Source organism: Stenella coeruleoalba (assembly GCF_951394435.1).
Source record: "Stenella coeruleoalba genome assembly, chromosome: 14".
NCBI classification, from domain to species: domain Eukaryota; kingdom Metazoa; phylum Chordata; class Mammalia; order Artiodactyla; family Delphinidae; genus Stenella; species Stenella coeruleoalba.
Window position 1 is genome coordinate 20,233,252 of NC_137160.1, and position 288,358 is coordinate 20,521,609.

Below are 288,358 nucleotides of genomic sequence, written 5' to 3' on the forward strand. Positions count from 1 at the left end.
ATTACAAAGTCTGATTTAGGGAGGGAACAGGGATGAAATTGTTTTATTTTTCTCCAATCGTTGCCTTCATCCATGCTCAGCTGAATCGCCCTTTTCTATCCCTCTATGACATAATAGGTGTATCCCATAGCTTTCCAGTCACTTTCAGTTATTAACGACTCCAGTCCCGTCTAGGCCAATCTAAAACAATATTAATACATTTTAACTGTCTCCCCGCCTCCTCCTAGCATGGACCAGGCTTGATCCTGAAGGACTTGAAAAGGGGGGAGAGGGCACAGTTGACTGTTACCTGCTCTAGTCCTCCTTGCTCTACTGTGTCTCTAGCTCCTTGGGGGTTGGAGATGGGAGGAGGAAATAGGATTTTTTTGTTTTTGCGGTACGCCGGCCTCTCACTGTTGTGGCCTCTCCCGTTGCGGAGCACAGGCTCCGGACGCGCAGGCTCAGCGGCCATGGCTCACAGGCCCAGCCGCTCCGCGGCACTTGGGATCCTCCCGGACCGGGGCTCGAACCCGTGTCCCCAGCCTCGGCAGGCGGACCCCCAACGACTGCGCCACCAGGGAAGCCCTAGGATGTTTATTTTTTAAACTTAAGTGGGCAGTGGGTTGCAGTGCTGTGTTGGGTGTGGGTGCTCAATGCGCTCTCTGCAGCAGATGTCCGAGTACTGGCTCCCTTGGGGGCAAACATGCGAGTTCTTGGGGGATTTAGGGAGATCTTGCGAGGCTGGGCTCTGGATTGTCCTTTGCTATCCATGCTGTCAGCACACCCACCTCCCAAGGCTGGTGGTCTATTCTACAGACTTTTTGGATGGGGTCTCTTTGCTGGTGAGCAACCCTCTTGGGTGAATTATGATAAGAGTGCTCAAGCCAATTACCATCTGATGTATCCACGTTGCCCATGGGACACTCACTGTCTTCGTCCCGCTAAACCTTGGGAATGCTGATTGCCCTGCAGTAGACTCACCATCTGAAACGCAGGGTGTATCAACCAGCCTGTTGCCTAAGTAGATGTCCAACCACGGAACCAAGGGCAGAATCCCTTTCTTGAAAGTCCTTCTGGCTCCTTCCTGGCTCTGGCACTCCTTACTAGACCACGTAATTCACGACTCTTAGGGTTTTCTTCTTCCAGCTCCCCTAGCCTTTTGTTAGTAAACTAGAGGGGAGTAGCACAAACCCAAGCCATACAATCCCAGTTACGAGCTCTAAGGAACAGAGGGATGGAAAGGAAATCGAAGGATACTGTTGTGCGAGGTGAGTTACGATTTCTTAGCCATGTGGGGATTGTCTTGATCGAAGCTTTTACCGAATCTTGCTGCTGTGACTGTGTCAGAGGCCAGATTTTCCTGTACTTCTCAGTGATTTATGACTGTGGGTAATAAATGTGCTGCCGTAATGCACAAAACGTAATGGACTGTGTTGGCGAACGGCATGGCTTGTGACGGTCCCACTTAAGGTTTTCTAAATTCGATGCAGTGGTGTTCTGGCTCCTTGAGAAGCTCTAATCTCGCTTAAAAAGATAAATTGTAGTATCTTCTTGAATTTGTACGTGTAAAACCATATCAGCTCCTTTTCTCAGGCTCTTTTCAATCATTTGCCAAGAATGTAAAACTCAAAGTGGTTCCCAGCTTCCAGAGCAAAAAAGAAAAAAAAAAGAATTGGTATTTATGTTAGGTTTACCGTTGTTTTCACGAATTCTCATTAAGGGTTTTGCAAATAGGATGATGCATTTACAGTCAACAGTAATGTTTAGTGGTTTGGTCTATTGAACAAATATTATTAAAGAATAGCTGTGAAACATCTTTTTATAAATATAGAGCTTATGATTGGAATTTATACAAAATTTCATTGTTTTTCGAACTTTATTTTAAATCAGCCTTTTACCTTTCTTTTAAGTAATTTTCTCTGAAGTCCAAATTGGAAAAAAAAAAAAAAAAGCACTGGAGTCAGATATGCCAGTGTTTAAATTAGGCTCTGCCATTAACTGCTCTATATTTACCCTCTCTAAGCCTTAGTTTCCTCATCTATAAAATGGGCTGGTAGTTGCTACCTCATATATTAGCCCTGAGAATTACTAGAGCGACGATGTGCGGTGCTTAGAATAGTGCCCTGCACACCGCAAATGCTCAGACCTTCTGTTACAGTCATCAATGGCCCTTGTGGCCTCAGTTCTTCATCCTGCTTTTATCTGTGCCCTCTGCCGTGTGACTCTGCAGTTCCCCTCACCACAGAGCTGGAGTCCAAATCCGCCACCTTCCATCCGAGCTTAGTTATGCAACTGGCTTTGGCAAGTGTTATGTGCGCAGAAGCTTGAAAAAGCCCGTAATGTGTTTTCATTGGCTGTCTTGATTCTCTGCCCACCCTCCGCCCTCGCCCCCACGAGCACTGCTGGAGGATGATACACGAGGAAGCCCTGAGTTACCCCAGTCATCCCAGCAGAGGCCTTCCTGGAATAGCTGAACTGCAGCTGACTGCCAGGCAAGGGTGTTAGTCCAGCTGGGACAAGTCTGAATCACTAACCAGCTCACTTGAGAGCCATATAAATGCTGATTATTTTAAGTCACTGCATTTAGACTCCCTGACCACTTGGCTGCCTCTGACCCCTTGGACCATCTCCTTCTATCAGTTTCCTGGTTCTCGGCTACACACGGTTCCTAGCTCTGTCCCATACTTGGTCTGTGCCTTGCATGTTGGTCCAGGGCATTGTCCCAGGTTGGTGCAGTCCTGTGGCGTCCATCTTTTGCATGTATTTTAATTTCTGTTCCTACCTGCTTTCTCATTTGAATTTTTGCCTGGAAAATTCTTGACTATTATTTCTGGGTTTCTGTTCCTCAGCTGAAAATTTTCAGCTGTTATTTTTGGGTGTCCTTGCTCCTGGCTGAATGTCCTTGGTAGAGCATCTCTGGTGCCTCGAACATTGCCACTGTCTATGGTCCCAGCTGGCCTGAGCTTTACTTAGAAAACATCTAGCTTGGGCTTTGAGATCCAGAATTTATTAATTTGGCATACATGTGTTGAGTGACTAATATATGCCAGGTACTGTTATTGATGTTAAGGATTTAAGAGTGTTGATAACACAATATTACCTTCTATGTGCAGTAAAGTAGAATAGATAATGTGATAATAGAACTGTTTAAGTGAACTTGGGTTGGTGTTGAGGGGTGCGATGAACTGAATGTTTGTGTACCCTCCAAAATTCATATTTTGAAATCCTAACCCCCAATGTGATGATAGTAGGAGGTGGGGCCTTAGGGACGTGATTAGGTTGGGAGGGTGGGCTCTTGTGAACGGGATTAGTGCCCTTATGAAAGGGCCCCAGTGAGTTCTCTCACCCCCTTTCTGTCATGTGTGGATGCAAAGAGAAAACAGAAGTCTGCAACCCCAAAGAGGGTCCTCACTAGAACCCAACCGTGGTGACACTTGGATCTCAGACTTTTAGCTTCCAGAACTGTGAGAAATACATTTCTGTTTTTTAAAATAAGCCATTCAGTCTATGGTACTTTTTTATAGAGCCTAGACTAAGACAGGGGGTAAAGGTTTCATTGCAGAGAGACTAGCACAGCCATGGAAGTAGAACATATTCTGGGAAAAGCAAGATGTTCATTATGGCTGAGGTCTAAGGTATAGGGCATTAAGGTTTTATGCATAGCAAGAACCAGGATTAGAGAAGGAAATGGAAATCAAATTAGATCAGGTAAGGAGTGTGTAGGTTGTAGAGAAAGGGAGTCCTTAAAAGGTTTAAGTAAGGGACTGAGAGGATCACTAGAATGCTGGGAATCTGACACCGGTGTGGAGGTGGGCAGACTGCTGGAAGGGAGATGAAACGCATGGCTAATGTAGGGGCGTGTTAATGAGTCTGGGCAAAGTCAGGGCAATGGGAATAAAGAAGAGGGACTGGATGAGAGACCTACTGTGAAGCCAAAACCAACAGAAATTAGCCTTTTATGACATGGTGGTGGAGAAGAAGAAAGAAAATGTGTAATGACTCCCAAGTTTTCCTATGGACAAGTGGCTAGAAAAATTTGTTGAGACTGGGGTCACAGAAGGAGGAGAATGTTTGGGGATAGAGAAGCTTCCACATGTGTTAAGTGTCATGAAAATAGTAAATGTTACTAGCTTAATAATAATAACAATGAAAACAAAAACAATGAAAAAGGGAATACTTCCAGCTGAGATGTTATTCCAATGAATTACAATTATACACATGCATATATTATTCCTTAGTATATGCCATGATGTGAAATTTACAGAAATGTAATCTAAGACATGAAGGCACCAGAAAAAGGGCAGGATCTAGAAGGTGGATCAAAGAAATATTTGTCAACTGCATCTTTGACTCAGTGTGTCAACATTTCTGTTTTATGCAGTGACCCCCCAGACAGTGATTTGTGTTGTTGCTTGGTGCATAAAGATGTATGGTTGGGTAAGGCTGTAAACATTTTTTCTGAGGAAAGTTACTACATTACAAGTCATAATAAACCTATATTTTGGCAAGCAGAATGAACAAATTTGTCTACATGATTAAGAGAAAACTAGCGAATCATCAAGATATACAGGAGTTGGCAGTGTGTGCATTTTTGGGTTGTTTTTCAGAAACATTTATTTCTCCTCAAAGGGAAAGAAAAATTCTAAATGATCACATTGCCAAAACTAAGAGAAGATTAGGTGCTTTCTCTGTCTACAGTGAAGATGACTTCTCCATCTGTATGCCGCATGTTTCTTGTTCTGCTACAAAACTAAACCATTAATGAGGGGAAAATGTGCGAAAGAAAAATTTCTTCCAAATTATGAGTCACAGTTGGAAAGCATAAGCATTTAAATGTTAATGACAATAATTCCATTAGTATTCTGCCTCAAAATAAATCTAGGTATGAAGATATCAGCTCGTGATTAAAAGAAATTAAGTTAGCATCAGGATTCTGCTTAACACTCACACCCCCTCTGAGATGTCAAGGTCACATGCTAACCTTACTCTGTGCCTTAAAGTGGTTTTCAAAAAAATCTGGTCAAGAATAGGACTGTCTAGCTTGGAGTGAACTGAAGGTTGAAGTTTCTATTCGTAACGATTTTATGAGCTATTTTACTTTTTTAGAAAGTTTCAAACTTACTTAAAGGTTGCCAGGAACTCTGGTATGTCCTCACTAAGATTCTTAACTGTTGCCATTTTACGACATTTGCTTTATCATTCTAGCTCTCTTTCTGTAGATGCATATACACGCTGTTACCATATTTTTCTTTGAGCCGTTGAGAGTATGCTGCCTGTCACCCCTAAATACCTTAGGGTGCATTTCCTACAAAGACAGTCCTGTATGACCACAGTACAGCTATCAAAATCAGAAGTTACATGGATACATTGCTGTCACAGAATCCACCAAACCCATTCAAATTCTTCCAATTGTCATAATGACATCCAGGATCCCATACAGGATTAGACATTTCATTTAGCTCTAATATCTCTTTAGACTTCTTCAGTTGGGAACAATTTCTCAGTCTTTTCTTACCTATAGTGGTTTTTACTTTTTTAAGAGTACAGGTCAATTACATCGTAGGCTTTTCCTCATTTGGGTTTATCTGATGTTTCCTCATGAGGGAGATTATACATTTTAGATATGATGCTGTATTCTGCGCTGTTTCAGGAGACACACAATCTCACATTCTGGTGATGTTAACTTTTATCATTCAGTTAAGATGATGTCTTCCAGGCTTCTCTACTGAAAACTTAACTAATAAGGATTTTGTACTTGCTAGTTAAAAAGTGAATGTATTTAGTTTCGATTCTACTATGAAGTAGAACTCTATCAGTATATATTCATTCAATGTTTTTTTTTTTTTTTTTTTTTTTTTTTTTTTTTGCGGTATGCGGGCCTCTCACTGTTGTGGCCTGTCCCGTTGCGGAGCACAGGCTCCGGACGCACAGGCTCAGTGGCCATGGCTCACGGGCCCAGCCGCTCCGCGGCATGTGGGATCTTCCCGGACCGGGGCACGAACCCGTGTCCCCTGCATCGGCAGGCGGACTCCCAACCACTGCGCCACCAGGGAAGCCCTACTAGAATTAATTTTATGCCAAATGTGGTCTTGGCAACTTTCGAGTTTCTGAGGGGGTATTTAAAGAAGACTAAGACTAAAATTTTTAAGGAGACTAAGGTACAATCCTTGTTTTTACCTACTCTATAGTTGGTGAAGCAGAATAAATGAAAGTAGTATTGAAAGCAATTTATTAAGAACTTACTATATGCCAGACCTTTGTTTAACTAGACACTTTATGCACATTACCTTACATCACACCTGGAACAACTTCAGAAGTTTGGGATTATTGTTCTTGTTTTACAACTTGACAACTTGGGTTAGTCAGAGTTGAGATTGAAACCCAGGTCTGGCTGACCCTGCAGTTCATATTCCTTCTATTACACTAAAACTGGACAGAGAGAAGCCACGGGAAAATTTCTTAGTGGTTGTTAAATGGTATAAATCTGAGTTACAAAACTATCACCAAAAACTTTTCAAGAAATAGGATTTTATAATAATTTCTTTTGCTGTATAATGCAGTTTTTACATTGTATGATGTTTTCTTCTTGACTAAGCATTTAACTCATACTGGCTTCAATCAAACATTGATGAATTAGATAAGATATTACCATTTTACAGATGATGAGCTAAATAACTTGTCACAGTCAAATACAAAGTACATAGCTGGGGAACTGGAATTCATCTCTCTGTGAATGTGTTTGGAATGAGCTAGGCACAAAATCTTTATAAAGGTGAAATTTTAAGCAGTAAGGGTAGCCATTCCCTAGATCCTCTAATGGAAAGTTGATGCTTTCTGTGCTACCAGGACTCAGCCTATAGAATATCACTTTTTTCTTCAAAGGTTGACATGTGGTTTGATTGAACAAAAATGTTTGTGGAAGGGCTCGGGATTCTGAGGAGAAGTACAAGAGGAGTGCCAAAAAGGGCGGAAGGAGGTTAGAAAGATGAGTTTGAAGTCAGTTTTGCCTTCGGCTGTCTCTATTGCCATCTGTCACAGCGCTGCCTGCATAATGGTCCTTTCAGCTTTGAAGGGACTAAGAAATAATGATTCTGAAAAGTAGAACATATGAATCAATTTCATAACTTCATTCTTTACTTATTTTTAATCATCTTCATTTGCATGTCTAAAACTAATTATACATGAAGAAAAAGAATCGGTGAGTTTGAATAATAACTAACTTGTGGGGGGGTGCTGAGTACATTAATTTTACGGTAAGCCATTTGCCTCCGATAATTAGTTTGATGAGACTGATGTTCTTAACAACTCATATAAAATAAATGGGGTTGAAAGATACATTATTCCAAAGTAAAAATAAGATATAATATGCTAGTATAAAACAATGGTAATTGTGTGTTAGATTCTGGAAATGAAGGCTAATTTAAAAAATGTTTTATGTAGAGACTCCAATTCAAAGAGTGAAAATACTTTATATTTAGGGATTGTTAAAAAATAACATAGGTCTTGTTTTAAGAAATTAAAGCCAGAGAGTAGTTTGTTAAACCCAGTTTTCATGTTAAAGCTCTCAGAGTCTATATCTGTGTGTGGTCAATAGAGACCTTATACAGAGAAGGGCATCACTTTTTCCTAAGCAACGAGTAGACTATATCCTTTAGTAATATTTTCATATTCTCCCTCTATTTTAAATGCTGTAGTATTTTACTTGCATAATAAGGAGTTATGGAAACTTTGGTATCAGAACATCATAGAAACTGGCAAACTTTTATCAGTAAGTATAAAAATTAAGCTTGTATTAGGCTAATTAAATAATCACCTCTGTAAAATCGATTTGTATATTTCTTGCTTTAGTTTTGTTAAATTTTTCTTAGTAGTTCTTGAAATTCTTTTATTTGATGCATATGCATTTAGGAATGATGTCTTTCTTGATTAACTGATTCTTTTAAGATTATGAAATATCCCTCTTTATCTCTGTTAATACTCACTGCCTTGAAGTCTACTTTGTGTGATCTTAAGGGAGCCACAGAAAGATTTTATGTTTAGTGTTTACATGGTGTGTTTTCCATTATTTTACTTTCACCTTGTCCATATCTTTACACTTACAATGCATATTTTGAAAACAGCATATAACTGTGTTACTTCTAAAAAAGTTCAATCTCATGTTATCAGCCTTTTAATTGGAGTGTTTAATGCATTTATATTTAATATGATTATTGACATATTTGAATTTATCTTACTTGTTTTCTGTTTGGCCCAGTACTCCTTGTTTATTCTTTTGGGTTATTTGAGTATTTTTTTAGTCTTTCTTCCCAATCACTCAGTTGGCTTTTTTGCTGTACCCATTTGGGTTATGTTTTAGTGATTAGTCTAGGGATTACAATATGTGTCCTTAACTTATCATGGTCTACCTTGACTACTTATTAGACTACTTATATAAGAAATTTATGATAATTTATACCTTCCAGAACTTTGTGATATTGTTCTTATATATTTTACATGTTCATATGTTATAAACCTCACCTTATAATGTCATTATTTTTGCTTTAAAATGTTCTTTGTCGTTAAGAAGGACATATTAAGACCATAATCTTAAATATATTTAAGAAAATATATTTAACCAAAATCATTTTTAGTTCTCCTGAATTATTCCATTCTATATATTAACATTTCCATATGGTATTATTTTACTTTGACCTCAAGAACTTTGTTTAGCATTTCCTATAGAGTACATCTGCTAGTAATGAATTCTCTTTGCTTTCAGTTGATCTGAAAAATACTTTTATTTAACCTTTAATTTTGAAGGATATTTTTGCTGGATATAGGGTTCTAGGTTGACTGTTTTTTTTTTTTTCTTTTAACACATTAAAAATATTGTACCATTAAAAAAAAAAAAAAGAAAAATGAGGGCTTCCCTGGTAGCGCAGTGGTTGAGAGTCTGCCTGACGATGCAGGGGACACGGGTTCGTGCCCCAGTCCGGGAAGATCCCACATGCCGCGGAGCGGCTGGGCCCATGAGCCATGGCCGCTGAGCCTGCGCGTCCGGAGCCTGTGCTCCACAACGGGAGAGGCCACAACTGTGAGAGGCCCACGTACCGCAAAAAAAAAAAAAAAAAAAGAAAGAAAAATATTGTACCATTGCCTCTGACTTCAATTATTTCTGATGAGACGTTCATAATTTATATTATTATTTCTCTCTGTGTGTGCATTGTATCTTTTTTCTCTGACTTCTTTTAGGATTCTTTTTCTTTGATCTTCAATAGTTCAACTATTATATGCCTAGTGTGAGATTTTTTTGTGTGTGTGTTTATCATGTTTGAGTTTACTGAGTTTATTGTATATATAAGTTGGTATTTTAAAGAAAATTTGTAAAAATTTAAATCTACATTTCTTCAAATATTTATTTCCTGTCTCTCCTTTCTCTCTGGGTCTTCACTTATACATATATGTCTGCTCAGTTTTGTTCTACAGACCATTGAAGCTGTGTTCGTTTTTTTTAATCTTTTTTCCCTCCGTGTTTTGTTTTAGTTTTGATAATTTCTTTCGTCCTTTTATCAAGTTCATTGACTCTCTCGTAGCATGCAATCTTCTCTTAATTCCATCCCAAAAGTTTTTGACTTAAAATACTATTTGTTTAGTTTTAGGATTTCATTTAGCTCTTATTTAGTATTTCTTTTTCTATCCTGAAAGATCCAGGGTGTGGTCATGAGGGAGTGCAGCAGAGAGGAGTGAGGATAAAAGTCATTAGAGTAGAGAAGTTCAAGAAACTGTGAGGTTCCAGAAAGCCATCCATATACACCTCTGATGCTTCCCAAGATGATGGAGGAGTTAAGGTGGAAAGCCAGATAGCTAATGAAAGGTCTGTGCATAATTCAGCAATCTGTCAAACTGGGAGGGAGCTGGGATTGACCATAGAGCTTGGAGGTAAGACAAATCTCTAGCAGCATGTATATTAAATAATGAGAGGGGTTTTCGTAAAGCTGATGAGTAATGGCCTTGAATTGGAAATAGGCAACTAGGAGAATGCTGACTCTATCATGTAGGCATGGGAGAAACAATAGACTCCACTTGAGGAGTCAAGGGAGGTGGAAATTGGGGAAAATGTCAGAATTCAGTTAAAGCAAAGGGTGTATTGTGTGTCTTTCAAAGAGACTGAGGGCATAAATGAATTTATTGATTATGGAATAGGAGTTTAAAAGGACACAGTGAAAAGATAGGAAGGGAGGATGGCAGTGAGAGGCTTGAACCATAGGTCAGTATGAGGGATGGAGGGATGAGACTATGGAAGATTGATCACTAGTTGGAGCTTCACTGGGGCACTGGCAAATGTCAGGGAAGAAAGGATGGAATTAACTGGTCTATAGGACCTAATAAAGCTTCATCATAATAAGAGCTGTTTGGTTACCACATTGGCTCTGGCATTCCAGGGCTGGGGAGGCCCTAAGTATCATCTGCAGTTGACTCCAGGTGGTGCTGAGAGAACAGAAGGAGAGGCAGGACATCATGCTTGATTCTCAGTAATAGTGGGAGGAGTTAGCACAAAGCAGAGCTTGTATTCTTGTAAATGAAGAATAGTCTTACCAACAGAGTCTGTCTGAGAATGGCATTTAAAAAGGATGGAGGAGATATTCAGTTTATTGTCTTAAATACTCAAGGAGATCTAGGTACCACAGTAAGAGGGAAGAAGATACAGAAGAAGAACTAGATACATGGAATCACATTTTGGAGTCAGAGCATTCCTCACTCATCTTGCCTTCCCATTCTGAGCCCTCCCACTACTGAATGGCCTACGCTGCCTTCATCCCTCTTTGCTACTGTTAATTTGATAGACTGTTTCATGTTGAAGCTGTGACAGATACTAATCACAGGTCCCAGACTTGGGAGTTAGGTACTTCAGATCGTGCTGTCATTGACTTGTCGGCTCATCCATTAAGCTCAAAGTATTTATTTGAAAACAGAGTTAAAGCTTTCTTTTATAAACATTTTGCTTGATAAAGGCAAAGTATTATGGGACTGCTTCATAGAGTCATTGAAATTTAGAACCAGTAGGACACTTAGAGACCATTCACGTCTTACCTTCAACAATCTTGGTTACTTAGTTTAACTTTAACTTCTATTTATTGTCCCTTTTATTAAACTAGAGCTGACTATTGCTGGAAACTATCTAGAGCTGGCTCCTCCCACACTCAGGTGGAAGGAGGACTGTCCCTTCTACACCTCCACAGGTGTTGTTCTGTTGGCAGGTGTAGGGAAGTTCTGGATGGATGTACACTGGAAGGATAACGTGCAGAACAAGGGTGAGGATTGGGGGAGGGGGGCTGGAGATGGATGGGGGTTGTTCCACTGGAACCTGCTTTCCAGTCTCATCTTATTGGGCTCACCTGTCTCTCCCACCTGCCTCCAGTCTGGCATCTGTGTGAGGACTGGTGGTGGTAGGGAGTTGGGAGTGATTAGGGAGATATATTCATATTTTCTACTAAATGTTTCACTCCTGCCCTGAGTTTTTGTTGCTGTTGTTATTATTATTGTTGTTCTCCTAAGCCATAGACTTTTGGAATTCAAAAACTAATGAGACTTCTTTCTCCCCTATTTTTTTCTGCTTTTAAATTACTTCCCAGAGGCAATGAGCATGGACTAGCTTAGCAGTTTAAATGAAGAGCTAAGGCAAGAAGAAAAAGGAACAATGGTAAAAATCACATTGGCTAACACTGACTATAAAGTCAGAAAACCAGTCAAAAATGTTGTAAAGACATTAAAGGTAAGCTAAAAAATACATACTATATCTTTAAAAACCTAGATGTTCTCTGCCTCATAAATATTTTGGTGTTTTACTGACCTTTAATAGTATCTAAAATACAAACTATGTGAAAAAAAACAAATAAACACACAAACAGTTGGTTGAATGGTGGAAAAAATTGAAAATAACCAGTAAGTAATTGTTTGATGTAATTCACTTTTCCTTTTTTCCTTCAAACTGCTTTTGAGATACACTTGTAGGTAAATTTTATAGCCATTGGTAGAAACTTATAGCTTAGTAGTTCCTATCTATAAATTTCCTAAATCATATTTCTGGAGTAAATTTAATGGACTAAAAGCTTTTTTAATGGTTTCCAGCTGTGTGTGTGTGTATATATATATATATATGTGCGTGTGTGCACAGACTTTTGGTGTCTGTATAATGATCCCTCACTCGTGAAATCCATGAATAAAAATGAGAATGTGAAGACATTTATTAGGATATAATTGGAGCAGGAAACACTATAGTGTGCTACATGTGTATTTAGATTCTGTTATTCACTATGTTTGCAAGATTTAAAACAATGCTTGGTTCTAAAAACCCTGCACAAATGCGTCCCGAGGAGGCATGTTCCATGGTGTGATAGGAGGGCCCTGTGAGACCTGGTATAACTACTATATGTGTTAACTTTCTGCTCCGGTACAAGGATTCTCCTTGGAGTCTAGGTCTTTTAGCATAATTTCAAAGTCATGCACTCAGTTTGGAGTGGGGAGTTGATGCTGGAATGGGCAACTAATGAAAAGTAGGAAATTTGGTAAGGTTGGGCCATGTATCTATGGGCAAGTCAATTCACTTGCTTGGGTCTCAATCTCTTTAGCATAAAATGAGAGAGATAATAATGTCTAAAGTCCTCTCCAGCTAAAAGTCAACAATCTATCTCATTTTTCATATATATCATAGAAAGAATGAGAGAGAAGGATGCTGTTCTGAAACACCATGCATTTCCCTTGTGCTTGGAGGCAGGGCTGCACCTAAATCACTTGGGACAGATGCTTTATCTAAGCTGTTCTAAAAGATCACCAGGGATGATTCTTTTTTTTTTTTTTTTTTTTTTTTTTGCGGTGCGCGGGCCTCTCACTGTTGTGGCCACTCCCGTTGCGGAGCACAGGCTCCGCACGCGCAGGCTCAGCGGCCATGGCTCACGGGCCCAGCCGCTCCGTGGCATGTGGGATCTTCCCGGACCGGGGCACGAACCCCTGTTCCCTGCATCGGCAGGCGGACTCTCAACCACTGCGCCACCAGGGAAGTCCAGGGATGATTCTTGATAATCCCTTCTGCCATCTAACTGTCTCAAGAATTTTAGAGTGTCTATAGTTACACTGTGTCTTGAACGCTGTAATTGCTGACTATTGGCTGATAATGGTAACCATAGTTTACCTGTTGGACCTCAGGCTACAGTCAAACTCCACTTTGTCAGGTTTTGTTATCATCAGACTCAGAAAGTAAAGATAGTTACTTACAACAGGGGGCCTGTATTCATGAACAGGAAGGAAATGACTTTTTCCCCCTCTGTCCATGGTTCTTGGAGAGGTTTTGCTTGTGTCTGTACATTTCAAAAATACCCAGATCGAACAAGGCAATGCAAATGATGTGTTGAGGAATGCTCTGTGACTTACCATTAGGGAGAATATATAAAATCCTGGTTTTCTTGTTCTAAAAATGGTTGTTAATACCTTTGTTATTTAATGAGCTAATGAATGTGAGAGCTTTTGTAATCTGTTAAGTACTCTACAGATAGGAATAATTATTATTTTATTTCCAGTGGTGTTGGTAAATTTGGGCTGGTTTCCTCTGTTCTCTTACCCACCCATGCTTTTGACAAACAAGCTGATTGCGGCTAGAGGTAGAATTTTATACCCTAGGCACAAGAAGATCTAATCAATTAGTTCCATCACTTCAAACATTAACTGAGTATTTAGGACAGTAAAGGGAATGTATATATCGTCCTGTCTTCAGGGATTTTTAAATTTTGGGGGGTTAGGAGAACTATGGCACATTCACGAAGACAATGGCAGGCAAGCAGTGTCCAGAAAGATCCCTGCTTCCTTGAGTCCCCAGCTCGAGTTCAAAATGTTCCTCATGCTCTCATGCCCTGTAATACACTCTTCTATGATCACATTTCTAAAGTGAAATATAATTATTTGTTTATTGTCTCTTTTCCCCATTGGGTTGTAAATTCCTAAAGAGTGAGGTCCATGTTTGTTCATCAGTGCCTAATGCAATGTCTATTGCATATAAGTTGCTCTCTTTGTATATATTTTCTGAATTAATGAATGAATATGCTGAAAGGTAAAGTAAGAGCCTCCAAAATGGAAGTATGTTCCCCTTAAAATCTGTGCAAGATGATCCGTGGGAGGAAAATATTAGCCTATTTATTTGTGTACTTATTTGTTTCTTAGCTAATCATTTTCCATTTTGTGTGTTTTGCAATGTTCATGCTGTATTAGTTCAGTAGTAGAAGTCTATATTTATATTATATGGTATAGCTTCGAAATTTTTGATAGTGCTTCCATTGAGAGGTAGGAATCTATTGCTCCTTCTCTTGAATCTGTGCTGGTTCTGTGACTGCTTTGACCAATAGAATCCGATAAAAGTGACACTATATTAGCTTTGGTGCTCAATCCTTAAGAGACTGGCAGCTTCCACTTCATCTTATAGAGAGCTCTCACTCATGAAGTCCTGAGTCACCTGATTCCAAGGCTTTTGACTTCTCTATAAGCAGCGTTGAGAAATGGAAAGAGGATAGGCTTTGAAGTTAGCCAGATATAGGTTTCAGTTTAGGATCTACTGCCTGTAGGCTGTATGACTTGACGAAGTTATTTAATCCTCTGAACCTCAATTTCCTCCTGTAAAATAGGACAGATCTCTCAAACAATTTCATTGAAGAATTATTGTGAAGCTTAGTAAGTGGTCAATAAATTTTATCTTCTGCTATTATTATTTTTGTTTTTCTGATATCTTATTGACATATTGAGGCTTTAAAGCAATGGGTTTAAATTTAGTAAATAGTAGGATATTACTAGCATAGAAGCATGGGTAGTTACTATATTCTTATCTCATAAATATTTTTGGTTTAGTGCTTGAACATACTTGAAACATAGCCAGGAATATTTTTCAATCAAGACATCCGTTTCAAGTGGGAATGAGGTGACTGAGAGAGTTAATTAGTTTAGAGTGGCTTCTCATTTCAGGCCAACTTAAACCACTTGCCTAGGATGAGTTATACTTTTTGCCAGACAAATGGTAAAATGTGATTTTTAAAAATTATATTTTGAGTGTTTGTCAGGTCAGTTTTCCATCAAATATTATATATCCTATATCACTTAATAAGTGGTCACGCCTCTGGGTGCTCAATACATTTGTGGATGATGAGGATGAATTTATTTCTCTAAGTGTTTACCCCGTCAGATCACAATGATATAATATTGTCTGTTTTTTTCAGAGCTATCTTATGAAGTTAAGATCAATCTGTTGAATACTGAACTGTGATATGAGGAAGGCAATATCTTGTTCCTAAGTCAGTCTATACAAGCTTGTTATTATTTTTATTACTGTGGTGAGAAACACGTAACATAAAATTTACCATCTTACCCATCTTTAAGTGTGCAGTACGGTAGTGTTAATTACATGCACATTGTTGTGCAACAGATTTCTGGAACATTTTCATCTTGCAAATCTGAAACTCTATACCTATTGAACAAATCCTGTTTTCTCTCTATCCCTAGCCCCTGGCAACCATCATTCTACTTTCTGTTTCTAAATAAGCTTATTATTTTTTTTACCCAAGCCTTTTCCTTCTGCTTGCTTCCTTGTGTCTATAGATGATACCTCTATCCACTTAGGTCTTTCAACCCACAATCTCTGCAGTTTATCTCCAGTTCCTACATTGGCTTTATGATGCACGTCAAGTAACTGTGCAGTCACATGTTTTGAACTGCATGTAGAAAATGATGCATCATTTTTTCACTCTGTCTACAGCCCCACTCTCGGTGGTAACCTGGCCCAGAGTTTCACGATATTTTCCCACCTTTCCTTTGAAAACTGTTGATTAGGAGCTCTGGACTACCAGCTACCTTCAGGTCTTCAGTCTGAGGCCATTCTTGCAGCCAAACATTGACAGATAGGTTGGTCTCCTCAGCAGTTAGAAGTAGTTAAGCCTACTGGAAGGTTAAGTATATGGAATCCTGCCTGACTGCATGTTTGTTTGCTTGTTTTTTTGCGGTACGCGGGCCTCTCACTGTTGCGGCCTCTCCCGTTGCGGAGCACAGGCTCCGGACGCGCAGGCTCAGCGGCCATGGCTCACGGGCCCAACCGCTCTGCGGCCCGTGGGATCTTCCCGGAGCGGGGTACGAACCCGTGTCCCCTGCATCGGCAGGCGGACTCTTAACCACTGCGCCACCAGGGAAGCCCAAACTTGGAAAGTTTAATGCACTGGTCTTCCTGCTGTCCCGGCCTGCCTGTGGTCTAAACCTGGCTCTGACACTTTCCAGCAGTGTGATTCTGAGCAAGGCGCTAATACTCCCTGGGTCCCTTAAGATTCTTTCTCTCTCAAGATTCTATGAATATGCAAATATAATTTAAGTCCACTGCTTTATATTTTCTAGGTCTCAAAAAGCACTCATGGGGCTTCCCTGGTGGCGCAGTGGTTGAGAGTCCGCCTGCCGATGCAGGGGACAAGGGTTCGTGCCCCGGTCCGGGAGGATCCCACGTGCCGCGGAGCGGCTGGGCCCGTGAGCCATGGCCGCTGAGCCTGCGCGTCCGGAGCCTGTGCTCCACATTGGGAGAGGCCACAGCAGTGAGAGGCCCGCGTACCACAAAAAAAAAAAAAAAAAAAAAAAAAAAAAAAAGCACTCATGTCTGTGTGTATTTATTTTAAAGAATCTTATCTTTTAAGTTGCAAAGGTAATATATGCTCACCATATGAAGTTCAAAAATTACAGAAGCATAGAAAATAAGAAAATTAAAAACTTCCTCCATTTTTCTAAATCTAATAGCTTGGTGTATTTCCCAGTTATCTCTATGCTTATACAAGTCTCCATGTGTCTGTTTGTGTTTGTGTATGTGTGTGTATGTAATTTTTACTTCAGTTGAATCAGGCTATACATTTTTGCCTGTTGCAACTGTTCTTTTAAAAAAATTAATGGCATTCCAAAGTTACCTTTTTATATTGCTATATACCTATCATGCTATTTTCTTTTTCCCTTTTAGTATCTGCGTGATGCATTGTTGGAGGAGGACATTGAGAGGACGTAACCACAACCACCTGTTGACCCAGGAGGTAGAAGGCTCCTAGCCCCTCCCCCTGCGTGGAATGTATGCTCCGCCCACCGTTCCTACAGCTGGAGCAGTTTTCAGGGACGCGGCCTCGAGAGAGCAGTGTGTTAGGACTCTCTGAACTGAGTTCGTGGCTGAACCCCGTTAAGTCCTCTGTAGAAGCTTAAGATTCTGGCAGGAGGGTACGAAGATCTACTCGCCTTTCGCCCGCCTAAAATAAGCCTCGTAAGTAAATTCCCTTGTTTATCAAACCTGCCCCCCACCAGTCTGGAGTGATCTGCCTCCTTCTTTGGTCTCCCTACCCTCTGTGTACTGGGGACCAGTTTCAGGTTTCACCCAGGAAGCTCCTGTGATTGCAAACCAACATGCATGCATATACTGAATTCGTTTAATCCCTTATAAATGAAAATGTTAGTTACTCATTTTATCTTTGTTTCTTACAATTTTAGAAAGAATATATAAGAACCATGAGAAGCACAGAAGGGTGTAAAATATAAAGCAAAACCTTTCTTCTGGCCCATTCCCAGTTTTTATTTCTCAAATGAAATGCCCTAGAAGTGACCACTTTGAATAGGTTTGAATTTTGCTCTTTTGCTGGTTACCACTGTAGCTTTAAATTGTATATTTATATATCTATTTATTGATTTATCACCTTTATAGACAGTATCTATTGACTGGCTGCTATAAAAAATAAACAGGAGGTCTAAAATTCAGTGGCATGGAGACAATGACAGTTTCTTAGAATAAGTATGTGAGCATGTATCCTGATTTAATATTTACTTGTATTATAAAAATTATAGATATAACCCTTTAGAAATGATAATTTTCCTATATTTAGGAGACTTTTAATGCTGGTGGGGTAGGAGAGTGGGGATAATTTCACTCCTCTATTTTATTATTATTTTTTTTGCGGTACGCGGGCCTCTCACCGCTGCGGCCTCTCCCGTTGCGGAGAACAGGCTCCGGCCGCGCAGGCCCAGCGGCCATGGCTCACGGGCCTAGCCGCTCCGCGGCATAGTGGGATCCTCCCGGACCTGGGCACGAACCCGTGTCCCCTGCATTGGCAGGCGGACTCTCAACCACTGCGCCACCAGGGAAGCCCTCTTCTATTATTTTTTTTTGAAACTGATTACCTGAGGGGAATTTGTGTAGCATCAGTTTTATATGGATGTTTATAGTGAGCCAGCCTTGTCTTGGAATTATTGGCATGCTTTCTGAAGAGAGGGCTCCACCTTTTGACCAGTGGACTGCTGGGAGAACTGACAGCAGCACTGGAGAACACACTAGACATGGAATCCAGTGGGAGGTGGGGAATTCAAGACATATTCAGACAAATTTCAAACTTCTAAAGGTTCAATCTGAGCGAAAGATGCAGCTTGTAGGCTCAGGTGTACTGGGGTCATTGTGAGATCGTTAACCAGGTACCATAGAGACAGCTGAAGCCCATTTGGTTCAAGGGTGGGGCTGTCATCTGACACTGGTGGGGGAAGGGTTTATAATGCAGGCTCGGATTGAAATCAAACTGGGAGTTTCCAGTAGGATTTTCTACAGAAACACTGCTTGTGTTAGGCAATTAAAAGGTTTTCTGCATTTAAAAAAATCATTGTGCTCATGCTGAGGCTGGAATAGATGAAAGGTGGAAGTTGGCTGCTACTCTGGTCTCATTATTAGTAAGGATATTTAAAGACAAGTCAAAGCATAAAGGCAGTGGTAGATGGAAGAGTAATCAGATGGATAATATCACTCCACAGAGTATGAGGAGGGATGGCTAGCCTGTGGGGAGGTATACTTAATTAACATCGCTCTTAAGGTCGTTCTTCCAACTACCTAGCTATCACTGACCAGCGTTACTCATTGCATCTGTGTGCGCATGTGAACTATGCCATTGTGAACTTGTAAATGAAAACACCTGAGAGCAGCTTAGTAGGAAGCTAGAAAATCAGATCTTGTTAATCTTCTGGATAACTCAGTACAGGTCCCCAGACTGTGCAGACCCTGGAAGTGAAATAAGGTACCAGAGACCCAGGCAGGAAGAAGTTACAGAAGGGCTCTGCACCCGTGGTTCCCAGGCATTTGAGGGCTCTCTACAGCTCTAAGGGAAGGGTTACATCGGGTTTAATGGACCATTCCTAATGGCCCCCGGGGTCTGGCTCCCCGGGGCTCAGGACCCAGATATGGTGAAGTCTTGAAGGTGGCTGAACTTTTTTGGGTAGTTCTGTTTGGATGGCATATCGGCCAACAGGACAGAGTGACAACCTGTGTTTAGAATGAGGCACTCAGGTTAGTTCTCGAGGTTGGAAAGAGCATTAGGAGGAAAGCTCTGGAAAGGGGGATGGTGGTAGTTGTCGGGGTAGGAGAGTGTAGATCAGTGGTTCTCCAAGTGTGGTTCCCAGACTAGCAGTGTCAGTTTCACCTGGGAGCTTGTTAGCAAGGCAGATCCTCAGGCCTACTCCGGACCTACCAAGTCAGAAACTCTGGGAGTGGGCCCAGCAACCTGGGTTTTAACACACTGTCCAGGTAATTCTAATCACTCAGGTTTGCGAACCACTGCTATCGATTAACTAGCTGCCTGTTCATTAATTTGAGATTACCCTGGCAGCATTGATGTAAGCAAGAACAAATCTGAATCAAAAATCCTAGATAAATCCGTTCTAAATGTCTTCCAAACTTCTGCTATTGAAGAAAAATTTATATTTTTCTCTATTACATAAAAATTATTAATTGAGAGGTTTCTATGTGCTTGGCAGTGTGCTTAGTATTTTAGCTACATTATTTCCTTGGCTTTTCCCATCCTTGCTATTAATTAAGTACCATTTTTATTTCCATTTTACAGATGAAGGGACAAGGATTTAGAATCTCATTAAAGGTTTTGGAGCTAACAAGTGGCAGAGCTGAAATTTGAATCCGGGGAATTTCACAAGATGAGCTTGGCTTTCTTAACTGCTAAGCTGTACTCTACGCAGTCTTAATTTCCCATCGCCCTCTCCCTGTGTGAAGGACTGCGGACCATGCACGATCGGTAATGTCTATTGATTAGTGTTTTCCTGCTATGGGTATGATGTGAAACTGGTGTTTTGCCTGTTATCGCTAACTCATTGAATCTCTTTCGAGTCAACAACTTCTACGTACTTGTATGCAGTTCTACTCAGAGTTTAACGCTAAGTGCACTTCAGACATACGGTGTTTTAATCTTGCACTTGCTAAATTTATGCCTTTCTATTACACCTGTAAATCTTTTCTTGTCATAATATGAGTGATTTACCATTTTCCTCTCAAGGATTTCCTTGTGTTGTATTGGCACCTCCTATTGTATTTGAGGACAAGGGTGAAAATAATGAGACGAGGTGATTGTAAATCAGCTCCAGTGTTTCAGGATAAGCATCTGATTAGTTTTGTTTTTGCTTTTGATAAGTTTTCTGTAGTTAGAAATGTTGAGGTGATGCTATTTTAAATTCCAAGTGTGAGAATATTCCTATAGCGTAAACTTCCTCTCTTTTGTGTGTATGAGTGATTGGGTGTGGGTCAGAGAGACTTGGAACATTAATTTCAATTCAGAAGTGGTGCTGGAGAGACAAGTTAATTTTCTAAATCAGCCTGGTGAGGGTTGGACCTTGGAAAATGCATGCAAGGAAAAGTGTCTTGTACTTTGCTAGAACAATTCTGAGGTAATAGGTTCAGCAGTATACTAGCCACCATGGTTTAGTAACAAGTCACTTTTTCACATTTAAATGTTTATGAAACCAGAATACACTTTGTGGTTGGTGAATATATGGTAGGATGTTAACATGGAGGTTTTAGCTAAGGCTAGAACAGAAATTATATTTTCAAAGAAGATGGTAGCAGAAAGAATCAACTCTTTTTATTTTTTTAATTTAATTTAATTTAATTTACTTATCTTTTATTTTTATTTTTTTGCGGTACGCGGGCCTCTCACTGTTGTGGCCACTCCCGTTGCGGAGCACAGGCTCCGGACGCGCAGGCTTAGCGGCCATGGCTCTCGGGCCCAGCCGCTCCGCGGCACGTGGGATCTTCCCGGACCGGGGCACGAACGCGCGTCCCCTGCATCGGCAGGCGGACTCTCAACCACTGCGCCACCAGGGAAGCCCCTTATTTTATTTTTAATTGTGGCAAAATATACATAATATGAAGTTTACCATCTTAATCATTTTAAGTGTACAGTTTATGGGTATGAAGTACATTCACATGGCTGTGTAAGTATCACCACCATCCATCTCCAGAACGTTTTCATCTTCCCAAGTTGAAGCTCTGTCCTCATTAAACACTATCTCCTCATTCTTCCCTCCCTCCAGCCCCTGGAAACCACCATTCTATTTCTATTTCTATGACGTTGTCTATTCTAAGTACCTCATGTAAGCAGAACCACACAGTATTTGTCTTTTTGTGACTGGCTTATTTTATTTTGTGTAATGTCCTCAAGATTCATCTGTGTTGTGGCAAGTGTCAAAATTCCTTCTTTGTCCAGGTTAAATAATATTTCGTTGGGTGTATATACCACAGTTTTAAATCCATTCGTTTGTTGATAAACACGCGCTGCTTCCACCTTTTGGCTATTGTGAATAATGCTGCTGTGATCGTGGGTGTATAAATGTGTTTGGGAACTTGCTTTGGATTCTTTCGAGTATAGCAGAAATGGAATTGCTGGATTACATGGTGATTCTATTTTTAATTATTCGGGGAAACATCTTAACTGTTTTCCATAATGAAAACCATTTTGCATTCCCGCTAAGAGTGCGCAAGGGTTCGAGAATTTCTCCACATAGTCGGTGACACCCATCATTTTCTGTTTTTTTTTTTTGGAAATAGTAAACAATTCTAATGGCTGTGAGGTGAAGGAGTTATGACTCTTAAAGACCTCACATAGAGGGTACAATAAAAGGGTAGGGATTGAATATTGGGGATAGCTTTGGTGGAGGATGTCGGTGGAGAGAGCTGCTGATTTCATCCCATAAGGAGAACACATCAGTGTAAAACCTATGGAGTAGTATGAGTTGTGTTTCCTCTGTTTGCTGAGACCACTTGGAGATCTAACACAGGTATCTGCCAGCTGGCCTTGGGTAGTGTTGACATCTGCTCATGACTATTTCAGGCTGGAACTTTCCTGGTCCTTTCTTCCCTTTCCTTTCCCCACTTTAACTCCGGGGGAGTTGAAAACTAGCAAGTTGCAGGGGGAAGTGGAAGGTTAGGCTGGAAAAGAAAGAAAAGAAGTATCTGACGACACCCCATTGCCTGCTTGTTTCCTGTTGGCGACAGACACACAGAAAGGAGGTAAGAGGCTTTAACTTTATATTAAGACCAAGTTTTGATTGTGATGTGGGACTGAATATTCTAATTACCAAGAAGAAACTGCCTTTTTCACATAAGATGTTTGGTGGACTTTTAATGACCCAAAAGAAAACAGAATTCATGGAGCCAACTTCCATAGTGCCATGGAGTACATTTTAAGGGATGGAGAAAGATTAAGTTACTTGATGATTCTATTCCATGGATTGACCTTATCCAGTGAAATGGTTAAATACACATGTAGTGTGGTAGTGTCTTTCCCAACTGAATCTCTGTCCAATTGTAATTAAAATGATGATGAATTGTCCTTGGAGAATGAGAGGGTAGGGGAAGACTTGTTAGGACATTTGGAAGGAGAGAACATTCCAAAGTTACGGAGTTCAGCTGTGGTGTGTTTAGCCTTGGGAAGAAGTGAACTTCTTTAATGGGAGGCATCTAAGTAGAAGAAATGGGACAATCTGTTATGGCTGAAGAAGGGATTGGACAGGGATCCTTCTCATGGCCTCTCCTAGATGGTGGGGTTCTGTGGTTCAAAGATGTTTAGTTTTGAGTTTGACTGACCTCGTGGACACAAGCTGACAACTTCTCTCTCTCTTTTTTCCTTAGTCTTAAAAATGTTACTAGATTGGGGTTTCTCTGGTACTGAGGACTTAAGTGTAAGAAAATGTAAGCTTTACCATTTATTCAAGACTCAGCAAACATCACATTATATATGTTTGCCATGTTAAAATAGCTAGTGCCGAAAAGAGTGTCATGTTTTGAAAAAATTTTTGTTTCTGTTGTAGTACAAGAATGCTCCCAAATGTTTTTTGAATGAAATGTTCAAGTTAGTTACTCATCATTCACTTGACAGCAGTAGTCATGTAGCAGTGGGAGAGAAGTTTATTTTAGGAAAACAGAGCTTTGCTACTTAGTTATTATTTTGGGGAAGTAATTTCTCCAAAATTCCAGTTATCCTTAACCCCTCCAGAGCTGCATTCATCTTGGCTCCATATTCCGCCAGAGTTTTTTTTTTTTTAAACATCTTTATTGGAGTATAATTGCTTTATAATGTTGTGTTAGTTTCGCTGTGCAACAAAGTGAATCAGCTATATGTATACATATATCTCCATATCCCCTCCCTCTTGAGCCTCCCTCCCACCCTCCCTATCCCACCCCTCTAGGTCGTCACAAAGCATCCCGCTGATCTCCCTGTGCTACGGCTGCTTCCCACTAGCTATCTATTTTAGATTTGGTAGTGTATATATGTCGACGCTACCCTCTCACTTCGTCCCAGCTTCCCCTCCCCCCCATGTCCTCAGGTCCTTTCTCTGTGTCTGTGTCTTTATTCCTCCCCGGTCACTAGGTTCATCAGTACCATTTTTTTAGATTCCATATATATGTGTTAGCATACAGTATTTGTTTTTCTCTTTCTGACTTACTTCGCTCTGTATGATAGACTCTAGGTCCATCCACCTCACTACAAATAACTCAGTTTCATTCTTTTTCATAGCTGAGTAATATTCCATTGTATATATGTGCCACATCTTCTTTATCCATTCATCTGTCAGTGGACATTTAGGTTGCTTCCATCTCCTGGCTATTGTAAATAGAGCTGCAGTGAACATTGTGGTACATGTCTCTTTTTGAATTATGGTTTTCTCTGGGTATATGCCCAGTAGTGGGATTGCTGGGTCATATGGTAGTTCTATTTTTAGTTTTTTAAGGAACCTCCATACCGTTCTCCATAGTCTGCCAGGGCTTTAATTGGATTTTGTCAGTAGTTAACGGGAATAAATCAAATTGGCCTAACCAGTAACAAAATTTTTTTTTCTTTTAATAACAAAAAATCCAGAGGTAGGGTGGGCTTCAGATGTTGCACTTCAGAGTCAGTTCTGCTTCTCCGCCCTGCTAGTGACAAGATGGCAGCAGGAGTTTCAGCAAAACATTCCATGATGACAGTTGTTAGAAAAAGAAGAGAGATTTTTGTCTCTTCCTTAAAATTAAGAGAAATTTTCTTTGAAGTGCGTCCTTCCTTCCTCCACCTCAGCTGACTTCCTCAGACATCTCATTGGCTGGAGTTAGTGACACATCCTAAACCAACAGTGGGGAAGGGGCCAGCTGGATTCTGTCACAACTGTTCATCTCTGCCATTGCGGTATGAAATCAGCTGTAAACGATAACATAAATGGGTGTGACTGTGTTCCAACAAAAATTTATTTACAAAAGTAGGAAGCAGGCAGAATCTGACCTGTGGTCTGTAGTTTGCCCTGGTTATAGGCTCCTAAGAGGTTGATCTTCCCGTTGTAGTTCTAGTACAAAAGTGGTTTTGAGAAGGATTGTGTGGGTTTCAGATGAGGCTCAAGGATTTGTATTTTCCCCAAACCAAAAGTCAAAGGCATGGCCTTCCACTCTGTTTACATGATGTGGAAACTACTCGCTATCCAGTCAGTTTGTCATGACAACTGGTACATTCAGTATGTTAAGCAGAGTCACAGTTTATTTCACTGAACTGATCGGTCAAGCAGTCAAAAGAGCACGCTCTTGCCAAGGCATAACCTTGATGTAATTTGGACGGATAATGCTCCGGGACACCAATCTACCTGAAAGTTAGTTTACCTGTAATCTGCATTTCTCACTGAGCCTAGTAGGACAACGTCTAACTAAATCACACTCTGAATGAGGACACAGCTTGCCTTAGAAATAATTTAACCAAATAATTAGCACGTTCTAAAATTGTGGCAAAAATTGGTAACAGGAAGTCACTTGCAACTTGTCTAAAGCACTCATATTCTAGGAGACGCAGGTCAACTGTTTTTGGCTGGGGAGTCACGTGATGAGTACATGGCCTGATGTCTCAAGGAGGGGAACAGTGATCTGTATTTAGGGAAACTGCTTTTTCGAGCTCTCAGTAAATATGAGTCTGTTAAAGACAGATACTCTGTGTTTGCACTTATAGGTGGAATCTAAAAAGCAAAATGAACAAATATAACAAAACAGAAACAGACTCACAGATACAGAGAACAAACTAGTGGTTGCCAGAGGGGAAGGGGTGGGGGGGTAGGCAAAATAGGTGGAGGGGATTAAGAGGTACCAACTTCCAGTTATAATATAAATAAGTCATGGGGATATCATGTACAGCACAGGGGAAACAGTCAATAATATTGTAGTATCTTTGCATGGTTCGTAATATATAAACATATTGAATCAATATGTTGTACACCTGAAACGAATATAAAATTGTAAGTCAACTGTGCTTCAAAAAAAAAAAAGCCCTTTCAGAAGTAAGGGCAGGATCTCTGTTGCAGTTCTTGGAGCAAATCACTGAGGTTGTGTATAATTGTTTTGATTGAACAGTTTGAACTTCTCAGGTATAAACACACAATGACTTTATCTTTCCAATATCAAATTGTGTCGGTCAAGCTTCTCTTTCCTGCTGGGAAGCTGACATCCTTAATGACACTTTGGGCTGATTCCCTAATTTTTCAGTTTCTTTTGGAAATTAAAATGGTCTCGTTCCTGTTCTTAACATTTTTTCTGTTCTTTTTAAAACCTCGATCACCTGTTCATTTCAGGGCCTCTCCATTTTCTCTCATTTCCCTCCAAATCCAGCAAAGACTGGAAACTAGGAGTGTAGTCTGCTCTCTCACCAATCCCTTTGCCCTGGCTTTTCCCTCTGGTGTCTCGGTGTTGAGGTGCTCGGTGGAAAAGGGCCATCTTCTTGCATAATTGCTGGTGGAGAAAGGGCTGCCTTCAACGTGGCGTTTGGGATTGCTGTTCTCTTATGTGGGCAACCTCACATCAGAGGTGGCAAGGTCACTTCTTCTCTCTGTTGTGTGGCTCCATCTGAGCTGTCTGCCCAGCTGTCAAATCCCACTGGTTCTCTCAGGGGGCATCCTTTGGTTCTTGAAAGTCTCCAAGACAGCCTCCCCTTGTAAACCCCCCTGGTGTGAGAGATCTGAGTGAAGCTTAGCTTCTTCCTTCCCAGCTTCCAATCCCCACTGTGGGCCCCCAGCTTGCAGCCTGTTGCTGCTGGCTTCCGCTCGCCCAGCAGGAAGGGCCTGCTTCGTGGACGTCTGACCAGTGCAGTTGTACCGGGCCTGTGCTCAGAAGGGCCCCATACTTGGTGTGTAACATCCACAGGGTACCATCTTGAAATTATTAATAATTTTATCTTTGGATTTGTGTTTTGGACGTGAGATCAGATGGGCTAGTGGAGCATGTGTCAGGCTTAGAGCCTTGGCCCCTGCACAGACCTATATCTTACTGTCTCCTCACCTCTCTTGGAGACCCATTCCCCACTTCTCCATGCACTGGGCCCTGCCTGGCCTCCCCATCCTCGTCCTGCAACTGCTGTTGCCTTCAGAAACATGGGGTGTGTGTGTGTGTGTGTGTGTGTGTGTGTGTGTGTGTGTGTGTGTGGTCTGTGCGGGCACTTGGGCATGGGAGGCTTGGAGTGGTGCAATGCCCTGCTGTGTCTTGGGGAAAAACAAGGAGACATCTGTTCCAGTATATTCCGTAGGCAACCCAGGAGGCCTCTTGCCCACCCCCAATCCAAGTACCAATCTCAACCTGGCAGGAAGGTTGCAATGCCTTGGCATTTGCCCTCTACCACCAGTCGGGGTGGTCGGCCCATGGAGAGGGGAGATTAATTTTCTGTTCCTGGCCAGGGCCTCACATTTCCATTTTGCACTGGACCCCCCCAAATTATTTAGCTAGAGCTGCCAGTAGATGGTCCTCTTGGGGAGTGTTGGCCAAACAGCTTAAGCCACTTCAGTACTGACCACATTACCTACAGCTGGGCGCTCTCCTTGTTAGTAGAGATGGCAGGACTGAAGGCATCCCCTGGGCCTCCCTTTCCTGGCCCTTTTTCTGCTGAACGACTGGCCGTATCTTTCCTGAACTCTCTACTGCTGACTTACCAGCTTCCAGGTAACTACCAGCCCTAACTCAGTGGTGAGGGGTTTAGAAGACCCTTCTCCCTGCCCATAATCTTATAACGGGGGGTTGGGAGGCATTCAAAAGCCCACTCACCTTCTTAGGAGGGAGTTGATTGCCCTCCACAGTGTTGAAGTACCCCCCAAGGCCGTCTCCTGTCTCCAAGTCCTCTTTCGTTTCTCAGTGACAGAGGCTGGGAAGCCCCGTTAGCCTTTTTGGATCCCGAGGGAACCTGGGACTCACCTTAGTCTTGGGCCTTCTCTGAACTCCACATCGGAGAATTTTGAGATTTTGTTCTCAGCAGTGCACGAACTCTGCTTTAATCCGTGTTCTTTTCACTCACCTTCTGGGGGTAGAGAAACGTCTCTCTCAGGGCCTCCCATTTTTTCTGTTAACAAGTGTTCACGTGGGCCCTCAGCCTTCAGTGAGTTCGTGGAGGGTCGGAGTTGCTAGACTCTTTCACTGAAATGATAGTCTCACGCAGCAACTTCATTTCAATGCTGCATACGTTCTTGTACTCAACTTCGCCCTTCTGGAACAGCTGGGAGACTGCCCCTCCCTCTGTAGTATTTGGCTTACATGTTCTACACAGTTTCTCTTAACATTGTGTGTATTGGAAACAGCCGTAATGCTTTATCTAAGACTTTCTAAGACTGTCACTAACACTGAAAACTGAGCCTTGGTTTTCTGGTGGGCAAGATGGAAAAAATAAAAATGAGTCCCATTTACTTTACATGGTGTTTGTGAGAAACCAGTAGGATGATAATTGTAAAACCTCTAAAATGTTTAACTGTCCCACAAGTTTGCGATATCCATAGTCTGAATCTAAGTAAAGACACACCCTACACAGCCATGGCTTTCCCAGGGCAACACGTATTTGATGCTGGGGGCAAACCAAACCCAACCCACAAAAGCCCTTTAGGCTCGAGATTATCAAGTGAAGTTTAATTAAAATGAGCGTTTCTTGGTGGAATGGTAGTCATCTGGATGGGATGCTTTGTAGCTGTGCATGAGGTAGGGATGATTTATCTTGAAGAGATGAGGCTGATTCGTATCTCTGAGGTCCGAGGTAAATGTGTCTGAAGCAAGAGAATCGGGTGCTTTATGTTCTGAGAACCTTGGTGTGATTTAAGTTTGATAGTTTTGAAGTCCACCTGGTGTTTCTGCTGGCAAATAGTTTGCTGCTTTGATCCTCTCTCGAGATGCCTCTCGAAGGAGTTCATTCATACTCTTTTTTTTCTCTAGTTATTCTTCTGTTTTATCTCCTCTACTTAAAAGAAAAAACAAACAAACCTCCCCTGTGTCCAAACGTGTGCTTATATTCTCGGGTGCCCTGTGGATTGGACACTTGCCCAGCCACCAGCTGTTCAGAGTCTGGACAGCAGACAAGGGCAACGTTGGGCTGAACTTCCGGGGACTCAGCTCCTCTGCTGTTGCTTACCAGCTTCAAATTCCACCTGGTTTTGCTAATGGGAAGCTTGACACCATCTGCAAAAATTGAAATAAAGCAATTTTGGTCTGAAGCAAAGGAAAATAGCAAGTGGAAGCCCATTTGGAAAATGTCATGTTTGCTGCTTCAGAAGGAAAAATGGACGGGGATGTGTGTTGATATATGTTCCTGTGTTTGGTGGACTTCCTGAGAAGACACATGGAGAGGTGTAACCTTTGAGTGCACTGCCTTTTCTTCCTCCAGTAGGGGAAACACAGACTGAAGGAAGTCTACAAAATGTGCCTGATCCCCAAGATGGGTTTTGATGATTAACTGACAGTAGGTTGTGTTTATACATATTAAGTCCACCTCCCCCCAGAGTACAGTGGGGGGCCAGTGTGTTTGTTGGTGTCTGTGGCATATAAAAATCATGACCCTGTGCTTTTGTTAGTACCCAAAGGGTTCACTTATGTATGATGTAAGCCTGCACAAATACCCATAATCCCACCCCAGGGTCAAGGGATAATAATAATATAGTAGTATTAACTAAAATTCATCCAGTGCTGACTAAGTGTCCTGGACTGCTCTGAATACTTTAAATAGTAGCTCACTTAATTCCTACAACCACCCTAGAGGGTATTACTATGATCCCAATTTTACAGATGAGACTGCAGCACAGAGAAGATAAGTCATGACTAATAAGTGGTAGAGCTGGGATTTGAAAGTAGGCTGTCTCGCTTCGGTAATAGGTTAGGACTGGCCTCTGTGCTCACGGGGGTCACTCTGTACTTGACCAAGTATATTTTAGGATTAGTCCTCCTTTAGGGCTGCGTGCTGCCGCTCTCCTGCTGCTGCGCTAGATCTCTGCTCATCCGTCCTCTATCCTGTGCCGGCTCAGGGAGGCTTGCCCTCTTTGGATTGCATCCTGGGCTTCCTGGCCTTCAGTTTCCATTCCGGTTTGGCTGTGGGCCCCTCTCTCCCCCGGTGGCTGCACCCTTGCCGGGGGTGGCCCCAGTTCTCCTCAGATCTGGTAACAACCACTGTCTCTACATTTACTCAGGCAGAGGGGAACCAAAACTTTCAGCCTCTGGACTCCTGGTGCCTCACCATCACAGGGAGGTTCTCTGAGCCACGCCCTCTGTTTTGTAAAAAGCCCTTCATTAAAATTTAACACCGAGTCTGTTGTCTCTTTCTGCAGGAGTTCTAACACATACAGGCTTCTTCAGAGAGTTCATCTGTTGTCCCCTGCTTGAGTCTCCAGTACTCAAAAACACTTGATATTTTTAGAATAATTTTGTGAAACATAAATGAAAAAAAGTTAAAATTTAGGGTAGGGCCAGGCAGGCCTATCATCTTGGCTTAGAATAGACAATAATAATAATCCCATACTTGTAAGAAGTCGTCTTCTTTTCCAAGTGCTTTTAGATGCATTTGTTAATAACAACCTCTGCAAGTGCTGGGTTCCGTGCACTCTACGAAGGAGTTCATCTAAATTATTTTATTTAATTCTCGGAACAGTCTTAGGAGGTAGGTTTCCTCATTATTCTCATGTTGCGGGTGAAGAAACTGAAGTTGAGAGAGATGAAGCAGCCTGATCGAGGCTGTGCGGTTAATAAGTCGTGTGTGTGGGATTTACACCCAGGCAGCTGGCCCCGGGGTCCGTACTTGTAAGCAACATACTTATGCCTCCTGCATCTGACTGTGCTCTTGGAGCAACTTGGGAAGTAGGCCAGACTGGTGTAATTTTCTCACCTTTATTGCAGTTGAGTAGACTGGAGCAGAGTGGGCTGAAATGACCTCTCTAAGCTTACAGAGCTACTTAGTCTATACGTATAAATGGCAGGAGTGGTGGTTACTGGGCGATCTTGCTGCAGAAATCAAGCAGCCTTGGAGGCAGCTTTGTTTGTGCAAAGAGCCTTAGGCTTGAGGTTAAGAGACAGGGGTTGAAATCCTGAGACTCCCTAGTTATTTCTCCTCGAGTAATTCTTACTCTGAGGCTTTGTGTCTTCATTCATAAAATGGGAGAAATTAATTCCTCCTTCACAGGGTGTACGAGGATGATCTAAAGTAATCAAATGAAAGTGTTTATCACAGTAGTTGTTTAATGTGTTTTAAAAAATGTCCACCGACATCATCAAAGTGTAGATCCGTGAATTGAGGGATAGAAAGGGAAGCAAAGGATGTTTCTCTCCTGACACCCTAGCTGGTTCCTCAGAAGTGTAATAACTTCCAGGAAAGCCTGCCTTGGGTGAGCAGGGCTTCATCCAGCCCTGAGCATAGACTGAACATCTGCTCTATGTTATTGAAGAGTTCAGGTTTTATATCAATGTGAGGGCTTTATTTTTGCAGTAGGCTTTATAGTAAAAACTAATTATAATTCTAACTGTATAATTCTAACAAAAACCTCGAGGCAAAGCTTTCGTTGGTAGTACATTAGGTACACTCCTGTGAGGACAGTGGTTTTACAAGCAGAATACCTGTATCTGTTACAGTGATGTCTTGATCTGAGTGGTTTTTAGGGTCTGCTCTTCAGTGAATTTGGAATGTGAGGAATCATCCGACAGAAAGTAATTTCTCACCCCTCTGAAATATTGCCCTCTGTACCATTTCTCTGAATGTACTATTTCTGGTTTGAAAATGGTTCTTTGTGTACTTTTTTCCTCTCCACGCTGAGAGCTTATATATATATATATACACACACACACACACATACACATGCACGCACGTATATATATATGTATATATTTTTTTTACAAAGCACTGTATTCTCGACAACTGTGTATGAATGTCTTATGAATGAATTCAGTGAATTTCTTTCTCATCTCTGCCGGGGTGGGGGTGGGGAGCATCTGCCATTCCTTCAAAACACTGAACATCTTCTGTGTGACAAGGACTCAGCTGGGCCTAGGGGTATAGAGATGTGTCTTTGGGCTCTGGTACCTCACAAAGGTGCAAATAATCACAGCATGTTATATCAAGTCCTGTAAGAAGTTGTGTACAAGGTACAGTGAGTTCCTTGGCAGTTACATTGGAAACAAATGTGTTCACAGAACATACTAGTAAGTGATCCACATGGGTTATTTTCCTTGACAAGAGCCAGAGCCAGAGGAAATGAATACAGTAAAGCCTCCCACAGCCAGAACGCTTGGTGAACGGAGTGTTTTGGTTTCTGGGCTTTTCCAGTCCGCTGAGAGTTGTAAAACTGCAACGTCAACCTTGTCATCACTGAAAATACCCTACAGTTCCACTAGATGGCGCTCTGTCTCTAGGAAAGCAGAGCTTTCAAGTCAAACGAGTCAAATTTGAATTCTTGGCATTCTGGCAATCATCACGCTTCCCTCACTTTTTAGGGAAGTTGAATGTTGAATGAAAAATGAGTTGTTAAGGGTTCAGTTGAAAATGAAGGATCACCAGAAGTTCACTCAGAACACATGAACTGAAATTCCCAAAGGAGGTTTGAACACATTTTTTACAATGTTTAACTTATTTTCAGAAAAATAAGAAAATAAAAACCAAGAATACAGGAGCGTCAGTAACTAAGCAAATAGTTTCACTATATGGACTTGCAAAGATCAGATGAGGCAGTGTGGCTTGCAGTTGCCTTTGCCTGATTTTACTCTTTGATTAAATTTTTCACAATTAAAAGGAATACAAGCTTATTGTAAAAATATAGACAATGCATTTTACAAGTATAAAATAAAAGTGAGTCCTTCTTCACCTCCTACCTCCAGGTATAGCCCACCCACTTCTTTTGCTATACATTTAAAATTCTCTTTATAGTGAGAGAATGAACATACTAGTGGAGAATGGCCGGACTGTATATAAAAATAGAGCTCTGACCTATAATCCGCACTAACCAGCCAGGAAGCCAACCTGCTGTCTGCAAGTCACACTAGTAGGAAGTCAGACCATTACCTCTAGCAATCAGGCCAGAAAGTGAAACAATAACTTCTATACAATCAGCCCTAAACAGCCAGGACTTGATTAATTACTGACAGAGCCCTTAATTTCTGTCCCAGATTACAATTTAGGACTAAAGAGAGAAAGCCAAATATGCACCCCTAAACAATCACATGGGATTCCTTCCTTCTTATAAATTTTATTTATTTATTTATTTATTTATTTATTTATTTATTTATTTATTTATTTATTTATTTATGGCTGCGTTGGGCTTCGTTGCTACCCATGGGCTTTCTCTAGTTACGGCGAGTGGGGGCTACTCTTCATTGCGGTGTGCGGGCTTCTCATTGTAGTGGCTTCTCTTGTTTGCAGAGCACGGGCTCTAGGCACATGGGCTTCAGTAGCTGTGACACGTGGGCTCAGTAGTTGTGGTGCATGGGCTTAGTTGTTCTGCGGCATGTGGGATCTTCCCGGACCAGGCCTTGAACCCGTGTCCCTGGCAGGCGGATTATTAACCACTGCGCCAACAGGGAAGCCCCCTTCCTTCTTAGTTGACCTATCTACAGCTTCCCCACGCTAAGTGTCTGCAGTCAGGGTACACCTGTATCTTTCCCTTGTTTCTCCTATAAAGCTTTCCCACTCCTCTGCCTGCCTGAGTTTCTGCCGAACACCTGGGATGGTGCCTGACTCTTTTGCAATGGCAAGTGCTGAAAAAATAGCCTTATCTTGTTCTCATTTGATTGGTCTTCATTTATTTTCACAACAGATACAGATTCATTCGTTTAATGTCACGTATTTGAGGGCCTGCTGTTCGAGAGGCTGGGGATACAGACACAGTTTCTCCCCACATGATGCTTACGTTTTAGTGGAGGGGGGGAAAAAGTAAATGTGTTTATAAAAGACCGTTAGCGAGTGCTATGTGCTCTGAAGAAAAGTAGAACAGGGTCAAAGGATGGAGAGTGATGGGAGGTGCTATCTAAGTGACGTGGAGGGGAAAGTCCTCTCTGGGGAGCTGACACTTCAGTGGAGTCCCGGATAAACAAAGGAAGTGAGCACCTGGCTACACTGCGAGAGTGGCAGGTGCAAAGGCCCTGCAGTGACAGCGTGCTTGTTTTGTTGTGCGAAAACCAAGAAGGGGTGGGGAGGGTCAAGGTTGAGTTCTCAAATGGTTTTGACTGTGACACACAGTAGGATGCACATTTTACTTCCTGACCCGATGGACAACACACACTGTTATGGGTTGAATTGTGTCTCCTCACCCGCAAAAGGTATGTTGAAATCTTAACCCCCAGTAACCTCAGAATATGACTTTATTTGGGAGTAGGGTCATTGCAGACGTGATAAGTTAAGGTGAAGTTTTGCTGGGTGGGCCCTGCATCACAGTGACTGGTGTGCTTATAAGAAGGGAAGAGACACAGAGACATAGGTGCACATGGGGAGAGTGTCATGTTGTGATGGAGCCGTACAGGTTTCAGAAGGAGCGTGGCCCTGATGACACCTTGGTCTTTCACTTCTAGATTCTAGAATAGTGAGGCAATACATGTTTGTTGCTTCAGGTTACCCAATTTGTGGTGTTTTGTCATGGCAGCCCTAGGACACTAATGCAGACACACACAGACACAGCAGTGCAAATGATTAATTCAACTCTCCTTGCCCTTACTCCCTGTAGTTTGCTGACCGTTCTGTTCTCTGCCATGATGTCACATGTTGGTGAGGACCCTGGGATGATTTCCTGGTGGCTCCCCGCACCCTATCACCCTGCATTCTGCGATTGAAAAACACTGAGCAAATGTGAGCGTTGGGATAAGAGGCCAGGGAAAGAGCCAGGGGCCAGATCACAAGGGCCATGGGAAAGGCTCTGCAGCTTTTTCCTTTGGGAGCTGGGAAAACCACTGGTAGGGATGTTTTCTTTTCTTCTTCCTTTTTTGAGGATGTGTGTGTGTGAGACACAATCTGATTGGTCTTTTAAGAGGATCTTGCTGACTGCTCTCTGGAGAAGAAAGCTTGGGAGAGAAGAGTGGAAGCAGGGAGCGCAGTTAGGGACAGGTCGCAGTAACCCAGCCCGGGGGGTACCGGGGGCCAGGACCAGGTTAGTAGACAAGACAGTGGGAATGCATGGTTCCATGTGAAACCTCCAGGGGCAATTAAGAGGTTTGATTTCACTTATTTTACTGTAGGTTCCATTGCCTACCTTCAGAGTCTCCACAAGTGCCCCCTGAGGAGTTAATGTTGCCTTCCTATCTCTCCGAGCGTGTGGAATCCCAGGAACGGAACAGACCAGGCCTTTCTTGACCACCTTGTGCTGTCTGAGGCCTCTCTACACCAAGACTCTGGCGTATAGTCTGGACTGTTTCTTTACCCAAGGATCAGGCACTCTTGTAAGACTACTGTGGCATGAGAGGCTGAACCACTAGCTAAGGCCAGGTTTCCCTGTGAGCCACACAAGGGAGGACTCTGCAGTGCTTGGGTCTTCATTAGAAAAATGGCGCCCACGTGTGCTCTCTTCGGTCCTGGTCTCCCTCCGCGGGTTCATCCCGTCCTCATTTTCAAAGTTCTCATGCAGCCCTTCTAACCAGCAATCCAGCTCTCTTCTTAGGGGTATTCTCCTACATGGGAGTTGATTCTGAGGCTCCATTACTTTGATTTTCCAAGAAATTCTGGTGGCTTCTTCATTGAGTGGCTCTCCTGGGCTCGATCTCAAAGCCTGTGGACCGGGTGGACTCCAGTCTTGCAAGTGAGGGGGAATCGATTTATTCTCTAATTACATAGTTTAGTCTTTCTATCAGTGGAGCTATGAGGCTGTGGTTCTCTTAATCATGAGAAAGAGAAAAACAGACCCTGACCTGTGGGAACTGGCCTTGGTGTTCTCCTGCTTAACATAAGCAATTACGTGGAACATCAACATCAGACAGAGCCACTCTGGGGGTGTGACGGGTCAGTACAGAAATGGGACCATTGAGCACAGACAATATGCATCACTGTGTAAGCCAGAAAGATGACCCAACATCCCCCTGTCCTGGATAATATGAGTGAGTGCCACTTTTTTTTTTTTTCTTTTTTATCTTTTAGAGCTTTAGCCTTCCTCTATTCCTCTTTCCTTCTAGGTAGGATTTATTAAACTACCCAAATATAAGATTACCTCTACCTTTTTTTAAAAACCTTATTCATTTTCTTAATTGAGGTATAGTTGCTGAACAATATTGTATAAGTTACAGGTGTACAATATAGAGATTCACAATTTTTTTTTTTTTGTGGTACACGGGCCTCTCACTGTTGTGGCCTCTCCCGTTGTGGAGCACAGGCTCCGGATGCGCAGGCTCAGCGGCCATGGCTCACGGGCCCAGCTGCTCCGCCGCATGTGGGATCTTCCCGGACCGGGGCGCGAACCCGTGTCCCCTGCATCGGCAGGCGGACGCTCAACCACTGTGCCACCAGGGAAGCCCAAGGTTCACAATTTTTAAATGTTATACTCCACTTATTGGCACTGTAAATTATCAGCTGTATTCCCCATGTTGTACAATATATCCTTGTAGCTTATTTTATATGTAATAGTTTGTGCCTCTTAATGCCCTACTCCTATATTTCCCTTTTCCTCTTCCCTCTCCCCACTGGAAACCACTAGTTCTCTATATCTGTGAATCTGCTTCTTTTTGTTATATTCACTAGTTTGTTGTATTTTTAGATTCCACATGTAAGCAGTATCATACAGTATTTGTCTTTCTCTGTCTTGTTTCACTTAGCATAGTGCTCTCCAAGTTCATCCATGTTGCTGCAAATGGCAAAATTTTGTTCTTTTTTATGGCTGAGTAGTATTCCATTGTATATACACACACACACAACATCTTCTTTATCCATTCATCTGTTGATGGGCACTTAGGTTGTCTCCTTATCTTGGCAATTGTAAATAACACTGCTGTGAACATTGGGATGTATGTATCTTTTCAAATTAGTTTTTTTTTTTTGAATATATACCCAGGAGTGGAATTGCTGAGTCATAAGGTAGTTCTACCTTTAGTTTTTTTATTTTTATTTTTTTTTTGGTGGTACGCAGGCCTCTCACTGTTGTGGCCTCTCCCGTTGTGGAGCACAGGCTCTGGACGCACAGGCTCAGTGGCCATGGCTCACAGGCCCAGCCGCTCCGCGGCATGTGGGATCTTCCTGGACTGGGGCACAAACCCGTGTCCCCTGCATCGGCAGGCGGACTGTCAACCACTGTGCCACCAGGGAAGCCCTACCTTTAGTTTTTTGAGAAACCTCCATACTGTTTTCCACAGGGGCTGCACCAGTTTACATTCCCACCAACAGTTTCCTTTTCTCCACATCCTTGTCAGCATTTGTTGTTTGTGTTCATTTTGATGGTAGCTGATCTGACAGATGTGATTATCTTTACTTTCTGACAGCATCCAGTCTGGAGTTAAGCTAGCTTCTCTGAATCCTCCAGTGAATCCCTAACACGAGCCCAAATTCTACGTTAGGTCATTTCTAACAGCCTCTTATGGAGATGTCCCATGATTCCCTATGGTGTGCTATCTTCTTTGTTTCTACAAGAAATCACCCAGCTTGTTCAACTATAGGTGTGTTCCAGAGGTCTTTCACTGGAGGACGTTGACACTAAGCTACCTTTGAAAAAAGCCAACTCGGCAAAGACAACATATACATTTTCTTACCGTAAATCATCTAACCATTTCTCTTGAAGGGATTTAGTTTGCCTCCAGTGTTTTGCTATTAAAAATATTGTCGTAGTTCTGTTTCTGGTCAAAATCAAGTAATGGGGAGAATTGGATTCACCTTCCCACCTGTAACAACTGAAAAACTGGACAAAGTATACGTAACAATGGCTTTCAAGACATTGGACGTCAGGCAATAGGCAACAAAAGACAGTGATCCCTGGAGGATGGGAAACAAATGAGGTGAACTTAATGATTGCAGCAGCTTATGCCTAAGGAAAGTTACCAGGCCTCAGTGCAGGAATGGGGAAGCCTGGGAGAACTTGTCTCCCAGAGTAATTTTCCTGAGTCTGGGGAAAGCAATGTGGCCAGGGTTTGCAGAGCAGAATAAAGGAGAAGAGAGCTGCACAAAGAGCAATCCTGAGATGAGAGGAGTGTGTCCTTTGAGTTCTCGGTTGAGTACTGATCAGTGCATGCTTGTGAGGAAACCCACTGAGGCAGGGGCAAGAACCACTGCACAGTGTTGGAGGGAACAGTGTCTAGAGTTCATGTTGGTTCCAGAATAGTGCTTCTTCCCAGCTGCCAGAGTGGAAAATGTGATATTTCACAGGGCACTGGATAGAATTCTACAAAGGGTCTTACCTCAGTATTGGGAAAAAATTAGCCCTAGACTAAGTGCAGGTCCGATTCTCACAAATAAAACTTAAAAGCAAGATTCAACAGCATCAAATTCTTCCCAAGTAACGTAACCATGTGTGAGAGCAAATTTCAAGAATATATATAGGACTAGAAAGATATCTGGCATCAAATAAGGTAAAATGTTCTATGTCCGGCACCCAATCAAAAAGTTTTAGGCATACAAAGAAGTAGAAAAATATAACCCCTACTGAAGAGAAAAGTCAGTCTAATGAAACTAACTCAGAAATGATACATGATAGAATCAGTAGTCAAGGGCATTAAAAGTTATTAAAACAGTATTCCAAATGTTCAGGAAACTAACATGTTAAGTAGAGAAATGGAAGATATGAAAAAGACCAGAATAAAATTTCTAGAGATAAAAGCTACACAGTGTTTGAGTTAAAAAATTCACTCACATGTATGAAAAACCTATAGCTACTATCGTATTTAATGGTGAAAGATGGAATGTCCAAACCCCTCTGCCCCACATCAGAAATAAGGCAAAAATGGCCACTCTTATCACTTTTACTTATCATTGTATTGGAGGTTCTAACCAGAGCAGTAATAAAAAGAGAAGAAATGAAAGGGATTCTGTTTGGAAGGAAGGAAGTAAAACTCTTTATTTGCAGATGACAGTGATTATCAAATTGGAAAACCCTTTAGAATCCCCAAAAAAGTTTCTATAACTAAGTGAGTTTAGTCAAATCTGTGGGATGCAGGACCAATATAAAAATTAATTGTACTTCTATATGTTAGCAACTAAGAATGAGAATCATTGTGTTGTACACCTGAAACTAATATAATGTTTTATGTCAATTATATCTCAACAAAAAATAGTGGTAGTAACGTAAAAACTGGGAAATTGATCTTAAAAGAACAGTACTGTTTATAATATCAAAAATATGAAATACTTGGGGATAAATTTGACAAAATTTGTTTAAGACTTGTGCACTGAAAACTACAAAACATTCCTGAGTGAAATTTAAAAAGACCTGAAATAAATGGGGAGATAAACGATATTCATGGGTTGGAAAACTCAACTCAATTTTTAAGGTGCTGATTCTTTCTAAATTGATCACAGATTTAGTGCAGTCCCAATCTAAATATCAACAGATGCTTTAAAAAGTAGACATGGTAACTCTAAAATTCATGTGGAAATCAGAGAACCTAGACTAGCCAAGACAACTTTGGGGGAAAAAAAAGAACAAAGATTGAAGACTTATATTACCTAACTTCAGCAGTGTGGTATCAGTGTCAAGAATAAGGAGTAGAACAGAAGAGTCTAGAAATAGCCCCACACATATATGGTCAATTTTTAGCAACAATGCAAAAGCAATTCAGTGGAGAAAAGACATTTTCAACAAATTGGATATTTATAAGTAAAAATTGAACTCACATCCTATACAGAAGTTAACTCTAAATGCATTACAGATTCAAAGTAAAACCTAAAACTATAAAACCTCTAGAAGAAATTATAGGAGAAAAACCTTTGTAACTTCAAGGATAGGGAAAGATTTCCTAGATATGACACTGAAAGCACAATCCTTAAAAGAAAAAGATAGTGAATTAGATTTCATCAACATTTAGAGCTTCTACTGTTTGAAAGACCTTTAAGAGAACAACAAAAAATTTCGTAAACTGATAGAAAATATATAACAAATCACACGTCTGATAAAGGAATTATATCCTCAATAGATAAGGAACTTTTAAAACTGAAAAAAAAACTATCTAATTAAAGAAATGGATAAAAGATTTGAACAGATGCTTCACCAAGGAAGGTATATGGACGGCAATAAAGGACAAGAAGAGATTCTCAACACTATGTGTCATTAGAGAAATGAAATATAAAACCACATCGAACTACCACCAAACAACTATTAAAATGCTAAAACTTAAAAAGATTGATAATACCATGTATTTTTAAGGCAGGAGGCCCACTGGAAATCTTATACATTGCTGGTAGAAATAAAAAATGGTACAACCACTTTGGAAAAAGAGTTTTGGAATTTTAAAAAGTTAAACACGTATCTACCATATGACCCAGATATTTCATTCCTAGATATTTCCCCAAGAGTAATGAAAGAATGGGTCTCTACAGAGAATTGTAGATGGGTATTCATAGCAGCTTAATTTGTAATATCCTCAACCTGGAAACAACCCAGGTGTCCATCAACAGGTAAGTAGTTAAACAACTCATTGATATAAACAACAATATAGATGAATCTCAAAATAATTAGGCTGAGTGATGTAATATAGACCAAAAAAAGTACATATCATAGGATTCCACTGATATAAAACTCTGATAATTAATCTAAAGTGATAGAAAATAGGTCAGTGGTTGCCTGGTTGGGAGAGCAGGAGGGTTGAGAGGAAGAAATTACTGCTAGGCATAAGGGTACTTTTGGGCATGATGGATGTGTTCATTATCTTGATTGTGGTGATAATTCCAGGAGTGTATACCTATGTTAAAACTTACCAAACTGTACATTTTATACATATGCAATTGATTTTATGTCAGTTATGTTTCAGTAAATCTGTTAAAATAATGTGACAAGAATGATATAATGTCTGTCCGTGAGCTGCTCTAAAATATTTCTTATTGGAGAGAGCAAGTAGGTGGGACTTGAGAAAAATTAAGATTGGCCATTAGTTGATAACAGCTGAGGGATGGGTACATGGGGATTCATTAGCCTATTCTGTCCACTTTAATATTTCAAATTTCCCATAATAAAATATGCAAAATATTGTGATTAATGCTTTGTACATAATACATTTGTGCCTTTTTTTAAACAAGTGTTTTATCTAGAATAGGGACCAAAAGTGGAATGTTGGATGTATGATTTTGCACACATGTTATTTTCACGAGAACGATCAACTTGTGTTTTTAAAAGTTTCTTTTGTATTTCTTTTGAGAAGAAGGGAACATGGTCTGTTGTGATTTTTTGTTTTTGAGTCTTTTAGTTGAAACAGAGATAAAATTCAAGGAAACTTGATGCTGAAAAGCTATGGCATCTCAAGTTAATGACCCTAAATATCTGAAATTAACTAAACCGAGTCCAAAGAGCATTCTGAAACTGTTTATTCTTGTTGTCAGAAGTCTTTATGCAGGCAGCTGTGGAAGAAGAATTTGTGTCTTTTGTTCACTGTTACTTCCATTTCTGTTCTTAAAAATGATACTTATTTGGAAAATTTGGTTATTCAAGTGTTGATAGTGTTTGATTGTGTGTCCAAATAGCATCTAACATTTATTGCATGCTTTGTGTTCTAAGCGCTTGACATGGATATATTTAATCTCTGAAAATTTGTGGCATATACTATTATTACTCTGTTTACAGTTAATAAACTGAGGCCCCTAGAATTTAATTAACTCACCCAAAGTTATGCAGCTAGGAAGTCAGAGCCGGAATGCAACCCAAGGAATCTGGCTCCAGGATCCATTGTCTCTAATCACTGTATTTAACTTCCTCAGTACTTAATTCTCAATGAGTAAAAGCAAGGATACAAAACTTTTGAATCCTCTGTTGTTGCTTTGTTACTGTGTATACACTGATAGTATATTTTCCCCAGTTAAACATTTTTTCCCCCTCAGAGTTTTACACACAACAAACATTGCTAAGGAAAGTTTTCTGTTGTTTGATGACGGTGAAATGAAATGATACTCACTCTAGGTCCAGATTTTTGTCTAGACAGTGGGGTTTATCAGGGTAATGCCTTTGTATGACTTAGGAAAAGATGAATTAGGGAAAGGCACCATCTCGGGTTGGACAATCCCCCGATGAGCCCCATGGCTTTCAGTCTTTGTGGGTTTTTGTCCTGGGGAGGGTGGCAGAGAAGCAACATTTTGCTGGGACACATCCCTTGGGCAGGACAACACATTGGCCAGCAGATTTCTGGCTGGATTTCTGTCTTCAGAAACCTCCCAGCTGGGGGGTTTTAGTGCAATGTACAAATTCCACAACCTTTAGACTCCTCTAAGGAGCTTATGGCAAGCTTTCTAGCTCAACAACCATTTTAATTGTAACTTTTGGTGGCAGAAATGCCAATTGTTTTTGTTTTTTTTAATACATCTTTATTGGAGTATAATTGCTTCACATTACCGTGCTAGTTTCTGGTGTACAACAAAGTGAATCAGCCACATGCATACACATCTCCCCATATCCCCTCCCTCTTGAGCCTCCCTCCCACCCTCCCTATCCGACCCCTCTAGGTCGTTGCTGTGCACCGGGCTGACCTCCCTGTGCTATGCTGCTGCTTCCCACTAGCTAACTGCTTTACATTCGGTAGTGTATATATGTCGATGCTTCTCTCACTTTGCCCCAGCTTCCCCCTCCCCACCCCGGGCCCTTAAGTCCATTTTCTATGTCTGTGTCGTTATTCCTGCCCTGCCACTAGGTTCATCAGTACCTTTTTTTAGATTCCATATATATGTGTTAGCATATGGTATTTTTCTCTTTCTGACTTACTTCACTCTAGACTCTACAATCTTCCCTTCTTTTGTGTTGATAGAGGCTCTGATTTTGACCAGACCCATAGGATGAAGATCTGAGCATCTCTTGTAGTTAGATGTGGCCATGCAACCAGTGGGGTCTCGTAGAACTGTTTTGTGATGGCATTGAAGAAATTTCTTAAAAGACTGTTGGTACATGTCCTTTGCCTTTCTTCCCCTTTTTTCTTGATCCCCCTGCTTGCAACACTGATAGGATACTATGTTCACTATGTTGCACTCCGAGGATACGAGTCATGTTCCAGGGATCAGCAGCAGAAAACAAACATCCTGGTACCTGATGATAAGCCAACATACAAGCCCTGGCTTCCCTGCATTTATGCAAGAGAAACAAGGTGCTTTTTAGTTGAACCCATTTTTTCTGTACTAACTTCTACATACTACTTTATATTTTTGAAAGTAAATTTATACCAGTTATTTGCTTTTATCAGAATTGATCTCGCTCTTCTTTCTCCAGTCTCACAGTGTTTCTGTGACATGACCAAGGTGATCATATCCTAAACTCTCAATTAAGCAATTACAAGGCTGAGGTTTGTTGCTGCACATTCATTCATATTTCTGGCTGCTCTGGTTTTTTTTAAGTCAACTCGGTAGCAATCTGTGACAACTGATTATTCCAGTTGCAGAAGTACAAAGTCAGCTTCTTCATGGTTGATCTGTATTGCCATAGATCCAATAAACACTTCAATCACAAAGATTAAGCTTAATTCTAGAAGTTTATCTATTGCACAGATGGTGTAACTTAAGTGTACTTTTATTTTACACAAGTGCTTGTTCCTTTCCATTCATATATTTCTTCCAATTATCTTTTCAGGTGTCTTTATGGAGTCAGCTTATAAGCACCCATTGTAATTAGTGATACATGGAAACAGTTGATGTATCTGTTTTCCCCTAGCTTTACTGAACTCTAAGGCCTCCAACCTCTATCTTGACTACTAAGGGCAATATTGTGGATTTGGGGGAATAGATACATTCAGCGTGGAAGCAAAAGTGCCGTGGAAGGCAGAAATACTTTGGGCAAAGAGGCCCATTGGGCAAGACCAGTTTCCTTATGGCCAAATCATTCACTCCTTCCCCAAAGCCATCATCATCTCTTAGCTGGTTTAATGCTACAGCCTCCTTACTGATTCCTCTTTTGCTCCTTTCCAGTCCAGTTTATACTGAACAATCAAGTAATCTGTGTGTCCTATGCAATATTTGTTGGTTGTTTCTTCAAGAGTCTGATGAAGAGATTAGCTGAAATCCCAAACTAAAAATGCTAGATACTCTTATGACAGCTCTTGGTGCGGGGACTTCTGTTGCTGACTGTGACGTATGCTAATGTTTCCGTTCTAATTTCTCTCCCACAAATGACTGTGGCTTGTACTGTGCCATTTGTGCACCACAGTGGCACCACCTCTAAGGAGGAGCCACGCGCACCCTAGACATTATTGATACATAACAAATTAAAACTGTGAGAAAAAAATCTTGTTCTACCAGCATCAATTTGCTATAATTTCCCTACAGATAGACATAAAATGTCTTGTGTCACAAAAGTGTCACTTTTCTTAAGGACACAAAATCACCATACGGGCAAGTAGTGGCCTTGTGATCACTTGAATGTTGCATTCTAGGCATGTGGATAGATAGATCTGGTAAAAATATCTCCTCATTTAAAACGAAACTACCAGATTACAAATAAATTCTCAGGGCACTGTGTACAATCGATATTACATCAGCACAACTCAGTTTGTCTCTAACCTCACTGTATTCATTCCAATACTATTTGTTACTATTATTTTTAATAAAAGAGGAATATCCACTTTAAATATCAAAACACATGTACATCAGATGTCAGTTCCACAAGGAAGAAACAGTTGTAGCTTTAAACTAATCAATATCTTGTCCCTGGGGTTGTTCTGTAGCATTTGTCAGCAGTGAAACTTGGGCGGCAGGGGGTAGATAAAGTTGGAATAAGAAATTTCTAAAATCTCTCTATTGGGAAATAATATCACTGATGTAGGTTCTCATCTTTCTTAATCTAGAGCCTCTCTGGGTTTTTCTTTCTGGTCACAGCTTGGGAGGTGCAGGCTGACTTCTTACTGTACACTCAGCTGCAAAACCAGCTCCTTCACTTTCCTTCTCTTCATCACTATAGGCTGAAGACTTTTGGGGGATAAATTCTTCCGTTTACTGTTAACTTCACTTTGGAAATTTGAGGGGAGTTTCATACTTCTTGCTTGTGAGTAGAGAAGGGAGCAACATTTCCTAATTAAAACCTGAAATGCAAACCACTACTTTAAAATAAAATCCATTTTTGATAACATTTTATAATCCATATTGGAGTTGTACTCAGTGGTCTTGGAAGACACTGAACCAACATATGACCATGGGGTTGAAAGGAAAAAAAGTCCGTCGATCTTATGTGATTCTAAAGAAAATTCCCATCGAGTTAGCATAGGGTTAGGATTAGGGTTAGGGAGTTGTAACTACTAGTTTACATTTCTAATTGATTCAAAGTATAAATTTACAATTTACCTTTTATTCATTCATTATTCATTACCTTTTATTCATTATAGCCTGAAACTTTTATACATAAAATGCAGACATTAAGGAGTGCAATGTTTCCTTCACCCTTTCCCACCTTTTTTTCTCTGGGGATTCCTCCATGTTTCAAAGAGCTATTTCACAATTGAGCTTTTAGGGTTGATGTGCTTTTTATGAGGTGGGATCTGTCTGTGTGCCTAATTTCCACTGCCATGTTGCAAAATCCTCAAGACATATTTTATGTAAAACCTCTTTATACATCCTAATGGCACCTAGCAGAGTGCCTTAAACATAACATTCAGATAAGCGTCAAATTATATTAAACTCTTCTCTTTCTCAGAATTTGAAAACTTATCAAGTAGGAGTGTTTTTTTGCCCTTCTCTAGAAAAACGACTTATTCTAATTAAAATTAGTTGCTTTTTCTAATTTCTAATTAGTTGCTTTGTAATTAGAATTAGAAATTTCTAATTAGTTGCTTTCTTTTTTTGCCCTGTTTCACTGTTTCTTCTCTCTCGAGTGTTTGTTTATAGACAGTGAGCTATCTTCATATTTTCCATCATCTCTTCCTTTTCCATATAAATATATATGCTATTCATCCCCCAGTTTCTATTTACAAGTTTGCCGCATTCAAAACTTTAATGTTAATATTGGAAAAGGTCAGTCACTGATGCTGCCATTTTATGAGAAAATCACCTGCCCTGGGGAAGCCCACGGGGCCAGATGACAGCTCCCTCCGGCCATTTCACTTTCTTGAACTAATTTGGGATAATACAGGGTGACTTAGGAAAAGTCACCAAAGGTAAATAAAGTTATTTCTTACTCTCACTTTTAGGAAACAGTTTTGTCATCTTGCTATTACTTTTTTTCCCCCCCATCGTGGGTTTAGTTTCAACATTTAGCTAGGTTGCAATAAATTATCCAAATCTGAGGTTTCCCAAATATTAAGTAGAAAAGGAGTTTTAAAAAATTTGTTTTTTTGGATTATAGTATATATGTTGTGTTAGTTTCTGCTGTACAGCAAAGTGAATCAGTTATACATATACATATATCCACTCTTTCTGAGAAGGATTTTCTGATAGATTCCCAGGCTGTTTTCTGCCGTAGTGCCTCCTCTTCCCCGATTTTCCATTTCAGCAAGGGGCCATTGTTCCTTTTTGAACAGGGCTTCTGTTTGTCAATGTGGCCTCTTACTAGCATCACCTTTAGAGTCAGAAGTTTCTACATTTATGTTGTCCTTCCTTCTTCTTTTCCCCCTTTCCCAAATGTATAAGTATGTTGATTGGTATGCAGACAAGCACACAGACACACCTATCAACCGCTCTCTGATACTTTTACGCTTTTGAGGAAATGCATTTTTATGTTTTTTCTATTGACAATTTTACATGATTCTGTGTGGCAGGCAGTTAACTGGAAACCATATAAAAAGAATGGTGAAAGGAGAAGAAAGCAGAGGTTAGCAAAATTTATTACACGTGAAGGAAATGGATAGACAGAGAGCTACCCCTGGAGTTGGTGATTCTCATCCTCGTATGTACACAATTTATGTATATTTCCCTTTGGAAGTCCCCGCCTCTGATGTATGTGAAACAAATACCTAATTTTCCTTTGAGAACGAATCTGAGGTTTAGGGCTAGTGTTTGAGTAGGACTTAAAATACGGGTCTAATCAGCGTAACGTCTTGAATGGGTGCTTACTTGAAACATTTTCTCGTGGCTCATGAAGCAAGTTAAAGGCAACTCCCCCAAAGCTATTGCTGCCGAGAGGGTTTTCTGTGTTTTTATTGTAGAAGGATTTGTGGCATTCGTATTTTGTTACCTGGGCTTCTCCCCCAATTTAAAGGTATCCATTGTGAATAATTTTATCCCTGTGCCTGAAATGATAAATTAATGTCAGCTAATAGACTGTGTTATTGGCTATATTGCTCACTCCTTTTATTTTGTTGAAGTCAATTTTGTTAAGCTCCACCAAGGCTCATAGAGTCCCTTTGGGGCAGAGCATTCGACTAATCGTAAATTCACGGAGCCACGGTGCATTGGTTTATCATTCAATTATAGGAACAATGGCGAAAATGAGCATTTCCTCAACCATCTGACATTGAACAGAGATTTTTACTGGGCCGAGGAGCAGAATACTATCTCTAAGTCTTGGGTAAGCCCTGTGTTTCCCCTGAGGCTTCTATACGTTCATCCTATGTGCTCTTCTCACGTCAAGTTAAGTCAATGAATATTTATTCATCAACCACTAAACGTCCATCAGAGTTAAACACTTAGGAGGCTGTTCTTATCCTAAGCAACTTGATGTCTATTAAGAAGAATGTAAGCTTCACCGAGATGGGGATTGTTGTCTTTTTCTCTCCAGTGTCCAGATCATGCTGGATGCATACTAGGCTCTCAGTAATAAATATTGTTAAATAAATAAAGAACATTGTGCTTCAGCAAAGTTGTGGAGTGCCTTCAAACCTGAAAGTGTAAAGGTATTTTACCACCATTCAGCAGGATCTGAGATTAGAGCAGCGGTAGGGTTGGAGTGGAGAAAGCTGGGTAGACGTTGCCTCTGTTCATCACTGGCACATGGATTTGTGGGTGTGGGTGCTTGTGTGTCCTGGAGGTTGGGAGTAGATTGAGAGTGAGGTTGAGAGTTTGGATGATGTACAGGATGTGAGCTTTATCCATGAATGTCAAAGTGAGCTTCAGAACGCAGATGCATGGAACCTCAGAACTGAGAGAGCTGCCGTAGGTGGTGAATGTCCTCTACAAACTTTCCAGCGGGAGACAGTCTGCCTTCAGCTGGCACCTTGTGCAGTGGGGAATTTATTACTCATAGGCAGATAATTCCACTTTGGGACTGCTCCGGTTATAGAGGAGCCCTTCTTACATGCAGGTAGAATGTCTGCGTATTAGTCCTAACTGTACTTCCGCAAAAGTGCTTATCACTATTTCTTTCTCTGTTATGGAATGGTAGCATTTGAACACGACTGTCATGTCTCACTCTAGCTCCCTTTTCCTGGACTTCTTGTTAGTAAAATTAACGTTTGCACGTGGTATTTCCTGGATTATACGTTTCACGTAGGCCGTGATTTCCAGTTCCTTTGCTGTCTGCTCGCTTCTCTGTTGTCTCCAGTTTGTATGCATTACTTTTTCCTTTGAATAGAGGGATAATTTCCATACTGTAAGATATACAAATCTTAAGTTTACAGTTTGGGTTCTGACACTTGTATACATACCCCTGTAAACACTACCCCAATCAAGATGTAAAGCATTTTCATCATCCCAGAAAATTCCCTTATGCTCCTTTCTAGAACCCGCCCCCCCCCCGCCCCGCCCCGAGCAACTGCTCTTCTGATTTCTATCAACATAGGCCTCTTTTGAACTTCATATTAGTGGAATCAAACATCATATGCACTCTTTTTCGTTTGGCTTCTTTTATTCAACGTGATGCTTTTGAGAGTCATCTGTGTTGTCGCATGTGTCAATAGTTTGTTCCTTATTCATGCCGAGTAGGATTTCATTGTGTGAACGCACCCCTCTCTGTTTCTCTCTTTTCCTGTTGATGATATTGGGTGGATGCATTACTCTATACCTTTGATTACCATCAAGAATCTGAGCAGTGCCTCCTTTGTTCTGGCATTGTACTTTTATTAATCTAACACCAGATTGCATTAGTTATCAGAGTATCCTTATTGTGCTGTTTACATGATGATGAGTTGAAAAGAGCAGGGTTTTGCAGCAAGACTGCAAAAGATTCAAATCCCAGATCTGCTTCTTGTAATCTGTAGGACAGAGGGGAATTATTTTCTTTCTCTGTACCTTTGTAAAATGAGAATAATAATAATGCCTATGTCTCTTTGATGCCCATGGTTAGGAGCTTTCGGTGCTCAATAAATGTTAGTTCCTATCCACACCTGCCCACATGCTTTTTTTTTTTATAGGAATTGCAGTCTGTGAAACCATATTATAGTTTTGTCACACCATCTCTCTTCTACAATCATGAATTTTCATAAACTCATGTGCCATATTTTCACATTTATCCTATTTATTTTCATGTAAATCCAATCCATCATTTTACTCCATTGAGACTAACTGACTCTTTATTCGATTAAGCAGCAGAGTTGCTATCTGCCTCGGCTCTGTGTCATCTCTGAATTTAATAAGCCGATCAACCATGAACTCTTTCCAGTCACTTAATATTTAGATGGAACAGAAATAAGGACTTAGCGTAAAATTGACAACCACCCTTTAGTTTGAAAATGATCTACCAATCAATGCTCTTTGGGTGCTGTTGTGCAGACAGTTTCAAATCCATTGAACTATATTATTTTTCAGTTATCTTTTCACAAGATATCAAGAGATGTCATTCTGTAAACTATAGGATTCAAAGGCCTTGGAAATTCTACACATATAAAGAATAAATTATAACCACCTTTTTGGAATATGCATTTAATTCATTAAAATTTCCTAAAATTTTTAATAGTTGACCTCATAATTTCAAGTTTTTAAAAGGTTATCCCTGATCTACTGTAGAAAGAATGTTGCATCAAAATGATTCTTCAGGGAAAAAACCAGAAATGTAGTGATATTTAATAGTCTATAGTTTAACCATTTTGCCACTTCTGTGTGCTTTTTATGTCTTTAACTTGCAAAATGAATAGCTTTCTTGAGATTTTTAATGAATAAAATTGCATCAGATTCTTTCCTTGCATTATGACCTCTAGAATGATCTTAAAATAGCTTCAGATCCAATGAAGAGCAAAGATTAAACAGAATCATAATCTTTCTACATGTATTATCCTTTCTTGATTTTTAATAGTATCATTTTGGTTGATAGAGACAACTCCACACATAGTATACATTTACTTAAAATATGTGGGTTTTTTTTAGTAGTTACTTTCTCATTCTTGAATGTGAGAACGGATCACTTAATCAAGCAGGGCCTTGATACATAAAGTACTGTTCAAAATTTCTTTCTACTTTGAAAATTTAACACCATTTAGTTCACATAAAAGAAAAAAAAAAGGTAAGTTGATTTGGAAGATCTTTGAAGGCAGGGGACACGCCAGATACTTTTACCTCATTACCTAGCATTGTGCTTTGCACAGTATAGGCACCCAGTAAAACTGTACTAAATTGTGTTGAAGGGGAATTAGGTTAATTCTGATTGGCTTTTCGCACATATAATATGAATTTCAATTCAATGTATATCTAGAAGTATATGTTAGTAGTTCATAATCATTCTTATTAACCATCACCTGCCTAAGTATTTTACTATTTTGAAAATGTCGAAGGAGGGAAAGTATCTTCTGTAATTTTGTAGTTGACAATATTATGGTATATAAGGTTAAAAGGAGAACAGCTGGGAGGATGACATCTTCAAAAACCTTTGGAATAACACTCATGTAATCATATTCTCTCAAAAGATACCTGAATGATTATTAAAAAAATGTCTGTACAAATTTCCACCAGAAGAATTTTATGTACCAGTTAGAAAAAAAATCATAATGTAAACTCATATGGAGAGCTCTTTGTAATTCTCGGATAAGTGAGAACTTGTGAGAAGCAATGTCCTTGGGCTGAGTCTTTGATGTGAAGTCATTAGATAACTGTTATTTGTTGCCTTGTTTATGGGACCTCATAGTCACTTCATGTTAATTGATTCATTCCTTTATTTAAAGATTACTGTATTCACATAGAAATCCTACACTTGTCTTTGAAAGCTTCCAAAACCACAATTTTCTGGTCTCTGTCTTTATGTGTGTGTGTGTGTGTGTGTGTGTGTGTGTGTGTGTGTGTGTGTATGTGTGTGTAAGGGAAGGTTAACAATATGAGGAAAGAACTAACTATTAAAACATTTTATTCATCACCATCATCATCATCATCCTTACCTTTGTCAATATTGCAGTTGCAATGAACTTCAAGGTTAGAGCTATAGAATAAATGAATTTTTTAGCTCTTGAATTTGAAGTAGACAGTTTTAAGAGAGATGTCTGTTTACATGTGAGTCAGCCTGGCAGATGAATGGAGCACCTAACACCAAATTTAATATCCGGTAGTATAATAAGGATTTGTGATGCTTCCTGGAGGACCCGAGGTCTATAAACCAATGAATAGTTTACAGTGAGACATAAATATAGCATATAAAACATGCAGCCTTTTCATAGTGGAAAATCTTGATGTGTTTGAGGTTTGGCAGTGATGAAAGAAAAATACTGTTCTTACAAATTTTATATAAAAATGGCTTTATGTTTCAAACATTAATATCAGGAAACTTTATAGCCTTATTTGGGCTGGAGGTATTACTGGCCTAGAAAAGGGGGAGCAACTGAGGACCAGAGAGATTCCCTGGAAGGTGAAACCCCATGGATCCCTGATTAAGACCTGGCTCCTTCACTGAAAATTGTCTGCATTTGGAAATGATGGGACCAGGGAGGAATTCACTTCAGAAATGATCAGGAGGATGTTCTGAAATAAAGTGAAAAAAAGCCCTTAAATGAATAATTTATGACTGAATCTCATCCTAAATTCTCATTTTCTTAAGGAACACATGAACAATCTGTAAGAGATGAGCCCCTCTTCTTGAGGTGCCAGTCTCAGCTTATGTTGACACGACAGCAGAGCATTTGCAAGCTCAGTGCATTTTTCAAGTTCAACTTTATTCATTCATTTTCCTACAGATCTGCATAGTAAGTCATGGCCAAATTGCTCAGCAAGAGACACGCTTTACACATGGCCCTCTCTCCCAGGAACCCTGACTTCAGCAGAGCTGCCTTAGTAACAGCCCCTGAACAAGGCCTCAGAATCTCAGTACAAGCTTGTAATCCCCACAGGCTGCAGTCCATTTCCTGTCAGCTCTCTCCAAGTTCACTACTGGAGTCCAGATTAGTTGAAATGCCTGGCCATACCCATCCCTTCATGAGGTTCTAAAGCTACATCTAGTTAATTAAAAGTGGGTGTAGGGAAACAGAGGCCCTGCTATGCTTTTTGCTAGAATCAGGAAATTACTCTCTAGTTGAAAGAATCACCAGCTAGCAGCTGTCAGCTTAAGTTTGGCCTTTTACACTAGCATTTCTGTGTTGCCTTAAAAATGCAAAAAGAAATGATCAGAAAGAGAAAGTAAAAAAAAAAAAAACTCATTTAAAATTGCATCAAAAAGAATAAAATACCTAGGAATAACCTTAACCAACAAAGTGAAAGACCTACACTCAGAAACAGAAAGATATCCTGTGCTCTTGGATTGGAAGAATTAATGTTGTTAACATGGCCATAGTACTCAAAGCAATCTATAGATTTAATGCAATACTTGTGACATTTTAAAGACCCCCCCAATTGACAAAGCAATCTTGAGAATGAAGAACAAAGCTGGAGATATCATGATCCCAGGCTTCAAACTATCTACTACAAAGCTACGGGAATCAAAACAGTGTGGTAATGGCACAAAAACAGACACAGAGATCAGTGGAACAGAATAGAGAGCTCAGAAATAAACCCATGCACCTATGGTCAGTTAACCTACGACAAAGGAGGCAAGAATATACAATGGAGAAAAGACAGTCTCTTCTACAAGTGGTGCTGGGAAAACAGGACAGCTACATGTAAAAGAATGAGATTAGAACATTTCCTCATACCATACACAAAAATAAACTCAAAATGGATTAAAGACCTAGATAGAAGACCTGAAACCATAAAACTCTTAAAAGAGAACATAGGCAGAGCACTCTTTTACATAAATCATAAAGATATTTTTTAAAGATCTGTCTCCTAAAGCAAAAGAAATAAAAGCAAAAATAAACAAATGGGACATCATTAAACTTAAAACTTTGCTTTTTCACGGCAAAGGAAACTATCAACAAAACAGAAAGACAACCTATGGAATGGGTTTGTAAATGAGATGACTGACAAGAGGTTAATATCCAAAATATATAAACAACTCAATATAAAAAAACAAAACAAAACCCAAACAACCCAAATCACAAAATGGGCAGAAGACCTGAATAGACACGTCTCCGGAGAAGACATACAGATGGCTAACAGGCACATGAAAAGGTGCTCAACATGGATAATTATTAGAGAAATGCAAATCAAACCCACCATGAGGTATCACCTTACATCTGTAGGAATGGCTATTACCAAAAAGTCTACAAATAACAAATGTTAGGATGTGGAGAAAAGTGAACCCTCCTACACTGTTGGTGGGAATGTAAATTGGTGCAGCCACTATGGAAAACAGTATGGAGGTTCCTCAAAAACTAAAAATAGAACTAAAATATGATCCAGCAATTCCACTCCTGGGTATATATATATATATATATATATATATGGAAAAAATGAAAATACATGCACCCCAGTGTTCATAGCAACATTACTTACAATAGCCAAGGTAGGAAGCAATCCAAGTGCACATCAACAGACAAATGGATAAAGAAGATGTGGTATGTATGTATATATATATGTATGTATATAATGGAATATTACTCAGCCATACAAAAGAATGAAATTCTGCCATTTACAGCAACGTGGATGGACCTAAAGAATATTATGCTTAGTGAAATGAGTCAGACAAAGACAAATACTGTGTATCACTTATGTGGAAACTAAAAAATAATACAGATGAATGAATATGCAAAAGAGAAACAGAATCACAGATATAGAAAACAAACTAGTGTATCATATAATTCCATTCCAAATAAAAAAGTAAAGATGGTGTGTGTGTGAGAGAGAGAGTGAGAGACAGAATGTATGAGTGGGAAAAAGATACACCCCAAAATGCTAGCATCAGTTACCTGAAAGGCAGGAGATTTCAGAGACAAGAGGGTGAGTATTAACTTTTTCTGTATAAACATCTGCATGGTTTATAGGTGTATTAGTATCCTGGTGCTGCTATAAAGTACTACAGACTGGGTGACTTACACCACAGAAATCTGTTCTCTCACAGTTCTGGAGGCCAGAAGTCCAAAATCAAGGTGTCGTCAGGGCTGGTTCCTTCTGAGAGCTGTGAGGGAAGGACATGCTTTCCTTGTCTTGTAGGTGGCTGACTTCCTATATCTCTTCACATCATCTTCTCTCTATGCATGTCTGTCTCTGTGTCCCAATGGTCCCTTTTTATAAGGACACCAGTCATATTGGATAAGGGGCCCACCCAGCACCAGTATGACCTCATCTAAACTAAGTACACCTGTAGCAACCCTGTTTCCAAATAAGGTCATATTCTGAGGTACTGGGGGTTAGGACTTCAGCATATGAATTTGGGAGAGGGGTGCAATTCAACATATAACAGAAGGTATAACTTTTGTAATTTTTTTAAAAGAAAAAAGTGAGGCAAGTACCAAGAAAAGGACATGGGGCTTGGCGTCAGGGAGGCACAAATATCCCAGACTTGCTTCTGCCATTCTCCAGCTACGCTTGAGCAGGTCACCTCTCATTGCCTGGGTGCATTTTCACCTGTAAAATGAAACTTGGACTTAGCTGATCCCTGAAGCCTATCATACCTTGTAGCAATCTGCATCTCTACACAGCCTGACCAGTTTTCCTGGGCCTAGGGAATCCTCATTCTTTGCTGCTGGCAAACCACATGGGTCCTAAGGCAGTGCATCTTCTCCCCATCATTGTGTCCTGTGTTTAGCACGGCTCAGGTCTTGTACCTTTTTTTCACAATGAGTCAAACCACTTGCCTTTGTCTGGGGAAATGGCCCTGATATTCCCTAGGTGGCTCAGTTGCCACCAGCCTGGGATAATAATTTGCTGTAATTCCATGTATCCATTAGTCCCCCAACTACATATAACACTGCTTTTTTTTTTTTTTTTTTTTTTTTTGCGGTACGCGGGCCTCTCACTGTTGTGGCCTCTCCCATCGCGGAGCAACAGGCTCTGGATGCGCAGGGTCAGCGGCCATGGCTCACGGGCCCAGCCACTCCGCGGCATGTGGGATCTTCCCGGACCGGGGCATGAACCCGTGTCCCCTGCATCGGCAGGCGGACTCTCAACCACTGCGCCACCAGGGAAGCCCAACACTGATTTTTATGTCCTCAGATGTTGGGGCGCTTATTTAGCACCTGGGATTTTCTAGCAAAGGATTTCTTGACCCCAGGCCAGGACCTTATATGGCCCCTCAAATTCCACTGCGTGATCATCCTCCTATGTGTAACTGGCCCAATTTATAATGTAGACGTTCTGGAAAAGCTAGAGCCCCTATCCCAGTGATTTTGGAGGGAAGTGAATACGTTTTCCACAGAATAACTGTTGGACCAGATTCATCTTAGGAGAGGAGCAAAGTCCATCATGGCCTTTCTCTAGCTCATGTGGCTTCGCAGGTCCTTTCTGGAGAAGTGCCTCATGTCAAATTTCACCAAACTCTCTTGCTTGTGGTCTAGTAAAGTGGCTCAGAGGTCATTTAAACTGATGGGCCAACGTCTCCCTTTTAGGCTCTGCTAGTCACTCCTGCTGATGCCTGGTAACAGCCGTATCTGAGAGGTGACAGGGATGTCTTTTCACCCAACAATTCAAGGCCTCGTTGGTCTTTAGATGAAGAGGGTCCTTTCAAACCAGACAACGAAACAAGAGTCTGTGCAGGCTTATCTTATCTGTTCGTTCTAATTGGTGTCGGTCACAACAGTTGGGACATGTAGGCGATCCAAGATCGGATTTATGGCAGGGACAGGGCTACAGATAGTTTTTTGTTTTGTTTTGTTTTGTTTTTGTGGTGCGTGGGCCTCTCACCACTGCAGCCTCTCCTGTCGCGGAGCACAAGCTCCGGACGCGCAGGCTCAGCGGCCATGGCTCACAGGTCCAGCTGTGAGTTCTTTTAGAAATAATAAACTTTTCCTTTAAAAGGCCTTAGTGTTTTGATGCAAACTTTATCCCGATGATACACAAAAGGATGCTTTAGATGGATCACTGGAAGGTCTGAAATCATCAGTCTTAGTAAGAACAGACCCAGGTTTACTTTTGGTTTCTCTCCATTGAATTATGCCCCACATGTTGGCCATAGATATTAACAAACAAACAAACAGTCTGAGAACTGATCCTACTCTAAACATTTTCAGCTTAGGGAGGTTTTCCAATGAAATCCCAATTGCCTCTCAGTGTCACACTCTTTTAGTTTCCTACCTTATGCTTTTTTGGGGAACAATTTCTAGTTCTGTTAAAGATGACTAATACAGAGAAAGAAGTACTTCACCCTAACAAAGTCGTGTGCAGGGAACACAAGAATCTTTCAGTATGATTGATTTATAAGTGACCAAGGCCTGAGGGAAACAGTTACTCTGATTGCAAAGAGGAAAAGGACTTTGTTGACTAGTGTGAATAAAAGATAGAGCACTTCTTTCAGAAAAGGTCAGCTCCAGAGAGCAGACATTCAGTCTGTTTCCTTCATTACTTTATTCCTGTAACTTAGAATAGGGCACATAGTAGGCTCCCAACAGCTGCTTGCTGAAGGATTGGGTGAGTGAATGAATAATCATGTGATAGAATTTTGATATCCAAATTATAGATCAAGTGAAGAAAAACATTTTTGTCTAACCTCCCCAAATTGCCATAACTGCCCTTACCGTCCTGGTTTGGAAGTAAACCTACAATTTTACATTGGAATGCAAATGACAATTACATTTAGTCTGTTGATTATAGGACAGATCCCTTTAAAAGGATGGGTCTCAAGTCGTGATGAAATCTCTTTTTAATTAAACTTTATACTTGAGATAACTGTAGATTCCTGTTGTAAGAAAGAATGCAGAGAGAGACCAAGTAACATTTACCCAATTTCCTCCAATTGTAACTTCTTACAAGCATATAGTACAGTCTATAGGACATTGATACAGTCAGGCCAGAGAACATTCCCTCCACAAGGATCCCTCACGTTGCTTTTTTATAGCCATAGCTACCTCCTACTCTCCCAGCCTCTCTCCCCAGTCCCTGACCTCTGGCTGATCTGTTCTCCATTTCTACAGTTTTGTGATTTTAAGGATGTTATGTAAGTGGAGTCACATAGCTCGTAACCTTGTGGGATGGGCTTATTTTACTCTGCATCATTTCCTGAAGAGTCACTGAGGTGCTGCTGCCAGGAGGAGGTTCAGCTCTGGCGGGGTATACGAGGAGACCACTTGTCTCCATCAGGCAGGGATGGAAGACCAGGACCCTGCTCAGCCCAATCAATACTACCCTGGCAGGGGAATCAGAACCCTGCCTGGTTTTGCTGGATGGGGGACGGACGACTAGCTTTTTGCTTGACCATGTCAAGACCATCCAGTTGGGGGAGTTGGATCATCTCTGCCTGCTTCCTTGAGGGGAGGCTGAGCTGGGGTGGGTCCTTTGAAGGTTAACTTCCTGCTTGGTCCTTCTCAAACCATAGCCTTCCTGTCTGGCTGTATGGGGTGCAATAAAGAAACCCCGGGCACTCACTGCCCCAAGTCTGTAGGACGTCTGCTTTCTTCTTTCTAGCTTTCAGAGCCTTCCTATGCGTGTTGGGTTATGTCCAGGGTTTTTTTGGTTGCAAGAGGGAAGACCTGGGGGGAATGGGGCTCTTCTGTCTTGGTAGAATCATAAGTTTCTGAATCTTCCTTTTCAAGAGAATTCTCTACAGTTTTTTTCAGTGCACTTTATGAATTGTTAACTTTGACAGAGGATATTAATCTTCATACTCTGTCTTAGAGTGTGTAATTTCTCTTGCTGTTCAGTATATCCTGTGCTTGAGACAAGTATCTGCATCAAATTCTTTAAAATAAGACTTTCATCAGGGTAAGTGTTTAAGGATGATTTGATAGGTCAGCTTAGGGGGAGAAAAAGACAAGGATGTAGTTCTTTCTGAAATTGTCTCACAATTTACAAGTGTTACTTTACATATTTATTTTTCAAAACATCACTCTCAGACAGTTTGGCTGATAGAAACTGTCCATCATTTTGGCATTCTGAAGACTTGAGAGAGAATTCCTTATGATTGTAGAGCAATTTTGTCATACTTCTAAGTGGAAGGGGCTAAGAAATTTTATGATTATCTAAAATAATTCATTTAAGCATGTTTTCAATATTCAGACTGTATATTATTGATCATGTTATTTTACTCCTTGTTTTTATTATGTCCTTTTTTTTTTTTTTTTTTTTTTTTTTTGCCGTACGCGGGCCTCTCACTGCTGTGGCCTCTCCCGTTGCGGAGCACAGGCTCCGGACGCACAGGCTCAGCGGCCATGGCTCACAGGCCCAGCCGCTCCGCGGCATGTGGGATCCTCCCGGACCGGGGCACAAACCCGTGTCCCCTGCATCGGCAGGCGGACTCTCAACCACTGTGCTACCAGGGAAGCCCTATTATGTCCTTATTCACTGACTCTCTTCTTTCTCCTTGTAGCTCTTCTTACCACAAAGGCATAAGAACTCTCCTATTTCTTTGTGGAATTGGAGTAATTTCCAGTGTATCTGCCTACTAGAGACAGAGATTAGGGAAGGAGCCAATAAAATTACACTAAGGAAATTAATTAGCTTCAGCCATAAAACTTTTCAGCTGGAGCTGTAGGTCACATGACCTCTCCCAAGACAAATCTTTCTAAAGACAACCTCTACAAGTCCAAATCCCTGGAGGCAACTAAACTGTGTCCTTATTAATTCAAAGTAAAGAATTCTAAGTAAGCATCTCTTCAGGTAAAGGGACTGTAGAAGAAATTAAATTGCCCAGTGGTTTTGATATATATTGGGTAGTCAGTCTGAACCCAATTTAAAGTTTTAGTCTCTGACATTCACATGTTATGAGCAGTTATTTGCACACATGAACATTCATACTTATTATAAATATTAGACCCAGACACTAAAGAATGTATTTCATGCATTAAAAATTCCCTTATATAACCTTGTATTTATTTAGTAGCTACTTGATAGACATTTGCTGGACAGGGGAATGATTTAGGTCATTCAGCTTTCCTCTCATTAACAACTTCTTGGGCACAATCTATGTAAATGGTTCTGCCGCTGCTGCCTTGAGTCATCTTTCTAAATACTTTGTCATCACACTGCCCTGATCATATTCACAGTCCTGGCATTTACAGCTCACAGTGAACTGACCCCATCTGATTGATTCCACCTGCTTTTCCAGTGGGGGTTAGCCCTCAGAATGCTCCCCGAATCAAATTTAAGTATGCTGTTTTCCCCACTGTTTTGCATCCATGCCATAGGCTCTCCTGCCTGTGTTTATGTGAAATCTCTCCTCCACCCACTGCCCAGCATCAGACTCCAGCCTGCAGTGTCCTCCTGCATTCTCTTGCTTTCTTGTTCTCATCTACAGCTAAGATTCCAGCTCATTTCTCATCTCTTCCATGATACTTTCTGTAAATACTTTAATACATGGTGTTATATTCTCGTATAGCCATTAAAACACACCATTGCACCTCAGATTTACCCTGTTGTACATAATATCACATCTTTTCTTCCCCCTAATTTTATTTTTACTTCTTTCCAGCCAACGGTTTTTCCTTACACAGTTGCTTACTCTGATGAGGTCAGATCCTCACATCATAGGTTCTCACGACACCTTCCTACCACAGGTCAGAGTTGTGATTTGCAGAGCCTGGCGTGACAGTGCCTCCTGGATCTTTTATTCTCGTCACGTGACTCACTCCTATTCATTTTTCAGGACTCAGCTTAAGAGTCAATTCATCAGAGAAGACTTTTCCAACTCACTAACTAGGTCACTCTGCTAATGCTCTTTAGTAATTCTCTTTCATAGCACTTGTGCTTTTTATAATTTTACACTAATTTGTTCTGTTCCTTCAGTAAATATCTGTTGATCACCTATTATGTGCCAAGTAGTGTTTCAGGAGCTAGAGATATATTAGTGACAAAACAGATACAACTTCCTGTCATAATGCCCTTACATTCTTATGGGAGGGGATGGACAATAAAAAGCAAAATAATTAAGGGATATTAGAAGATTTACTAGTCAGGATAGATTAAGTTATGCTGTGGTAACAAGAAAGCCCACAAGTGCCCTTAACATACAAAATTTCTTACTCATGAAAAATATGTTATGGGTCTTGATAACTCTCCGGGGAAACTTTCCTCTGTGGTGGTTCTGCAATCTGGGATGCTCTGGTCTTTGGCACCTCAGTCTGAAAATGAAAGCAGCTTCATGATTACCACAGCTGTGGAAGAGATCACTGGAAGGTCTTGCACTGGCAGTTAAATCACTTAGCACAGAAATGCCACATGTCAATTCTGCTGACAATCCTTTGGCCAGATTTAATCATATGACTTGATGGATATAGGGGCAGCCAGGGAAGATTAATTCTTCTGCATGCTTGAAAGGAGAAGAGAATCAGGTATGGTTGAGCATCTAAAGTCTTTACAGCAGAAAGGTAATGCTCTGGGGAAAATAGTGGAACAGGATAAGGGAATGTGTTGTGCTTACATGGTATTGAAATTTAAACAGAATGATCAATTCATGCCTCATTCACAAGTTGATATTTGAGCAGAGGTTTGAAGGAGTTAAAGGAGTGAACATGCCAGTCTGTTGGAGGAAGGGCATTCTAGAGATTGAGAAATGCCAGTGCAAAGGTCCTGAGGCCAAAGCATGCCTGATTCATCTGGCGAACAAGACATGTGTGGCTACTGCTGAGTGAACAGGAGAAAGAGAATGTAAGATAAATTAGAGAACTGGTGGTAGAGGTGGCAATCAGACGCCGTAAGGCCTCAGGAGCCATTTTAAGGACTGGGCACAAACACATACACATTTCGCTACTTTATAGAGGTGTAGTTCACCTACCATAAAATTAATCCTCTTTAAGTGTACAGTTCAGTGGTTTTTAGTATATTCACAGAGTTGCACAATCATTACCACAGTCAGTTTAGAACACTGCTGTCATCTCAAAAAGAAACCCCACCCCATTAGAAACTGCTTCCCATTCCCCACAAGTATCACCAGCTCTGTTTCTATAGATTTCTCTGTTCTGGGTATTTCATATAAATAGTATCATATAATATGCATGCTTTTGTGACTGGCTTCTTTCACTTAGCGTAATGTTTTTAAGGTTTATTCATGTGGTAGTATGGATTAGTGCTTTATTTCTTTTCATGGCCGAATAATATTCCATTGTATAGCTTTACTGTGTTTTATTTATCCATTCATCAGTTAATGGACCTTTGGGTTTTTTCCACATTTTGACGATTATGAAAAATGCTGCAATGAATATTCATGTTCAAGCTTTTATGTGGACTCATGTTTTAATTTCTCTTGCGTATATACCTAGGAGTGAAATTGCTGGGTCGTATGGCAACTCCACGTTTAAACTTTTGAGGAACTGCTAAACTATTTTTCAAAACATATGTACATACAGAGAGGGAAAGTGAGGAAGAGAGAAGTCATTCCCGTCCGCAGTGTAGGAGGTCTCCAATCTGCCACATCCTAACGAACAATTGTTGTTATCTTTTTTCTTTCTAGCCATCCTAGTGGATGTGAGTGGTATCTCACTGTGGTTTTTTTTTTTTTTTTTTTTTTTGGCGGTACGCCGGCCTCTCACTGTTGTGGCCTCTCCCATTGCGGAGCACAGGCTCCGGACACGCAGGCTCAGTGGCCATGGCTCAGGGGCCCAGCCGCTCTGCGGCATGTGGGATCTTCCCGGACCGGGGCACGAACCCGCGTCCCCTGCATCGGCAGGCGGACTCTCAACCACTGCGCCACCAGGGAAGCCCTCACTGTGGTTTTGATTTGCATTCTCCTGGTGGCTGATGATGCTGAACATCTTTTTGTAGGCTTTTCAGCCATTTGTATATTTTCTTTGGAGAAATGTCTATTCAGATCCTTTGTCTATACTTTAATTGGGTTGAGACTTTGGCTTTTACCCCGAGAGAAGTTGTAAGCCACCAGAGTTTTGAGCGGATGAATGGAATAATCTGACCTATGGTTTGAACAGATCACTCTGCTGTGTTGAGAATGGGCTGTAAGGAGGTAAGGATGGAACTAGTGAAGAGCACTTGCAGTAAACCAATTGAAAGATTATTGTGATTTGGACTGGGGTAGTAGCAGTGGAATCTGGTAAAAATGTTTGGATGCTGGATTTATTTTGAAGGTAGAGTTAGCACGGTTTGTTGACAAATTGGATGTAGGGCAAAGAAAAAGAAACGAGCCAAGGATGACTCCGTAACTGTGGCCAGAGCATCTGGAAATATAGAGTTGCCAACACTTGAGATGAAAAAGACTATATATAGAGCAGCTCTGGAGATTAATTTATTTTACTTTATTTTACTTTTCTTATTGCTAGCATTCTCCAGTGCACTTCAAGCTCCTTGAGGTCAGGGACCATGTTAGTCATACTCATCATAGCATCTCCAGCTTGGAGCATGCACCTGACATAAACAAACAAATGAATGAGTGACTGTATAAGGACAAACACCATGCATCTTTGAAAAACTGAATTTAACAGGTTTGGGGGGAGCAGTCTAATACCCACTTTGTTTTTTAGCTTTGGTTTTAAATTATTCCAATCATTATAATATCATGCTCAAGAGCATGGACTTTATAGCCAGACAGTCCTGGGTTTTGCTTGTATATTATCACTGTGACATTGGGCACATTACCTAACTGCCTGGAGCCTCAGTTTTCTTTGTACGTGAAGGGTACTGATACTCACCTCACAAGAGTTCTCTGAGTATCAAATAAGAATGTTTGCAGAGCACCAAGCAACTTGACACATGGAAAGAACTCTCCAGATGATTTCTCCCTCATTTTCTCTCTCTGTATGTGTATATGTGCTCATATGTACAGCCACATACACAGACAAAATGCATATTGAATGCATTATGTAGTTAATATTTTGAGTTAATGTGTTAAAACTATAGATTTCACATAATGGTGAAATATTTATTGCCCCAAACACTATTTATGTTATTCTTACATTAAATGCAGAGGGAAAACTGTGGGCGATTTGGTGCCAGACGTCTGATGTTTGAACACCAGATCTACCATTTGCTACCTGTGAGGCTTGTCCTCTCTGAGATTCCATTTTATCATCTGCAAACTATGATGACAATAATCACACTCACATTATATACCTAACAGGGTTAAAGGGAGGATGAAAATGGAATGTATGTAATAGTGCTACTAATATTGTATGTCTTTGTCTACTTAATGTTATATGTTAAAATATTTAAGTGGTTCTTATTACTCTTCACAACCTATTTTATTTTGGGGAGATGATATCATTAAAGAAGATGTTTTTTCAGTGAATTCTGAGAAAATAGCATAAACACAAACACAGTGTCCAATAATCTGTTAAAATGTCTGTAGCGACAAAATAATAAAAATCCAAGACATGACTTTAAGGGAGGCATTGGTGTGGAACCCACAGCATTTTTCCTGGGTTTTATTCAATGACATGTCAGACTCATTATGTTTGATTCATTGGGTTTCAGTGTCTGAAGCTGAGGACTGCACTTTCTACAACCAATTGTGAAAGAAAAAATGATGCTACAAATGGATAGCTCAGCATCTTCACTGCTCTGAAGTAGTCACTGAGAACACTTTAGTGCTGAGAAATGGAGACCAGGCTGTTCTGGCCTTCAGGCTCATGTGTTTGTATCTGAAGGCATACAGCACATAGTAGGTACTCAATAATAGATATTTGTTGATAAACTTCTCTCATTGCTTCCTAGATATTTGATGTGGGGTTATTGTTTATCACATGGGAAGTGTGAGAATTGGGAAAGTAATAACAAAGGCCTAATACACTGATACTGCAACTTACTTTGAAATATATCAAAAAGTGAAAGATAAATTGATGGAGGGATGGATAGATGAATAGGGATCTGATAAAGCAAATATTGCAAAATGTTAATCATGGAATCTGGGTGGTGGGTATATGTGTGTTAACTGGATACTTCTGTAAGCTTTTCTTGTTTGAATATCTTTGTAATAAGAATATTTATGAAGGTAAAATGAAACTAGAACTAAACTGTAGAGAAACAGATTAGCTAGATCTGCTGCGGTGTTAAGAATTGTGGTGCAGTGAAGCCGTGACAAGAAAATAATGAGAGTGTTTTGATATTGTTGTTATTATTAGTGCACCAGCAAGAAGAAACAAGGCATACTGCTGCAGCTAATAAATTCCTAAATCTTAGCGGCTCAGTACCACGCACACTCTCCTGTTAAATGCAAATTGCCTTGGGGCTCTAATCTAGGTCCCATACTAACAGAGGCTCCATCATTTCCAGTGTCACCAATCATGGCAGAAAGGGAAGAAAGCATGGAGGGTTACAAAGTGACTTTCAAGTACAGGGAGATCTGGTCTTCCATGTGCTCAAGGAGTAGAGAATTTGGTACTGGTTAACATGAGCTAAATCTTTTATAATTAGACTGAGCAGGAAATAGTTCAATTTCTATGACTTCTTTACTCTTCTTACTTCTCAGTGACGTACAAATTGTCATACCTATAAATCCAAAATCCTTATGAAACTCCCAAACACGAGACCTTGAGGAATAAATGATACACACTGACACATTGTAGGGATTCAGGTATGTTCCTTATTTGCACGCCTTGATTAGGTGGTGTCATTCCAGTGTTCTCTGAATTTATCATTAGGTCAAAAAGATTCAGCATTTACTCTGTGTCTGAAATTCTCTACCACTTTAAGAGCTATCATAGACAGGGATCCGGTCCTCAAGTCATAATAATCCAGAAGCTAGTCGGCATACAATAGAGAAAAGTTGTTACGGATGCAGTTGCAGGCTTGATTGTAGTAGACACTATGAATGAAATAGGCTCAGAAAAAGACAAATATCACAGCAATAGGTATAGTAGGAGTAATAGCAGTAATAGTGACAGCAGCTAATGGTTAACACTGGGCTTACTGTGAGTCATGTGACATTCTGAGTCCTTTATGCATATTGCTTCCTTGAATGTCCTTATCAGCCTTGAGAGGTTGGTGCCACAGACACTTCATAGAGAAGCAGTGATTTGACTTCTGTCACTGAAGTAGTTTGGTATTGAACAGGAGAAGGAGATGGAAGCAGGACCTTGGGGAAAGGGAGTTGTGTGCATAAAGTCAACAGACAGCTGAACAGGCAAAAGATGTGGAAGGGCAGGAAGGAGACTGGTCTAAATACAGCTCAAGGTCTGGAAGGAAAAGGAGTTTGATAGTTGGGTATGACCAGACAGTGGGGACTTTGAGAACCATAGAAAGTCTGTTTTCTGTTTTCTTTCTTTTTATGTTTGTCCATGGAGGTGATGGGGTCCAAATTGAAATAGAATATACAATTTAATGGTAATATTGTAAATCCTGTCTGCAACAAGAGAAAAACGATCAAAGGACAGTTGAATAGCAAAGAAACAGTGGTATGAAAGAACTCATTTTTCCCTGACTTTTATTAAAAATGGGGGGGTACAACAGTAGCAAACTCAGTCAAAATGTACCCTTGTGTGGAAGTTTAGGCCAACTACAAAGATTAGAGGGCACAGTCCCCCAAGACTGCTTTCCTTTCTGACACCAAGTGCAAGTTTCAGGGGTTCTCCAAACCCTCCTTCAGTTTAATTATTTGCTAGAAAGACCCACAGAACTCACTGAAAGCTGTTGTACTCGTGGTTACAGTTTAATACTGGGAAAGGATAGAGATTAAGGTCAGCCAAAGGAAGAACATAGGGCAGAGCCTGGGAGAGTTAGACAGATTTGGAGCTTCTGTTGTCTTCTACCCATGGAGTCTGGGTGCATTACTTTCCCAGAACTGCTGTGTGGCAATATGTATGGAGTATTATCAATCAGGGACGCTCACCCAAACCTCAGTATTCAGACTTTTTATTGGTACTCCATTATGTAGGTGTGATTGATTGATTGACAGCCCATGTTTAACATCTTTATTGGAGTATAATTGCTTTACAATGGTGTGTTAGTTTCTGCTTTATAACAAAGTGAATCAGCTATACATATACGTATATGCCCGTATCCCATCCCTCTTGCGTCTACCTCCCACCCTCCTTATACCACCTCTCTAGGTGGTCACAAAGCACCGAGCTGATCTCCCTGTGCTATGCGGCTGAAATTTATCGGAGTACAGTTGTTTTACAATGTAGTGTTTCAGGTATACAGCAAAGTGATTCAGTTATGCATATACATGTATTCATTGTGTTTCAGATTCTTTTCTCATATAGGTTTTCACAGAATATTCAGTAGAGTTCCCTGTGCTGTGCAGTAGGTCCTTGTTGGTTATCTGTCTTATATATAGTAGTGTGTGTATGTTCATCCCAAGCTCCTGATTTATCCCTGCCTCCCCGCCCCTCATGTTTCTCCTTCGATAACCATAAGTTTGTTTTCGGTATCTGTAAGTTTGTTTCTGTTTTTGTAAATCTCAGTCTCTAGGTTGATGGATAGCTTGTGACCCAAAGCTGTCACCCTCAGTTACACTTTTGGTCTTTCTGGCATGGCCAGTCTCCACCCTAAGACTGTATGAGTATGGCCAGTCTCCTCTCCACCTCCTCTGACCCACCTCCCACACCCCCCCATCATGCTGTTGGACTATCTGGCATGACTCAGTGCTCCCAGGCAAACAAAGGCACACCTGTCAGACATAACATTCCAAGGGCAAAGACCAGACCTTCTCTTTAGTTAAGGCCAAATTCTTTACTGTACACCCTGGTTCCAACATGTTGTTGGTTAATGTTTACTGTATTTCAAACAACTGTGCAATGCAAAACAATCCCTCCAAAACCAACTCTCCAATTGATTGGGTGGATGCAACAAGTTACCTTCTTTATGTATATTTTACAGAAAGAAAAAAAGCCATTGAACAGCTTTTTAAAACCTTTCCCACCCAAGTATATTTGTAATTTCTTTGTAACAGCTCAGTAGAAAGCCTTGTGTAGCATTCCCTTTGTTGTTTTACCTTTTAGATTTGTGGCTACAGTGGGAGATGGCTGGGTCTAACTCCACAGTGGCGTTTCTGTGGCTGCCGTGGTCCAGGCAGTGGGAGACGGAGGTTGGCATTGGCAGGGCTTTTGAGGTGAGGCTGTGGCCAGGCTGACGGATTTCAGGCATGACGTGAACAGGGGCAGGGCTGCAACTGACTGGACTACAGCAGGGATCAGGACAGAGTACTTGGAATATGGGTTTGAGTGACGGTTGTAGATTGGGCTTAGGTCTGGAGCAGTTAGAGAACAGCTCAGCACCTGGTGAGTGAGTCATCAGGGGTCAGGGCCAGAGCAGCAATGGAGGCAGAATTTCACACTGAGTTGGAGGGAGGACTGGTGGCTTCAGTGGTGCACAGGGGAGTGTTGCCGCTTACCTGCCATGCTCAGAATCTGTGAGTCTGTTTAGATGACCATTAAAGGTAAGGATTTCGGCGTCAGACTATCTGGATTCAAGTCATGGCTCTGCATGTTGGTAACTATGTGATTTGGGTAATTTATTTAACCTTTCTGTGCCTCAGTTTCCACATCTGTTAAATAAACGTAATACTCATTTTCTGTATCATTAATTTTTGCTTCTACGTTTAGAGTTCCCTTCTTTCTTCTTTGAGTTTAATTTGATTTTTCTTTTGATTTTTCTTGAGATGGAAGCTTAGACTTTGATTTTCCATCTTTATTTTAATATTTGCCTTTAGAGGTATAAATTTCCCTGTAATCAGAACTTTTAGTTATATCCCACAAGTTTTGGTGTGCTAAATCTTCTTAAAAGTTCAGTTCAACATATTTTGAAATTTCCTTTTAGAGACATGAATTATGTAATAGTGTGTTTATTTCTAGTTAGTTTTTGGTAACTTCTCCCTAGTTTAAGTCCACTGTGATCAGAGAACAGAACTTGTGTGATTTCAGTCTTTTGAAACTTGTTGAGACTTGCTTTATGGATGGGCATACTGATCGTTTTGGTAAGTGTTCTGTAGGAACTCTAGGGAAATGTTATTCCTCAGCTGTTGGATACAGTCTTTCATAATTGTCAGTTAGCTCAAGCTGGTTTATAGGTTGTTCAGGTCTTCGATATCCTCACTGATCTTGTTGTCTGTTCTTTTGGTTACCGAGCAAGGTGTGTTAAATTCTCCAACTACAACTGAAGATTTGGCAGTTTCTCCTGAAGTTCTTTTAGAACTTTAGAATTTCTTTAAGAACTTTAGAAGCCTTTTTGCTTTATATATTCTGTGGCTATGTTATTAGCTGTAAGTTTAGGATCGTTCTTTCTTCCTGTTGGAATGCCCTCATCTATAGTAATATTCTTGCCTTTAAGTTTACTGTATTTGATACTAATATCAGCCTTTTGGTTTGTACCTTCATGGTATGTTTTTCTCCATCCTTTCAAACTGTTTTCTTATAGTCAGTGTAAGCCTTTTTGTCCCATTTTTGTTTTTAATCCAGCCTGAAAATCTTTGTCTTTTAATTGAAGTATTTAGCCCATTATTAAGTTAGGTGAAGTCTCTCATTTTACCATTTGTTTTATTTTTAATTCCATCTTTGCCTCTTTATTCTTTCTTTCCTGCCTTTTTGATCTTACCCAAATATTTTTGTTCCACTTTATATTCTCTATTAGCTTTTCAGTTGTGTTTTTATTTTTTGTTTTAATAATTGTTACTTTATGTAGGGGTATGCAAACTCTCCGGAAAGGGTGATATAGTAAACGTTTCTGGCTTTGAGGGCCATACGGTCTCTCTAGAAACCATTCACCCCTGCAGTTTTAATGTGAAAGCTGCCACAGATAGAACATAAACATATAGATATGGCTGTGTGCCAATAAATCCTTATTTAAAAAAACACGTTGCTGGAAGATTTGGCCCACGGGCCATGGTTCGCAGACTCCTGCTTTAAAGATTAATGTATGTTTGACTAACAACAGGTCTACCATATTGGTAGTTTTATCACTTCCTCCTCCAAATGCAAGAACTTTATAACTGTTCAAATAGTTTACTCTTTTCCATTGTTTGTACTATTGTTGTCAGGTATTTTATTTATTTCAAAAACTCTCATAAAAATTCCACAGGACACTATTAATATTGCTGATTTAAAAAGCAATATTCTTTATATTTACCCACATATTTATCTTTTCCGGTGTTCTTAGTGCCTTCCTCTATTATTGTACTTCTACTTGGGTTCATTTTAACTTCAGTTTGAAGAATTTCTTTGTATGTTTATTATAGTGCCAGTCTGATAAGTCTGACTTCTCTTACATTTTTGTCTGTCTGGAAATATCTTTACTTCATCTCCACTTTTGAAGACTATTTTCACTGGTGAAGTTGGCAGGGTTTTTCTTTTTCTTTTCCTAGCATCTTAAAGGTATCATTTCATTGTCTTCTTCTTTCCATGTTTCTGTTGAAAAATCAGTTGCAAAATTATTTTAAGTGAGTGTATTGCACTGTTTTTTCTGACTGCTTTAAAATCTACCTTTCCCCCCACCCCCCAGTTATACTAGAATGTGCTTCAGTGTGGTTTTCTATATGTTTATCCCACTTAGGGTTCCTGACACATCTGAAATCTGTTGACGTTTTTTTACAAGTTTTGGAAAATTTTACCTATCATCTCTGTAATATTATTTAAGCTCAGTTTCTTTCTCTTTTCCTTCTGGAGCTCCAATTATATAGATGTCACCATTTTACTGTGTTCTGCATATCTCTTACTTTCTGTTCTATTTTTTTCATTTTTTCCTACCTGTGCTTCAATTTGAATATTTTTTCATTGACTTGTCTTTGAGTTCACTAATCCTTTCTGCTTTGTCAGATCTGTTGTTAACATGTCTAATGAATTTTTAATTTTATAACTTGTATTTCTCAGTTCTAGAATGTGTATTTGATTCTTTTTTACAGATTCCAATCATCTGTTGAAAGTGTCTGTTTTTCATTCATTTTGTTCATCTTTTCTTTACCATATTTATAATATTTATTTAAAAATCTTTTTCTAATAACTCTGATATGCATATCAATTGTGAGTCTGCTTCTTATTCTATGTTTTTTTTTTTTTCTCTTAACTGTTGGTCACATTCCTTACCTTTTTCCTGTGTCTCATGAATTTTTAAATAATACACAGGACATTGTATATAAAAGAAGAATAAATGCTAAAGTTGATTTTATTTTTCCCCAGGGAGAGTAATGGGTGAATAAGTTCAGTCCAATCAGGTCTGTGTTAAGGCTGTCTGGAAACTTCGGTTATAATCTAGTTTCCTTTTGTACCAAATGTCTGAAGGACAAGACCCATTAAATGTTTGTTGTAGTTCCTCTTTCTAGTAGAACTCTGTCGCTTAAGCACCAGATGTTGGGGGTGATTTTACTCTGCCTTTTTATCCCAGCCCTCCTGCCTCCCATGATATCCCAAGACTCAGCAACTGTCTCACTGGGAAAACTGAGACATGGGCCTTGGGGATTCTCTGGATTCCAATTCAACATGCCAGCCCATGTAATGTCACCAAAAACTGTGCTTGTTTCTTTCTTCCCCAAAGACTCTCTCTCATAGCAAGCCCAATTTATAATAAATATGTAATTTCAGCAAGTGTCTTCAAGATAGAAAATAGACATCAATATCAGTTCATCTAAGAAAAGCTCTATCCTTTGTCATATTAAATTCATTTTGTCCTCTTTGCTTTAACAGGTATCCAGTGTCTTTTAACAAAATGATTTTTACCCAGTTGTTGTAGTGGGTCTGATTCTACCTACTAGAGCCTACTCAGGTACAGAATTTGGGAAAAAAATGTAAAGATAAAACAAGAGACATACAGGGTAATTTTTTCCTTGCTAGATTGCTTTGGGTTACATCACCAGACTCTGAGGGTTAATCTTATCCTTTAGGAATGTTTCAGTCATAAAATTTTGAGAACTACCTCATTTAATCACTCAGCCTCAATTTTTAATATGTATTTTGTGGATAGTAAGGCATGTCTTCGTATGTTATTGTTGTACACAACTAGGAAAACAAATATAACACAAGGTAAAAAATTGTAAAAGAAACCAATTTATAACTTACAAAGCATTATAAAGATATTAAATATCATAATTATGTTTGAATATATAAATCAGATACTACGATTGCTTTACATTTTCTGTTTTTTTTAAACTACTAATACAAATACCGTTCACTGGATGAAGGCCGAGATTAGATATATTTTGACTGAGGCTTGTAGAAGCTTAGGAAAAATATCAGAGTCCCAAATATGTGTCAAATACGTCTCACAGCTTCCCTCAAGCCTATCACAGGTTTTATATATGATCAAAGTAGAATCTATTTTAATGTATCTTGGACAACAACTTTACATTTGTGAGAGTGATAAAACTCTTCTAACTTTTCTAGAACATTGATTGCCTGGGGAGAGCAAATAGACTCTGACCAAGTTTTGATTGCAATACAAATACACAAATATATCTTGCGGACATGTTATGATCCTACCACTGTGTTGGGTCTGTTAGGCACCTAGACACTAAGTAAATCCTGGACCATCATTTTAGCTTCTTTCTATAACTTCAAATAATCTTCTAACATTTCTTTTTCATTTATTCTTTATCAGTGTCTTATAGATGATATGCTTAACTTTATCAAGTTGGGCTCTTCCATTTAGTCAAATTATTTTTTGTTTTTTAGGTCAAATAAAATGGGTTGAATAATTTTAGCAACTTGTCTGTAATGTTCACTTCTAGGGCTTTTTTTTTTTTTAACATCTGTATTGGAGTATAATTGCTTTACAATGGTGTGTTTCTGCTTTATACCAAAGTGAATCAGCTATGCATATACATATGTTCCCATATCTCTTCCCTCTTGCATCTCCCTCCCTCCCACCCTCCCTATCCCACCCCTCTAGGCGGTCACAAAGCACCGAGCTGATCTCCCTGTGCTATGCGGCTGCTTCCCACTAGCTATCTATTTTACACTTGGTAGTGTATATATGTCCAGGCCACTCTCTCACTTTGTCCCAGCTTACCCTCCACCCTCCCCATATCCTCAAATCCATTCTCTAGTAGGTCTGTGTCTTTATTCCTGTCTTGCCCCTAGGTTCTTCATGACCATATTTTTTTCTTTGTTTTTAGATTCCATATATATGTATTAGCATATGGTATTTGTTTTTCTCTTTCTGACTTACTTCACTCTGTATGACAGACTCTAGGTCCATCCACCTCACTACAAATAACTCAATTTTGCTTCTTTTTATGTCTGAGTAATATTCCATTGTATATATGTGCCACATCTTCTTTATCCATTCATCTGTTGATGGACACTTAGATTGCTTCCATGTCCTGACTATTGTAAATAGTACTGCAGTGAACATTGTGGTACATGACACTTTTTGAAGTATAGTTTTCTCGGGGTATATGCCCAATACTGGGATTGCTGGGTCGTATGGTAGTTGTAGTTTTAGTTTTTAAGGAACCTCCATACTGTTCTCCATAGTGGCTGTATCAATTTACATTCCCACCAACAGTGCAAGAGGGTTCCCTTTTCTCCACAGCCTCACCAGCATTTATTGTTTGTAGATTTTTTTATGATGGCCGTTCTGCCTGGTGTGAGATGATATCTCATTGTAGTTTTGATTTGCAACTCTAATGATTAATGGTGTTGAGCATTCTTTCATGTGTTTGTTGGTAATCTGTATATCCTTTGGAGAAATGTCTATTTAGGTCTTCTGCCCATTTTTGGGTTGGGTTGTTTGGTTTTTTGATATTGAGCTGCGTGGGCTGCTTGTATATTTTGCAGATTAATCCTTTGTCAGTTGCTTCATTTGCAAATATTTTCTCCCATTCTGAGGGTTGTCTTTTTGTCTTGTTTATGGTTTCCTTTGCTGTGCAAAAGCTTTGAAGTTTCATTAGATCCCATTTATTTATTTTTGTTTTTATTTCTATTTCTCAAGTAGGTGGGTCATGAAGGATCTTGCTGTGATTTATGTCATGGAGTGTTCTGCCTATGTTTTCCTCTAAGATTTTAATAGTGTCTGTCCTTACATTTAGGTGTTTAATCCATTTTGAGTTTATTTTTGTGTATGGTGTTAGGGAGTGATCTAATTTCATTCTTTTACATGTAGCTGTCCAGTTTAGCCAGCACCACTTATTGAAGAGGCTGTCTTTTCTCCAGTGTCTATTCTTTCCTCCTTTATCAAAGATAAGGTGACTATATGTGCGTGGGTTTATATCTAGGTGCTCTATCCTGTTACATTGATCCATATATCTGTTTTTGTGCCAGTATCATACTGTCTTGATTACTGTAGCTTTGTAGTATAGTTTGAAGTCAGGGAGCCTGATTCCTCCAGCTCCGTTTTTCTTTCTCAAGATTGCTTTGGCTGTTCGGGGTCTTTTGTGTTTCCATACAAATTGTGAGATTTTTTGTTCTAGTTCTGTGAAAAATGCCATTGGTAGTTTGATAGGGATTGCATTGAATCTGTAGATTGCTTTGGGTAGTATGGTCATTTTCACAGTGTTGATTCTTCCAATCCAAGAACATGGTATATATCTCCATTTATTTGTATCATCTTTAATTTCTTTCATCAGTGTCTTATAGTTTTCTGCATACAGGTCTTTTGTCTCCTTAGGTAGGTTTATTCCTAGATATTTTATTCTTTTTGTTGCAGTGGTAAATGGAAGTGTTTTCTTAATTTCACTTTCAGATATTTCATCATTAGTGTATAGGAATGCCAGAGATTTCTGTGCATTAATTTTGTATCCTGCCACTTTACCAAATTCATTGATTAGCTCTAGTAGTTTTCTGGTAGCCTTTTTAGGATTCTCTAAGTGTAGTATCATGTCATCTGCAAACAGTGACAGCTTTTCTTCTACTTTTCCAGTTTGGATTCCTTTTATTTCTTTTTCTTCTCTGATTCCTGTGGCGAAAACTTCCAAAACTATGTTGAATAATAGTGGTGAGAGTGGGCAAACTTGTCTTGTTCCTGATCTTAGTGGAAATGATTTCAGTTTTTCACCATTGAGAATGATGTTGACTGTGGGTTTGTCATATATGGCCTTTATTATATTGAGGAAGGTTCCCTCTATGCCTACTTTCTGAAGGGTTTTTATCATAAATGCGTGTTGAATTTTTTCGAACGCTTTCTCTGCATCTATTGAGATGATCATATGGTTTTTCTCCTTCAATTTCTTAATATGGTATGTCACGTTGATTGATTTGTGTATATTGAAGAATTCTTGCATCCCTGGGATAAATTTCACTTGATCATGGTGTATGATCCTTTTAATGTGTTGTTGGATTCTGTTTGCTAGTATTTTGTTGACGATTTTTGCATCTGTATTCATCAGTGATATTGGCCTGTAGTTTTCTTTCTTTGTGACATCTTTGTCTGGTTTTGGTATCAGGGTGATGGTGGCCTCATAGAATGAATTTGGGAGTGTTCCTCCCTCTGCTATATTTTGGAAGAGTTTGAGAAGGATAGCTGTTAGCTCTTCTCTAAATGTTTGATAGAATTCGCCTGCGAAGCCATCTGGTCCTGGGCTTTTGTTTGTTGGAAGATTTTCAATCACAGTTTCAATTTCAGCGCTTATGATTGGTCTGTTCATATTTTCTATTTCTTCCTGGTTCTGTCTCGGAAGGTTGTGCATTTGTAAGAATTTTCCATTTCTTCCAGGTTGTCCATTTTATTGGTATATAATTGCTTGTAGTAATCTCTCATGATCCTTTGTATTTCTGCAGTGTCAGTTGTTACTTCTCCTTCTTCATTTCTAATTCTATTGATTTGAGTCTTCTCCCTTTTTTTCTTGAGTCTGACCTATGGTTTATCAATTTTGATTATCTTCTCAAAGGACCAGCTATTAGTTTTATTGATCTTTGCTATTGTTTCCTTCATTTCTTTTTCATTTAATTCTGACCTGGTCTTTATGATTTCTTTCCTTTTGCTACCTTTGGGGTTTTTCTGTTCTTCTTTCTCTAATTACTTTAGGGGTATGGTTAGGTTGTTTATTTGAGATGTTTCTTGTTTATTAAGGTAGGCTTGTTTAGCTATAAACTTCCCTCTTAGAACTGCTTTTGCTGCATCCAGTAGGTTTTGGGTTGTCATATTTTCATTGTCATTTGTTTCTAGGTTTTTTTTGATTTCCTCTTTGGTTTCTTCAGTGATCTCTTGGATGTTAAGTAGTGTATTGTTTTGCCTGCATGTTTTGTGTGTTGTACAGATTTTTTTCCTGTAATTGATATCTAGTCTCATAGTGTTGTGGTCGGAAAAGATACTTGATATGATTTCAATTTTCTTAAATTTACCAAGGCTTGATTTGTGACCCAAGACATGATCTATCCTGGAGAATGTTCCATGAGCACTTGAGAAGAAAGTGTATTCTGTTGATTTTGGATGGAATGTCCTATAAACATCAATTAAGTCCATCTTGTTTAATGTATCATTTAAAGCCTGTTTTTCTTTATTTATTTTCATTTTGGATGATCTGTCCATTGGTGAAAGTAGGGTGTTAAAGTCCCCTATATGATTGTGTTACTGTAGAGTTCCTCTTTTCTGGCTGTTAGTATTTGCCTTATGTATTGAGGTGCTCCTATGTTGGGTGCATAAAGATTTACAATTGTTATATCTTCTTCTTGGATTGATCCCTTGATCTTTATGTAGTGTCCTTCTTTGTCTCTTGTTGTAGTCTTTGTTTTAAAGTCTATTTTGTCTGATATGAGAGTTGCTACCTCAGCTTTCTTTTGGTTTCCATTTGCATGGAATATCTTTTTCCATCCCCTCACTTTCAGTCTGTATGTTTCCCTAGGTCTGAAGTGGGTCTCTTGTAGACAGCATATATATGGGTCTTGTTTTTGTATCCATTCAGCCACTCTATGTCTTTTGGTTGGAGCATTTAATCTCTTTACGTTGAAGGTAATTAGTGATATGTATTTTCCTATTAGCATTTTCTTAATTGTTTGGGTTTGTTATTGTAGGTCTTTTCCTTCTCTTGTGTTTTCTGCCTAGAGAAGTTCCTTTAGCATTTGTTGTGAAGGTGGTTTGGTGGTGCTGAATTCTCTTAGCTTTTGCTTGTCTGTAAAGGTTGTAATTTCTTCATCAAATCTGAATGAGAAATTTGCTGGGTAGCGTAATCATGGTTGTAGGTTTTTCTCCTTCACCACTTTAAATATGTCCTGCCACTCCCTTCTGGCTTGCAGTTTCTTCTGAAAGATCAGCTGTTAACCTTATGGGGATTCCCTTGTATTTTATTTGTTGTTTTTCCCTTGCTGCTTTTAATATTTTTTTCTTTGCACTTAATTTTTGATGGTTTGATTAATTATGTGTCTTGGCGTGTTTCTCCGTAGATTTATCCTGTATGGGACTCTCTGTGCTTCCTGGACTTCATTAACTATTTCCTTTCCCATATTAGGGAAGTTTTCAACTATAATCTCTTCAAATATTTTCTCAGTCCCTTTCTTTTTCTCTTCTTCTTCTGGGACACCTATAATTCGAATGTTTGTGCGTTTAATGTTGTCCCAGAGGTCTCTGAGACTGTCCTCAATTCTTTTCATTCTAGTTATTTCCACTATTTTATCTTCTAGGTCACCTATCCATTCTTCTGCCCTCAGTTATTCTGCTATTGATCCCTTCTAGAGAAGTTTTAATTTCATTTATTGTGTTGTTCATCACTGTTTGTTTGCTCTTTAGTTCTTTTAGGTCCTTGTTAAACGTTTCTTGTTTTTTCTCTATTCTATTTCCAAGATTTTGGATGATGTTTACTATCATTATTCTGAATTCTTTTTCAGGTAGACTGCCTATTTCCTCTTCATTTGTTAGGTCTGGTGGGTTTTTGGCTTGCTCCTTCATCTGCCATGTGTTTCTCTGTCTTCTCATTTTGCTTTACTCACTGTTTTTGGGGTCTCCTTTCCGCAGGCTGCAGGTTTGTAGTTCCCATTGTTTTTGGTGTCTGCCCCCAGTGGCTAATGTTGGTTCAGTGTGTTGTGTAGGGTTCTTGGTGTAGGGGACTAGTGCCTGTGTTCTGGTGGATGAGGCTGGATCTTGTCTTTCTGGTGGGCATGTCCACGTCTGGTGGTGTGTTTTGGGGTGTCTGTGGCCTTATTAGGATTTTAGGCAGCCTCTCTGCTCATGGGTGTGGTTGTGTTTCTGTCTTGCTAGTTGTTTGGCATTGGGTGTCCAGCACTGGAGCTTGTTGGTCGCTGATTGGAGCTGGGTCTTGTCGTTGAGATGGAGATCTCTGGGAGATTTTTGCTGTTTGTTATTACGTGGAGCTGGGAGGTCTCTTGTGGACCAGCGTCCTGAAGTTGGCTCTCCCACCTCAGAGGCACATCACTGACTCCTGGCTGCAGCACCAAGAGCCTGCCATGCACACGGCTGTGTGTTGTTCTTCAATCCAGGCTTGCAAATTCATGAAGAGGAGTAGCCCTGCTACTCCAGATATCAGCACTGAGAGGAAGACTATTTTGGAGTTCATGACCGTTTCAGGTGGCTGCATCTCTCATTTCTGAAGACCACATAGTTTGGTTTTCCACAGTTTTGATCCTTTCTTTTCCTTTTAAGTGCTTGTTCTGTGAAGTAACCTCATGAGCGGGTATGGGAGCAGAGGGCGCCGGCAGGTACTGCTTTCACGGGAGCGGAGCTTCAGCGGGAAAGTTCCCCGAGCTCCTGGGCAAACTCTCGCGGACTCCACCTGCCATGGGCCGCGGGGTGGGCAGGAGTGCAGTGTGGGGAGCTGGGGCAGCGCTGACCGCGGTGCTCACCCTCACCCATCCGCCCGACTGGGGCTGTGTCGCCGCCACTTCTAGGGCTTCTTGATGTCATCCCTTTAACCTTTATTCTCCTCGGTCATTTACATTTTCTACTTTTGTGTACTTCTCCACAATGCACTTGTGTGTGTGTGTGTGTGTGTGTGTGTGTGTGTGTGCATGCATGTGTGTGTTTGTGTGTTGACTACAGGTGCTGATAAAATAGATTCTCAATAAGTAGGCTGAATAAATAATAATCCCTTGCATTTTGCATGGAGTATTATAGGGTGCACAGTTCTGTCTCTTATTATCTCATTCAGTCCTCAAAACAGTTCTCTGTAGGAATCCTGTACTTTCAGATAGTGATTAATAAGATAGCTTATTAAAGATTAAAACTGAAAAACCTCAAGAGAGAACTTTTCCTACCCATTGTCCGCGCTAACTAGGTCTAGACCCTGACAGTATTGTCTTTCGTAGATTCTAAAATGCAAAAAACCTGTGGTGTAAAGGCTATTGGACTTTTTATGCTCAGTTCAACAAATGGTAGTAGCTAAGTAGATGTGAACTGGTGAAAATGAAAGTGGTCATTAATCTCAGGTATTATCTTATTGTTTCATGCCTGCCAGTGGAAGTAGGGAAAGCAGCATGTGTAAAATGGCCCATTGTTTTCATCAGTAGTTCCATTCCCCAACCACTCCCAAGAAACTTACGCTCCAAGTTAAACAGTGTTGGGCTATGCAAATGTCAGCATTAAAACAAATGCCCTAGTATCCTCTTTCAACCAGTTGTGGTCCAGAAGCTGTTCCTATTGAGATATTCTCAATCCTTTATTACATTGGTAACTAACATCTGTGTGGTGCCTTTCATTTTAACATGGTATTTTAGTTTATATTTCACAGTTAATATCCCCAGCAGTTTTGTATAACAAGTACTGTTTTTTACATTTCTTATTTGAGAAAACGGAAGCTTATGGAAGCAAAGTGATGTACCAAAGATTACATGTTAGGATGGTGTCTAGAATTCAAGATTGGGTAAATGACCCATAGGGACACAAAAGAATTGTGTATTCTGTGGTCGTTGGATGTGGTCTTTCACAGTTGTCAGTTAGGTCTAGATGTGTTGTAGATTGTTCCAGTCTTTAATAGCCTTAGTGATTTGCTGTCTGCTTATTTATGTTACTGAGCCAAGTGTGTTAAATGCTCCAAATATGACTGAAAATTTGTCTCTTTCTTTTTTTAGTTCTGAGAACGTTTTTGCTTTACATATTTTGGGGTTATACTATTAGATGTAAATTTAGGATTGTTACATCTTCCTGTTGAAATGACTCTTTAATAATACTTCTGTCTTGAAGTCTAGTATGTCTAATACAGTATCTGATTCTGGATCTATGCAATTTGCATTACACCATTGCTCTCCAGAGACCATTGGAATGACACAGATCTTCTCTAAATGTCAGAACATATCAGCTTGTGATAATATGTGGATGAATCATGTACAGAAAATTATAAATTCCAGGTCAAATTTCTCCTGGTTCCTAGCACACCTCTAGCTGGCTTTCAACAGAAGCTAGTTGAGAATACAAACTCAGTTGAGAATACAAACTCATTCTGAAAAGCCACGCCATAATTAGAAATTAATTTGCTCACCCTCAAAATCTCATAATGAATACTGAAGCCAAATATAAATTACTTTGTATTGTCCTTTATTTTGGACTCTTTGTCCCTTGATTCCTTCATTAATGTGGATAATTAAGAGTTGAGTGCAGAAGAATGGTAAAGTAATCTTAATTTTCACCTTATTTAAATAGAGCCATTTATTGTTACCCATCTTTGAGACAGCATCCGTTATATATTTGGAGTTAGACGTCTCTGCCTTGGATGCACTAAGGAGCGTGCTGAGCATTTGCGATGGAATTGGACCACTCTGAGGATGAGGTCGTTTGGGAGAAGTAGTTGCAAGGAGTACTGTCTAGGTGCTGAGTTGGCCATCTATTTCCATTGCAATCAATTCTCATCACAAAGATTTCAGGCTCTTCCCAACCTGCCTAAAGGTCAAGCTACTGCCCAGAAAGCAGACAAGGAAACTTAGCGCAGGAAATCTCCAACTAGTAGGTCAGTGGACATCACAGCTTTACTTAATACAATTTCAAAGTCAGTTGCTTTAGTTAAGCCATCAGGGGTCAGGGAGGATGGCCGAAAAAAATGACAGTGTCTTCTCTTTTCTGGATTTGTATTCAGACTAATGCCTTACAGTCAACTTTAATCAGGAATTTCAATTTCTGTATTCCTTCTCCAGCCCCATAGTTACCAAGTCACACCCCAAAGGCATGAGACCTTGGGGGAAATTAAAAACAGCACCTGTTCACAGAAATGTTGGATAACCCTAGCCTAGATGATGATGGGGAAAAACTGGTTGCATTTTATTTCTTGTCCTAATATAAGAGATACCACCTCTCTGTTGAACTGTTCAGTGAATGCTGAATCCCCCATTCCACTACTTGTGTTTCCACTTCTGAAAAATTCTGAGGCTTTTTACTACCTCTAGCTTTATTGAGGGACTGTCTTTAAGCCTGTAATCTTCATTAAACAGTAGCATCAGACATGGAGCTCTATTGGGAGAATGAAGCCTCCATATAATCGATCCCCTTTCTATAAATTTCAAAGGTTGGTTTCAAAATATACAGTGAATATGGTCATTAATTTAACTTTCCATCTAAGAGCAAAAGTCAAAGGTAATAAAGATCCAAACCATTCAATGCATATAGATTCTAGAAGTGAGAATGAATCTCCCTTATGTGTGCATTCATTTGCATTCTTATTAGTTGATCAAAATCTTATGGGAATTAATATACATAGTTAGGTTGGGGGAACAGAAACAGAGAGCTTGTCCTGTTTCATCACATGCATTCTGTTTTGGTGGAATCAAGGTGAAATCAAGGTGAATGATTTGGGTTGTTAAAGGGCCAGTATCCACAGTGATTTATTAAGAATCTCCCAGGTTGAACTCCAGTGGCCGTGGCTGCATCAAAGACATGAAATTTCAGAGCCTTATTTCCACATCAGTTGTTAGTTTTCTAAAATATCTTGAGTGTGGACATTTCCACACAGCAACCTAATGTTCTGGTTTTTGAAATGGAAGAATGTACAAATTTAAGTGGTTTGGGGACTGTTGTGCACAGGGCTGGTTATTAATACTGGGTTTATATTCTAGTAAAATTTCCTCCCAAATCATTATTGTTTTGCCACATTCTAAGGAAGTTACAGATTCACAGACTGTTCATATTAAGCAAACGTTAATTTCTCTCCTTGTTCTTCTATCAGCCTTTTGCTCCCACTCATTTCCTCACTCGTTTTCAATTTATAGAACCTGTAAAAGTCAAACTCGGCCCTTCAGCATCACCCTCCCCCCATTCAGAGTCAAACCAACTCAAATTTTTCATCCACATACTATGTTTTTATTTATTTACCTCTACCTGAGCAGCTTTTGTACCCCACGTTCTTTCAGCAGTTACAATTATATAAAAATCTTTGACCTACTTATACTTTTATGTTTATCCATTATTTGTCACCTCGTTCATTCATTTATTCATTTGTTCAACGGATACTTGCTGAGCACCTACTATGTGGCAGGCACTGGTCAATGTATTGGCGCATGATGAAAAAACCAATATTTCACAGCGTCTTGTCAGTCATCCCAACTCAGTTTCTCTTGAATCCAACCACACTCAACTCCTCAGTCGCCCCCCCTTGTCTAGTTATTGTTCTACTAGACTACTGCCATGACCTTTAACCTGATCTTTCAGTATCCATTTTGGCCCTCTGCCCATCTGTTTTCCACACTACATGCAAAATGAATTTATCGGATTCAAATCTGATTATGTTGCCTATCTCCCAGCTTAAAAGTGTTCAATGACTTCCTATTGCTCCAAAATAAAGTAAAAAAAAAAAAAAGTCTTCAAGCATGGCTGTAAAGACCTGCATAACTTATCCTTGCCTATCCTTCAGCCTAGCTTGTGCCTCTCTCTCTCCCTCTGTACTTGGCCATTCTTTCTTATATACCATGTTCCCTCTTAGTACAGGGCCTTTGAACCTGCTGTTCCTACCCCTTCAAATGTTCTTTCCATCCCTCCACCTGTTACCTCAGCTCCACTGTCACAACTTCAGGGAAGTCTTCTAAAACCTTCCTGATTGGGCCAGATCCCCATTTCCTGGCTCTCAGAGCACTCAGCCTTTATTCTCTTTGTCCTTCTGACAGCACTCCTATTCTGCATTGTTGCCATGGTCATTTAGGTACTGTCTGCTTCCTCCATGAGATTGTGAGCATCATGAGGGCAGGGGCCAGGTCTGACTGTGCTTTTAGTGTCTAGCACAGAATTTGACGCCCAGTAGGTATTCCACACATACTTATTGATTAATGAATATTTTATCTCACAAGAGTTAGAATCTGAACCTTACGGTGGTTCTTAAGGTTGAGTGGGTGGATTCAAGGAGGGCAGATGGGTGTGGCCATCAGGAGCTACACCAGCCCTCTGAATTTGTATGCATACTTTTTTGTGCTTTTTCAATCTTTTTTGTGATTTTGGGAAAGAGTGCATAGATTTTTATCAGATTCTAAGAGGAGAAAGTGCCTTAAAAAGGTTAATCAGTACTTGAGGGAGACTTGGAGATTTTATTTTTGTTCATTTTCTCACCCTTTAAGATTGAGCTACTCACACAACCTTTATTTCCTGGGTAATGTGGCACGATATTTATGAAGGCCCAGAAGGATTGTGCTTAGTGATAACATAAGCAAATTCAGAAACACTAGGAGTTGCCATGAATTTGAATGAGAATTCAGCTTGAATTTGTTGCCCTGAGTTCTTTGTGTTTTTTGTTTCCCATTAAAGAGCAGAGACCTGGCCACAAGCAGGTGAGGATTAAATTGCAGAGACAGGATGATAGGTACACACTTATTGCTAAGATTCAGTGGTCCAGTGGGAATCCGTGACTGTTGGAAGTTAATGCAGAATGACAGATGGATGCTTCGAGTGGATTTTTTTTTCCTCTCACACAAACAAGCCACTAATTAAAGCATTTTATGTTTATATAGTTGTCACATCCAATAATTTAGAATTATCCTAATTTAAAACAGCATTTAAGAAACTCTAATTAGACTTAATATTATGAATTTTCAAGTACTCATGTTCTCTTTTCCTGATTAAAATGAAGAGGAAAAAATTCCCCCACATCAGCCAGCCAGCACCTGATTCTGGAGGTGATGGTTAACTTAAGGTGAGCATGTGGTTTAGACACTGAAAATGGGGAGAAAAATCTGACATTCCTTACTCATTTTCTCATTCAAGTCAGGGAGCAGATTATTAATTTTCTCAAGTAGTTTTGCTCATGTCATAAAATATGAGAAGAGTGTAGCTTTAAGGAATTTACAAATCTCAGTAGCTCCCGAAGTGTCACTGGTTTAAAAATCTTGTCCATCTCTAAAAAAGTGGGGAAACAGTAAACACCACATAAAAAAATTTAGGATGAATTTGTTTCAATACTCTGTTTTAAAATGAAAGTTGGAATAGATTTGATGTATATGGAGAGCAAGGTCATATATATATATATATATTCATATATATATATATATATATATTTTGTGTGTGTGTGTATGTGTGTGTGTGTGTGATTACAACCCCCAAAAGAAATGCAGGTAGCTAGCAGTCAAATCTCCACCACTTTGACTGCAAAAGTCGTGCCAATTAAAGATGCTTGGAGCTTTCCAAACTCAAAATGATTCTGTCAGTACTTTTTCTTCAATTATTCTGAAGCACTAAATGTGAAAACAAATCTCTTAGATTACCACAGGGCTGGAAAAAGAAGAGCTGGAAGAAAGAGCCAGGGACAAATCACAACAAAGCATAGAAATGTCACCCTTCTGGTACAAGCATGGGGCAGGGTTCCTGAAGAAAGATTTTTCAGATGGAAAGTAAGGGGAACGATTTCCATTTCCTGTCACCCAGCAGTTTTATTCTTCAGCATATACTCAAGAGAAACTCTCAAGCTTGTACAACTGGAGATGTGTAGAGGATGGTTCATAACATCTCTGATAACAGTGAAAGTCCAGAAACAATCCAAATGCCCATCGGAGACTGGATGAATCAATGGAGAGTATTCATACAATGACATTATATGGTAAATTAAGTAAACTACAGAGTGACCCCACGATAATGGGTGGATCTTGGTGATATATGATTAAGTGAAAAAAGTAGGTTCCAACATATTATGGCATGATAACCTTTTTATTAAGTTGGAGAGAACTAAGATGGCACAAGTGAACTGAATAAAAAGAAAAGTAAGGGAATTATGGGTATGGAATTTAGGGTGATGGTTACTTTGGGCAGATGTCGGGGAGGCAGGAATTTGAGATAAGGAGACACCATTGGTGGTGGCTTATCTTCAAGGTCCTGGCTTGTTTTGGGTGATGAGTTTGGAGGTGCTTATTACATTATTAAAAATAACTAAAGAAAGTGGGCCGTGCATGAACCAATGATGAATGTGTGTATTGAACTAAAAGAACCAGTTCAAGGGGAAGGAAACCCCCAAAGGATACTTTGTGAACTTCCTTATTCTGAGGCTGTGAGTAGGTTGGGAAAAGAACTAGGAAGATTCTGTCAAGTTGCTATTGGTTTTCTTTCATGGAAAAAACAAGTTGATTAATTGAAATAAAGAAAGTGAAACCACAAAATTCAGAGACTTGGGATAAAGATAATGAGACAAGTTAAAATATAAGATTTATTTTTCCCAGAAGAATTACAGAGAATGAAAACTGGGGATTTGTGCATCCTATTCTTTAGGGCCAACTCAAACTCTCACTTCTTCTACGCAGACAATATTTTTGAATTATTATAGAGAATAAAGAATTTTAAACATACACAAAATTAGAACAGTATAATAAACTCCCATAAGGTACACATCTCCCAGATTCAACAGTTATTTTATGAGCACACTGTAATTTTACTCACTATTTCATACATTTTCCCTGGTGTTCTGGAGGCAAATTCCAAATACTTTATTATTTTACATGTAAATATTACAGGATGTGTCCCTAAGGACTAATTTGTGTGTCTAGAAACAAATTTCCACAGGAATGGTTTATAATTTTATAATCTATCCCAAGATCATATTATTATCACATTTTAAAGTTTTAGATATTTAACCATATATAATTCATTTTTATGTTAGGTATAAGAAAGGGACCCAGTATAGATTTTTTAAATACAAAGTTATGTCATCTGCAAATTAAGTTTTATCTCTTCCTTTTAAATATTCACATCTCTTATTTCCTTTCCATGTCTTATAGCATTGGCTGGGTCTTTCAGAACAATGCTGAGTAATTCTGGTGATTCTGATCATTATTGTTCTGTCTTTAATGCAAATGCTTCAAAATTTCAGTATATGAAATTTACTGTAGGTTGATACTGTTTATCAGGAAGTTTCCTTCTCTTTTTTACCTTATTAAACTTTTTTAAAAGTAAGAGATAAATATTGAATTTTGTCAAATGCTTTTCTATCATCTATTTAGAAGATAATGTAGGTTTTCTTCTTTATTCTGTATTAGAAATAACATTAATGAATCCCCTAATGTTGAACTATTCTTGCATTCCTGGAATAAAATCTACTTGCTTGGGCTTTATTATTCTTTTAATACAATATTATTGAGGATTGGTCATCCATATTATTAAGTAAGATGGCTCTGTACTATTCTTTGATTTTGGTTTCAGGAAAAGGTTAGCCTTGAGGATTCTTTGGAAAGATTTCTATTTTTTTCATGCTCTAGGAAGATTAAGTAGCATATAACTCATTTTTAAGATCATTTAGGCTTGATGTCATTTTGGAGGTCAAGTCATGCCCCAGATATGTGAGTGAACTTACTGTTCAAACATGCTGCTCTTTTCATACTTGCAGTCTCTCACCCAATATTTACTCTTTCTCCAAGTATTTCCCATCCAATATTTACTATTTCTCTAAGTTGCATCGAGAATGAAGTTTGCATTTAGCAAATCCTCCAGGTATCAGGACCCACCTGCCTTAGAAGGCAGCAGAGAGTTATAAGTAACAAAAAAACTTTTTGTTTTTTTTTCCCTGTAGCATGCTGAAATTTAAACCAAGGCATTTATTTATGTATGGAACAAGAGTGAGCATGTGTTTTAGCGCCATTTACCTTTAGCTTATACAGAATCACATCTGGAACCTGGAGTTGAACAGCACCATGTTTACAGCCCATTACAGTGAGGTGGGAGCCTCCACTTATAGATTAATGCTCTAGCCAGCTTCCCAGCTAAAACACACATTAATTTGTCTCCATTGAGAGTAGATCTTTGTCTCTATCTAGTTTCTTACCTCTTCTGAGAGGTATAAGAGGTCATCAATTTTTTTTCTGTTTGGTTGGAGAATGTTGCTATATGCTTTTTTCCCCCCATTTTGGACTAATCTGTATACTACTTTTATTATTATTCCATGGGTATTTAAAAAAATATATTTATATTAGCCTGCTGTATATATGACCTACCATCAAGGTTCCAGCAACTTTAAGGGGAGAGTCTGGTGACCAAAGAAGCAAAGTCTTATTCCAAAATGACATTTGTTTGGGGAGCTACACCCCTCAATAGGATTGTCCTATTCTTTCTTACCGAGTCTGTTACCTGCTGCCCACTGGACCTTGCTTCCCCCCACAAATGCCCCCACCCCATACTGTGTTTAACACTATATTATCCTGCATTCTTTGGAATTTTTATCACTTGTTGAACTCTCAAATTTATTTGTTTGTGTACCTATTAATTATCTGTCTCTCCACTGAAATATAAGCACCGAGAGACCAGGGACTTTGTCCATCTTATACTGCATTGCATTCCCGGTGCCCAAATTAACTGAGTACTCGATAAATGAATATAGGGCTGGTGGCGAGAATCTGGAGGCCCAGCACCAGCTGTCACCAGAGAGGGTCCCTGAGATCTCTCACCAGTCAAGGCAGGTCATTGACTCCCCAAGACTTGCATGCTGAAGATGGCATGGGTCTTCCCAGGCAGGATTTGGGGGATGTTACATGTCAAAGTTTTTGAGGGTGAGTAAGAGCTTCCTAATTACTTTAAAGAGGAAGAACGACACGTGCAGTCAGCCCATGAGTCCTTGCAAAGCAACCTGCCTGTCATCCTTACCTGTCTGTTCATTCACTGTGCTAAGCTTTTCAGGTGTGAAAGTGCGGCTTCTGAGCACGGGGATAGTTGTTGGTATCATATAATCAGAGGCATGGTTATGACAGGGAACATTCTGTACCTGTCTTTGATTACTTGGGTTAGCTTAACCCCAATTAAGGAAATGGGGCATTCACCTGCTGAATTCACAGTGGGCAGATGGAGCTGACACAGCTGTCTGGGACGCCAGGTGGAGAGAGGGAATTGAGACCCAAGCGAGAGCACCGTCTTCTCACGGAGCCACTGTGCCATCTGCTACTCTATGACTGTGTTTAAAAGGAAGCGCTTTAACTCTTTCAGGGAACAGCTTTCCAGGACAGATGTTGCTATGCAAATCACCTGAAGGGGTGTGAACGTTTTTAAAGGAAGGGGAGTACGTTACTCCCTTCCTCTGACAAGAGCAGGAAAAGAACGTGGAGCAGCGTGTGCACATGGAACGTTGTCAAGACTCACTTGACGCCTGTGAAGAGGCCGGAAAGAGTTGTCTCGTTTTCAGATGGGAAGCTAGGGCAGCTGAGCCAGAGATGTGGTTGGTGTGTGATATAAAATGGAACACAGGGGAGCGAAGAAAAAAATAACCGGCTGGTTTTAGTTAACTCTGGAGAATCATGAACCAATGGCAGTACACTTCTCATTTTGCCCCGTGGATATGTGTGGCTGCTTAGCCATACGGAGTGGAATTTTCCACCTGAACCAATAGATTAACTCATGTTTATTTAGCTAATCCATTTTGCTTTTGGGTGTCACCTGCTCTTCCGTTCAGCAAACTGAGTATTTAGATAAAGCTTTGTGCTGGGTACTATCAAGGATACAAGGACAAATAAGATAAAGTTCCTGCTTGTTTAGGCTGGTGGAGGAGTTAGAGACATGCATAAACAATTCTAGTACACAGTCAGACTTTGGTAAATTCTATGAGAGATTCTTCCTTTTGTGTGCTTTGAGGTTGTCCGAATCTGGGCTAGGGACTGAAGTGTGAATTCTATTCTTTTCTGATTGAATTTACCCCTGCCATCCCAAATTAAATTCTCTAAGCAACTTCAACTTGTCTAACTCCCAAGTTCCCTTTTTAATAGCTAGAATAGGAAATAGGTAAGTTCTGGGGGAAAAGACTATGGCTGGCTTTGTTGCTGGGGAAGAAGGGAGGGCCAGTTGTGAAGAGAGATATGGAGGGATGTTTATAGAGAAAGGCTAGCTAATATAAATTAAGAGAAGGAATCTTAAAGCCATTTAGTCCTCAGGGTGATTCTGGGGAAACAAAGATGGTTGTGCTGTGGAGGGGACTTATGGGGTGAGCCAGAAGATGTGTAGTCCAGGGAGATTGTGAATTCCAGGAGGAGAAGCAGGGCTCTGACCAGTTCTCTGTCTTGGGACAGGGGCTTGGCTCACATGAATCCATCTTTCTGTCTACTGGCTCACAAAGTAGCGTGGAACCGACCAATACAGGCCCTCAAGTCTGATGAGCCCTGTTCTGAGATTTTGGACTCTCATGGCAAGCTGGTGAAGGGAGGGTGGGCATGGTGGGTCCTTGGGGACCACTGCTGTCAGGAAGCCCAGTAACACAATATACCATAAAGATTTCTGTCACCAGCCTTCCTTCCTTGTGAATGACTTTCTGTTCTGTTTGTACAAACCTCACATCCTCCCTTTGTTTCCTGTGTTTGTCTTCTGCTCCCATGTGTGGTATTTCCCATGCTTTGGTCATGGAGATGGTTTTTAAAAATGTGTTCCTGTTGTCAGACCAAAACCTGAGCAGAAAATGAATCTCCCTTTAGGCAGAAATGTGGATGCCACGTTGCCTTCTGTGTAGCGCTTTTAAATCATCCTCTTGTCAGCAACTGAGTTTACTGTTTATCCGATTTTCTTCACTTTCATTTGAGCCATATTTGAAAAGTCAAAATGTTTATAGATACAGGAGAAAGGCAGTAAGAGAAAGGCCTGCACTTACATTTCCCAACTGTTGCCCTACGCTTTGTACTCCATTTTCTGATATGGAAAGCTCCAGAGAACAGTGGCAACATAGACCTGGCCCAACATAGACCTGGCCCTGACCTGTAATTGGTCAGGCTGCAACTTACTAGGGTGTATTAGCATCCCAGGATTGTGTCTCTTAAAACATGGGGTTTGGTCTCTATTAGCCCTTACCTTGCCCAGCAGAATGTGGTTGATTGATTGTTCTGAACTGGATATCTGGCCAAAGGTAAGGAAATATGAATCTTTCTCTTGGAAACTAAAGTTCACCTAGTCTTTTTTGTCTGTCCTTTGGTGGAAGGGCACCTTCTGCACTCCTTGTAGTGTTGGAGGGCTGTAAATCATTGGAACCTCCTGTCCCAGGCTGATCCATTAGACTTACACATCCCCCTGGCCAGAGATTTTGGCTCAGAGTGGATGTATGATCATTTTGACCCAAGCAGAGCTGTCGAGTCTTCCCTGGGAGTGACTGTAGAAAGAGAAGAGATCAGGTGGTTTTTTTTTTTTAGGTGGTTAAAACTGGGACAGGTCAAAGTCTGTCATGGAAATTTTGCCTGGCACGTAGAAGGTTGCTCTGGAATGTAAAGTCAAGATTTAAAAATAGAGCTATGAGTTGGAAAAAGAGAAATAGTTCTGACACCATGACATCACTGTCTGAATTCCTGGATCTCCGACCATGACTAAAGCCTGTTCAACACCTGAATTCCCCAGATACAGGATCCAAGAAATGTCCTTTTTCTTGCATGACATTTGGTCCTGTCCATAAGGACCAAATGTCATGCATGACATTTGGTCCTGTCCATATTTGGTCTATACCATAAGGTCTTTGACATTTGGTTTTGTCCAAAACCACTTGGCATGGACCAAACGTCTTACGGATGTGTTGGACAGGACCAAATGTCTATGAACCATCCTTTTTGTTTAAGCTGATCTGAGCTGTTTCTATTGGTATTATGAACTGATTAGCACAAGAAGCAGCAAATGGCCAAGGAGTACAGAAGGCTTTCTACAGGTTTCCTCAGGTTAACCAGAGTTGGTTCTGCTTAGTTACTACCAATAACATCCTAACCAATACTTTAGGAAAGTAATGTATTTGGAGACAACCACCTAAACTACCACAGCCAGTGCTCTGCTTTGCCAGCTGTCCAAGACTTGAATACAGTCCCACGGAGTTGTTTACAAAGATTGTTTAACTGGCCTCGTGTCCCCTCTGGTTTTCATTTACTTAACTCATTATTTGTGTCAGACTTGGTCTGTTGATCTCAGCACTGTCCCTGCTCTTCTTCCTTTTCTTTTGTATTCCAGGGGCTAAAATCCTGGAAATTAAATTTCTCAAATTCCTAACCAAAAGGGTTCCTGTTAGATTCTGCAAATAAGAGTCACTTTGGTGAGGTCTGGAAGGCACATTGAAGGGACAGCCATTCTTCTCCAGCATCCGCTGTGGAAAGGTGTGTAGGTGTCAGAAGATGGCAGATGTGGGGGTTTGTGGGTAGTTTCTGGGGTCTTTCTGAAAGTCACTTCCTTACTGCAGGTAACCGACATGATTGGCAGCAGCTTTGAGCTGCTTCTAGGCATCTTCCCAAGGACTACCTGTTGGAGCTATAGGCAGCTGAAATCATTGGCAGCAGACACCCTCTGATTCTTGACTTTTCTGATTTCCTGAGAGCCAGCAGCCCTCCTGACCATCACTCCTACAGCCCTCCCAATGTCTATGCAAGCCTCCAATTTCCTGTATTTAATCTCTTCTTCACTGAGATATCTAGGGTGGCTTCTGTTTGTCTAAAAGAACCCTGACTGAATCATTTTCTCTCGTATCGTGGTATGGAGAAGGATCAAGAAAGATCATGCAGTGATGGTCAAAATGATCACCCTTCAACTCTGAAAACTGGGAAACTACTACTGTCTCTCCTCCTGCTAGAGTGAAAGTATTTATCAAATCCAGTCCACTCTAAGAGAGCTCAAGGGGAAATGATCGGTTCCATTGTACACTCAGAAGGCTAAGTCTATTTTTCTTTCTTTTTTATTTTTAACATCTTTATTAGAGTATAATTGCTTTACAGTGGTGTCAGTTTCTGCTTTATAACAAAGTGAACCAGTTATACATAAACATATGTCCTCATATCTCTTCCCTCTTGCATCTCCCGCCCTCTCACCCTCCCTATCCCACCCCTCTAGGTGGTCACAAAGCACTGAGCTGATCTCCCGGTGCTATGCGGCTGCTTCCCACTAGCTATCTATTTTACGTTTGGTAGTGTATATATGTCCATGCCACTCTCTCACTTTGTCCCAGCTTACCCTTCCCCCTCCCCGTATCCTCAAGTCCATTCTCTAGTACCTCTGCATCATTATTCCCGTCTTGCCTCTAGGTCCTTCTGACCAATTTTTTTTTTTTAGATTCCACATATATGTGTTAGCATATGGTATTTGTTTTTCTCTTTCTGAATTACTTCACTCTGTATGACAGACTCTACATCCAACCACCTCATTACAAATAGCTCAGTTTCGTTTCTTTTTATGGCTGAGTAATATTCCGTTGTATATATGTGCCACATCTTCTTTTTTTTTTTTTTTTGGTTTTTTTTTTTAACATCTTTATTGGGGTACAGTTGCTTTACAATGGTGTGTTAGTTTCTGCTTTATAACAAAGTGAATCAGTTACACATATACATATGTTCCCATATCTCTTCCCTCTTGCGTCTCCCTCCCTCCCACCCTCCCCATCCCACCCCTCCAGGCTGTCACAAAGCACCGAGCCAATATCCCTGTGCCATGCGGCTGCTTCCCACCAGCTATCTACCTTACTACGTTTGTTAGTGTGTACATGTCCATGACTCCCTCTCGCCCTGTCACAGCTCACCCTTCCCCCTCCCCATAACCTCAAGTCCGTTCTCTAGGAGGTCTGCGTCTTTATTCCTGCCTTACCCCTACGTTCTTCATGACATTTTTTTTTCTTAAATTCCATATATATGTGTTAGCACATGGTATTTGTCTTTTTCTTTCTGACTTACTTCACTCTGTATGACAGACTCTAGGTCTATCCACCTCATTACAAATAGCTCAATTTCGTTTCTTTTTATGGCTGAGTAATATTCCATTGTATATATGTGCCACATCTTCTTTATCCATTCAGCTGTTGATGGACACTTAGGTTGCTTCCATGTCCTGGCTATTGTAAATAGAGTTGCGATGAACATTTTTGTACATGACTCTTTTTGAATTATAGTTTTCTCAGGGTATATGCCCAGTAGTGGGATTGCTGGGTCATATGGTAGTTCTATTTGTAGTTTTTTAAGGAACCTCGATACTGTTCTCCACAGTGGCTGTATCAATTTACATTCCCACCAACAGTGCAAGATGGTTCCCTTTTCTCCACACCCTCTCCAGCATTCATTGTTTGTAGCTTTTTTGATGATGGCCATTCTGACCAGTGTGAGATGATATATCATTGTAGTTTTGATTTGCATTTCTCTAAGATTAATGATGTTGAGAATTCTTTCATGTGCTTGTTAGCAATCTGTGTATCTTCTTTGGAGAAATGTCTATTTAGGTCTTCTGCCCATTTTTGGATTGGGTTGTTTGTTTCTTTGATATTGAGCTGCATGAGTTGCCTGTATGTTTTGGAGATTAATCCTTTGTCAGTTGCTTCATTTGCAAATGTTTTCTCCCATTCTGAGGGTTGTCTTTTCGTCTTGTTTATGGTTTCCTTTGCTGTGCAAAAGCTTTTAAGTTTCATTAGGCCCCATTTGTTTATTATTGTTTTTATTTCCATTTCTCTAGGAGGTGGGTCAAAAAGGATCTTGCTGTGATCTATATCATAGAGTGTTCTGCCTATGTTTTCCTCTAAGAGTTTGATAGTGTCTGGCCTTACATTTAGGTCTTTAATCCATTTGGGGTTTATTTTTGTGTATGGTGTTACGGAGTGTTCTAATTTCATTCTTTTACATGTAGCTGTCCAGTTTTCCCAGCACCACTTATTGAACAGGCAGTCATTTTGCCACTGTATGTTCTTGCCTCCTTTATAAAAGATAGAGTGACCATATGTGCATGGGTTTATCTCTGTGCTTTCTATCCTGTTCCATTGATCTATATTTCTGTTTTTGTGCCAGTACCATACTATCTTGATTACTGTAGCTTTGTAGTATAGTCTGAAGTCAGGGAGACTGATTCCTCCAGCTCCGTTTTTCTTTCTCAAGATTGCTTTGGCTACTCAGGGTCTTTTGTGTTTCCATACAAATTGTGAAACTTTTTGTTCTAGTTCTGTGAAAAATGCCACTGGTAGGTTGAAGGGATTGCATTGAATCTGTAGATTGCTTTGGGTAGTAGAGTCATTTTCACAATGTTGATTCTTCCAATCAAGGAACATGGTATATCTCTGAATCTGCTTATATCATCTTTAATTTCTTTCATCAGTGTCTTATAATTTTCTGCATACAGGTCTTTTGTCTCCTTAGGTAGGTTTATTCATGGATATTTTATTCTTATTGTTACAATGGTAAATGGGAGTGTTTTCTTAATTTCACTTTCAGATTTTTCATCATTAGTGTATAGGAATGCAAGCGATTTCTGTGCATTAATTTCGTATCCTGCTACTTTACCAAATTCATTGATTAGCTCTAGTAGTTTTCTGGTAGCATCTTTAGGATTCTCTACGTATAGTATCATGTCATCTGCAGACAGTGACAGCTTTACTTCTTCTTTTCCAATTTGGATTCCTTTTATTTCTTTTTCTTCTCCAATGGCTGTGGCTAAAACTTCCAGAACTATGTTGAATAAGAGTGGTGAGATGGGCAACCTTGTCTTATTCCTGATCTTAGTGGAAATGGTTTCAGTTTTTCACCATTGAGAACGATGTTGGCTGTGGTTTTGTCATGTATGGCTTTTATTATGTTGAGGTAAGTTCCCTCTATGCCTACTTTCTGGAGGGTTTTTATCATAAATGGGTGTTGAATTTTGTCAAAAGCTTTCTCTGCGTCTATTGAGATGTTCATATGGTTTTTCTCCTTCAATTTTTTAATGTGGTGTATCACGTTGATTGATTTGCCTGTATTGAAGAATCCTTGCATTCCTGGGATAAACCCCACTTGATTATAATGTATGATCCTTTTAATGTGCTGTTGGAATCTGTTTGCTAGTTTTTGTTGAGGATTTTTGCATCTATGTTCATCAGTGATATTGGCCTGTAGTTTTCTTTCTTTGTGACATCTTTGTCTGGTTTTGGTATCAGGGTGATGGTGGCCTCATAGAATGAGTTTGGGAGTGTTCCTCCCTCTGCTATATTTTGGAAGAGTTTGAGAGGGATAGGTGTTAGCTCTTTTCTAAATGTTTGATAGAATTCGCCTGTGAAGCCATCTCATCCTGGGCTTTTGTTTCTTGGAAGATCTGTAATCACAGTTTCAATTCCAGTGCTTGTGATTGGCCTGTTCATGTTTTCTATTTCTTCCTGGTTCAGTCTTGGCAGGTTGTGCATTTCTAAGAATTTTTCCGTTTCTTCCAGGTTGTCCATTTTATTGGCATAGAGTTGCTTGTAGTAATCCCTCATGATCCTTTGTATTTCTGCAGTGTTAGTTGTAACTTCTTCTTTTTCATTTCTATTTCTATTGATTTGAGTCTCCTCCCTTCTTTTCTTGGTAAGTCTGGCTAATGGTTTATCAATTTTGTTTATCTTGTCAAAGAACCAGCTTTTAGTTTTATTGATCTTTGCTCTCATTTTCTTCATTTCTTTTTCATTTATTTCTGATCTGATCTTTATGATTTCTTTCCTTCTGCTAACTTTGGGGAATTTTTGTTCTTCTTTCTTTAATTGCTTTAGATGTAAGGTTAGGTTGTTTATTTGAGATGTTTCTTGTTTCTTAATGTAGGCTTGTATAGCTATAAACTTCCCTCTTAGAACTGCTTTTGCTGCATCCCATAGGTTTTGGGTCATTGTGTTTTCATTGTCATTTGTTTCTAGGTATTTTTTGATTTCTTCTTTGATTTCTTCAGTGATCTCTTGGTTATTAAGTAGTGTGTTGTTTAGCCTCCATGTATTTGTATGTTGTACAGATTTTTTCCTGTAATTGATATCTAGTCTCATAGCATTGTGGTCAGAGAAGATACTTCATACGATTTCAATTTTCTTAATTTTACCAAGGCTTGATTTGTGACCCAAGATATGATCTCTCCTGGAGAATATTCCATGAGCACTTGAGAAGAATGTGTATTCTGCTGTTTTTGGATGGAATGTCCTATAAACATCAATTAAGTCCATCTTGTTTAATGTATCATTTAAAGCCTGTTTTTCCTTATATATTTTCATTTTGGATGATCTGTTCATTGGTGAAAGTGGGGTGTTAAAGTCCCATACTCTGATTGTGTTACTGTCGATTTCCCCTTTTATGGCTCTTAATATATGCCTTATGTATTGAGGTGCTCCTATGTTGGGTGCATAAATATTTACAATTGTTATATCTTCTTCTTGGATTGATCCCTTCATCATTAGGTAGTGTCCTTCTTTGTGTCTTGTGGTAGTCTTTGTTTTAAAGTCTATTTTGTGTGGTATGAGAATTGCTACTCCAGCTTGCTTTTGATTTGCATTTGCATGGAATATCTTTTTCCATCCCCTTCACTTTCAGTCTGTATGTGTCCCTAGGGCTGAAGTGGGTCTCTTCTAGACAGCATATATACAGGTCTTGTTTTTGTATACATTCAGCCAGTCTGTATCTTTTGGTTGGAGTATTTAATCCATTTACATTTAAGGTGCTGATTGATATGTATGTTCCTATTACCATTTTCTTAATTGCTTTAGGGTTATTATTGTAGGTGTTTTCCTTCTCTTGTGTTTCCTGCCTAGAGAAGTTAGTTCCTTTAGCATTTGTTGTGAAGGTGGTTTGGTGGCACTGAATGCTCTTAGCTTTTGCTTGTCTGTAAAGGTTTTAATTTCTCCATCAAATCTGAATGAGATCCTTGCTGGGTAGATTAATCGTGGTTGTAGGTTTTTCTCTTCCATCCCTTTAAATATGTCCTGCTACTCTCTTCTGGCTTGCAGAGTTTCTGTTGAAAGATCAGCTCTTTACCTTATGGGGATTCCCTTATATGTTACTTGTTGTTTTTCCCTTGCTGCTCTTAATATTTTTTCTTTGTATTTAATTTTTGACAGTTTGATTAATATGTGTCTTGGCATGTTTCTCTTTGAATTTATCCTGTATGGGACTCTCTGTCCTTATTGGACTTGATTAAGTATTTCCTTTCTCATATTAGGGAAGTTTTCAACTATAATCTCTTTAAATATTTTCTCAGTCTCTTTCTTTTTCTCCTCTTCTTCTGGGACCCCTATAATTCGAATGTTGGTGCATTTAATGTTGTCCCAGAGGTCTCTGAGACTGTCCTCAGTTCTTTTCATTCTTTTTTCTTTTTCTGCTCTGCAGTAGTTATTTCCACTATTTTATCTTCCAGGTCACTTATCCATTCTTTTGCCTCAGTTTTTCAGCTATTGATCCCTTCTAGAGAACTTTTAAGTTCATTTATTGTGTTGTTCATCACTGTTTGTTTGCTCTTTAGTTCTTCTAGGTCCTTGTTAAATGTTTCTTGTGTTTTCTCTATTCTATTTCCAAGATTTTGGATCATCTTTGCTGTGATTATTGTGAATTCTTTTCCAGGTACACTGACTATTTCCTCTTCATTTGTTAGGTCTGGTGGGTTTTTGCTTGCTCCTTCATCTGCTGTGTGTTTTTCTGTGTTCTCATTCTGCTTAACTTACTTTGTTTGGGTTCTCCTTTTCACAGCCTGCAGGTTTGTAGTTCCTGTTGTTTTTGGTGTCTGTCTACAGTGGCTAAGGTTGGTTCAGTGGGTTGTGTAGGCTTCCTGGTGGAGGGACTAGTGCCTGTGTTCTGGTGGATGAGGCTGGATCTTGTCTTTCTGGTGGGCAGGTCCACAACTGGTGGTGTGTTTTCGGGTGTCTGTGGCCTTATTATGATTTTAGGCAGCCTCTGTGCTAATGGATGGGGTTGTGTTCCTGTCTTGCTAGTTTGGCATAGAGTGTCCTGCACTGTTGCTTGCTGGTCATTGAGTGGAGCTGGGTCTTGGTGTTGAGATGGAGATCTCTGGGAGATTTTTGCTGTTTGATATCACATGGAGCTGGGAGGTCTCTGGTGGACCAATGTCCTGAACTTGGCTCTCCCACCTCAGAGGCACAACCCTGATGCCTGGCTGGACAACCAAGAGCCTGTCATCCACATGGCTCAGAATAAAAGGGAGAAAAGAAAGAAAGAAGAAGATAAAATAAAATACAGTTATTAAAATAAAAAATAAGTATTAAGAAAAAGAATATTTTTTAAGTAATAAGTGAAAAAAAAAGGGACAGAACCCTAGGACAAATGGTAAAAGCAAAACTATACAGATAAAATTACACAGAGAAGCATACACATACTCACTCGCAAAAAGAAAAAGGGGAAAAAAAATATACATCGTTGCTCCCAAAGTCCACCTCCTCAATTTGGGATGACTTGTTGTCTATTCAGGTATTCCACAGATGCAGCTACATCAAGTTGATTGTGGAGATTTAATCCACTGCTCCTGAGGCTGCTGGGAGGGATTTCCCTTTCTCTTCTTTGTTTGCACATCTCCCGGGGTTCAGCTTTGGGTTTGGCCCCGCTTCTGCGTGTAGGTCGCCTGAGGGTGTCTGTTCTTCGCTCAGACAGGACGGGGTTAAAGGAGCCGCTGATTCGGGGGCTCTGGCTCACTCAGGCCGGGGGGAGGGAGGGGTACAGACACGGGGCGAGTCTGCGGCGGCAGAGGCCAGCGTGACGTTGCAGCAGCCTGAGGCGCGCCGTGCGTTCTCCCGGGGAAGTTGTCCATGGATCATGGGACCCCGGCAGTGGTGGGCTGCACAGGCTCCCCGGAAGGGGGATGTGGAGAGTGACCTGTGCTTGCACACAGGCTTCTTGGTGGCGGCAGCAGCAGCCTTAGCGTCCCATGCCCGTCTCTGGGGTCTGCGCTGATAGCCGCGGCTCACGAGAAGGCTGAGTCTCTTTAGAGGGAGGTAGGATTCTTGAGTGTTGCTTGTCTGGATGGGAAGAACTCATTGTGTATATCTATTGAATTCTAGTTGTAAATGAAGGGGAGAGTGGGCCATTGGTTCAAATCACAAATTAGAGGGACTGTGCTCTGGCTCTGGGAATTTGCTTGGTCCAACTGCTTTGAAAAGTGCAGTTTTTCTTGAGTCTCTTTGGCTTTGTTGAATTTTGCCCTTGAATATCATGAACATGCCATTGCCATCCCTTGGTGACTTTTAGAGTGTGTTAGTCAGGGTAGGTTAGGCTGTGTTGTGAACAAGTCCACCATCTCAGGAGCTTATGGTTTTTCACCACTACTTCTGGTCCACATCTGCCTAGGTAGCTGTCCTGGACAGCGTTCCTTCAAGTAGTGATGTGGGGACCCAGGCTTTGACCATAGTGTGGTGATGCCACTCTCAGTCTTTCCACTATCACCGCAGGAAGGGATGAGAGAGGACCAGGGTTTTTGTTTTCAAGCTTGGATATGGCAAATATCCCTGCAACTTCCAATTAGTTGGCCAGATCCCAGTCATAAGGTCCCAATTTAACCATAAGGAGGGCTTGGAAGTGTGATTTTCCTGTTATTAGTAAGCATTTAGCTAGCGTCAGCCAAATTCTGCCAGAAAGTCATCCCTTCCGTGTTCCATTTTGCACTCTACGTCACAAACATGACCATACTTTAACAGTCCCCCCCAGCCCCCCAAAGAGTTCTTTGACTTGTGTTGTTTTCTTTATCTAGGTCGATTGGCCCTCCTTCTGATTTGGATGAGGTCAAAATGAACACAGTGTTTAATCATACTGCTTATAACAAGCAGTGATTAATTTTCTTTTATCATCTTGATTGCACTGGGAGAGTAGGAAGTCTGACCCTGCTGCTTCCTCGATGACGCGTTGCCTTGTCGCTCCATCTTCAGCAATCCCCTGACTCTCTAGAACAACTAGCATTTGTCGTCCACACCAGAGGTTCTCAAACCTTCATGTGCATTAGAATCACCTAAAGGGCTTACTGTAACACAAGTTGCTGGGCCCCAGCCCACAGTTTCAGATTCCACTTGCTATGGAGTGGGGTCTGAGAATTTGCATTTCTAGTAAGTTCCCAAGCAGTGCTGATAATGCTGGTCTGGGGATCATCCTTTGAGAACCACTGGTATGTACCAAGTATTTTAACATGAAATTTTGTATCATATTAAATTATTTGCTATTTTTTCACATTCAGATCAATACATTTTGAGTACCTACTGTGTGCAAGAGCTATTGCCAGCTGGTGTTCGTGGGTATCAGTTATATTTCAAGGACATAATTTTTATGTATTGCTTTTTTTTGTCATGTTAGTAGGTAATCACTTCACACTTACTGATAGGTGTGAACCAATGCAGTTGACTTCTGTTGTCTCATCTTTACTTGAAACAGTAAGTGATTATCAAAATGAACCTAGACAATATGCAAACATGGTGATGGGGATTGATTATGAAAGGCTGTGGTGTAGTCTTTTGACCTCTCAGGTGATCTTTTGGGAATAGACAGTCCTCCTCTGTTAACATCATCCTGGAGCAGTTTAATAAACATGGCATGTGAGTTGTTCAATTTCATGTCCTTGGACATACTCAGTCAAAGGTATTGCAAAAGCATTATAGGTAATTAGACTTGGCTCTTAATAAAAAGGCATTTTGACTTTACATAGATATTAATGGAGGTGAACTCCATATCCTCCAGACTACGTTTAACTCGATAAAGAGGCTCTGAGATTTAAATTTTGCCCTGATGCTTCTTGCCCAAAGGTGAATTTTACTCAAGTGTATTGATCCTCTTTTATTTTAAAGCTCAGTATGTTTGCCATGGGATATTTTGGCTCCAAAAAGGACCCAGGAGTTGGAAGTCATGTAATGTTCTGTAACAATCTCAGCTACCTAGAAATGATTATTATTCTGCTAACATTTAAGGTTTGGACTCATTTTCCTGAAATACTTCATAACTAATTTTCTATTATAATCTAAACTTTCACCTCAGTATTAAAAAATCAACTCTTATTTGCACTTTGGATAGAAGTTGTATGTAATATAAATTTGATAAAAGTTAAGTTTCTCTGAAAACATTTTGGAAGGTGAGACATGAAACGTTTCATATTTATACAATAAAATCATCCACACCAGAGTAAGTCCCGCTCTTCTCTCTCTCTCTCTCTCTCTCTCTCTTTCTCTTTCCCACCACTTTTTTTTTCATGTTTAACGTGTTCAAACACATTTCTGGCTCAAGTTGCAAAAACATGTCCAAAGTTGTTGGGAATATGTCATGAGAAGAAATTTTCTATTTAATTTTATTCCACTATTTCTAGCTCTTCGGAGGAACAGCCTCTGGCTCTTTCTTCAGCAATACAATTTTTTTCCCCTCAAATTGGGACTGCTTTTTGATCTTCTAGAGTTCTACAAGAGAATAAATATGGATGTAGATAAAAGGGAACATACGAATAGAATATATTTAGACTTTCTAAAACCTTTGAACAATATTTGCATAAAAAACTTATTAAAAGTTGAGTCACTATAGCATTGCCTGTATTATTTTGCCAATAACAGCAATCAGTTTAAAGTATAGAAAGAAAGTAATAAAGGGGCATTTTTCTGGGAGGAAAAGTGAATTCATAGAAATCAATTCTAGGGTAAATTAGAGGTAATGATCTCTAAAGTAAGTGGGTAAGCTTTGAAGGCAATACATTGATCTTCCAGATTCCAAGTTGGTTTGGGTATTTTGAGGCTACATGAATACTGTGAAAATTAACAGATGAGTATGTGTGGATACTTATAAGGGAATATGTTTTGGAGTAAACTCTCACTTCTCATTCTGAGGAAATCCTTTGTTAAATAAAATTAAACCAAGGTCTATATTGTAGAGCCTTGTGGATATCTAAGAATAGACAGAGTATGTAGTGTTTCCCAAGTTTATTTGATCATGAATCTCTTTTGCCTCTGAGCACTTCTAACAATTCATGAGATGCTAGCAATCTGTAGCTGACAGTTTTGGTAATGCTGACCTAAGTTATTGTAACCGGATGACAGTCATTCTTAGGAGCCATTATTGTATGTTAATTAAAACAATTGTCCTGAGCATTAAATGATCAACCAGTGTTGAGAACTATTAAAAAGGATGTTAAAAACAAGGTAGAAAATGTATACATTATTTATAACTCAAAATCATGGTTCTTTTGCACCTACTTTATCAGACAAAAGAGTTCTATCTAATGGCAGTTGCTTCCCTAGATTGAATTCTTTTTTCCCAAGAACTTTGGCTCTACAGTTTTCCTCTTTCTCTTTTTTATCATCAATCTCGTTCTCACTAGAGGTTAATTCTCATTTTTATATACTTGAAACATACAGAAAAAGCCTTCCTTGTCACCAACGTCCTCTAGCTGCCTCACCATTCTGTTCCCTTTCATAGTTAAACTTCTCAAAACACCTGTCTACATAAGCTTAGTTTTCTCATCTCCTATTCACACTCCAGTTTAGTTTCCACCTCTACCACTATCCTGAAACTGCCTTTTGTAAAGTCGCCCATGAATTGCTGATAATGAAAGGAAGCACTATTAATAGTCCTGCATAGGTAACAGGCATTACATGCACTACTGTACTAATGCCCATCTATCACTGACTGAGGGTTACTCCAAGGGATATTAACTCCCTGGAACTCCTGGTCTGCCTTGATCAATTCAAGAATGTACGTGGATGGAGGTTCCTAAAAAACTAAAAGTAGAACTACCATATGATCCAGCAATCCCACTCCTGGGCATATATCCGGAGAAAACCATAATTTAAAAAGATACATGCACCCCAGTGTTCATCACAACACTATTTACAATAGCCATGACATGGAAGCAGCCTAAATGTCCATTGACAGAGGAATGCATAAGAAGAAGTGGTACTTATATAAAATGAAATATTACACAGCCATAAAAAAGAATGAAATAATACTATTTGCAGCAACATGGATGGACACAGAGATTGTCATACTAAGCTAAGTAAGTCAGAAAGAGAAATACAAATACCATATGATGTCACCCATATGTGGAATCTAATTTTAAAAAATGATACAAATGAACTTATTTAAGTAACAGAAACAGACTCACAGATTTTGAAGATAAGGTTACCAAAGGGGAAATGTGGGACGGAGGGGAGGGATAAATTAGGAGCTTGTGATTAACATACACACACTACTATATATAAAATAGATAACCAACGAGGACCTACTGTATAGCACAGGGAACTCTACTCAGTATTCTGTAATAAACTATATGGGTAAAGAATCTGAAAAAGAATTAATATATGTATATGTATAACTGAATCCCTCTGCTGTACACCTGAAGCTAACACAGCATTGTAAATCAACTATACTCCAATAAAGGTAAAGTAAAAAAAGAATGCACATGGAAGCCTGCATCCAGTATACACAGAATGTTGAGTGCAGAAGGCATGTGTTTAGGCATCAACATCTGTGACAGCCCAGCAACAGGATAAGCCTGGATAATCTGGTGTGAATGACTTTGAACTTCTTGTTTTTAGTCAATTCTCATTTGCTCAGAAATTAAGCCATACCTTTATCTGAGCATGATCCAGCCGAAGAGGCTCAATGAGTGCATCTGGGGAAGGATTTGGAAAATCTTAAAATTCTTAAACTTGCTTGGAAGCCCTTGAATAAGGCAATTGACTATTATAGCATGGTAACCTTGATGGGGAGAGTTTACGTGAGGTTCGAGATAGAATCATCACAGCAGTGTCAGCATCTGAGATAGAATCATCACAGCAGTATCAACATTTGACTGGCTGATTATAATGGGAAATTTAATCCACAAATTGGCAGCAGTGCCAAGGGACCAGAAAACTCTACAGCTGTTGTTGGCTCTAGCCCAGCTAGCTCACCAAGACTCAGCCCAGAATCACCAGCGTTCTCCTTTGGTACAAAGTTATTTTGCAAGTGGCTGCTCAGTGTGGTCTCAGACTTGTGGGATTACAGTCATTCCGTATTGACTTCCTAGCTCAATACCCTCTTCCCTGCCTGTTCTCCCAGTTTTCTAGTCTGATCTAACTTTGGTGTTTCAAACCGGTAATTACTGCCTCATTGTGAGAAGAAGTACTTTGCATGTTTAGGCTGGTCCCTACTTCCTGTGTACCAAGAAGAAGAGAGAGAGAGAGACATAGAGAGAGAAAAGCATCCTGGGTGCCCCAAATTCTGCCTAGAGCTGTCTTGTGGACCGTGTCATTTTTCAGAGGCTGCTGTCTAATATATTGTAGTCTCAGGAGCAAGCAGGTAGCCAAGTGTAGTGGAAGGCACCTGGACTTTGTGGTTAGAGAGAAGGAGTTCAAATCCTTCCTCTCCACCTTATCAACTGTCCAGTCCTGGATACATTAACTCTCTGCACCTCAGATTCTTACCTGTAGTGTGGAAACACTAAGACTCACCTAATAGGTGTGTTAATAATAACAATAATAAAAGCATCTAATAAAAGAGATAGCTTTTGCCTGAATAAATCCTCTGCATTCTGATCTCCCTTGGTAGATGATCAAACCAAAAATAGATGAATAACTCCTGTCCTTTGAGACAAAAACTCAACAACAGTTTCTTGGAGCCAGAAGAGATAAGGGTGACCAAATCCAGAACTATCCCCACCACATTTTTCCTCAGAGAGATGGATGCGTACTTCCAGTTACGGCTTAATCCAGTTATACAGCAGGATTATACTAGGCTATATTTTTTTCTTGTTTAACTATAATTCCCTTCAAAGGTTGCTATGATGAATAAAGCAAATAAATAGAATTTCTTTCTCGCTACGGATTTCGTATGTTAGAAAATGTGTGGTCTTGTAGGTATTCAATGTGACCACAAGATAAATAGGGCTTGTTTACCAGGGAAGCCAATGTGGCAGATCACCAATACGGCTGATGATGAAATTTCACATATGGGATACGAAACACACAAACAAAATTTAATTTAGAAATTCAGTAGCCCATCAGAAGAATTGAGGACTAAATTAAGTCAAGATGGTTTCTACCCAGGGAGCATCTTCTATGTGCTCTTGGGCTTCTGAAACATGCTGTGCAAACTTACTTTTAACTTGCCCTCTGTAGGCCTTGGTTTCCTAGGTGTAAAATATGCAAATTAGATAATCTTTAATTAGTTAGTCTTTAATGTCTTTTCTTGAAATTTTAAGTGTATGGAACTTTGAGTAAGGTGAAACAGAGCTCACAATTATTTAGGTACTAATGGGACTAATCACACTATCTCTCAGTAGATCAGCTGCCAGCTGTCGCATGTCATATCTCCTTTTGTTTTTCTCTTATCATTCATTTCCTCAGTAGTGTTGGTTGACTACAGTCGTACTTGGGTAAGGAATTGCTGGGAATGCAAATGAGGTTACCCCAATATATGTACCATAATCTGATTGAGTAAATATACAGTAAAGTGTAATCTGAGATTTTATGTCTGAAATGTCTTTGTTTTATCTCCATCCTGGATCAAAATTTTCTTTCAACAGCAAATTCTAAATTGACAATTAGTTCTGTTAGCACCTTACAGACAGTTCACATTGTTTTCTAGCTTCCATCGTTGCTTTTAAGAATTCAGCTAGTTCTCTAATTCTTGTTCCAGTAGGGTAATCTGCCTTTTATTCTCTGACTGCCTTAATATTTTATTTTTGTCTTTGATTTTTCTGTAGTTTCACTGCATAGGCAGGAGGTTTGTTGGGCTTCTTGAATCACTGGATTGATATAGTTTATCGGTTTGGGGAATTCTCAGGCATTAATTCTTCAAATGTTGCCCCCTTCTTGCCTCTCCTTCTAGGACTCCAATTAAACATTGATATATCTTCTCATATTGACAACGTTTCTACCTTGCATTATGATTTTACTGTTTTTTGTTTATTGTTTTTCTGAAATAACGGAATGGATAGTCTCCTTTGACCTATCTTAAAGTTCACTAGTTTTCTCTTTTCTTGTGTTTAATCTGATGCTAAGCCCATCCAGTGAATTGTTAATTTTGTCTATTGGTTCTTTCTATTTTGTAAATTCAGACCAACTCTTCTGTAGCTCTGAAATGTTAACTTGTATAGCTTCCAATTCCTTGTTGGCATTTTAATGTTTTGCTTTTGTTAGTTATGAGCATAACTAGTACCGTGTTGTTTACAGTTTAAATCTAATGATTCTAATTGTGCACTGGATTCCCGGTGGACAATTTCTTTTGTCTCTTTTTTCTGTTGATTATGGCTTATGTTGTTTTGTCCAGAGGGGACGAGTTCTTTGATTATTTCCTGGACATACATTTGAGAAGTTACAAATATAAATAATGTGATACCAAGAGTGATACCGGCTTTCTCAAGAGAGGAATTTTCATCGCTTCTTACAGGGATCTGAGGGTGCTCATGTCCTATGAACAAGGCTTGGGTTCCTCTGGGTCACCTAGATGATCCCTGGAATTTTCTAAATCCATAACTCCATTTCACAGTGGAGCCTTTGAGGGATTTTGTGTTAGGATTTATACATTGGCGGAGTTAAATTCTGACCTCCTCATTCATCCTTAGGGTCAGTCAACCAGCTTACATTTATCGTCTCAATCTTTTTTTTTTTTTTTTTTTTTTTGCGATATGCGAGTCTCTCACTGTTGTGGCCTCTCCCATCGTGGAGCAACAGGCTCCGGACGTGCAGGCTCAGCGGCCATGGCTCACGGGCCCAGCCTTTCCGCGGCACGTGGGATCCTCCCGGACCGGGGCACAAACCTGAGTTTCCTACATCGGCAGGCGGACTCTCAACCACTGCGCCACCAGGGAAGCCTTCAATCATTTTTAAGGGTGCAGTTCAATAGTGTAAATACATTCACATTGTTGTGCAGCCCGTCTCCAGAACTCTTTTCACCTTGCAAAACTGAAACTCTGTAATGGTTAAACTAGAACTCCCATTTCCCCTTTCCCTGTTAACCACCATTCTGCATTCTGTCCCTATGAATTTGACTACTCTAGGTACCTCATATAAGTGGAATCATGTACTATTTGTCTCTTTGTGACTGTTTTCTTTGACTTAGCAAAATGTCCTCAAGGTTCATCCACGTACAGCGTAAGTCAGAATTTCCTTTCTTTTTACAATTGAATAATATTCCACTGTATGTATATACCACATTTTGTTCATCCACTCGTCTGTTGATGGACATGTGGGTTGTTTCTACCTTTTGGCTTTTGTGAATAGTGTTGCTCTAAACATGGCTGTTGGCTTTATTTCCCTGACATCAAATGCATGGTGTCTTTCCAACACCAATTCTCTAACTGTCTGATTCTCTGACACCAATTGGGAATCCAACAATTTAATTCAGTTCTGACACTAACTACTCAGAATTAGTGCAGATTCCATGAGTTAAGCAGTTCAGTTTCACAAGAACGTTCCCACTTCACATGCCAGCCTAAGCAGGGTGCCCGGGCTACCCACATTTTGCTTGTCCAAAAACAAGCTCAGGGTTTCCCATAACCCCCTCCTCAGGTTCCATACTTTGCTAGAATGACTTATAGAACCCAGAAAATCACTTTACTTACATTTACCAGTATATTATAAAGGATACAACTCAGGAACAGCCAAATAGAAGAGGTGAATAGGGCAAGGTATAAGGGTCCAGGGGGAGTGGAGCAGAGCTTCCATGCCACGATCCCAGTATCTCAGTGTGTTTGGAAACTCCCCGAGCCCCTGTGTTTAAGGGTTTTTATGGATGTTTCATTATGTAGGCATGGTTGGTTAAATCATTGGTCATTGGTGATTGAACTCAATATCCAGCCCCTTCCCCCTCCCTGGAGGTGGGGAGAGGATAGAGCCACCTTCTAATCAGGGCTTGGTCTTTCTGGTCCCCATCTTGAAACTACTTAGGGGCCTTCTGACTTAGGTCATCTCATTAGTATACAAAAGAGACTTCATGGCTTACGAAATTCCCCAGGGTTTTAGAAGCTCTGTGCCAGAAACCAGAAACAAAGAGTAAATATGTATTTCCTATTATATCACAGGTGTCCAACTGTCTCTTCAAGACCCTGCTTCCAATTCTCTTGAATATGCCCAGAAGTAGAATTGCTGGATATATAGTAATTCCATGTTTAATACTTTGAGGAACTACCCACTGTTTTCCATATTTAGCTGCACCAATAATGCACAGGGGCTTTTGTTTCTTTGTTTTCCTATGTCAGTGGGATAGTTGGTCCTAATCACCTGGTCAGTCATTACTGGAAGCCATTATAGATTTGATGTATTTCTGTATGACATACACAAGTTTCTAAGATGAGAACGTTGTTGGTTCAGTTGGCTTCTGAAAGAGCAAGAGTACTTGTGAATTGTTTTCAAATGTCTTCTAAAGATCTAGAATCTTACAATCAGCAGATAATTTAAGGAATAAAGGACTCCAGGCTTTATCTAATTTAAGGTCTTTATTTTGAAGACCAGAAAACAAACTTCATGAAGGAAAAGATGAAGAAAAAAACTTTATGAAGGAATTTAGGTTTTATGTGCTCACTAATTCTCCTTAGTAAAAAGTGCACGGGAAGTTAGCTGATAGTTTTCACTTGCTGGCTCTATGTGTTGGTCTTAGACACTCGACAAACACTGTATAAGCTACAAGCCAAAGGGAACATAACCTGTGAACAAAACATTCTGCTAACATGATTACAAAATATTGAAGTTTGTGGACCAGGCCAAGCCTGAGGTAAAATATTTCCACTTCTAATACAACTCCAAAATAGACTTTATCCTTTAAAAGGTTTTGATCTACTTTGGGATCATTATGTAGACAAAGTCTTAAAAGGAGATGAAAGTGTTTCCCAGAAGTTTCCCTTTGTGATGGATATGTTAGTCAACCTCCTAATGTGTTTAGACACAAACATCTTAAAATCAGGAAGACTTTATTCTTATCTTTCTAGATGTAATGTAAATCCCATTCAATGCATGTCCTGATGTTACAGATGAGGAAATGGAGATCCCGAAAGAGGGCAAAAAATTGGTACCAAAGCAGGGCTAAAAGTATTTAAAGTGGAGTTAGGTTGAACTGGCTTTGAATTATCTACCTTATATAATACTTTCTATTTTAAAAATCTGGAATGTGTTTTGTGTTTACCAAGTCGCTCTGCAACTTTTCAGTGCATTCTCCCTATAACAATAGCAACAACAAAATTTAGAAATCACTTGTAGGGGAGCAAAATTTGCCACCCCAATATGTCTCTTTGGTATGTAGATTCTTTCAAGCTGAAAAGAATCAAGGCCCAAAAGACTCAGGAAGAAACTTTGACCTTTCCCCTAGCTGCCTAAAAGAGTGTAGATAGAGGGACTGTTCCAGGAAGGGAGTTATCATCAGAGATAACTATAGTTATGAACTAGGTGTGTAGACGGGGAGGAACCTAGCAAAGTCTGTTTGTTAAAATTCCTTTCTGTGTCCCATTGTCTCTGCCTGGCCCAGCAAACCTTTGTTTATCAACCATCTGCTTTTCCATCCCCTTCTAAATTGCCTTCCTCTTCTTTGAAGTCCCAGGCTACTATCCTCAACATCCCCTTCTGTCGTTAGCAGAAGATGGTATTTAAGGTGAGGGTTTTGGCCATTTTGGTGAGTTATTCAGTTTTACTGGGTCTCTCCTATGTGTACATGTTATTAAACTTTTGTTTCATTTTCTTCTATTAATCTGTCTCATGTCAATTTAATTCTTAGACCAGCCAGAAGAACCTAGAAGGGTAGAGGAAAATTTCTTCCTGACACATTCCTTTCTCTCCATTGTTCCCCTTCATGGAATGTCCTCTTTCCTTCACTTTTTCAAAATGACAGTAACGATTATTAAACAACATGACAGTATTGAGCAATATCAGGCTATTTACAAGTAGAAAAGATTTCATTACAATCTGGTGTAGTTGCTCATAAACTAGAAAACAATCTGAATAATAATAATTTATAGAACTACAAAGTCCCAGTGATACTGTGTATGCCCACAGGTGTGTGTAATATTTACATCTGTGATAAAAACAACCCCAAGTTGGAAAAAGATTAAACTTTGTTTCCTTCTCAGAGATATTGGGGCTGAATTACTCAAAAAGTTCAACCTGCTAGGGTCCCCCTGTGTATTTATAAAACTGTAACGTTAAGGAAAACTGCTAAGCAACATGAAAGCAGCATGGTGCATCTATGCTGTCATTAATGGGGTGCTATGGTTATTCTGAGGGGAGATGATGGGCAATTCCACCAGAGCAGGACAGTTAACCAGGGCTTTTGAACTTTACACAGGGCCTAGGAAGTCAGCTTTCAACCTGAAACATCCAAAGTGTGTATCCCCTGGTTCTTGGACGAGTCTGTGCTCATTCTACCCAATTGATTCATAGCAGCATTTGCCAGGCACATGCCACTTTAGGGGGCAGACAGAAGAATAATGTTTTGGAATAAATATAAATGCTTCAGAGTCTGGTCAGAATAATCCATAATTCCCATGCAGAAATCCAAGCCCTAAGGAAGTAACATAAATAGTTCAGTGTAAAATTATTCAGCTTTTTAAAGCCATGGTTGGGTAATCAGCACAGGCTATCTTGTAATGGTGTGTTAAAATGAAAAAAGTCAGAGGCTATTTCCCGGGATATTTTCTTTTTTTTAACTTTTTTTTTTTTTTTTTTTTTTTTTTTTTGCGGTCCGCGGGCCTCTCACTGTTGTGGCCTTTCCCGTTGCGGAGCACAGGCTCTGGACGCACAGGCTCAGCGGCCATGGCTCACGGGCCCAGCCGCTCCGCGGCATGTGGGATCTTCCCGGACCGGGGCACGAACCCATATCCCCTGCATCGGCAGGCGGACTCTCAACCACTGTGCCACCAGGGAAGCCCTTTTTTTAACATTTTAATTGAAGTATAATTGCTTTACAGTGGTGTGTTAGTTTCTGCTTTATAACAAAGTGAATCAGTTATATATATACATATATCCCCATATCTCTTCCCTCTTGCGTCTCCCTCCTTCCCACCCTCCCTATCACACCCCTCTAGGCGGGCACAAAGCACCAAGCTGATCTCCCTGTGCTATGCGACTGCTTCCCACTAGCTATCTGTTTTACATTTGGTAGTGTATATATGTCCATGCCACTCTCTCACTTTGTCCCAGCTTACCCTTCCCCCTCCCCGTGTCCTTAAGTCTATTCTCTAGTAGGTCTGCGTCTTTATTCCTGTCTTGCCCCTAGGTTCTTCATGATCATTTTTTTTTTTTTTTTTAGATTCCAGGATATTTTCTTTTCAGTAAAATGAAATAGAATGGAAAAGATATTATGGGTCTATAATAATGTGCGCTATTCTTATGGGAAACAGAAAAATGTAGTGCTTCCCAATCCCCTTTCACATCCTGACATACAGAGAAATTTAGAATTATTTGAATGGCATATCTGGCCAGAGGTGATTGGTCTGGGTCTCTTCTGGCCACCCTAAGGGTAAGGGATCAATATCTCAGGCATTACTGCAACTTTTTCTCTGTTCTAGAGTCCCATGACTGTGGTGTGGATTATTAGAAAGGTCTCACCAGAGTTAACACTATGTACTTCTATGTGCCAGGCACTGTTCTAGGAGCTGTATATATCTTAACTCATGTAATTTCCACAAGGCCTACGGCACATGTAATATCATTATCATTCCCAAGTAGCTGAGATGTAAAGAGACTAAAGAATTTGGCCCAGTTGCTGGTAAGTGTGGAGCTGGGATTTGGACTCAGTCTCAGCAGTCATAAAGGGATCCACACTTCTAGAACCCAGTAGTACTTGGATATTTGTTTACTTTGTAAATAAACTACACATCACTTCTGACAGCATTGTTCACTGTGATGTCAGGGCTATGAGAAAAAGGGTGATTCAGGGAAAAGTATCCAGCAAAGTAGTTGTGACAGAGAAAGCAGGAGTTGGGCAGAGAAGGATCCACAAACAGGAAAAGTTTACTGTAAAGTTTGTTGCCACTGAAATAGGTTTCGAATTTTAAGGCAACTTCTAGAAATTGGTTACTTTTTGTCAGTTATAATTTTGTATTTATGGTAGCTGCCTATTAGGATCTGCTCCAAGCAGTTTCGCCTCTTTAATTCCACAATCCCTGGCTTAGATCACTAAGAATTGAGATTAAATATAACAGCAGACTTCCAGTTTCTGCTCTGACATGTAAAAAGCTTAGAAGTTGTCACTCTGTCCTAACGACAAGGAAAAAGCTGAACAAACTTGAAAATTCAACAGCTCTTCTCAGATCTGTGAGAGAACTGACATCATGGGCTAAACTGCTGCTTCCCAAATTGGAGAGACTGACAGGTGAATACAGAGAGTCACAACTTACCAGAATAGAAATCTCTGCAGGAACCAGTGCTGGGGTAGGAAAACCTGAAATGTAATTGACAAATAACAGGGGGCTCAGTGTGGGCACTTTCAAAAGTTAAAAATTCCAGGGGGACTCAGTAATGGGGGGGTCCACGCTTCTGTGAGTTTCACCTCCAGGGGCTTTATTAGGTCCTTATGGTGTCAGAGGACTGACACTACCCATGTCAAGACTTACTATAAAGCTACATTAATTAAGACAGTGTGGTGTTGGTGAAAGAACAGACAAGTAGATCAATGGAACAGAACAGAGAGTCCAGAAATAGACCCACATAAATATAGTCAACTGATCTTTGACAAAGGAACAAAAGCAGGGCAGTGGAGCAAAGATAGTCCTTTCAACAAATGGTACTGGAACAACTGGTCATGCACATGAAAACAAATGATCTAGATAATCTTTATACCCTTCACTAAAATGAACTCAAAATGGATCATAGACCTAAATGTACAATGCAGAACTATAAATTTCCTGGAAGATAACATAAGAGAAAATGTAGCTGACCTTGGGTATGGTGATGACTTTTTAAGTACAACACCAAAGGCACGATTCATGAAAGGAATAATTTGTAAGCTTAACTTTATTAAAATTAAAAGCTTCTGCACTGTGAAAGACAAAGTTAGAAGGCTGAGAAGACCAGCCGCAGACTGGAAGAAAATATTGCAAAAGACATGTCTGATAATGGACTGTTACCCAAAATATACAAAGAACTCTTAACATGCAAAAATAAGAAAACAAACAATCTGATTTAAAAATGGGCAAACACTCTGAACAGAAACCTTACTGAAGAAAATAAATAGACGGCAATTAAGCATATGAAAAGCTGTTCCACATCATACGTCATATGGAAATGCAAACAAAAACAACAGTGAGAGACCACAATGCACCAGTTAGAATGGACAAAATCCAAAACACTGACAGCACCAAATGTTTGTGAGGACAGGAGCAACAGGAACTCTAATTCATTGTTGGTGAGAATATAAAATGGTACAGCCACTCTGGAAGACAGTTTAGCACTTTCTTACAAACCTAAATATCCTCTTACCATATGATCCAGCAATTATGCTCGTTGATATTTACTCAACTGAATTGAAAACTTCTGTTTACATAAACAACTGCACTTGGATGCTTATTGTAACTTTATTCACAATTGCCACAACTTGGAAGCAAGATGTCCTTCGGTAGGTAAATGGATAAATAATCTGGTACATCCAGAAATGGAATATTATCCAGCACTAGAAGTAAATGAGCTATCAAGCAATGAAAAACATGGGGGAGACTTAAATGAATATTATTAAGTGAAAGAAGCCAACTGAAAAGGCTACATACTCTATGATTTCATCTGTATGACATTTAAAAAAATTATGGAGATAGTGAAAAGACTAGTAGTTGACAGAAGTTAGGGGAGAGGGAAGGATGAATAGACTTAGCACAGAGATTTTTTAAGACAATGAAACTACTGTGTATGTTACCGTAATGATACCTTGTTATACATTTGTCAAAACCCATAGGATGTACAACGCCAGGAGTGAACCCTAATCTAAACTGTGGACTTTGATAGTGATGTGTCAATGTATATTCATCATTTTTAACAAATGTACTCCTGTGGGATGTCCATGCGGGACATGCGGGATGTCCATGGTAGAGGAGGTTGTGTGTATGTGTATGAGGGTATATGAAAACTTTCTATACTTTCAGCTCAACTTTGCTGAGAATCTAAAACAGCTCTAAAAAATGAAGTTTATTAAAAACAGAACAAAAAAAGAACAATCCAATTCTTATGTTGCTTTTCTGGAAAAGAGGAACTCCATTAAAAGAGTAAATATATATGTGCTAAGCATTCATTATCTATATTTTAAAATTTTCATCAGTAGCTACAGAAGTTATTCTCTTTCAAGCAAAATTGAAGCAATACAACAACTAGACATAAAAGACATAAATTAAAATCTCCTCTTTAAGTTTTAGAGTAGGGATGACAAATAAGGTTCATCTTTAGTACTAATTCTGCTAGACTAAGATTGGCAACAGGAGGCTATGTCCAGGCTCATCAAAGAAAGAAAAGGAACTAGTTATATCTGTTCTGGAATGGAGGGATGGTGGTATTAATATGTTTTATGGTGAATGTAATCTCTAAGTAAACACTTTGTTATTGTAGAGGCCAACTGTAGCCAATACACTATGCATAACCACTCTCCTCTAGACTGGAGATGTCTTTCAGCTCCTAAGCTCCTTTGCTCTGGGTCACTTGCTCCAGAATTTAGGATATCAAGTGATGGGTTTTCTTTCTCTATTTGTCTTCTTGGAGAAAAGACATTTGTATCTCTTTGCAGTTTCAGTTGTTTTTCTAAAATGATCTTGACTTCCAAGTTGATTTCCAAGTGGCTCCTTTTAATTGTGGCCTGATCTTTTTATTTAAGTGAGAATAAATTTAAGGGAAAACCCACACTGGGTATATTCCTATAGGGAGAGGAAGTGAATAATTATAAACAGTATGAAATCTACCACACTGATAGATTGTTAGTCCCCAACTCTGCTCTCCCCTTTGTGCTCATCATTTGTATGAAAAATATTTAGAATATAGTAAAACAATTCACTACTTTATTTACCTCTGAATTTTTAGTAGGTGTTCTCAAACTTGGATTTATGAATAGACTTTACTCCTTTCCTCTTTCTCAACAATGTGTGTGTGTGTGTGTGTGTGTGTGTGTGTACACACTATTATCCTTTCGTTTCATCATCAGTACTTAGCTGACAACAGCCCAGGGGGGAGGACACGGGAAATGCTGCTGTGCTTTGATGCAGTAAAGAGAAAAAGCACTGGGCAGGCTTCTTACAGACAGCATGAAACGTTTTATCTTGCTTCTAGAGTGCTTAATTTTGGTTTCATTAAATTTCTATACCTGTACCATCTTCAGTAACTCAGGGATGCTTTATAAAAATAATCAATTAAAGCATATTAGATGAAACCCATTTCAGCCATATTCTCAGCTACTGGCTTTGCCTCAAATGCTCATTAAAAACAAAAAATTATTATTTTCTGTTCAGCCACAAGTGGCTAGAACAAGATTTTGATTGTACTTACTTTACCCGAACCACCTGAATCTCACAATTCCCTTGGAATGAAAGCTGGCGGGTTCTAAGTTACGATAAACCTGCTGTAGCTCTGTTAGGGGCTCATACTAGGAAAATATCAGCTAGGAGTTTGCAAGGTGTCTGTGAAATTTACAAGTGCATAGATAACATTCTCCAAGGATGTTTGCACAGTTTTAGTAGGACTGCATATTTTCTGCCTTTATACTGTCTTCACCTTTCATTCACTATCTTTGAAAAAGTGATCCTGAAATCACTCAGTCAGATTCACAGCTTGACTGCTGGTGTGTGCTCAGAGGTATTTTCTTTGGAAAGCAACAATTTTCAGTGTTCTGCAGGATTAAAAAAACGCTTTCAGGTATGAAACATTTTGGTTATATAATTTAGATGCCATATATATACACACAGACACACACATATATATATATATATATGATCCCCTATATATTTCATAGTTCACATTTCCATATGTCTCTCTATGCATCTATGTATGGTGTGTATAATATATATATTATATATAGATATATAACTACCTTAAGGATCTCAAGTTGTGTTTTTGTGCTGCAAATAGGTTCATAGCATGTGATATGTATTTCAGAGGTGATTTGTTCTGACTCATTCTTTTCAGTTTAGACCGGGACCTGTGGTAATGCTGAGTTCTGATGAGTAGATGTTTGGTTAACAAGTTCCAGTTATAGAGTTTATTCCATTCTTTTTATCCAAGGTTCTGATCTGGCAGCCTATTTTAAACTCAATGTCACTGTCTCTGCGCCTTGTCACCTCCACATCTTTGACATGTATGAAGCGTTCTCCTCTTTACCCCCTCCCAACATACTTGCTCTTTGTCTGGGCAGTTGCTACATGTTGAGTTTTCAGCTTTGATACCACTTCTCTGTCGTCTTCCCGGACAGTCCGCCCCAGATTGGGATGAGTGCTCCTTCGGTAGCTTCCCAGGGCATCTCCTGCTGTCCTTTATCTTGGCACTTACCACACTGTATTGTAATTCTCAGTTCATTTATTAAGATAATCTCCCTTCATTAGACCAGTAGCTCCTCTAGAACAAAGACTGACTTGTTCACCATGTTATCCCACAAATCCAGCAGTTTGGCAGAAATTCAGGGCTCAGTATATATTTGTTGAATGACTGAATGAAGAATCTGGTTTCTGTTAGGCCCAACCTAATTTTTTTACCCTATCAAATTCACAGTACTTTAGGAACGCAAGCCAATCAATTTATACTTTTGATTTTTGCCAAGTAGATTTTGAGATGATTGAAAATGTTATCTGTTATTTTTGCCTATTGACGTTCATGTGTGTCACTTCCATGAAAACCTGAAAGAAACTATACTAATGTTTGGAATGACTACTCCTATCTGTTCTCGAAACCATATGACTTGACATCACAGCTACTGTCTTTCCCATCTGTTCAGCAGACAGTGCTGTTTCTGATGAAGGGAGAACAAAATCATTTCTGAGGGCAGGATCTGCACTGAACCAAAATCAGACGAGGATGCACCATTGTCAGGGACAAACACCTGACAATGTTGATGATGGGATGGTAATAGCCATGAACATCGCCTCCCACCTCCAGCTCCATATCGTACTTGTACCTAAAATCTAGCTTGTTTCTCAAGACTAGGTTCAAGTTTGCTTTAAAAAAGGAAGTGCTTGATTCATTTAACTGCAACTAATTGTTTATTAAAAGGAAAAAAGTATTTGGTGAAACGGTTAATGTAATTAAACGAGGAGGCCCTTAGACTGAGGTGGCTCCAATGCCTTCGTTGTCTATGTGAGCAAACCAAAGCCTGAAGTCAGTCAATGCGCTTGTATCCAAGAAAATGAAACTTAAGGACAACCAGCCACAAACAGCCAACCAGCCTTTGCAAAATAAGGCAACTGCTTAAGCCATAGCCAATCAAATGGTTCACTTGCTTTGCTTCTGCATCTCCTCTATAAAACCCCACTCCCCAGCTCCTGTCTGTGGAGAGTACCTAAGCACTTTTAGATGGACGCTGTCTGATTTAAATCAACGTATGTGTGAAGGATCTCTGGAGAATTTCAATGTGCCACAGTTTATCTTTCAACAAAACTAAACCTGGTTTTCTTTTAAATTAACGAATGGACGAATGTGGGCATACACCATACCATGGGTGGTCCCTGAGATGCGGCTCTAGAAACACTTGGCCATGAGTGTGAACAGAGGTGCTGGTCAGTAGTCATGAGTGACTTAAGAGGTAAAAGTGAATCCCCCTGCCCCAAAGTTTTAAAGATATGAAGGGCTTGAAGGATTTATGAAAATAAAATAGCTACCTCGGACAAGAAGGATTTAGTGAGAGTAAAACAAGATATGACTGGTCATTCACCTTGGTTGAGTTTAGCTTATTAGAAGAGCGAGGCATCCTTGGATTAATGAGACATTGAAGGTGTACGTTTTGTTAGGTTTGGGGAGGCTTGGTGATGCAGGCTAAGAGTTCCTGGGTTCCCAAGCCCTGGGTACTTAGAAGGGGTGTGGAGGGTGGGTGGGTGGGATGCTGCCATCCAAAGGGGCACCAGGAAGGAAAGTAGGCTGAGGATGAAGAGGGCATGATGCCTTGGGATTCGCTAGGCCAACCTGTGTGGTATTTTACAACCCGGTAGGCTGACGTTCTAGTTTCTTGGCAACAGGCACAAAGATTTCCATAAGCGCTTCTGTTATTTTAAAGCATGTCTGGACATTGTTATTAAAATGGGGAAAAAAATAAAGGAAACACTGACCTTCCGCACTGCACCCTATATAGGCTTGAAGCAGAAATAATGTTTTGAATTTTCTCTTTCTGATTAGATTTCAGCTTTGTGACTCTGCTTTCCAGTTCTTTGTATAGAGTTGCCTTTAATGAAGCATGTAGGCTGGAATTAAAGATAGCCATATCTCACAGCCTCACTTCTCTGCAGCTACAAAAGTGTGACTGTTCAGAATAGATGCACAGACATTTTGCAGTACACAAATTCTGTCAACATCCCAAACTCTCCCAAAGCTCCTGCCAAGGAACTGCATCTCAGCAGGCTGGGTGGACCCACATGCCAGCTAGATGCTGTCACGGGTCCAGTTTAATCAGACATCTTGTTAATTTGCTAATTTTCATTCGGAGTTTTTTTTTTTAGCTCATTAAATAAATTGGAATAAAAACCTGGCCTGTCAGTTCTTCCATTCTGTGTTTCTGCATAACCACTTGAAGAAAAATGTAGCTTTGCAAACATGGATTATTTAAGTTTAGATTAGTCACAAGTGGGTATGTGTGAGTTTTTAATGGGTTAGTTTAGTCATCATTTCTATTTTTCTGAACCAGGGTTGAAGATGTATCGGTGTGTGTGTCTGTGTCTGTGTGGTGGGTATGCTCTTTGTGTGCGTGTTGAAGTGATTGCCTCAGAATATGAGGTGGAAGGTGCCAGGAAAATGGGCTTCCAGGAGATCACTTGGAGAACTTTCTATGTGTCCCACTGACCTTGGACCAAAAGGGGTTGACTGTTATGGCAGCAGGACAAGGAACAAGCACTGCCCTGGGAGTGGACCCCCTGCGTACGGGCCTCGCTGGGCCAGATGGGGCCACAGGTGCAGAGAGATGGCCTAGGTCTTACCCACGAGAGCCTCCTGTTGGGACGAGCAGACCACAGCAGAACAGATTTGGAAGGTCTCTGGGAAGAGTAAGAGACTAGCAGGAATACAGATGCAACCACCCAGTAATTGCTGGGTGAGAAACTTCCAGCAACTGAGGCAAGGAGAGTGCCTTAGAGGAACCCCTAGGAGGGGCCTACCACTGTAGTGTCAATAGATAGTGTTAATAACAAATGAAAATACCTAAATAGATACAGAATGTGCAGTTCAATTTGATAACTGTGCGGATAAACAGTGAATGGTTTTCTGAAGTTCAGTTTTAACTGGGTGTCCTGTGTTTTATCTGGTAACTTTGGCTATCAGAAAAAGTCAGATTTCAACATCTGCCAGGCTAAGAGAGCACAATGCTAGATGAAGACTGTATTATTTTTTTTTTATTATTTTTTATTTTTGCGGTACGCGGGCCTCTCACTGTTGCGGCCTCTCCCATTGTGGAGCACAGGCTCCGGACGCGCAGGCTCAGCGGCCATGGCTCACGGGCCCAGCCGCTCCGTGGCATGTGGGATCTTCCCGGACTGGGGCATGAACCCGTGTCCCCTGCATCGGCAGGCGGACTCCTAACCACTGTGCCACCAGGGAAGCCCTGAAGACTGAATTTTTCAAGAAGGAAATTTACTTCTATGGCTTTATGATCTGGAGGGGTCAGAAGCTGAGTTCGAAAGAAAAGCGAGGTAACTACACAAGGAAAAAGAGAGGCTCAGCCGATTGCTGCCTCCCCTCACCCTAACACAATAAATTTGAGTTGGGAAGGTGACCTGGCATAGCCTGTCTGAAGGGCAATGGTGAGAAAGAAGAAAGTGTTTTTTCTTTTCTGTCCTGTCATATCCGTCTTGCTCAGTAAACTGGTCACCTGTTTCTTTCACGCAACCAAGCTGGTTGTCTGAAGCAAAAACAGAAAGAAAGGATTTGGGAATTTGTTCTTTCTGGCTCTTTCTGTTCAAGTGTATAACTTAAGACTTAATTATATGGTTCAGGTTTCAAAAAGAAACAACTCATCAAGTGAAAAGTAATATCTTGTATTTTGAGGGTAAAATGCTACTGTAGAATAAATATGAGAAACGACATTCTAATTGATTTCTCTTTCAAAGTAATTTACAAAGGCTATTTCTTGGCCAACGTCATATTAAAGTGACTGTCAGAACTTTGTTGAAACTGAGATTTAGCATGGGCAGGTGACTTTCTACTCACTACTTATACATACTAAATATGTATATAAGTAGCTATAATACAATAGTATAAATGATGTTATATTTTATTTCTATATAGTAGCACATTTATGAGAAATAGACATAACAATAATAATTAATGTAACATTTTATTTATTTATTTGCTTTATGCGGGCCTCTCACTGTTGTGGCCTCTCCCGTTGCGGAGCACAGGCTCCGGACGCACAGGCTCAGTGGCCGTGGCTCATGGGCCCAGCCACTCCGCGGCATGTGGGATCCTCCCGGACCGGGGCGGAGCCCGCGTCCCCTGCATCGGCAGGCGGACTCTCAACCACTGCGCCACCAGGGAAGCCCTAATGTAACAGTTTAATTGAAGCTTACTGCATTATATTTGAAGAGCACTTTATAGTCTTACGAAAGTTCTTTCACTGTATTCTCTCAATTGTCACTCACAACAAGCCCGTAGGGCAGGAAGGACCAGGATCATACTTAACTGAAAGATGCAGAAATTGAGGATCAGGGTGAGTTAAGTGATTCGTCCAATGTCATATAGCTGGGAAATAGTGGAATTTGGATCAGAACCCTTGTCTTTTGATCAGGCTAATATCCTCTCTCTCTCATGTCATATGATTAAGGAATATCCCTAAATAAAAGATTATGTGCAAAACTGAGGAAATTTTCTGAGTATTTAAAGCAAAAATAAACCACTAAGTTTTGACTGGCTATTTTTGGTTCGAAAACCTAAATTATTGCTATGATATTGTGATTTGGAATTTGGGAACCATAAGGGACTTTAAAAGTTATCAAGGACAATTCTCTTGTTAAATGAATGCATTAGTAAATGATATTTAAAAAGTAGTGTAATATGCTGGGTTCTAGGCTACAAAGAATCATGAGCTGAGGTCACTGACCCTTGAAGGCCAGTAGAGCACCGAAGAGAGGAGCTCCTGATACGGTTGGGACCAGGTTGACTTCCTGGAGGAGAGGACTCCCCAGTTAAGTCTTCAGTGATGAGAAAGACTGGTGGGTGGGAAGAGCATCCCAGGTGGGGGACACGATGGAGGCTAGTATCCATAGTGTTAAAATGACTTTCCAAACATCACACTGTTAGTGACACATTAGGACCTGAATCCAATTTGGCTTTCTAAGTTCACTGTTTCTCTCTATTGCTCTTCTACGGTTCACTTTGCAAATGTAGAAATAATTTCATTCACATCAAAGTTGTCTCTGCAGATATATATATATTTAACATCTTTATTGGAGTATAATTGCTTTACAATGGTGTGTTAGTTTCTGCTTTATAACAAAGTGAATCAGTTATACATATGTTCCCATATCTCTTCCCTCTTGCGTCTCCCTCCCTCCCACCCTCCCTATCCCACCCCTCTAGGTGGTCACAAAGCACCGAGCTGATCTCCCTGTGCCATGCGACTGCTTCCCACTAGCTATCTGTTTTATGTTTGGTAGTGTATATATGTCCATGCCACTGTGACAAAGTGGGAGAGTGGCATGGACATATATACTCCGCCGATATTATAAGGATGCCCACTAGAGGTGCTGTTCTTTAATGTTTTTCTGAAAATTTTAGCAAGTGCCATAAGGCGAGGTGAAAGAATAACCAACCCAGAGGAGTCTTATTAAACAAGTATTTAAGTTATGTGAATTCAGCTCTATGTGCTCAGCAAAGTGGGAGAGAATAAGGAGTAGAATACTGCTCTCTCTCTCATCCACACTGTGAGTTGAAGTTGAGAGACAGAGCCTGTTGTTTCTTTGCTCAGTTTTACTTACTATAATCCTATTAAAGCATGAACATCTTCCCTGATAACTAGGATTCTAGAGTTTAAAGTCACATACTTTTCGAGTAGTGGAACCATGGCTTATGTAGGCTATGGTCAGATTTTTCTTCAGGGTCAAAACAGTTGTTACTTCCAGATGAAACAGTTACCTTGCTCGTAGTGGTGATGTGAAATTCATCTGGAAAAATAGATGGTTGAGAAGAGTTAAGAAAATATTGACAAAGAATAATAAGTTGGGAATACTTGCATGGCTCAATATAGAAGTGTCACATCAATAAATGAAATGGAATAAAGATGCAAATATATACAAATATTTGCATATGAAAAAATTGTCACTTCAAATCAGTGAGAAGCAGATGGATTTTCCGCAAATGTTATGGTATAACTAGCCAAATATGTGAAAATAATGAATTTTGATTGCTAAAGAAAAGATTGGTAGGCATGACCACATCAAAACTTAAAGTTTTCCACTGTCAAAAATACTGGAATGTGAATTCAAATGAACTAGGAAAAATACTTGCAGCATGTTGGAGAACCATAGGGTGTACAGGGTGTTTATCAGTTTGTTTGTGTGGCTGCCCCTATTTCCTTCTCTGAAAATGAAATAAATCAGCACAGGCCATTTGAGCTTCTTCTGCCCTTCATCCCTCCCCCACCCCAAACTCCGCAGCCATGTCTAAATTCACAAGAAGTGTGCGTCTAGCTCAAAGCAAGATAATCCAGGAGTAAGGTTCTCAGACTCACATTTTTGAATGTGGAGACACAGGTATGTAGCTGGTTATAATACACTCAAGGGAACATTCATGCTTTAATTCCTTGGAGAATAGGGCTCAGAGTTGGTGCTGTACAACCTCAAGGCTCATGACTATATAACCCCATGAATATATAAATGAAGTCGTATCAAGAGAACTAGTCTATGAAAAGCAGAAAGGAAGAGCTGTGTAGAGAGAAGTAGAAGAGGCTAGTAGTCCCAGAGAGAGGGAGAATATCTAGCTGCCTGATAGCTTTCCAGTTCTTGGGAGATCTTGTTCTACTTTCTGGTTGTGGGTTCTATGAGATTATCCTTTTCTCTAGCTATAAGTTCCCTGCTTCCTGAAATAGATTGAAGAGATTTCTGTTTCAACAACCACATTATTCACATGAAATAGGGCTAATATATAAACTATTACTTTATATCACTACTGTTTTAAAGTGAAATGGGCAAAAGTTACAAATAGGGATTTTTCCAAAAAAGCAATACAGATGGCCAAAAAATATGGAAAAACTTCAACTTCATTAGGGTCAAAACATAGAAATGTTAAAACAGTGTAATGTATTTTTAGCCTATTAAGTTAACCAAGACTTTTTTTTAAGGCTTCGGTATTGAAGAAGTACAGGAACAATAGGTATGTAAGAGTATAAGTTGGCTGAACTTTTCTGAAAGTAAGGTTTGCATGCTCTTTGATAGAGCCAGTCTACTTCTGAACACTAAGATTAAGCACTAATTAAGTTACAATGACATAAAATTTTTATAGAATCTTAATGATGAGAATATGTATATACATATTTCTGACTTTCTTTTTTTTTTTTGCGGTACGCGGGCCTCTCCCTGTTGTGGCCTCTCCCGTTGCGGAGCACAGGCTCCGGACGCGCAGGCTCAGCAGCCATGGCTCACGGGCCCAGCCACTCCGCGGAAAGTGGGATCTTCCTGGACCGGGGCATGAACCCGTGTCCCCTGCATCGGCAGGCGGACTCTCAACCACTGCACCACCAGGGAAGCCCTCTGACTTTCTTTTTAATGGTGATTATCTATCAGTGACAATATTACGAGTGATTGTTCAAAGGTAGATAAAAGTTAAAAATACAAGAAAGTAAATTGCGAAGATAAAAAGTCCATAATTCTACTACTCAGAGGTTTCCACTCTTGTTATATAAGTCAGACATAGTTCAGGTTATTGAGCTGGCCATCTGGTAGATGAAGCCAGAGACCATCTCCTTGGATTCTTATCCTGATCTCGGTCACCCAGCAGTGTGTGATACACTGTGACACATTCTTGACTGCTATGCCCCATTCCTTTCCTGATTCCTTCTGAATTTCAGAGTTGTCCCTCTCATTGTCACTGACAACAAACTCTTCTTCTGCCATTTAAAAAACTATTTGTTTTAAGCAAGATAACTGGTATTCATCCTACTTGTCTCATTTTTGAAATAACTTCCTTTATAATTTTTTCTTTCTGATTTCCTTTCCTCTCATCAGTTCTAGGCTTAATCCCCACTGAACTGATTGTTCCTTGAATGTGTTATGCTTTCTCTCACCTTTGATGGCTGGTCTCTCTGCCTAGAACGCTTTCCTCCTACCTTTCATTTCTCATCATGGACATTGCTATGGAAGATTATTACAGTAATGGTGAATCAAACCTGTGTCCATACTCCTCTGCAGTGGAATGCTGCAATTTCTCCCATCAAGATGTGGCATCCATAGTTCCAACCCTGTGAATCTTGGCTGGTCTTATGGCTTGCTTTGACCAGGAGAATGTGGCAGGTAGTGACGTTATGTGAACTCCAGAGCATAAGAGTTGGAGGCTTTGTAACTTCTGCTTTCAACTTCTTGGAATACTGATGCTACCTTGCTGTGAAGCCTGGTCTAAGTTACTGGAGGTTGAGAGGCCAAGTGCAGAACTGGGCCACCCCAGCCAATAGCCAACAGAATTTTCCAGACACATCAGTGAGGGCATCTTGGATATTCTAGTAGGGAGGTTGGATTACCATAGTCATGTGTGTGATTCCAGGATAGAGCAGCAGAAAGACTGACAGGATTGCCAACTCAGAGGATAATAAATCACAGTTATTTTAGGCCACAGAATTTTGTAATGGCTTCTTAGACAGCAAGAGGTGACTGATATAATCACTTTCTTCAAGGGAAGCGTCTTTAAGTGTCAGTCCCCATCCCCCTAGCCTCTAAATCCCTGTCCCCTCTGTTCCTTGTAATATGGGTTTAGTTAGTTTTGTTTTACTTCTTGACATCTCTACTGCCCCCTCAACAAGTCTTACACTATATAGTTATTGAATATTTACTTGCCTGCATCCTTGACTAGAATTAAAGCCCCAGGAGGGGCAAAAAAACTGTGTCTTATTATTGACTGTTGTATCCCTAATACCTGATAGGGTGCCTAACAAATAATAGACCCTCAATTAAGTTTTTAAAATTTATGAACAAATATTCTTGAATTGTATTTTGTGAACCTGCTTTTATATTAAATAGTAGAGCATGGACATATTTCCAGGGCTATCATTAATCTTCTGCAACATTATTTTTAATAGTGCTAGGCTATACCTTTGTTGGGATGAATCATAATTCATCAAAACTAATACCCTAGTTTTGACATGTAGGTTTTTTAAAATCAATTTTTCACTATTATAAAAAATACTGCTGTGAACATCTTTTAAACAAGTGTTTGCCCACGTCCTTAATTCTTTTCTTACAATAAATTACTAAAGGTGAAATTGCCTTGTCAAAGGTTGTATTCATAGCCTGTTCACTATCGTTACAAAAGAAGGAAAAATTTTGGTGAGCAAAAAGGGAAAATAAAAATTGTGAGGAATATTGGTGATTTTATTTATCTATATTTTCTCCTTTTTCTCAAATAAATGCTACTTATGCACTTTTGGTAAAAAATATCAAAAGGTACAAAAGAATATAAGGTAAAAAATAATTCTTCCTCACACGCCTATCCACCAGACTCCTGATTCACATTACAAGTCTTCTGTGTACCATCCAAGGTATTCTGTGCACACATACATTTATATTCAGTCCTTTTCTCCCTTCCTTCCCTCTTTTGCTCACCCCTGTTTCCTTCCTCCCTCCCTTCCTTTCTTCCTTCCGCACAAACAGAAGCATTTAATACACATTTTCTACCCTTTTTTTTCCCCTTACTATATCTTGGGAGATTATTTTGTATAAATATATAGAGGTAGCTTCATTAAAAAAAAAATCATCCCAGCTTGATTTATTTCATCATCCTATATAATCCTCTGTATATTTCTCATTTTGTTTCTTTTAAATTGTTCTTGAAGAAGATAATACATTCTCATGGTTAGCAAGAGACCACCAAAAGGTTTTTAGTGATTAATCTTGCTCCTACTTCTGTTCTCCATCACCTCTTGAAGGTCCACATTTAGATTGCTTTCTTGTGTATCCTTCCAATATTTCTTTATGTAAATTCAAGCAACCACTAATCAACTATTTTTTCATTCTTTTTATTTGTTTGTTTTTGTGGTACTCGGGCCTCTCACTGTTGTGGCCTCTCCCGTTGCGGAGCACAGGCTCCGGACGCGCAGGCTCAGCAGCTGTGGCTCACGGGCCCAGCCGCTCCGCGGCATGTGGGATCTTCCCGGACCGGGGCACGAACCCACGTCCCCTGCATCGGCAGGAGGGCTCTCAACCACTGCGCCACCAGGGAAGCCCTTTTTTTTCATTCTTAAGTAAAAGATCGTATACCATGTAAATCAGAATCCTAGCAGGAAACAAAGTTCCACTAAGATAGTTTAACTGAATAGATTTAACCAAATTTTTACAGATGTTGATAGTGTTAATGGGTAAAAATGGAGGCTGATGCCCCTGGAGAACTCTTGGTCTTCTCTCACCCCTGTGACTCCACTGGTCAAACTCACCCAAAATGAGACAGTAAAGGGGCCCTGTTGATGCAGTTCTCAGGTGTCAGGCTTCCAAGGCCCAGAACAAGACTGAGAAGCATGGAGTATGAATTTATACCTGGTTAGGGATAGAGGGAGAACAAACAGATGGTTAGGGATAGAGGGAGAACAACCAGATGCATTCTGTAGGTACTGTTGTGAACCTTCTTTCCACTTCTTATATCTTATAGATCTTTCCATATCAAGGTGTAGGGAAATGTCTCATTTTTTTTAAACAGATGCAGAGTATTCCATTTTTATGAATTTGCCATAATTTATTTAGGCTGTCCTCATCATAAACACTTAGGATTTTGCCAGTCTCTTGGAACGCTTCAATAGAAAACCTTGTACACACATCATTTTGCATAAATGCAGCAATCTCTGAAGGATACAGTTTCAGAATATGATTGTGGAGTCTGTCATTTTGGGAGATATTGCCACATTCTCCCCCATAGTGACTGTACCACTTTGCACTGCTAATAACAAAGTAATGAGTGGCCTCACAGAGTGTTGTTGAACTTTGGTATATTTGCCAAAATGATGGGTAAATTATGTAATCTCAAGATAATTTTTTTTGGTATTTCTTTTATTCTGAATGAAATTCAGCATCTTTTTGTAGGTTTAAGTATTTCTCTTCCTGTGAACTGTTTATGTGATTTGCCTGTTTTTCTGTTGGGTTGTCATTTTCTTTTTGATTTGAGATTTTTTTTATCCATTAGGGATATTAGTCCTGGGTGTGTTAGTTAATGATATTTTATCCCAGGTTTTTTTTCTTTCTTTCTTTCACTTGGCTTTTAAAAATATATATATAGAGTTATTTTTATTTTTAGCATTACATTTATCAAATTTTTTGTGGCTTCTAGGTTTTTGAATCATGATTAAAAGGCCTCCTCTATTCCAGTGTTATAAATAAAATTGCCCCAGCTTTTTGTCTAGTGTCTTTATGATTTTACTGATTACGTTTAAATCTTTGATCTATTACAGTTTATCTTTCTACCTCCGCAGTCCCCCTAATTCTTCTCCCAAGGCAACTTCATTGTCCCAACACCCTCAATTAAATAATCTACATTAACACCACTGATTTGAGGTTCCACCTTAATATTTACTAATTCTTTATGTTTTTGTAACTATTTCTGGACTTTCTAATCTATGCCACTGATTTGTCTAGTCATATACCAGAACTGCGCTATTTTAATTATGGGGACTTCATTACATATTTTAGTATATGATGGGGCAAGTGTCACATCATTGTTTTTCTTCTTGCAGAATTTCCTTGGCTATCCTTCTTTGTTTATTTTTCTATAAGAATTTCATAATCCATCAGCTTATGTAATTCCAGAAAACAATTTATGGTGTATATATATAGGAATGGTGTTAAATTCATTAATTAACTTAGGGGAAATGGACATAATGATCTGTTGCAGATTGAGAGCACTGAATTAGAATTCCCAATTACCAGTTGTTTCTTGTTATAGCTCCTGTAATTTGTTTTAGGAAGTTGCTTATATATTATTTTGTGTATGTGTATCCAGAACTGTGTGAGTGTCATTGTGGGTTATACCCATTATCCTTATAAAACATGCATCTTTGTGCTTGTTTTACCTGAATTTCATTTTGCATGGAATTAATACTGTAACTCCTGATTCTTTCTGTTTACATTTTCTGGAACACTTTTTCCCCATCTTTTCTTTTTCATTCTGAATGACTTGTTTTGGATGTGTCTCTTGTATACAGCACAGAATTGAGTTTTCAAATGTGATCTAATTTGAATATTATTTCCCTTAAAAGATGAGTTATGCTTATTACATTTGTTGATATGGCAGATATATTCAGTGTGAATTATATGTGCTTATTATTTTTAGATAATATAAAGGTCTTACACTATGTAGTCTGTTTTATTTGCGTTTGAAACTTGTAATTTTTCTGATGTTTAAGATTTTTTTTTGTTCTAGATATAAATGCATATTTGTTTATAAATATACCTTAACATAGTGGCTTTAGTTCCTTCTTTCTTTAAAGTTTCAATAAGTTCACTACTATGAGCAGTGATTTTACTGGCTTACATAATATTTCTTTGGCCATACTCTCTTCTATATTACCCAGTTTTAGTCAAGAGGATGGTCTAAGCTGAGCATTTATCTTTGTATTTTGAAATATGCATATTCTTGATTTCTTACTTTTGCCTGGTATACTCTGACTGCCATTAGGTGGAGAAGAGGCAAGCAGTGAGCTTATTTTACTTCTCCTCTTTCCCCTTTCTTTCTTTTTTTTTGAAGTCATACATTCCTACCTTGTCAGATTATTTATGACCCCCTTTCCCACCTTTGTTTTTGTCTTAGTTTTGCACTTAAATATATTCAGTTTAACTGCCAAGCCTTTTGCCAGAGTTTTGCCCACCATTTTGGCTGGCTGGGGTTTTCTCTCTAGTGGTAGTTTTCTCAAGAAGGATTCAAGGAAACAGTAGTCCCTGTTTCATTACATGTTCAAAACTCTCAGCAGCCTTTATGCTTCATGAACTAGAAGTGAGAAATACTGTCTCATACTTTGAGGGATATAAAACCCTTGGCTGTATATAAATTCCTTTACTCATGCTGTCTTGTCTCATGTATCTTGTAGGTTTTCCTCCCTTGATTTGTGGTATTGAATTTTCTGGGTAGAAGCCTGATGCCAGCTTAATTTTCTTTTTCTTATACATGCAACTTGAACACTTTGCATGACTGCCCAAAGAAGTTTTCTTTATAGTTGAAGTCCTTTATTATGATAGTATGTTTACTAGCACGTTTTTAAAAAAAATTTATTTTATTTATTTTTTTATACCCCAGGTTATTAGTTATCTATTTTATGCATATTACTGTATATATGTCAATCCCAATCTCCCAATTCATCCCACCACCACCCCACACCCCCGCCACTTTCCCCGCTTGGTGTCCATACGTTTGTTCTCTACATCTGTGTCTCTATTTCTGCCCTGCAAACCGGTTCATCTGTACCATTTTTCTAGGTTCCACATACATGCGTTAATATACAATATTTGTTTTTCTCTTTCTGACTTACTTCACTCTGTATGACAGTCTTTGGATCCATCCACATCTCTACAAATTACCCGATTTTATTCCTTTTTATGGCTGAGTAATATTCCATTGTGTATATGTACCACATCTTCTTTATCCATTCATCTGTCGATGGGCATTTAGGTTGCTTCCATGACCTGGTTATTGTAAATAGTGTTGTAATGAACATTGGGGTGCATGTGTCTTTTTGAATTATGGTTTTCTCTGGGTATATGCCCAGTAGTGGGATTGTGGGTCATATGGTAATTCTAGTTTTCTAAGGAACCTCCATACTGTTCTCCATAGTGGCTGTATCAATTTACATTCCCACCAGCAGTGCAAGAGGGTTCCCTTTTCTCCACACCCTCTCCAGCATTTGTTGTTTGTAGATTTTCTGACGATGCCCATTCTAACCGGTGTGAGGTGATACCTCATGGTAGTTTTGATTTGCATTTCTCTAATAATTAGTGATGTTGAGCAGCTTTTCATTTGCTTCTTGGCCATCTGTATGTCTTCTTTGGAGAAATGTCTATTTAGGTCTTCTGCCCGTTTTTTGACTGGGTTTTTTTTTTTTTTTTTTTTAATATTGAGCTGCATGAGCTGTTTATATATTTTGGAGATTAATCCTTTGTCCATTCATTGGTTTGCAAATATTTTCTCCCATTCTGAGGGTTGTCGTTTCATCTTGTTTACAGTTTCTTTTGCTTTGCAAAAGGTTTTAAGTTTCATTAGGTCCCATTTGTTTATTTTTATTTTTATTTCCGTTACTGTAGGAGGTGGGTCAAAAAAGATCTTGCTGTGATTTATGTCAAAGAGTGTTCTTCCTATGTTTTCCTCTATGAGTTTTATAGTGTCCAGTCTTACATTTAGGTCTCTAATCCATTTTGAGTTTCTTTCTGTGTATGGTGTTAGGGAGTGTTCTAATTTCATTCTTTTACATGTAGCATTGCAGTTTTCCCAGCACCACTTATTGAAGAGACTGTCTTTTCTCCATTGTATATCCTTGCCTCCTTTGTCATAGATTAGTTGACCATAGTTGTGTGGTTTTATCTCTGGGCTTTCTGTCCTGTTCCATTGATCTATATTTCTGTTTTTGTGCCAGTACCATATTGTCTTGATTACTGTAGCTTTGTAGTATAGTCTGAATTCAGGGAGTCTGATTGCTCCAGCTCCATTTTTTCCCCTTAAGACTGCTTTGGCTATTCGAGGTCTTTTGTGTCTCCATACAAATTTTAAGATTTTTTGTTCTAGTTCTGTAAAAAATACCACTGGTAATTTGATAGGGATTGCATTGAATCTGTAGATTGCTTTGGGTAGCATAGACATTGTCACAATGTTGATTATTCCAATCCAAGATCATGGTATGTCTCTCCATCTGTTTGTGTCATCTTTGAACTAGCACATTTTTGTATTGACTGATATGCGTCAGTTTTCATTGATACATGGTATGCACTTTTGATCTATAGATTAAAGTCTTCTTTTATTCCAGGAAAACTTTCTTGTGCTTTAAAACTTTGAGTTCTGTTGCATTCAGCTGGTTTTTGTCTTCCAGGAACTCCAAATATGTTCAATATTAGAACTCTGTTTACTGTCTACTATATTATTTTCTCATTAATCATTTTCACTTAAAATTTTTTCTGTTTCATTTTGTTAATTTTCTAATTTCCATCTTGTATTTCTCTTAGTGGGCCTTCCAAGCATGTTTTCTCCCTTGTTCACTTTACAGTTTTGTCTTTAAATCTGTAATGATTTTCCTTTTATCTTTTCCTGATGTCTGTTTATTCCTATTTCATTTCCTCCTGTTGTCTAGATGTCACGTCCTGTGTGATCTTCCTTCATAGCTATAGTTGCTTCATTAAATTTTTAATAAGTTTGTGGTAGACCATATTAAAATTTTGTTCTATTTCATGGCAATTTGTTTTTTTTCTGGTGAGTTCTCATCACCGATAAGAAAGTTGGATAGTCATTTACACATATTTTTCTTTCAGTATGGAGTTTATGTGTATAAGATTTTTGTTACCCATATCCAAATGAGTTGAAATTCCCTGGGCAAGTGTTTATAGAAGATTTCTATGGTGATACTAGAGGGACAGGACAGAGAGGGTAGCCTTTCTAGTTTTCAAATGACAGGTTCTCTCTGCTCTTGCTACCATGATAGACTGTTTCTTTTATATATGGTGTGTTGGTTAGGTAGGTCTTCTTGGCCTCTCCAAACCTAACTTTGGGAGGATTTTCACCACCAGTCCATTCCACTGGTATCTTTTACTGGCTCCCTCTACCAAAGGACACAGATATGGCATCCTGAGGTTATTCTTTCACTTCTAAAGGTACGTTTGTGCTGGTGCTCTCTGAGCTCTCCCATTCTATTTCTTCTGCTGCTGTATATTTGCTAGTGATTTCTGTGGCTAACCACAGCTAGCTACCCCGAACTCCCTGTTTTCTGTTGCCACGTTCTCGGAGTCTTTCTTCCTCATAACATGTCAGTTGCTTTTGGCAGCACTTGCTATAATTTGGAGTCTGGGGTTTTCCCTGCCTACTTGTTCCATTGAAAATGATGATTATTTCCATTTCCCTTCTTCCCTCTGAATGGTTTTTGGAAGTCAAGTGGGATAATTTAGAACCAAGTAGTCCCCACTGTTGGATTTAACTCTTTAAAAACCATCCCAACAAAGTTGGCTTTTGAGAAACGTGTAAAAATACTGCAGAAACACAAACAGATGAATAGAAAGACCATTATAACATAAGTAACAGTGTAAACATATATAATCATGGTGTCAATTCCAGAAACATACTTAAGCAAGCAGTTATGTATGTAAAATCTTAGAATTCTGCTTTGAATGAATAGGGGGAGTAAATAGAAGCTGGTTTCTCTTGATCCCACAGACTTCTGATTTCATGAGGAAAATTAATTTGTGGATTTCCAGAAGAATAGACGTTCTGTAAGAGAGAGCTGTGGTTTTTTGGTTACCTTCAATGTTAAAAGGAAGTAGTCCAAAAAATATGCCATGTTGAAGTCAAATTTATGCTGAAAGCAAGAGGTTGGCTAGATCAAACCACGCCAGATCTGTGCCCACCTTCTCAAAGAAATTCAACAAGACAAGTCAGAGGTGCATGAGTTACTCCCTTTTCATTTAAAGTTAATAAGCAGGTCATCAAAAAAGAATGATCATAAATGTTAGAAATGTATCCCATTCAAATCATTTAACCCATACAACAGTTGAATTTTACGGATCTAGAAATTCAGATGTTTATATCACTGTCGTTCTAGAAGGTTGCTTGTCTCTGTAGCAGAGGAGGTTTTTCCCATGAAGCTCATGAAGTTAAGCTCTAGAGACTCTCAAAGTTGTGGGACCATTCCAAGGCTCAAAGGAGGAACCTAGTAATGTGACTACATGAGTATATGGTTTTGTAAAGTTTGCAAAAGTAAGATATTTTAATTTCAATGTATTAAGATCAGATTTCTTTTCCAGTCCAACTTCCCCTTTATTATAAATACTTACCATTATATCACATGGCTTTGGGTGGCCACAGGTATTTTGAGATCAGGCTGAGAGGAACTTGTGCTGGTAATACAGTTAGTTTGTATTCACTGGGATATATTTATGTAGTTTGCCAAGAATTCCACGCATCCAGTTAAATTATTTCTGTCCCAGTGAAAGAATGACTTCTAGTAATACTCCTACAAACTCTCTCCTACTGTGCCAGTCCCACCAGTGTCATGGCAAAAAAAGTGATGGACCAGAGGTCATATTATGGTACGACTAGAAATGTATGCATAGTAGAAGACAAAGAAAACTTGAAATGTAAGAAGTTGGAAGTCATCAGATGTGTAAAAGGTTATTGTAAGTGGAGGATTAGGTTCCTTATCAACACCTCATCCATTCAGAAGTTCTCTCTGCCAGAATTATTTGGTAATGGATGTATATAATTACATACCACTGGGCCTCAGGGATCCTTCATAGTGAAGAACTTTTCTTAAAATTTGCTAAGTCTCTTTCCAGTACCTGGAATGGGTTTCAGCCAGAACTTCAATTCAGGCAGGAAGATCCAAGTCCAGACCTGGTCATGTATAGGTTCCAGTCTCCAGAAGCACCTACTTCAGTAATTTGTAAATCTCTTTCTGGTGGCTGGGTCTGACCAGGACTAGCAATACCATCTGGGTAGGTTTTCCTGAGCCTGGCCCTGGACCCATGTGGCCTTTGGTCTCCATTTTTCCTCTCTATGGTTTACTCCCATCCTCTACCCCGTGGTTTGATGGGATCTTCCCAGGGATCCATGCATGAGCCCCAGATGCAGGAGGACAGTTTGGCAAGATGATTGCTCCTTCTGGCCGGTGCAGAATTCCTTTCATAGAATCACATGAGACTGGACTACCAGAATGGTGCTGATGTGCTGATTTGGGATGATTCTCACTCACCCTTGTATTTGAGCCTCTTGTGTGTGTGTGTGTGTGTGTGTGTGTGTGTGTGTGTGTGTGTGTGTGTGTGTGTGTGTGTGTGTGTGTGTGTGTGTGTGTGTGTTTATGTGCATGCAGTTTGGCTCCTGAGTCCATAGCATCTGAGGATGGTGGGAGGGGCAGCAGCCATCCTTTATCCTGAGCGTCCTTAGCACTGGCACTAAGGGCAGTGACTCACCTCCTCTGCCAGTTCTGTGCCAAGGTCAGGCAGTCCTCCAGGGGACTATCTTCTCCAAGGGCTTTCCAGATCATTGCTTCCCCAAAACAACAGGCCCTTTGGATAAATGTCCTCTCAGAGTTACCTCTGACTGATATGGTAACATCGAGCTTTCCTGGCTCAGTCTAAACTGTGCTGGACAGGAATAGACTCCTATGTGAATGGGAACCACTCTCTCCTTCCATTCATGGATCCAGTGGCAATATTTGGAAGATTGGGGCTATAGTAAACTTGAAAGAGATTACGTTCTAAGAGTGCAATGCAAATGGTATAAAGTGCTCAAAAAGAGACATGGTGGAAAATGGGTTGTTTTACATGCACACTATAAAATTTTGAACTGTAAGTTCAGTATAACTAGACAAGGAATTATTCACATTTCCTACATATTTTGGATGTCTTGAATTTGCGTCTCTCATCAACTAGCACAGTAATAACCTGAGAGAGAGTTGTATGAAGCCAGTATTCATAGATAGTGCAGCACCATGAGTAATGATGCAACCGGCATTATATAAAACTTATTATGGGCTGACCCAGGCAAGATCAATAGTGTTTCCATACAAATGGCTCCAAAGAGCCATAGGATTTTGAGGAATAGCAACATTTTTTACCTCATTATTGAGGTGAGAGAGAGAAATCAGCCAAGAATGACACACCTGACAAAACCCACAAAGGAATAGTTCCTGGATCTGAAGAAGAAGAGATGGTGTCTGGAAACTATAAAGGACCTTTTCATTTACTATTGGGCACTAAACCTCTTCTCTTCCCACTACTCCAAATCTTCATCAGTATACCACTACATATCAAAAAGGTTCACACGTTTTTAAGACACTCTTCAATCAAATTGTTCATTTAGATAGAAACCCCACAAACTTATTTGCCTGTGGCCTCATACACCCTAGGGGTGGCCCTGGTGGAGGAAGTGTACAAGATTTATGAGACCCGGTCTCTGCTTATAGACAGCGTTGAATCAGCCTGCACATGTGTAATCCAAACTTCTGTAATTCATCTCTCTCAGGAAACCTTCTTCTCTTAAATGAGATCTTAGCCTGCTTGATCATCCTCTTCTTAATTTTATTCTATCATACAGAATTAGAAGCTTATGAAGTGTGATGAATTAGTATCATATTCTCTAAGTGTTTATAGCTGCATTTTTACTGTTCATGAATTAACAGTTTCATATACCATAGTGCTTGTGTGTTTATAAATTATTTCATACATATTTACTTGCTGTCTCTGAATAAATGTTCACATCCTTCAAATCAGATACTATGTTTTAAGTCTTTGTTTCTCAGTGTGAAGCAGATATTTAATAAATACTGTAAGTTTATACTGTCAGAATAAAAATTTAAATAATAAATTGATGTAAGTGATAATGCATTCTGTAAGAATAATTGTAATGAAACATGAAATCTAATTTCAAATACAGTTTGGTCAGTTTGAATGTGCTTTTAGTAAACAGTATAAAGTGAGTCATTAAATGTTGATCTAGTGAAAAAGAGGATGATAAGGTCTCTTTGCGTTAAAATATAGTAATTTCATCCTCTACTCCTACTGACTTTGAAAGTCTTGATGGAAGGTAGAAAGATCCCCACCCTCTCCAGCTCAGGGAAGCCACCATCGCTTATCATCAGCTGCTGTTCTGGCGCAGTCAATCTAGTTAATGTCAAGTACCACTGACAAGAGTGTTCGTGATTCAGTCACCTGGAGGCATTCGAAGGATTGGTGCACTGACTTGGATTAGAAAATAAACAGAAATAAAAGTCCTTTAGTCTGAACTTTCCTGCAAGCTAAATGGCTTCCCTGGAGCTGTGAGTCAGAGACACAGTCGGTGAGGTCCTTTTCATTTGAAGATGACATCTCGGACCCACCCATGGTGGGTGGGTAGGAGTGATCCATGCCTGGATGGAGATGAGTACTCTGTTTTCAGTTTTAGCCCAACAGGTTTAGTCACATGTTCATGGCCTACCTCCACTGCCCCCTCTCCCCTCACCCTGACTCGTCCTGAATTTCCCACGGGGTCGGCACTATATCTGTCTTCTCACTGACCATTCACGTTCCCCCTCACACCTAGTGCAGGGGCATCTGGCTTGTAGAGGACCTCACTACGTGTTTAATGACGATCTACTGACATGTGGCTAAATGCTTTAAGGGGCTTATTTGAAAGTTATTGTTATCACACTTCATGACATGAAAAGGCCTCTAATGATATTGCCGTCCCTGAGATGAAAAGTGCTGTATCACTTTTATGTCCATGAATCACTGGAAGTGAGAGAAATTCATTTAAAACTGTTTCCTGGCTTCAGATGGCTAACTGAAGACTGTGCAAAAGAACATATGGTATAAAAGGACATAATTTTCTTCTTATGTTATGGTGTGTTCTTTTTTTAAAATTTTTTATACAGCAGGTTCTTATTCGTTATGTATTTTATACATATTAGTGTATATATGTCAATCTCAATCTCCCAATTCATCCCGCCACCACCCCTACCCAGTTTCCCCCCTTGGTGTCCATAGTTTGCTCTCTACATCTGTGTCTCTGTATTTCTGCCTTGCAAACCAGTTCATATGTAACATTTTCCTAGATTCCACATATATGCGTTAATATACGATATTTGTTTTTCTCTTTCTGACTTACTTCACTTCGTATGACAGTCTCTAGGTCCATCCACACCTCTACAGACGACCCAATTTTGTTCCTTTTCATGGCTAAGTAAGATTCCATTGTATACATGTACCACATCTTCTTTATCCATTCATCTGTCGATGGGCATTCAGGTTGCTTCCATGACCTGGCTATTGTAAATAGTGCTGCAATGAACATTGGGGTGCATGTCGCTTTTTGAATTATGGTTTTCTCTGGGTATAAGCCCAGTAGTGGGATTGCTGGGTCCTATGGTAATTCTATTTTTTCTTTTTATTTAACATCTTTATTGGAGTATAATTGCTTTACAATGATGTGTTAGTTTCTGCTGTATAACAAAGTGAATCAGCTGTATATATGTATATCCCCATATCTCCTCCCTCTTGCATCTCCCTCCCACCCCCTAATCCCACCACTCTAGGTACTGAGCTGACCTCCCACTGCTATGTGGCTGCTTCCCACTAGCTATCTATTTTACATTTGGTAGTGTATATATGTCAGTGCTACTTTCTCACTTCGTCCCACCTTACCCTTCCACCTCCCTGTGTCCTTGAGTCCATTCTCTACATCTGTGTCTTTATTCCTGTCTTGCCCCTAGGTTCTTCATAACCTTATTATTATTATTTTTTAGATTCCATATATATGTGTTAGCATACAGTATTTATTTTTCTATTTCTTGACTTATTTCACTCTATATGACAGACTCAAGGTCCACCCACCTCACTACAAATAACTCAATTTCATTTCTTTTTATGGCTGAGTAATATTCCATTCTGTATATGTGCCACATCTTCTTTATCCATTCATCTGTAGATAGACATGTAGGTTGCTTCCATGACCTGGCTATTGTAATAGAGCTGCGATGAACATTGTGGTACATGACTCTTTTTGAATTATGGTTTTCTCAGGGAATATGTGCCCAGTAGTGGGATTGCTGGGTCATATGGTAGTTCTATTTTTAGTTTTTTAAGGAACCTCCATACTGTTCTCCATAGTGGCTGTACCAATTCACATTCCCACCAGCAGTGCAAGAGTGTTCCCTTTTCTCCACACCTTCTCCAACATTTATTGTTTCTAGATTTTTTGATAATGGCCATTCTGACCGGTGTGAGATGATATCTCATTGTAGTTTTGATTTGCATTTCTCTAATGATTAATGATGTTGAGCATTCTTTCATGTGTTTATTGGCAGTCTGTATATCTCCTTTGGAGAAATGTCTATTTAGGCCTTCTGTCCATTTTTGGATTGGGTTGTTTGTTTTTTTTGTTATTGACCTGCATGAGCTGCTTGTAAATTTTGGAGATTAATCCTTTGTCAGTTCCTTCATTTGCAAATATTTTCTCCCATTCGGAGGGTTGTCTTTTGGTCTTGTTTATGGTGTCCTTTGCTGTGCAAAAGCTTTGAAGTTTCATTAGGTCCCATTTGTTTATTTTTGTTTTTATTTCCATTTCTCTAGGAGGTGGATCGAAAAGGATCTTGCTGTGATTTATGTCATAGAGTGTTCTGCCTATGTTTTCCTCTAAGAGATTGGTAATTTCTGTCCTTACATTTAGGTGTTTAATCCATTTTGAGCTTATTTTTGTGTACGGTGTTAGGCAGTGTTCTAATCTCATACTTTTACATGGACCTGTCCAGTTTTCCCAGCACCATTTATTGAAGAGGCTGTCCTTTCTCCACTGTACATTCCTGCCTCCTTTATCAAAAATAAGGTGACCATATGTGCGTGGGTTTCTCTCTGGGCTTTCTATCCTGTTCCATTGATCTATATTTCTGTTTTTGTGCCAGTACCATACTGTCTTGATTACTATAGCTTTGTAGTATAGTCTGAAGTCAGGGAGACTGATTCCTCCAGCTCTGTTTTTCGTTCTCAAGATTGCTTTGGCTATTCGGGGTCTTTTGTGTTTCCATACAAATTGTTAAATTTTTTCTTCTAGTTCTGTGAAAAATGCCAGTGGTAATTAGATAGAGATTGTATTGAATCTGTAGATTGCTTTGGGTAGTAGAGTCATTTTCACAATGTTGATTCTTGCATCCAAGAACATGGTATATCTCTCCATCTATTTGTATCATCTTTAATTTCTTTTGTCAGTGTCTTATAATTTTCTGCATACAGGTCTTTTGTCTCCTTAGGTAGGTTTATTCCTAGATATTTTATTCTTTTTGTTGCAGTGGTAAATGGGAGTGTTTTCTTGATTACACTTTCAAATTTTTCATCATTAGTGTATAGGAGTGCCAGAGATTTCTGTGCATTAATTTTGTATCCTGCTACTTTACCTAATTCATTGATTAGCTCTAGTAGTTTTCTGGTAGCATCTTTAGGATTCTCTATGTATAGTATCATGTCATCTGCAAACAGTGACAGCTTTACTTCTTCTTTTCTGATTTGGATTCCTTTTATTTCCTTTTATTCCCTGATTTCTGTAGCTAAAACTTCCAAAACTATGTTGCAGAAGAGTTGTGAGAGTGGGCAACCTTGTCTTTTTTCTGATCTTAGTGGAAATGCTTTCGGTTTTTCACCATTGTGGACGATGTTGGCTGTGGGTTTGTCATATATGGCCTTTATTATGTTGAGGAAAGTTCCCTCTATGCCTACTTTCTAAAGGGTTTTTATCATAAATCGGTGTTTAATTTTGTGAAAAGCTTTCTCTGCATCTATTGAGATGACCATATGGTTTTTCTCCTTCAATTTGTTAATACGGTGTATCACATTGATTGATATGTGTATATTGAAGAATCCTTGCATTCCTGGAATAAACCCCACTTGATCATGGTGTATGATCCTTTTCATGTGCTGTTGGATTCTGTTTGCTAGTATTTTGTTGAGGATTTTTGCATCTATGTTCATCAGTGATATTGGCCTGTAGTTTTCTTTCTTTGTGACATCCTTGTCTGGTTTTGGTATCAAGGTGATGGTGTCCTCGTAGAATGAGTTTGGGAGTGTTGCTCCCTCTGCTATATTTTGGAAGAGTTTGAGAAGGATAGGGGTTAGCTCTTCTCTAAATGTTTGATAGAATTCGCCTGTGAAGCCATCTGGTCCTGGGCTTTTGTTTGTTGGAAGATTTTTAATCACAGTTTCAATTTCAGTGCTTATGATTGGTCTGTTCATATTTTCTATTTCTTCCTGAGTCAGTTTTGGCAGGTTGTGCATTTCTAAGATTTTGTCCACTTCTTCCAGGTAGTCCATTTTATTGGCATAGAGTTGCTTGTAGTAATCTCTCATGATCTCTTTTATTTCTGCAGTGTCAGTTGTTACTTCTTTTTTATTTCTAATTCTATTGATTTGAGTCTTCTCCCTTTTTTTCTTGATGAGTCTGGCTAATGGTTTATCAATTTTGTTTATCTTCTTAAAGGACCATCTTTTAGTTTTATTGATCTTTGCTATTGTTTCCTTCATTTCTTTTTCATTTATTTCTGATCTGTTCTTTATGATTTCTTTCCTTCTGCTAACTTTGGGGGTTTTTTTGTTCTTCTTTCTCTCATTGTTTTAGGTGCAAGGTTAGGCTGTTTATTCAAGATGTTTCCTGTTTCTTAAGGTAGGATTGTATTGCTATAAACTTCCCTCTTAGAACTGCTTTTGCTGCATCCCATAGGTTTTGGGTCGTCGTGTCTGCATTGTCATTTGTTTCTAGGTATTTTTTGATTTCCTCTTTTATTTCTTCAATGATCACTCCGTTATTAAGTAGTGTATTGTTTAGCCTCCATGTGTTTGTATTTTTTACAGATCTTTTCCTGTAATTGTCATCTAGTCTCATAGTGTTGTGGTCGGAAAAGGTACTTGATACAGTATCAATTTTCTTAAATTTACCAAGGCTTGATTTGTGACCCAAGATATGATCTATCCTGGAGAATGTTCCATGAGCACTTGAGAAGAATGTGTTTTCTGTTGTTTTTGTATGGAATGTCCTATAAATATCAATTAAGTCCATCTTGTTTAATGTATCATTTAAAGCTTGGGTTTCCTTATTTATTTTCATTTTGGATGATCTGTCCATTGGTGAAAGTGGGGTGTGTTACTGTCGATTTCCTCTTTTATGGCTGTTAGTATTTGTCTTATGTATTGAGGTGCTCCTATGTTGGGTGCATAAATATTTACAATTGTTATATCTTCTTCTTGGATGGATCCCTTGATCATTATATAGTGTCCTTCTTTGTCTCTTCTCATAGTCTTTATTTTAAAGTCTATTTTGTCTGATATGAGAATTGCTACTCCAGCTTTCTTTTGGTTTCCATTTGCATGGAATATCTTTTTCCATCCCCTCACTTTCAGTCTGTATGTGTCTCTAGGTCTGAAGTGGGTCTCTTGTAGACAGCATATATATGGGTCTTGTTTTTGTATCCATTCAGTCAGTCTTTGTCTTTTGGTGGGAGCATTTAATCCATTTACATTTAAAGTAATTATCGATATGTATGTTCCTGTTCCCATTTTCTTAATTGTTTTCGGTTTGTTATTGTAGGTCTTTTCCTTCTCTTGTGTTTCTTGCCTAGAGAAGATCCTTTAGCATTTGTTGTAAAGCTGGTTTGGTGGTACTGAACTCTGTCAGCTTTTGCTTGTCTCTAAAGTTTTAATTTCTCCATAAAATCTGAATGAGATCCTTGCTGGGTAGAGTAATCTTGGTTGTAGGTTTTTCTCCTTCATCCCTTTAAATATGTCCTGCCAGTCCCTTCTGGCTTGCAGAGTTTCTGCTGAAACTTCAGCTGTTAACCTTATGTGGATTCCCTTATGTATTATTTGTTGTTTTTCCCTTGCTGCTTTTAATATGTTTTCTTTGTATTTAATTTTTGACAGTTTGATTAATATGTGTCTTGGCGTGTTTCTCCTTGGATTTATCCTGTATGGGACTCTCTGTGCTTCCTGGACTTGATTAACTATTTCCTTTCCCATATTAGGGAAGTTTTCAACTATAATCTCTTCAAATATCTTCTCAGTCCCTTTCTTTTTCTCTTCTTCTTCTGGGACCCCTATAATTTGAATGTTGGTGTTTTTAATGTTGTCCCAGAATTCTCTGAGATGGTCCTCAGTTCTTGTCATTCTTTTTTCTTTATTCTGCTCTGCAGTAGTTATTTCCATTATTTTATCTTCCAGCTCACGTATCCGTTCTTCTGTCTCAGTTACTCTGATATTGATCCCTTCTAGAGTATTTTTAATTTCATTTATTGCGTTGTTCATCATTGCTTGTTTCATCTTTAGTTCTTCTAGCTCCTTGTTAAATGTTTCTTGCATTTTCTGTATTCTATTTCCAAGATTTTGGATCATCTTTACTATCATTATTCTGAATTCTTTTTCAGGTAGACTGCCTATTTCCTCTTCATTTGTTAGGTCTGATGGGTTTTTATCTTGCTCCTTCATCTGCTCTGTGTTTTTCTGTCTTCTCATTTTGCTTAATGTACTGTTTGGGGTCTCCTTTTTGCAGGCTGCAGGTTCGTAGGTCCCGTTGTTTTTGGTGTCTGTCCCCAGTGGCTAAGGTTGGTTCAGTGGGTTGTTTAGGCTTCCTGGTGGAGGGGACTAGTGCCTGTGTTCTGGTGGATGAGGCTGGATCTTGTTTATCGGTGGGCAAGTCCACGTCTGGTGGTGTGTTTTGCGGTGTCTGTGGACTTATTAAGATTTTAGGCAGCCTCTCTGCTACTGGGTGGGGCTGTGTTTCTGTCTTGCTAGTTGTTTGGCATGGGGTGTCCAGCACTGTAGCTTGCTGGTTGTTGAGTGAAGCTGGGTGTTGGTGTTGAGATGGAGATCTCTGGGGGATTTTTGCTGTTTGATATTACGTGGAGCTGGGAGGTCTCTTGTGGACCAGTGTCCTGAAGTTGGTTCTCCCACCTCAGAGGCACAGCACTGACTCCTCGCTGCAGCACCAAGAGCCTTTCATCCACACGTCTCAGAATAAAAGGGAGAAAAAGTAGAGGAAGGAAGGAAGGAAGGAAGGGAGGGAGGGAGAAAGGATAAAAGAAAATAAAGTAAGATAAAATAAAATTATTAAAATATTAGGAAAACAATTTTTTTAAAAAGTTAAAAAAAAAGAAACAAAAAAAGATGGTTAGAACCCTAGGACAAATGCTGAAAGGGAAGCTATACAGACAAAATCTCACACAGAAGCATACACATACACACTCACAAAAAGAGGAAAAGGGGAAAGAATAATAAATCTTGCTCTTAAAGTCCATCTCCTCAATTTGAGATGATTTGTTGTCTGTTCAGGTATTCCACAGATGCAGGTACATCAGGTTGATTGTGGAGATTTAATCTGCTGCTCCTGAGGCTGCTGGGAGAGATTTCCCTTTCTCTTCTTTGTTCGCACAGGTCCCGGGGTTCAGCTTTGGATGTGGCCCCGCCTCTGCATGTAGGTCGCCTGAGGGCGTCTTTTCTTCCCTCAGACAAGACAGGGTTAAAGGAGCCGCTAATTCGGGGGCTCTGGCTCACTCAGACCGGGAGGAGGGAGGGGTATGGAGGCGGGGCGAGCCTGTGGGGCAGAGCCCGGCGTGACGTTGCACCAGCCTGAGGCGTGCCGTGCGTTCTCCCGGGTAAGTTGTCCCTGGATCTCGGGACCCTGGCAGTGGCGGGCTGAGCAGGCTCCCGGGAGGGAAGATGTGGACAGTGACCTGTGCTCGCACAGAGGCTTCTTGGTGGCGGCAGCAGCAGCCTTAGCGTCTCATGCCCGTCTCTGGGGTCCGTGCTTTTAGCCGCGGCTCGCGCCCGTCTCTGGAGCTCCTTTAAGCAGCGTTCTTAACCCCCTCTCCTCTCGCACCAGGAAACAAAGAGGGAAGAAAAAGTCTCTTGCCTCTTCGGCAGGTCCAGACTTTTCCCTGAACTCCCTCCCGGCTAGCCGTGGTGCACTCACCCCTTCAGACTGTGTTCACGCCGCTAACCCCAGTCCTCTCCCTGGGATCTGACCAAAGCTGGAGCCTCAGCTACCAGCCTCTGCCAGCCCCGGCGGGGGAGCAGAGAAGCCTCTCAGGCTGCTGAGTGCTGGTCGGCACTGATCCTCTGTACGGGAATCTCTCCGCTTTGCCCTCAGCACCCCTGTTGCTGCGCTCTCCTCCACGCCTCCGAAGCTTCCCCCACCGCCATCCTTCCCCCTCCCCATCTCCACCAGTGAAGGGCCTTCTTTGTGTGTGGAAACTTTTCCTCCTTCACAGCTTCTTCCCCAAGGTGCAGGTCCTATCCCCATTCTTTTGTCTCTGTTTTTTCTTATTCCTTTGCCCTATCCATGTACGTGGGAAGTTTCTTGCCTTTTGGGAAGTCTGAGGTCTTCTGCCAGCATTCAGTAGGTGTTCTGTAAGAGCTGTTCCACGTGTAGATGTATTTCTGATGTATTTGTGGGGAGGAAGGTGATCTCCACGTCGTACTCCTCTGCCATCTTGAAGGTCTCATTATTTTTAGTTTTTTAAGGAGTCTCCATTACTGTTCTCCATAGTGGCTGTATCAGTTTACATTCTTATGGTGTATTCTTGTATTACAGTTCCCTGAGTGCTTCTCCTGTACCTTCTATCTCTCCTGTATTATCTCTTCCTGTTGGCTATGAAGTTCTTTTAGCCGGGTTCTGCCACCTTCCAAGTCATGTCGCGTCTAGGTTTGTGTATCATTACTTAGGTACATAAACCATGACCCAGAGTGAGAGGGGAAAATCAGAGGGGCAGGTGTAGATGGCTGAGGATTTATTTTAGCCCTCTCTCTGTTCCCATCACTAAAGCTGTCTTTTTCTGTCTCTGTATATTTGTGCCTTTGGTAGGAGTACTAAAATCTCATTTTGGCTTCAGGAACCTCATTGTAAATCCCGTAAATGCTCACTGATTGAATGAAAGGATACGTGCATCGAGCAGAGCGTATTGTTTCCTTTGATACCCCTTGGCATCACATTTCCTTGGTTTTCTATCAAGAACTTTTAGCAACAAATTCATTGTTGTGTGAAATGGCCTTTGCAGAGACTTCTCTACTTGAAAGACTGTGTACCTGACACATTTTGACCAATTACTGATGCTTCTTTTCACTGGGCTGTGCTGAAGAAGCTTCTGGGCAGAGAGCATCCTGTAATTAGGTAAATTGGAGCAGATTTGTCTGAAAGCAGCCGAATAAATGACACTCTGCTTGTATTGGTGAAACCTCCTTTAATCAAGGGGAGGCAAGGGTTTGTATTTCCTTGTCCCGTTAATCAGAAGCAGTATGGATGTGCTTAATTTGACCTTTAAGCAGACAGAGCTCAGGCTCAGCTGTTTTTTTTATATAACTATTTGGCAAACTCTGTCTCTCTTTTAGCTAGCAGGGATTCCTCCTAACAGCTTCAGTCTTTAAACAATGTTGAGATTTTAGGGTGTCCAAGCTGTGAAACATTTAATGAGTACCAATACAGTGGAAGGAACAGGGCCAGCTGGAGCTATAATTTTCCTAGAATCTTATTCCTAACTTCAGGCCAGTCATTCACAAGCGGGTTTGGCCATTGTCTACACGGTGTGATTTCACAGCCATCTCAGGAGAGCCCTGATTTAGTCGTCTTTCTGTAAGGCCCCCCCACCTGCTGGCTGCCGGTGGAAATTTCACTTCAGCTGTTGTTGACTCAGGTATCCTGGGGAAGGATCATGCAAAGATATCCTCCAATTTTGCTCGGTCAGAAAACAGATTTTCAGAGGTATAGGAGAAAGAGTATGGGGCCGATATAAGAAACATAAGCAGGGCTTCCAAAGTGGTTACAATGAGGCAGAAGTGGAATTATGGGAGCAGTTTCTACTGGAAGCAGTTCTAGCAAACACAAAGTAGAATCGAGATTTTCTAGATGCCTCCATGGGACAGTGATGAGCGAGGCTGTAAGTCACAGAAAGTGACACCAGGTCACGTGTATCTTTCGCACTCTCACCATTGTTCCACTCTATGCTGGTAGGGCTGAATATGCGTGAGACAGACAGAAATGGTCTCAGGTAACAGGATGTTCTGAGCATCACTAATAGCATGCTTTTTCCTCTTTTGGTTTCCAGAGTATTGAGTGCCCAGCAATATTTAGGTGATGTAATGTTTCTAGATATCTACTAATAGCAATAACTAGAGGGTTGACCTATGCTATTATGTGTGGTGCATTCTTCTCCTTTAAGTACATCATTCTTGGCGATGTTTGTATTGGAGCAACGTTTTACCCTTCCCACCATTTGGAGAAAAGAGTGTCTTTTTAATAGCAATACAGGGATAATATTGACACCACACCGAGCAGAACGAATGAGGTAGTGACACTTCTTCTGATACTAAACATCTCCTTGTAGGAGTAGTTCAGTGTTACTCGTTAATTGTTTACTATTCAGAATCAGGCAGAACTTAAGTTCAGAATACCTCTGTGATTTGTGCAGTAAAGAACAGGAAAGTGATATGAATTTCTCTCAAATGTCTTGATGGAGTGTCTGTGGATGTCAGAAGTAGTGCTTTCATGATCCCAAAAGGATCATAACAGTTTGCAACAGGGTCCTTCTTGCTTCATGGTACTTGGAACAATGGTTAAAATCTGCTTGTACACAAATACTCTTTTGAGTCTTGAGTAAATAACCAAATTATCCCCATAATTGTTACTCTGTTTACTAATCACAAATAAACAGGACTTGCCTGGCATCATCAGCTCTATTTGTCTGAACCTAGCAATATTTTATGATACATGTCTTGGATCATGGAGGGGTGTTTTGTTAATTCTTTATTGAATCAGCCCTTCAAGAAGTAGCTAGAATTGATCAGGTTTTCTAGGGTCATCATTTAACTGCCTCACTGACATCAAGGAGGCTGGAAATTACTCTCAGAATGATGTGAAGGACGTGGAAGGGGAATGGAAGGTATTTCTTTTCCTGAGCTTCTACAGGGAAAAACCAAGTTGTTTCTTTGTGAAGACAGTTTTGCAGAGATGAGGGAGGTTGCCCAGCATACCAAGGCAAAAAGAGACCTCCAGAATCTTAAGAAGAGGACTTCGAAGTCATTGCTTTGAATTCTTCAGGGAAGTTGGTAATAACGGACTGACAATTTTATGAAGAATTATGTGAGTCTTTTTTTAAATTAAAAAAAATTTTTTTATACAGCAGGTTCTTATTAGTCATCAATTTTATACACATTAGTGTATACATGTCAATCCCAATCACCCAATTCAGCACACCACCATCCCCACGCTCCCGGAGTTTTCCCCCCTTGGTGTCCATGTTTCTTCTCTACATCTGTGTCTCAACTTCTGCCCTGCAAACCAGTTCATCTGTACCATTTTTATAGGTTCCACATACATGCGTTAATATACGATATTTGTTTTTCTCTTTCTGACTTACTTCACTCTGTATGACAGTCTCTAGATCCATCCATGTCTCAACAAATGACTCAGTGTCATTCCTTTTTATGGGTAATATTCCATTGGATGTATGTACCACATCTTCTTTATCCATTCATCTGTTTATGGGCATTTAGGTTGCTTCCATGACCTGGCTATTGCAAATAGTGCTGCAGTGAACATTGGGGTGCATATGTCTTTTTGATTTATGGTTATCTCTGGGTATATGCCAGTAGTGGGATTGCTGGATCATATGGTAATTCTATTTTTAGATTTTTAAAGAACCTCCATACTATTCTCCATAGTGGCTGTATCAATTCCCACCAACAGTGCAAGAGGGTACCCTTTTCTCCACACCCTTTGCAGCATTTGTTGTTTGTAGATTTTAGGATGATGCCCATTCTAACTGGTGTGAGGTGATACCTCATTGTAGTTTTGATTTGCATTTCTCTAATAATTAGTGATGTTGAGCAGCTCTTCATGTGCTTCTTGGCCATCTGTGTGTCTTCTTTGGAGAAATGTCTATTTAGGTCTTCTGCCCATTTTTGGATTGGGTTGTTTGTTTCTTTAATATTGAGCTGCATGAGCTGTTTATATATATTGGAGAGTAATCCTTTGTCCGTTCATTGGTTTGCAAATATTTTCTCCCATTCTGAGGGCTGTATTTTCGTCTTGTTTATCATTTCCTTTGCTGTGCAAAAGCTTTGACGTTTCATTAGGTCCCATTTGTTTAGTTTTGTTTTTATTTCCAGTACTCCAGGAGGTGGATCAAAAAAGATCTTGCTGTGATTTATGTCAAAGAGTGTTCTTCTTATGTTTTCCTCTATGAGTTTTATAGTGTCTGGTCTTACATTTAGGTCTCTAATCCAGTTTGAGTTTCTTTTTATGTATGGTGTTAGGGAGTGTTCTAATTTCATTCTTTTACATGTAGCATTGCAGTTTTCCCAGCACCACTTCTTGAAGAGACTGTGTTTTCTCCATTGTATATCTTTGCCTCCTTTGTCATAGATTAGTTGACCGTAGGTGCATGGGTTTACCTCTGGGCTTTCTATCTTGTTCCATTGATCTATGTTTCTGTTTTTATGTCAGTACCACACTGTCTTGATTACTGTAGCTTTGTAGTATAGTCTGAAGCCAGGGACTCTGATGCCTCCAGCTCCGTTTTTTGCCCTCAAGACTGATTTGGGTATTCAGGTTCCTTTGTGTCTCCATACAAATTTTAAGATTATTTGTTCTAGTTCTTGAAAAAATGCCATTGGTAATTTGATAGGGATTGCATTGAATCTGTAGATTGCTTTGGGTAGTATAGTCATTTTCACAATATTGATTCTTCCAATCCAAGAACATGGTATATCTCTCCAATTGTTGGTATCATCTTTAATTTCTTTCATCAGTGGCTTATAGTTTTCTGTATACAGGTCTTCTGTCTCCCTAGGTAGGTTTCTTCTGAGGTATTTTATTCTTTTTGTTGCAATGGTAAATGGGAGTGTTTCCTTACTTTCTCTTTCAGATTTTTCATCATTAGTGTATAGGAATGCAAGAGATTTCTGTGCATTAATTTTGTATCCTGCAACTTTACCAAATTCATTGATTAGCTCTAGTAGTTTTCTGTTGGCATTTTTAGGATTCTCTGTGTATAGTATCATGTCATCTGCAAACAGTGACAGTTTTACTTCCTCTTTTCCAATTTGTATTCCTTTTGTATCTTTTTCTTCTCTGATTGCCGGGGCTAGAATTTCCAAGACTATGTTGAATAATAGTGGTGAGAGTGGACATCCTTGTCTTTTTCCTGATCTTAGAGGAAATGATTTCAGTTTTTCACCATTAAGAATGATGTTTGGGGCTTCCCTGGTGGCGCAGTGGTTGAGAGTCCACTGCCGATGCAGGGGACATGGGTTCGTGCCCCAGTCCAGGAAGATCCCACAAGCCGCGGAGCAGCTGGGCCCGTGAGCCATGGCCGCTGAGCCTGCGCGTCCGAAGCCTGTACTCCGCAATCGGAGAGGCCACAACAGTGAGAGGCCCGTGAACCACAAAAAAAAAAAAAAAAAAAAAGAATGATATTTGCTGTGGGTTTGTCATATATGGCCTTTATTATGTTGAGGTAGGTTCCCTCTATGCCCACTTTCTGGAGAATTTTTATCATTAATGGGTGCTGAATGTTGTCAAAAGCTTTTTCTGCATCTATTGAGATGATCATATAGTTTTTATTCTTCAATTTGTTAATAAGGTGTATCACATTGATTGATTTGCGTATATGGAAGAATCTTTGCATTCCTGGAATAAACCCCACTTGATCATGGTGTATGATCCTTTTAATGTGTTTTTGGATTCTGTTTGCTCGTGTTTTGTTGAGAATTTTTGCATCTATATTCATCAGTGATATTACTCTGTAATTTTCTTTTTTTGTAGTTTCTTTGTCTGGTTTTGGTATCAGGGTGATGGTGGCCTCATAGAATGAGTTTGGGAGTGTTTGTTCCTCTGCAATTTTTGGAAGAGTTTGAGAAGGATGGGTGTTAGCTCTTCTCTAAATGTTTGATAGAATTCACCTTTGAAGCCATCTGGTCCTGGACTTCTGTTTGTTGGGAGATTTTTAATCACAGTTTCAATTTCATTACTTGTGATTGGTCTGTTCATATTTTCTATTTCTTCCTGGTTCAGTCTTGGATGGTTTTACCTTTCTAAGAATTTGTCCATTTCTTCCAGGTTGTCCATTTTATTGGCATAGAGTTGGTTGTAGTAGTCTCTTAGGATGCTTTGTATTTATGTGGTGTCTGTTGTAACTTCTCCTTTTTCATTTCTAATTTTATTGATTCAAGTCCTCTCCCTCTTTTTCCTGATGAGTCTGGCTAATGGTTTATCAACTTTGGTTATCTTCTCAAAGAACCAGCTTTTAGTTTTATTGATCTTTGCTATTGTTTTCTTTGTTTCTATTTCATTTATTTCTGTTCTGATCTTTATGATTTCTTTCCTTCAGCTAACTTTGGGTTTTGTTTGTTCTTCTTTCTCCAGTTCCTTTAGGTGTAAGGTTAGATTTTTTATTTTAGATATTTCTTACTTTTTGAGGTAGGCTTGTATAGCTATAAACCTCCCTCTTAGAACTGCTTTTGCTGCATCCCATATGTTTTGGATCATCGTGTTTTCATTGTCATTTGTCTGTAGGTATTTTTTGATTTCCTCTTTGATTTCTTCAGTGATCTCCTGGTTATTTAGTAATGTACTGTTTAGCCTCCATGTGTTTGTGTTGTTTAAGTTTTTTTCCCCTGTAATTCATTTCTAATCTCATAGCATTGTGGTCAGAAAAGATGCTTGATATGATTTAAATTTTCTTAAATTTACTGAGGCTTGATTTGTGACCCAAGATGTGATCTATCCTGGAGAATGTTCCGTGTGCATTTGAGAAGAAAATGTAATCTGCTGTTTCTGGATGGAATGTCCTATAAATATCAATTAAATTTATCTGGTGTATTGTATCATTTAAAGCTTCTGTTTCCTTATTTATTTTCATTTTGGATTATCTGTCCATTGGTTTAAGTGAGGTATTAAAGTCTCCCATTATTGTTTTACTGTTGATTTTCTCTTTTATAGCTGTTAGCACTTGCCTTATGTATTGAGGTGCTCCTATGTTGGGTGCATATATATTTATAGCTGTTATATCTTCTTGTTGGATTGATCCCTTGATCATTATGTAGTGTTCTTCCATTTCTCTTGTAACATTCTTTATTTTAAAGTCTATTTTATGTGATATGAGTATTGCTACTCCAGCTTTCTTTTGATTTCCATTTGCATGGAATATCATTTTCCATCCCCTTACTTTCAGTCTGTATGTGTCCCTAGGTCTGAAATGGGTCTCTTCTAGACAGCATATATATGGGTGTTGTTCTTGTATTCATTCAGCAAGCCTGTGTCTTTTGGTTGGAGCATTTAATCCTTTCACGTTTAAGGTAATTATCGATATGTATGTTACTATGACCATTTTCTTAATTGTTTTGAGTTTGTTTTTGTAGGTCCTTTACTTCTCTTGTGTTTCCCACTTAGGGAAGTTCGTTTAGCATTGGCTGTAGAGCTGGTTTGGTGGTGCTGAATTCCCTTAGCTTTTGCTTGTCTGTAAAGCTTTTGATTTCTCCATCGAATCTGAATGAAATCCTTGCCAGGTAGGGTAATCTTGGTTGTAGGTTCTTCCCTTTCATCACTTTAAGTATATCATGCCACTCCCTTCTGGCTTGTAGAGTTTCTGCTGACAAATCAGCCGTTAACCTTATGGGAGTTGCCTTGTATGTTATTTGTCATTTTTCCCTTGCTGCTTTCAGTAATTTTTCTTTGTCTTTAATTTTTGCCAATTTAATTACTATGTGTCTTGGTGTGTTTCTCTTGGGTTTATCCTGTATGGGACTCACTGCACTTCCTGGACTTGGGTGGCTATTTCCTTTCCCATGTTAGGGAAGTTTTCGACTATAATCTCTTCAGATATTTTCTCGGGTCCTTTCTCTCTCTCTTCTCCTTCTGGGACCCCTATAATGCAAATGTTGTTGTGTTTAATGTTGTCCCAGAGGTCTCTTAGGATGTCTTCATTTCTTTTCATTGCTTTTTCTTTTTCTGTTCCGCAGCAGTGAATTCCACCATTCTGTCTTCCACGTCACTTATCCGTTCTTCTGCCTCAGTTATTCTGCTGTTGCTTCCTTCTAGTGTAGTTTTCATTTCAGTTATTGTGTTGTTCATGTCTGTTTGTTTGTTCTTTAATTCTTCTAGGTTTTTGTTAAACATTTCTTGCATCTTCTCGATCTCTGCCTGCATTCTTTTTCTGAGGTCCTGGATCATCTTCACTATCATTATTATGAATTCTTTTTCTGGACGGTTTCCTATCTCCATTTAGTTGTTTTTCTGGGGTTTTATCTTGTTCCTTCATCTGGTACATAGCCCTCTGTCCTTTCATCTTGTCTATCTTTCTGTGAATGTAGTTTTTGTTCCACAGGCTGCAGGATTGCAGTTCTTCTTGCTTCTGCTCTCTGCCCTCTGGTGACGGAGGCTATCTAAGAGGCTTGTGTAAGTTTCCTGATGGGAGGGAGTGGTCGTAAGTAGAGCTGACTCTTGCTCTGGTGGGCAGAGCTCAGTAAAATGTTAATCTGCTTGACTATTGATGGGTGGGTCTGGGTTCCCTCCCTGTTGGTTGTTTGGCCTGAGGCAGCCCAACACTGGAGCCTACCTGGGCTCTTTGGTGGGGCTAATGACAGACTCTGGGAGGGCTCAGGCCAAGGAGTACTTCTCAGAAGTTCTGCTACCAGTGTCCTTGTCCCCATGGTGAGCCACAGCCACCGCCCCCCACCCCGCCTCTGCAGTGGTGGAGTGCTTTTGGCACTTTCCACATTAACCAGCTATCAGATCCTGACAATTTTATCAATATTTCTAGAATCTCTCTCTTTGCCTCTATTCCTGCTCTCACTAATCTAGCCAGAGATCAAGACTCCTGGTGGCTGTAGGATCAGTCTCTTCTCCTCCAACACTAGCAGATTGGTCTGGTTCAGTCTCCCCTGGGGTCACAGCTCCTCCCCCTGGGTCCTGATGCGCACACTACTTTGTGTGTGCTCTCCAAGAGTGGAGTCTCTGTTTCCCCCAGTCCTGTCGAAGTCCTGCAATCAAATACCACTAGGCTTCAAATCTGATTCTCTAGGAATTCCTCCTCCCGTTGCCAGACACCCAGGTTAGAAAGCCTGACGAGGAGCTCAGAACCTTGACTCCAGTGGGTGGACTTCTGTGGTATCAGTGTTCTCCAGTCTGTGAGTCACCCACCGAGCAGTTATGGGATTTGATTTTACTGTGATTGTGCCCCTCCTACCATCTCATTGTGGCTTCTCCTTTGTCTTTGGATGTGGGTTATCATTTTTTGTGAGTTCCAGTGTCTTCCTGTAGATGATTGTCCAGCTGCTAGTTGTGATTCTGGTGTTCTCACAAGAGGGAGTGAGAGCACGTCCTCCTACTCTGCCATCTTGGTTCCTCTCCCAGATTCTTTTGCCACTTGACAAATTTAGTTATTATTTATCCTGTTGATGTGATTATCCTTTTCATAGTTTAACATTTGTGTCCTGGGGAGACAATGCCGTATGCAAATCAGTGCTTCTTTAACTACACTTCTTGAAGACAAGTTTTTCTTTTCTTACTTTTGCAAGTTTACCACATAGTTCAGTGTGTAGAACACAGTTATTGCTTAGTTAATGGTGGTCAAAGGAATTTATGTTAGAAAGAAATTATGATTTAATTGTGGAGCAAGTCAAAGTATGCAAAGTATTAAATTAACAGTTCAGATTATACAGGCTAATGCCCAGTGAGTTTCATAGAATGAGAAGGTTAGAGGTTCCGAAGGGGAAAAGGTCTGAGAGGCTTAAAGAGGAATTCATGGAGGGAACATAACTTGAGCTGAGCCTTAAATATAGTTAGAATTTAAAGTACTAGTGGGTGGAACAGACTCCTTTTCTGTCCCCTTTGCTACTTTTGTAGTGCTCCCTTTTCTCAGGGGGCAGGATTGACCAGAATGAAAATCCAATAGGAATATTGATGGTCTGGGAGGAAGCAAGTGTATTAAGGCTGGTGAGCGGAAACACTGAGGTCAGTAAATTCAAGGAAACATATATAGAAGTCACTGGTATGTTTTTGGAGAGACTGACAAGTTGGAAAAATTAGCATTCTTTTGACTTTCTAGACAGGGGAGCCCAGAACACAGTTATATTCGAGCTGAGTTAGGATTTTAATAGAGGTTGACTTGTATATATTCCCATCCAGGTTGCCCTGTCAGTAGGGTTCCCAACCTTACGATAATGACAACCTAATGGGAAAAAAATCCTACATGCTCATTAAATATATTGTAATTAGAGACAAAGCAACATGTGGTCTAAATAGCTCCACCTTTGGAAATGGTCTAGGGAAGAGTTTGGGGGTGGTTCATGTGCTGAATAATTTGTATAGGGACAAAAGGATTAACTTAAGCCTGCTTACCTGAGATCACTTTTGAGTTATTGCAGACCTGCTTTGTCTGTGCTGTTTTAATCATAAACAATTAAATCGTAAGTCCTATAGTGGCGTGCCCACCAGCATTGCTCTCTGGAAAGAACTTTAGACAGGTGAAAGCTAATTTTCTGACGACCGGAATAAATTGGTTTGGAATCAGTGCCCAGGGATGGGGATAAAGGAGTCTCTGCAGATTTGGGCCATGGACAGATAAACAGAATGATGGAGAACTCCAGTAAATCATTGCTGAGAGTTGTCTTCCACACCCACTCTGAAAGCAAAAGCAAGATATCTATAGCGATCTCCTTCGAAGTGGGAGCTAGATATTTCCACAAAGAATCTAGAAAAAAGGAAGGGCTTCTGCTGCTTTTTTCTATTCCCCAAAGGAGAAATGATTGTGAGGACATGGAGACTGTGAAACTTGAGAGCTTGATCTCCCTGTCAGTAAGTCATGGTCACCCCGTACCTACCTGCTTAGTCATCTACTTCAACATGATTAACTGCGTGCTGTGGGGAGGGTGAAAACCACCTGTTCTGGAAGGTGTTTTCCTACCTGAAGATCATAATCTCTGAGAAATAATTTTGGCCAGCCATGTTTCTGAACCACCACCCCCATCCTTGATTAGAGTAGTGAGGGAAGTCGGAGAGGATTAATAGGCTAGAGTGACAGGAAAATCGCTTGGCATATTGCAAGGTCCTCTGCCCTCAGGAGAAAATGGGAAGAATCTCTGAGATATGGAGATTAAAATATAATAATCCAACTGCATAATTACCAGGGATTTTAGACAAATAAGCATGGTACTTGGGTTGACTTTGAAGTCAGCTATCATATCATAAGAAAATGCTTTCAAGGTGATACACTGGGCTGGTTACAAGTCTAGGGTTTTGACAATGAAAGCACGGTTTCAAAGTAAATATAGTACATCTCTTTTCTTGTAGGGTGGGGAACCAAAGTGAAGTTTCTAAAGCAGTTTGGGGCCCCACCATTCTGGTCCCTACGCCGCCAGCATCTTACCTGCACTAAGCCCGCTGTTCAGGCTGTTCCGCTCCCCCTTCCAGGTGCCTGGAGGGTTGGGCATGCCCACAGAGAGGTAGTGAGAGTAAAACAGGGCATCAACAACCATCTTCTCCTCTCATTTAGGCAAATCCATTCCCAGGAAAGGACCTGACATCACGCTTTATGCCTCTATGTGATTTGAAGCCCCATTAATTGCCAAATACTCTACTAAAAAATTACCTCATTTAATCTCTGTCAGTCCTTGAAAGAATATTCTGTACTTACTGTCTTCACTTAACTCCTCACCCATTTACTACAACCTGGTGTCAGCCTGGACCAGTGCATTGAAATTATTGCCTTTATATCTCCATGCCCTTCTCATTTGTAAATTCCAAGGATACATTTTACTCTTTCTCTCACCTGACAGCCATTACATCCTTATCAATCTTCATTCTCCCCTGACTTTGTACTAAGCAGTTCTTCTTGTTAGTTTTTTACTACTCTTTCTCTGTTTTGTTTTTTTTCTTCTGTTGGTTTCTGCCCCACTACTCGTTCTTTAAATGTTGTCATTCTTCAGGATTCCATCATCAACCAACGAGTATATTCTCACCGATTTTTCCCCTTGAGTCATTTCAACATTCTTGTGGTTTTATTTTACACTACAGTTTAAAATCATTATCTCCAGCACAGATGTTTCCTACCAACTTGAGAATTATACATCCAGTAGCTTACTAGATAGCTCCACCTGCCTGATGATACGTGAGCACCTTGGCTTAATGTGACCCCATTTATTATGTTAAGTTGGAGTAACCCTATTTCCTCCAGAATTTTGGTTTTTTGTTTAAAGATTTTCTTTGGTAGCACCAATATCCAATTAGTTATCCTAGCTGTAGACCTTCGAGTCATTTATAAACAGTGTGTTCCACATGACTCTTGCTAGTGAGTACAAATATATAGTAAGATGCATAGTAATTCTCCAAGTATAAACTATCCCCATTTTCTTAAGTAAGAAAGTCATTTATCCTAGTTCTCTGCTTTTGCCATGATTCCCTTTCAGTTACTAAGGGGTGGGTGTTGTGATCAGTCCTTCCTTGACAGCTCTGCAGACCCCATGGTCTCTTGTCTCTCACTTTAGCCCTTTTTTGCTCCCTGGATTCCTCACATTCTGCTGTTCATCCCTAAACCTTTTCTACTTCTCTTCTGTACCCTTGGCCTCCTTCAGATCTCTAATCTCCATGGACCACTCCCTGAATCGCTACTAACCCCCCACCTCACCCTAACAACTCACCCCCTGTGTTCTCCTTTTCTGGCCAGGATGACCACCTCATTGAGGGAGGTATTCCTAATGGTTGTTGGAGTTGTCTGGTGGTGGAAGAGAGGGAGTCTGGCTGGTGAGATGGTCAGGCAGAGACTCACTCTTTACCTGGTGTCAGTCTCTGAGTCAAGGTACCCAGTATACTCAGTCTGGCATATTTGCATACATTTCTTACTATCTCACGGTAATATTCTCTCAGAGACTTCATTCTCTCAGTCTCTAAAATGACTCCTAGATGACACACCCAAATCATAACAAAATCCATAAGGTCTGGTAATATGGCTGAGGTCAAGTGTTTTCTCACAGAGCTCTTGAGCCCCTTGGGGCCCCATAATCCCGATCCATAATCCCACCTGAGTTCGTGATAGAAAAGAAGGTCCCCACCTTTGGAGACAGAAGCCAATGGAGGGTCAACCTGCCTAAATCACCAGAACCCAGCACTCTCATCTCTGTCCCAGCCAATTGTGGGTTTCATGGTGCTGCAATTGGAATAGCTCTGAAAACAGAGAGGTTTTCATTATCCACTTGGTAATGAAACTTGACCTTACCTCAATTCATCTGAGTTAAAAGCTGACTGAACTGAAATGAAGTTACTTCAATTTTTTAATTTGTCTCACTTGTTATGAATATTCATATACTTCACTGAAAAAATATTAACATGTTGGAGCGTGGCACTGGTGTACACCTTCCTGCTTTTGTTCTGGAAAACATGATATAGACACCATATTATTTTTATTAAATTGGAACTTTCCATGTCCTTTAGCACTTCTGGCCACATGGGTTTCAGATAAAGGATTATGCCTATGTACTCTAATAACTCCTTCTGATGTCTGGCTTTTGGCACCTTCTACATTAACCAGCTATCAGATCCTGACAGTGTTATCCTTATTTCTAGAATCTATCTCTTTGCCTCTATTCCTGCTCTCACTAATCTAGCCAGAGACCAGGACTCCTGGTGGCTGTAGGATCAGTCTCTCCTCTATTGTCCAGAGGAACCCAGCCCTGCTCCAAGCTTTGTGTCCACCCCAGCAAAATAAAAGCCCTATACTTGTCTGAACCAACACTCTTTATATAAGGTATGACCCCTTGGGAGTTGGACAGTTTTCTTTCCCACTCCAGTCGTCTTATCAAAGAATTCCTTCTAAATGCATATACTTCTACTCCCAAAAGTAGATTGGAAAATATAAGATGCTCAGTCATAGTTACAGGTCCGGTGTTGTTTTAGTGCCTGGAATAGAGTGTGTCTGATTGACTCCCTTTCTTTTGCATTGGTCCTAGTTTAGCTTTTCCCTGTCTCATTCCAGAGCTATTGAACGTTTCCTAACTGGCCTCTCTGCTCGTATTTTACCCTCCTCTCAAAGCCACTCGACAGAACACGAATTTGATCACACCGCAGCTGGCCTTCAGGCTCTTAAGTATGTCCTCTTCTAGGAGGTTGATGTCTAAACTTTTTAACAGGCTAAAGGATGCCTTTGTTGCTCTGGCCTCTGCCTCTCTCTCGTCTCATTTCTTTCCTTGAGTTTTATTCTCCAGGATTTAAAACTGCTGGTATTCTTCTCTATGCTGTATCTGCTCTCTTGTACTAGCTTTTATTTCTTCCCGAAATTATGAATTCTCTCCACCCCCCATCTTGTACTACCAATTGCCTGGCTAAATCTCCCCATGGTTGAAGACTCAAGTAGGTATCACTTCCTTTAGAAACTCTTTCCATTCTTCCCAGAATTAGTTAGATAACCCCCGCCTTTTCTTGGTGTGATATTATGTGACCCTGTGCATAGAGTTGGCATTAAACTGTTATTACAGTTCTCTGTTTAAATATGTATTTATGTAATCATGTGAAAGCAGAGACTGTACTTAAAGTAAACCTTATATCCACAGTTCGATTAATACCCAGCATATAATAGCTCAACACATAGTAAACACAAACATGAATATAGCATCAAGCCACTTATTTATGAAGGCGAAAGCGGTAGCTCAGGCAGGTTATGTAACTTTTTACAATGGATATTTTGTGTCGCTCTCTCCCCTGTATGTCAGAAGATGAAAAAGCCTAGAAACTACATTTCCTAGATCCACTTGCTAGAAGGTTTGGTTTAGGTTCTTTCAACAGGAGGCTCTCACTTGGGATTGGAAACAGAAGGAAGCTTCTAGCTATTCTTCTGGCTTTGGCAACAGCAATGGCAGTACACTTGGGTGACGGCATGAGAATTGTGGGCACCTGCAGCAGGGGTGAGGGTGAGGGGGCGCGTGATGGGAGCTTGGCTTGGGGGCTCCCGCAGTAGCTGAGGCGGTGCAGGGGAGAGGGGGGTGGAACAATGGTGTCAGGCTTCCTACAGCTCCTGAGTGCTGGATAACACCACTTTTCCTTCTCCCCTGTTTTCTACTACCCTAGTCCTTTCAGTGTTTTTTAAAATGTAATTTCTTCCTGCCTGAAATGCTTAGAATGTTTGGGCTTCTCTGATTAAACTCTGATGGTAGTTTTGCTTAAAGTCACACAGTAATTAAGCAGCAAAGCTGTGCTGGGACCTAAGTCAGCTTGATTGCAAGGTTCATGTTCACAGCCTTCGAGCACACTGCCTTCCTCTAATTGCGGAAGAGAAAACTCTTCCTTTGTGTTCTTTGTAAGGGACTTAGGTTTCATTGAAGTGGTAGAAACATTACCTTGTAGAAAGAAGGACCCTTGTCACAGATGGCAGCTTGATCTGTGTACTCATGAGGGCAGTTCTACACAGAATTTCCGTGTATTTTGGAGGGAAGAAAAGTCTGCATGCTCTTTCAGGGAATCATTACTGAGCTGCTCTCTTTGATGAATGACCAGGTTCAGGCTTTCTCTGCCCAGCAAGTAAATAATGGGAAAACAAATCAGGGAAATGAGCAACTTGGACATCTGGTGACAAGAGAGAATCTCAAATGCATGTGGAATGAGTTTCTCACATGTCAACTTGTGGCACAGTATTCGCAGAGGCAAAGTCAAGGTCAAAGAAAACCTAGGCTGGACAACTGAAGAAACCTTTAATTTTCAGAGCAGAGCTTTCCGCACTCACCTCCAGGTGGAGCCGGAAGGGAAGTCATGAGGGAATACTAGTTAAGAGTCAGTAGATGGTTCAGTCAGTGCACCTGGGTTGTTTCCTTCAGGTGGGAGAACGTGTTAACTGTGGAGGGGAAGACGGTGACTTGAATTTGTTACCAAACTTGTAGTTTCAACATCCAAAACACCTAGCTTACAGGATTATGTTGAAGAACAAGATGCTCAGTCTGTGTCGGCACGTAGTAGGTGCTTCGCTAGTGTTTATCTGCCTAGAGTCAGTCACAGTATTTATTGAGTGGTTTTCTAATTGCCAAGGATAGTTGTAAATGCTGTAAGAGAGTGTGCCTGCCCTCCAGGAGCTGACATGTGGAGTACACTGCTCTCATGTTTTTGGAGTGGGGACAGTCCTGTTTTCCCCAACCCTCTCAAGACCCTGAGTTGTCTTATATCTCTCAGCAAATTAAATGTCAGTGGAATGGAGGAAAATCAGATTAAGGGTTACGGTATCTAATAGAAAGGGCCTTTAAAACACCTGAGCAAGAAAACATTATCAAGGGGCCGTTTGTGGCGTCTTCTAGAATTTGTAGGAAGCAAGCTGGGTGAATTGCTAAGTCTGAGGATATGAGAAAAAAAGTAACATTTCTCAGTTATTTTGTTGTGTATGCCTTTTTATCGTGGACCCTGTATCTGAGAGCATCTTATGAAATCAGGGTTGATGTGCTCTTGTGATATTCAAGAGATCTCCTAGTGCTCTGCTGTCGGATCCGAGTTGCCCCACTTTGTGATACATTTAGGCAGGGACCACAGTTGCCGTGTCTGTGTTGAACATGCTTTGTTTTGTTTCGAAGGGAAGGGGAGAAATCTTTAATTCTTCTAAGTAGGATATTTTGGTTTTCGTACTTTGGCAGAGTGAACAGTTATGTGCTAATGAACTGCCAAACTGGATTACACTTAACCCCAAATTGTTTCTTCTCATTATTATCAAGCAGCATTTACTAATTTTTCCTTTCACATTTCCAGGCCAAAATAGATCACACATCCCATTTAACCTAGTGGGGGGCTGGGTTAGCACCCACTATGATGGAGACTTCCACCAGCTCCTCATGTAAACTCGGACTTGCCCAAATTCTGTAATTTTGAAGCTGGCTAGATAGAAATTTTACAGATTTCCACAAGTTATAGAAATGGAATGTTTCTATAGAGTTGGGGTCTAGCCCGTTCCTTTGCTTGATATTTAAACTGGTTACACATTTTAAAAGATTAAGATAGAGCTACCCTTTAGGTAGGGATAAGAAAATGGAATACTTGGAACTTCCCTGGTGGCGCAGTGGTTAAGAATCCGTGCGCCACAACTACTGAGCCTGTGCTCTAGAGCCTGTGGGTCACAACTACTGAAGCCTGCGCTCCTAGAGCCTGTGCTCTGCAACAAGAGAAACCACTGCAATGAGAAGCCCGCGCACCACAACGAAGAGTAGCCCCCGCTCGCTGCAACTAGAGAAAGCCCGTGCGCAGCAATGAAGACCCAATGAGCGAAAAATAAATAAATAAATAAATTATAAAAAAAAAAGAAAAGGGAATACTTTTGTTTTCCATTAAACACTGGCTTTCAGTAAGTATATATGAAACCCACAAATCTCTGTTCCTGTGGATATCAGAACTAAACATTAGGCTCGCCAGCATTGTACATCTCAGTGTGTTTCAAACTGTTGGTGGTGAAGATCATATTTCCGATATCTCAGACTGACAATTTTGTAAGGTTATCTACAAAAATAAATAAACCTGAAATAAAAGAACACAGAGACATACAAAACACGAGCCCGTTGAAAAAGATTAAATTCAACAGATGTAGAATGACTCTGTCAAGCTGTATAAAAGTTTCTAAAGAGGTACCCTTAATCTCTGTACTTGTCATGGACCAGTGACAGTTTGCAGGCTAGTGTCATCCTGTGAATCACACTGGGCATAACCCTGTGCAACCAGTTCTATCCCTAAGCTTTTACATGGTTGTTCAGACCAGATCAACAATTGAATCTCTGGAATCCCGTTCCTTCTTGGTTTATGCTAACCTCATAACTCCCCCATTCCCCAAATCCTGTAGAGCAATGCTGTCCAGTAGAACTGTAATATGAGTCACCTATGTAATTTTAAATTCACTAGTAACCACATTAAAAAAATAGGAAGAGTTAAAATTAATTTTAATAATATATTTTATTGGACCTGATATGTCCAAAATAACATTTCAACATGTGATCAACATAAAATATTGTTAATGAGATGTTTTACATTCTTTTTCTCACAGTAAGTCTTTGAAATCTGGTGTGCAGTTTTCACTTCCAGCACGTTTCAGTTTGGACTAACCACATCTCAAATGCTCGATAGCCATGTGTGACTAGTGGCTACCATATTGGACCGGTCAACTATTGAACTTTCTCTGAGCTATCCCAGAGCAAGTAAGACACATCTACAACATTGTGTCTTAGAAGGAAACTACCTCCATATAAAGGAAATTTCAAACTCTTTTTGGGAACAGCAAAGGGTGGTGGATATATTTAGGGAGACATCCACGGCAGAGGAGCTGCATTCCTTTACTTATCTATCTATGGTAAAGTCACCTTGAAGTAGCTTCAGCTCAGCATTTCTAGAATCTCAGTTTCAAATATGCTGATTTTGTGTCCAGGATTTTTCAGTGCTGTTACCTTCAGCCTCTCTGGGTTGTGTACTCTTCATATTCCCAAGCAAAGATAACAGTTTGATTCTTCCATATCTCACAGTTATTTGATAACCGTAAAAGAGATTTGGAATGTTACCAATATATTTCAAAAGTATTCTTGTTGGTTAGGTCTTAACTTTGGTCTTCTACCTCCTTCAGTTTTGTTCTGTAGAGATGATGTCCTCAAAATCTGCCACTTCCATACTGATTATTGTTGTTGTTGTTGTTTTGAGATAATGATGGCCACACTGTTTGATCTGGGAGTGAGTTACATGGGAGAACATCTCTGCTGCCAGACGAAACTGCATTTACGTGCACTTCATCTCCTTAATGACATTCACAACGACAGTTTCGGCCCTGTCCCCTCATCATCTCTACAGGCTCATCAATCCTCTTGACTCCATTTCAAGTTATGTCCATGGGGGAAGGGAAATACTTCCAGTCACATTCATAATGCCTTGAATGGTCAAATACTTATAGTTAACCTCTCGACAGCTTTTCCTTTACAGTAAGACACAAACACTCACTAAATGAATGCTGTATCATTCCAATTTAGTTACAGTCCAGAGAAAAGAAGACAGATCCACTACACTTGACCAGAGAGAGGGATAACAGCTTAGTTAGATGTCCCACCTTTATTTCGTGGGCTTTGAGAGTACTGAGTACTACAGCTGGATTTTCTTTGTTCTCCCTCTCCAAGCTCAGTCTATCATGAATAGTTTTCTGGATCATATTGTCATACGGATGGGGTCTTCAGAAGAAGATAAATTTTGCCAAGCCTAAATCTAGGGCTATTTAATATTAGAATTTCCGTTTTATAAGAATGAAGTTAAAGTGAGAGGTTCAGCCCAAGACAGTTGAGAGCATGACTCAGGGCAAAATCAAGTCTCAGTCTGTTAAGGAAGGCCAAAGGTTGACCATGAGAGATCAAGTACACTGACTAAGTGTAAAGGGCAGAGGAGGATAGGGCCTGGAGTGGGGTGTAAGGAAGGTAAAAGGGTTCCTTAAGTGATTGCCACAGACACTTGAGGGTGTTGTGTTTCACCTTAATGAAGGATGGTGTCTGGTACGAGGGCAGGGCTGCTGACTGGAGAAGCCAAGAACTGGAAGCAGGGCTGGTATCATTCTTTTATGCCTTCCTTGTAGGCAAAGTGGAGTTAAGTCCCTTGGGATGGTCTGGTGGTGGGCTCTGGTTTGTTGTGCAGTGTTACTGAGGTTGGAGAGAAGATCCCAGGATTACTTGCCCATCCAGCACCAACCACTGCATCAGATTGATATAGACATGATGCCCTTTGAAACATGGTACTTCCAACTCCCCATTTCTGGGGAAATATATAGGAGAATAAGATGTAGCAGGAAGTATAAGAAGGTTCTCTATACCTCTGTGATCTAGGATACTTAGAGAAGGAAGTTTGTGGGGTTCTTTGAAGAGTTTCATTTTATTAGACAGGCAAAAAGGGGGTATTGATATCATAAGCAACTATTAGTCACTGTTCTTGGTGTATGCCAGGCATATTGCCAGATCTGGGAGAAGTAATAAAAACGTGCATATTATCTGGAGGAGCTACTATTATAAAATACCCATGGGACATAGTGGGGACGTAAAGGATGATGGTCATTTTTTTGGTTGTGGTAGAAAGTGACACTGGAGCAGTGTGGGCACAGTGGCATGTGTGAACCAGCATGCTCTGTTGGGAGATACTGAATAGTTTATTATGGCTGGAGTGTAGAATGGAGGCATGGAGAATGGTGATATACTACTTCCAAATTATTTTAAATCCACCTTCTGTTTATCTCCAATGCCACCACTTAAATGAAGATGTTCTTTAGTATCACATGTACTATTCCAGTAGCTGGTGTTCAGGTATCCACATTCTTTCCCCAGCAATTCTCCACACAGAAGCCAGAATAATTTTTAAAATACACTTCCTAACCCCACATCCCATTAAAAAAATTTCTTGAAAAGTCTATACTCAATTTATACCTCTTCTCTGTTGAAGATCACACTGTTCTCTCTGTCCCTCAAATACTTCAGATACTTTCCTGCCTCAGGACATTTGCATATCGTGTTCCTTTTCTCTAAACCTCTTTTTATGTTTAGCAAAAGACAACCTTAATAGAGTGCCAAACGAAACAGAAAATGGGGGAAGATATTTGTTTATATACAACAGACAAAACCCTCATATCAAAAATATATAAAGAACTCTGCCAAATTATCCCAAAGTGGGCAAATAATTTGAACAGCCAGTTTACAAAAGACAATAATTAAATGGCTGATAAAACTATGGAATGTCTTAAGATATCATACAGCACCCACTTAACTGTTAAAGAAAAAAAAGTCTGGCAATGCCAAGTTTGAAGAGGCTGTGGACTCAGAGCCACATTGCTAACGGGAGTGTAAATTTCTGCAACCATTTTGTGAAAAGTTTTAGCATTTTCTCCTAAAGTTGTACATCCATAAACCTTATGACCCAGCAGTTCCACTTTTAGTTATATCCCTAAGAGACAATCTTGCGTGTGTACAAGAGAAGACATTTTATTTATTTATTTATAACATCTTTATTGGAGTATAATTGCTTTACAATAGTGTGTTAGTTTCTGCTTTATAACAAAGTGAATCAGCTATACATATACATATATCCCCATATCTCCTCCCTCTTGTGTCTCCCTCCCACCCTCCCTATCCCGCCCCTCTAGGTGGTCACAAAGCACCGAGCTGATCTCCCTGTGCTATGCGGCTGCTTCCCACTAGCTATCTATTTTACATGTGGTAGTGTATATATGTCCATGCCACTCTCTCACTTCATCCCAACTTACACTTCCCCCTCCCCGTATTCTCAAGTCCATTCTCTACATCTGCGTCTTTATTCCTGACCTGCCCCTAGGTTCTTCAGAACCTTTTTTTTTTTTTTTAGATTCCATATATTTGTGTTAGCATACGGTATTTGTTTTTCTCTTTCTGACTTACTTCACTCTGTATGACAGTGTCTAGGTCCATCCACCTCACTACAAATAACTCAGTTTTGTTTCTTTTTATGGTTGAGTAATATTTCATTGTACATATGTGCCACATCTTCTTTATCCATTCATCTGTCGCTGGACACTTAGGTTGCTTCCATGTCCTGGCTATTGTAAATAGAGCTGCGATGAACATTGTGGTACATGACTCTTTTTGAATTGTGGTTTTCTCAAGGTATATGCCCAGTAGTGGGATTGCTGGGTCGTATGGTAGTTCTATTTTTAGTTTTTTAAGGAACCTCCATACTGTTCTCCATAGTGGCTGTATCAATTTACATTCCCACCAACAGTGCAAGAGTGTTCCCTTTTCTCCACACCCTCTCCAGCATTTATTGTTTGTAGATTTTCGATGATGGCCATTCTGACTGGTGTGAGGTGATACCTCATTGTAGTTTTGGTTTGCATTTCCAAGAGAAGACATTTTAAAGCATTTTATAGCAGCCTTGTTTACAGTACCAAAAGTCGGAACTAAATCAAATGCCACCCATCAGAATATAGATGAATATATTGTGGATATGCCCACAGTGGAATAGTGTATTCATGAACTTCAGTGATAGGAAACCAGATATATTTATGTTAGCAATACAACGTTTGTTGAATCTTAGCTGTATAACTTAGTTTAAAAAGGAACTCCTGATATGCATGCCATCTTTGTAAAGTTTAAAATACCTAAAAGTACACACACATACAAACACATAGTTTTTAAATACAAAAGGAAATGCAATAAATATTTACAATAAATAACCTAAAAAGGAAATTTTAGGCAAGGGAATGATGAACCCAGAATTCAGAAAAATGATTACTTCTGGGGGTGGTGAGGAACCAGGAGGATGGAATGTTGGGGGAAACATATAGTAAATTGTTATTCATTGTGAATATTATAACTTTGATTTTGGGCTGTGATGATTTTTACATTATTAAAAATAACTAAATTACAAACTAATTAAAACTCATTCATACAAGGGAATGAAGGAAAATTTATGTTTAATCCAATTCTGTGCACCTGAATTCCAAAAGATAATAAAGTACAACAAGAAATGTACTACAGGAAAACACAGTGATTTTTCCATAATCTTGGAATAAGCAAAAAAGATAGAAATAATATAGGAAAAGGTTAATAAACTTAACTAGATAAAATTAAAAATATTTGTTCAGCAAAATAATACTATATACAGTATAAAAAACCCAACACAAACTAAAGGAAAAGTTTACAACATATTTGACAGAGAAAAGACAAATTTTCTTAATATTAAAAAAGTCCTTGACAGTCAATTAAAAAGGACAGTGACTCAGTGGATAAATGGAGTAAATACATGAGAAGGCAGTTCAGAAAATATTCATGGCTTATAAACATCTACAAAGATGCTCATTTCATTGGACATCAGGGAAATACAAAACACCATATTTTTAGGTTATCCAGCTGACCAAGATTAAATAGTATGAGAATAAAGGATGGAACGTAAACCTTCCACTTTTGGAAGGTAGTTTGGCATCAAAAATCAAGATTTTAAATGTATATACTCTTAGATCAAGAAATTCACACAAATCTGTATACTCACACATGCAAGAAATGATGAATTTTGAAGGATAATTATAGTAAAAGAAGGAAAGCATCCAAAATGCACCAGTTAAAAACCGAGTCATATCTTCATTTGCTGATACTGAAATCTTTGTAATAATTGAGAAAAGTAGGATACAGAACAAGGTGTTGAATCTGTTGATATAAAATCAGAAGATATCTAGAACTGCACTGTGTACTACAGTAACCACTGACCACTGATGATTAAGTCTTTGAAATGTGGCTAGTCTGAACTGAGATATACTGTAATGTAAAATACACACTGGATTTAGGAGATTTAGAATAAATCATGCAAAATACCTCATTAATATGCTATTATGTTGATTACATGTTGAAATGATAGCGTTTTGGATATGTTGGGTTAAATAGAATATGTTACTGAAATTAATTTCACCTGTTTCTTTCAATTTTTTTTAGTGGTGCTACTAAAACATTTAGAATTGCGTATGTGGCCTGAATGATATTTCAGTGCAGACAGTAGTGATCTAACAAATACACAAGAAACTTCAAAGCAGTTACATGTGAGGAGTGGAATTGGAGATTTAGGATGCAATGAAGACTCCCATTTCATTGTTTACCCTTTTATACCTTGCGATATTTTAACTCTGTAAATGAACTATTTTTGTAGTAAACAGATGTATAAAACACATTTGTTAAATAATTGAGCAAAAGAATTAGCTGCTACCTTGGTCCTGGATTGGTTTCTATGGGTTAGGTAGTCCCTTCTGCTAGTCCTTGGACACAAAGTACCTGTGGCTTTTTAACTGTCCGTCCCATAGTAGCTTGGCACCCTCAGTAGGGTTTGCAATAGTGGTCATTAGGTTTGGCCTGAGTCTCATATGCTGCTCGTCACTCTCCCCAGACTATTCTTCCACTTCAATTTATCCTGTCCAGACTGACCAGAGAGAAATGAGGAAGACAGAGGGACAGGAAAGGACAGTAAAAAAGATAATCAGGCAGTTAGCTAGTGGGAAGCAGCCGCATAGCACAGGGAGATCAGCTCGGTGCTTTGTGACCGCCTGGAGGGGTGGGATAGGGAGGGTGGGAGGGAGGGAGACGCAAGCGGGAAGAGATATGGGAATATATGTGTATATATAACTGATTCATTTTGTTGTGAAGCTGAAACTAACATACCATTGTAAAGCAATTATACTCCAATAAAGATGTTAAAAAAAAAAAAAAAAGATAATCAGTACATACACTATTTTTGACACTTCTGAGAAGGTTAATAATCTAAGAGATGTCTTTACAGTCTCAAATAAAAAAGGGTTGAACACACTTCCACATCCATCCCCAAGAGCCCTAAAATCTGGCTGTAAGTTTGTCTCTCTGAGTGTGTGTTTATCTGAGAAAGGACCAAGAAAGCACAGAAATATAAAAAAAATCCATCATCTCCCCTGGTCCCTCATGGCCCACATAATAGATGTTTCTGAGATTTGAAAAATGCCACGCATTTGCCATTTAAAAGTCACATCTGAATATACTTGCTACCTGGTAAGTAATCCTTTATTTTTAATTGTAATATTATTTATGAGTTTTTGCTCACTAGGAATTCTGTGTCACTTTCAAAGAAATGGTATGAAACACAATACATCAGGAGAAAGACATGTGCTGATGAGTTATGGTCCTGAATGTCATCATTCCGGTGATGTATATTAGAATAGGGATGGAGGAGTGAAGTTGAGGGATGAGTGTGTGTGCTGTGCATTCTTGAATGATCCCCAAGAAAACTGTGATACAATTATTATCCATGTTTAGCATCATATAATCACAAAGTATTTGCCTGTAGAGGGAACCATTTCTCTAGGTAACTAGGCATATACACCACCAACACCCTGGGCCACATCCATTTTTAAAGTACTAAAATCAAACAAAGCATAAGAAAATAAATCGATTGCATCTGAGTAAAAATAATCCAAATTCCATCCTTACAAGTCAAGTAATTTCTAACTACCTCGATTTGGTGGACTGGTAAGGATAGGCTGTGTGTATGCTAATTGTCGTTTAGAAAGTTCTTCAGGTGATGTTAAATTCTTCTTAGCTCCAAAAATGCTGGCTATATGTAATTATGCTGTAGATTTCTTGCATATCTTCATATTCATAATTACCTGGTATTTAACTTTCAATAACGACATTATTAAATCTGAGGGTGACAGCCCTTCACTTGTGACATTTAATATACTTTTCAATTTCCCTTCCTCCCTTGGTCCTTTAAATCGTTCTTTTTTTGTTTTTTTTTAACATCTTTATTGGAGTATAATTGCTTTACAATGGTGTGTTAGTTTCTGCTTTGGCAAACAGCTGAGGAGGTACTGTCAGTCCCACAGAGCAGCAGCCATGATGATTTTCCTTGAGAAATGTCTTCAAAATAAATGTCCGATTCCGAGTTTCAGTTAATCCCTTCTCAGACAGTATACAGGTACCTATATTTTGAAGTGGTGTCTTTTATGCACAAAATAGCAGTGATGAGATGCTAAGTATCGTTTCATGAGTTGCTTAAGAAAGAGTGCTTTAGGATTTGGTTGCTTCTAATCATGCCACAGCCCATTATTTACCCAGCAAATTTCCTTGCTGTCTGCTTTTTCCTGATGATAAAGTCACAAAAGGTTACCTTTCTACCTGAAGGTGAGCTGAAGAACAAATCTCACTTACTTACTTACTTTCCTGCAGATAAATCTTCCCTTCCAGTTCTTCTGCACACATGTAAGAATTTAAAAGAATACCCATAATTATTTTTCAAACAGTGTAGAAAATATTTTAAAAAGAAACAGATACAGTGAGTAAGGGAACATAATTGATGAGGCTTTGGGATTTTCAAATTGTGGGATTTTCAAATTGGGGAATTTTATCTGGGAAGTGATTAAATTCTAGTAAAATCAAAGCTGGATCTAGAAGCCAATAAGCATATTCTCATGATTTTATAAAAGGTATAATACACTCAGTGGTAAACATTATTTATGATTGCTCAGCTAATATCTTCTGCACAGGCAATAGCCCTCCATGGTGTCCTCTAAAAAGAAAGTTTTCTTTTTGCCACGAAGGTTATAAATGTTCCTGCAGTTGGCACTCCTTTAATTAACATATTGTTCAATGCATCGTTATAAGCCACTTATCTCCTACTGTACAGAACTCATTCTAAAGGTGGAAGAAGGAGCGTTTCACTTTGCGGACTCCATGCCGATGATATTTTATTTTTCTACTGGTTAACATAATAGAAAATTGTTGCTGAAAGAACAGAGGGCATGTCCCTAATAGTAAACATAATGCAGGGACCCATTTTGCATTATTAACTCATGATTCACTTGGCTTCTGGGATATCGCCCTCTTTTTGGTTTTTCCCGTCTTTCTGACTGTTCCGTCCTGTATAGAGGCTGCTGCCGTGCCCATACTCCATCAGGTCCGTGGGCTCCAGCTAACTTTCAGCTGTCAACATTTGAGCATTCTTTGGCTGCTGGAGCCCACTCAGCTCACAAGCATGGGAGGCTCAAAATTCCAAATATTTATGCCTCCTGGGACCACCTTCCAACTAAAGACTAACGGCAGTTGGTATCTAAATACTCTAGTTTCTTTTCTTTATGGAGGGATAACCTTGAGGCATGCATTCTATACTGGTTGACAGCGTTCTCCAGGGGAATTAAGCCCCAGCTGTGCACAGTGATAAACTGGCTTGATAACGCACACTTATCGGCTGCTTTCCCTTTCTTGTCTCTTGTTCTGATTCCATTACTAGTGTTTCTTGGGGTCACCTCTCAAGTAAATTACTTGTACTCCAACACCTGCTTCAGGGTCTACTTCTGGGGAAACTCAAACTAAGACACTTTGCTGTCTCTTTTTCTTGATCCTTATCTTTCGGGTATCTAAATGTTAGTATAGCCAAGGGCTTAGTCCTTGGACCACTTTTCTGAACTAAAGTATATTTCCTAGGGGAATTCAACCAAACTTAAGATTTCAAATATCATCAAAATTAGGCCTCAAGCTGTCTTCTTTTCGGAATCTCAACTCTCAAATTTGTGTGTGCGTGGTGTGTCTATATATATCTATATTTGTGTGTGTGTCTGTATTTTCCTATCTATCTGTCTGTCTATCTATCTATGTATCTCCATTTAAACATCTACTAGGTATCCCAAAATACATTTCCCAAACCTAACTCTTGAATTTCCCCCTTAAGTTGTTGGGAACTGAATAGCCCATAAGATGTTTAGGTTTTTATGTTGAATACATTGGTCCTAGTTTTGTCAAGAGGCATGTAAAACATGCCACTTTCATATTTGTAGGAGATTTCTTCAAATATTTAAAGAAAATGTACACACCTCTTTTCCTCTAAGATTCTCTGGAATCCAGGTTCAATAAACCTACTTCACTCAAATGTCCTCATGTAACAACACTCTTAGACTGATCACTTTCTTCTCTGTAAATATCCCAGTTTTCATTGTTCCTCTCAAAATATGACAACTAGAATTCAATCTTATATTTTTGATATGGCCTAGTCAGTATGGGATATTCCTCTCTCCCGTCCCCTCCCCCCATTTCTCTCCCACCCCCACCCCACTCTCACACACAATTTATCAGGATATATGCATTGTTTTCAGGTCCTTGTATTGAATGTGTTTTTATATGTCAGCAGTGTTACTGTTTTGTTGTTCTTTTAAATAAAACTGGACAATCCTAACTAGAAAAAAACCAACACATCTTGACAGATTTTCACAGAATGGTCTTGTTATTTTAAATGTAATTTTAAGATACTTTCTAAATTCAGGAAAGGGCATTGTGAGAGGATCAAAAAAAGAATATAAATCTGTCTGAAGACAAGGAACACGGAACACTGTGGTGTTTATTTTGAGTAGTTTTTTCTTTGTGACATTTATCTCAATGGCCTGTTGTCCTGTTCATCCTTTCTTTGGGGGAATCTGCAAGTCTGAGTGAGGTGTGAAATTTGAAAGAAAACAGAGACTACTTTCTTTTCTTTCTTTTGTAGAATGGAAAAGCTTTTCATTCCCCTGTCAGCTAGACTTAGGTATAGCAACAGTCATTCCTTTTGCTTAAGAAGATGGATTTGTTTTGGTGTAGGAATTGTCAGGCCTTAAGAGGAGACAGTTAATTCAGTCCTACTGAGAGATCAAGACACAGTATCCCGAGGAGGACATGCTTTAACTACAGCTAATCACATAAGATCAGCCACTTTCCTGGTGCTTATGAAAACGATAGTTATATTGAGCTTTTATATATGCATGGAATTTACAATTCTCACAGCACTTTTGAATACCAACTCTCCTCTCCCTCCCCCGCTCCCGCCCTCTCTTCCTTCCTCCCTCCTTTCTTCCCTTCCTCCCTTCCTATCAGGTGCTTGATGTGTGCCAGGAACTGTCCTGGACACAAAATAAGACATTTTCCCTAACTGTCAGGAGAAGCAAATCAAGATTACAGAGCCTGTCTTTGTAACAGTCCGGATCACAAGGTAGTGTAACCATTCTTAAGGTGATTGTTATAAACTCCGTGAAAATTCACCACATTTGCGCAACAAAGCTGATATCCTTCACACCTCCCTCTAAGTCATTAGGTATATAAACAATTTAGTGTGCATTTTAGAGATAAGCCTGTTGTTCCCCGGTTGTGTAACAGAAGATGATCTAAAACAATGATTCTCATCAAAATTAAAATCAGAAACAATATAAAAGTTAAACTCAAAATACAGAGGCTCATGTCAGTGTTCCAGAGATTGAAACCGATGTTTTAAACAGAATTCAGTTTCTCAATAAGAATTCAGCTAGAAGAGACTTTATATCAACGCTTAACATGAAAATATTACCCATTATGGAATACGACAACCAATGAGAAATTGGTGTGTAAAATTAGCTTTATAATGCCAAGAGTTTTAATATGATATTGGCAGAATATGAATGTTGGTTATAAGTTCAAAGGGGGCTAAGATTAGTAATGATGCCCAAACTTCTTAAAATCTATGCAATTTATTGACTCTAATTCCATGATGTGGCCAGTTGAAAATTGGGATTTCACCATTATTAATTTTTAAACGCTGCAGAAGAATAAGATAATAACTTTTTCATGTATATTTGAGGACTTTCACATTGAGATGGCAAGAGCTGATATAACTTAATTACAAAATTAATGAATGAGGCTACATTTAAGTGAGGCTTTTTAGATTGAGTCGTGAACCCAGCTGTTTCAGAGAACTGTTAATATTTATCCCAGCTTGATGAAGAAAGGTGGAGGGATAATGTCAGTAACCCAAGACAAGGGAGGAAGCCGTCTACACTAGGATATACTAGGATTTGCATTTATTTGGGCCTTATGGGTCACTTCATGAGAAAATAGGTTATTATTTTCAAATTCTAAGACCAATGGGATCTTTGTGTTTCTAAAGCTCATTTTGTGGTGTGAACATTTGTAACCTTTAACTGCAGAATTATGGGATTTAGGAGGATAAGCATCATTTTAAGCAAACCATAGTCAGGCATTAGTGCCAGGTTATTTTCCTTATCTAATGATGTGAGAATCTAAGTGGGCTTTAATATCCTATTTTCAGTGCTAACGTGCTGCATTACCCGTTTCGATGGGAGGTGTAGAAGAGCCTGCCGTGTCTCTTTGGTATACGATCACTATGATCACTGTCTCTGGGAGCTTGACTTATTAATTACTTGACAGTGAGTGATAGTGAAATGTGATGAGCTGCAATATTTTTCCTTTTTTAAAAAAATTTATTTTATTTTATTTTTGGCTGCACAGGGTCTTTGTTGCTGTGCACAGGCTTTCTCTAGTTGCTGCGAGCGGGGGCTACTCTTTGTTGTGGAGCATGGGCTCTAGGTGTGTGGGCTTCAGGAGTTGTGGCTCGCAGGCTCTAGAGCGCAGGCTCAGTAGTTGGGATGCACGGGCTTAGTTGCTCTGCGGCATGTGGGATCTTCCTGGCCCAGGGCGGGAACCCATGTCCCCTGCGTGGGCAGGTGGATTCTTAACCACTGCACCACCAGGGAAGCCTGAGCTGCGATGAGTTTTCGGTGGGCAGTCCTTACTCAATCAGGCTTCCTGATGTCTTAAACCTTGAAGGAAATGGGAAGGATTTTGTTCCATGTATATGCCTTCTTTGTCGTTTTTTAAAGGTTGTTATTTAAACATTCAGCCAACCTGAATTTGTGGAGAGCAGCATTGTTGAAAGCGTTCAGTATAATTCAATAAATATTTTCTAAGCCCCATTTTGTGCCATTTCCTGTATTAGCTATTTAGCATTGTATAAGAGCCTTGACTACCTACTTTACATGTTCCATTGACTTGAATTGGCAATGTGGAAATAGTTAAAAAAGTTAAAAGCTGACTACCAAAATCAAAATGAAGAAAATGTTTTATTGAAGCAAACATGTAATCAGAGAAGAATGGGTTTGTATGTATAATATGACTACAGCCTCAGTACAGGGCAGTCTGGCTGAGTTTTTAGAGCCTAGGCCCTGATGTCTGACCACCTGGGCTTAAATCTCTGATCTACTTTCACCAGCTCTGTGGTCTTTGCCAGGTGCACTGTGGTTGGATTGCAACAGTGAGCGGTTATGTGGATTAAATAGGTGAGGTCATTCAGAGCAGCACTCTGCGTTAGCAACGACCTTTACTACCTTCCATTCTGCAGTGTTGCATTTACAGATGGCTTGGTCTTCTTGATTTGCTCTGCTTTTTCAAAACATATCATACTGCCGTGTCTGTCAGACAATATATGAAATCAGGGTTTGTTTTTTTGGAGGCTGGGGGGTGGGAACCATATCTAATCCAAGAGCTTTCAGAGATAATATGTTTGTGTTTATAATTTTTTCTGAATGTAAAAGTAATATTCGTATTGAAACATATTCAAACAATATAGCAATGTTCTAAGGCAGAGATTTGTTTGTGGAAATGTACATACACCTGCATATGCACGTGCTATTACTATACTGATCAGTATTTTGATTTTTGTCTCTAAGAAGCAGCTTTATTGAGTTGTAATTTATGTATCATAAAGTTCACAAAGTGAATTCAATGATTTTTAGTAAATTGACACTTAACTATACAATCATCACCACAGTTCAGTTTGAGAATATTTCCATCACCTCAGAGATTCCCAGGTCGATGTGCAGGCAAGTGGTGCCCAACCCAGTCCCAGGCAACCAGGGATCTGTTTCCATCTCTATAGATTTTCCTTTTTTGAACATTTCACGTAATTGGAATCATACAATGTGTGATTTTTACAGCTGTCTTTTTGAACAGCATAATGCTTTTGAAGTTCAAACATGTAGTATGTATTAATAATTTGCTTCTGTAACTTAATATGCCATTGACATTTTCCTTTGTTGGTATATACAGATTTGCCTTATTCTTTTTAGTGACTACAGATGATTTTACTTTATGACTATGCCATAATTATAAGGTACTCTTAAGGAAATGTTTTAAAGTTCTATAGATGCTAATTCTTTGTTGTAAATAAGTCTACACAAAATATTCTTGTGTAACTATCATGGTAAACTTTTATTAGTACTTCCGTAGGATAAATTCCTTAAAGTAAAATTTCTGGGTCAAAGGGTACAATAAATTTTAGATTTTGATATACACTTCTAAATTACTTTCCAAAAGGTGGTACCAATTTATATGCTGACCAATAATATGAGTACCTGCTTCCCAATGTTTTCACATATATACTGTTGTTATTTTTAAATCTTTGTTAATGTTATAGGTTAAAAAGTGATATCTCTTTGTTTTAATTAATATTCACTTGATTATTAGTGAATCTAAGCATCTTTTCATATTTGAATGAGCCAAATGCTTTTACGATTGATTCAGTGGATGGATTACCAGGTCATGGGGTTTTTTTTTTTAATACCATGTTTTCCTTTTTAGATTTTTCCTGTCGATGTATGGGAAATATTTATATATTTAAAACCATTTTTTCTATCATTTATGTTGTTTTTCTGTTGACCTTGTCTATGGTGTTTTTCAAGTTACAGAAGTTTCAGTTTGTTCCTTAGGGCTGTTAAACCTGTTTTTTATTTTAATTGAGTATAATTGACATAAAATCAGGTGTACAACATAATGATTCGATATTTGTATATATTGTAAATGATCACCACAATAAGTCTAGTTAACATCTGTCACCTTACAGAGTTACAAAAATATTTTTCTTGCGATGAGGACTTTTAAGGTTTATTCTCTTGGCAACTTTCAAATATGCAATACAGTACTATTAACTGTAGTCACCATTGCTGTACACTGTATCCCCATGACTTGTTCATTTTATAACTGAGTGTAGCTTTTGACCCTCTTCACCCATTTCTCTTCCAACCCCTCCCCCCATCCCACCTTCTGGCAACAACTACCAGTCTGTTCTCTGTATCTGTGAACTTGAATTTCTTTTGCCTTTTTTTTTCAGTGTCTACATATAAGTGAGATCATACAGTATTTGTTTTTCTCTGTTTGACTTATTTCATTTAGCATAATACTCTCGAGGCCTATCCGTGATGTTGCAAATGGCAAGATTACATTTTTTTCATAGCTGAATAATATTTGTGTGTGTGTGTTTGTGTGTGATGTTTTTTAAATCCATTCATCCATCAGTGGACACTTAGGTTGTTTCCATATCTTGACTATTGTAAATAATGTTGCATTGAACACTGGGGTGCATATTTCTTTTTAACTTAGTATTTTTGTTTTCTTTGAATAAAGATCCAGAAGTGGAATTGCTGGGTCATGTGACAGTTCTAATCTTAATGTTTTGAGGTGCCTACATACTGTTTTCCATGGTGGCTGCACCAGTTTATATTCTCATCAGTAGTGCACAGAGGTTCCCTGTCTTAATGGGAGTTTCAGGAGTGACCAACACTGTCTTCGTCTTCCCTGTAGGGTTGCTAGAAAGTTACCATTTGTGGTACTCACTTGATAGTGTGCCCTTGTTTGCTTCCTACCCCCATACCGCAGTCCCATTGACCCACTCTGCCCACATTTTTCCTGGGAATACTTTCAAATAAATCTGTTTCACATGACTTCTCATCTCAGTGTCTTAGAAACCCAACCCAAAACCCACTGAAGGGTTTAAGCAGAAGACTGGCATATCTGTTTTATCTGTTGGTATTAGTTGAACTGAGCCCCACTGTTTTTTTTTTCTTTTTTGTGTGTGTTTCAAAGTGCTTCCAACAGGATTTTCCTGTTTTGATTATCTTCTTTATTAAAAAATAGATGTTATTTTTTAGACCAGTTTTAGTTTCACTATAGAATTGAGCAGAAAGTGTGGAGTTCCTGTACACCCCCTACCCCCATACATTCATAGCCTCCCATATTATTATCCTCCACCAGAATGGTACATTTGTTATATTTGATGAACATACATTGACATGCCATTATCACTCAAAGCCCATAGTTTATATTAGGATTCACTCTTGGTGTTTTATGTTCTATGGGTTTGGACAAAGGTATAATGACATATCCACCATTACAGTTTCAGACACAGTAGTTTCACTGCCCTAAAAAGCCTCTGTGCTTTGCCTATTTATCTTTCCTTCCCCTCAACCCCTGGTAACCACTACTACTCTTGTACTACCTCCATAGTTTTGCCTTTCCAGAATGTCATATAATTGGAATCACACAGTATGTAGCCTTTTCAGATTGGCTTCTTTCGCTCAGTAATATGCATTTCAGTTTCCTCCATGAATTTTCATGGCTTGATAGCTTATTTCTTTCAAACACTGTATAATAGTCCATTATCTGAATGTACCACAGTTCATTTATCCATTAACCTACTGAAGGCTATCTTGGTTGCTTCCAAGTTTTGGCAATTGTGAATAAAACTACTATAAACAGTAGTATGCTGGATCTATGGTAAAAGTATGCTCAGTTTTGGAAGAAACCACCAGACTGTCTTTCAAAGTGCCTCTACCATTTTGCATTTATACTAGCAATGAATGAGAGTTCCTGTTGCTGCTTCTTCTTGACAGCATTTGTTATTTGTCAGTGTTTTTGGATTTTGGCCATTCTAATAGCTGTGTAGTGGTTATCTCATTGATATTTTTTCTCTTTTCTTTTTTTGTTATTTTTTTCTTTTTGCTACTGTGGCTTTCTTCAGTATCGCGGCCTGTATTTCTGCTTGTGATAATAATATTTGCCCATTTCTGACAAAACAGAAATTTCAAAATGTAATTTTCCTTAACCAGAAATTCTGTAATCATTACTGGAAACTGGAAATGCTGTTTTTGCCCTTCCTGAACCCAGTCTTCTCAAAGCTAATATTTTTACCACTGGGATTTAAATCTCAACAGAACTGAGAGATGTCCAGGTTGTAGTGTCACTGTGCCACCCACTGTGTGTAGTCCTTGGGGGGGGTGGGGTGTGTGTGTGTGTGTGTGTGTGTGTGTGTGTGTGTGTGTGTGTGTGTGTGTGTGTGTGTGTGTGTGTGTGTGTGTGTGTCCCATGGGAGGGATGTTTAAGAGTTTAGTGAGAAAGCTCTTTTAGTTCATGTTCACAGGTGTTTTCCCCTGCAGTTCTCACAGGTAGGCAGGGTAGCTGGGTCAGGAAGGCTTTCAAGACTCAGAAACCATGACCTTGACTACTTAACTGAATCTGGCTACTTGAATCAGACTCCTTCCATCATTGTAGGCTTATCTTCAAGGCTTCAAATTCCCTCTTGAAATGTAGCCCCTGTTCACCTTCCCCTTGCTTCCAGTCACCTGACACATCTGTATGTCAGGTGACAACTGGATGTCTGGTCCCCAGCTGTGAAATTTAAAAAAATATATCCATATGCCTAATAAATATTTGGAAAGGTTCCCAAACTTATTAGTCATCATGATACTCAAATCCACAGTGAGATGTCACTGTATACCCAGCAGAGTTAACAAGGTTAAACAGATTTTTACTACCAGATGTTGGTGAAGCAACTAAAACTCTCAAACTACTGACAGAAGTGTAAGTTGACGCAACCACTTGGCAAAATTGGTTGGTATTGTCTACTAAAGCTGAACATACACTCAACTATGACACAGAAACTCCACTCTTAGTTACATACACAGCAGAAATGTATGCAGATGTACATCAAGAGCCACACACCTGATGGTTTGCGGCTGCACTGTTCATGATAGCTAAAGATTAAAAACAACCCATGTGCTCATCGACAGTAGATTAAATAAACAATGTTTTCACATCTTCATGTAACGAAGTGCTACATTACTATATTACAGTTAAAGTGAATGAACTTTTGTTGCACACAGTGTGGATGAAGCTCACAAACATAATATTAAGCAAAAGAGGCCAGATAGCAAATAATGCATACTGTGAGGTACACAACTAAATGATAGAGTTATAAATAATAATGATTGCCTTTGGGGAAGGAGATGGGAGGTGTTCATTGGGAAAAGGTATGAAGGGGTCTTCTGGGGTGCTAGTAAAATCTTATTTCTTTACCTGGCTCCGAGGTCATGGATGTTTATTTTCTGAAAATTACTGAGCTGTATGCAGATGGCACTTTTGTGCACGTGTGTTATACTCCATAATGATTTTAAAGTAAAAGAGAGACAGAGAACATTCTAGCAGCTGGAGAGTGGAAGGACTGAAATCAAGAAAATTAGTTAGGAAGTAGTTGCGGTAATAGTGATAATAATCATGACAATGAACACTTATTGAAGGCTTATCCTGTGCCCCACATGGCAACTCCAGGAGGGAGATATTTTATTATCCCCATTTTATAGATGAGAAAATTGAGGCATAGGGTTATTAAGGATAATGTTCTAGGTCACACAGTTATTTAGTGGTATAGCTGGAATTTGAAACCAAGCCAGCCAGTTGAATTCTAGGATATGTGCATTTATATGCCAGATTATATACTCTTGTGATACTGGTCTTAGGAAAAGATAATTTTGGTGTTAATTAGTGGAGTTGGTGAGAAGTGGTCAGATTCAGGACAGATTTTAGATTTGCTGCTGGATCTGCTGTTTGGTGAGTGAGAACAAAAGAAATTACAGGTGACTTCTAGATATTTTTGTGATGCACTTAAGGGGATGTTGTTTCTGACTTGTGACAGAATGGATATGGAATAGGTACTAAGATGAAAAGGGATATCAAGACATTTAGTTAGGCCTTGTTATATATGAGATATCTGTTAGACATCCAAGCATGCAGGTCAAATAGGCAATTGGATTCATAGGGTCCCCAGGTGTGGAGGCAGATCAGGCTGGAGATATGAATTCAGGAGTCATCAGTATATTGGTGAAGTTAGGCCACAGGTGATGATGAAATTATCTAGTGAGAGGTTGCAGATAGAAAAGAATATAGGGATAGAACTGAGTCTTAAATTTAGTGGAGAGAATGAGACTAGGCTTTAGCGAATTTGTGGAAAAGAAGAAAATTTCCCAGAATAGAAAAAGAACACAAGTGCTCAGACTGAAAAGGCTCAGATAGGACTAAGCATAGGGAATGTGTAAAGAGACTCCTAGAGATACATAATTGTGACATTTTAGAACACCAAAGATAAGGAGACCCTCCTAAAAAGTGGGTCAGGAGAGATTAAAACAAAAGTTGCCTACAAAGGGGTGAGATTAGATTCCTTACCAACAACACTTTATGTTCAAAGATAATAGCCAGTAAATCAAGGGTGATAGTAGAATGAATGTTTTCAGACCAAGATGCCTGAGTACCCTTTTGTAGAAAGTTCCTTGAGGATATGCTCCAGAAAAAAAAAAAAAGAGACCATATCAGGAAAAAATATACAGAACTCAGGAAACAGAGGATCCAAACCAGAGTGCAGTGATGGGAATTCTGTGTGCTAGGCCTAAAAAGCAACTAATCCATATTAGGGAAAGAGAAGGAAGACACCAAAACGGTGGTCTCTGATAAGGAAAGAAAGGCAGAATGAAAGGATAGATAGTATAATTGTGAGTCTAGAAATGTTTGAGGATATGCCAAAGGAAATTGATAAACTTTGAAAAAGGAGAATCCAATTGAACTGATTCTAAGTATATTTTAGTGTAATTGGAAGATGACACTGGAAAAGAAAATGGAGTCCTAGCTTATGACGTAGCTCATTATTGACATGACCACAGTAAATCAAATACCACTTATTGGTTTTCATCTTTTAGAATTGGCCTATAGACAAATTATGGGAAACTGTAGGAAGATTATAGGACAGATTGTAAACAGTATCCACTCTGCTATTATTAAAAGTGTAGATATGGCTGACGGAGATGAGAGATGGAGGAAGGGAAGAGAGGAGGAGACAAGGGTGAGAGTTTTTGTGTCCTGTCATCTTATAAAGTAGGGAGCCGAGATGTATTGTGTATAATTTATGGGCCAAGAAATAGTGTTTTAACTAATTTTGTTGTTACTGCAGATGTCTTGAGAGGAGAAATTATGGTGATAAAACTATATACAGAGAAAGATTTGGGGAGGTGGGGAATGATGTAAGTGAGCAGAATCCTCATCTACTGTAGCAGGAGGCCAGTAGCCAAGAAATCATGGTGTAAATGTGCTAATTAAGTGTTTGAAGGTGTGCCCCAGAAAAATGAAAAGGAAGCAGTTAAAAGTGTTTGCCTCTGGGGATTAAGACTCTGTGGGTGGGGAGGCATGGAAATAAGAATTGTTGGTTTTCTGTTCTTTTTGTTTCGTAAATCATATGCAGTTATGACTTTGAATAAAAATGAAGAAAATGAAATGAAGAATTATAAAATGGAAATTGTTCTAAAATAAGGACATTAATTAGGAAGATGTTGAAAAGACAATTTAAAACAAACAGAAAAAAAACCACAGGAAGCCTGGAGTGTGTGTTTAAAAATACCACAATTGGAAACATAGACCTAGACAAGTGTTTGAACTGAAATCCTATAGGACTCATTTGCAAAAAAAAAAAAAAAACAGTTGCAAGAAAAAAGTGGTTTTTGAAAATGAAAAGAGGTGGATGGAGATACTGCAAAGTTGTAGACCAGAAATTTAGGCGTGTAGGCAGACACCTCCCCACCCCATCTCCACTGCCAAAGTTTATAAAGCATTTTGAAATGAGTTCAGAACCAATATTGAAAAATAATTAAAACATGAAAGGCGAGAAGGCACCAAAGAATTAGTGGAACTAACTGCAGATCATGGATAAAAAGGAGATAATCCAGTAAGTAAAGTGTTTCTTAGGTCTTTATTGAGGAAGTGATTAAAGAGATTCGCACTCTTTAATTGTCTTTTGAAGCAGGTAGATGAAAAGGAATGGATCAAATAGTAACAAATAAGGAGGGAGAATTCAGATCAAGGATGGAGATAATTGGCACTAGTGCCATCAATTTCTCCTCCTGTGCCCATATGGAGGCAGCCTCAGGAACTTCCTCTACAGTTTTCCAGAATAGCCACTGAAATTGGTACGTGAGATAAAAAGCTGTGATCCAGGTAAACCTAACTGAAACAGGGCATAATGAAATCACTTAGCTCCTACTGAATTTATTAAAAAGTTGGACCGAAACTTAACAGGTTTAAGAGAAAGAAAGTTATTGTTTTGGGTGGCCCACACAAGAAGTATCTTCTAAAAGAGGCAAGGAGCGCTCTGAGCATTAGTGGAACTACCAACACTTTAGCCAGAAGGCTATCCTCTGACCTATATATGACCTTCATCTCAAGTTACTAGATCATGGTAGTGGCTGAGTTCAAGTGAAACTTGAGATAGACGTAAAAGGCATTAACAACTCATTATACAGAATAAGTAAATTAAGGTTAAAATATGTTGTGACATTTCCAAAATCAGGAATCAAACTAATAGAAAATCTGACCCTAGATCTCAGGTGCCTGGTGTCCTAGTCTAGAGTCCTTACCTTAAATGACTCAACATTCACATCACGTGAAGTACATTTAAGATCCTAACATTAGAAGTATTAGATTTAAGGAGCCAGTTGTGGTAATTGAAAATGTTTACCTTGGGCACTGTTATCTTTACATACATTTTGGTCTGTAAAGAACTGGTGGCCTTCATGTTATTCCTTCAGATGGCAGATACTATAGAATTAGAATACGTGGCAGAGACTGCTAGGATCCACTAATGTTAAGATGAACATATTGTCCTGGTTTTCCTGGAGAAGTCCCGGTTCATGCTGTCCTCCCAGCATAAATAGTGATAGCGTCTTTCTTAATAGAGTCCTATGTCGGGAGACAACTCTCCATGGGTCTGTTTCATTTCTGTATGTCCTATGAGTCGGGTAATAACTCATTGTTACCTGGACTATATATATAAAGATGTTTATAGAACAGCCTTGGAAGATAGAGAATGTGACTCTCTCCAGCACAAAAGGCAATCACATTACTGCCACTATAAAAGATTCACTAAATTCAAAATTCTTCTCCTGTAATGCGATCAACTATGTGTGCATGCACCCATCCAAGCCCATCTCATTGGCCCTGTGGGAACTTGGGAGGGCAAGGTAAACTGATGCAGATATGGTGATGCTCATGCTACTTGCAGTACCATGAGTCATAAACCATTGTTCCTGACCCAGGAGTCCCATGTCTTTTGCCAATATCCATGAGACTGTGCCAGGGAAACTTATTATCTTGCAAATGGCATAAAATCTCAGACCCTTCAGAGTTAACATTCTAAAAATTATATGGTGTACTAAACTAATGAAAGAGCATCTGAATTTCTGCTGGGCACCTCAGTAGAGACTACATTTCCCATCTTTATTTTCATGGCCATGTGATCAAGCTCTGGCCAATGCAATGTGAGGCAAAGAGTTACTTCCACATCACAGTCATAAGAGGAATGGGTATGCCCTGCCTTTGACCTTTCCTTCATTCATCTGGCTGGGATACAGACCTAATGGTGGCAGCTCGAGAAGACGTTTTAGACTCAGGATACCAGTCATCTGTTGAGGATGGCAGAACCATCCCTTTAGCCTTGGGCTGGCTACTTCTGGACTGTAAGGGAGTCCATTTTTTATCTTACTTAAATCAGTGTATTTTTGGCTCCCTTTAATGGCAGCTTGAATGTACTCTAAGAAGTGTAGCAGCAAACTTAAAGATCTCTTTGTTATTATTATTTTAAATAAATGAAGAAGTTGAGAACTAAAATCAATAATTGCTCATCGTTACAGAGTTGAGAAAACTAAAACTCCCATCGATTCCCTCCTCCCCTATTCCTCACATTGCCCATATCCAGTATTATCGGATGATATTGAATGTACAAGCACAAGGTGTCCAGAGAAGCAGGAGTATAGGGAAATCTTTGCAGTGAGTACAAGTAAATGGATGATAACTTATGTCAATTATCCAGCTCCGGATGAAGAAAAGCATATAGAGACATAATTCGAGCTTTGTGAGCTGACAGTCAAGGTAAGACTGCGAAATTGCAAGGGTAAAAAGTACTCGGTGGAGGAGAAGTAATTTATACTAAAGTGACATGGTCGACAGTTTCTTTCAGTTTTCATTGTTATGTCCCCGATGTCCAGTTCACTGCCTTCTTGGAGTGGCTTCATTAAGCAAGTGAAATTTGAAGAGGGATCTGAGAGAGTTGAAATAGTTCTCATGGCAAATGGGTGAGGGAAAACTGGCTAGGCACTGACTTCATAAATCAAGCAGTATCTGTATGCTAGACACTCATGAAATGCTTGTGGGTGTGGCGAAGATACCGTGATTTTGAAGCCAAGGTTTGTAACCAAAGAGAAAATACAATATTGCAGGGCTTACAATACCAACATTAGAAATAGCAATATGGTTTTGTAGGGAGGAAGGAAATAGGTAGTTTCATAGAGATTATGGGACTCGAGGTATGCCTTGAAAAATAGAATGTTGGGAAGTTGAAGTCTTGTTAATAGTTGAAGAATTGCCACATGGTTCTCATTTAACTGGAATGTCTTAATGACGAGTGTTTTGTTATTGTTTTTTAACTTTTTGGTGAGCTTAGTAAAAACTTCTTCCTTGATCTTGTCTCCTTGGAATCTCATGGTTTTATAGATTGGTGCAGAAGTGATCTTAGGGCATGAAAGTATCTGAAGATGAAATGGAAAAACTCCAATAAACCATTGGATTTGGGATGGACATTATTCAGAATTCTTAGGTCCCATATACAGTACTGAAATGGGAAAGATTATTGTAGGATGAGATTCATCAGATATGTTCTCTTGGAGCAAACAAGGAGCTAGGCAATTGTTTGAAGGAATTGAGAATCAATGTGGCACAAAAAAGCCCTTGGGCTAGGCTCTGCACCTCTGCTACCGTGCATTTGTTTAAATTAAATTTTTTAAATTAATTGTGGTAAAATGCACATAACAGAAAATTTACCATCTTAACCGTATTAAGCATACAGTTCAGTAGTATTAAGTAAATTCACATTGTTGTACAAACAATCTCCAGAATTTTTTCATCTTGCAAACCTGAAATTCTATATCCATTGAACAGTAACTCCTCATTTTCTCCTCCCCCTATTTTCTGGCAACAACCATTGTACATTGTTTCTATAAATTTGACTAATCTAGATACCTCACATACATGGAATCATATGGTATTTGTCTTTTGTGACTGATTTATCTCACTTAGCAAAATGTCCTCAAAGTTCATCCATGTTGTAACATGTGTCCGATTTTTTTTCCTTTTTAAGGCTGAATAATATTCCATTGCACGTATATACCACATTCGTTTATCCTTTCATCCGTTGATAGACATGTGGGTTGCTTCTACCTCTTGCCTATAATGATACTGCTCTGAACATGAGTATACACATATCTCTTTGGGACCCTGCTTTCTATTCTTTTGGATGTAAATCCAGGAGTGGAATTGCTGGGTCACGATTCTCTGTTTAATGTTTTTGAGACATTGCTATATTGTTTTCCATAGTAGCTATACCATTTTACATTCTCACCAGCATTGCATAAAGGTTCCAGTTTCTCCATGGCAAACTGGTTATTTTGTTTCTTTTTTTGTCTTTTAAAATAGTAACCATCCTAATGGGTATGAAGTGATATCTCATGGTTTTCAAAAAAGAAGTAATTAATTAATTAATTTGTTTTTGGCTGCATTGGGTCTTAGTTGCTGTGCGCGGGCTTTTCTGTAGTTGCGGCGCACAGGCTTCTCATTGTGATGGCTTCTCTTTGTTGTGGAGCACGGGCTCTAGGTGCATGGACTTCAGTAGTTGTGGCTTGCAGGCTCTAGAGCACAGGCTCAGTAGTTGTGGTGCATGGGCTTAGTTGCTCTTCAGCATGTGGAATCTAACCAGACCAGGGTTCAAACCCGGGTCCCCTGCATTGCAAGGCGGATTCTTAACCACTGCACCACCAGGGAAGTCCCCTCTCATTGTGATTTTGATTTGCATTTCCCTATGATTAGTGATGTTGAGCATAATTCTATATGCTTATTGGCCATTGGTTTATTTTCTTTGGAGACATGTCTTTTCAAGTTCTTTGTCCATTTGAAAAAAATTATATAAACTGTTTATTAACAGACAGTGCCCACAAATTTATTTCTTCTTGGACACATGCATGGTGCAACCATGGTGGCCTGTGGTCTTGGTGTGTTGGCCTCAGACACAAAGTCCCCAGAAGTGGCACAGCCCTCTGTGGGCCCCAATCTTCTTCATTTGCTCCAGGTTTTCATGAAGTTTGTTGTCCAGACCGTTGGCCAAGACTTGGCTGTGTTTTCCATCCGTCACATCCTTCTGTCTGTTGAAGAACCAGTCTGGGATCATGTACTGGTGTGGATTCTGCATAGTGGTGATCACACATTCTACCTCCTCCTCAGTGAGCTCTCCTGCCCTCTTGGTGAGGTCGATGTCTGGTTTCCTCAACATCACATGAGCAAATTTTGCCCCACACCCTTAATTGCTGTAATGGCTAAAGCAATTTTATGCTGCTCATCAATATTGTTGTTGAGTACTTGCAAAATGTGCTGGAACTTCTCAGGGATTACTAGAGATGTGGCAGCAGTCCCAGTAGCCCTTTTGTCCATTTTTTAAATTGGGTTGTTTTTTGTTGTTGTGTTTTAAAAGTTCTCTCTGTATTTGGGTTATTAACCCCCCATCATACATATGATTGCAAATATTTTTTCGCATTCTATAGGTTGCCTTTTCACTCTGTTGCTTGTGTCCTTCACATGGAAGTTTTTAATTGTGATGTAGTTCAGTTTAGCTATTTTTACTTTTTTTTTTTTTTTTTTTGCGTACATGGGCCTCTCACTGCTGTGGCCTCTCCTGCTGCGGAGCACAGGCTCCGGACGCACAGGCTCAGCGGCCATGGCTCACGGGCCCAGCCACTCCGCGGCATGTGGGAACCTCCCGGACCGGGGCACGAACCCGTGTCCCCTGCATCGGCAGGCGGACTCTCAACCACTGCGCCACCAGGGAAGCCCTATTTTTACTTTTGTTGCCTGTGCTTTTGGTGTCATATCCAAGAAATCATTGCCGAATTCATTGTAATGAAGTTTTTCCACTGTTTTCTTTTAAGAGTTTTACTGTTGAAGTCTTAAGTTTAGGTCTTTGAGCCATTTTGAATTAATTTTTCACATGATGTAAGGTAAGTCTTTAACTTTATTCTTTTGCATATGTCTATCCAGTTTTCCTAGCACCATTTGTTGAAGAGACTGTCCTTTTCCCATTGAATGGTTTTGGCATCCTTGTCAAAAATAAGTTTACCATATACTCAAACATTTATTTCTGGCCTCTCCATTCAATTCCACTGGTCTGTATATCTGTTTTCATGGCAGTAACACACTGTTTTGATTACCGTAGCTTTGTAACAAGTTTTGAAATCAGAAAGTGTGTGTCATTAACTTCATTCTTCTTTTTAAAGATTGTTTTGGCTATTTGGTGTCCTTTGAAATTCCATATTAATTTTAGAATGGATTTTTCCATTCTAAAAATTTGCATTAGATCTGTAGATCATTCTGGTTTGTATTGACGCCTTAATAGTATTAAATCTTCCAGGGCTTCCCTGGTGGCACAGTGGTTGAGAGTCCACCTGCCGATGCAGGGGACGCGGGTTCGTGCCCCAGTCCGGGAAGATCCCACATGCTGCAGAGTGGCTGGGCCTGTGAGCCATGGCCACTGAGCCTTCGCGTCTGGAGCCTGTGCTCCACAACGGGAGAGGCCACAACAGTGAGAGGCCCACGTGCCGCAAAAAAAAAAAAAAAAAAAACAACTTCCAATCTATGAGCACAGGATGTCTTTCCAATTATTTGTGTCTTCTTCAATTTCTTTTAGCAGTGTTTTTTTGTTTGTTTGTTTTTAACATCTTTATTGGAGTATTATTGCTTTACAATGGTGTGTTAGTTTCTGCTTTATAACAAAGTGAATCAGCTATACATATACATATATCCCCATATCTCCTCCCTCTTGTGTCTCCCTCCCACCCTCCCTCAGCAGTGTTTGGAAGTTTTCGGTGTATAAGTCTTTCACCTCCTTGGTTAAGTTTTTTCCCAAGTGTTTTATTTTTTAAATGCTATAAATGGAATTAAAAAATGTTTTCCTTTTCAGATTGTTTATTTTTAGTGTATGTAAATGTAACTGATTTTTACATTTTGATTTTGTATCCTGCAATTGCAGAATGTGTTTATTTCTAACAGTTTTTTAATGCAGTCATTAGGGCTTTCTACATATAAGGTCATGTTGCAACTAGAGACATTTTACATCTTTCTTTCCGATTTGCATGTCCTTTGTTTCTTTTTCTTGCCTACTTATTCTGGCTAAGACTTCTAATACTGTGTTGTATAGAAATGGCAAAAGCAGGCATGGCATCCCTGTCTTGTTCCTGATCTTAGAGGAACAGCTTTCAGTGTTTCACCATTGAGTATGATGTTAGCTGTGGATACTACTCATTTTTTCACTCAGGGTTATGTTCAAAGAGAGTCTGCTCTGATGAAAAATAGTCTTATCTCTTGATGCAGTTCAGAGGAATATTGTGATTTGCCAAGTTAAATTTTATATTTTCTTCAATTTGATCTACTCATTTAATAGTTAAGGAAAGGCCCTGGGAGTAGGCATGGCCACTGGATATTTAATGACAATGATGACAGTGAGAAGTGACCAGAGTCTCTTAGCTCTTGGGACAGTCCTATTTCAATGACTCCTGAGTGCTTCTTCAGTTGTAAGAGTTGCAATTTTCAGTTGAATTTTGTTGTAAGCAACTCTTACCCTAGATCAATCAGACTCAGCTCTCTCCTCACCTCCTGCAATGAATTCCCTTTTCTCTTTCGATCCAAATACTGTGATGCCTACTCTATGTTACTATCTCCTCTGTAAAGACTTTCCTGCCTCAGAATTCCAATGGACATATATTCTAGAGCTAAAATTGTCCTGAATCACAGAGGTTCTCAACTGCACAGGCAGTGTTATTTGTAGTTTAAAGAAATACATCTCGGGCTTCCCTGGTGGCACAGTGGTTGAGAGTCAGCCTGCCAATGCAGGGGACGCGGGTTTGTGCCCCGGTCTGGGAGGATCCCACATGCCACGGAGCAGCTGGGCCCATGAGCCATGGCCGCTGAGCCTGCGCGTCAGGAGCCTGTGTTCCACAACGGGAGAGGCCGCAACAGTGAGAGGACCGTATATCGGAAAAAAAAAAAGAAATACATCTCTCATGTGTCTGTGACCCTATTTTCCAAATGCATAAAGTGCTACTGTAATGAATGAAATATAAATTCACTTATTGAGGGTCCTCTGAAGCCAAAACATTGGGTATCATATTTTAATTGTAACTTTAAACCAGGTGGGTTAGAAATCTGAGTTAAGCATGAAAAAAATCAAGAGAACCGTGTATCAAATTAATTAATTTGAATTGGTATTTCCACATTTCATTTCATCCTTGAGTAATGGTTTTGACAACATGTTGGTAAGAGTATTTTCTTAATATTCATAAATATGGAGATATATATCTCCTTGTTGGCAAGAGTATTTTCTTAATACTCTTGCTTGTATCTATGGATATAGCTATAGATATAGATGTATGGCTATAGTAGAAGTTATCTGCTGTCTCAGTGAACATGCTAAGTGACACCTTGACCAGACTTCAGCATACATTAAGTTCCACAAGATGAAAAGAGTTAGGGGGATGGATGGTGGTGATAGTTACACAATAATATGAATGTATTTAATACCACTGAGCTTTACACTTAAAAATGGTTATCTTATATTATATATAAATATTATATATTTATATATTATATATAAATAATAGTTATATTATATAAAATGGAAATTTTATATTATGTGCATTTTACCACAATTTGTAAAAAGTGAAAAAAAATGTTCGCCTACTCCAACCCTCTGTCTCACCTCCCTTCCAGCCAGCGCTAGCAATAAAGGCCCGGGGTGGTTGGTTTCCAAAAGATAAAAAAGAAGAAGGAATGTCATTTGTCTTTTAGGTTAAAATACAAAATGCTTACACATACATACACAGGTAGGCAATTATGCATAACTTTAGGCAAGTTAGGATGTTACAAGAAGTACGTGCATGAAAACCTATTCAAGAAAGAGAATTTGAAAGAAAAATATGCTGTTCTCATGCCCTAGGCTGCTTTTGATAGGGAAGCAAGTAACTACTGTAACCAATTGCCTGTATTTAGCACCAACTGCTTCGACAGCACAGGGATCTCCTCCACAGGCTGGTTTGTGTTAAAGAAAGTCGTCCTGCCGGATACAGACTTATGGAAATGGCAGGAGCCATCCTATGCAGCTATTTCTAACAAGTGGAATTATCTCCAGACCACTTTTGGAGAGTTTTCTTCTGCTTGAGAGGGGAAAAATAGTAGTGGGGGAGATTTCTCTTTGGTAGATTTCAAATTTGTTACGAGTTGAGGACCATAAAACAAGGTGCTCCCTCATGTTTCTTTTTGGAGCAAGAAAGCTGGAAGGTGGAGATTTATCAGTGAACTCTCATATCTCGAGGGGCTAGAAGGGTTTTGGATTTCTAAGAGACCCAAATTTCCTTGCCCCAAACATACCTCTGTGCTTTACATTCTGTAGTGAAATATATGAGCAGCGTGCTGTGGAAGGCACACAATTTCCTGTCCATCTGTGCTGTGCTACCAAGCATCGCCCACAAGCTCAGAGTGTGTCACCCTCAAAGATAGTGTTTCGTCTGAGGAAGGCTGCTACCAAACTGTAGCATGTGGTTATTTGAATAAGAACAGAGTGATAAAATCGTCATTGGGAAAAGGGGCTAAGGGATCATTTTTACGGACTCGAGAGGTAGAAAACAGAAGAGAACTTTCTGGGATTCCCAAATAATTTTTTTTTTTTTTTTTGCGGTACGCGGGCCTCTCACTGTTGTTACTTCTCCCGTTGCGGAGCACAGGCTCCGGACGCACAGGCTCAGCGGCCATGGCTTACGGGCCCAGCTGCTCCGCAGCATGTGGGACCCTCCCAGACCGGGGCACGAACCCGTGTCCCCTGCATTGGCAGGCAGACTCTCAACCACTGCGCCACCAGGGAAGCCCTCCCGAATAATTTTAACCAGCAGCCCAATTTAAGGTATTGAGCCATCAGAATTGCCTGTGAATCACCTAGTCCTTTGTGTTTTACAGGTGCTCTTTTCCGCCATTAGTGAGACTGTGTGTGTTTTGATGTTACGTGGCCTGCTCTTTCACAACCCCAAGGTCATGGGTGTCTCTTGGATGCAGTCAGGAGCCACCAGGAACTGTGCATTCTAGTTCACCAAAGATGAACACTTCCTTTTTCCATGAGGGTCCAGAAAGAAACTGAGATCAAGTGCACAGTCCTTTTATATAGTTAGCTTTTCTGAACCAGCTCACTGGATTGGAACTGAAGGCTTAAGATACCCTCAGAAGGGATTTATAAGAATGTTATAATTTACAACTTGTTGCAGTGCAACAATTTAGAATTCAACACATGTGGTGGCTGAAATTTCAGCTAATCTGGACTTTTTATTGTTTCACAAAAGTGAAGCCTCTTCAAGACTGGGGCTTCCCTAAAGGGTCCTTCATGGAGGCCTCCACCTCTGGTTCATTAACTCTTCTTCAGAGTCATCAGTTTCCCACATGCACTCTCCTCTTCAGGTCACTCAAATACCTCTTTCCTCACTCTAGAAGAGTCCACAGGTAGAGTACCTGTACACAGAGTTTCTAGGCTTCTCTCTGAATCCTCATGTCAAGTGCAGCCCTAGATTTTGGCTAGATAGACCCTGAGCTCTGTTCTAAACCATCAGAGACTCTGGGTGGAGAATGGGATCCAGTCCAGGAGAGACGGTACAGATAGGCCCTCATTTTTTTTTTTGTTTTTTGACATCTTCTTAACAGTTGTCAGGATGCTGCTGCTGTTTATCTTTCTAGGGAACTTGACGAATAACCATGTCACTTGAAACATTAATTTTTTTCGAAAGCTACGTAGCCTACTCCCATATTATTGAAAGAACTTTTCTCCTATTAGCAGGGCTATGATGCTGTCTTGTAGAACAAGGTATTTTCATTGTTGCCATAAGGACAGTTGGTTTGTTCTGCTCCAGCTGAGGTCTGGTGGTACCAGGAAAAAAAAAAATTACTCTTTTACTGGGTTTCCATTTTTGTTTCTCAAGGCGTGACTCCAACTCCTGTTAGTTTATTTGGATTCAGAGTCTCCCTCTTGGAGGGGGTTTACGTCTGTAGCATCTGCGGCACGGAGTCTTCTCTTAACAATCAGGCTGCCTGCTGAGCACTCATTGTGTTATTTCTTTGTCGGAGGCAATCTATTAAAGATCTCTTTAAAAGATTTAACGCTATCCTGAAGTTTTTGAGAATCTCTGAGGCAGTATCTTATCCCCTGCATTGGAGGGGATTCTGGTCTTCTTAACTTTACGTGGGAAACCTGCATAAAGGGCTTAGGTGGTCTCTGCTCAAATGGGGTGAGAGCCTGCCTGTCAGGGGCCACGCTGGTGACTGTGACATAGCGATATTCTCACTGTTTGTGCTTCAGTGGTTTAACAATACGTTTATGAGTCTCACAGTGCCTTTCCTGCTAGCATCCAGGCTAAGCGAATGGATGACAAGAGACTCTGCCCTCCAGGCAGCCTTGTCCTGGAGCAGGGATCAGCTCTCTCTCACCCTTGCTTTCTTTGAACACCTCAGCCGCTCCCCCAGCGGCACCAAAAAGCTGGTTGGGAGCCTCAAGCACACCTGCCCATCTCCTCTCATACCAGGCAGGATGTGGACGTGGGGCATTGCCTCTCGGTTTTGGCTGACTTCCAGGTCTGAATGCCCCTCACGTTCGGAGATGAGACGTCAGAGTGCCCTGGTGTGGGTGACCCTGGTCTCTTCATCTGCTTATGAATATAAATTGGTTAACACTGGAGAGGGTCCTTTGTGCTTTTTCCCTGACCTCAAGGCTGATGAGGGAGGTTTCAAGGGCACTAATTGAGAGGCTTCAAGGAGGTTAGTTGGAGAGCTTTTGTGCATCCTCTGCACTGGAGGTATGGCAGCCTGTGGTTTGATTCTTACATAAGAAATCTAAAGGGCAAAGTGGGCTGTGGCCACAGTGCAGAATCTGAGGTTCAGGACCACAGAGTCAGGGGTTGCAGTTGTATGTTTCCAAGGGATCAGTGGTCATGGAGAACCAGTCTGCCAGGGGTCTCGAATCATCTTGCAGAGACTCTTCCAAGAGGGCTTCTTGGAGGAGAACGGAGCCCCTAAAGGAGAATGTGTGAGGAGGAGAAGCACAGAAGAAAACCCGGAACCTAAGAGGGGTAAAAAGGGCCCGTGGGGATTGTATCACTGAGGCAGGGAATGGCAGGTGACAGACGACAGCAACGAGGGTTGTGCAAAAACACACAAAGGTGCCCATGAGAGACAGAGCTTTAAAGCCGTAGTCAGACAGATACAACTCTAGATGATTCTAATTAGGAAAGATGTTTTCTACACTTTTATCCATTCACCCCTTTCTTCCCATCGCTGCTGTAGAGGAATTTTCAAATGCTTCGCTTAGAGCTCCAAACCCATTCCTATTGCTTCCTGCTGGCAGCAGTCTTAAGATAAACCTGGAATCAAGTTTGGAATTTTGATATGGGATTGCACCAGAGTTTTTTATTCAACTGTGACTGTTTAAGGGACCAAACTAAAGGGCAACCTTACATTATCAGAACGTATGCATGTATATTGAGGAACTTGCCCAGGCTTTCATGGAGTAGGGGAAGAACAAAGCCTACATATTGGGTTTGAGAGGGTCATGATGAAAAGCAATAAAGGAGTTTCTGATGTATTATAAGCCTAACTTGCTTGATGTATTAATTACATAAGGTATGATCTAAGTAAACACTTGCAGCTTGCTTGCTATTCAGTTGCAAGTTCAAGATCAGTCACCCAGACCTGCCTTCCCCACGCGATCGGACGCTGCCTTAGTCTAAACTCCTCCTAATTGCAAAGACCAGATTGCAACAGACCCTCTCCCATGCTATCTATTTCTCATTGCAGGTAAATACCTAAAAGGAAGAACTCTGATGTCACACCTACAAAGTGACGGGAACTAGTGTTACTGTTATCTGGGAGGTTGCCAAAATGTTCCTGTTTAAAGTTCGCTTCTTCACTCCCCACCTTTAAGCTCTTATTCTGGTCACTGCCTGTTCTTTTAAGACCTGACCTTGCTGGTCCCAGTCAACCGATCCCTCACCCCAGCCCAGTAGCCCAGGTCCTATTACCCATGGTAGCAGATCTCCTGAGAGCTAAGCCCCTTTCTTCCTGGACTCCTAAGAATCGCCTACACCCACTTCTCATCGTAAAGAACCTTCCTTCCTCCTTTCCAAGCCCAGTCACTGTGATCCTTTGCTTTTCCTTGAACCACTGTTGCTGGCCTTGCCTGACCATGATGGGGGATTGCACTGCTGCTTGGGGTGGCCTGCTTGAAACTATTGTCGGTGAATCCACCAGCCCCAGAACTTGTTCCGCAGGGAGAAGTTTCCAGCTTTCTCCTAAGGATAAAATAAACTTAGGTAGCAAATTAAGTCTAGTGAGTATCTGGGGATAGTGTAAATTTGGCCTAACATTCCATACCAGCTTTACTTCTCAGTGACGTTGGAATTAAAAATGAAGCCTAAAGTTGATCTTGAGGCTGAAATTGAGGTTTAACTGTTTCATAGATTTTATTTGCTGATAATAAAACAGCTACTCCTTTTAAAATAGCTAATATGCTCCAGACACTTTGCTAGTACTTCGCATATATTACCTTTCAGCTACCTGCAAAAGCAGGTTTTATGATCTGCTTTTTACAGATGAGGAAACTAAAACCTCAGCAGGCTGATTCCAAACCCATGCACTTGCCCTCACCTATGCCATCACTATATCACACTGGCTTCTTGGGAGCTACACAGTATTAGAGGGGTTTCTTTCTATTAAGTATGACCTGGTTTTGTTTGAACAGTGGTTCTCAACCAGGGGTAATTTTTGTCTTCCAGGGGACACTTGGCCATGTCTAGAAACCATTTTGGTTGTCATGACAGTGGGGAGGGCACTAGTGGCATCTAGTGAGTAGAGGCCAGTGATGCTGCTAAATAGCCTGTAATGTCCAGGACAGCTTCCACAGCACAAAATTTATCCAGCCCCAGTGTCAGTAGTACCAAGGTGGAGAAACTCTGGTTTAAAGCAATTTTAAAAAGCAGTTTGCATGACTAAATAGAACAGTTGGATGTGCAGTTTTAGCTAAATATGTTGCTAGATCAATGAGTGACTGGGATACAATTTTATAAGAGAAAATATAAAATTATTCTTATTTTGTTCCAAGTCCCTAGACATGTTACAGATTTTTAAATATCGGTAAATACGGGCTGCCTGAGCAGGAAAGGTCCTCCAGGAGCCCCTCCTGCCTGGAAAGGATCTAGGTTAGAATAGTTATGTTAGGTGGGCTCTGATGATGTTTGGCTTTTGCAAAATGTTGGTGAGTTAAAGAATCCACTGTGGGGAGCCTAGCAGATGACAAAGCACAATAACCAAACCCTTTACTAGCTGGTATATCATCAGGGACTCCTGCATTATTTTCCAAAGTTTCTGCCTCCTTGCCTGTCTGTTGAAAATCCCAAACAAACCTCAGAGTAGAGTTCTGAAAAGCCAGGTGAGTAACGTATTTCATTTATTTTCATAATAGGAAAGTCATGCTCACTGGAACAAATTACCCACTTACTGAATCAGGAAAGGACAATATTATTTACAAACTGTTCTCTGCTTGTCCTCATAGCAGAGGGAAGATTGTTCTAGCATAATACAATGGCATCCAAAATATTATAGCATTAATTCAAGTAACCAGACAGTAAGAAAAAAAGTAGCAGGCCCTGAACAGCAGTAATGTTCTGCTCCTGGAGCTGCTTAGCTATTTAAAATACAAAACAGCAGAGAAACCCAGAGACCAGAAAGTGAAAGCAAATACACTTAATGATGGAGGAAAAGAGCTTGGAAAGGGAGAGGTAGTCACCCATTGGCCAACTTAACTCTTGACTTTTAAAATGAAGTGGAAGCGGGAGGAAACACATTTCCTTTTAATGTAAGAGTCCAAGTGTAATTCTTAACGATGCTTTCCAAACTGCATTCATATTGTTGCTGCTGCCCTGAGAAGTATAAATGATGCAAACATCTGTGCATACCCCATGCATTTGTGCACAACATGGTCATGCTGTAAAGCTTCCCATAAAACACAGCATCCTGAATATTACTCAGGCTTATTTTATAATGCTGCCTGGATTTGAAAATGGATAGAGAGAGTTATTATGTACTCGTAAATTCAGGCCAGTTAGGCAGAGAAACGTTCCAAACATCATGCCACATGTTCCTGCATCCTGTCACCTCCTTTAGGTGCTATTCTGTGGGAGAAGAAAACCTCAGCAGACCTTTACACACAACTTGTTTTCTTGGCAAGTAGAGAATACGTGTCTGTAGGATTTTGGTGGATGTAAAGCTGCTCTTTCATATGAAATGATGTCCACTAGCTCCTAGGTTATCTGTGTTTCAAAAGGATGCAAAGTAATGTAATCACAGCTTGGGGAGAAGTATTACGGAGACCGAATTAAAGGATGAACAGTTGGTGAGTGTAGATTATCCAAAGGTAGAAAATAATATACATTAGAGATAGTAAATGTGAAAATCCCTGGATATTTTAAGCTCTGTCTTTGAGCTTTAAAAGGTTTTAAATTTATTTTAGGAAATAGCAATTCACAAGGAAGTTAGTAAATATTAGTTCATCTCTACTTACTTATGCATTTGTTTTTTTTAATTTTTATTGGAGTAGGGTTGATTTACAATGTTGTGTTACTTTCCGCTGTACAGCAAAGCGAATCAGCTATACATATACATATATCCACTCCTTTTTAGATTCTTTTCCCATATAGGTCACTACAGAGTGTTGAGCATCACTACTTACTTATTAAGAGTAGAACTTAATTTACTGAGTACCTATTATGTGCCAAGTATTATGTAAGGTACTCAGGACGTAAACGTAAGAGACACAGTCCTTGATTTCATGGGACTTCAATTCAACAAGGGTGAACAAACACAATAAATATCTTGATGCAAGTTGATAAATGCAACTAATTAAGTCTAGGGAGGAGATGGAGATTAGAGAGGTATTTAGACTGTGGTGTGGTTGAATTAGTTACTAACTGATTCAGACTGAGTGTTGAAGGAGAGGCACTCCTTGAGTGTGCCTGTTAGCCCTCCGAGGCAGGGAACTAGATGGATAGAGGTGCTGTGAACCAAGATGGTGGTGGTGCAGGCAAAGAAACCAGTTATAAGGGAAGTGGAAGAGTTAAGTTTTTAAGAAATTGAAGTTAAAGTTTCTGATTATTCAGGTAGATATTTCTAGTAGCTAGGAAGAAATATGGGTTTGGCTATTAGGAGAGAGAGTTCTGAGTTGGAATAAAAAGATTCAGGATACCTTTAGTTTAAGTAAAGTCACCACATTTTGCTGCTTTTTGATGGGCACTGAGACGGTTTCTGGTTTTGTGTCATTTCCCTACCAGGCTATAAGCGTCTTGAAGAGTACCATGTCAAATGCATAGAGTCTATTTTCATTGTTAATTTAAAAGAAAACCTGTGGTTAAAAATCAACTGATGAATGAGTGAACTGTATGATATGTGAATCTATCTCAAAGCTCTTATAAAAAAGAAAAAGAAACAATTGATGCAATTTTCCTTTTCCAAAGTATTTGCCATAAGAAGGTAGGAAGGAAGGAAGATAGGAAGCAAGGAGAACAATCTTACAAATCGAATTCATGGAATGAATAAACTGAAAACATTTGATTACATAAGAGATCATTCCATTTGATTTGATAAGAGATCATTTGATTCTGTCTCCTACTTTTACTGATGAGGAAACAGACCAGAAGAATGAAAATATGTTTATTTAGAGTCATACGCGCGGTTGCCTGTAACACCCAAACCTTCTTTCTATGTACTTTTTGTCTGATTTTGTTTTTTGTTTTTTAAATATATTGTCATGATATTTATTGTTATTAACAGTATAATTAATAAATATTGGTGTTTAAAAAGACATATTGTCAGTAAAAGCAAAACAGAATAAAGGAGTGACCTTTCAGAAAGAAGAGACTCAGAGTGAGGCATAAGGAAGGAGTAGGCTTGGCCTAGACTGAATCATGTATTCAGGGAGGCTAATTTTCTCTGTTTCTATTTTTAATAAAACCCTTGAGTTCTGGCAGCAAGTGTTAACAAGTCCACTCAGTATTTGTCAAAAAACTTAAGGTCCTTAACTAATTAAACATTCCTGTCTTTTGGCATTTGACATTTTCATATCAACTAGAAAATTTCTAAATTATTGAGTTTGAAGTAAAATTTTACATAATTAAACTTTTAGAAACCGATACTTATGCATTTCAAACAGAAAACCAGCCCTAAGGAAAGCATAACTTCATGTTTGTTGTTGTTCAATTTTTGAATTTTATATTATTTTTTTATACAGCAGGTTCTTATTAGTGATCCATTTTATACACATCAGTGCATACATGTCAATCCCAATCACGCAATTCAGCACACCACCATCTCCACCCCCGCACGGCTTTCCCTCTTGGTGTCCATACATTTGTTCTCTATGTCTGTGTCGCAATTTCTGCCCTGCAAACTGGTTCATCTGTACCATTTTTCTAGGTTGTGGAGCCTAGAAAAATGTGTTCATACATTTAATACATTCTAGCGGACCTAGATACATGCGTTAGTATACCATATTTGCTTTCTGACTTATTTCACTCTGTATGACAGTCTAGATCCATCCACGTCTCAACAGATGACCCAATTTCGTTCCTTTTTATGGCTGAGTAATATTCCATTGTGTATATGTACCACATTTTCTTTATCCATTCGTCCATCGATGGGCATGTAGGTTGCTTCCATGACCTGGCTATTGCAAATAGTGCTGCAGTGAACATTGGGGTGCATGTGTCTATTTGAATTGCGGTTTTCTCTGGGTATATGCCCAGTAGTGGGAGTGCTGGATCATATGATAATTCTATTTTTAGTTCTTTAAGGAACCCCCATACTGTTCTCCATAGTGGCTGTATCAATTTATATTCCAACCAACAGTGCAAGAGGGTTCCCTTTTCTCCACACTGTCTCCAGCATTTGTTGTTTGTAGATTTTAGGATGATGCCCATTCTAACTGGTGTGAGGTGATACCTCATTGTAGTTTTGATTTGCATTTCTCTAATAATTACTGATGTTGAGCAGCTTTTCATGTGCTTCTTGGCCATCTGAATGTTTTCTTTGGAGAAGTGTCTATTTAGGTCTTCTGCCCATTTTTTGGATTGGGTTGTTTGTTTTTTTAATATTGAGCTGCATGAACTGTTTATATATTTTGGAGATTAATCCTTTGTCCATCGATTCGTTTGCAAGTATTTTCTCCCATTCTGAGGGTTGTCTTTTCATCTTGTTTATGGTTTCCTTTGCTGTGCAAAAGCTTTGAAGTTTCATTAGGTCCCATTTGTTTAGTTTTGTTTTTATTTCCATTAATGTAGGAGGTGGATCAAAAAAGATCTTGCTGTGATTTATGTCAAAGAGTGTTCTTCCTATGTTTTCCTCTATGAGTTTTATAGTGTTCGGTCTTACATTGAGGTCTCTAATCCATTTTGATTTTCTTTTTGTGTATGGTGTTAGGGAGTGTTCTAATTTCATGCTTTTACATGTAGCTGTCTAGTTTTCCCAGCACCACTTATTGAAGAGACTGTGTTTTCTCCATTGTATATCCTTGCCTCCTTGGTCATAGATAAGTTGACCATAGGTGCATGGGTTTACCTCTGGGCTTACTATCTTGTTCCATTGATCTGTGTTTCTGTTTTTGTGCCAGTATCATATTGTCTTGATTACTGTAGCTTTGTAGTATAGTCTGAAGTCAGGGAGTCTGATTCCTCCAGCTCCGTTTTTTGCCCTCAAGACTGCTTTGGCCATTCGGGGTCTTTTGTGTCTCCATACAAATTTTAAGATTTTTTTTCTCATTCTGTAAAAAATGCCATTGGTAATTTGATAGGGATTGCATTGAATCTGTAGATTGCTTTGGGTAGTATAGTCACTTGCACAATATTGATTCTTCCAATCCAAGAACATGGTATATCTCTCCATCTGTTGGTATCATCTTTAATTTCTTTCATTAGTGTCTTATAGTTTTCTGCATACAAGTCTTTTGTCTCCCTAGGTAGATTTATTCCTAGGTTCTTTATTCTTTTTGTTGCAGTGGTAAATGGGAGTGTTTCCTTAATTTCTCTTTCAGAGTTTTCATCATTAGTGTATAGGAATGCAAGAGATTTCTGTGCATTAATTTTGTATCCTGCAACTTTACCAAATTCGTTGATAAGCTCTAGTAGTTTTCTGGTGGCATCTTTAGGATTCTCTATGTACAGTATCATGTCATCTGCAAACAGTGACAGGTTTACTTCCTCTTTTCTAATTTGTATTCCTTTTATTTCTTTTTCTTCTCTGATTGCTGTGGTTAGGGCTTCCAAAACTATGTTGAATAATAGTGGTGAGAGTGGACATCCTTGTCTTTTTCCTGATCTTAGAGGAAATGCTTTCACTTTTTCAACATTGAGAGTGATGTTTGCTGTGGGTTTGTTGTATATGGCCATTATTATGTTGAGGTAGGTTCCCTCTGTGCCCACTTTCTGGAGAGTTTTTATCATAAATGGGTGTTGAATTCTGTCAAAAGCTTTTTCTGCATCTATTGAGATGATCATATGGTTTTTATTCTTCAATTTGTTAATATGGTGTATCACATTGATTGATTTACGTATATTGAAGAATCCTTTTATCCCTGGGATAAATCCCACTTGATCATGGTGTATGATCCTTTTAATGTGCTGTTGTATTCTATTTGCTAGTATTCTGTTGAGGATTTTTGCATCTATATTCATCAGTGATATTGGTGTCTAATTTTCTTTTTTTGTTGCATCTTTGTCTGGTTTTGCTATCAACGTGATGGTGGCCTCATAGAACGAGTTTGGGAGTGTTTTTTCCTCTGCAGTTTTTTGGAAGAGTTTGAGAAGGTTGGGTGTTAGCTCTTCTCTAAATGTTTACATTTAAACACAGGTGAATAGAATTCACCTGTGAAGCCATCTGGTCTTGGGCTTTTGTTTGTTGGAACATTTTTAATCACAGTTTCAATTTCATTACTTGTGATTGGTCAGTTCATATTTTCTGTTTCTTCCTGGTTCAGTCTTGGAAGGTTATACCATTCTAAGAATTTGTCCATTTCTTCCAGGTTGTCCATTTTATGGGCATAGAGTTGGTTGTAGTAGTCTCTTAGGATGCTTTGTATTTCTGTGGTGTCTGTTGTAACTTCTCCTTTTTCATTTCTAATTTTATTGATTTGCATCCTCTCCCTCTTTTTCTTGATGAGTCTGGCTAATGGTTTATCAATTTTGTTTATCTTCTCAAAAAACCAGCTTTTAGTTTTATTGATCTTTGCTATTGTTTTCTTTGTTTCTATTTCATTTATTTCTGCTCTGATCTTTACGATTTCTTTCTTTCTACTAACTTTGGGTTTTGTTCATTCTTCTTTCTCTTGTTCCTTTAGATGTAAGGTTATATTGTTTATTTGAGATTTTTCTTATTTCTCTAGGTAGGCTTGTATAACTATAAACTTCCCTCTTAGAACTGCTTTTGCTGCATCTCATAGGTTTTGGATCGTCGTGTTTTCATTGTTATTTATCTCTAGGTATTTTTTGATTTCCTCTTTGATTTCTTCAGTGATCTCTTGGTTATTTAGTAACGTACTGTTTAGCCTCCATGTATTTGTGTTTTTTACGTTTTTTTCCCTGTAATTGATTTCTAATCTCATAGCATTTTGGTCAGAAAAGTTGCTTGATATGATTTCAATTTTCTTCAATTTACTGAGGCTTGATTTGTTACCCAAGATGTGATCTGTCCTGGAGAATGTTCCATGCACACTTGAGAAGAAAGTGTAATCTGCTGCTTTTGGATGGAATGTCCTATAATTATCAATTAAATCTATCTGGTCTATTGTGTTATTTAAAGCTTCTGTTTTCTTATTTATTTTCATTTTGGATGATCTGTCCATTGGTGTAAGTGAGGTGTTAAAGTCCCCCACTATGGTTGTGTTAGTGTCGATTTCCTCTTTTATAGCTGTTAGCAGTTGCTTTATGTATTGAGGTGCTCCTGTGTTGGGTGCATATATATTTATAATTGTTATATCTTCTTCTTGGATTGATCTCTTGATCATTATGTAGTGTCCTTCCTTGTCTCTTGTAACATTATTTTAAAGTCTATTTTTTCTGATATGAGTATTGCTACTCCAGCTTTCTTTTGATTTCCATTTGCATGGAATATCTTTTTCCATCCCCTCACTTTCAGTCTCTGTGCTTCCCTAGGTCTGAAGTGGGTCTCTTGTGGACAGCATGTAGATTGGTCTAGTTTTTGTATCCATTCCGCAAGACTGTGTCTTTTTGTTGCAGCATTTAATCCATTTGCATTTAAGGTAATTATCAATAAGTATGTTCCTATGACCATTTTCTTAATTGTTTTGGGTTTGTTTTTGTAGGTCCTTTTATTGTCTTGTGTTTCCCACTTAGAGAAGTTCCTTTAGCATTTGTTGTAGAGCTGGTTTGGTGGTGCTGAATTCTCTTAGCTTTTGCTTGTCTGTAAACCTTTTGATTTCTTCATCGAATCTGAATGAGATCCTTGCTGGGTAGAGTAATCTTGGTTGTAGGTTCTTCCCTTTCATCATTTTAAGTATATCATGCCACTCCCTTCTGGCTTGTAGAGTTTCTGCTGAGAAATCAGCTGTTAACCTTATGGGAGTTCCCTTGTATGTTATTTGTCATTTTTCCCTTGGTGCTTTCAGTAATTTTTCTTTGTCTTTAATTTTTGCCAATTTGATTACTGTGTGTCTTGGCGTGTTTCTCCTTGGGTTTATCCTGTATGGGACTCACTGCGGTTCCTGGAGTTGGCTGGCTATTTCCTTTCCCATGTTACGGAAATTTTTTACTATAATCTCTTGGAATATTTTCCCTGGTCCTTTTTCTCTCTCTTCTCTCTCTGGGACCCCTGTAATGTGGATGTTGTTGTGTTTAATGTTGTCCCAGAGGTCTGTTAGGCTGTCTTCATTTCTTTTCATTCTTTTTCTTTTTTCTGTTCCACAGCAGTGAATTCCACCATTCTGTTTTCCAGGTCACTAATCTGTTCTTCTGCCTCAGTTATTCTGCTATTGATTCCTTCTAGTGTAATTTTAATTTCAGTTATTATATTGTTCTTCTCTGTTTGTTCTTTAATTCTTCTAGGTCTTTTTTAAACATTTCTTGCATCTTCTCGATCTTTGCCTCCATTCTTTTTCCAAGGTCCTGGATCATCTTCACTATCATTATTCTCACTTCTTTTCCTGGAAGTTTTCCTATCTCCACTTCATTTAGTTGTTTTTCTGGGGTTTTATCTTGTTCCTTCATCTGGTACATATCCCTCTGCCTTTTCTTCTTGTCTATCGTTTTGTGAATGTGGTTTTTGTTCCACAGGCTGCAGGATTGTAGTTCTTGCTTCTGCTGTTTGCCCTCTTGTGGATAACTTCATGTTAAAGGGAACCAATTACCAACTGAGAGCTTCAAAAGAAACTGGCTTATGATACCTGAAATTAAAGACGGTTTTAAGTGGCTGAGTTGTCAAATGGAGGAGCCCATGAGATTTACATGTGCCACAAGGATTTCTATTTTTAACAAAATAAATACATGACCTGGTCTTCAAATTTGATTTCTTGTGTTTGAATCCTACTGCTGTTGTATTGCTTCCAACAGTTTTATTATTGAGAGTTTGTCCTTGGTCCCTGGGAAGAAAGTTAATTCTAGGAAGTAAAGTTATAGACTGGTAGACTGGTAGTGGCCTTAAGAACTAACAGGATAGGCTCCTCTTTTTTCATCATTTCCCCCTTTTGATTGAAGTGTATGTTTTTAATAGATTCCATATATGAATAATTTACTCTTTTAAAATCATTCCATTTTTTTAGTATATGTTCAGGGAGATGTGTGATTTCAGGGGAGTGCTTCTGTGTCTGTTCCTTCTTTAGCTTAAGATATAATGTCTGTTGGAAGCATTTTTAGCCACAGTGTTTGACACGTAGTAGTTGTTCAGTAAAAATCCAATGAATCGTTTTTACCTTGTGGCGCAGTGGTTGAGAATCAACCTGCCAAAGCAAGGGACATGGGTTCAAACCCTGGGGTGGGAAGATCCCAAATGCTGCTGAGCAACTAAGCCCGTGCGCCACAACTACTGAGCCTGCGTTCTAGAGCCCGCATGCTGCAACTACTTAAGACCACGTGCCTGGAGCCGGTGCTCTGCAACAAAGAGAAGCCACTGCAATGAGAAGCCTTTCCACTGCAATGAAGAGTAGCCTCTGCTTGCCACAACAAGAGAAAGCCTGTGCGCAACAGTGAAGACCCAGTGCAGCCAAAAATAAAATAAATTAAAAAAAAGAGAGAGAGACAAGTCTCTAAAAAAAAAAAAATCCAGTAAATTAAATCAGTGAAAGAGATTATTTGACGCTGCTTTGGTAAATTAACACGGGTAAGCCAAGGGATTTTTTTCTTTTTCTGTTAAAGTGCCTAGGTCAAGTGACATTCTCTTTCAGAATTTGTGTAGTCTGTAGTGCCTTCAGGAGATGACAGTTTGGTGGGTGACTCCATCTGTTGGTAAGGGGACAGCTGTGAGCAGCTGCATGTTTAACTCCAATGTGTTCCATGCATATTACGAATCTGTGCCTTTGAAAGACAGGGCTAAACAGTTTTACTGTGCTACATTGGGTGTGAAATGGTTAAATAGTAATAAAATACTGATCTTTATAACAGGGATAAATGATTAATAATATTATCTGTAAAGTAAAATTTTGATGATGTTTCCATTTACTGGAGGATGGCTTTTTAAATTTGGACTTCAAATCTGGAAGTTACTCTTTTCAGCCAAAATGGGAGGAGGTTGGAGAATGAATCAGTATAAATCACATAATGAGTGCAGACATATGTAGAGCAAGTAAGGTCTGGCAGTGGAAGAGAACACCTGAATATAAGGGAAACATCTTTAGGAAGCAAAGGTGGTAACAGTACAGAGGCTCATGACAACCCTGATTGCTGTAGTTCAGGCAGAACACAGAGGCAGGCTGATTAGCAGAGTAGTACAATCAGAAAACTGAGTCTGCAGCAGCATGAAAAGTCAAAGAGAAGCCCTTCTCCAGTAAGAAACCAGTGGCAGACATTTTTGCAATGGATGTTGAAGGGAAGTTTTGTCTTCCTGACAATAAAATTAATCAAGATCCTTATGGAAAGGCAGCTTTGTGCATGTGCAGTGACTTCTATAGTATATGAGATGAGAACAATATGGAGGAAACCTAAAAGCAGTACCTAGATCAAGAGAAATATAGACTGGACAAAATTCCTTCCACTAGGCATACCATGTCACCCCTTTTTCGTGAAGAATTGCAGATTACTATACATTACTATGCATTTGTTTTATACAAATATGCTAAAATTAACTGCACCATAACTCATAGTCCCCATTGTGTGGGTTGAGTCATTCCCACCTGTTGGAGACATGCTGTCCTCATAAATTCCCAAGTTAAAGAACCATTGCCGGTATTGCTACAGATGCAGATTTGAACTGGGCAGACAGTCACTGATTGGCACCCAAGATACCAGTGCAGAAGTGGGCATCCTTGGGTAAGAATGTGTTACTGCAAGAAGACTAGCCTTTCCCTGGCTGTGCTACAAATACATTTCCTTACTTAAAAGTAACCCAAAGACATGTCCTATTAATGACATTCCAGAAACTATCTTCACACAAAAACCTTATGCATGGTTGACCGTAAGGCTACACTTAGGCCTTGGGAATATTACGAATGCATCCAGTGTGTACAATGGCACTCTGAGTAGACCAAGAGTAGTATTCAGAGTTTTGAAAAATTCTCTGTGAGGCTCAGCCTTTTTTATCCATGCTTTTAATCATGTTACTTCTGCACGTAATAACCTACAATTATTTCACATTGTCACTGTGCCAGGCCTCACTTAACTGTGAGCTTTTCATGACCCCCCAGAATCTGACACCACCTTTGTTTTCTGAAGACGTTTCCATAACAGTCAGATACTCTCTCCTACAGGAGACCTTCCCTGCTCTGCACGTTTCTGCATGCATCACTTGATTTACACTGATTTCATTACCAGGAAGGCACTCTTGCTTATCTCTACCATACAGACTATGGTCTCCCACATCTTAAGGTACTTCTGTCCCAGAGATCTCCCCTGTTCTGAGCTTCTACAGTATGAATGTTGAGTACCACATAGTTTATCACTATGTTTATTTACATAGTTTATTTACTACCTTCTGTAGTTTTCTCCTTTAACTTTTGTTATTCTTATCTTTCTGATTAGAATTGTATTTTTTGAAGGCAGAGATTTTTCTGGTAGCTCCATGGCACCTAGTTCAAAGATGAGTGAATAACAGGTCTCAAACTATTTCAAACCTATCTTTTTTTAGTTCTATTTAGAAAGTCTCCTTAACAGAAGCAGTCCTTCATAGAGCTGTGATGCTCTATTGTTTTGTGATCCTGCTGCCCGTTCATTTGTTCATTTTATTGCTCCTCCCTTTTCATCCCTTACATTGCAATGATAGCCTGAAAGTAACATATGGATCAGTTTTGGAAATTAAGATTAATTGTGTTTTGAGAACTTTGCAGCACCCCTTTCAATGTAATTAGCATTTCTCCATGTCATTGCACAGCTTAATTTGAGAAACATTCTAGAAATTACCAACAGAGCTTGTGTGATGTATTGGCAACAACTCATGCCGATTAAGCTCATTGGCTAATATGGTCACAAAGTATCATACATAAGGAGCATAAGGTCAGAATTCAGGAGAACAAGGACTTTGTGGGCAATTAATGGTTTGAAACACCTGGATAAAGCCGAAATGAAAGAGATTTGACAATGGTGAGGTATCACACAAATGTAAGGTAATACTATATCATTAATGTTATTTTAGTAGTTTGATTATCATGGTATTTTGCACTCAGTAATATTGAAAAAAAACACCATGTGTCAACTTTTGGAAGCAACATCTCATGTTCTGTTGCTTTTTAAGAATGTGGTTTGAGGGTGGGCAAAATTTTGCAGGATTTTATTAATTGATGTTTTAAAACTGCCCGTTTTATTTCCCCATGCTGTCATGATGAGTGTAAATTTTTTTTTACTGCGGTAAGAACACTCAACATGTGATTTATCCTTCTGACAATTTTTAAAGCATACAACACAGTATTGTTAACCACAGGCATGATGTTGTATAGCAGCTCTCTAGAACTGATTCACTTCGTGTAGCTGAAACTTTACACAAGGTGAAGAGCAACTCGCATTTTCCCTCCCTCCAAAGTGCAATTTTTATTAGTGCTCCAATTATCCCCCAAAGAGTTATACTGTACTAGAATGTTGATATCAATTTTTTTAAAATTTATTTTATTTATTTATTTTTGGCTGCATTGGGTCTTCGTTGCTGCTCACAGGCTTTCTCTAGTTGTGGTGAGTGGGGGCTGCTCTTCGTTGCGGTGCACGGGCTTCCCATTGCAGTCTCTTGTTGCACAGCACAGGCTCTAGGTGTGCAGGCTTCTGTAGTAGTGGCTCGTGGGCTCTAGAGTGCAGGCTCAGTAGTTGTGGCGCACGGGCTTAGTTGCTCTGCAGCATATGGGATCTTCCCGGACCAGGGCTCGAGCCCGTGTTCCCTGTATTGGCAGGCGGATTCTTAATCACTGTGCCACCAGGGAAGCCTGATATCAATTTTATTTATTGTCTTTTTCTACTCTTCCAGGAGGTCTTATGTTACCAATTATTCATTGGCTTAAAATTTCATTTCTAAAATTTGTTTATAATCTAATCCCATTGTTTGAGAAAATCTCTCTACAAATTCTGAGTCATCAAGGCCCAATACCCCCACATTTTTTGTATTTTTTGATGGCCACTCATATGTTTCAAAACAGTTATGTTGGGCCCCAATCATTGTTCCCACTGGCAGAAGCTCTCAACCCTTATTTAACTTCCTTCCTTCAGAGATTTTCAGTTCAAATCTTAAAAAAAATTTTGTTCTCTCTGTCCTGAATGAAATTCTACTCTGTGTCCTTTTAATTTCTCTTTTGGAGAAATTAAATTAAATTAAACAATTAAATTACATTAAACAATTAACAATTGTTAATTACATTAAACAGTTGTTAATTACATTAATGTAATTGTTAATTACAGTAAACAGTTGTTAATTACATTAAACAATTAACAAATAAACAGTTTCTAACAATTAGAAATTAAATTAAATTAAACAATTAAATTACACATTGTAAAGCAATTATACTCCAATAAAGATGTAAGAAGAAAAAAGTAAATAGAGTATATAATCTTGAAATAATTGCTATGTATGTGGAGCTGGTAATATTTCTACTTATACTGCTTATCAAAGGCATTTGCCTTTTAGGAGTAGAAGGAGGGCAACATTCAATATTTATCTGCATTCATCACAGTCTGAATGAATCATTATTTCTGTGACCGTGACTTAGTTTAAATGTTCCATATTATTGTTCATTTTGTATCATTGCTCTGTTCTGTAGTTTTTCAACCTTATTTGACCTTCATTGTGTTGATTTCAGTTTCTCCAGTTTATCCACATGGTATTATATCATAACCCAACCTTTTGTAACTTTTAGAAACTTTCCCAGCCGTGAAATGCCTTCACACTCTAATAGTTGCATTAAGTCAGTCTTTAGATAAAACTAGCAGGTTCTCTGTAGTCACCTCTCAGTTAAACACCAGGTGATTCACAATTGTACTTTAATTTCAAGTAGTTTAATTAGGAGTGTACTTTGGCATTATTTATCATACCTCCTATTTGAGTGTGCAACATGTAATTTGCATTCTCTTCATATGTCTCTTAAATTTAGAACATGAAACAGTGAACTGTCCAGGAAGGCAACACTTCTCCTAATATATTGTTGGAATGTCTGGAGGAGAAACAGTTGCCTATTGGTATAATTTTTTAGAATTCTGGGAAGACTCCTTGGTCTAAAATATGTCTACTCAGGAGTTAACTGATTCTGGCAATTCCATCAGTGCAGATTTGGGTTTTATTTTTAGCTCAAGTCTTTGATTACTATTAAGATGCAAATTACTCTGGAAGTTTTAGTGCTCAAGCCTTTTCAGCCACTTGTACTTAAGGGTCGTCTAAGATGGCAGAATCTTGTTCTAAAGAAGTTTTTGGTAAAAGGCAAAATCATGGGGGTAGATGGCCCTTGACAAAGAAGATGAAGTGCAAGTAGGACAAACAAGAAACAGAGGTATAAGGGACCCTAAAGATAAATATCATATGTTTTATTTGTGGCAGAGCGACATTTTGATATTAAATGTGTGCTTTTCCTTCTCTTTCTTTCATCCAGACTCTGATCAAGTAGCAGGGAGGACCACTCTCCTTGGCAAAGTGTTATTGGAGAAATGTAAAGTGTGAGAAGCAAGGAGATGCTCTCCTTGTGTATCATGAGGCAGAGGCAATGGTCTTGCGTGCTGGGGCATCCAATTTGTACACGTTGGGTGTTTTAAGAGAGCTTTGCAATTTCCAAAAGCTTATTTGGGAGGATCAAAAGCAAAGCCCCAAAGGAATCAATTCACAAAATTTGTGATATATGTGTCGTACCAACTCTGGAAAGAAATCATTAATCTCATCCAGAAACACTCCCACAGACACCCAGAATAATGTTTGACCAAATGTCTGGATGCCTCGTTGACACATGAAATTAATCATCACAGGGAAGTTAAGTCAATGTTTGTGATCATGTAGCTAGAAAGTGGTGGGAATTGGAGTTTAATCCAGATCTGTAAGATAAAAAAGACTTTGCTTTTAGTAACTATGCGACATTATCAATATTCCATTCATATCCAGTCGGCTATCGGGATCTTCCTTTGTAATGCTTCTTGCTTCCTTTACATCTTTACAACCATCCCAGTTTAGCACCTCTTTGTCTCATACCCAGACCACTGAAATGATCTGGAAACTGGTAAACTTTCCTCCATTTGCTTGCTCAAAAATCTTCGTGACCCCCCCCCCACCCCGACATTAATGGACAAAATGTCCACCTCAGTCTGGACATTAAGGCTTTAATGTCATGGCTCCACATTTCCAGTCCTGGCTCCACCTGCAAAGGTGATGGAGATGCATTGTACTTGTAGCAGAGATTTCAAAGTCTAAGGTATAAAGCAAAGTTGCCTATGGTCAGAATTGCATAACAAGTAGTCCTTATGTGAACTAACATTTGACACACACTGAGCCAGGCTGAGGGGATGAACTAAAGGAGAGTCCATAACAGGATTTCGGAATGCCTGCAAACGTGCTTTAAAGTCCCCGCTAATGAATTGGACATTGGTGGAGAATTCTGAAGTATTCCTGCTTGCTTCCTGGGTCTATTCAATTTGTTTTATTGTTCAGTCTGTCTACCATTAATACACGTTAAAAGATTTGTTTGTTAAGATTCAATGAGATAGTGGGGTTCTCTTTCTGGGGGGGCGGGGGGAGGAGGGCCTTTCTAAAGTCATCTATAAGTGAAATGTACTTAGGACTTGACACCATTCTGCTGCCTTATTTTAGCTATATTTGTGTACAGATAGTATAGATCCTTTTCCAGTTGCTCAAGGGTGCAGAGCTGTAACTCACACAGTGCTGCCTAATGACGCTCCCGATTCGTATGAATTTCTCTGCCCACAACAGAGTTTTCTGATTGTGACACGGACTAAATATTTCAAAGGACGCATGAATAATGGGATTTCTAGTTCATTAGACAGGCTGGTCCAGAGGCAGTGGCCTGGGGCTTTCCAGAAACTCTGCATCTGTGAGCTTCAACCTGCCCTTGCTCACATTCCTTTACCCTCAGAAGTCATCGATTCCTTTTTCCTCCTCCTCAGCTGACAAGTGTTAGTTCATCATTTCTTTATTGGTGATAACAACAAATCTAAATAGCACAACAGAATATTTTGGGGATTGGATTTGTAGGGGAGCAGGACATTTTTTTTTTTTTTTTTTTTTCCTGCGGTACGCAGGCCTCTCACTGTTGTGGCCTCTCCCGTTGCGGAGCACAGGCTCCGGACGCGCAGGCTCAGCGGCCATGGCTCACGGGCCCAGCCGCTCCGCAGCCTGTGGGATCTTCCCGGACCGGGGCACGAACCCGTGTCCCCTGCATCGGCAGGCGGACTCTCAACCACTGCGCCACCAGGGAAGCCCGAAATTTTTGAATGATACTAACATTATCCAAAGAAGGACAACAGGACATGATTTTAATTTTGACTAGAAGCTAGTTAGACAAGTATATTGACATACAAAGAGCCCTGTATCACAGATATTCTGCTCCTGGCTCTGCCACAACTGGCTTCCTGGGGAGACTCTGGGAAAGTCACCCCTCCTCATTTACCTTTAATTTTCTTATCTTTAACAGAGGAGTTAGATGCTCACCAAGGCTCCTTCCCAGTGTCATGTTCTGTGATGGCAACACCTTCATTAACAAGTGCAGCAGATGGTAGGGTGTATTCTTTGCATATCTCACACTCAGAGAATTACCAGCATTGTTCTTGTTAGTGGAAGTGGATGCTATGTCCTCACAGGCTTTTTGAGAGCATTGGAATGCCTGTATCACGGTGCTGGTGGAATTGACAATATAGCACAGATCTAAAGGGAATTATTTATGTGAATAATCTTGTGAATATATGCACAAAATAGGGCCTTCTCTGATGGCCTCCAGCTGGGAAAGATAAGCCTGTATTTCACTGCTTTAGTTCAATCAGAACACACCGAACACAATAAAATCAGAGTAAGAGCCTCTGCTCCTGTCCTTGGCTTTGAGCTGAAAACGACTCTATGAGAATGGATAAATTAACCATTCGAAGTTTATCTTAGAGTATCTGAATGAAATCTTTTTCTTGTTCAATATGAACAGCTCTTTTGCTCAAACTCACATGTGTCTTTTTGAATTCTTTTATCTTTGACTTAAAGAAATAAAGGGTAAGAAAAGAGAATAAGGATATGGAAGGCCCAGAGATAATATCCTGACAGAATTTCCATTGACCAAAAAATATACTTGGGAAATGAAAAAAAAAAAGAAACGGTGTCAGACACAAGATGATAGATGACTAAGGTAACTATCAATTTGAAGGAGGATAATATGAGTAAAAGACAGTTTTATTGTTAAGATTAAAGGGTTTTCATGTTCAGAGAGAAGTTAAGAATTTTTGAAAACTTTAGACTAAATTTGTACACTATTTTTAAATTGGTAAATAAGGAAGAAACTATTTTATGAAAGTAACCTAATACTTTAGAACGCCTTAAAAGTCCTTCAGCTGAAGTTTAAATATCTTAACGTTCTGATCTTCAAATACAAGGGAAAACTAAAATCTAAAGAGAATACAAAGTGATTTTTTTAAAATGAGGTTCGGATGGTAATTCACCTGTGCTAATGCTTTCCTTTTCTTTAAAAGCCATGAATCTGTTCATTGCATTTTTGAGTTAGAAATGAAAATCATTTTACTTCTTATTTTCACATTTCTTGTACTTTTCAATGTTAAAACAATACAGCCTTTAAAATACTAAGCTGTACAAGGAAATATTGTACCAAAATAGTTAGAAAGTGTGTATGAGATACTAAAGCATTTGGTTGAAAAAAAATGAAACATTAAATCAACTGTCAGGCAACTGTTTGTTTCTCCAGTGTTAAATATCTGGGTTTTTTTTTTTTTTTTTGGAATCCTCTGAATGTTTACTGTTATGCTGAAAAAAACTTCCTAGTGGTAGAAGGATCTTTTTTTGTTGTATCTGAACGTATCAGGATGATTTCTGTCCAGGATCAAGAGTAAAAAACATGAACAGTTCTGATAATGAGGCTCATCTCCTGAAACAGAAGTTGAGAGAGAACAGCTTTCTAGGTGGTTTATGATCATTTAGAAACACCTTAACAATCATGCACATATATCTATCTCTTCATTAACTTCTTTTTTTTCCCCAATCAACCCATTTTACTGCATATCCTCCAACCCCAACGCAACCATGCACTTTTAATTTTGCTCTCATTGATGGGCCTTAACTGAGAAAGCTAACTGATAAGTCTATCAGGTTTTCCCTCTTGGTATATGAGATCTATTTTAATCCTAAATTAGAGAACTGTCTGCTGGGATGCCAGTGACATTCACTGGGAGGCTTCCCAGGGGAGGAGGATGGTATTGAATTCACTAGGAAGCCATGACCAAAAAGCTGTCACTAGGAAGACACCAGGAAGCTCATGGAACTCACCTTCAGAAAGCCAGCTGGGGGACCTGTGGACCTTTCTTGGAAATTCACTAGGGATGAGTTTCCCTGGGCGTCGTGACCTCCAGCCCCGTGCAGCAGGAGCAGGAAAAATAAAAGCACAGCAGGACTTCCCTGGTGGCACAGTGGTTGGGAGTCCGCCTGCTGATTCAGGGGACACGGGTTCGTGCCCTGGTCTGGGAAGATCCCACATGCCGTGGAGCGGCTGGGCCTGTGAGCCATGGCCGCTGAGCCTGCGTGTCCGGAGCCTGTGCTCCGCAACGGGAGAGGCCACAGCAGTGAGAGGCCCGCGTACCGCAAAAAAAATTAAAAAATAAAAGCACAGCAGAACGTGGAGGAGAAACTCTTCCTTCTCCAGGTCCCTTCCCATATTCTCTACTGACGGAGATTAACATCCTGTCACATGGCAAGGGAGAAATGTTTCAGTTTCACAAGCAGGCAATGAAGGGTGGATTTGGAACTGAGAGGTAATAAGCTGATAACTGGCACATTCCCTCTTGTTGTAAGAGGGTGAAATCAGGTTTGCATATAATGGAATTGTAAAGTAAATCACAAGCCAGGATCATGTAGCCTTACAGTGTTTAGAGGATCAGTCCAGTGTTCACTGCTTCTGTGATTTAGGTTATAAGATGATTATACATTCTCTATATCTTCAGATGTAAGATACCATCGACTGACGAACAAACCACTGAGGACCGTGATGGTACCATCATAATAGAAAATCAGCACCAGTTAGACTAGGACATGCTCTTGACTGTAATTTGCATCCTCATTTCTGAGACATTAAAATATGAAAAAAAGATCCTAGAAATTTTAAGTCTTAATTGTTTTAGAACCAATGCAATATAAGAACAACAGGATCATAGCTTTGGTTAGCAACCCCAGCAAATTATCTCTGTTCTCCCTCTTCTGTGGCCTTCTACTTACTCAAAGCTTAATGATCTTTCCATATGTCTGTCATATTTCTCCCGCCTCCATGAAGACTCTGATACTTTGCCTTCCATTCTTCTCATCACCTATAAAGTTGTCTTCTGACTATACTTGATGATATGTGTTCATAATATTACCTGATTGTTTCATATGTATTACACTTGTTTCCCTACCTCCCTTGTAATTCCTTGAGAAATCTTATTTGCAACTTTGATACATTCGTATAAAGTTTGGATGGTTTGATCAGTACATCCAGTGAGCAAGGTAAAATCATTCTTAATCTGGGGATTGAAAATAAGTAGCCCAATTACATCGATGCTTGTGAAGATTTCTATTCCTCTTTGATTTCATACAACAAAATGCAGTTCATTGAGAAATGTTGATAAGTAATAAATATTTACATTTAATTTGCGCAGGAATTGAACTTTGGTTCTTATTTTCAAAGTAAAAGCCAGAGCATGATAGTATAAGATGAACATACATTTGAACTTGGGCTGAATTGAGTGGATCTCTTAGATCTTCCACCCACACATTTGCCCAAGTCTCTGGGGTGTATATTGTTACCATTAAAATCAATTCAAGCTCATTGCATCTTCCTTTCCCAGAGATCTAGGTCAAAGGTAACTTCCATTGGCCAGCAGATACTCCTTGAAACCAAGGTCATTTCAAGCATCTCAATTAGCAAAGACATTTCAGAAGGAGGGCAGGGAAAGAATCTTATACATGGCTTTTCTCATTAGAGAAATTACAGCAAGTCACATTGGAGGAAAATATATTTCAAAAAGAATGTTTTATAAGAACAAATTTTAAATATTTGCAGTAATGATGGGGGAAGATTGTTTTGCAATTTAATTTTCAACTCTAAGGGTACAAATTAAAGTCTGATGATACTTAAACCTTATTAGAGGTCTTTTGGACAGAAAAGGGTAGTAAAAGCAAGAGGAAGAAAAGAAATCATCAAATTTTTTGCCTGAGTAGTAAATTAATCTCTTGATTTACTTTCTTGCAGAAGTATACCATAACTACGGGGTGACGTTTGTATTGCTCTTTTGCTCTCCTATTTCCCCCCCATTAAATGTGTTATTAGTAAGAGTGGTGAATTTGAAGAATTGGGGTAGCCTTTGTATTGCACCCATTATGTCATTGGGCCTTACTTCTGTCCGATCATGCTGTTGGCAGTTCTATTTATATCCTGAGAACAGAGGGCTAGAAAGTATAAGTATTTCTAACTCTGATTTCTTTAGCCTGGGATGTTTCCCTTTTAAATCAATATTTTGAACAAGCTTTATTTGAATTTAATTTGGGGAATAAGAGATTGATGATGGTGAGAAGTTACCAGAGCTACAATGATTGCCTTCGTTCATTCAGACTTCAATTATGTGAAAACCGTAACTATTAAAATTTAAGGAAAAATTATTGGAAGAAGGCTTTGGATTGTGAGATAAATTCATTCAAATTATTTTCCAAGCTACTTATCCCAGTTGATCAAAACTTTATTCTTTTGTTTGTGGTTATATCCCGAGTCACAGGATGGCGAGAAGTGATGTAATTCTTGGGAAATGTGGGAGGTCTGTGAGTGGTTATTGAAATTTTAGCTAGTGTCATGAACTAAAGGACCAGTCTCACCATATATGCCTGAGATGGCCAGAATCTGACCCTTGTGTGATCATTCTCAATTCATGATGTCTTCACGTAATAGATTTATTGTATTTTTCCTTGAATGCTGGGTAAACACAGATACGATTGCATTTAATAAAACCATCCTCTAAAGTATAAATGAAGAGCTGAAATATATACACTTTGCTTAAATTTACTCAAACCCAGGACTTTAGTTTTTTTGAAGATTTTACACATTTTTTTTTTTTTTGCGGTACGTGGGCCTCTCACTGTTGTGGACTCTCCCGTTGCGGAGCACAGGCTCCGGACGCGCAGGCTCAGCGGCCATGGCTCACGGGCCTAGCCGCTCCGCGGCATGTGGGATCCTCCCGAACCAGGGCACGAACCCGTGTCCCCTGCATCGGCAGGCAGACTCTCAACCACTGTGCCACCAGGGAAGCCCAGATTTTACACATTTTGCTGATACTTTGGGAAACTGAGAGAGGAAGCAGTCCTTTCCAAGAGCTGCATTTTCAGGCTCCTCCATATTAGATTAGAGAAAGAAGGGGAGATTCCTAAAACAATGGAACCATGGTGTCCCCTCCTCAACATGCTTTTGTGACTGAGGGAACATTGTTTGAGGATACTACATGTCAGCGGAAAAAAATGCACAACCTGAAAGTTAAGAATTATGTTTTATTTGGCAGACAAAGCTGAGGACTTCAGCCTGGAACACAGCGTCTCCGATAGTTCTGAGAGACTGCTCTGAAGAGGTAGGGGGGAGCCAGGATATAAAGGGGTTTTTGCAACAAAGACCAGGTAGTCAGGACTTCCCTGGTGCGCAGTGGTTTAAGAATCCACCTGCCAATGCAGGCGCCACGAGTTCGAGCCCTGGGCAGAGCAACTAAGCCCATGCGCCACAACTACTGAGCCTGCGCTCTAGATACCACACGCCACAACTACTGAGCCTGCGTGCCAGTGCTCTGCAACAACAGAAGCCACTGCAATGAGAAGCCTGCTCACTGCAGTGAAGAGTAGCCCCCGCTCACTGCAACTAGAGAAAGCCCGTGAGCAGCAACGAAGACCCAACACAGCCATAAATAAATAAATTAAAAAAAAAAAAAAAGACCAGGTAATCAGAACATCAAAAGATTACTGTTAATTAGAGAAAACTAGACATCTCAGGTTAATGAATTTTGCACTTTTCTATGCATAGGAAGATGCAGAAGTCTGGGCTTATGGAAATTGTTCCTTTGATATGCACCTCAGCTCTCTGGGGCCAGTATCCTGTGCTTTCTCCTCCCGAGTCTCTTCAGGGTGTGCCATTTGGGGGTGGCTGCAGTGGCTGATGTCTTGATGGTGGGCATTCTGTTTCTATCCTGAGTGCCCTCAGGGCTTACTGTGGGGTGGCTATCATGTGATGGCTTGATGGCTGTGACATCATTTGTTTACTGATATGGCAGGCAACAGTTTTTCATTGACAGGCACAACCTACCAAAAAGATCACTGGAAAAACTGGTAGGAAGTGGAAATGCCAGGACACACTGGGGACTTTCAAAAGCTGAGGGCCAAGAATGATTGGTCTCTTTCAGTGTCTTTGAATATATAGAGGCGGCAGCTGTGATCTGTGGTGAGACAGAAAGAGCCAGAATCAGATCAGAAGCTCTGAATTGCAGAGCTGCCTCCATTCCTTACCGAGCCTCTCTGAGAACCGGTAAAGTAGGCTTCTCATTGTAAAGTAGAAGTAGCTATATTTCCTAAATTACATCATCAAGCGAGACAATATTGGGTAAATAAAAACTTCTTTGTAAGCTCCAAATTGCTGTGAAAATGTTAATTATGGGTATTACTTTGTGGCGTATTTGGTAGCATCTGTAAATGATGATTCTCTGCTTTCTTGTAAAAGCATGTCCTTTACTCTGTCTCTTGTAAATAAGTTTCAAAACACAATAAAAATACTACTCCTCTTGCCACAAGATTTAGCGTCAGTTCAAATACAGTGTCATCTAAGTTTATATGAAAAAAGATATTTTCGTATCAATTTCTCATTTTAAAAGAAATGAACAATTCCCTTTCTAGCCTACCCTCTCCTCATAAAACAAAACAAACCCTCCCCCCCAAACAAACAACAAAAAGTTTTCTAAATACAATGGTTTATTGACTGATACATCAAATAGTGGCCCCAAACGTCTGCATTTGGATTAATGGTGCCAAGGGTGTTTTTTCCAAGAATACTTGCTTGGATAATTAATCCATACAGGTAGGGAACTGGCTGTAAGCAAACAAGCAGCAAGTCTTAAAGAAGTCTCCATTCTAGAATATGGAAAACGTTGCTGCTTCAAGTGACAGGTTTTTTATCATAAGCTGGATATTTTAGTTTCAAGTAGAATGCTCCGATGTTTAGGCTCATATCTTTTTTCTGCTTTCATATCAACACCTTTACTAGGTTAGAACCATTGACCTTAATCTACATACATTTACGCCAGCAAAGTCCACTGTAAGGGGCATGGGGCTTAGAATTAAAAGACCTGAATTTCAGTCTCAAACTCGTTGTAATTCTTAGTTATTATTATTTGTGACAGGTAGATGGGAAAGTTGCTTAACGAGAAAAATTAAGGAGGTCTTTCAAAGGAAGACCTTTTCGAAAATTTGCTTTACCCCACTTAGCTTTTACAGAAGACTTATATTAGTACCTGTTCTCACTAACTGAATTCAAAGGGGATTTCCACTTTTACTAAAAGAGGTGAAAAGTGAGAAAAGCGTTCAATGTTTGCTTAGCAGGGAGCAGTTAGAGAGGCACTCGGAATCTGTAGAAGCAAGAGTGGTACCGCCAAAGCTCCTTCTCAGGGAACTGCATTCCACATCTCAGTATCAAGACACCATAGCTTTGAACAGTGTGTGAGCATCTGTGCTTTATCTTCATTTATTTTGTGCATCCCTTAGCAAGATGTTTCCTAAGGTAATTGCTTCTTCATTTTATGACATTTCAGCTTAAGAAAGATTTCATAGGAATGCCCTACTTTTGGGTAGCCGGGAAACCTATTCTTATATGGGAAGACTGTATACATTTTCCCCTACCCATTACGAGGAAGCTCGGTTCTAAATTTATAAGGGCAGCTGTCAAGGTGAACAGTTTTGCACTTGACCTTTAAAAATGTAGCACATTCTCAGAGAAGTTGGGACGTAAAATATCCAACCCTGATGATACAGGAAAATTATGTGGGTAAAGATACTCAAGTACAATCTATGTAAGGTTCAAAAAGATACAAAAATGTATTGTGCATTAGAACCCGTTTTTGGCCTGCCTTATTTACATGCTTTCTAAAGCTCATGGGAGTATTTGGGCTTGTCGACTGTTCGTAAGGCTGTATCTCTTCAGGAATAAATAGGGAAGTACTATGAAGCCGTGTTAAATAATCCTTCTTGGTTTTGGTATTCACAAGCATCCAGCAGTAGTAGAATCTGCTACTCAAAATTTAAGTAAGATCAGTCCACTGCCAAACTGCCTTCTGTGCTGCCAAACTGCTTTCTAGGACCATAGGACACAAAGACAGTGTCATGCAGAATTGTAAACAGCCATTAAATTAATTTTCCTGGTGATGAAATCGAATGAGGTACCAGTAACAGAGTGACAAATCATTTTAGGATTGGAAAGAAAAACAACTTTAGCTTCACGATGGCTATACCTTTGAAAGCATCTTGAGAAACGTTATTTCAAGACAGGCATATCTGGAAATATATCCAAATATATATATATATATATATATATATATATATATATATTTGTGTGTGTGTGTGTGTGTTACAGATTGGGAGAAATCATTCTTTTTCTCCACCCCCACCCCAATTTCTCTCTCTCTTTCTGTCGCCTTCTTGCTTCCTCTTTTTTTGCACACACACACACACACACGCACACCCCTTTCATAAGCACTTCTCCCAAACTGCTGCATTAAAACTATGTTCCTCCAATTACTCATATAATACACTTAAAGTATGGTTTCAGAACTAGACATGTTTAGGGGATAGTGAGATGTACTAACTTACAGCAACATTACCCAGTTCTGTCTCAGCTCCTTCCCTTCTTGTTTCAGAGGGTGACATCCTATAATAGGTAGAATAGAATAGAATACAAGGAATCATCAGAAGGTTTGGTATTAACATATCTAGGGAATATCCAGATTGTCTAATAAATATTTTCCAGTGTTTAATTCTTTTCTTTCTCTTTGACAATAAGCCACTGGGAGCCAAGTAGCTGGAAGAATAAATCCTCATGGTGATGAACTACATGTCCAAGACCCCAGAGTAGTAGGATTCCAAACAGATGGTCTTGGAGAAGCCCTTGACAGGCTTTAAACGTCAGAATGACGATCTGATCTGCATTTTAAGAGATCATTGTGCCCTTTGACCAACATCTTCCCATTTCCCTCACTCCCCCAGCCCTTGGCAACCACCATTCTATTTTCTGTTTCTACGAGTTTGGCTGTTTTAGATTTCATCTATAAGTAATATCATATGGTATCTGTCTTTCTCTGTCTGACTTAGTTCACTTAGCATAGTGCGCTCAGGAGCCGTTCATGTTGTGGTAAATGGCAGGATTTCCTTCTTTCTTATGAGTGAATTTTGTATATATGAATATATACACACACAGACATATATATTTTATAATATATAAAACACACCTTCTTTACCCATTCATCCTTGACAAAACCCTTAGCTGTTTCCATGTTTTGGCTATTGTGAATAATGCTGCAAAAACCATAGCAGTGCAGGTATCTCTCTGATATCCTGTTGCATTTCCTTTGGCTATATAGCCAGAAGTAGGATGGCTGGATCATATGGTAGTTCTATTTTTAATATTTAAGGAATCTCTATGTGGTTTTTCCTAGTGGCTGTGCCAGTTTACATTCTCACCAACATTGCATGAGGGTTCCCTTTTTCCCACGTCCTTGCCAGCACCTGTTATTTCTTGTCTTTTTGACAGTAGCCATTCTGACAGGTATGAGGTGGTATCTCATTGTGGTTTTGACTTGCATTTCACTTAGGATTAGTGGTGTTGAACACCCTTTTCATGTATTTTTTGGCCATTTGAATATCTTATTTGGAAAAATGTTTGTTCATTTTTTAACCACATTGTCTTTTTGCTATTGCTGTTGAGTTGTATGAGTTCTTTATATATTTTGAACATTAACCCCTTATTAGATATTTGTAAGTGTTTTCTCCCAGTTTACTGGTTACCTTTTAATTTTGTTAATGGTTTCCTTTGCTGTGTAGAACCCTTTTAATTAGGTATAGGTCCACTGGTTTATTTTTGCTTTTGTTGCCTTTGCTTTTAGTGTCAAGTACAAAAAAATCATTGCCAAGACCAATTTCAAGGAGTTTATCCCCTATATTTTCTTCTAGGAGTTTTACAGTTTTAGGTCTCACATTCTAGTTTTCAATCTACTTTGATTTGATTTTTGTATATGATGTAAGATACGGTCCAGTTTCATTTTTTGTAGGTGTATATCCAGTTTTCCTGCCATCATTTATTGGAGAGGCTATTCTTTCCCCTTGGTATATTCTCTGCTCCCTTGTTAAATATTAGTTAACTGTATGTTTGTGGGTATTTTGGTGCTCTTGATTCTGTTCTATTGGCCTATGTGTCTGTTTTTATGCCAGTACCATACTGATTTGATTACTATAGCTTTGTAGTATAGCTTGAAATCAGGAACTCTGATGCCTCCAGCTTTGTTCTTCTTTCTCAGAATTGCTTTGGCTATTCAGGGACTTTTGTAGTTCCATACAAATTTTAGGTTTTTTCTATTTCTGTAAAAATGCCATTGAAATTTTCACAGGGGTTGCATTGATTTATAGACAGCTTTGGGTAGTATGGACATTTTGACAATAATAATTCTTCCAATTCATGAACATGGAATATATTTCCATTTTCTTGTGTCTCCTTCCATTTATTTCACCAAAGTCTTATTGTTTTCAGCGTACGTCTTTCACCTCCTTGGTTAAATTTACTCCTATGCAGTTTGTTGTTTTTGATGCTACTGTGAATGGGATTGTTTTCTTTACTTCTTTTTCAGATATTTCATTGTAGTTAGAAGACGAATGAGTTCTGAGGATCTTGTTATTATAATTAACAATGTGTTATATACTTGAAAGCATTGTTATTATAATTAACAATAATATGTTATATACTTGAAAGTTGTTAAGAGAGTAGATCCTAAGTGTTCTTATCACAAAAAGAAAATGGTAATTATGTGACATGATGTGTCAGCTAACACAATCATTTTGATGGTAATCATTTTGCAATATAGAAATGAATCAAATCAACCCACTGTACAGCTTAAACATTCGCAATGTTGTATATCAATTATATCTCAATGAAACTGGGGAAAAATAGATCATTCTGGTTACTTTGTGGAGAAAAATGAGGGAAGAAGGAGAGGAAAACAGACTGGTTAAGAGGTTATTCTTGTGTTCAAAATGGGAGATGAGGAGACTTGGCTTGAGTTATAGACATGGAACTGATGTGAAATGGTTGGATTCTGAATAATTTTTGGAGGTAGTGCTGGCAGGACTTGTTGATGGCTTGGAAGTGGAAAATAAGGAAAATGGCAGAATGCAGGGTGACTCTTAAGTTTTGGAATTGAACAGCTTGGGGGATGGTATTGCCGTTTACAGAGATGGAAAGAGCTTTCTGGAGAGGGATGGATTGGATGGGGTAAGCAAGTGTTCTGTTTGGTGACATTAAATTTCAGATGCTTGTTATATATCCAAATGGCAGTAGACAGTTGTATAGTTGATTTTAGGTCCTTAGAATCCTGAATTTTTCATTCACTGTTTTATAAAAATAACCTATTAATTAAATTGGAATCTGGCAAGTAGAACGTAGCTCACAGCTGGATAAAATTCAAGTCCTTAGATTAGCATTCAAAGCATCTCTTTGCCTACTTTCTTAGCCTCATCAGTCTCTATTCCTCTTTCACAATCTGTGCTGTAGCCATATCAAGCTATTTGTGATTCCCGAGACGCATTATGATGACATATGCTCCCATGACTTTGCTTGTGTTCCCAATTGCAATTCCTTTTCTACCTCTTTTCCTATGGCTAATTCCAAATTCATCCTCAAAGACTCTATTTTGGTGCGTGTCATTCTTGAAAACTTCCCTAACTTTCCTAGCTAATAGATTCTTTTGCTTCATATTGGCACCCCAGGACTCCTTCAAATATAACATTTGTTATGCAGCACTATCATCATTCAAACGTTTGCCTTCTAGACTAACCTGAGAACCCTTTGCATCCAAAAGTTGTCTTGATTTGTGTACCCCTAGCAATCAGAATGGCTGGGATTAGTAGGTGATCAAACTGGTTGTTGAATGAATAAACATTTCTTTTTGAATGCTGAGCCTCTCTGAGGAACCTGTAAAGTAGAAAAATTTACACAGTTCAGATACTTGGAAATTCTGAGTAGACAGGACCAGGGAGGTACTGAAAAGAAGGCGACCTCTTACAAAAAATGACTTACAGGTGTCCAGAATGTCTCCTTGTACAACCTTTAGTGATTCATTTCTTGAGGTTTATACACTTCCCTCTTACTTAGTTTCTCTTAAAAATGTGGGGCTTCTCTGGTGGTGCAGTGGTTAAGAATCTGCCTGCCAAGGCAGGGGACACAGGTTCGAGCACTGGTCCGGGAAGATCTCACATGCCACGGAGCAACTAAGCCTGTGCGCCACAACTACTGAGCCTGTGCTCTAGAGCTCATGAGCCACAACTACTGAGCCTGCGTGCCACAGCTACTGAGGCCCACATGCCTAGAGCCCATGCTCCACAACAAGAGAAGCCACGGCAATGAGAAGACCGTGCGCTGAAAAGTAGCCCCCGCTCGCTGCAACTAGAGAAAGCCCAAGCGCAGCAGCGAAGACCCAGTGCAGCCAAAAATAAATAAATTTTTTAAAAACTGTGAATCTTGGGGACAGAGTTACACGTTAAATCATGGCATGAAGGTAAGGTCTCATAGTAGAAGGAACACTGAGCCAGGAGTCTCGAACTCTGGGCTACATGTGGTCTCAGTTCTCCGCTTAACCCAAGGCAGAAAGTCAGTCCTAAGGAGTTGGCTAGGATGGCAAATGGCAAAAAAGGGGAGTTCTGTACTTTTTTGCAGTTTCAGCAGTGAAGTTCAGTGCTTAGAAAGTCAAGGCATATGATTAAGTGGTAGAATTGTGAACTACTCTTGAAAGTCTTGGAGTAATAGTAAAAGGGTGTGAAAATTAGGGTGAGAAGAAACAGTTACTATTTAGAGGGGAGTAAAATGGCACGAGTGATTTCAGTGGATCATTATCTTTGAAGAAAAATAATAGTGCTTATTGCTGTCAGCCAGCCTTAGAGTAGAGGACATTATGCTTTGAGAATGACATTCCTGATGTTGAGAATTTTCCATGTTCCGTGTTCTCTGGTTTTCAAGTGAAACCTAGCCAACTGCGAGGTAGTGTTTACAATCCCCATTCTTAATGCATAGGCTTGACATGGGTTGTATTCTAAGTTTCCTAATTGTCTCGGAGGATTTGTTCAAATTATTCAAATTTGCACGTCTAAACTGATTTTCAGGTGCTGAAAGCTTACAGCCAGCCCCTTCCTTGTGCAATTTTGAGACAGAGTTGACTATTATCATTAGTAATACCATGTAATGGGACCATTAAGAATCTTGGCAACAATCTCTCATTCATTTTCAGTGTCACAGGAGAGAGATTTATTTGAATTCCTGCAGAGCTACCTAAGCCCTGCATCCTTCAGGAGGCAGACATGATTGCTCTTAATGCTGTAATCTGTACGGATCTCATGGACAAGACTTTAGCAGAGCCTTTTAGCCTTGACACCCAAACCTGTGTTATAAGACTCTTCGTATTTCCTAGTACTAGTGGCACTGGGTAGCTTATATGTGTCAAAATATAATGATTGGAGTCTTATCCCCACGGGAATGAAGAGGGAGCGAATATAAGCCCTTCCTGGGATGCAAAGGCTGAAAGAAGGCAAGTAAGAGGATTGCTTGTTTTGCCTGGTATCTAAGGCCCTGTATTCCAATTCTCGTCTCCTTTTACAGATTTTTCCCCTCATTGCTTCCTACATGAATCCTCTGCCTCCGTCAGGTTTGTCTACTCTTTGTCCCCCAAATAGAAGTTTTCTGTTCTCACCTTATTAGCTTTCCAAATGCTATTTCACTTTCCCCAAATGAACTTCTCTTTCCTCTCCATTTATTCAAAATCACTAAATCATCCGAGGGCTGGCTCTCATTCCATCTTCTCTGTAAAGTCCTTCCTGGTTCCTATTATTAACAATCACAAAGCCCCTCTTCTCTACCACCTGGAATCTTTTATTTAGGTATTATTTACCAAGGTCTTACGCTGCTGGGCACTGGGCCTGGTACTAGTGATGAAACTGAGCAAATCAGACGAACCTTTCTCTGCCCTTAAGGAACTCTCAATCTAATGGGGTGGAAAGATGTTAATTAGTTGTCAAATTATAGCTAATATTTGTGGTGTTTACTATGTTCCAAGAATGATTTTGGTTAATCCTTACAACAGCTTTATGGCACTTTCTATTATACTTTATGAGATAGCCTCTGCTATTTTTCCCATTTAACAGATGGGAAAATTGAGGGTAAGAGGGTTAAATAACTTGCCCAGGGCCATCCAAATGCTGGAGCAGTTTCCAAACTCAGGCAGTCTTAACCACTAAACACATTTCTCCAGGCCTCCAGGTACTTTAGGTACTCCAGGTACCTTTATTATTATCAACTGCCTTGTGCTATAATTCACCCATCTGTATACATGCCTTGTGTCTTCAACTACATTGTGATGCAAGATCCATGAGGAAACTGATCTTGTCTTAGGGAACAGGTAAGAACACAGACTTTGGAAACAGATCTGTATTAAACTTTCAACTCCCTGGCTGCGTGTCAAGGGGAAAGTTAATCTCTTCAATTTTCTATTTCCTTATTTGTGAAATGGGAAAAATAATAACCACAGGGAGGTGATAAAGGATTAACTAAGATAATACATAGAGTCTTAGCATAGTGCCTTGAATGTCCAGTACTCAGTAAACAATAGCTAATATTATTCTTTGGAACCTCTATCCTCGTCTATTAGCACAATGGTTGACACACAGCACTGCAAACATCCTTCTTAAATAACTGAACATAGTAAAAACCTAAAAATTCAAAATAATCTTCAAGAAAAACCCCTTTGACAGTTCATTTTTATTAAAGGATATATTTATGAGACATATAGTTTTATTATTTTAAGGTGTGTAAAGTGGAACAAACTAATCACAAAGTACAGGAAATTTACAAAGTGTACGTATTTGATAAGGACTTGGTTAATTGCAAGTGAAAATTTGAGAACTTACTTTGATATAAATTTAATGAATAATAAATATTTATAGTCTTAGCAATGCATACTTTTGACTATATAGCATGCAAAAAATATTTTTTCAATATGTATCCTATTAATACAATACTAATGAGCATATAATATGTGCAATATGTTCAAAAAAACTTACAAATAAACATTTTTTCCCCAGTAGTTTCAAAGTTTCCCAGATTACTTAATTCTTATTTAAATAATCATATAATGGTCAGCCCAGACTTAGTCTGAATTATCACTAGTATTTATGTATTTATATTTTTAATCTTTGTTGGAGTATAATTGCTTTACAAAGTTGTGTTAGTTTCTGCTGTATAACAAAGTGAATCAGCTATACGTATACATATATCCCCATATCTCCTCCCTCTTGTGTATCCTTCCCACCCTCCCTATCCCACCCTTCTAGGTGGTCGCAAAGCACCGAGCTGATTTCCCTGTGCCATGCAGCTGCTTCCCACTAGCCATCTGTTTTATATTTGGTAGTGTATATATGTCTATGCTACTCTCTCACCTCATCCCAGCTTCCCCTCCCCCCAACTGCAAGTCCATTCTCTACGTCTGTGTCTTTATTCCTGTCCTGCCTCTAGGTTCATCAGAACCATTTTTTTTTTTTTAGATTCCATATATACGTGTTAGCATACGGTATTTTTTTCTTTCTGACTTACTTCACTCTGTATGACAGACTCTAGGTCCATCCACCTCACTACAAATAACCGAATTTCATTTCTTTTTATGGCTGAGTAATATTCCATTGTATATATGTGCCACATCTTCTTTATCCATTCATCTGTTGATGGACACTTAGGTTGCTTCCATGTCCTGGCTATTGTAAATAGAGCTGCAATGAACATTGTGGTACATGACTCTTTTTGAATTATGGTTTTCTTAGGGTATATGCCCAGTAGTGGGATTGCTGGGTTGTATGGTAGTTCTGTTTTTAGTTTTTTAAGGAACCTCCATACTGTTCTCCATAGTGGCTGTATCAATTTACATTCCCACCAACAGTGCAGGAGGGTTCCTTTTTCTCCAAACCCTCTCCAGCATTTATTGTTTGTAGATTTTTTGGTGATGGCCATTCTGACCGGTGTATCACTAGTTTTCAAATGGTTATGTTCAAATAAATAAGGTATTTTTTCTCAAATATCCCCCCTTCCCTTTTAGGGACCTACAAAGAAAGTAAAAATTTAACCTAACAACAAATTTCTAAATATTTGGAGATTTCCTAGATATCTTTCTGGTAAAGATTTCAGTTTAACTCCAGTAGGTCCAAGAACACACTTTGCATTATTTTCATTCTTTTAAAATTGTTAAGGTTTGTTTTATGACCTATAATACAGCCTACCACTGTGAGTATTCTGTGAGAAAGTTCTATTGAGAAAAATGTGTGTTATGCTGTTGTAGGGTGAAATGTTCTATAAATGTGAATATGATGAAGGTAGTTGATGGTGTTGTTCAGATCTTTATTAAATAATTTTTTTCTACTTATTCTCAATTAGTAAGAGAGGAATATTGAAATCTGCAGCTGTAATTATGGATTTGTTTATTTCTCCTTTCAGTTGCTATCAGTCTTTGCCTCAGGTATTTTGAAGCTCTGTTGTTTGCTATATATGCACTTAATATTATGTTTTCTTGCTAAGCTAAATGGATCCCTTTACTACTATGTAATGCCTCTTTTGATTCCTGGTAATATTCCTTGTTTTGAAATTTAATTTGTCTAATATTGACATGGCCAACATGGATTTCTTTTCATTGGCATTTACATGGTATATCTTTTTCCCCCATCCTTATTCTTTTAACCTGTATGTGTCTTTACACTTAAAATAGATTTCTTGCAGATGGCTATATTTAATCTGTTGTTAGGTCATTTACATTTAATTATTGATACAGCTAGATTAATATCTACTATGTTTACATTTGTTTTCTATTTGTTCCTTCTGTTCTTTGTTCCTTATGCTCCCTTTTCTGCCTGTATTTAGATTGAATATTTTATTTATTATATCTCTACTCTTGGTAAATTATTTATAACTGTGTTAAATTTTTTTGTATGGTTGCCTTGAGTTTACATCTTCAATTAACCATGGCCTCTCTTCTAATAATATTAACTGCCTTACGTGTTGAGTAAGGACATTATAACAGTATTCTCCCTCTTCCTCCTTCCCATTTTTGTGCTATTGTTTTCATATATTTAACTCAACTCATAAACTCAAAAGACATTGCTACAGTTTTTGCCTTAGACAGTCAGTTGTCTTTTGTGTCAGTTAAAATTGTGGAAAAGAAAGATTTAATATTTACCCTCATTTATTTTTCAAGATCTCTTTATTTCTTTGTGTACATCCAAGTCTGTCTAGTATCATATTTCTTCTGTTTGAAGAACTCTTTTAACATTTTTTTGTTTGTTTGTAGTGCAAGTCTGCTGGAAACAAATGCTATCAGTTTCTGTTTGCCTGAAAAAACAAACACTTTAGAAAGTTTATTTATCCTTCATTTTGAAAGATATTTTACTTGGTATAGAATCCTAATTTGATAGTTTTTTTCTTTCAGCACTTTAAACATTCACATCATTGTTTTCTGGTTTTGCACAGATGAAAAATCTGCTATAATTCTTATCTTTATTTTTATGAATGTAGTATGTTCTTCTCCCACAACCCCATGGCTGCTTTCAAAACTTTTTCCTTTTGTCTTTGTTTTTCAACATTTGAATATGATTTGTCTAGGGATTTGTGTGTGTGTGTGTGTGTGTGTGTGTGTGTGTGTGTGTTACTTTTTACTTGTCTTGCTTGGGAACCTCTGCATTTTTTAGCTATATGATTTGGTGTATGTCATTATTTCTGCAAATTTCCAGCCACTATCTCTTTAAATTTTCTCCTGGCTTGTTCTCTCTTGTCCTTCTGAGAGTCTAATTATGTATTTATTAGGTCATTTGATTTTTTCCAGCTGTTGGATGTTTGTTAATTTTCTTTTCCACTCTTTCTTCTCTTTGTGTTTCAGTTTGGACAGTTTCTACTCACCTGTCTTCAAGATCATTGGTTCCTTCCTTGACTGTGCTGAAATCATCAAAGGTATTTCTCATATCTGTTAAAATGTTTATTTTATTTCTAATATTTCCATTTTACTTTTAGAGTTTCCACCTCTCTGCTGAAATTCTCTGTCTACCTATCCATGTTGTCTACCTTTTCCACTAGCATATTTAAAATATATTAATCATATTTATTTTAAATTCTGTTTGTTATTCTAATATATGGTTCATTTTTGAATCTGGTTTTGTTGGTTATTTTGTCCCTTGACCATGAATTGTTTTTTTTCTTAAATTTTTGTGTATCTCGCACTTTTTGCTTGAAAGCTGGTCATCCTGAGTGTGACAGTAGAGACTAAGATAAATAGTATTTAGGCCTAGAAAGGGGAACACTTCATCTTTTGCTAGGCCTGCCAAGTGAAGTGTTGTATTAATCTTGTAAGGAGTTGGACTGAATTTGAGTTTTGTTGTTATTCTGCTTACCTTCTGTTCACCACCAACTTCAAATTCCTGTACTGCTGCCTTGTACTTAGGTTGGGGACTGATTTGCTGGAGAGTTTTTTCTCAGGGTCTGTTTCATCTTCAGCTTTAGGCTTTCTCTTTATACCTGCACCTCAGAGAGGTCTCTCTCCACACTCTTGACCTTCTCCTGGCAACAGACTGCTGTTGCTTGTTACTCAGTGCCTGATAGCCTGGTGGGCGGAGAGGTTCAACTCTAGACTCAGTGTTAGACAGGCCCTAACACCAGAACTAGAATACCTCTACCTTTCTCCAGGGTAGAGAGTTTTTCCATTTTCCCTTCCCATAATCAGGGTGGGTCTTCATATATATCCTGGCAACAACGGCTTTACTGCCCTTCCTCCAGCTACTTGAAGTGTTTGTTCCTTAATGGAAAAGATCCAGATGGGACTTGGTGTATGTTTTAGAGAGAAAGCCACTCCCCAAATCTAGGCCTGTGCCACAATGGAGGCTTCCTCTTGTCTTTTGCCAGGACCTTGGTCTTTCTTGTGATCACTGGTGAAGGTCCTGCCAATGGGGTTGTAGCTTCCAGAGATTCTATAATCTCATACTAGCTCACATTCAGTCTTTAGCCAGTAGTTAAAGTAGTCTTCTAAGCCATTTATAGGGAAGTCCTGTCTTCATCCTATGCCCTGAGTTGGTGCTTGTGTCCCATTTTTCTGTGGAGGTACCTGTTTTTCCTTAGATCTCAGGTGTGACTTTAGCACTTGCTGGGTTCAAAAAAGGTTAAGATTTTGTTGATTATCCATCTTTTTCTTGTTAGAGTGAGAGTGATACCCTTTTAAGTTTGCTCTATCCCAGGTGGAATGTAATAAGTAACATTTAATCTTTTAATTAAGGTTAAAAGAAAAATACAATCATGCAGCCTTGAGTGAAGAATGCCAGCCTAATAAGTTCTATGGGATAAAGAGTCATCTTAGGAATTGAGGAAAGGGTGAATTCAGTTGCACAATCTGTAAGGGGAAGGACAAGGAATAAAAACTACATGCTCTGAAGATGAGCCAAATAATAAGAAACGAGCACCAGGAGACCTGAAGGGGGGAAGGCACAGGGTTTTACTAAAGTTTCTTGTTGTTTAGGTGGGTCAGCAGTGAGCAAAGGTCAGAAATATTTTAAAATGGCACATCCATGTGTTAAGGTTCACTGACACCCATAAGGGAGAAACATTATGTTCCAAATGTGAGAAGACTAAAAATGAGAGATTTAAGAGACTCTCAGAAGGTTAATAGCCACTGCTGTCCTTGTACAACTCAGACTTAGTCCTAAGCATGTATGTGCATGAAGCAGAAAACAAAACCAAACAGAGCAAAACCACCAACTAGTTCAAAACAGAGTCAGTAAATCTGGCTGGTGATAGCATGCGTGAATGATGAAACTACCGCCTATGACAGTAACTTATTGTTAATCAATTGAGATAATGTCTGTAAAACTACTTTCTCAAACGTGGAGTGGAATAAAAGTGTGAAGTATTAGGATTGTAAATAATGCTTTGTTCAGGAATAAATATAACCCAGTAAACGTTTCAGAATGAGCTCAAGATATGTCCGCATCCAAACATATTGATTATATGGTCTTCATGAAAAGCCTGATAGTGCTGATTGTACTTTTGGTAATTTAGGTCGTTCGTGATTGACAGGGTCAATGTCATGCCTCCTCCATGAAGTTTTACCTGACTCCTTTGACCAGTAGGGATGGTCTCCGATTTCTCTGATTTCTTCTTGAGCCTGCATCCCTCCACATTGCAGTACATTATTTACAGTGTGGCAGAACAAGATTTTGAAAGCTATGTTCTTCTACTCTGCTACTTACTGCATTTCTTCTCCCAGAGAGATAGACATTAGTCACCCTTTGCCTTAGGGAAAGTCTGACAGTGTAGAAACTCAGAACAAGTGTCAGATTCATTGAGATTTAAAGTTTATTTTAGAAAATGTGTGAAGCAATACCTGGTCTAGTTTTGTGTCCCTGTAAGAGAGCTTAGTCCAACCCTGAAGATGATCTGGTCTCTACTTGAGGGAACCAGTCTTCACTTCAGTGAGCATGGTTACACCAGCCATGCTAATAGGCTATGTCATCCTTCTCATGGCCGACCAGTGAAGACTGCAGTCAGCAGGAAGCCCACACTTGTTGGCCTCAGGACTGCTCAGCTTACTTTCTAAATCTCCTCATGTGGACAACCACTCTTTCACAACTGACCAGAGTCCTTGGAAGACTCAGGAAAAGAGAATTGGGCTTTGGACACCTAAAGTGGTAATGGTGTTATGAGAACCCAGACCATCTGTGGGCACTCAAGTATATAATAAATATTCAACAGACATTCCAAAGGGAGTGCTGTAGAACTGGAAAGCACACAGTGTTCCATGGGGGAGTAAATCAGAGAATGGACATGTTTCAGTTATCTATTCCTGTGTACAAACCACCCCCAAATTTAGTAGCTTGAAACAAAAATCATTTCTCTGCTTCTGATTCTGTGGCTTAGCAATTTGAGTTGGGATCAGGTAACTGTTTTGTCTGGTGGCCTTGCTGTGGTGTCCCCTGTGGCTGCTCTCTGGTGGCTCAACTGGGGCTGGATGGTCCAAGATGGTCTCATTTTTATGTCTGGTGTTTGTTGCCTGAATCTCTTTCTCTCTCTCATTCTCTCTGTCTCTCTCTCTCAAACCCTCCACCTGGTCTCTTATCTGCCGAGAAACTAGGCCTGGCTTCCTACACGGTGATTTCAGGGTCACAAAACTGAACAGTGGGAAGCTGCAAAAGCTGTGAGACCTCATGTGCCTAAGGTTCACTTCTTCCACATGCTACCGGAAAAATCAGTTCAAGGCCAGACTAGATTCAAGAAGGGAGGAAAACAAACACTGCTTCTTGATGGGAAAATTGGTAAAGCCACACTGCAAAGGCACCTGCTCATAGATATGGGAACGGTTGTGACCATCTTCGCAAACAAACCATAGTGTGTGTATAAAAACACTTACGTAGTGCTTACACTTACCTAAGTAGGCAGTGAATCAATGGAAATGACGATGATGGTGATATTGATAACGGTGATGGTGATGATTTTAATACATGAATTACTATTGAATTATTTACTGAACATTCAATCCATGTCTGCGATAGCAAAAATCACTCTCCATAAGACATAGGAAGGCTCATTCACTCTTTCATCATGCTCTGTTGTTTTCTTGCTATTGAATAGCTCTGAAGGTTCCCTGAGCAGACAGTTAGCAGTATGACTTAAGATCCCAAATTCATTGCCAGAAGTTCAAGAGGGTAAGAAACAACATTAACTTATGTCCTCATTCTTACTTTCTGAGGTAGTAGTACAGTCCTCACAACTTCAATTCCAAGACTTAAATTCATTCATGTACCGGGTATTGGGTTCATGGGTTCAACAATATTCTACTGGAGTATCCCTTTAAAAATACTGAGGATAAGCCAGTATTCTAATGATTTTTTTTTTCCCAAAAGGCAGCCTGTTAGCAAATCCTCCCAGAATATCTCTGGTTTTGATGTTTGAGGCAATAGAATCTTACATATTCAGTGTTGATGGTATACTTACATGCCAGCTTTTATGAAGGCGGTTATCTATAAAATGTACCATTTTTTAAAGAAACCAGAATATTCATTTGTTTTGGTGGTGAGAAACAAAAATGTAGGAAGTGACACAAATATGTGAGTTGCATTGTTGTTGTAACAGTAATCGAAATTCTCTGAGTGAAGAACAAAACAAAAACAAACCTAGCTTTGAAGTGATGAAGAGATAAAAACTGCCAGGAGCCAGTGAGCAGTACAATGCACTAAATTCAACAGTCCACAACTGCTCAAACCCGGAGTGCTTGAAGGCTCAGGTGGACAGTGAAAGGTATGCATTTGTGGCCCATCCTTTACTTGTCAGTGTGACAGGCCCCAAATGAGACCCACTGATTTTTGTGTGTCACAAATTTTGTGCCTTATTTATGAAAAAAAAAAAAAAGGTTGCTTTCAGGAAAGACATTTTCTTAGCACAGATATTTATAAGGAATGTAATGGCTGAGTGATCATTTCTGAGGAAGAGTAGGGGCTAGTCTTCTTTAAAATTAGTTGAATTTTTGGTCAAAGGTGATGGTAGTACATATATCACAGTATCACTTTGCAAAGATGGAATGTTGTTCAGGGTGGAAAGAGGCTCATTTGTCATCTGAATTCCTTAGGGAAGCATTTCTTTTTCTGTGTTTGAAAGGTACACCTTTTATAAAACAGGTCCTGAAATTCCAAATTGGAGGTTGTTTGCTTCTAAATATTCACACTCTGTTTTATACAAGCTTTATTCAGATTCTCTATTCTGATCAACTTGGGCTGATTAGAGGACCAATCTTGAGACAGCTATATTAATTAACATTTAATTGATGGACCTGTTGTCTGCACATCAGACTGGATTGTTCTAAGTCCACTTGATTAAGTGGAGCCAGTTTTACAAGGTCTGTATCTACAAGGGCAATGAGCAGAGAAGAGTTAAGGGGAAACCTAAATTACTACCCTCCAGGAAAGATTGCATCACCTGCTTTCTTGCTGCAATCACCAATAGCAATGAATTTAACAAGTCTATCGCAATTTAACTGATCGGTTATACGCTTTGTTTTAAAATCAGAAGTCATTGATTCCCTAACCCCTACTTTCTTAACCAGAGAGGCTCACATTAGTATTACCACTGTTAGCTAAGCTATTTTCCAGTGTTTTCAGAGAAAAGATGTTAAGAAACCGTGGGGACCATCCAGACTAACACTCTCATTGACAAATGAGAATTGTATTTTATGTGAATTATATCTCAGTAAAGCTGTTACTAAACAAACAAGGAAAAACTAGAGGAGTTTAGTGCCACTGTCTCAATTTATGCTTAGGCACCAAAGTTTTACCCACGATTACTTTTGCACCATCAGCGCACATGTTAACATAGTGAAAAATGAATAATATTTCAATATTATGAAAATGATTTTGACCCCATGGAACACCTGGAAAGGCCTTGGGATCCCCTAGGCATCTAAAGACCACATGGTTTAAGACAATAAAGGTGTCATATAGAGCAACTCTCACATCGTGCCACACCACACTTCCCATGGAGAGAGCTCCGAAAGCAAGGTTTCACTTGGGTCTCATTCAAGGGAGCCAAATGCCATCTTTATAAATTGTTTTCCCCTGTAGTATAATTGAGGGTCATGGGTCCCAAGAGAAGAAGTCAAACAGATCTCTGGTGTATGTCATTTTCTGTGTGGAATTGCACCAGTAACAATATTTGTTGTGAATGAATCTATGACCCCTTATAAATTACTCTTCGGTTGCGTTTCTGATTGCTTTGTTACAGGCAGTAAACGCTGCCAGACAGACGATCTCTGATGCTTTTTAATCAAATAACAGAATCCTAAAAATGTCAGAACTGTAACTTATAAAAGCACTTTTCACTGGTTTTCCCCAAAGGAATGAAAGATCAAAATGTGAGTGATTCCCTAAGCAGAAATGCCATCCAAATACAAGAAACAAAAACTCATTGCTTCACAGTGGGACAGCATTGACAATGAGTTGGAAAAAGACAAATTTCTCCTGGACCCTGGACCCCCTTCTTCCATTTTCTTTCTTTCATCTAGGTTTGAGAAATTAAATTATTTTCATAAATTTGAGAAATCTGATCCTCCTATCAACAGATAGAAGAAAGCATCATGCTACCAACTAGTTTAATGAAACAGTTTGGCCCAATTTGGCCCATATAGAATTTATTTACTTTTGTCAGTAATTTCCCGCAGGTTAGTTATAACTCTCTGACCATCCACTGCATGCAATTTTATCTGGGAGGTAGAATCAGAGACAAGGAGATACATTTGCTTGGTCTTGAGGTAGTTTCTTGAGAACACTTGTTGCCTTTATCAGCCAGCTTCCCTATTTAAATACACTCTGTCACCTTCATTTATTCTTTGACTCCTTATAAATGCATCACTTGACCACTGATTGTCCAGGAATAAATATAGAGAGAGAAGAGAAAGTAGCAAACTAAATGAAAACATTCAGGAATTTAATGCCCACCGAAGGATGAATTGAGATATTTTAAAGTCTCATTTGCCACACTGGCAGCAATATCTGCAACTAGAAAGAAAGTAAAGGTGGAAGACACGCACAATATGAATATCCAAACGTTACTGTTGTTCATCCGCTTCTCATTCAAAGTTATATATATAAATAGCCATGCAGTTCTATAAGGCTTGAGCTAACAAAAAGTTTTCTTGCCCCCGCCATTTCCCACTTCCCAAAGCAATTACTTTCAATTCCTTCAGTTGATTTGTTTCATATGTACCTCTGTATTTATGAATAACATGCATACACTGCTACTTTTTGACTTACCAGTTTTAAGCATTACCTGTTTACTTCCTACTATGAAAGATGAGAATTAAATTTTGTTTTATCTTTTCACTCCCTAGCCCACACATGTATATTACTTGTCCCTGCCCACTAGACACCCAGTATATTTATATCATGATTTTAGTAAATATTTAGAATAATATTCAGTATTTATATAGGTAAACACTGTACCTGGATGAGCAGGTAGTTTACTGGGATTACTTTTTCTTTTCTGTACAACATCCTTTTGTTTCCTAGAGTTAATAATTGTTTGTTTACCCAATTCTCTACAAAATGAGCACTAATTTAATTTTCTGTCAATATATTAAAACACCTGAGATATTCTGTCAATTTCATTTTATTGGAAAAAATCCAGGGTTTTCAGATCAGCTGTTGTTTGAATTAATTGGTTTCTAGATGTATTGTATAGTTGTCATCCTGAGAGTTCCTTTAACCATCAGCCTAGAGAATCCCTTAGCCTTTCTTTGGTGATAGAATCTCTGTTTCCTGGAGCCCATGTTTTTCATTTTGGGTTTACTTCATTTTGGTAGAGCATGTCTTTTGATATCTTCTTGAAAATTCATGCATGGGAAAAATATTTTTAAAGATCTTTAAGGGGCAAAAACATCTTTATTCTCTCTTGCACCATAATTAAGAGTTTGTCTGGGTAAAACATTGCAGATTAGAAGTTACTTTTTCTCAGACCTTTGAAGGAATTTCTCAGTTTCCGTAATGTTTAGGAGAAGGCTTTGGAGAAGTTTGATGATATTTTGAAACTTGATCCTGATGTGATAACTGTTTTTTTCCTCTCTCCTCAAATTGTATGATCTTCTCTTAGTCTCCAATATTCTGGAATTTCCCAATGTGTGTAGTTTAATTTTATCCACTGTGCTATCACCTTTTTCTTTTTTTTTTTTAACATCTTGATTGGAGTATAATTGCTTTACAGTGTTGTGTTAGTTTCTGCTGTATAACACAGTGAATCAGCTATATGTATACATATATCCCCATATCCCCTCCCTCTTGCATCTCCCACCCTCCCTCCCTGTCCCACCCCTCTAGGTGGTCACAAAGCACCGAGCTGATCTCCCTGTGTTGTGCGGCTGCTTCCCACTAGCTATCTATTTTACATATGGTAGTGTACATATGTCAGTGCTACTTTCTCACTTCGTCCCAGCTTACCCTTCCCCCTCCCCGTGTCCTCAAGTCCATTCTCTACGCCTTTGACTTCACCTTCTAATCCTCCTGTTGCATGTCTTATTTCTGAAAATATTTCTCAGAATATTTATCTTTTGAAATGGAACTCTGTTATGTTTGAGGGTGTGATTTTATTTTTATTTATTTTTCTTCTGTGTCTCTGTGACTCCTTCAGATTGATTATTTCTGTAGTTTTGCTTTGGTCTCTGACTTTCATATTAAATAATTTCCTCAAATGCCTGGTGTTCCTTGATAATCTGATCCTATTTAAGAGCAAGATGCTAAAAAGACAATTAAAACTTCTGTGCATGTGGGTGCCATCAACTAAAGTAAGGTTTGGTCCTAAGAAGCTGTCATTTTCTCCTTCTTTCTTTATGGAACCCTGCCTGAACTGACCTTGAAAAGAGCCTGTGCCACCATGTTGTGGGGTGTTGGTGGGGGGGGTGGGAGAGAGAGAGAGAGAGAGAGACGGGGAGAGATGAGGAGAGAGGGGGAGAGAGAGAGAGGGAGAGGGAGAATTTGAGAAGCCCAGCCAAACTCCACTTGTGCCAGCCTTCCAGCTGAGAGGTCAGATGCAGGAGTGAAATCATCCTGGATTTCCAGCTTCAGTCAAGCCTCTAGATAACTGCAGCTGCATGAGTGACCCCAGGGAATGCAACAGAAGAATCACCCACTTGAGCCCAGGCAAGATTAGAGAATCATGAACAAATAAATTATTTACGACACAGAGTTTTGAAGTACCGTGGATGCTGAATGGAAACATCCAGTAGGAAGAAGTGTACCACAGTGAAAATCACCAAAACAATATAAAAAGGGAGAGGCAGTACTAGAATTTTACAAAAAGAGGAAAAGTATGAAATAGCTCTCTAGCGAAGATGCTACTCATTTGCTTCATGGAGAAGATATGGAGAACTGAACCAAGGCAACAATGCTGGAGCAGAGAATTATGAGGAGTAATCGTGAGGTGTCAGCTCTAGGAATTTATGATCGATTAGATTCAGAGTTAAAGGAAGAGGAAGAAATACTGGATGATACACAATTTTCTGACTTGTGCAACTAAGTGAAGGTATTATCATTCCCTGGGATGGAACAGTGAAACCCATTTGTCCAGTTTGGAAAAATTTGAATTTCGGGTGCATTTTTTTTCTTATTAGTACTACCATATCTGATACCCCGGGCACAAAGTATTACCTACAATTGACTGTTTTTGAGTGTGAAAAATGTGGAAGAACCTACTCAAATCCAGCTATAACTCCCTAGGGGAGGAGTTTGGTTCTTTCACAGAGAGTGATGAGTGCTGTCCCCCTGGGGAAACTCAGAAAGCAAGGAAGGTGAGTGGAGAGAGAGCTCTGCTCCCCAGGAAGTGACTTAAAAGGAAAGTTCTCCGAACCTGGGTTCTTCATCATTGCTCTGAGCATTAATGGTGGAGTGACCTTGTTCACTTGAGTCTAGTTGTCCTTGACTGGGGAAGACAGTTATGAAATGAAGACAAATCCAAGTTTTAAGCAGTGAAGCATTGTTTATTATAATAAAAAAACACAAGAATTTTAGTTTTTTTCTTAATTCACTTGAGCCATCCATTTTTCATTTGATCCGCCTCAGCATCCTAAAAAACATTTGCATGAAAATCTCTTGTTCTGCTGTTTACAAGATGCTTCTGTAACTTTCTCCCCTTTTCTTTCCAGTCAGAGAGCTGGTAGCACAGCTGTCCCTCTGTGGGTGCCAGGATCTCTTTCCCGAGGCTTGGCGGGTACCTTGGACAGGGAATGCATCTTCTCGCTCATTGGGGGGAGTGTCGATTTCACAGCTGTCCTGTGTCTGGGACGGCGGGCCCAGGTGTGCCTCCACAAAGGTGGTGAACATCTAAGTTTTTTCCTAAGCCTTGCTGTCACGGAGGAGAGAGGGGCAACTTTTATGAGGAAATATTTCTGTGTTACGGAGCCTTGGGTCACCACATGAGGAACTGTAAAATTAGTAGAAACAAAACCAAAAACCTCCTCATAATTTTAGGACTTCAAAAAATGTTAACACTGAATTTGGGTACATGGAGGAAATATTTAGATAACGATGGCCACTGAGCTCCCCCCTCGCAACAGCTCTTTTAGCAACAGATGGACTGTTCTCTAACTTTGATTCTGCACTGACAACTCAGCCCACCCGGAAACAGCAGTGTGCCCTGTTAGAGGCAAAAACATAAACTTAGAAAATATTTACACACAGCTGGTAACTCTTTCTTGCTATAAACGTGAAATAATTGCATATTTTGTCTTGCCTTTCCCCCACTTTTTATTGGCAGTGTTATAAGGATGTTACTTTTAAAATCAGCCAGCGTGTACTAATGACCTGATGTTTTGCCAAAATTATTGGAGGAAAATTGAATTCATCTGCACGGTCAGATAAAAGACGATACATGAATAAATCTGAAATCATAAAAAAATAGAAATAGGTTAAAAAATGTGGCCATTCCAAAGAGGTATGCAGATCCATCTTTCCATTGGCAAGATCACCTGTTTGCGTTTTTCATCTTAGCAGATTCTTCCCTCCACCCCCAACTCTCAGTCTGACAATATCACCATGTGGTGCTGATACTGAGATAATTACATTTGTAACATCTTTTGGTCTTTCCGGATGCCAAGTTATTTTCTCTGTAAACATGTAATTTTGATATTCTTTTCCTGGGCTAAATTCATCAGGGAAAAAAAAAGCGTTTCTCCTTCTTCTAGCTTTAGCCAACAAATATGATATTTATTTACTACCAGATGAAAACAGCTAAAATAAAGGATAGTTTTAGTGATGAATTGTTGAATTTCAATATTTATAATAATTGGCCCACAATTCACAGAGAGAATAGCACTGCTTATTATTTGTGAAGTCTCAGTTTTCTGCAAATATTGACAGTTTGTTATTTAAAATGACTCTCCATCCTTGGTTTAAAGCCATAGCTTCTATTCAACCTAATTACTTTCCTTTACAGCTTTACATTGAGGTTAACTTCAGAATTCTGGTAGCTTCTTTTATGACCTGCATAGTTAGGGTTCAGTTGTAAGTGGAGAATGCTATGTTTCTGAATTTGAATTTGAATTAATAATACCATTTATTTGTGGACACTTGAGTAATAAGAAATATCATTATCTCTTTGATTAATCTTGCTCATCCCTTGTAAATATACAGCATGTAGAATGTGCATGTAAAATATATTGCATCTCAGCTTAATTAGCAGTTTTCTCAAAGAAGCACTCCTTTTAGATGATTTTAAATGTGCTATTAGGACCTTTTTGGTACGGGCTTCTGGATTTTCAGATCATGGGCTTTGTTCTGAAGAACAGTCCTTTCACATTCCTGGAAGCCAATGGAAGAAGTTGATGGGAATTGTAAACCATTTGGGGGAAGAACAGAAAAGCTATTAAAGGAAAGAGGAGCAAGAAGGAACTGAATTGTATTCTTTCCACCAAGTTAGAGAGGGTGTCAATGACAAGGGGGCCGTGGGTCATGGGTATGTAACATGAGTTAAGCAGGCTGTGGGGTTTTTGTGGTCACAGCTTCCTGGAGACAGAAAGTGAAAAGATGCAGGATCTACCAGGAGTTAGGAGTGGACATAACTGAGAAAAGTGGCTATTCACTTAGATCTGAGATTTTCTGGCTGTGTTTGTATCATGGTGAGGGCTCATCCTAGGTAAGAGGAACTCTGTCTTAGTAGCTTGGTGGCGCATTGCGTATGCATTTTGTTGAGTGTAAATGTTAATGTAAACAGTAATCTCAGAAAAGTATTCTCTGAACAGGAAACATTGTGCCCCTAAACTACTTATGTTCCAGCTAAAGAAAGGACAAAGCATCAAAGATGGCAGGTGAAGGGTGTGGGTTTCTAGGCTGGGGTTACACAGGTATTTTCGGGTTTCTTTGTACTCTAGAGAATCCCAAAGAACCTTGGTCCCTCTGCTAACCTTGCTAGAGAGAAATTATAATTGTTACTGGGAGCATAGCTCGACTTTCGGAACATTCTTTTGCCATCTTTATTAGAAATAAGTGTTATATTGTTTGAAATTTACATTTCTATTAGACATGACTTTGTTCTTTGCTGATAAAAAGCAATAACATAAGTAGAAAGTAATATTGAAAATAAGTTTAAAGACACATGACAGAAGTTCAACAAAGCTATACATTCTGAGATAAGGTACTTATTATCTCTTTAGTTACAGAGACACTGTCTACTATCCTATTTCCTGTGTGTAGAAATTAACATCTAATATTCTAAGGAGAAGGTTATAAATAAGGAGATAATTATCCAGAGATGAATACAGAGGTACTCCATTTGTGTTATTATACATAAATGAATCTGCATAGGCAGTACTTGCCTGGTGACTAATATACGATGAACTGTAAACTAAAACTTAGATGATGTATTTATGTCAGGTGCAGTAAGTAGTGACTTGAAGTTGTTATTCAGATTATCTGAACCAAAAGATTTATTTACCTAGCATTCCCAGATCATTAAAACAAATGATTTTTTTCTTTCTTTCTTTAAAAAAAAAATCTAGAAAATTAAGTAGCAATACAGGCAGCACTACAAGAGCTTTGGTAAGGCAATACATGTTTACTCTTCCAAGAAGGCAGTAAACACTGTGCGTTCAGAAGAGGGAAGGCCACCGTGGTCTGGGAATATGTCATAAATGAGAAAGAACTTATCCTAGAAGTTATAGTTCAAGGAGAAGGGGCTCTGGGTAAGCAGACAAAAAGAGGGACCAGTGTTCTACAGAAGAAAATAATATATGAGAATGAAAGTGGGCTATTTTAAGATGTGCTTGGGTGGCAGTAAGCAGAGAGATCGTAGTTCTAGTGGGAGTTGAGGTTGGGAATATAAATGGGAGACTGGAGGATCTTAATTATCAGCTTAGGAAGTTTAGGTTTTATTTTAAAGGCAATTAGAGATATTGCAGATTTCGAAGCAGAGAAAGATCTTTGGAGAAAGCATATATGGCAGTGGTATGCAAATGAATGTCCTGTGGAGGAGACTAGAAGCAGGAAGACTTTGAAGAGACAAATGTAAGATGATACAATAGCAGGAGTGAGGAAACCACTAGATGAAATCAGAAAAAAATAAGAAAGAAAAGTGGATAGAGATCTCATCTAGACAGTATCTCATCTGGGCTTGCATCTGAACATGGAAAGCCTAAATGGAATTGAACTTCTAGCATACTGAAAGATTTTATAGCCAGGAGAAGAAGAAGATCAGATCTACTCTTGTGAGCAAATTGATCTGGTGATTACCAAGAGCAGAATTAGTGACAGCCTGGAGGTAAAGGGACATCTGGCTCTCTAAAACTTAAAGATTAAGAGGGGATTTCAATAGTCAAAGGTTAAGTTCTTGGGGAAGAACTTGAATAGTTTTAGTGGGGCTAGAAACAACAACTATCTGAGAGAGAAAAGTTGGTAAATTGATTGGTAAAGCAGAAGAGTTAAAGGCATTCATTGCAGTTTATCCTGTGTGGTTATCAGATAATCTGTGTTAGAATTAGTTGGATACAGAACAAACACAAAACAAAGAAACAAAAAAATCCCCTAGTAATCAGAATCTCTAGGGGGTGGGTTGTAGGAATGTGAATGACAAACAAGCTTCTAAGAGGATCCCTAGGAACACACCTAAAATTGAAAACTGGCATAAAAGAAATAACATGGATTTGGAAGTCAGTGAGGTTTAGGTAATACACCATCTTGGTTGCTTAATAGTTAATTGTGTGCTGGTTAACCTACATTCTCCAAGTCTTGGTTTTCTTATCTATAAAATGAGGATAAATGAAATCTAACTCATGAAGTAATTGTAACATTCAGTTAAATAACATACGGGGAGTACCCAATCCATGCTAAGGACACAGTTGATTCTTATCAATTGCAGGTGTTATAATAGGAAAATAAAACTGTTCAGAGTAGGCAGATATAAGGAGATTTTGCTTTTGGATAAATATTGATTAGGTTTACTAAATTAAAAAAAAAGACCTTTCTAATTAATCTGTGATTGTAGTGCTCTTTTTAGTACTAGTAGGTATAGAAAACATGGTTTATAAAATCCTGTAGCTCAAGGATCTTAATCTAGGAAAACATTTGTCAAACAGTGAGTTAAAGAAGTATATGTATTTTGAGGGATTTATAACCTTAGAATAGATGTTTGATTTTAGAGGGTGAGTTTTTTATACCTGAACACATATTTATTTACTAAGAGGGAGATGTGCCATTGAGGTAGGCTGATCAAAAGTAGAGTAGAAAATATTCAAAATTTACCAGATAATGTAGAGAATTAGCCATATTTTGATGTGAATTTGATTGACATATAACTCTGCCTATCTATCATCACAGACCAAGATGAGAAAGCAGAGCAATCTATTTGCATACAGGAAGCTTCCAAGCGTTTTACTGACCTTCTGGCTGCTCTCCTTGACTTAATCAGATCACAGCACACTTCATCATGACTGGGTTCCACGCAAAAGCACATTCATGATGCCTTAGGACTCTTCAGAGTCATCCTAGAAGTCCATAGGCAATGCAGCCCTATTCTTACAACATACTCTGGTGGGAGCCGCAAGAAAGAGCCTGCCAGATTTCCTCAGCCAAGATTAAGAGTAAGAAAGCAGACTGAGACAACACAGGAAACTCCATTAAATATCCAAAGGGGTGAGGTGGTATATTAGCTCTGGTTGCCATAACGAAGTACCACAGGCTGAATGGCTTGAACAATAGAAATTTAACAGAAATTTATTTTCTCACAGGTCTGAAGGCTGAGAAGCTCCAGATCAAGGTTAGGGAGGGTTGAATTTTGGAGAGGGCTCTCTTCCTGACTGACAGATGGCCACTTTCCTCTGTGACCTCACATGGCTTTTCCTTGGTGTGTATGTACACAGAGAGTGAGATCTTTCCTCCTCATCTTATAATGTCAATAATCCCATCATGAGAGCCCCATCCTCAGGGCCTAATCTAACCCAAATTACCTCCCAGAGACCCTGTCTTCATCACATTGGAGGTTAGGGCTTCAACATATGAACTTGGTCTGCTGGGGGAGTGGGGCTGCAAACATTCAGGTTTCACCAGACAGGGATCAGACTTTTTAGTTTGCATGTTTCTTGAACTCAGTGTATTTGACTCATAAATTAAGGAGGCTGGCTCAAGGAGATATAAGGGACGTATATCCAAGCTGTCTTCTCAAGCAAATGAGACCCTGAGGCTCCAGTCCCAGCTGGGTTGCACTCTCTCAGGAATTTGACAGAGCAGGGCAAGCAATGTTTATAAGCTTCAGTGGCGCAGAGGAGGTAACTACATATGTGACCATATCCTGGGAAGAAAGTGAAGATGGAAACCTAAAAAACTACCCAACCAACATTAATTAGAAAGCACTTGGCAGTGAAGCCAAATCTGTAAATGAGACAAAAGACCTGAAATCTGGGAAACATTTGAGAACGGAGTTGCACATCTGTAGTGGAAGGGGGAATGCGGAGAAATTCCTTTTTAACAAGTGGAGAATTAAGCCCAGGGACATGAGGGAGCTATTGTGGGGACAGAGCCTGCTCAGATATAATAGAAACAAGAAAGATACCCCGACTCTGGGAACAGTAATTAGCAAGAACATGGTGAAAGGCAATTAAGCAGGTTGTACCCAGGATTGGTTTTCAGCCTATGGGGGAATTAAAATAAGAACGAAGTACTAGCAGCCTAGACTGGCCACATGTGGTAGAGATTTGTCAAAGACGATGCAGACTAGTGCCCACAGTGCTTTAAACTCAGCTAACTCGAGGCAGAGCCTAGGTATGGGAGCAGCGGGCAACATTCCTGTCCCAGGTTTAGACCAGGCTTGAGGAGCCTGCAGGGACAAAACTTGGGGCACGTGGACCAAAAGAACTGTTGGCCATTCCCCTTGGGGTGGTCTTTGCAGTGCCTATGCAAATTTACAGTAATAGGAGAGGCCCAATTTCATCCACATTCATAAGCGTTCATTTTAGAAATGCATTTATTTGGTTTTGTGGACAGTTGGCTTCCCTTTGCTGTTTTTCTGGGCGTGGAGTCCAGTTTGATTAAATCCTTATTTGCTATCACACACAGCAATCTATATCCTCCCAACCTCTTCTTTTCTCCTCGCCCCTACTTGCTTCTTTTAGGATTGGCCTCTGTTTGGATTATTATCAAATGAAATAGAGAGTGCTGGTAATTAGTATGTGGCTATAACACTGAAGAAGGAGGCGTAAATGGGAAACTCAGAGGCAGCAAGCTGGGATAATTCCATTTTAGGCTTTGCTTCAGTGGGGCCTTTGGATTCCAAGGACATAATGAGACAGTAGGGGGTCTGCGGTTTCGCTGAGTGAGGGGCTCTCTGTGATGTGCCAGACTTAGTGAATTAGATTTGAGATCCATCATTTTATCAGTAACCTTTTTCAGAGTAGATAAGTGCCCAGTCACACGTTCCTCTAGATTAAATCGATGCATTCACCCGTAATGACTTTCTACCATCCCTAATCAGCAGTACTGTTCCACAGAGTTCTAATTTAGTTGAATAATATTGTGTTCCTGTTAACTTCTCCTTCCCGTCACCTCCCTTTCTCCCAGTTGCATTAGAAACAGGCATGATTTTAAATATAGAGGCAAATTAAAAGTAAACTAAGCCAACTAAATGTAAAATGCAGTGATTGCTGTTTCTCCTAACAGGAATGCAGACATCACTACTATACTTCTCCCCTGTGGTAAAGTCTCCAGCTAATATTGCAGCCTGAACACATTGAAAGTGGGAAGTGGAAAGTTCCCTAGGATTAGAGATATAAGATGAAAAAAATATATATTTTCAGAGAATTTTATTAAGACAACAAATGCACTGGCTTAGCCAATAAGCATTTGTAAATTGCCCACCATGTACTCAATGCTGTGTAAGTGTGTTCTTCAAGCTAAAGTAATATTTGGATTGGTTTGGGAGCACTTTGAAATGAACTTTCCCCTTGGAGACTGTGGCTGTTATTCTGCCAGGAGGATTGGGAGAAAACGCGTGCTTTCCCATTTCATCTAAAGATCAGCGCTTGCTCTGGAGTTCCCTTCTTAACCCAAGGTTGTGTTTGTAACAAGAATATAAAAGAGGCAGGATCAGGAGTCTGGCGTGGGAGCAGATGGAAAGATTGGAAGACAATTAATTATAGAAAACCTCCAAGCAGGTTTATAAGGCAGATATTAGGCACATGACAGAGGCAGGTTAATAAGAATTTCTTGGTTTTTCATGTCAGGGACTTCAACAGGCAGCATGGCCAGGTCTAAGAGCAAGAGCTGAGGCTAAAATTTGTGGTTGGGAAACATCATTATTGAGTAAGACATACATAAAATAAAACATACACATTTTAAAGGTGCTGCTTGATGAATTTTTACAAGGCGGTTACATCTGTGAATCCACTGCCCAGGTCAAAATAGGGAATGTTAGCAGCAGCACAGAAGCTTTCTTTCTATTGCCCACCACTCAGCATCCCTCAAAAGTAGCTACGATCCTAACTTTTAATTCTATAGAATCATTTAGCCCGGTTTTGAATAGTGTATACATGGAATCCTATTTTATGTATTCTTTGGTGTATGGTTTCTTTTGCTGTTGCCAAGATTCATTTTGTTACATGCAGCAATAGTCCATTTTTTCACTATGGGAGCATATCCGGTCATGTGATTCCACTGCAATTTTTTATCTCCTATTGATAGTTATTTGATCTGTCTCCAGTTTCATCTATCATGAAGGATGCTGGTATGTGCATTCTTGGTGCACATATGTATTAATTTCTGGATATATGTCTAGGAGAGAAATTGCTGTGTCATAGGGTTTGTATATTTTCCGTTTTAGCAGATACTGCCCAACTGTTTCCTGCTAAAGGTGTATGAGTGTCCCAGTTGGTTCATAACTGAGTTGATATTTGATCTTATCAGTTTTTCTTTCTTCTTTTATAACTAGGTATTCTAGTGCAAACTGGTATCTCATTATGGTTTTAATTAGCATTGTCCTGATAACTGACGATGTTGAGACTATTTTAATATTCTAATTGACCATTTGAATATATTTTTTTGTGAAATGTCTATTCAAGTCGAGACAGTTTCAATGGGATTGTCTGATTTTATCTTACTAATATGTTCCAGCTCCCGATATGTATATTGGAGATGAATTATTTGCAATATTTATGCATTCCAAGTATCATTTTCCACTCCATGGTCTGCTATTTTATTCTGCCCTGTAGTCTTTTGATGAACAGATGTTCTTAAGTTTAAAGGAGTCTAATTTTCTTTTTTTTTTCCCCATTGTGATTAGTGCTTTTTATGCTTTACATATATAAGGTCATAAAGGTATTTCCTTATGTTGTCTTCCAGACTCTTTATTGTTTTAGATTATTCATCTGGAGTTGTATTTCTCCATATGGATATGGATATCAAAAATCCTTTTTTTTTTCCTACCTGGGTATTGATTTGATTCAGCACCATTTAAAGAAAAGATAATTTTCCGTTTTATACTATAGTGGCATCTTTGTTATAAACTAGGTGGCATATGAGTAGGTTTGTTTCTGGTCTGTTTTGTTCTACTGGTCTATTTATCTCTGCAAAATATATATTGTGACAATATATATTAAATAATTTTCTGTAGCTTTATGATGAGCATTGATGTACAGTAGTGTTATTACACAGCTTTGTTGTTCTTCAAAATTGATTTGATCTTTTTGGCCCTTGGTATTTTCATATATTTTTAGAGTCAGCTTGTCAATTATAGTACATACTGACACACATATGCAAAGAAGGACTTTGTTACTATATTGATTTGGATTTCAATCTATAAATCAATTTGGAGAAAATTGAAATCTTTATAGTATTGAACATTACAGTCTTTGACTGTGGTATATCTCTCCATTTATCTGGGTCATTTTTAGTTTGTTTCAGTTTGTTTATAGATTTTTTTCAATAGCTGTATTATATATCTCTCATTAGATATTTTTAGATATATGAGTTTTTTTATTGCTCTTGTAAACACTGTTGTTTTTAAATGTTACAGTTGAAGTGTTTGATGCTAGTATATAGAAATATAATTTTTTATGAATTTATCTTTTATTCAGAGATCTTGATAAAGGCATGTATTAATTTGAATAGTTGCTTTGTAAAATATTTTGGATTTTCTCATACACAATCATTTTATCTGCAAATAGAGCTTTATTTCCTTCTGAATCTTCACATTTTATTTATCCTTTTCATTTTCCTTCCTCTTTCTCTCCCTGTTCTTTTGCTGTTATTATCTTCTTATTGCAGTGGCTAGGTCTTCCAATTTACTGTTGAATGGATTTGATGATAGCTGACATTCTTGTCTTTTTTTCTGGTTTCAGTATTTCGAGGCCAGTCTCATAATTTCTAGTATCTTTTAAAATATTTCTGATTCTCTGTTATTTCTCTGCTCTTTTTGCAAGTGCAGTTTCATTTATGTTAGCCCTCTACACTATGTCGCATATTTCGCTTGCCCTCTATTCTCTGTATTTCATCCTTTTTATCTGTGCGTCAGTTTTACCTATTTTCCAGCTAATTAATCCTCTTTTCATCTCTGTCTAGTCTGTTGTTAAATGCATCTATCAAATTCTTAATTTCAGCTATTTTATGTTTTAGTTCTAGGGTTTCCATTGATTTTTAAAATATTCCAGTTCTCTAGTGAAATTTCCATCCTTTAGTTTTTTTCTTTAGCATAAAAACTATAGTTATTTCAGTGCCCATAAATAAATCTGAATCACTGTGAGTTTCTTTCTTTTTCCTTTATTTTACTCATGTGGTGTTTTTCCTGGCATGTCAGCTAATACTTTGACCAAGTCCCTGAAGTGGGTATTAGAACATGAAGAGGATCTAGATAATAGCATTTCTTCCAGAAAGGATTCAGGGGCAGGCGGCAGGGGTTGGGGTGGGAGCAGGTCGTTAGAGTTTAGGTAGATCAACCTTGATCTAGTCAAGATGTATCTATTTCAGGCTTTCCCTTTCTCCTTGAGGATGACCCTTCAGTGGATCAACTGAAAAACTGGAATTATTTTTAGTGTTTCTCCGTTTTGGCAAGTTCTGTATTTCAGTTTTATTTCCCCATCACTGTGAGACTGGGAAGTATCTCTATAGTTCTTTAGCATCTCAGCACCTGTGTTTTCTATGATTCTGTGTGTCATGCCAGATATATTCCCAGCCATGAATTGGCAGGTGCCTCAAGGGAAAAATTGTGCCCAATATGTCAAGCTTACTTCCCTGGAGTTCTCTTTTCTTCAGAGGTTGGCCCCTCAAGTCCTGGCTGCCTTGATAATTCTGAATTCCAGTTTTGCTTTCCCAGTCCAGTGAGACTACCAGAAACTCTTGGCTTCTATGCCCTACTGTGATATTGGCCTAAGTCCTGAAGGGTAAGAGTAGCTGCATTTTTTTGAACTTTTCTTTGTGTTTGTGGTGAGAACGCTTAAGATTTAGTCCTTAGGGCTTCCCGGGTGGTGCAGTGGTTGAGAGTCCGCCTGCCGATGCAGTGGACACAGGTTCGTGCCCCAGTCCGGGAAGATCCCACATGCCGCGGAGCGTCTGGGCCTGTGAGCCATGGCTGCTGAGCCTGCACGTCTGGAGCCTGTGCTCCGCAATGGGAAAGGCCACAACAGTGAGAGGCCCGTGTACCGCAAAAAACACAAAAAGAAAGATTTAGCCCTTAGCAAGTTTCAAGTATACAATACAGTATCCATGCTGTACCTTAAAAACTATAACTTATTAATCTTATAACTGAGTTTGTACCCTTTGGCCAATATCTATTTTTTCACCCTCCCTAGCCCCTGAAAATCAACATTCTGTTCTCTAAAGTAGCAATGTATTTTTGGACTCATCTCAGTGTCTGGATGTCTTGGTGGCTCTCCAGTGCGTTTATTTATCTGTTTTGTATTTCACCCAGCTCTTACAGTTGTTTTGGGCAGAAGATGTTGTATGATACCAGATACTCCGTAATAGCCAGAAGTATCCATAGAAACCTGGGATAAAGATAGACTCTTTCACTCATTGGCTTTGCAACTGGGCAACTTGCTAAGCTTGATGAACTTTTGTTTGTTCATTTCTGAAATAGATTTGTTACAAACTACCTTATTGTTAAAAAGAATAGGTGATATAGCACACAGAGTTAGCACAATTCCTAATTTAACACAATTTTTTCATATTCTTTTTACTGATGATAACATAAATATGAATAATTATCATCTTACACACTTGTTCCAGACAGGGTTGAAAGAATATTCAAGATGTTGTGTATGGTACAGTATCTAAGGGATTTTATGTTAAAATTGCTCAGGTAAGTAGTATATGATGGGGAGTCAAAATAAAGAATAATACGATTGTAGGAGAAGCACAGGAATGGGGAGGCAGTGATTGGGAGTCTTAGCAGATAGATTGGTGAGCTGTCAACATGAAAAAGTCGTTTACCACCAAGCTGGTCCTCTGGCTGTAAGTTATAATAAAAAGTCAGAGCACAGGTCTCTTATTTCTAGATGTGGACTGGCATGGACAAATTGGGGCCATGAGCTGCATAAGTAGTGTGTAAATATATAAAAAGTTTAAAAACTTTTTCAAGCCATTATGAAAAGTAACCAGCTGGAGACAGAGCCTTGAGATTTGGGCAGAGGCCAATTACAAGGCTCCAGCACATGTTTATTTGGGCTTTGACAGCTAACCATGATGACCCCGAGTTAGTGGGGTCAGAACTTCCTCAAAGCACACTGGTCAGGTCGAGATTGGGAACTGGTAAGGGACTGAACTTGTTAAGGGGAATCTGTATCCCAAACTGTGGAAAGATAAAGGATGCAGAAACTGGAAGAACAAGCAGGGACTAGCAGGTCAAGGGTCACGGAAGTAATGCTGCCTTCAGCCGCCTACTCTTATGCCAGGGCTCCACGCTACAGACAGACGTAGTGAATGACAGAGACTACTGAATCTCTGTCCAGCTTTATATCACTTCTTAGGTACGAGGGATCACGATCCAGAGGCATTAATCTTAGAAGAAAACTAGAAGTCTCAAATGAACACTACATTAAAAGAGGCACACTAATTAATTCTTCATTGGAGTATTTCACTCCTCCAGGTCTGTTACCATTGAAAATAAATAACAGAACTTGTCTTTTGTTTTCTCTCATTGCAGTTTTTTGGACATGATCATGTTGAACCAATGAATCAATCAACACAGATTCAGTGGTACATACTACATGCCAAACCCTGTATTTAGAAATTCTCTGATAAAACCCCAGGTACTTCATTCATAAGCCAGATGAAACTCTCCTGGCTGTTTCACTTCTTTGTACTTCAGCATCCTAATATGCAAAAGGGTGATAATAATACTACTTATTTCATGAGGTGGTTGTGAAAAGCAAATGAGATGTAAAGTGCTTAGCTTCATCTCTGATGCGTAATAAACATTCCTTATGCTGTGCTTTAGTTATCTATTACTGTGTAACACAGTTTTTCCAAAACTTAAATGCTGAAGACAATAACATGTATTATTGTACAGTTGCCGTGGTCAGGATGTCAGAAGCAGCTTAGCCCAGTGGTCCTTGTTCAGAGTTTCCCATGAGGCTTCAGTCAAGGTGTTGGCCAGGGTTGCTGTCGTCTCAAGGCTCAGCTGGGGGAATGGCTTCCAGACTCACTCAGGTGGCCGTTGGTAGCAATGTCCTCACTGCTGTCTCATGGCATGGCAGCTGGCTTCCCCTGGAGCAACACAGTCCAAGACCGAGTGAGAGAGAAGGAGAGAGAGAGAGAGAGAGTACCAACAACAGAAGACAGAGTCTTTTTTTAACCTAATCTCAGAAATGCCATCCCATCTCTTCTGCTATATTTTCTTCATTAAAAGCAAGTCAAAGTCCAGCCCACCCTCAAAGGAAAAGGATTATACAAAAGTGTGAATATGAGAAGGCAGCTAGCATTTGGGCCATCTTAGAGGCTGACAACCACATAATATTTGGTATTTGCAGCATTTCTGGTGAGTTCAGGGTTGGCAAGAAGAAAGCGTACGCATTATAGATTACACTTCAATTTCGTTAGGCAAGGGTGGCAAAATCTTCTGTGACATGAAGTGTGCAAAGCAGGAGCCTCTGTCTTTGTCAGGTAGCTTCTCTTTGTCCTAAGTTTCTGACTGAGGGTGAGAGACCCTGGTAGTTGGAGGGATGAGGAGATGGCCCACAGCTACTGGTGGTCCTGTGCATGTGAGTCAGTCTTGTCATATCTGAGAAGCTTAATCTCTCCCTGCACTATAGACGTGTGACACCAGGGACTTACTTTGGGATCCACGGGGGTGGTTTGGCACAAGGGATTAGAGCCATGCTGATCAAGTTTAAATTTTCCACCACTGACCAGCCAGCAGACCCTGGAAAAGTTATCCGCCGAGTGAGGGGTTCAGGTGGCGAACGTTCTGAGACGCTGGAGGACAAAATGATTTCAGGGGTGGAGTGGCGATTACCAAGGGGGTTCAGTCTGTAGGGCCAGCCAGATGGTCTAATTTTCTCTCAATTACCTGACCGGCTTAGGTGAAATTGGGCTATTTGTGTGAAATGTTCTGCTCCTGGAACCTCTCTCTCCATATTTCCCCATGTAGCCTCAACATTTTGGGTTTTCTATTGGTGGAAATGATGTTCATTAAACCTATTTTCTCCTGAGGCTGGAAATCAGCATGATTTACATCTTCACAGAGTTTTCAGTTCTTCAGAGGCAGGTTCTTGACAAGTAGAAGGAAGTTCACCCTTTTAATGCTCATATGAATTAAGGGAAATTATTCATTACGGTGGTAAATGCTAGTCACTTGGAGGCCATCCCTATTACATTTTCATTAGAAGTAATTCTACTTAAAATAGGTAATCTCCTATATTAAATGTGAGAATAATTGAACATGGAAGTATGTATATTTTACACTTATTCCACATAAAGAGTTTGATATCATTAGAACATTAACTTTTCCTCTTAATTTGTAAGCATTGAATGAGAGAAAGTCAGAAATCGGGACAGAATTTTCCTTTTTTGTGAAAAACCTTGGCAGAGTGGAAAAGGATAGCTTTTCATTTCTGAACTAACAGAAGCCTCGAAATAGAACAAAATAATCAAAGGCTCCTGGCCCAACAAGTAAGACTTTTAACTAAATAAAGTCTTCAATAAATTAGGTATTGAGGATGTAATGTACAACATGATGACTATAATTAACACTGCTTATGGTATATTGGAAAGTGGCTAAGCGGGTAGATCCTAAGACTTCTCATCACTGAAAAAAAATTTTTTTGGTGATTATATGAGGTGACAAATGTTAACCAAACTTATTATGGTTATCATTTCATAATATTCGTATGCCAAGTCATTATATATTTAAACTTATACAGTTCAGTACATTAGCTCAATAAAATTGAAAAAAGTTTTTAATGAATTAGAGAACTTAATTATAATTTGTAATGCTGTGCAAGATATACAATACCAGTTGTGGGATGTTTTTGGTATAGGCTTTTTTTTTTTTTTTTTTTTTGCGGTACGCGGGTCTCTCACCGCCACGGCCTCTTCCGCTGAGGAGCACAGGCTCCGGACACGCAGGCTCAGCGACCATGGCTCACGGGCCCAGCCGCTCCGCAGCATGTGGGATCTTCCCGGACCGGGGCACGAACCCACGTCCCCTGCATCAGCAGGCAGACTCTCAACCACTGCGCCACCAGGGAAGCCCCGGTATAGGCTTTTAACTGGATTATTGTTGTGTCTTCAAGGAATTACAAAAATTATTACTTACATAATTACTTCTAACATTTTATAAAACTATGTTATGATAGTAGAAAATATCACAAAACATACTTAAAAGTGATATAATTTCCTTTTTTAATAGCAACTGTAATCCTAGTTAAGTTGTTTTCAAAAACAATTTTTTATCGCTGAAACATGAGTCAGTTTGCAATTTTGTGTGACGCTTTCTGTTGCAATGGAAGCTCACAATTCTCCTGATAGATAATGGGCAAATGTTGGTAGCAATCAAGTAACCTAAACCTAAAACAAATGGCTTATGCATAATCAAAGAAAGGTTTTATTCTTTCTCACGGCCCATTGTATAAATGCAACATATCACAGAAAAAAAGATTTGCAGTAGTGTTATTCTTCTTTCCTTTACGAGTTTTGTAGTATCTGGTTTTATATTCAGGTCTTTACCCCATTTTGAGTTTGTTTTTGTATATGATGTTAGAGAATGTTCTAATTTCATTCTTACACGTATAGCTGTCCAGTTTTCCCAGCACCACTTATTGAAGACACTGTCTTTTCTCCATTGTATATTCTTTACTCCTTTGTTATAGATTAAGTGAATATAAGTGGGTGGCTTTATTTCTGGGCTTTCTATCCTGTTCCATTGATCTATATGTCTCTTTTTGTGCTAGTACCATACTCTTTTGATGATTGTAGTTTTGTAGTATAGTCTGAAGTTAGGGAGCCTGATTTCTCCAGTTCCATTCTTCTTTCTCAAGATTGTTTCAGCTCTTTGGGGTCTTCTGTGTTTCCATACAAGTTAAAAAACTTTTTGTTCTTGTTCTGTGAAAAATGTCTTTGGTAATTTGATAGGCATTGCATGAATCTGTAGATTGCCTTGGGTAGTATGGTCATTTTAACAATATTGATTCTTCCAATCCAAGAATGTGGTATATCTTTTCATCTGTTTGTCATCTTCAGTTTCTTTCATCAGAGCCTTATGGTTTTTGGAGTACAGGTCTTTTGCCTCCAACTTAGGTAGATTTATTCCTAGGTATTTTATTCTTTTTGATGAGATGGTAAGTGGGATTGTTTCCTGGATTTCTCTGATATTTTGTTAGTGTATAGAAATACAACAGATTTCTGTATATTAATTGTGTATACAGCAATTTACCGAATTCATTGATGAGCTCTAGTAGTTTTCTGGTAGCATCTTTAGGATTTTCTATGTATAGTATCATGTCATCTACAGTGGCAATTTTACTTCTTTTCCAATTTTTATTCCTTTTATTTCTTGGTTTTTTTCCCCTCTGATTGCTGTGGCTAGGACTTCCAAAACTATGTTGAATAAAAGTGGCAGGAGTGGACATCCTTGTATTATTCCTGATCTTAGAGGAAATGCTGTCAGCTTTTCACTGTTGAGTATGATATTAGCTGGGCATTTGTCATATATGACCTTTATTATGTTGAGTATGGTCCTCCTAGGCCCACTTTCTGAAGATTTTTCATTATAAATGGATGTTGAACTTGATCAAAAGGTTTTCCTGCATCTATTCAGATGATTATATGTTTTTTTTTTCCTTCAATTTGTTAATGTGGTGTATCAGATAGATTGATTTGTGGATATTGAAAAATCCTTTCATCCCTGGGATAAATCCCACTTGATCATGGTGTATGATTCTTCTCATGTAGTGTTGGATTCAGCTTGCTAGTATTTTATTGAGGATTTTTACATCTATGTTCATCAGTGGTATTGGCCTGTAATTTTCTTTTTTTGTGATATCTTTGTCTGATTTTGGTATAGGGTGATGGTGGCCTCATAGAATGAACTTGGGAGCTTGTATTGCTATAAACTTCCCTCTTAGAACTGCTTTTGCTGCATCCCATAGGTTTTGGATTGTTGTGTATTCGTTTTGATTTGTCTGTAGGTATTTTCTGATTTCCTTTGATTTCTTCTGTGATCCGTTGGTTGTTTAGCAGCATATTTTTTAGCCTCCACCTGTTTGTGTTTTTTGCAGTTTTTTTTTTTTTTCTTGTGGTTGATTTCTAGCCTCATAGTGTTGTGGTCAGAAAAGATGCTTGATATGATTTCAGTTTTCTTAAATTTAACGAGGCTTGCATTGTGGCTTAGCATGTGATCTTGGAGAATGTTTCATGTGCACTTGAAAAGAATGTATATTCTGTTGCTTTTGGATGGGATGCTTTATAAATTTCAATTAACTCCATCTGGTCTAATGTGTCATTTAAGGCCTGTGTTTCCTTATTGATTTTCTGTCTGGATGATCTGTCCATTGATGTAAGTGGGATGTTAAAGTCCCCCCACTATTATTGTGTTACCGTCAGCATCTCCTTTTAAGTCTGTTAACATTTGCCTTATATATTGAGGTACACCTATGTTGGGTGTATATATACTTATGATTGTTATGTCTTTTACTTGGATCGATCCTTTGATCATTATGTAGTGTCCTTCTTTGTCTCTTATGACAGTCTTTATTTTAAAGTCTGTTTTGTCTGATATAAGTATTGCTACTCTGGCTTTCTTCTGATTTGCATTTGCATAGAATACATTTTTCCATCCACTCACTTTCAGTCTGTTTGTGTCTCAAGATCTGAAGTGAGTCTCTTGTGGGCAGCATATGTACAGGTCCTGTTTTTATATCCATTCAGCCAATCTGTGTCTTTTGGTTGGAGCATTTAGTCTGTTTACATTAATCCTAGGCTTCTTGAGAGGAGAAACTGAGGCAAATATTAATGTCATTTTATTTTATATAGGTACAAGTTTAGGACAGTGAAGGCAGTGGGGAGGAAAGAGGAACTGAGGCAGGGGGAAAATGCAGAACAATGTTGCCTAATGTATTACTGTACTGGCTACTGCTTCATGAAGAGCAGCCCAGATACGGCACTCAATAAGAGGGATGTCTCCTGAGGTACAGCAGAGAGGAAGTTCATCTTGGAATAGTCCTGCAGTCCTGCCGAGTCACCAACTGTGTATCTTAGACCTTGTGAAGTGGTAGTCAGTATAATGTATCACATAACATTGCTTTGATCTTCTCATGATTACTTTCCCTTTTCTCTCCCCTGTCAAGGGTTTATACCTTACAGATAGAATGCTACCACTTTAATTCTTGCTTTAGGTTATGTTTTCAAGAGAAGCCAGGCTAAGATAAGTGGTACTAAACATAGGGTTATAAAAACTAACCTTCAGGGTATAATTTTAAGTAAATATATTTATTCCTGAACCAATAACTCTGGCTAGGAGGATGGAATATCCTGTAGGCTTACACTAATCAAGGTCCATTCCAGTATCTCATGGTAGGTCAATTCAGGCTAACACCTGGTGGAACTTTCTGTAGGAATGGGAAATGGAGGCTGCCATGGCAATTAATAAATATCTTCTACTAACAATATACAAATAACTTTAGAAAAAGAGAAAGGGAAAAAAATACACTACTACATCATGCCAGCACAACCACTTTTAGGTTTGTTTACACTCTGATTTATATATTTTACCCTTAGGTGATTTATTTGACATAGTTGTGAAAATAGTGTGTTTTTAATATTATGTCATACCTTTTTGTTTTATTATTTTATATCCTTGGTTAATTCTAAAAACTAAATATTCCATTGAGTAGAACATACCATATTAATCAGTCTTATATCATCGGACATTTAGTTTATTCCTTCCCCATTGTTGTTTGCTTTTTTGTTTGTTTTGGTTTATTTATTTATTTGCAATTATAGATGATGTAAAGGAAATCTTCATGCATGCTTTTCCAAGTTTTCATCTAAACATGCCTAAAAAATGATCTAGTCTCAGTGTTTATATTTATCCCAACATATCAACAAGATGAGAGATAAAGCTTGAAGATGTTATGTACCTGGCACTCTTGTTAATGTCAGTATATTTTTCTATCCGCCAATTTATTAGAGTCAGTTAAATTAAATGCTTAATGTTGTCCATAGATAAGAACATGTTGTAGCCTCCTTGAAGAAGTTAAAATAAGAGAAATTTGGTTACCTTCTTTGGATTATTCTAGTGAAATCTCTAGGTACTGAATTTATTCAGATACGTATTGCTACCCAGTGTATGCCAAGCAGAGTTCTAAGCACTGAGAACTAAGTGATAGATGAAAGAGACATACTCCCTTGTCTCACGAATGGATGTGATTAATCATCCAAGGAAGCAGTTTAAGAGATTAGTTACTGATACTTGAGTCTAGCATTTGGGACAACCCTAAGCCAATCATGATAACTTACTTATAATTTTAGAGAGTAAGGATATGAACGAATAAGTTAGAAATTAGAAACCTAGTCGATTATATCTTATCCAGTTTGAAGATTGAATATTGGAAGTATAGAACTGAGATGCTCAAAAATATAAAAGTTACTGTCCATCTCCCATCTGTGCAGGCAACAGACTTCCCAATTCTATGGATTTATGAACTCTGGTCCTTATGAAAGGGGTATCTCTACTTGATCATGGAACCATTTCATTTTGTTCTGATTTCACACTCTTAACTGATATTTCTACAATAGATTGACCTCCTGTGGTCTGATCACAGCCTGATTTGGGGTATATCTTTCAGGCATACCAGATTTACCTAAGAGAGTTAAATATATACACTGCCAGGGAATCACCTGAATCCTGCTATAGCAGAATCTTTCAGGTAGGCTATGTCAGGCCATGTATGTTTGAAAAACTTCCTTAAGTCATTGTTTCTCAAATTGTGGGTCAGGATCTATTAAATAGGGAATGAAATTAATTAAGTAGCTTGTGAATAACATATTTATAAAACTATGAAGTAGAACAGAGTAGAAAATATCAGTATGTTGCACTCTAACAGTAAGGCATTATGGTAGTCAGGTGCTAGCTTTTCCTGTCAACACTCCAGTATTTCCCTTTTATTTGAATTTTAATGCTCATCAATTCAGTCAACCAATTCTTTCATGAAAAACCATGAAGCCAGTTTTGTGAATGATTTATTAATTAATAGGTCATTAATTTTCCGAACTAGTTATGCATAGACATCAACTAGACTATTTCTTAAAAATTCAGATTTCATACATCTACTCTTAGATATTCTAGTTCAGTTATTTTGGAGTGGGGTCTGGGACTCTATTTAAGCAAGGGCCCCAGATGACTTTGATCTAGTTAATCAAATAGGTCCTGAGTTTGGGAACCAAGGATTGGATGACAAACTCATCACAGGGAGACTCTCTTTTGTCTACTCATTTGAAGTGCTGAGACATTTGCCACCATCAATACTTGAGTGTTTTAGGTGTACCAGTAAAGCTAATACAAGGTAGCTAGCAGAGTATATGCAGTTTCTCAGGGGACATAGAACAAAAGCTATGCTATGGAGAGAAAAATGGTGCCTCTCCCTAAGATAATAAATGCAAGACTGATTTTTCTCAGAACTCAACACAGTTAGCATTATGTTGTTTCTCATCCTTTTGTCAACAGCAGCCTGGGAATTTACCAGAATATGTGACTCCCCAAAGGTGGACATCTAGGTTGGGAATAACTGAAATGATAAGCTAAATAGAATTGATATAGAAGAGCCTTCCTATTTGTTTAAATTTTTTTTTTCTGCTGATGTGATCAAGTTGCCATGGGAACCTAAAATCTCATTTACCCTATGTGAATGCACAGTGCTATCAGTTTTTTAATGAGCTTCAAAAACTTGCTAAAGATCAATTCAGTTTACCTTCAGAATGATAGCCCTTTATAAAAACTAACAAGTAATTTAATTGTAGATAGTTGTTTGTTTAAATTTTGAAAAAACTCCAAACTTGCAAATGACTTGATTTTGGAAATTTAAGCTAGAGTACGAAGTGACCTTTGTGTGTTCAAATGTTTTTCTCTAATAATCTAGATGCTGTTGTGCATAATTCTTCAAAGAGCGGTGATATTTAAATACATTATGATGTAATTAATCCAGATGGGCACTGGCGGTAGTTTTACAGGGCCTTGTTCTAGGGCTAGGCATCAACCCGTTTTTTTTTTAAACCGGATTCTGGAGAAGTTCCGTGAATTACAGAAGAGTTGGTATGGGTGGGATAGGCGAGGGAGACAGAAACTTTAAACAACAGATGTTTTCCAACTAGTATAAAAAATGTTCAGTATTTTAACAGTGTGTACTGCCTGACTGCCAACCCTGCTTCAAAGGGACTTTTGAGTTTTTGATTTCAGTGAAGCTTGGGTTAGTAAGGTAGCCATTAGATGTTGCTAGGAAGACCATAGGTGCAGTTTAGAATGCGGAAATACAGAACTGCATAAGATAATCAAGGTGATTTTCCAATGAACCAAAAAATTGTGTTGCATTGAACAAAATGATTTGTTCATTTAGGACGTCACTGATATATATATAGAGAGAAACACACACACACACACCCAGAGTTTCACATGTTTACACATATATAGTTGCAGATATACTCATGCACAGGCAAAAAGTTGGAAGAGTCTCAAATGAGAATGAATGAGAAAAGTTTCTTTTATTTTTTTCAAAAGATATGTCCAACTTGGCTTTGTCAAAATTCCTTCACCACCAGATAGATCTTAGCGATATTTCAGTCCACTTTGAGAATTTTCCAGTCATTTTTGGTAACTACAACCTCATTTCTCACTGTTAACCTCCACTAGAATAGGCTTGTCTTGCTCAGTTACTGGGAGTAGCCTGTAGAGGTGAAGGGCCAGCCAGCAGTTGTCTTTGCCTTTCTTATAGAGGCTACAGGCTGTGGTCCAGCAAACACCCACCTGATGGGAGAAAGATCCCATCATCCCTCTTGCTCCCTCCCTGTGGCTAGTCACAGCTCTGTGTACCCCCAAAGTGAACCCCTCTCCCCTTTTCTAGGCCTTTTTATATCAAGTGGGGAGAGGGGTGTTGCAGTGGTTATTGTGCTAAATTTGAACAGGCAGCTGACGAAAAAATGGACTTTCCCAAAAATACAGTTAAAAACTGCAAGTCATAACAAGGATAGATTATTTGACACCTATTGTAATTGGCAAAAATTCTCATAGTCATATATGACCTACTGTGGGGTATCAGGCACATTTATGCACTCTTGTGCGCAGTGAAAATTGGTCTAATCTCTTTGGAGAAACTTCCAGCAATATCTTTTAATTTTAAAAGATGCATATATCTTTTGGCCCTAGATTTTTATTGGTAGGAGTTTACCATGTATACATACTGCACAAATCCAAGGGTGATTATTGCAGCACTGATGTAATGGGAAAAAGGGACCAAAAGCAACCTAAATACCCTCAATAGAGCACTCTTTGAATAAATTATGCATATAAAAATACTGCAGAGTTTAAACTGATCAAGGTAAACCCATATATGTTGATACAGAAAGATCTCAGAGAATGTGTTACGAGAAATTCCAGGGTACAGAAGTGAATAATACCTAACAGGATGGCATTTTTGTAAGTGAACGCTACGTATACGATTGTTCCTCTTTATATTCTGTTTATTAAAGTATTTATTTTTGTATATGCATGCAAATTCTGAAAGCGTGTATAAGAAACTGTAAATAGTGTTTAACCCTGTGAGTGGCACTGAGGATTGCTAGGTGTGGAGCTACATTGACTACCAATTTACATATTCTCTCCCGTTCAAATGTTTTTAAACCATTTACCTGCATTACTATTATAATGACAATAAAATAGTAGACAACCGAAATACTTCCAGGGTGACGAATGGAGGTTATACCTCAAGAATTAGTTTTTCTCGCTCCTCTACAGGCCATCCAACCGAACACACTGGGAAGAGGAGCCCTGGGGGGAGCTGGGGAGCCTGTTCTATGAGCTCTTCCTCTGTTGTTCATTCTCCGTTGCTATTCACTGTTACAGCGTCTGTGCTGGCGCCTGCCCCAGCTCCCTTCCCAGGGACTCCCATCTCCTGCTCATATCACCATTGGTCATCTTTGCAGCTCCCAGAAAACCCACTGCCTTTGAATTAAGGCTGTATCCACTGCACAAGTGTCACCTCAAGGGGAGGATGAGCACAGAACTTGTGAAGCATCATCTGTGCCTTGCACCCCGTCTCCAGCTAGGCGTAGCTATGGATTTCCCTTTATTCTTTAAATACCACTGCACAAAACTGCATTTTTTATGTACCCAATCTTAATGAAGGGTATGAGGAATGAAAAGGAATTATGTTTGTACGGTAAGGAAAATATCTAGAGCTGGAAGTCATGTATGGCTTTTCTTTCAGCCCAAGGAAAAAGCAGCCAAAAGTTACACTTTTCCCTGGGTATCCCTTTTGTACATCTACTCTTCCAAAATTGGCTCTGCTGCCTGCTCTGCAGGGGTACTTCCTTCCTCTCATGCATGGTGCCAGTGTCCACCAAACCTTGGGAAAACCTGTCCTCTTCTCAGTGTGCCTGAGATGACTAATTGTTAAGCAATGAGCATCCTCTCTTTCCTCCTTAGGGACACAACCCTAAATTTATTTGATGAGTTAATATGTCCTGCTGAAAGTTTATATTTCCTGAACCTCCTTGTATCTAGTGTGGCCAAGGAGAGGTTTGTAGAAGTGCTTGGGTGGGACTTTGGGAAACATTTTTAAAGATGACTTACTCAAATAAGAGCCGTGTGGTTTTTGCCTTTCTTCCCTCCTGCTACTTCTTGGCCTAGTGCTCAGTTGTGATGGCTGAAACTTCAGCAGTCATCTGGGACAATTGTGAGAGTTTCAGGAAGAAAGCTGGCACTGAGAATAGTAAAATAGAAAGGTTGGAAACACCAGATACTGTAAATCCACCCTATCAGCTCTGGCAACCTGCCTCTGGTACATTTTATTTGATGGAAAATTAAACTCTTATGTATTTACATTGTGGTAATTCTTTGCTCTTGCCAGTAAAACCTAATTCTAATAACCTGTATCTACCTAAGTAACTCCAGTATATTTTCCAAGTCTGAGTTGTTCAGCAGTTAAAAAGCATGGTTACCTTGGGCAGAACGACAACTGCTGAAGAAATGGGGTAATGGGCCTGCTTTGGTTTCTAAATTCCTGCAGAAGAGTACAGGGTGGACATAGTTTGATTCCCTTTGAATTCTGTCTTCTGGAATGTATTGGAGACATACTTCTTTATTTTGTCAATTACTCAGCAGTAACTTAAAAATATATTTTTATGGCTGTTGTCTTATGGAATACTTCTGGGTTGAGTGCATTTTGCTCACATAAGTTAGGTTAATCCCCACATCAGCCCTATGAATAACTATCACAGTGGAGATAAGTGTTTCAAGCCATTACTGGTTCCTTTCATTTGCATTTCTTCCCTCCTACTTTATACATTGTATAATTCATGAATTTCTGGCATTTAAAAACATGCCCAATCCTGACCCCAAACTATGTAACGATCACTTCCTAGACCTAGTGATAAATTACTCTTAAGAGAGTTGTTTCAGTCCTTAGGCAAGGTCTATGTTTGTGTACAGTCTCTGAGTGTGGTGGGGTAGGGTGAGTGGATGGGTTCCAGGTTTTCAATCACACATAAGAAGGAATATTTTGAGAATGGGTGAATTGTTTGCCTTTGACCTTACGAAGCACATACAGATGTAAAATACATGAGACAAATGTTCAAGGCTCCCTTCATGCATCCTATAAAGAGGCAATTCCTTCTGACTATGGGAACCTCCCTGTCTTTGAGTGTCTCACTGTTAGGCTCTATAAATACTTATGTGTTATATGAAAAATATTAAAATGTTAAATAACTTTTGATCTAGAAACTTTATATTTAAAATCTAATTCTCAATTTTTTTGAAGCAAACAGGCGTCCAAGGGGATGGTCAAGTAAACTTATTTTGGTGGTAGGAAACAAAAATGTGCTCATGCCTTGTATACTTAGCATCCTGGGCAAATGAAAGTAAGGAGGGGCAGTGTGAGGATACTTAGTACTTGCAATAGGTCTAAAGGGCAATAGAACAAAAATTCATGATTTAACTATAAGCTGACTCTGCACATACTTGTATGCACTATATGTTCAGTTGATTTGAACCCTATGTTGATTTATACCCCAAGCAAGATTATGTGATTATAATTATAATTAATAAAATTATTTTATTAATAATTTCAGAATGCATGCCCATTACTTCCTTTTCTTTGCTGTTATTTTATTTCCTGTAATGCAAGAAATTATTTTTAAAAACCTAAAGATCCAACTTTAAGCATAAAGATTTTTTAAAAATACATTTATTATTGTCTCTTACTATGCAGGATGAATGAATCTCCCCAAATTTATTTTATGCATTTACTCTTTTGGAATGCATGCAATTCAATCTTGAGTTGAAATAGTGTACCTGTTTGGACATTATTTCTGGATAAAACATTTATAATTGGATGTTACAGGTCACAGATCTGTGATTATCATTTTCATGCTTCAGGAAAAATAGCTTCTTATAATACTTGATTACCAAATTATGTTGTATATAAAATATATAAATGGGAGTGCTAGTGTTGTTTAAATGCTGGGAGGAGAGAAAGTGGATAGACTAGAAATGCGACATAAAAAGCAAAATCAGTACCAGTTGTTTAAAAATAATGTATTTGCCTGTTTTAAACCTTATTGATGACTTAGTCAAAAAATGAGCCTTCTAATTTATGAGTCATGTAATAGCTATGGGGAGAGTTGGTTTCTCTGATCCAAACCCTTTTAAAGAAGTGACTTTAAAAGAATTTTTTTAAAAAAGCAGTGACTTGTGAAATAGTTGCCCCAGGGAAGAGCCTACGGTGGTGCATTGCTGGTGTCTGTGTGAGTGGGTTGCTGCAAAACATCTTTTGTGGATGTAAGTTACAGGGTTAAAATATATCCACAGAAGAGCACAAGGACCACAGATAAGAAAAAATCTTTCTTGAAATAGCAAAACAACAGAAAACTAAAATAAAATTGCTTCCTGATTTCAGTTTGTGTTGAAAACTCATTGGCTATGCTAGTTGCACCAAATATGCAGTAAAATAACTTGCTTTTACTGATGAAGAGTGCTTTATGCTTCTGGGAACTGTGTTGGACGATTCACAGGCATGTTGAAATATAGCCTGATGTCTCTTCAATCTTAAATTTGGTCATATGTTTGCTGGGATCATGAAGTAATTTGAAAAGAGTGTTAAAAGCCATAAAAACGAACGAAGTCATGCCATTTGCAGCAACATGGATGGAACAAGAGATTGTCATACTGAGTGAATTAAGTCAGACAGAGAAAGACAAATATATGATATTGCTTACATGTGGAATCTAAAAAAAAGAGTACAAATGAACTTATCTACAAAAAAGAAGTAGACTTACAGATGCCTTTTCATTTTGTTGGTCATTTCCTTTGGGCACAGAAGCTTTTTAGTTTAATGCAGTCCCACTTGTCTAGCTTTAGTATTTATTTTTTTTGCAAGCATCACCTTTTTTTTAATTTTTGAATTTTATTTATACAGCAGTTCCTTATTAGTCATCAATTTTATACACATTAGTGCATACATGTCAATCCCAATGGCCCAATTCATCGCACCACCACCTCCACTCCCCCACCGCTTTCCCCCCTTGGTGTCCATACATTTGTTCTCTACATCTGTGTCTCAATTTCTCCCCTACAAACTGGTTCATCTGTACCATTTTTCTAGGTTCCACATATATGCGTTAATATACGATATTTGTTTTTCTGACTTCACTCTGTATGACAGTCTCTAGATCAATCCACATCTCTACAAATGACCCAATTTCGTTCCTTTTTATGGGTGAGTAATACTCCATTGTATATATGTACCACATCTTCTTTATCCATTCGTCTGTCGATGGGCATGTAGGTTGCTTCCATGACCTGGCTATTGTAAATAGCGCTGCAGTGAATATTGGGGTGCATATGTCTTTTTGAATTATGGTTTTCTCTGGGTATATTTCCAGTAGTGGGATTGCTGGATCATATGGTAATTCAATTTTTAGCTTTTTAAGGAACCTCCATACTGTTCTCCATAGTGGCTGTATCAATTTACATTCCCACCAACAGTGCAAGAGGGTTCCCTTTTCTCCACACCCTCTCCAGCATTTGTTGTTTATAGATTTTCTGATGATGCCCATTCTAACTGGTGTGAGGTGATACCTCATTGTAGTTTTGATTTGCATTTCTCTAATAACTAGTGATGTTGAGCAGCTTTTCATATGCTTCTTGGCCATCTGTATGTCTTCTTTGGAGAAATGTCTATTTAAGTCTTCTGCCCATTTTTGCATTGGGTTGTTTGTTTTTTTAATATTGAGCTCCATGAGTTGTTTATATATTTTTGGGATTAATCCTTTGTCCATTGATTCGTTTGCAAATATTTTCTCCCATTCTGAGGGTTGTCTTTTCGTCTTGTTTATGGTTTCCTTTGCTGTGCAAAAGCTTTGAAGTTTCATTAGGTCCCATTACTTTAGTTTTGTTTTTATTTCCGTTACTCTAGGAGGTGGATCAAAAAAGATCTTGCTGTGATTTATGTCAAAGAGTGTGCTTCCTATGTTTTCCTCCAAGAGTTTTATAGTGCTCTGTCCAACATTTACGGCTCTAAGTCATTTTGAGTTTCTTTTTGTGTATGGTGTTAGGGAGTGTTCTCATTTCATTCTTTTACATGTAGCTGTCCAGTTTTCCCAGCACCACAACTTTTTTTTTTTCCGTACGCGGGCCTCTCACTGTTGTGGCCTCTCCCATCACGGAGCACAGGCTCCGGACACGCAGGCTCAGTGGCCATGGCTCACGGGCCCAGCCACTCCACGGCATGTGGGATCTTCCCGGACCGGGGCACGAACCCATATTCCCTGCATCGACAGGCGGACTCTCAACCACTGCGCCACCAGGGAAGCCCCCATCACCACTTCTTGAAGACTGTCTTCACCATTGCATATCCTTGCCTCCTTTGTCATAGATTAGTTGACCATAGGTACGTGGGTTTATCTCTGGGCTTTCTATCTTATTCCGTTGATCTATGTTTCTGTTTTTCTGCCAGTACCATATGGTCTTGATTACTGTAGCTTTGTAGTATAGTCTGAAGTCAGGGAGTCTGATTCCTCCAACTCTGTTTTTTCCATCAAGATTGCTTTGGCTATTCCGAGTCTTTAGTGTCTCCAGACAAATTTTAAGACTTTTTGTTCTAGTTCCATAAAAAATGCCATTGGTAATTTGATAGGGATTGCATTGAATCTGTAGATTGCTTTGGGTAGTAGAGTCATTTTCACAATATTGATTCTTCCAATCCAAGAACATGTTATATCTCTCCATCTCTTGGTATCATCTTTAATTTCTTTCATTAGTGTCTTATAGTTTTCTGCATACAGTTCGTCTCCCTAGGTAGGTTTATTCCTAGGTATTTTATTCTTTCTGTTGCACTGTTAAATGGGAGTGTTTCCTTAATTTCTCTTTCAGATTTTTCATCACTAGTGTATAGGAATGCAAGAGATTTCTGTGCATTAATTTTGTATCCTGCAACTTTACCAAATTCATTGATAAGCTCTAGTAGTTTTCTGGTGGCATCTTTAGGATTCTCTATGCATAGTATCATGTCATCTGCAAACAGTGACAGGTTTACTTCTTCTTTTCCAATTTGTATTCCTTTTTATTTTCTGATTGCTGTGGCTAGGACTTCCAAAACTATGTTGAATAATAGTGGTGAGAGTGGACATCCTTGTCTTGTTCCTGATCTTAGAGGAAATGCTTTCAGTTTTTCACAATTGATAATGATGCTTGCTGTGGGTTTGCTGTATATGGCGTTTATTATGTTGAGGTAGGTTCCCTCTGTGCGCACTTTCTGGAGAGTTTTTATCATAAATGGGTGTTGATTTTGTCAAAAGCTTTTTCTGCATCTATTGAGATGATCTTATGGTTTTTATCCTTCAATTTGTTAATATGGTTTATCACATTGATTGGTTTACATATATTGAAGAATCCTTGCATCCCTGGGTTAAATCCAACTTAATCATGGTGTATGGTCCTTTTAATGTGTTGTTGGATTCTGTTTGCTAGTATTTTGTTGAGGATTTTTACATCTATATTCATCAGTGATATTGGTCTATAATTTCCTTTTTTTGTAGTATTTGTCTGGTTTTGGTATCAGGGTGTTGGTGGCCTCAAAATGAGTTTGGGAGTGTTTGTTCCTCTGCAATTTTTGGAAGAGTTTGAGAAAGATGGGTGTTAGCTCCTCTCTAAATGTTTGATAGATTTCACCTGTGAAGCTGTCTGGTCCTGGACTTTTGTTTGTTGGAAGATTTTTAATCCCAGTTTCAATTTCATTACTTGTGATTGGTCTGTTCATATTTTCTATTTCTTCCTAGTTCAGTCTTGGAAGATTATACCTTTCTAAGAATTCGTCCATTTCTTCCAGGTTGTCTGTTTTATTGGCATAGAGTTGCTTGTAGTAGTCTCTTAGGATGCCTTGTATTTCTGCAGTGTCTGTTGTAACTTCTCCTTTTTCCTTCTAATTTTATTGATTTGAGTCCTCTCCCTCTTTTTCTTGATGAGTCTGGCTACTGGTTTATCAATTTTGTTTATCTTCTCCAAGAAACAACTTTTAGTTTTATTGATCTTTGCTATTGTTTTCTTTGTTTCTATTTCATTTATTTCTGCTCTGATCTTTATGATTTCTTTCCTTCTGCTAACTTTGGGTTTTGTCTGTTCTTCTTTCTCTAGTTCCTTAAGGTGTAAGGTTAGATTGTTTATTTGAGATGTTTCTTGTGTCTTGAGGTAGGCTTGTATAGCTATAAACTTCCCTCTTAGAACTGCTTTTGTTGCATCCAATAGGTTTTGGATTGTCGTGTTTTCATTGTCATTTGTCTCTAGGTATTTTTTGATTTCCTCTTTGATTTCTTCAGTGATCTCTTGGTTATTTAGTAACGTTATTGTTTAGCTTCCATGTGTTTGTGTTTTTTACTTTTTTTCCCCTGTAATTAATTTCTAATCTCATACCGTTGTTGTCAGAAAAGATGCTTGATGTGATTTCAGTTTTCTTCAATTTACTGTGGTTTGATTTGTGATGCAAGATGTGATCTATCCTGGAGAATGTTCTGTGCACACTTAAGAAGTAAGTGTAATCTTTGTTTCTGGATGGAATGTCCTATAAATATCAATTAAATCTGTCTGGTCTATTGTGTCATTTAAAGCTTCTGTTTCCTTATTCTTTTTCATTTTGGGTGATCTGTCCATTGGTTTGAGGTGTTAAAGTCCGCCACTATTTTTGTGTTACTGTTGATTTCCTTTTATATAGCTGTTAGCAGTTGCCTTACATATTGAGGTGCTCCTATGTTGGGTGCATATATATTTATAATTATATCTTCTTGTTGGGTTGATCCCTTGATCATTACGTAGTGTCCTTCCTTGTCTCTTGTAACATTCTTTATTTTAAAGTCTATTTTATCTGATATGAGTATTGCTACTCCGGCTTTCTTTTTCTTTCTTTCCATTTTCATGGAATATCTTTTTCCATCCCCTCACTTTCAGTCTGTTTGTGTCCCTAGGTCTGAAGTGGGTCTTTTGTAGATAGCATATAGATGGGTCTTGTTTTTGTATCCATTCAGCAAGCCTGTGTCTTTTCATTGGAGCATTTAATCCATTCACATTTAAGGTAATTATCGATATGTATGTTCCTATGACCATTTTCTTTACTGTTTAGGGTTTGTTTTTGTAGGTCCTTTCCTTCTCTTGTGTTTCCCACTTAGAGAAGTTCCTTTAGCATTTGTTATAGAGCTGGTTTGGTGGTGCTGAATTTTCTTAGCTTTTGCTTGTCTGTAAATCTTTTGATTTCTCCCTCGAATCTGAATGAGATCCTTGCTGGGTAGAGTAATCTTGGTTGTAGGTTCTTCCCTTTCATCACTTTAAGTATATCATGCCACTCCCTTCTGGCTTGTAGAGTTTCAGCTGAGAAATCAGCTGTTAACCTTATAGGAGTTCCCGTGTATGTTATTTGTCATTTTTCCCTTGCTGCTTTCAGTAATTTTTCTTTGTCTTTAATTTTTGCCAATTTGATTATTATGTGTCTTGGCATGTTTCTCCTTGGGTTTATCCTGTATGGGATTCACTGCACTTCCTGGACTTGGGTGGCTATTTCCTTTCCCATGTTAGGGAAGTTTTCAACTATAATCTCTTCAAACATTTTCTTGGGTCCTTTCTCTCTGTCTTCTCTCTCTGGGACCCCTATAATGTGAATGTTGTTGTGTTTAATGTTGTCCCAGAGGTCACTTAGGCTGTCTTAATTTCTTTTCATTCTTTTTTCTTTATTCTGTTCCACAGCAGTGAATTCAACCATTCTGTCTTCCAGGTCACTTATCCGTTCTTCTGCCTCAGTTATTCTGCTATTGATTCCTTCTAGTGTAGTTTTCATTTCAGTTATTGTATTGCTCATCTCTGTTTGTTCTTTAATTCTTCTAGGTCTTTGTTAAACATTTCTTGCATTTTCTCCATCTTCGCCTCCATTCTTTTCCCGAGGTCCTGGATCATCTTCGCTATCATTATTCTGAACTCTTTTGCTGGAAGGTTGCCAATCTCCACTTCATTTAGATGTTTTTCTGGGGTTTTATCTTGTTCCTTCATCTGGTACATAGCCCTCTGACTTTTCATCTTGTCTATCTTTCTGTGAATGTGGTTTTTGTTCCACAGGCTGCAGGATTGTAATTCTTCTTGCTTCTGCTGTCTGCCCTCTGGTAGATGAAGCTATCTAAGAGGGTTGTGCAAGTTTCCTGATGGAAGGGACTGGTGGTGGGTAGAGCTGACTGTTGCTGTGGTGGGCAGAGCTCAGTAAAACTTTAATTCACTTGACTGCTGATGTGGGGGGCTGGGTTTCCTCCCTGTTGATTGTTTGGCCTGAGGCAATCCGACACTGGAGACTCCCTGGGCTCAGGCCAAGGAGTACTTCTCCTGCCAGTGTCCTTGTCCCCACGGTGAGCCATGGCCATCCCCCGCCTCTGTAGGAGACCCTCCAACACTAGCAGGTAGATCTGGTTCAGTCTCCCCTGGGGTCACTGCTCCTTCCCCTGGGTCCCAATGTGCACACTACTTTGTGTGTGCCCTCTAAGAGTGGAGTCTCTGTTTTCCCCAGTCCTGTCAAAGTCCTGCCATTAAATCCCACTAGCCTTCGAAGTCTGATTCTCTAGGAATCCCTCCTCATGTTGCCAGACCTCCAGTTGGGAACCTGACATGGGGCTCAGAACCTTCACTCCAGTGGGTCGACTTCTGTGGTATAAGTGTTCTCCAGTCTTTGAGTCACCCACCCAGCAGTTTTGGGATTTGATTTTACTGTGATTGCGCCCCTCCTACCATCTCTTTCTGGCATCTCCTGTTTCTTTGGATGTGGAGTATCTTTTTAGGTGAATTTCCGTGTCTTCCTGTCGATGATTGTCCAGCAACTAGTTGTGATTCTTGTGTTCTTACAAGAGGGAGTGAGAGGACATCCTTCTGCTCCGCCATCTAGCTTTACTTTTGTTGTCTGTGTTTTTGGAGTCAAATCCAAGAAATTATTAAGTCCAAGTCAAGAGCTTTGATCCTATTCTTTCTTCAAGGAATTTTAATGTTTCAACTCTTATGTTTAAGTCTTTAATCCATTTTGAGTTAATTTTTGTATATGGTATAAGATAAGGGTCCAATTTCTTTTTCTTTCTTTCTGGGTTTTTGTTTTGTTTTCTTTTTTTTTTCCTGTGGCTATCTGGTTTTCCTAGCATCTTTTTTTTTACATTGAAGAAATATATATCTACATATAAGATAATATCGTCTGCAAACAGTTGTTATTTCTTTCTTTCCAATTTGGATGTCTTTCATTGATTTTTCCTACCTAATTTCTGTGGCTAGGGTTTCTAGTACTATTTTGAATATAAGTAATGATGTTGGGCATCCTTGCCTTGTTCCAGATCTTAGAAATCTTTCAGTTTTTCCTCATTGAGAATGATGTTAATCATGGGCTTTTCATATGGGCTTTGTTATTTTAAGATAAGTTCCTTCTATAACTAATTTGTTGAGAGTTTTTATCATGAAAAGTATTGGCGTTTGTCACATGCTTCTGCTGCATCTATTGAGATGATCATTTGATTTTTATTCTTCATTCTTTTAATGTGGTGTATCACCTGATTGATTTGTGGATCTTGAACCATCCAGGCATCCCAGGGATAGTTCCTACTTGATAATGGAATTGAATTCAGTTGAATTCAGTTTGCTAGTATTTAATTAAGAATTTTTGCAATCACGGTCATCAGGTATATTGGCCTATAATTTTCTTCTCTTCACAGCTTCCAGAATGAACTAATTCTGCCAACACCTTGATTTCAGACTTCTAACCTTCAGAACAATGAGACAATAAATATTTTTTGTTTTAAGGCACTCAGTTTATTGCAGTTTTTAATGGTAACCCAAGGAAATTAACACACCTAGTTTACACAAAGAGTAGAAAGTTAAAGTGAGGTTTAAAAGTCCATTATAAGAATGTTAGATATTTTATATAAAGAGTATTATCTAATGAGATACAACAAGAAATGAGGGTAAGAGGAAATACATTTTTATTTGTATAATCATTATAGTAAGTTTAAGATTTCCTGACATTTTGCAAGTGTAGTTTCAAAGGGAGGTTCCCATGCAGCTTCCACTCATCACAAAACTTTATGGGAATATTAAATACGGGGAGAGATGGATATGGTTGCGGTGACAGGCTCAAAGAGCTAGTAGGTGAGTCTGTTTACCAAGATAAATCCAGTCCTCATGTATCTCTGTTACATGAAGATGAATGTCTTATATTCAGAATGTTTTAAATTACCTGATTCTAATGTTAATGAGAATGGCAAAAGGATAAAAAGATCTAAGTAGATCTTTGATCTAAGAAATGAAGTATTTATGATAAAGATATTTAGAAAATTTCCTTTGCACTCCTAAACATTGGGATATAAACACTGAAAATCTGACCATAATATAATTCTTCTTAGCTTTATTCAGACGAGAAAATAACTAACAACACATGGTTAATTTATATAAGTGATAAAATAAAAGCAACCGATTCATCAAATTAATGTCCTGGCACTTTTCTGGCCTACTTTTATGCTTGGATGCATGGGAAACATCAGCATTTTTTAATTTTCTGCTCTGCAATTAAGAAGTTGATGTTTGGTCTTAACAATTATACTGAAGAACCCTAAGTTGGAAACACTAATGCAGAACACTGCAGACCTGCAAAAGATTTGGAACTAGTTCATTCTTTGAGGGAAGAATTTAGTCTCTGGGTACCAGGAAAAAAAAAAGACTAAGGAAAATAGATGTTTTTCAGGCAAACACTAGAACTATTCAACCACGTTGATTTTGGAAGCAGAATAAAGTATTTAATTAGGCTGGTTTTCTGGGCATCAACTTCATAGGAATGATAAATGCTTCTGAATCCTGCCTTGCCAATGATGAGCCAAGTCAAAGAGATTTACTCAGACCCATCCATTGAACCCTTGGGTGCAGTTTGGTCTGACAAAGCTAACGGTTCTTAGTTGCATGGCCTCTAAACTTAACCTCAGATGGCAATTGAAATCCATTCTTTAAATGCCATTGCCTTGTGCAGGGTATGCGAGCTGGCCCTTCAAGATGAACCAATTATGTATTAACAGGCCACTTCAGACAGGTACAGCTATGCAGACCAGCTGCTGCTTATGTTTACCTTTAGGAATCCGAAGGGCAGGAAATTCTTTTTTTCCCCTTCATTCTGTTATGTTACTAGGTTGGAAAATAGAAAAGAAAATTAACCAGAAAATGTCAAAATTTGGTCTCAGATATGTAAGTATCTGGCTATTCTACTTTCTTCTTGCTGTGTTGCCTATAAGAGGACATATATACCTGGAATTGATGGGTTTGCAAGGACCTGTAGAGGTTAAAGATGCTACCTCTTCAGAGCTCGGATCCCTTTGGACATATATAGAATAGTCTTGAATTCCTGAGGAACAGAAAATCATTGATTTGTATATAGAAGGGACAGGCCTCTGGTTGGGGTAGGTATATTGTTTCTGGTGCCTGAATATAGAACAGAGAAGGGTGACCTGAAGGGATTTCCTCTTTCGGTGAAGGAATCTGGAATTTTCATCAAGGATGGCATGGAAGGGGTATTTACAAAAACTTATGTTTGTAAACCATTTCTGTTGCTATTTAGTTTGATTTTGAGTTGAACCTTGTCTAATGTGGATATAATTTGAGTGTTTCCTGTGGACTAAGTTACCTTAACCAAACTCTTGACTTGCTGGTCACTACTAATACTAGTATTGGCATTGGGTATAGTTATAGATTTAAATGGAATGCTTTTCAAATTTCAATTTTCTGTCCTTTTTTTGATAAAATATTAACTGATTACAGCTGAATCAATCTTAAAGAATACCTGTCTTACATAATTTAGTGGTTCCACAAACATAAGCTTGTGTTTGTAAGTTCCCCAGCCAACAGTACTTGGGTGAATAAATTAATGAAGGAGAGAATCAATCAATCAATCATGGATCAGTGGATGAAGACGTTATGAAGATTTTAAGGATATGTCTCTTTCAAATGGATTTTAGGACACATTAGAAGAAGGAGTGTGAAAGACATAAAAATAGACTTCTGGGGCATCTCTGGTGGCGCAGTGGTTGGGAGTCCGCCTGCCGATGCAGGGGACGCGGGTTCGTGCCCCGATCTGGGAAGATCCCACGTGCCGCGGAGTGGCTGGGCCCGTGAGCCATGGCCGCTGAGCCTGCGCGTCTGGAGCCTGTGCTCCGCAACGGGAGAGGCCACAGCAGTGAGAGGCCCGCGTACCGCAAAAAAAAAAAAAAAAAAAAAAGATAGACTTCTGGAAGTTCTGTACCCTTAAAAATGAGATCAGGTCAGACTGTTTCATGAGTATTCACCAGAGGACATCATTAAGAGGAAGACGAGTATAGTCTCAACAGATTTGGTCTAATTAATTGGTGAAAGTCTCAAAAAGGAGGTGTTTTAAGTAATTTATAAAACGTATACTGAGAAAATATCTAAGAAGAGTAAGTGATAGAAACTGAGACAGTTGAAAACCAAATTTCACTGGGCATAATGGACTGTTTAGATATAGAGTATTGACTACTACAGAAAAAATTTCCCTTTTGCTTGTCAAATCAGTTAAATTTTCCACTTGCCTAATTGAGTAAGTATGATAAAATAGAATAATCCAAATTAAAATATAGAATGATACAATACAGAATTTAAAAGGATTAGAAATTTGCTGAGGATATTTATTTTCAATGATATTGTAGATGAGGTACCTGGATAGACATCCATCTCCGAAAGAAGAATCCTGGATAAATATTGAATGAACTGATGCATTTCAGAAAAACAAGGACTTCTTAGGTTAAAAAAAAACAAATCAAAGGCATGGACCTGAAGAAGTAAACAGTGAAACTGACTTTCACTTGAAGGCATTTGCTGGGCCTATGAACTTGGGTTTTATTTTAAAGGTCTCCAAGAGTTTGGGGGAAAAAAAAGACAAAATCTAGAAATCCTTACTTCTTAAAGCTAGTACCCTAGAGGGTGATCCAGAAATAATATCTGTCATTCTCCAGTGGGACCTCAAGAGGAATTAGCGATCTAAAATATGAGGTTAGGATGAGGGGGGAAATAACATTAGTAAACATTTGGAAATACCAGGTTGACCTCATGCAGCTTTGCAGCCTAAATTTTTGTTACCTTTGAGATCCAGAAATTTTAATTAAAATGATTGCTGACTGATAGTTTTCCCAGGCAGAGGCAAATATAGATCTTAAAGGAACTCATTTTCATTTGAAGTCTCAAATGTTTCTTGCAATTATAACTAAGCATAGAAAGAAAGAAAGTACTGAGAGTAAGAACTATCAGAAAAAGACCCCAAAGCTACAGATATTGTAATTTTCAGATACAGAATATAAAATACCTATGCTTATATTACTATGTTTAAAGAAATAAAGGACAAGCTTAAACTTATGAGCATGGAACATGAAACAGTAAAGAAAAATCAAACATAATTGATAACAAGTCAAGTAGAACTGCTAGAAATAAAAACAGTAATATTAAAAATAAAAATCCAGTGGAAGAAGGGAACATTAGAGTAGAACTGAAACAAAAATGTAAACTGTAAAGTAATTGTAAACTAAAACAAATGGTGTGCAATTTAGCAAAGAGAGATTGAGGAATAGGAAATATAAGAAAGAAGTTACGAGACATGAAGGCAAGAGTGTGAATGTCTACAACATGTCTAAATGGAATTCCAGAGGAAAAAAGATAAAGAATAGGCTGAGGCAGTATTTGAAAACATAATGGCAGAAAAATTTTCAAGAACTGATGAAAGACACCACCCTCGAATCCCCCAAATCCAAAACAGATAAATAAAAAATATGGTGTTTAGACAAGGCATCAAATACAAGGAGATGATTTTAAAGGTAAGCATTGAGGAAAGCATGACTACTTCAAACAAGAAAGAGTTAGAAATACATCTCTCTTTTTCTTAGCAACAAGGGAAGGCAAAAGACAGTGAAATGACATGCTAGGAGAAAGTAACCATCCAAAATTGTATGACCAGCCAAAAAATTGTCTTTCAAGTATAACAGTACAATAAATACATTGGTTAACAAAAAGGAGCTGAAGATAATTTTTCACCATCAGACTTCTACTGAAAGAAACCACAAAGGATATACTTGAAGCAGAAAGAAAATGATACAAGATGGAAGGTCAGAGATTCAGGAAGGAGTAAAGGGTACAGAAAAGAGGAAACGTGTATGCAAATCTGTATACACGTTTCCTCTACAAAACATAAGTAATAATGTCAATTCCAAGTGAATTAAAGACTTAAATGTAAAATCCAAAGCTATAATGTTTTCAGAAGTTAATATTCAAGAATATTTTCATGATTACAAGATAAAAAATTTCTTTAAGGCACAATACTCACTAACTATAAAGAAAAATATTACTAAGTTAGATTACATTAAAATTAAAATTTTCAAAACTTCCCTTTACTTAAAGGCACTATAGAGGGGAAACAACACCCAAAGGGGAAACATGCCACAAACTGCATGAAGACATATAACTGAGGAATGCAAATATCTAGAGTATGTAAGGAACTCCAATAAATCTATAGAAAATGGCAAAAAAAAATCCCCACAAAACAAAACAGAACAATGGTCAGAAGACTGAGATAGGTACTTCACAAAAGAATAAATCCAAATGGTCAATAAACTTATGAAATTATGCTCAATTTCATTAGTACTTAGGAAAATAGACATACACCCCTAAACTGGTAAATTTAAAAGTCTGACATCAATATGCCCAGTGTTGGCTAGTACACAGAGTGGTGGAGACATCTGTGCTTGATGCTGGCGGTATGATTCCAAGTACTATGATAGTTTGGTATTATTTGGTAAAGTTGAACATGTTTATGGGCAACAATACAGGTATTCCAACCTCAGGTGTATTCCTTAAAGACATTTTGAGTAGGAACAAAGCGGACGAACATAGAAATGTTTATAGCTGTTTTTTATTAACCAAAACAGAGGAAATGATCTGAATGTCCATTTACAGTAGACTTGGTGTGTACATTGTGATATATTTGACAACAAAATATTATGTATCTATGAGAAAGAAACTAGCTACGGGCTTCATCATAGATCTCTCAAAGGTAATATTGCGTAAAAGAGGGAAGTCATCCAGTATACAGTATGGGTTCCATTTATATAGAGTCAAAAACTTATAACACGAAAAAGTGTATTTGGGAAACCTAATGAGAATATCAGCAAAACCTTGATAATTAATATGCAAGTCAGGTGGTCATTTATTTCTGGCACAGAGGCAGAGAGATTAGTTTAAGGAAGGTACAAAAGGATCTTTTAAGTTACTGGCAATCTTCAATTTCTTATCTTGCACATGGTAACATGATGGTTAAATGGGTATTTGCTTTTTTACGTCTTTTCTAAAAGTCTGTAAAAAGTTTTCCTTTATATCTTAGTCAGCATGGGCTGCTATGACAAAATACCATAGACCAGGTGACTTAAACAACAAACATTTATTGCTCATAGTTCTGAAGGCAGGAAAGTCCAAGACCAGGGTGCCAGCAGATTCAGTTCCTCGTGAGGATTCTCTTCTTGGTTTGCAGACTGCTTCTTGCTGTATCCTTACATGGTGGAGAGAAGGAGAGCAGGCTCTCTGCTCTCTTCTTACAAGGGCACTAATCCCACCATGGAGGCTCCACCCTCATGACCTCATCTAACCTTAATTACCTCCTAATACCATCACACTGGGGATTATGGTTTTAACACGTGAATTTTGTGGGGACATAAACATTCAGTCCAAAGCAATACCTTTTTATTAAGTCTTCTGTGTGCATGATTTTTTTTACAGTTAAAACTTTTGAATTAAAATTCCCCTTGAAAAGGGGAATTTCTTAAATTACTTCTAAGAAATTTTAAGTCATTTTAAGAACGCTTTTCCATTGTTAACTTCAGGCAGGGGCTACATCTTGTTTGTCCCTTTATCCCAGCACCTAGCGTAAGGTCTGGTATGTATAGTAAGTGTCAATAGTTACTTACTAATTGAAAGACGCAAAAAATATTTTGGTTGAGATTTTTACCCTCTTAATATAATGAAGATAAAATCTAGCAACTGACAGTTTTTTGGAAACCAGGTTCCTAGTTAAAAACTTCTATCATCTTGATTGGAGTGTATGTGTATTTGCCAAGTGGAAAGAGTCAAGTGGAAAGAGTCAATGAACTTTCACACATATTGTGCTGATTACCAGTTTATTTGGGGTAACAAGCTAATTCCAAACCCAAAACCAGTCCCTCTCTAGGGAGGTTATAATTGTGATAATCATTAGCAACTTAGCATGAATTAATTTAATCCTATAATTAATCAGCTGAAGATAGGGACTAGAATGAAAGGAAACAGACATTGAACATTCAGAAATGATTCAGTTACCCCATAGCCATTAATTTTGCCTGTCTGGCTGATTGTTCTAAGGATATGAGTCTATTCTGTGGGCAAATAGAAGCCCAGGATCACCAAAGAGCAGACCCAGGCTATTGAAGAAACTCACACTTTATGTGGACACACACCTCTTGACCCTCACAATTCTTTTCAAATGGTTCTGAACCTAACATGTGTATAACATTTTCACTCTCCCCCTTCCCACCCCCACCTTAATTTCAGTGGCTAGTTCATCCTTTGAGGGGGCCTGGTGAGGATTACTATCTTGTTCCCTCACCAAAGTCACCACCTGAAAAGATCTTTGTTGTTCTTGTCAGATAGGAAGTGAACTTGTGCTAGTAACAAGGTTGGCACTGAGTTAACCTGACATGGTCCTGGAACCCAGGGGTACACAATTTTTACTTTGAGCCTATTGTGGGCATGAGAAAATGTTACGCTTCTGGAAATGCCCTGGGGAGGCTTAGACACTGCTCAAAACTGCTGATGAACTCAATAGTTACAGAGTATCATTCAGGAATTTTGTACTGTGTGTAATGTTAATGAGCTCAGCTGTACATTGTTGCTTCCTAAAATGTAACTTTTATTACTGTGCTCTTTCTTTAATCCTGGACATCATGATGAAAAGTATAACAGGTATCAGTATAATATATTATATTACAGGTGCCATATAAGTGTAACGTATACATACACACATACGTATGCACATTTATATATGTTTGACTGTCTGTGACTACCTGTAAGATAGATGTGGACATGTAAATGTAGATATAAATGTAGATGTTAATACATCTCCCTGAGCAAAAACTAGAGGGACAGAAACTCTGCCAGGTGTATTTAGGGTTTTGTTGGGAATAGTTTTCTGGTGGAAAGGAGAAATGACTGTAACCTCAAACAAGGTTTTGCCAGCTTTCTAGGGTTCCCAGGACTATTAGCTTTGTTTTGAATGCTTAACGGCATTTTAAGAGGATCAGGGTCCACTTCCCACTAGCAGGCTTCTGTGGGCTTCTAAGGTGACATTAAGGAAGACAAAGTCTGGCTTGACTCAGAACCTTAGGGGAATGTATCAGTTGTATCCTGCTTGTGGGAATATTATGGAAATGTATAGACACTTGCAACTTAGTAAAAAAAAAAAAACCAAAACGAAACTTCAAAGTTAGCCTTGGAGCCTATTTGGCATTTCTTGGGGCAGGACTCTTCAAAATGTGTGGGTAACTGTCCCTTCCTCTACTTCTACTGTCCAGTGCTGAGAGATGTGCTTGCAGTCACCTGTGTTGACCTAATAAGGCTGAAGGTGGTAAATGTGAAGTGCGATTATGCTGAGTGAACTGTGTGGTGCCTCGTAATCTGTTCACGTATTGATTGCGTAACTGCAAGATCGATGAGGTGCGCTGACACCAGTGGGCCGTCACTTGGCTCAAACCCAGGCCAGTCTATGTGCATGATGGATCCAGATTTATGGAAGATAGTTGGGCACCAGAAACCTGTCATGGACCTTATTCACAAAGGCAGTAACTTTTATAGCTGTGCATGCCAGTGAAGATTTGAGGGTCTGCATATGTGCTGGTCCCAGAAGCAGACATGCCTACATGTCTCTTCCATGTGTCCTGACTACGTTGACCTTCTCCATACTTTTACATACATCAGTTCTATATAATGTGCCAATTTAATTTATTTGGTGTCTAGGTCTAGTCATTCCATCAATCTAAGTCCAGTGTTGCTATTACTTACATGGTGATTGTGTGTGATAGTGTTATAAATGAGGTTTACATAAGAAATGTAAAAAAACCCACATTTCTCCACTTTACAATCTTCTTCTAATTTTGACTCTCTCCTAAATAACAACCCATCTCATATAATGGCATTAGGGGACACAATGTCTGGAAAAATGAAAAAAAATCAGCTTATCACTGGGGTCCAAATTTTTTCTGGACATGTTTGATCAGCATCTCTCTTTCTGCTTTCTGTTTGAGAACTCTCAACATCTAGTTATGATTAGCTATATATCTTGGCTTTGCAGTTCTTACTCGATCTCCTTTATCAGTAGATGAGGTAGACAAAATGGCATACACCCTACACATCTGCTGTGGGAAAAGTGACAACTCAAAGACAGCAGAATTTAGGACGGAGTATTTAAAAGATAAGAGAATATAGGGTAGATAGTTAAATTAATGCTTAATCTTGGCATAGCATCCACCTCAGAGCTCTGGCAAATAAGGGAAAGATGAGACTACTACCCCCAAATTACATGTTCGCTATACAAAACAGAGGCAAAACTCAGAGGAAAAAAAAAAAGGAAAAGACCCTGAATAGCCAAAGGAATCTTGAGAAAGAAAAACAGAGCTGGAGGAATCAGGCTCCCAGACTTCAGGCTATACTACAAAGCGACAGTAATCAAGACAGTATGGTACTGGCACAAAAAGAGAAATATAGATCAATGGAACAGGGTAGAAAGCCCAGAGATAAACCCATGCACATATGGTCACCTAATCTTTGATAAAGGAGGCAAGAATATACAGTGGAGAAAAGACAGCCTCTTCAATAAGTGGTGCAGGGAAAACTGGACAGCTACATGTAAAAGAATGAAATTAGAACACTCCCTAACACCATACATAAAAGTAAACTCAAAATGGATTAAAGCCCTAAATGTAAGGCCAGACACTATCAAACTCTTAGAGGAAAACATAGGCAGAACACTCTATGACATAAATCACAGCAAGATCCTTTTTGACCCACCTCCTAGAGAAATGGAAATAAAAATAAACAAATGGGACCTAATGAAACTTCAAAGCTTTTGCACAGCAAAGGAAACCATAAACAAGACCAGAAGACAACCCTCAGAATGGGAGAAAATATTTGCAAATGAAGCAACTGACAAAGGATTAATCTCCAAAATATACAAGCAGCTCATGCAGCTCAATATCAAAAAAACAAAAAACCCAATCCAAAAATGGGCAGAAGACCTAAATAGAGCTTTCTCCTAAAAAGATATACAGATTGCCAACAAACATAAAAAAGGATGCTCAACATCACTAATAAGTAGAGAAATGCAAATCAAAACTACAATGAGGTATCACCTCACACTGGTCAGAATGGCCGTCATAAAAAAATCTACAAACAATAAATGCTGGAGAGGGTGTAGAGAAAAGGGAACCCTCTTGTTGGTGGGAATGTAAATTGATACAGCCACTATGGAGAACAGTATGGAGGTTCCTTAAAAAACTGAAAATAGAACTACCATACGACCCAGCAATCCCACTACTGGGCATATACCCTGAGACAACCATCATTCAAAGAGAGTCATGTACCAGAATGTTCACTGCAGCACTATTTACAATAGCCAGGACATGGAAGCAACCTAAGTGTCCATCGACAGACGAATGGATAAAGATGTGGCACATATATACAATGGAATTTTACTCAGCCATAAAAAGAAACGAAATTGAGTTATTTGTAGTGAGGTGGATGGACCTAGAGCCTGTCATATAGAGTGAAGTAAGTCAGAAAGAGAAAAACAAATACCGTATGCTAGCACATATATATGTAATCTAAAAAAAACAAAACAAAACATGGTTCTGAAGAACCTAGGGGCAGGACAGGAATAAAGACGCAGACATAGAGAATGGACTTGAGGACATGGGAAGGGGAAGGGTAAGCTGGGACGAAGGGAGAGAGTGGCATGGACATATATACACTACCAAATGTAAAATAGATAGCTAGTGTGAAGCAGCCACATAGCACAGGGAGATCAGCTCGGTGCTTTGTGACCACCTCGAGGGGTGGGATAGGGAGGGTGGGAGGAAGACGCAAGAGGGAGGGGATATGGGGATATATGTATATGTATAGCTGACTCACTTTGTTGTATAGCAGCACCTGACACCTCAATGTAAAGCAATTATACTCCAATAAAGATGTTAAAATAAAAACTGTACCCATAGTCAGGCTCCACACCAAACCAACCAGATCAGACTCTGAGAGGATGGGTCCCTGGCACCCATATATTTTCAAACACCCCCCTGCCCAGGTTGTTCTAAATGTGCATGAGCCATGATCAAGAACCCCTAGTTTGGGAAATACACTTTTTATTTTGGAAGGTAACTGGCAAGAATGAATTTCAGCTCTCTAAATTTTCCAGAGAAGAAAATGAAAACAAAGAAAACCAAAAGTCATCTGATGGCTCGGATTTCCTTTCTTCAAAAGAAGAAAGAGAAAAATATAAAGCAGGAAAGAAAAGAAAGGAAAAAGTGATTGTCTCAGCTATTTCCAAAACTTAAAACCCTTAACATATAATCCAAAAAAATAATTAAGACCCCTTAGAAAAATCATTTTTGTTTCTCACAGTGCTTTGAAAGTTAGAAAAAATCTCCACTCTTAGCAGAGTCAGAGATCAAGCAAGGTAATTAATACTCTTAGACAACATATTCCCTTTCTGATTAATTGCTTGCTAAAATACAGGATTCATATCCCAATAAACTTTTTTTCCTCACGTTTATTGTTTTGTCTCCTGTTCCCGTTTATCTATTCAAGAAAAAAAATTAAATCACCTATTCTTGTAGTAAAAGTTTTACTAGAAATTAACAAAATTTGTTGCTTAAAAAAACTTGCTATTATTATCTATCCCAGAATTTAAACGTATTAATACTCACATCTTGTGCCATTGGAGTTATTGTCTGCCTTGCTGGAGTACTCCTAGAACTTGTATGTAGTTTAAAGTCATAACTGGTAGCAGGTTCTAATTTTAAGATCTCAGAATTTACAGATGGAAACGTTTCTGGGATGTTAGGGCAGATTTCTCTAAATAGATGGATTTGCTTCCATGGTTTGGAGCAGCTTCTAGCAGAGCACAAGTTGAATATTAGAGGGGAAAGGATGATTCATCATGAAACTTCAGCTCTCTTTGAACACAAAAGTAGAAAGGTCAGGAAACTCCATCTTTGTAGTAATATCTCTTGGTATCCCTTACAGGAAAGCTGAAATCTGTGTTACTTAGCAGTTGGACCCCATGAGTGCAATATTCTTTTTTGCCTCTTAAACAGGACATAAAAATGGTTTTCTGTAGACCTGGCTTAATAAGTATATTACCCATGTTTTAATTTATCTGTGTATCTATCCATATTTTAAAATTTCTATACAGTCTTTCCATCAACACTCCACCCATCATCAATTATCAATCTAATCTATTATGTATAATAGATATATACATTTTACCTATAATCCATGATTTATTCCTTTTTTTTTTCAATTTACAGTCTAAGCTCTATACTTATCTGCATCCTTTATTCCTGTAAACTATCTAAATTAATCCCCTCTTTTCTTCCCTTCCCTTTTATAAGTACCTTCTGTGTTTGGCTTAAAAATAACTAGCAGTGCTCTGTGGTCTGGACTGCAAAATTGCTTATGTCAACATGCTTTATTTCCCTCTATCTCAAGGTTACTAGTCTTAAAAATCTTATGTGTATCTATCCATCTCTTATCAATTATACTTTTCCAGTAGACTGATAGTGTAATTAAAGTTTACTTATTGCATGTCAAAACATGAATAGATATCATAATATTCTGAATACCCTATAGCTTCCTTTGGGTAGACCAGGAAAAGTTAATCCTTTGTTTCCTTGTTCCCCCATTTTTCATATGCCAAGGGGCCTTCCAGAGAAGGTTTACCTTTGAGTGTAGGTGAGATAAGGGAGGTACTTGCAAGTGTCCTTTCATCAAGATACAATTCCCCTCTGCTCAACACTGTGCCTGACTGCTTCTGCTATTACCATCCCATCCTGATGTGGGAAGTTAAGCCCATACACCCGGTCTTGCAGGAGAGATACTTTGGAGCCACCCATGCTTCTTGCCTTTCCTTCACTCTATGTCTAATATTTGACACTATAAGTCTTCACTGTTTTTTGAAGCACCTGTAAAAGGTAATTCTTGCTTTTCAGCTACACTGTTGCCTTTCTAATTGACATGCACTATTTACTGTTTCTGCAAGAAAAGGCCGAACAAATGTTCGTGTAAATAATAGATTGTTGTATATATACACACAATACATTGTTGCATAATCATTATGTAATTGTGTAATTTGTATTTGTATGCATTTATATATTTACACATGGAGTTGCATGAACAAGCATAATGAAGTAACACTAACACCTTATTCTAATATTTAATGATGATTTGCGTATGGTGATTAAGCACACATATTTTTGCAATTGGAGTAGTATTATTGCAAATAGTATAATACTACTTTTATATGAACAAACCAGAGTTTGAGTTTTCTTATTATGTTATTCCTATAATATAATAATATGTAATTCCTATAATGGTAATGTTATTCCTATAATGTAATTTATGCTAATATTGACTATTCCCTCTGATTCAGTGTACCATTTATAATGATCTTTGACACCCATTACTCCTAACACACACACGGTAGAAAGTAAAGAACTCACCTTAACTTCTCCACTTGGAGTTCTCTTGCTCAGCACTTCGCTGGTTCTGCCCTTACAGCTCTCATGTCATGAGCACTTTACTCATTTGAGGGATCCTTGAACAACCGACTCCGTCCTCCTCCCTCCCCTGTAGCTCAGGATGACAGAGGGATGGAATCTGTGACCTGTTTGCAGTGACAATAACTCTGGAAGTGGCTGGAGGAGGGATGGAGAATGGATTCAAACAATAACTGCCTTAGACCAGGGAGTAGAGGGAGGAGAAGGGAGAAGTTAGGCAGAAGAGGGATGAATGGAGGGGAGAAGGTGGCCTGCGGGAGCCATTTCTGCTGGCAATTCTGAACCATTTCCCAGATTTAGCTGTAGAGCAGAGAGAGCTATGGTGGAATTTCAAAGACCGTCACATTCAACAGGTCTTTTCTAGGCACTTTTATTTGCGGGCGCTGTGATAGGTACCTAAGATGGACAGTGATTGAGGTATAGGTCCCACTCCTAAGATCAGATCGCTTGGGGAAGAGAAAGGCCTAAATCTGCAATAGTTAAATGTGGTTAGTGTCACAGTGGGGGAAGTTATCTTTGTGCTATGAGAAGGAATAGGGGAGGGAATCAAACTCAGACTCGGGGGCTTAAGGATGGCATCCTAGCGGAAGTGATGATTTCACTGAGACCTGAAGTGCAAGTTGAAATTAACTGGGTGAAATGGTAAGGGTCTGCCCTAGGGAGGGCGCAGGAGAGAAGCATGGTTGCAGCAGAGTTAAGAGCGGGCTGCAGGACCTGGATGTTTGAGATGGAGCCTGAATAGAGGAGGAAGAGACTACGTACTGCTTTTTGACCCTCCTCTTTTCCCAGGCTTTCTTCCTTCTCTGAAAACACATCAAATCTCATATTTCTGCTGATATTGCCTGAACTTGCTAGAATACTAGACACATTATCAGGAGATCCCAGGCTTTGAGAAAAAAAATCTCCTGGAGAGTTTGTTCTGGCTTTCCTGAATTATTGTCGAAGGATAAATTATAAGCTTCCTCCCCCATCTTAGCGTTGAGGATACATAACAAACAGGAAGTCACCTGATGCTCAAATTCAGATAGAAACGGAAGTAGGTCTCGTAGAGCTCTACTCGTTTAGCTTATTCTTGAACGGAAATGAGTCTTGGAAGCTGCTTGAAACCAAAGGGGAAATACTCTGGCTTGTTCTTTTTCCAGGATATGAGATACCCATGGGTGTTAAATAAAAGAATATTTGATCCTCTAGAAAAATGATTTTCAAAGTGTTAGACTTAAAAGAGAGCGTGTGGGGAGGGAAGGGGAGAGGAAGAAAAAGAGAAATAGGCTGATTTTTTTCCACTGTAGTTTTTCAAAGCTTTATTGTGCCAAAAGCTTTGTGAATCTCTCAGTGAGGATGACTGGGCTCCCTTTCTCAACCTTGTTGGCTAGGTAGCCTTTTTATCGTGGAATTCCCATTAACTGCTCACTCAGTGTTTTGCACCCTCCTGAAGAGACATTATGTTTTTTGATTTTTCCTTCAATGCCATACTGTATTGGGAATCATTTAACTTCACATTGGGTCAATGTTTGTATTTCTGTAAAATGTTGCAGTTTGTTTGTTTGTTTATTTATGGCTGCATTGGGTCTTCGTTGTGGTGCGTGGGCTTCTCATTGCGGTGGCTTCTCATATGTGGAGCACCGGCTCTAGGTGCACAGGCTTCACTAGTTGTGGTGCGTGGGCTCAGTAGTTGTGGCTCACAGGCTCAGTAGTTGTGGCACACGGGCTTAGTTGCTCCGTGGCATGTGGGATCTTCCTGGACCAGGGCTCGAACCCGTGTCCCCTGCATCGGCAGGCAGATTCTTAACCACTGTGCCACCAGGGAAGTCCCTGCAGTTCTCTTTTGAAATGTAAATCTTTTCACTGTGTAACTGTTCTAGGAATAGAGAATGAACTACTTCTGGCATCTACTTGGTCCTCTTAAAACTTTGGGCCCTTCTTGTTTTTTAAGAAAAATCAGGATCAGATAGTATTCTGAAGTCCATGTGTGCTTTGAGTAATATTATAAACATGAGATACTTCCAAATGTGACAATCTTTTCTTTAGCAACTTTGTTATAAGTCTCCATTCTTTGGTTTCCCATCAGCATACTAAATATAACCCACAGACCTTTAGTTTAGGATATTCTAAATTTGTACCCAAAAGGTTCATCAAATAGATTACTTTCTGAGGATTTTTTTTCTTTTTTACGAAGACAAGTGTTTGTTTTTGTTTTCCTAGTGCCAAGACATTGCAATAACATCTGTTTGGTGTAAATAAAACCTACCAGGTACTAAGGAATTTCTCATAATGCCTCACCCACCCAGTAGTAGAGAATATTAAGCAAACTAGGAATTAATCATGTTGGATCAGTTTATTTTAATGAGGAAGGCATTGATGGGATTTTTACCTCCTCAAATTCTGGCACAAACTATTTCAGTCACTGAGATAATAATGTTTGCGAGACTGTTAATGAGAATACTGTCCTATCTCAAGACTTAGTTTAGGAGAAGGGAGCGTTCTGAAGATTTAGACATGGTAGTTATGTAGATCTCAGCTCCTGGAATCTTAAATGAAACAGCAAGCAAATAATTAGGACAAATCAGATGAAGTGTTAACACTCCTCCCCTTCTCCTTTCTTACAATAGCTAAGAGGCTCCTATCCTTACGTAGATGTAATATATATGTATTTCTGTAGAGAGGGAGAGAGCCTCTCTCTCTCTCTCTCTCTCTCTCACTATGTATATATACACACACATATATATATAAAAATCTAGATGTATCTAGATGTATCTATATATATACCCATATATATTTATATGTACATATATCTATATATCATAGCTACTATTAAAAAAACATTTATGATATTATATTTTCAAGTGGTATTTCTGACAGTGTTTCATGTTGTTGTTTTTTTTTTTGTGGTATGCGGGCCTCTCACTGTTGTGGCCACTCTCGTTGTGGAGCACAGGCTCCCGACGCACAGGCTCAGCGGCCATGGCTCACGGGCGCAGCTGCTCTGCAGCATGTGGGATCTTCCCGGACCCGGGCACGAACCCGTGTCCCCTGCATCGGCAGGCGGACTCTCAACCACTGCGCCACCAGGGAAGCCCATACAGTGTTTCATGTTTAAATATAGTTTTGAAAATTTTAAGGAAGAAAAATTATATTTCTAAAAAGGCAACTATTACGGGTTGTTTTATCTCCCTTCAAAAGATATGTTGAAATCCTAACCCCCAGTAGCTCCAAATGTAACTTTACTTGGAAATAGGATCTTTACAGAGGTAATTCCATTAAAGTGAGTTCATTAGTTTGGGTCCTAATCCAATATGACTTCTTTTTATAAGCCTTATAAAAAAGGGCAAATTTGGACACAGACAGACATGTACACAGGAAAGATGATGTGAAGACAGAGAGGGAGAAGATGGTCATGTGACTGGAGAGAAGCACGTACAAGCCAAGGGATGCCGAGCATTGGCAGCAACATCAGGTGCTGGAGGAGACAAGGAAGGATTTCTCCTTAGAGAGAGTGTAGCCCTGCTGACACCCTTGATCTCAGACCTCCAGCCACCAGAACTGTAAGATGATACATTTCTGTTTTCTTCAACCACCCAGTTTGGGGTACTTTGTTACGGCAGACCTAGAAAATGAACAAGCAGTTCTGTGGTTGAAAGACGGGCTTTAGGGTGTTAGATTCCTAAAATTGTGCTTCCAAAAGGGGAGTTCCAAAAATATTTATGGAATGGCAACATCATTGGGATGAGGGTTTGTAACCCATCCTGTGGTAACTCAGATGTAAGAACTAACACTATTTT

At 39.1% G+C, this 288,358-nt stretch overlaps 1 long non-coding RNA gene and 1 pseudogene across 2 annotated transcripts; one reads left to right on the forward strand and one right to left on the reverse strand.

The window, feature by feature from the left end:
• Nucleotides 1-16,998: 16,998 nt before the first annotated feature.
• On the forward strand, nucleotides 16,999-229,305 carry LOC307197494. Its single transcript, XR_013831422.1, has 3 exons — nucleotides 16,999-17,269; nucleotides 19,878-20,063; nucleotides 228,380-229,305. It is a non-coding gene; the product is annotated as an uncharacterized lncRNA (long non-coding RNA).
• Nucleotides 185,164-185,651, reverse strand: LOC307196947 (small ribosomal subunit protein uS13-like; annotated as a pseudogene). The gene has a single exon. The product of its transcript is annotated as a small ribosomal subunit protein uS13-like (transcript).
• Nucleotides 229,306-288,358: the final 59,053 nt, after the last annotated feature.